The sequence below is a fragment of the Vulpes lagopus genome, chromosome 11 (genome assembly GCF_018345385.1).
Source record: "Vulpes lagopus strain Blue_001 chromosome 11, ASM1834538v1, whole genome shotgun sequence".
Classification (NCBI taxonomy): domain Eukaryota; kingdom Metazoa; phylum Chordata; class Mammalia; order Carnivora; family Canidae; genus Vulpes; species Vulpes lagopus.
Window position 1 is genome coordinate 10962755 of NC_054834.1, and position 288358 is coordinate 11251112.

Here is a 288358-nt window from a genome sequence, read left to right on the forward strand (position 1 = left end):
CGAGGACTTCCAGAACTATGTTGAACAGCAGTGGTGAGAGTGGACATCCCTGTCTTGTTCCTGATCTTAGGGGAAAGGCTCCCAGTGCTTCCCCATTGAGAATGATATTTGCTGTGGGCTTTTCGTAGATGGCTTTTAAGATGTCGAGGAAAGTTCCCTCTATCCCAACACTCTGAAGGGTTTTGATCAGGAATGGATGCTGTATTTTGTCAAATGCTTTCTCTGCATCTAATGAGAGTATCATATGGTTCTTGGTTTTTCTCTTGCTGATATGATGAATCACATTGATGGTTTTACGAGTGTTGAACCAGCCTTGTGTCCCAGGGATAAATCCTACTTGGTCATGGTGAATAATTTTCTTAATGTGTTGTTGGATCCTATTGGCTAGTATCTTGTTGAGAATTTTTGCATCCATGTTCATCAGGGATATTGGTCTGTAATTCTCCTTTTTGGTGGGGTCTTTGTCTGGTTTCGGAATTAAGGTGATGCTGGCCTCATAGAACGAATTTGGAAGTACTCCATCTCTTTCTATCTTTCCAAACAGCTTTAGTAGAATAGGTATGATTTCTTCTTTAAACGTTTGATAGAATTCCCCTGGGAAGCCATCTGGCCCTGGACTCTTGTGTCTTGGGAGGTTTTTGATGACTGCTTCAATTTCCTCCCTGGTTATTGGCCTGTTCAGGTTTTCTATTTCTTCCTGCTCCAGTTTTGGTAGTTTGTGGCTTTCCAGGAATGCGTCCATTTCTTCTAGATTTCCTAATTTATTGGCGTACAGCTGTTCATAATATGTTTTTAAAATCGTTTGTATTTCCTTGGTGTTGGTAGTGATGTCCCCTTTCTCATTCATGATTTTATTAATTTGAGTCTTCTCTCTCTTCTTTTTAATAAGGTTGGCTAATGGTTTATCTATCTTATTAATTCTTTCAAAGAACCAACTCCTGGTTCTGTTGATCTGTTCCACAGTTCTTTTGGTCTCGATATCATTGAGTTCTGCTCGAATTTTAATTAACTCTCTTCTTCTGCTGGGGGTGGGGTCTATTTGTTGCTTTTTCTCTAGTTCCTTTATGTGTAAGGTGAGCTTTTGTATTTGAGATCTTTCCTGTTTTTGAATGTATGCTTGTATTGCGATGTATTTCCCCCTCAGGACTGCTTTTGCTGCATCCCAAAGATTTTGAACGGTTGTATCTTCATTTTCATTAGTTTCCATGAATCTTTTTAATTCTTCCTTAATTTCCTGGTTGACCTTTTCATCTTTTAGCAGGATGGTCCTTAACCTCCACGTGTTTGTGGTCCTTCCATATTTCTTGTTGTGATTAAGTTCTAATTTCAAGGCATTATGGTCTGAGAATATACAGGGGACTATCCCGATCTTTTGGTATCGGTTCAGACCCGATTTGTGACCCAGTATGTGGTCTATTCTGGAGAAAGTTCCATGTGCACTTGAGAAGAATGTGTATTCAGTTGAGTTTGGATGTAAAGTTCTGTAGATATCTGTGAAATCCATCTGGTCCAGTGTATCATTTAAAGCTCTCGTTTCTTTGGAGATGTTGTGCTTAGAAGACCTATCCAGGGTAGAAAGAGCTAGATTGAAGTCACCAAGTATAAGTGTATTATTATCAAGGTATTTCTTGAGTTTGGTTATTAATTGGTTTAAATATTTGGCAGCTCCCACATTCGGGGCATATATATTGAGGAGTGTTAAGTCCTCTTGTTGGATAGATCCTTTGAGTATGAGATAGTGTCCCTCTTCATCTCTCACTATAGTCTTCGGGGTAAATTTTAATTTATCTGATATAAGGATGGCAACCCCTGCTTTCTTTTGAGGACCATTTGAATGGTAAATGGTTCTCCAACCTTTTATTTTCAGGTTGTAGGTGTCCTTCTGTCTAAAATGAGTCTCTTGTAGACAGAAAATAGATGGGTCCTGCTTTTTTATCCAGTCTGAAACCCTGCGCCTTTTGATGGGGTCATTAAGCCCGTTCACATTCAGAGTTACTATTGATAGATATGAGTTTAGTGTCATCATATCTATTCAGTCCTTGTTTTTGTGGATTGTTCCACTGAACTTCTTCTTAAAGGGGAATTTTAAGAGTCCCCCTTAAAATTTCTTGCAGAGCTGGTTTGGAGGTTACATATTCTTTCAGTTCCTGCCTGTCTTGGAAGCTCTTTATCTCTCCTTCCATTTTGAATGAAAGCCTTGCGGGGTAAAGTATTCTTGGTTGCATGTTCTTTTCATTTAGGACCCTGAATATATCCTGCCAGCCCTTTCTGGCCTGCCAGGTCTCTGTGGAGAGGTCTGCTGTTACCCTAATATTCCTCCCCATAAAAGTCAGGGACTTTTTTTCTCTTGCTGCTTTAAGGATCTTCTCCTTATCTTTGGAATTTGCAAGCTTCACTATTAAATGTCGAGGTGTTGAACGGTTTTTGTTGATTTTAGGGGGGGATCTCTCTATTTCCTGGATCTGAATGCCTGTTTCCCTTCCCAGATTCGGAAAGTTTTCAGCTAGGATTTGTTCAAATACATATTCTGGCCCTCTGTCCCTTTCCGCGCCCTCGGGAACCCCAATTAAACGTAGGTTTTTCTTCCTCAGGCTATCATTTATTTCCCTTAATCTATCCTCATGGTCTTTTAATTGCCTGTCTCTTTTTTCCTCAGTTTCCCTCTTTGCCATCAACTTGTCTTCTATGTCACTCACTCGTTCTGCATTTAGGGCTTTGATCCATTTTGTATATAGTTTAAGGTAAGACTCCAACTTCACTTATTTGCATATAAATACCCAGTTTTCCCAGCACCATTTGTTGAAAAGAATGTCCTTTCTTCATTGTATGACTTTGGCACTCTTCTTGAAAATCATAGACCATATACGTGAAGGTGTATTTCTGGGTTCTATTCCATTGGTCTGTATGTCTATCTTTATGCTAGACGCCCGGATAAGTTTTGAACACAGCACTTTGACTTCAATCTCAAGCAAAATAAGGTAAACAAATCTTGACTCTTCAGGAGGTTCATTTGTTGTGGTGATTTGGGCATTGTGAAACTATTTTGTGGGTATTGAAGAATTGGACAAATGAGGGACCACAGTGAGGTTTTTGGGAGCCAGAGCAATATAGAAGGTAGGAGGTAGAGATAGAAATATGGAGCAGGGGAAGGCAAGCAAAACCTTAGGTTGGATTCAAATTAGAGGCATTGGTATAAATTTATTATTTCAGTGACACTCAGACACTCAGTGCCAATGAGCAGATCCTAAGCCCAGATCTTCATTTCTAAATACAGTTCTCCACAGAAGGGAACCAGGGGTTCATGGAGAAGTGGCTTACTCAAAGGCTGGGGCAGGGAAACTATGAGATGAGCCTGGAACATCCTATTATGCCAGAAAATAAGGAAGTTCCAGAAGTATGATGAGGATGGGGCGCCAGAGTGGCTCAGTTGGTTAAGCGTCTATCTTTGGCTCAGATCATGGTCCCAAGGTTCTGGGATGAGCCCCAAGTCAGGATCTTTGCTCAGTGGGGAGTCTTTTTCTCCCTCTGCTCCCCACCCCCCACTCATGCATGTGCTTTCTCAAATAAATAAATAAATAAACAAATAAATAAATAAATAAATGAAATCTTTAAAAAAAGAAGAATGATAAGGATAGGTAAGAAAAAAATGAAAGGCCTTTCACTGGCCAAGTCTGGAATAATCTGGACATTAGAGTGAATAAGAACAGTAATAGAGTGAATAAATCATGAATCCATAAGTCCACACTGACAGTAGGTAATAAATTAACAAATATGTGAAAAGAAAGGGACAGCGCTTCCATAGAGTAGAATGCTGATTAGTAGACACAGTAGTCCCAATGGAATTAGAGAATCACCATTTGAAAATAATCTTTGCAAAGACAGATTTAGGCAAGAATTGCCGCGCACGCCAAATTAGGGGAGGAGGCGTCTGACAACAAACAGGATACATGCGTGGTCTCAGAGTATCTCCCTACACGTTTCTTATTTATCACATGTGGGGAAATAGTTGCTATATGGTGGAGAACACTGACAACACAGACAACTAGAGATTTATCAATTAGGGACAAATGAAGCGTGTTTAAATATCCAAGTCTGGACTTTGAGGAGGATGACCCAGGTAGCAGTGGTTGAGTGTCTGCCTTTGGGCGTGATCCTGGTCCCGGGATCGAGTCCCACATCGGGCTCCTTGTGAGGAGCCTGCTTCTCTCTCTGCCTGTGACTATACCTTTCTGTGTGTATCTCTCATTAATAAATAAATAAATAAAATCCTTTTTAAAAAAATTAAGTACCTTTAGGAACATCTCAGTGCAGGCAGGTGGGAGGTCAGGCATGACATGGGAAGCTGAAGAAACAGAAAATGGCATTTTGGGAAACTTAAGAACATGCATCTTATCTGTGCAAGGAGCTCTCTAACCAGGACAGCAGAGAGTGGGAGTGGGGTCTGCTGCCAGGATCTCCCTTCCAGAAGGGTTGCTGCCCCTCTGGGGGAGTGCAGTCCTCAGGCAGAGGGCTTCCTGGCCCCAGTTCCCACCTCTCCCCCACCACTCCACCCCAGTTCCCACCCTAGTTCCCACCCCTCCTGGCCACCCTCCTGCAGTGACTGGTGGGCAGAGGTGGAGTGGCACAGCCCTTATAAACCAGATGAGGACTAGGGGCAGTGCTCGTGATAGAGCCCCTCCCAGATTGGTCAAGACTCCACCAGGCCTGCCTGGTCACTGGACTTTCTCCTCTGCCAACCCCTGCTTCCTCCTCCTGCCTCTCGTGGCTCAACGCTCTCCACGGTTTGCGCCTGGACCTCAGCTTCTGCTCTGTTCCCAGAGACCCCAACCTGCAACAGGCTCCCTCAAAAGCTCCTGTTTTTTTCTACTAAATTCAGACAGAAAATAAGGACAAATCATATGCTTATAAAAATACATTGTTTCAGAAGAAAGCAACAGATGAACAGACTGTTGGAGCTAATGAAAATCTTGTCTTTGGAAATCTGTTTGTCAGTTTTGTGGACTGGGGGATAAATTTTTCCCAGATGCTCTCTGGTAGGAAGCAAAAGGTTGGATCCTGTATTCGTTTTCTAGGCCTGCCCTACAAAAGAAACACAATCTGGGTGGTCTGAATCCACAGAAATGTGTTCTCTAGTTCTGGAGTCTAGAAGTCCAGAAAAAGTGAAAGGGGTCAAGCTCCATCTCCAGGCTTCTGTGCTTTTGCTGGTGGTCCTCTGTGTTTCTGGCGTGTGGCTGCATTATTCAATCTCTGCTTCCATCTTCCCTCTGTCTGTCTGTCTCTGCACATGACCTCTGTGTGTGTCTGTATCTCTTCTCCTTTCTTTATAAATATGGGTAAGGGACAGGTGATGCTGGATAGAGAGAGACAGATAGGGGGTTGAGTCACCAGGCTCACAGAAATCCCGGGTGTGGAGACATTATAGACAGGATATTAACCAGAGAGAAGGGGACATAAAAAAAATCCTTCTTGTTTGTTCTAAATATAGATGAGATATTTTTATAATATTTACAAACACACCTCATTACTCTTAAGCATTATAGATAAGATATTTACCAAGTTCCCCGGTCAGTTTTCTATGAAAGATCGACCAAAAAAGCTCTCTGCGGCAACCCATTCAGGATCCCTCTCACTCTAGAGAGCCCATTTTTTCTGTTTTCACCTTCCCTTAAGAAACTTTCACTTCACTTCACCCTTTTGTCTGTGAGATGCATTCATCAACTCTGTGAGACAACATAACACAAACATCAGTTATATTGGATTAAGGGCCGACCCTATTCCCACAGGAGTAAGAGTAGCTTAATTGCAACTAGGAAGACCCTATTTCTAAATAAGATCATATTCACAGGTCCCAAAAGTTATTACTTCATCTCTTGTGGGAATTATAAAGAAGAAATTCCTCCTGTGTGTTTCTTCTCTGCTCTCAATGCTTCTGGCCACCAAGAAAGTGAGGGGTAGGGGCCTCAGGTGTTCCCATACCACACAATTCTGCAACACTGGCTGTGTGTCCTACAATTCAGTTCAGTCCTGACACCACCTACCTGGAGTTAGCATCAAATCTCACAGATTAAGGGCTCAGTCCCACGAGACCGCACCCCCTGCCCCACCATGCACACACATACTTCAGACCTTCAGACACCAATTCCAAGTCCAGGTTGTCACCTGTGCTTCTGACCAACTGATTTGATATCAAGAGGTTCCCACATCCCTCTCCTTGGGTTCAAACGATTTGCTAGAACTTCTCACAGAACTCAGGGAAACATTTTACTTACTAGATTGCTGGTTTATTATAAAAGGATATAACACAGGAATAGCCAGATGGAGGAAATGCATAGGGCAACGTATGTGGGAGGGGTGCAGAGCTTCAATGCCCCTCCAAGCAGTCCTCTTTCCTAGCATCTCCTTGTGTTCACCAACCCAAATCTCTCTGGATCTAGTCCTTTTGGGTTTTTATGGAGGCTTCATTACACACACGCCGATGATTAAATCATTGGCCATAGGTGACTGAACTCAGGGGAGACTGTGGGAGTGGCAGGGGGGCAGGTATTGAAAATTTAAGCCCTCTAGTTACATAGGTACCCTGACAACCAGCCTTCATCCTTACAGTTTTCCCAGAGCCACCTCATTAATACATATTCAAGTGTGGTTGAAAGGAGTTTGCTTTTGAACAACCAGCCACCCTTTTTGCTCTAATCACTTGGGAAATTCTAAGGGTTTTAGGAGTTCTGTGCCAGGAACAGGGCCAGGGACCAAACATCACATTTTTTATTATAAATCACAATATCACAGAGACTCAATTCAATCCATGACACATTGTGTCTTAGGCTAGTGGACTGAAGCCTGTTTAAGCCTGATAATATTGAACCATAGCAGTAACGCTGACAATAACACTCATGGAATGATTCCTACCATCCCCATCCAACCTGCCTGATTCCTTGGAAGTGGCTTGAAACAGCAACATGTTGGAGGTCATTAGAGAAGACAGGTGGAGTGAGGTGATTCTGAGATGTGAGAACAGAGAGAAGGTCACGTGGCCTCTGAAAAGCAAGGAGGCTCTACTGCAGGGGAGGAGGTGGGCAGATGTTTGGGAGACAGCACAATACTTAGTACAAGCCTCCTGCACATAACATTGTATCATGACCCTGGATTGGACTCCTTAGTCAGGAGCTTTCGCTGAAGTGCAAGCTGGCAGCGGAGGGACACTGTGGACATCCAAGGACAATTATGGTCCAAGGCAGGACCTCTACAGTGCTGGTGGCCACAGCTCTAGGAGCCAGCTGGGAGACAGAAGTGTAAGGGGTGGTGGAAGATAAGCTAAGGATGGGGAAGCAGCCATGCAGTCAAAGGCAGGCATATCCAGATAGCTATAGTTTCATGAAATACAAATATGGGCAAATTTAACCAAAAAGGAGTTCCTTGAACCAAAAAGGTCTCTGCCAATATATGATAAAATTATTTGTTAAGAGGTTTTGAAGTACATCACTGCTACAAAGCTGGGGTTGTCTGAGCTGAAAAACTTTTGATAAAATAATCCAGCCCTTGAGGCAGTTAAGAGGGTATTGCGGGCGCCCAGACGAATGTGCTCATACCCACACTGTACATGGAATTTTTATAGCTTATCTGTGGATAGAAAATAGCTGAAAATATTTGTAGCAACTTGTCCCCTTCTTCAGAAAGAGGTGAAGCTAATTAGAATTTCCATTTTGTTTGGCTCCCTGACCTCTCTATTGGCTTGTAAGCCATTAGGTGATGTTCTAGCCATTTGTTTGGGATACGGGAGTTGTTTTGCATCGACTTTGCAAAAAAAGCATCCAACATGGTGTCAAAACACGTTACAGTTATTAGGCAATTTAATACAATGTCATTGCTTTTCTTAGTGGCCAATGGCTCTGTCTACGAAAAACAAAGCTCTTGCCTTTGATTTAGTATTTTGGGATGCATTAGTGATGCATTATTAATGTAGTGAGGAGGTTGCTATTTTTAGGCCTGGTTAAATTAGGAATAGAAGAGGGCAGCCATATAGGCAAAATTTAGTATGTGGAATTAAAATGTACATAGCTGGGATAATTTGAAGAGTTGACTATGAATCTGTGCTTGACGGTTTTCGCTTGAAACGTATAAGATAATTGGGGATCCCTGAGTGGCTCAGCAGTTGACCGTCTGCCTTCGACCCAGGATGTGATCCTGGGGTCCTGTGATCGAGTCCCACATCGGGCTCCCTGCATGGAGCCTGCTTCTCCCTCTGCCTGTGTCTCTGCCTTCCCCCCCCCCCATCTCTCTCTGTGTGTGTCTCATGAATAAATAAATAAAATCTTAAAAAAAAAGAAATGTACAAGATAATTGGTCAAAACATACATCTTTTTATTTTATTTTATTTTTATTTTTTTAACATACATCTTTTTAAAAGAATATCCTCCTTATACTGCTAGTTTAACTTTTGTGAGAGAAAATAAAATTGTCTCTGAGTCTTTGAACAAAGAGGAAAAAGTATAACAACTACTCATGATTTGGTTGGGGCCCAAATCCAGTTAGTTAGGCTCCGCGAAATGTTGAAAAGAAATGCCTCCTTCATTAGATACAATAACATAAAGAGGTTGTGGCTAATTAGAATATGTAGCATGTATCAAACTTTTCTAAGTGCTCGCAAAGAGCAAGACACAGTTAAAAATGGATTTAAAAATCTCCTTCCTTAACAGTCTAATTGGACTTACGAGATAAAAAGGCAAGGATAAAGCTCTGTGCCATTAAAACATATGGAAAATGAGTTCTGTGATAACATAATAGTAATTCTGGGCCTATTCCAAATTACCAAAACCTATCATAATTCACATTTTTGACTTATCGACCAATCTCAAGTGCAATTTGGGAGGAAAGAAGGTAAATTGGAAGTTAAAAATAATTCTGGAAGTCTACCTGGCTTGGATGAAAATCTGGAGGTGGAGTCATGAAACTTCCTGTGAAACCTACCTGAATAAATGTTAACTATAACTTGACCCTAAGCTTGTCTTCATTGTTGGAAAAGATTGGGGTTATTCTTCATTAGTAGAGAAGTCTACATGGAACTGCATGAGTCACATTTTTCCTTGACTGAGGAGAAAAATGGGTAGGAACGGGGAGAAAGAAATAGAAGCAAGCAAGGAATGTTGGTGGGTGGGCCCAGTGGTGTTGGGGAGGAAAGAAATGGACACAGAAGCACGGCTCCTACAGCTCTGGAGGTGGAAGGTGCCCCCCCGAGATCACCTGCCCTGTGGACTTCTGCTGTGTGCAGAGGGATCCAAAGCACTGAAGATCTTCCTCAGAGACAGAGGCAGGGAATAAAGGAGTAGTCTAACGGGTGGGGCTCGGGGCACCCCACACCCTCTACAACCAAGCAGGGGTCCATCTGATTATTATATTTGGGTCCTGCATAAGATTTTGTATGAAAAAAGCCTCTACGGTATGGCATAGCAATATTTAAAAATCACTGGTGTTGGAGTCCCCTCGCACGCACTCCTGTTCCAGGAGCAGAATTTAGGAGAAGACACAGCTGCAGAATTACGAGAAGAAGTAGCTAAGGATGGATGCTTGATATCTAGTCTCACCTATACATGCATTTTTTCCCCCCAGCAAATATTTACAAAGCACCTACTAAGTAGCAGCCACCGTCCTTCGGCAATATTCCAGGCCAAATGACCCACCCACATAGCAACCTGAAAATGGACACTGTTTTACCTCTCAGCCGGAGGGGAATGATTTGATAGGTTTGTATATAACAACTTTGTAAATAGAATTATTAAGAAACCACGAGCTTCCTTCCCCATCCATATTATAGAACTAGATTTGGGCATCTGAATGATGAGAAAAGCTAGCCATTTGTAATTTTAGTTCAAAAGATACTTGCTGCGTTCCAAAAATTGGTGGGAGGATAGCTGCAAGGAGGGGTAAAAGCTGGTGCAGGGGGAACTGATGGCTTGGGCCCTGAGGAAGCAGAGGAAAAGAAAACCCAGTGCTTGGAACTCTGTCCCTTGCTTGTTAGAAAGAGCGCAGTGATGTCCGCAGGGGAAGCTACAGGCAGGCCCAGCATGAGAGCAGAGGCGGCTTTGGAGCTCATAGGATACAAGTGGCCATGGACTGATATGCTCCAGAACATTCTAGTGTATTCCAGCTTGTGGCTTGTATCCTCATGGCAAGATCTCAGGGTACAGCTGAGGTTCTCAATCTCACTGTTTTAGAAAGCTGATTCAATTCCTGGCTTCTGAATGGTCTTTTCTATGGAATGTTGACCAAGAGAGGAATATTCTCTTTACCTCCCTCTGAAGTAAACTCCTATTTACTTGGGATGTTGGAAGAAGGGTGAACAACTCATCCAGGTTTGCCCAGGACTTTTCTGGCTTTAGGACTGGAAGTCCTGTGTCCGGGAAACACCTTCATTCTCAGGCAAACGGACATGACTAGTCACCCTAAGGAAATAAGAGCCAAGTGAATAGACCGGGTATTTCAGGAATAAACCATTGCAGAAATTAGAGGCTTAAAACCACTTTCATTTTGTTTACGTACCACGCTGCACTCTGCTGGGATCAGCTGGGCGGTTCTTCTGCTGGTCTTACTGATGATCCTGTGGCTGCATTCAGGCAGTGGGTCAGTTGGAGGCTGGGGTTCCCCCTTTCTGCCGTGGCCTCTGCAAGGGACTTTTCACATCAGGGTAGCTGAACCTCTACATGGTGGCACCAGGCTCCCCCGAGTGCCAAACCTGCGTAGCTTCTTAAGGCTTAGGGCTGCAACTGGCACAATGTACTTCCACTCTATCTTATTGGCAAAGGCCAGTCACAATGCCACTGTAGTATCAAGGGGAGGGGACTTCCCAAGGAGTGAATACTAAGGGGTAGTTCATGGGGTGGCGGGACGGCTACGGCTGTGACAATCTACTCCAGAGGCAGAGAGATGCTCACTGGGATTCACAGGTTTCAGGTGCCTGATTGACCTCTGACTGACCTCTGACCTGCTTGCTGGGCCACCTCCCTTACTGCTTCACACTCTCAGACCTGAATACGAATAGCTTCCCCATTGGTCAGCGTCTTCAAGAGCTCTGGGTAAGGTGCACCACCCAGTTATCCCTATTTTTCTTACTTCTGGTCAGCGCACTGAGCATGGCGAATCCCTGTTAGGGTCGCCAGAAGGTTTGCCTAGAAAAACAGATTAAGAGGCCTGGGTCTGAAGTGAGGCAATAAAGGACCTGATTCTGCCACGGGACACTTCTGGGCAAGTAAGTGTCCATGCCAGGGCATCTGATCTGGGTAGGACTGCACAGGCCACCAAGCACGGCATCTTGCTTAAAGGGACTGATCCCTTCTCAACAGGCAACCTCCCTACCTCGGAGCCCACGTCTCCTCTTAAGGTCTGAACAGGTGTGCGCACCGCTTCCCTCTCTCCTGCAGCTCTAAGCTCTGAACTGACTTGGATCCCCGCCACCCCCCAGCTTTCCTCCCTGGGCTGTGAGCCTCCAGGGCACAGGGCAAGGCCTGGCTTTCTGGAACACACAGGTGGGGAGGGGTGCACTCTCTAGAGAGCCCCCCCATCAGAACACCTCCAATCTTGGCTTCCCCATTCCCGCCCCATCTTTCCCTGCCTCTTTTCCCTTTTTCTTTTTCTTTCTTTCTTTCTTTCTTTCTTTCTTTCTTTCTTTCTTTCTTTCTTTCTTTCTTTCTTTCTTTCTTTCTTTCTTTCTTTTTGGAAAGAATGGGGCCCCTTTCGGCCTTCCCCAACACAAACTGCCTTGAAGGAGCCTCGGGGCTGCCCCAGGGCCCTGGGACCGCTGCAAGGTCCTGTCCCCTCTGGCCTCCCAACCTCCTCTAGCCCCACTGTGTGCACCCCCTGGGCCTTCTGACTTCTGGCTCCATCCGTCTCATTTCCTCGACGCCCGGCTGGGTACCCCGGCCAGGCCCCGCGCCTCCCACCTCCGCTCTGTCGCTTTAAGTGGGTCTGGGCGCTGTGCCCCTCCCTCACCCCTGCCACCGCTCCCCCCTCCTCCTCTTCCTCCTCCTCCTCCTCCTCTCCTCCCTTCCCCTCCCCTCCCACTCCTCCGACTCCTCTCCCGCTCCTCCTCCTCCCCTCCTCTCCTGCTCCTCCTCCTCTCCCGCTCCTCCTCCTCCCCTCCTCCTCTCCTGCTCCTCCTCCTCCCCTCCTCTCCTGCTCCTCCTCCTCCTCCACCTCCTCCTCTCCTACTCCTGTCCCTCCTCTCCTGCTCCTCCTCTCCTGCTCCTCCTCCTCCTCCACCTCCTCCTCTCCTACTCCTGTTCCTCCTCTCCTGCTCCTCCTCCTCCTCCCCTCCTCTCCCGCTCCTCCTCCTCCCCTCCTCTCCTGCTCCTCCTCCTCCCTCCTCTCCTGCTCCTCCTCCTCCCCTCCTCTCCCCTCCCCTCCTCTCCCGCTCCTCCTCCTCCTCTCCCCTCCCCTCCTCTCCCGCTCCTCCTCCTCCCCTCCTCTCCTGCTCCTCCTCCTCCCCTCCTCTCCCCTCCCCTCCTCTCCCGCTCCTCCTCCTCCTCTCCCCTCCCCTCCTCTCCCGCTCCTCCTCCTCTCCCGCTCCTCCTCCTCCCCTCCCCTCCCCTCCCCTCCCGCTCCTCCTCCTCCCCTCCCCTCCCCTCCCCTCCCCTCCTGCTCCTCCTCCGCTCCCCTCCCCTCCTCCCCTCCCGCTCCTCCTCCTCTCCCGCTCCTCCTCCTCCTCTCCCCTCCCCTCCCCTCCCGCTCCTCCTCCTCCACCTCCTCGTCTCCCGCTCGCCCTCGCCGCCGGCCCTCCGCCCGCTCCTCCGCTCCTCCGCCCGCTCCTCCGCCCGCTCCTCCGCCCGCTCCTCCGCCGGACCCGCAGCCATGGCCGACATCAAGACCGGCATCTTCGCCAAGAACGTGCAGAAGCGACTCAACCGCGCGCAGGAAAAGGTCAGCGCGGGCGGGGGCGGCGGGGCCGGGGCGGCGGGGCCGGGCCGGGGCGGGGCGGGGCGGGGGTCCCCCGGGTCCCCCGGGTCCTCCGAGCCCCCGGGCCCCGCTCTCCCGGGCGGGCGCGGGCGGCGGCAGGTGCGGGGGGAGGCTCGTCCGCCGCCCCGAGCGCAGCGCATCCCGCCGGCGCCCGCAGCCCCGGGACCCCGGGACCCCGGGACCCCGGGCCGACCTCCTCGGGGGGGCCTCCTGCGGGGGGCGTCGCGGAAGGCAGGGCCCTGCGGCGCCGGCCCGGGAGCCCGGGAGCCCGGGAGCCCGGGAGGTCGGAGCGGAGCGGAGCGGAGCCGCGGGCGCGCACTGTGCCCCGCGCTGGTGGTGAGGCGCTGCTCTCGCTCGCTCGCTCTGGACTCTCGGTGGGTCCCTTTGGACGCCACCGTCCTCTGGGAGGTCAAGAATCCGTGTGACCTGAACCTAACAGCCCTTCTCTGCACATTTCTGCACAAAGGAGGCCGTTCTATTGCATTAAAAAAAAAAAAAAATCCACGCTGCACGTACAGGTTGGGCTCCCTGGGGGTTCACAAGCTCCTCAGCGGATCGGCCCCTCAGTAATTTATTTTTCTCTCCCAGAGAGGGGCGCAGATGAATCCCGGGTCCATGAGCAGCGGGGATGCGGGGCCAGGCTCTGGGCTTGCGGGGCTCCCCTGAAGCCTCGAGCGCTTCGTTTGCGTCTCCACTGAAGGACCTTCCTGCTGCAGCTAAAGCTTTGTGCTTGGAAGTGAACCCGGGCGAATCGAGCCCCTGGCTTGTGCCCGCTGAGCCGGGCTCTCCTTCGTGGGGCAGCGTTTTCCATCCCTGGGATTCTGGGTCTTTGGTGTTTTCCTCTTTTACTGGAAGTCAGGTTTGCCGCGTTGCTCAAAACCACAGTGAATTAATTTCCTCCTTCAGGCCCCGGCTCAGGCTGCTCCCCAGTCCCCATACACCTGGAAGGGCTGAGAAGGGGGCCCTGGTCCCCTTGCGGGTCCCCAGGCCCACAGGCTCTGTGGCTGCGGCCAGTCCCTCCCTCCACACATGCACACTCTCCATGCAGTAAGAGGATTGTATTTCTTTTAATATCTACCCAAGCTCATCCTGAACCAACGTGATCCTCCTCCTGCTGCTCCTTCGCTCCTTCGCTCCTTGGGCAGCTGAGTTAGCAAGGCTTCCTGGCCTCTGCCAGTCCCTGCTTACTTGTCCCCAAAGTAGCTAGGAACCGTGGGGGATCCCAGCCCCATTTTGTCATCATTTTTCCATACTTCATTTTACCCACTTGTAGGTATTTCTCCCCACCTCTTCACTTCCAGGTGATTTTTTTGAATCTTTGGTCTGACGCTTTTTATTGAATTCATTTTCCATCTGTGAAGGAATTTAGTGATAGAGTCTGTCTTTCCCCATATTAAATGATTGCTTCATCTAGGTCACCAGCTGTTAATATGCCAAAAATAAATGAAAAGAAAATGTAATCTGTCTTACAGAGCATTCAAGCCCTTACGAATAATTGAAAACTCACCTTGTCACTCTTAAGTGTGTATTGTGATTGTGGTTGTGGAGGGTGGTTACTTTTCCAGGGGAGTGGAGGTTTAAGGGAGGCTAGCACAGGGCTTCAAGTGTCCTGTTTTCTTCCCCCCCCCCCCCCCGGGGAAAGTTGCTGATGCAGAATGCCTGCTGCACCATGTTTAGGGGGTCAAGCCCCGGAAAGGCTGAGAGTATGGGTTTTACTGGTGGGTACGCTCTTGCCCTTTTCCTGAGTCTCTGCAGCACAAGGGAAAGGGCATATGGGAATCCAGGTCAGGTAGCCCAGCCAAGCCCAAACAGAAGCTACTGGAGAGTGGGAAACATAGCAAGTTGCTGTTGCAGGCATTAGACATATCCACCCAGTGATTCCTTCCTTTTGCATCTTTGCACCGTGCCTCTTCTCTGATGCACAGAGTTCCATTGCGATATCCGTATGCCACATGTGTTCTTGAGTCCTTGACTCATTTTTACAGTCACATTTTCTCAAAAGAGAGTCTACTACGCCCTTGACTTTCTCATCATCTGTGCTATACCCAACAGTTGGATGCATTTTGGCTCCAAATGCATGACCGAAGCTACTTTTAGAGGTGTCTTTTTTTTTTTTTTTATAAATTTAAAATCCATTTTTTTTTTCTCATTGAAGGTCTGTGAAGGTCCAGTGGAGAGTGAAATATATATAAGCAAGAAAAAAGCTACCCACAAAAGTAGGATAATCATAATTACTACCCAGAAATTTCACAGTCATTTGCTGTATAGTCTAGTAGATCTTTTCCCTATGTACATGTATATATTTATACAGCAAAACAGTCTCATACCTATAGTTTTTTAGCTGTTTATTTCACAGTAGTGATGTTACATGATTATTAATAGTCACGAACATACTTGAGTATGTACATATTTTCTGTCAACATTTTATTTTATTTATTTTTTATTTTTTTTTTCTGTCAACATTTTAAATGACTGAACAGTATTGGAATCCGTGGATTTTAATGAATCTCCTGTTTTTTTGGACATTCAGTTTCTAATGTTTCTGTATATAAATACAAATCTGTGGGAAAGAAAACTTGTAGGGAAAATGTTTGCATACCCTGAACTATTTCCTTAGATAAATCACTAGAATTATTATGTCAAAGGTATGCTTATTTTTCTTATAGCTAGATTGCCTTTCAGAATGATTTTATCAATTAACATTCTCACCAGGCGTATATGACACTTGCCAACACTGGATAAAAAAATTTAGAATGATCTTTAGCTATGTTATTGGAAAAAAATTAGTTCCTACTTATTTCATTTGTTTGGTTATTAAAAACCAAACACTTTTGTATTCCCTTTTTTGTTTTTCATTTGTGAATTGTGTATTTATATTTTTGTCCATTTTGTATAGCATCTCCACCCTTTCTGTGTAAGGGCAAAAAGTATTAGTTCTAAAGGTTCCAAATATGGTTTCTTCCTTTTCTATTTACTTTTTTTTTTTTGATGAGTGTTTTTTCTGCCATAGAGGATGTTTATGTTTATATTATGTTTATGTTTTAGGTATATCTGCTTAAACCTGTCAATTGGTTTTGTATGGCTTCTCTTAGGTGTGGAATTAATCAGGGCCCTGTCACTTGTAAATATCAGAAAACTCAATTCAAACTGGTTTAAAGAAAAAGGGGAATATAATTACTAAAAATAAAAGCATGGCTCCTGCACATAAATGAAAATTTTCAAATATAAATATGTATTTGTATTAACTATAAATATTCTTGTACATAGGTGTATATATAAATGTATGCATTTGGTTGCATTACATATATTAACTAATTAAATTCTATGAGGTAGATACTACTGCTGTCTCTATTTTAAAGATGAGGAAGGGGTTAAGTGACACGCCCAAGGTCATACAGTTAGTAAGTAGCAAAGGAGAAGTTTGAACCCAAGCAGTCCAGTGTGCTTTCCCATTACATGATACTACCTCTTATAATTAATGAAAAAGACAGGGGTAGACAAACTTCAGACCTATTGGAACCTGGAGTTAAACCACAGACATCAGGGCTCACATGCCTTTATCTCTGCTGTCCATTCTATCAGCCTCATTCTTGGGCATGTTCTTCTCTCTTAGTGGCAAAAGGGTTGTCAGCAGCTAGACAAGAGCATGGTTTTTCCTTCAACATTTACAGAGAACTCAGTGTAGCTCTCATTGGCCTAAATTGGGTCCTGTGCTTCTCCCTGGGAGGAAAAAAATCTCTCTGGCCAGGGACCAGGACCACATAAGTTGGATTGGGCCAGAGTCACAAACTACTACTGAAGCTGGGATGGAGATGTTCCCCCGGGACCATATGAACTGCGGACGGAGAAGGAAGGAAAGTCAGAATACAGAAGGGAGAATGAATATTGCACTGACAAAATAAAAAATATCCACTAAGGGGCACCTGGGTGACTCAGTTGGTGAAGCATCTGACTTTGGTTCAGATCATGATCTCAAGGTCCTAGGATGGAGCCTATGGCTGTGCGCTCAGCAGGGGAGTCTGCTTGTTCCTCTCTCTCTCCCTCTGCCCCTCCCCCCAGTCGTCCTCTTTCCATTTCTCTTAAATAAATCAATTAAATACTGAAAAAAGAATCCACTGAGGCATACTTACAAAAGTCTGTGTTTATATAAATAATCATATATCTAATAGTGTATAATATAGTATTTATTTTAAAGACTTCCTAACAAATTAATATATGCAGCTTAAAAAATCTAATATAATAAAATAATGTAATGTAAAGGGCTTATTATGAAAAGTAGTAGGCCTCTGTCCTCTTCCCTCAACCTCCAGTCTTGTTTCCCTAGAAGTAGCTATTATTAACCAGAACATCTCTCTAAAATATGCTTATATAACTACTTCTTGATTTTTTCTTATTTAGTGAAGACAGGCAAAGATTTAGTTGTCTTACATTCATCTCTTCTACATCCTCTAGTCATAGATTATAGCAAAGATTGTTGATTGCCGAGGATTATATTTTTAAAAATTAAGTTATAATTTCTATTGAATAAATGATATAAATCTTAAGTATTCCACTTCATGAATTTTTATGTTTATGGATATCTGCATGGTTATCACCCAGATCAAGTTACAGGGCATTTCTATCATATCATATACCTGTCATCCCTCAGGCTTCTCCAGTTTTTTGTCCTTTTAAATTCCTTTAATTTAAATTCCTTTACTGTCATTTCCCTAATGAGCATCTTTCCATGTACTTATTGGTAACTTTTATACCTTCTTTTGTGAAGTGTCTGTAAAAGTGTTTTGCCTGTTTTTTTTTTTTTTTCATTTGGGTTCCTGGTCATTTTATTATTGATTTGAAGAACTTATTTATATATTCAGGATATGAATCTAGTCAAATACACATTTTGCAAGGATTTTCTCTCATAAAGTAGTTTCCCTTTTTTGCTATCTTAATAGGATAAACTGAATTTTTAAATTTTTACGAAGTTTTATCTGAGGGTTAAGTTTTTCCTTTGGCTTTTTGTTTTCCCTGGAGTTAATTGCTTTTTCTTATTTGTTTATTTTTCTATGAACTATTTAGAATTACTGTTCTTACTTCATCAGATCTGTCAATGTCCATCAATATTATTGTCAAGGGCTCAATATATAAAATAATGTCATTGTTGTTTTTTTCAACTGAAGGGCCCCACTGATCCACTAATGATCCCTCCTCTGTTTTTGTCCTTGTATGCTCATACCTTTTTTATTCCTTTAATCATTTAGGTGGGTTTTTGGAGGAGATGGAAATAAACGCAGTCAGTCTGTTTATCCATAAGCCTTTTTTAATTAAATATTTAATCCCCCTGAGATTTATATTTTTGTTCATCTTCTTCCTTTTGTGCAATTCAGTGAGATTTATTTGGTCTTAACCATCCTTGACTTCTGTGCATTATTTAAATTGGAAACTTTAAACATTTTTAAACATCTAAATGTCTTTTTAACTCTTGTGAGCAAGGAAACTTTTGGTATAATATGAACCTCGTTAGGCATTGTTTTTGTTTCTTTGTGTTTTGTTTTAATAAGAGAGTTACACTACTTTTTTTTAAAGATTTTATTTATTTATTTTAGAGAGGGAGGGAGAGAGAGAACAGGTGGGGAAAGGGACAAAGAGGGATAAGCAGGCTCCCCACTGAGCAGGGAGCCCAACATGGGGCTCAGCCTCAGAACCCTAGGATCATGACTTGGGCTTAAGGCAGACACTTAAACAACTGAGCCACCCAGACGCACCTAATTAAATTTTTTTTAAGATTTTAAAATTTATTTGAGAGAGAGAGAGAATGAGAGCAAGTGCACACATGATGGGGAAGGGGAGAGGAAGAGGGAGAGAGAATCTTAAGCAGACTTCACACTGAGCACAGAGCTGGACTATGAGCTGGGTCTCATGACCCTGAGATCGTGACCTGAGCCAAAACCAAGGGTTAGATGCTTAACCAACTATGCCACCCAGGCACCCCTACACTATTTAGATTCTAAAAAGTGTCCAGTTTGATATTCTTTCTGCCAGTTTACCTGCCCCAAATGAAAATTTCATAAATCTTAGATGCAATGTTTTTTCATGCACTACATCTTCCCAACTAAGTTGAAGGTGCTTGAGGACAAGGACCAGATGTCTTGTGAATTGTACATATTTGGTGATAATGTATTGATTTGACTTTCTGTGTTCTTGCTTGTTTATATTGCACCCCTGCAAAGCATCCTTCCACATTATTCTTTCTCTCTCTTTTGTGAAATTATCATGAGGATTTCACTATATATATCACTGACATTTTTTCTGTCATCTTGTAAAGGCAGTAGATCAAATAAATATTCTTACAGGTTCTGTACATGGTAAGAACTCCAATATTGGGTTGAAGTGAGCTAACTTGTCATTTTTATAAGTCAAAAGTCAAATACTGGTAGAGTCATGTGGTTCAACCCTATGTCGATTGTGTGATATAGCAAGAAAAACAAAGTTGTTTCCTTGCACATACCTAATTATGTAACATTTTTGGGTTTTAAAAAAATATGTTGCCTTCCTGATATCTGCAGTTAGACTTGTTCTCAAAGAGAAACATTTTGATGGTGTTTCTGTGTGTATGTGCTTGTGTGCATGTGTATATGTATGTTAAACGTAAATCGAGTAGGAGAAGGAAGACCCCTCTCTGTCCAGGAACTTCTTTCCATGGGACCCAGGGCCCTGGCCATAGAAGAGTAGCATTTATGATCACATTTACATCTGAAGAGAATTTGGAGACTGAGTTTCTGAGGCAATCCAGGGTTCCCCTCTTTCAAATTTATCTGAAAACTTTCTCGTAGCCTGCTTCTGCATTGTACAAGCTTCTACCTTCCCTTCTACTAAGATCATTTTTCTGTGGGTGTATTAAAAACTGCCATAATGGGCAGCCTGGGTGGCTCAGCGGTTTAGTGCCACCTTCAGCCCAGGGCCTGATCCTGGAGATCCAGATCGAGTCCTGTGTCGGGCTCCCTGCGAGGAGCCTGCTTCTCCCTCTGCTGGTGTCTCTGCCTCTCCCTCTCTCTCTCTCTCTCTGTCTCTCATGAATAAATAAATAAAAAATCTTAAAAAAATAAAATCTGCCATATTAAAAGTAATGCTTAGGAGGACCTTCTTGACAGAGTAAGGCTTCCTTCCTTCCTTTGTTTTTTTTTTTTTTACATACATTCAAATGCTCATGCATTTTTCTTTCTCCAGGAATTAATACAATAGGGAATCAAAATTACAGGAACTCAGATTTTAACATCAGTAAAGGTTACCTTTCTCCTTTACAGGATAACATATTGTATGTGTGGTGTCTGTATGTGTGAGATTCAGGAGTCATACTTTAGATGTCAACTTGTCTATGGACCAATACAACTTAAAATACCTGAGATACTTGCATAAATAATATGTCCCACTTTACATAGGGTATAAAATGAGGTTCCATTTCCTTGAATATTCAAATTAAATGATTTGAACATCCCATCCAATACATGATAAGTATCTTTAACTCCTCTTTGGGGTTCCTCTCTTGTGATAAGTTCAGCAACCCTATGGGGAGTCCCCTCTCTCTAAAGGAGTCCATGGTTTTTACTCTAGCCTTGTGGAAAATCATCCCAGAAGGGTGTCTAGAATTCAGATGTCATTTTCGTTTTCTGGGTGAGCACTGTAGTGATCAAAGAACACAGCACTCTCACTATTGGTTCCCACAGAAAGGACAGGGTTTTCTCTCTCTAGGTTATCTTCAGCTATGGTCATTCTGTGCTGCAGCATGCCTGACTCCAATATATGAAGGCTTTATCATTTTCAGATACATCTGCACATATATACACATAGCTCCCCTGCTCTAAGATTTCCATGATGCCAGCGTTCCTAAGTCAGGAAAGATTTGATATCATCAAACAATGATTATCCATTCTATGCCACTGCACTCTATTCCATTTCTAAGAAAATGCTTGTGAGAGCATAACAAATGGATCTCAAGACTACAGTTTGAAAATACTATCCTAGAGGACATCCAGCATCTTTTTCTATATGTTGACTTTCTTTTGGGTCACTTCAGTCCATTCAGGAATGGGTGGATGTGAGTATGTGTGTGTATCTATGATTAAGTTTCAAATTTTTTTTTTTATGATAGTCTCTCACACACACACACACACACACACACACAGAGAGAGAGAGAGAGGAGAGAGAGGCAGAGACATAGGCAGAGGGAGAAGCAGCAGGCTCCATGCACTGGGAGCCCAACGTGGGATTCGATCCTGGATCTCCAGGATCGCGCCCTGGGCCAAAGGCAGGCGCCAAACCGCTGCACCACCCAGGGATCCCCTTAAGTTTCAATTTTTTTAAAAGATTTTATTTCTAAGTAATCTCTACAGCCAAGATGGAGCTTGAATTCACAATCCCAAGGTCAAGAGTTGCATGCTCCACCAACTGTAAAAAGATTTTCACCTTACTGTTCAAACATAATTTTAATTTTTTAAAAGCCATTTCTAGGGGCTGTCTGAGTAGAACTTCTAAGGAAATAAGGGCCTGTGGGCTTCTATGAGGGGAATAACACATGTAAAGATTTCTTGTGTTGCAGATATAATTTTCCAGGTAGTTTCAATAATGCCTAACGTTTATTTATGTAATGAAAATGCCATCGTCACAGAGTTCAAAAATTTACTCACGAAAGAATATAGTAAGACTATATACACAGCATTATGCAAAATTAAAGTGATAGTGTTCTCAATTTCTTGAGAACATATCCATGGGCCAAATTTTAATATACAAATGCTGGAACTTCACTCTTATTGATTTAAAATCTAAATTTAAGTGTAGTATTTAAGTAGATACATTTCTTGAATACATATTGATCAAATCTCTTATTAGGAATGGTGTTTGATAAAGCCATGAGTAAGATTGTAGTTTTGAAATATTCTGTATGCTGTAGGCATATATCAATTTTGATTACTCTGAAGCAACTTAGGACAGATATACAAAAAAATCAAAGAACCACCATTTTGATCATTTTACCTTATTCTCATATAGTTATTTATTTGAAAGTTTAGTTCATAGGTGGGAAGACCCTGAATATATCTATGCTATATATTTTTTGTATCTTATAAGTACCTGTAATAATTTAATAAAATACACATGGGCCCATGCATAAATGTACTCTTGTTTTGGCACCTAATAGTGAATAAAGGCTAAACTTATTCTAAAAGTTATGTATTCTATTGTGAGGTCAGTTTGGTAGAATTCATTCATTCTTGCAGAGTCATTTATTCAGAATCTAATGTGTGAAAGACACTTTCTAGATACTTGTGATACAGTAATCAATGAAGCCCTCCTGATTGAGCATATTGACCAGCAGGAGTTGGTAGAGAGATAAAGCTTTGAACATAATAATAACCACATGGTTATTAATGAAAAATCATAATTAAAAATTCTGTGAGGAGAAAGTTTTTTTTTTTAAGATTTATTATTTATTTATTAATGAGAGACAGAGAGAGAGGGGCAGATACATAGGCAGAGGGAGAAGCAGGCTCCATGTGAGGAGCCTGATGTGGGATTTGATCCCACGACCCCAGGATCAGGACCTGAGCCAAAGACCCGTGCTCAACTGCTGAGTCACACAGGCACCCCAGAAAAAAAGTTTCTTATGTAAGTGGAGAACTCACCTAGAGTAAGAGGATTGGACACACCTACCTGAAGAAGGTAGGTGTTAAGCTAAGATCGAAAGGATGTGTTGCAATATTCAGGCAAGAGGAATGGGATAAGGGTTTAGTGACTATCAAAGTCAGGCAACATTCCATAGAAATATGTAATAAGAACAGCAGAGACAGAAGTAAGAGCTGTGGAAGATAGAAACCATTATCAACTCATCACATTGGCCTTATGAATGATCCTCTTCTACCATTTGCATACTCAGTGAAGTAAAGTGGACCCTAATTGGGATGGTCCTGTTGTAGTAGCAATCCCAATTTTATGTGATCAGGTTTTTACCCTCACATGTTGAAGGGTTCTTGTGGGGCGAAGTTCCTCCTTGACCCAGAGGCAGAACACTGGTTCAGAGCCGACTTGCCCTCTGGATTATACATACCTACATAGATCATACATAGTTATCCAAAGATCCTCTGTACAATAGCAGTAAACTTACCCAGTCTGCTTTCATGGATTTGTAGGGTCTCTTATCTCAAACCATCAGAAATTCAAAATAAAAATGAAAGCCCTTAAATATTAGACATCTATGAAGATTAGTTTGTCTTTTAAACAAAGGATTTGATGGCATTTGGATATCCAACATTTAATGAGCAAGAAAGAGAGAACATGCATGGTTGAGGCTGGTGCCAAGTTGACTTAATTATATTGTGGGCATTGACTTGATTATTTTGCAGGCAGTGGTCTTGAAGTTAGTAATAATCTATTTGATGTGATTTGCAGCTTGGAAAGAATCAAATTTGAAAGAGAATCTTTTGTAGCAGACTTTCTTTTCCTCTACCTAGTAATGGTTGCTAACAGTTGCATAGCATAGATAGTCCAAGTCATGGAAGGATCTCCCATTTTGTGGTCACACAGCCTAGAACTGTATGATACCTTTCACACACCCTATTATTCCTCAATATTTGAGACATCTGTTACAGGAAATTTTGTTCCTTTAACCTGTGTATTTATCTAGCAAAATATCAGTTTCCTGCCTGTTTTCTCTTCAGTGGGTTCTTCTCTGCATCTCTAGGAAGTGATATCAAACATTTTCCTTCCACCCCTCTAGGAAATGCACATGGCTGTGGGGACCACGAGCACTCTAAAACAGTGGGTTAGGATAGGAGAGGGCTTATCCTGGGACCTGTATTGGTCCCTACTTGCTCCTGTTAGGTGTAGAGAATGAATTCTAGAAATCAAGTCCCTCTAGTCCACTATTCTCTCCAAATACAGTCAGGAATATTTGGGGAAGGAGTGAGGTAAAATGCAGATTCCTGGGCCTAGTTACAGACTTAACCAGAATCTCTTCAGAAAGATTTGGTAATGTCCATTTCTAATAAGTTCCTCTGTTAATTCAAAGGTTCAATGAAGTTTGCAAAGCACATTGCTTTATTTATTTATTTATTTATTTATTTGTTTGTTTGTTTATTTTTAGCACATTGCTTTAGAGAAAGGAGTTTGGTTGAGATTTTATGGTGAATTATGATCTCCTAGGCTCACTTCAGGGTTATAATATGGTGAGTAAGCTCCTACTGCTCAGTGTCTATAAATTTGTCTCCAATGTAGTGAAGAGAGAAGTGTGAAAAGTAGTATCCCTATGGAATGCTTAAAACTAACCTTACATTTAAAATAGCTTACTTAAATTTCAGAGAGATCAGTCCGTTTGAAATATTGGAAATGTTTCTCTCAAGGGACCAATGTCTTCCTTGTTAGGAATGTTGTATAGCATGAAAGGCTGGATTCTGTGTAATCTGATTCTGTAAAAAACATAATTTTTGAGTGATGTTAGTTAATGCATCAATCATAAAAAGTGGAAATGCCTCAGAAACTTGCAGCATAGTTTTGGTAGGTGACTGAGAAGATATTTATTTGTGATTACATTGATTTCATCTGTTTGTCATGGAGTCTCTAGTAATTGAGATTGCTTAAGTGCCTAGTAGAGAGTGTAGTCAAAACTCAGAGGATATTTATTTATTTATTTATTTACTTACTTACTTAAATATTTTTATTTATTTATTCATGAGAGACACAGAAAGAGAGAGAGGCAGAGACACAGGCAGAGGGAGAAGCAGGCTCCATGCAGGGAGCCTGATGTGGGACTCGATCCTAGGTCTCCAGGATCACACCCTGGGCTGAAGGCGGCGCTAAACTGCTGTGCCATCTGGGCTGCCCAAGGATGATTATAGTCTCCCATGGAAGAAGACCATTCGATTCCAAGTTTAATTTTTAAAAATATTCTGTTAAGGATTTATGTGTCTATATTCTTAATGGATATTTTTCATGGTTTCTTTTTTTGTGATATCTTTGTCTGGTTTTTGTATCTGAGTAATAATGGTTTCAAAGAATGAAATGGAAAGTGGCTCCTCTCTGTCTATCTTTTGAAAGAGTTTGTGAAGGATTGATGTTAATTCTTTTAATATTTGCAGAATTCACCAGTGAAGCACTCCAGGTTTTGTTGTTGTTGTTGTTGTTGTTGTTTTAAATTTATGGTAATTGTAGTCTACTGTTGTTGAATAAAGTATTCTACAGATGTGTGTTAGGACTCCTCAGTCTATAGTGGCATTCAAATCTTGTATTTTCTTATTGGTTTTCTGTCTAGTTGTTCTACCAAGTGTTGAAAATCAGGTATTGGGAGTTTCTTATTGGTTTTCTGTCTAGTTGTTCTACCAAGTGTTGAAAATAAGGTATTGGGAGACCTCAACTATTATTTTTGAATTTTGTATTCTTCAATTCTGTCAGTTTTGTTTTATTTCTTTTGGTGTACTTTCATTAGGTGCATAAATATTTCTACTCATATCTTCTTCAAGAATTGACTTTTTTGTCATTATAAAATGTTCTTCATTGTATTTAATAATTTTTTTTTTCTTAAAGCCTGTTTTCTCTGATATTATAGACACTCTGGCTCTCTTTTGGTTACTGTTTGCATGGTATGTTTTTCCATTCTCATACTTTCAACCTATTTATGTCTTTGAATCTAAATTGTGTCTCTTGCAGACAGTTTGTAGCTTGCTATTTTTTTAATCCATTCTGCTAATCTCTGCATTTGACCTGTAATGTTTAATTCATTTACATTTAATGTAATTGCTGATAAAGTGGGAATTATGTCAACTATATTTCAATAATGATAATAATAATAATAACAACAACAATAGTAACAAAATGAATATGCCTAGAAGAAAAAAAGATTAGCCCAGTCACTGTGATTGTTTCAACATGAATATGTGGCACATGCCCTCCTTATTCCTTATTACACACATTTAAAATAATTATTTTGATCTAGTATTTAAAGGATAAATATCTTAAATTAATTTGGTCTTCAAGTCACTGTACCTGCCTTTCTCCACTTGTCCCTTGCACAACAGCTAGAGGTTGGTATATATACCTAGGTAAATGAAGAGGGACTCTTTATTGGAGGTGACAAAGAAGTCTACACTAATCCCCAGAGGACATTAGATGGGACCCTTTGGAGCACATGAATAGAGCACCTTCTTTGGGGTGACATAGTAACTTTGCTGACTCTCCTGTCATCACTAAAGAGCCTGCTTCCTCAAGTTGAAATAGACTATTTGTATGCAACTATGTGTGTGTGTGCACGTGTGGTCCTTTAGGAAACTTAGAATAAGGTATGGCATGCATGTATTAAGTTGCAAAAATCTCAAGTGTACAGCTTTATAAAATTTTACATACATATGTAAAATAAAATGTGTGACTGCCACACAGATGAAATGAAGAGCATTTCTAGAATCAGTAAGCTCCTTCATGCCTCTTCCAAGTCAATACTTCCTCTCTCTCTGCTCACCTCCTCTTACTGGGAGCTACTATTCTGATTCTACTCCTGTCGGTTAGTTTCACCTCATCTTTATATATTTTTAAAAGATTTTATTTACTTATTTGAGAGAGAGAGAGAGAGAGAGAGAGAGAGAGAGCACAGCCATGAGCAGGAGGAGGGGCAAAGGGAGAAGGAGAAGCAGACTGCCTGCTGAGCAGGGAGCCCAATGTGGGGCTCGATCCCAGGACCCTGGGATCACGACCTGAGCTGAAGGCAGATGCTTAATTAACTGAGCCACCCAGGTGGTCTTTATATTTGTATAAATGGAATCATACTGTGTGTACCCTTTTGAGCCTTACTTTTGTCACTTGTCATAATATATATAAGATTCATACATGTTGCCATGTGTAGGAGTTCATTCTCTTTATCCATAAATAGCATTATACTGCATAGTATCTCACAATGTATACATCCTCCAGTTGACAGCCATTTGTTTTTCTTTCTAGTATTTGGCACTTATGAGTAAGGCTGCTGTTCATATTTTTTTACACTTTTTACGTGCCTTTTGGTGGTCAAAACCACTACTTTCTTTTGGGTTAATACCTAGGAGTAGAATTACTGATTCATCAGGGTAGGCATTATTAGGTTTAGGAGATAATAACAAATAGTTTTCCAAAGTAGTACACTGAATTCACACTCCCATCAGCAGTTGTGAGAGTTTAGAAAGCCTGTGTCTTTAAATCATAAATTTGGTGTTACAAATGGAGCTGTGTTTGCTCACTGCTATACCAGCATAAGGTTTATATTGCTTGATGAAAAAATGATTTTATCTTTAAAATTTTAGACATAGTGGGGCACCTGGGTAGCTCAGTGATTGAGCGTCTGCCTTTGGCTCAGATCGTGATCCTGGGATCCTGGGACTGAGTTCCACATCGGGCTCCCTGCAGGGAGCCTACTTCTCCTTCTACTTCTGTCTCTGCTTCTGTATCTGTGTCTCTCATGAACAAATAAATAAATTCTTAAAAAGAAAAGATTTTATACATAATCATAGGAACATTTCTCTCTCAAGAACTTGTCAATATTTAATTTAGGTGCTGGTGGAGTGGTCACCATTTTTAACTCACAGTACAGTTCACATGTGCAGAGGAAATGTACAGATGGTGTCTGTGTAGTTAGGGTGTGGGGCCAGAGATGATGGTACAAATAGTGTCATGGTGGCAAGGGTTCTGTAGTGTGCTGTGCTCCACCTCTTGTCTTCTGGAAGCAGTGTCTCTGGCTCACAAGTGGCTTTCTCTGCAGGTGTATGTGGTCCAGTAACTTATGATCTTCCTCTCTGGGCCAAGTGAGGCCCATTGGCATGCTCCACCTGACTCAGCCTCATCTTGGTTTCTCTTGGCGGTATACATGCGTCTGCCATCTGGCTGGACTGGCTTTGGGCTCAGATCCCTAGCCACGTGGTGACTGCCACAGTAACCGGCCTCTCTTCCAATCTGGCGAGTTTCCTGGCCACACTTCCAAGGAACTGTGTGTTCAGCACATGAGTGTCAAGGGCAGGTTGGGGAATTTAAACTTCAGGGTCTTTTGAAAAAACAACAACAACAGAAACTTCGGGTTTTCTTTACCTGGTTGCATAGTGTCACTGCAGTGATGTAGCTGTGCCCGTGGTTGGTGAGAAGGGCTGTCCGAGAAGTGATCTTTATGGAGTGCTCAGGGGGCGTTGAGGGCCAAAGTTCTTCTCTGCCTTTGACATTATCCTCACTCCAAAGGGAAGAGAGAGGAAAATTGGGATGCACTTATCTCCTCTCTGTGGAGGGGAAAGCTTTTTTCTTCCTTCTCTTCTTTCTTCCTGCCAGAGAGCTTATCCCACTGTCATGGGGAAGGAGGCATTTTATTCCATCATGGGAGCAGAGACTCTATGAGCTGGCTTTGTTTGCCTCTTTAGCATTTGATCTACTAAAAAAAAAAAAGAAAGATTATGGAAAATTTGCACTCAAGGCGTCTTATGTCTTGTGCTCATCTTATCTGCCTTAAGAATTAGGGGCTCTCGGGATCCCTGGGTGGCGCAGTGGTTTGGCGCCTGCCTTTGGCCCAGGGCGCGATCCTGGAGACCCGGGATCGAATCCCACATCAGGCTCCCGGTGCATGGAGCCTGCTTCTCCCTCCGCCTGTGTCTCTGCCTCTCTCTCTCTCTGTGACTATCATAAATAAATAAAAAATTAAAAAAAAAAATTAAAAAAAAAAAAAAAAAAGAATTAGGGGCTCTCATGTTCATAGAGAGAAATTTATAGGAGAGACATCCAGGGGCTGAGGAGAGAGGGGAGCTAGGGACTTACTGTTTAATGAGTGCAGAGTTTCTGTTTGGGATGGTGAAAAGTTCTAGAAATGGAAGGTGGTAATGGTTGTAACATGCTGTGAATGCACTCGATGCCACTGCCTTGTACACTTAAGAAATGGTTAAAATAGTAAATATTATGTAATATTTATTACAATAAAAACCACTAAACAGGCAAAAAAAAAGAATTGGATACGTTGTTAGGCAGATTATGAACAATTTGCATATATTAATTAATTTAAGCCTCATAGTGAACCTGTGTAGAGGTGTTCTTACTGTCCCTAGTTTACAGGTGAGGAGCCTGGAGCCCAGAAAGGAAAAGGCGAGGTGGTTTGCTTGAGATTATTTAGCCAGTTAAATATGGGTTTGGGACTTGATCTTGGATATTTGGTTCTTGGATATTTGGATCTTTGGATATTTTCTGGAATGGCCAAAAGCTTTGCAGAGCAATGTTCTTTTCATCAGTTCAGGGAAGTTCTTCTGCAGTGTTGAGTTGAGAAAATGTCAGGTGTCATGTAGTGGCCAAGGGTGGGGAGAAGTTTTATGTGGTCTGGTACCGGAAAGTGTTTCATTCCCTTGTGAGTCATTCATTGCTTTATGCATCATCATATTTTATCCCTGGGACCTCTCAGTTGCCTTTCTCTTTTTTTAAAAAAATTATTTATTTGAGAGAGAGAGAGAAAGGGTTGGGGGAAGAGAGAGAGAGAGAGAGAGAGAGCGAGAGTGAGTGCATGAGGTGGGGAGTGGCAGAGGGAGAGGAGAAGCAGTCTCCCCACTGAGCAGGGAGCCTGATGCTGAGCTGATCCCAGGACCCTGAGATCATGACCTGAGCTGAAGGCAGATGCTTCACTGGCTGAGCCACCCAGGTGCCCCCAACTCAGTAGTTTTATCTGATCTATTATAGAAACTCTGTAGCATTGTGTACCAGTTCCTGTTCTTTCTCTGTGTGTAGCAGACATGGCAGGTTGCACCTAGTATCACTTCTTTTCCTTCTCCTTTGGCAGTAGAACCCTAATTTTTGTGCATGTGTGGCTCTCCAGCTAAATGTGTAGCATTTCCCAACCTCATTTGCAGCTAGTTGTGGCCATGTGAGTCCCTCTGACCAATGGGGAATGGACAGAAGGCACACATGTAAAACTTCTAGGTCTTGATTTGAAGAGTAGGGGCTTGTGTTCTGCTGCCCTGCTGTCTGGACTGTGGATGGAATGGTGGGAGGAGGAGCTGAGACCTGAGACTCTTCTGTGAACATCATGTCATCTCATATGTTGAGCACGGCAGGAAAATGAGAGGGGAAGAGTCAGGGTCCACTCCACTAAGGAATCACGCTCACAACCTGGGTTACTTACTCATAGGACAGTTGCATGACAGGGCAAGAGAAATCTGTCTCAACAGAAGCTACTGTGCTTCTTGGCTGTTATTTTTGCAGCTCAGCCTCTGCCTTAAGGTTTAGTTTGAACCATTTGAAATTGCCTCTTTTTTTATGAATTGGGAAGTGTCAAATATCGTTAGTTTCTTGCAGTTCAACTTAAGAATACATATTCATTTAATCATTTTTTTTTTCATTGAGTTCTGTGCCTATTGTCTGAGGATGCATACTGTGAGAAGAGAGATTGTTTTATGGAAAGCGCAAGGATGACTCAGACAAAGTGGAGAAATACTATCAGTTCAGAACAAGGAATAATGAGCAGGTGCTTGATTACTTAGAAAGGATCCAGATTCTATCTGTTGAGAAGATTGATCTCTTTCATTAAGACCTCCCTGGAGTCATCACAAAGTTTTTTTATTCTAATTAGTTGGAAGGCACCCACCTCAGTGTCCAAGTATATCAATGGATGGCTTTGAGGTTTGACCTCTGGGTGGTATTTTCATTTGAATTGTGATGTAAAAGGTCCATCTGTATTGGGTTAGATGCCATCAAGGGACTATTTTGAGGTAGCCATGCTATCATAGAAGGGGTGTTTTTGGTCAAAGGTAAGTGGTATTTCTAGAACTACATAAAGATTTGCTAAGATTTGGAAGCAGTTGAGGATGGTGGGAAGAGCTTTTGGAATTAGTAAGGTGTGGGTTCAAATCCCTACCTTCTCATTTGCAGATGTGTGGTCTTGTGGCAAATCTCTCTAAACATCTGTTTTAAGTTCCCTAAAATGCAAATATCGGTATTTTTCAGACTGAAGTTAAGAATCTGACTTAATATTTTAAATATTGGCACAGTGTGTGGTATTTCCATAGAATATAAATGGTAGCTATTTTTAACTTCTTTGGATTTTAGTGTCTTTCTCAAGGTGGCACATTAATGCTATATTGACCTGTTTTTGATCTTCCTTTAGAATAGATGGCAAAAAGAGGATCTAAGTATATACCCCACACATCTATTTGGGCCGACTGAGGAAGCAACCTGCTTCAACAGAGAGAACTTGGTACATAACACATATTTTCTTTGGTCACATGCAAGTGTGCTGAAGAGGTGCTCTAGAACCATGGGTGGAGACAGACCATTTGACATCTGCCTTCCTTCAGGTAGCTCACGGGCAGTGTCTGGCCCTCATCCTCAGCTATAGGGAAGCAGACCCATGGAATCTTTTGAAAACCCTGATTCTTGTTCATGCAGAGAACCGGCTTTAGGTAGAACCAAGATAGAAAGGCATTTTCTCTTTCCTCTTAAAAACTCTATATATTGATGCCGTGATGCTGTAAGGCCTTTTGAGGAAACCATTCAGATGATAGGGGAGAATGTGATCCTGTGGGTAAGAGTCAAAAGGAATCAACCTTGTGTTTTCTTCAAGCTCTGAACCCTCTTTGAAACGCCAAAGGAATTTTCATGGTGATGATGGTAGAAACCCAAACCAGTCTTACTAGTGTCTTCATTGAATTTAGATTCCGAATTTTAGGGCTGGAAGGGAAGTGAGCGATCCCATCTGTGTCCTCAGACCTGGCTCATTTGCTTAGCCAACTGCTAGAGGTTGTACACAGACCTTGTTTGGGGTCGGTTGCATTAGCAGTACCCAGGCTCATTTCTCTTCCCATGACTTGACTGTCCTCAGTAGAATCAATGGCTTAATACTTAATTCTCATTGCTGACATTTCTGAAGCAAGGAATTAATTAAACCCTCTGTCCCCATCCATTTTATAATATATTTGATACAGCTGTAGACGAGATGAGCTAATCTAAGTAGACACACTCAGGTGAGGCTATTTGTGGCCAGTGTCTAGAGTTCACTTGCAGGGTTGCTTTTTCTCTGGGCTGCTGTAAATAACAGTTGTGGAGTTACTGCACCAGCAGGCTATAGAAGATGAAAGAATATTTCCTATGTTGGCTGTGCCTTCTATAGTGCAGATTGGAGGTTTAGGAATCTGAGCTATACACAAGGATTCATCAAATAATCATAATTTTGTAGGACAAAAATGATCCTGAGGCCCAGATAAGAGAAGTTTACCTCCTTTTAAAAAAAAAAAAAAACTTTATTGTGGTAAGAACACAATTTGAGATCTGCCCTCTTTAATGTATTTTAAGTGTATGAGGAAGTCCTATTGTACAGTGGCTCTTTAGAACCTGCTCAGTGTGCTTAGCGGAGACTTTATGCCCATCTATCAGCGCTCCTTATCCTCTCTCTCCCCCCAGTCCTTAGCAACCACCATTCTGCTCTTTGAATCTATAGGAGTAGAACCATGAAGTAGTTGTTCTTCTGGGACTGCATTGTTTCACTCAGCATAATGTCCTCAGGGTTCATCTATGTTGTAGCATATGTCAGAATGCCCTTTGTTTTTCTTCTTTTTTTTTTTTCCTTTTAGAGAGCCAGAGAGAGAGAGAGAGAGAGAGAGAGAGCAAGCAGGGGAGAGAGAATCAAGCAGATTCCACACTGAGTGCAGAAGCCCAACACAGGGCTTGATCCCATGACCCTGAGATCACACACAACCTGAGCTGAAACCCAGAGTCAGGCACTTGACCAACTACATCACCCAGGCACCCTGAATTCCCTTATTCTTTAAGGCACCCCAATATTCCACTGTATGTATGTACCACATTTTCTTTACCCATTCATCCGTTGATGGACACTAAGTTCCTTCCACCTCATGACTATTGTGAGTTGTGCTGCACTGAACAAGGGAGTGTAGAGATCTCTCAAAGATCCTGACTTCAGTTCTTTCAGGATAAATACCCAGAAATGGGATTGCTAGATCAGCAAACCTGATATTTGACCTAATGTCTGGGTACTGCTCACTTCGCTTTTGTTCTTCCTTTCTGTTCTCTCATTCTGCTGCTCTTGTTCTACTCCTTGGCTCTTTTCTCTATGAGCTCATAAGATGAAAATAAATAATATTTTTGTTTACTATATTAGCAAATGTTTTATGTTCCATTTAAAAAAATTTATAAAGCTGGTAAAGATGGACAGTCCTGTGTTTAAAATACGGCTCTTCCAGGACTCCTGGGTGGCTCAGTCGGTTAAGAATCCGATTCATGATTTCTGCTCAAGTCATGGTCTCTGCGTCCTGAGATCAAGCCCCACATGGGGCTCCCTGCTCAGCATGGAGTCCGCTTGTCCCTCTCCTTTTGCTCCTCCTGGACTCTCTCTCTCTCTCTCTCTCTCAAATAAATAAAATCTTAAAATAAATAAAATGTGGCTTTTCTAATTACTTGTTGTTTGGCTAGAGAGAAGTCATTTAACTTCCATAAATTTCACTTCCATCATTTGTAAAATTTCTAAAACACTTCAGGGACTATTGAAAAGATTAGTAGATAAGGCAAGTAAAACAGCACAGTGACTGTGATAGAATAAGTTTTCCATACATGATAGGTACTATTTTTTAAATCATGTAAGCTGAGCATTTTACACTCCTCGTAGAATAAAATCTCATCTAAATTGGCTGTTTACTTGCATGTGGCCTTCTATAGATTTTTCTTTTCCGTAAGTCACCACATTTCTTTCATTTCTTTTATATTTTATATTAACCCCCTTTCACTCTTGTTTTTTAACAGTAGATTTTTAGAAAGGTGTTCTGGAATGGACAAATTAACGATTATCTTTCAAGTGTTTTCAATCTGATCTGTAGGTTTCTTTTTTAAGAAAGAGTGATCTTACAGTTGTGAAAGTAACACATGCTAATTGCTAAATAACCATTAATTGACCTACAATCCATTAACTAGGGATAATCGCTCTTGTAAGTGCATCTATACTCTATGTCACCTGACTCCAATTTTGTTAAAAAAGAAAGTTTTAAAATTGAGATTATAGAGACCACAGCTTTAGTGCCAGCTTTTTTTTTTTTTTTTTTTTTTTTTGCTTAGCACCATATTCTTGGTTCAGTACACTTGAAGAATGTGGTTTTAATGGTTGTAATAAGGATGGACCAGTGTGTGAGCCAGATTCCTAATCGATTGCCCTCGTGGAATTCTAGGGATGGCCCCGAGCACTAGCGTGTCTGATGGTTCTGGCGAAATGTCTAGAAGTGTGAGCCAGTGGCCACTGCAGCTGAGTATAGGCAGGAAGGCTTCCAGGTCTCACTAGGCATCAGGAGAAAGTCTAGCAGATGTCTCTCAAGTTGGTTTTGAGGGGCTTTATTGGCACGGAGTCAAGCAGAAGTGAAAGGAAACCTCCACTGAAGAAGAGAACACTTATTCATCCAAAGATTGCTGTGCTGGTGCCCTGGTGGCTGCTGCCCGCATATTCCTGCTTGCATGATACTGTTCCAAACCGGCCCTGAAGAGTTTCTACCGAAGAGTCCAGCCTGAAAGCAGAGACTGGTTTTGGCAGCCTGCCTCTCTCTTAAGCCCAGGAATTTGATGATTAGCCTCTTTACCAGTCATATTATCTTCCAAGTGAGTGGGATTGGTGCCAAGAGCCCACGAGTCTTTTACCAAAACTTTACTTTTGCTGTAAATTATGCTTTTGATTCACTTTGATGACTTATTAATGACTATGTAAAGCACAGTTAATACAGTAACAGAAAGAGAATAGCTCATTTAAGCTGCCTGTTATGTTGCTCAAAAACCCACAGCTTCAAAAAAAAAAAAAAACCCACAGCTTCGCACTGAGGGGGGCACTTGATGGGATGAGCACTGGGTGTTATTCTGTATGTTGGTAAATTGAACACCAATAAAAAATAAATTTATTATTAAAAAAACCCCACAGCTTCTTTGTCACCTGGTTGCCTGTAGGAGCGTTCCTAATGTAGACTTGCCCCAGGGAAAATGGTCCTTGCATGATTTTAATCCCTCCATTCTGTTTTAAAGATTTTATTTATTTATTCATGAGAGACACACTGAGAGAGGCAGAGACATAAGCTCCCCACAGGGAGCCTGAAGTGGGCTCGATCCCAGAACCCTGAACATTAACATAGAATTCACCATTTTAATTCATCTTAATTCACCATTTTAACCTTTTTGGCCTGAGCCAAAGGCAGATGCTCAACCACTGAGCCACCCAGGGGCCCCATGATTTTGATCCCTAATGCAGGCTGGGCATGTGGATTAAAATAGCTGCTGAGGCATTTTTATCATGCATAAGAGAGAGTGACAAGCAGAAGACTTTAATGCACGGGTGACAACATCTAGCTACCAGACCCTTCCACCCTGATTTATTTCTCTCTGAGACCTCAGCTCTGTTTTTGTGTTTTGATGGTGGTTTTGATACTTGGTGTTGGTAGTGACAGTTAGTGGCATCACCATATTGGGGTTTTGGGGAGATTTGGGACAGAGATAAAATGATCAGCCTTTTTTTTCCTTTAAGTCTGGAGGCTTTTTGGTGTGTTGATCAGGATAATACCTTTTGCTCCAGACCTGAAAGACCTCAGTAGGAATCAAACTGATCCTTTAGCAGGATGGGGAGCTACTGTGGGAAGGGGAGGTGGGGCGGGGCAAGAGAGACAATTAATCTAACTTAATTTACACAGCAGTCCTGGGAGATAGAAAGCTTTAGCCTTATTTTTACAGGTGAGGACCCTTGGTGCTGAGAAATTAAGTAGAGGATAATCTGAATAGCAGGCAGTGGCCATGGAGCAGCATCTAGGAAAGTGGCCCATATATTCACACTCAGGGGGCCCACAGTCTTATATACCAGCAAAATCTGCATCTTTTACAAGCAGATACCCACCGAAACTCTGACTACAGGAATTTTATGAGTAGCCATGGAAAATGGGTGATTTATACGAGGCTTTTCACCAAAGAGGAAAATAAAAGAAAATTCCATCGTTTTAGTAATTTTCATAATGCTTTATAAATGGAGTTTTTAATAGACTTAATGTTTGTGATGTCAGGAGTTAGTCCCACAGAGGCCTGGATATTATTTTCTATTTTCAGTATCTTCAGTGGTATATGCAATTAAAATAAAATCCATTACCAGGAAAATGGTGCAAAGTTGCTGGCGTTCCTTCTTGTAGCCTTGAGACCCCCTACAGTTTTATTTCATTGTGTAGCTATGGGAGTAGATGACTTAGCAGACCTTAAACCATTCTCCAGTAATAGAAACAAACCTCCCAGTTTCTATCACCTCCCTTCCACCCCTGACGGTAGTAGCTCTTGCTTCCCTGGAATGTCAGATGTCTCTGGAAGGGCCTTCTCCTGCTCTTGCTTTTGACCATAGGCTCTTTGATGTTAGCTTAAAACATTGCATCAAAACATTCTGCTTTCAAAAACTGGGCATGGGTCATCAATATATAACCTGATGCACATTTGACTATTTTAGTGTTTTGGGTGTTCTGCTTTGGACATTTTGTTACAGGGGAGTTTGTAATTTAAAAAATGAGGTGAATTTAAGTGCTGGTTAGATTCTTTGGTATTGGGGACAGCTTCTATAATTATTCAGGAACTTTAGAAATTAGTAGTGAAATTGAGAAAGTTTCAGTTGGTAGAATTTAGGATATTTCTCTGAATGTGTCATTTCTGTCACTGTCCCATCAACAGATACTTTCTGAGCCTCTTTGGACGCCTTGTAGCAGAGTGGTTGTCATGGGAATCCATCCCATTTTGAAGAGTCAGGGCAGTGCAGCGATTAAAAGTATGAGGTTTCCCAGATGAATCAAAAACTGTTGTCCAAACACAAACTTGGACGTGAATATTCATAGCAGCATTACAGATATTAGCTAAAGGTGGAAACTGTCCAAATATCCATCCAATAACAAGTGGATAAACAAAATGCGGTATATCTATCCAATGGAATATTACTGTCTTAAAAAGGGTTATTATTCTGAGACAGACTACAGCGTGAATGAACCTGGAAAACATTATGCTAAGTGAGAGAAGCCAGACAAAAACAGATGATTCCGTTTATATGAAATTTCCGATATAGACAAACCCATTTAGACAGAGGGCTGATTAGTGGCTGCCAGGGGCTGGGGGAGGAAAGAATGGGGTCTCCCTGCTTAAAGGGCACAGGATTTACCTTTGGGGTGATGAAAATGTTCTGAAACCAGATAGCAGTGATGATTGCACACAGTATGAATGTAAGAAATGCCACCTAATTGTTCATTTTGAAAAGGTTAAAATGGTGAATTAAGATGAATTAAAATGGTGAATTCTATGTTAGTGAATTTCACTGTGATTAAAAAAAAAAATAACAACACAAGACCCAAAAACCCAAAAGCATGAGGGGTGGAATCAGACTGACCAGTGTCTGAGTCCTGGCCCTACCGCTGACCTGCTGTGCGAGTCTGAGTGAGGGAGTCTCTCTGAGCTTCTGTTTCTTCCTTTGTAACAGTAACATCGTCTACCTTACCTGGTTGTGGGGATTGCCTGTGATCACCTGTATACGGGACCGTGATACGCCTAAGGTGACCGGGTTCCTTTCCTAGTGAGTGTAGGCTTCAGACACTGAACATAGCACTGTAAGTCCTAAGGGAATATTGCGTCAAACACCTAAAATAAAAAGAAATATTTAGTACATTCTTCCTTTAGGTTTTCCTGGAGAACCGAGTGTGATCTCCAAAGATGCCTTAGAGGAGGGTACCAGAAGTCTTTGCTAATGGCTTTCAAATGGTGCCAGAGGCAGTGTTTATTAAGTGATACACGGAGATGCTTTTTACCTCATCTGTTTTCCATTTGCCCATTTTTCATGGAAGCATGGCCCCCTAAACACGCTTCTCTCTTCCTCATGCTTTAGCTCGCAACGCCTTAACTTTAGTCAGTGCTCCTCCACTGTCTCCTTGTCTTTCCTCTCTTGCTTCCCTTTTTTTTTTTAACCTTCTTTGCTTGGTGTAGCTCCTGAGCTTCCTACTGTGTATCAGTTCACCTTCTCTGTCCAGGCCTCCTCGGTTCTGCAGAAATACCTACTCAGCTATCAGCACCTCCAAGGCTCTCCAACTTCAAAGAAGAAAGGCTAATGGTTTTATCCCCATGCAGGCAATTTGCCTTTATGTGTGAATAAATAGTCTTCATTCATCGTCACCAGGCTTAGGATGAATCACCTGTGAATCCTCTGTCATTTTTATGAAGAATGGAGACATGTTACTTAATAAAAAATATGATCTATTTTGATTAATGACTTTGTACCTCCAAGGAGGAAAAAGCCATTAGAAAAAAATGAAAGAAAATGCTATTCTTAGAATGAGAAGAAAAAAGAGAAAAACTTTGAATGGGGCTCTCATTTGCTGCAGCTTTAGTCCTCAGGAGGCTACTGGATGGGTGAAGAGTGAATGCAGTTGGTGTGGGGTGGAAATTGTATCATTGACCAGGATTCTTGGTCATCGTAATAAGTGCTGGGTCTTTGGGTGAGAGTCTCATTCAGATCTCAGGAACCTTATAGGGCAGTCATTGAGGAAACTGAGGCTCCCAGAGGCTCAACTCATGAATACAGTGTAGCTGAGCCTGGATTCTAACCCAGGCCATGAGACTCAGATTCCACGCTCTCACCTTTTCTGTGTTGGGTCTCAGGCAAAGGTGTGTATCCTCATTCTTCATGTCTCCTTTCTCCATCCCAAAGCCCCGAGTGCTTCCCAGCACACAGGCATGACCCCATTCACAGACATGGTGAGCATGCAGAAGGAGCAGAATTTTGGGGCTGGGGAGTTAGAAGGTTTATTCTACAATAAACTTACATCTGAGGGTCTGCTTGGAGCCTCTAGAAGGAAGGTGGAGTGGACATTTGCAGCAGACCATCTGGCAGGGAGTCTGGCAGTGGTCTCATGACCCCATTTCTCAGGGACTTCTCGGGGCATCCCCTTATGCTTTTGTGTGGTTTGTCTTCCCACTTGTTCTTGACTTTTGTCTCTCAAGCTTTGGTGAATAAAATTTGACTGCTTGCCTTATTACTCTTTGTTTTCTAGATCTGTTTACTATAGGTTTTCTTTTTTGTGTGTGTGCTTTGTAGGAGACAGTGTAAATATCTCTTATTTAGAAAGATTTTAGTGCACAGGTGAATTGGGACCAACATTTGAAGGTTCATTTACCACCTATGGTCTTCATAAATGACCATATCGGTCCAATCTAGACAGGTGCAATTGCACTTGCTTGCCTAGTTTTGAAGCTTTCTGGAAAGTCCCTCAACATCTTAATCAGCACACAATAGAATTCTCGTGTTGAGCTAATTCTTTCTGTCATATTACGTAAATGCTTTATGGCCTGTCCTGTGTCCACTGAAGAGGAAAGACATTGCCTGTTGTGGTTCATATACTCACGTATTTTGTGAGATTTTATCAAAACTTGTATCTCTTTTCTTATCTTTGTTTCCAGGATGAGAGCAGAGCCTAAATACAACTCAGCTGGTAGCACTCTTGACTCTGACTCTGGGAATAGTCGTGGGCCTCAGGGAGGGCCACATAAGTGACTGAGTTGTGTGAACAGGGAAAGCTGGAGCTCTGTGAGGCTGGGTAGTAGCAGTGAGCTGTCACGATGGATTTGTTGAATCCCTTCTAGTGTTGGATTTCAGAGCCTTCTTGGTGGATAGATATGGAAGCCTGGCTTTTCTCTTACTCCGTGATGCCCAATCAGGGGGCGTTAGAAACCATACACTACACTTGTTTTAGGCTACCACAGAAGCGAGGATGCTTGCAGCTGTCACTTGTGCCTAGCTTATTACTAAAATGGTTTAGGCACTAGAAAGGATCTGGCTCCCATAGAGACCAAAGGAGGTTGAGGGAATAGAAAATAATTTCAATACTGGTTAGATTTGCTTTCTCTTTTACTTTGGAATTCTGAGAAACAAGAATTATGTAGCGCCTGCCTTTGGCCCAGGGCACGATCCTGGTGACCCGGGATCGAATCCCACGTCGGGCTCCCGGTGCATGGAGCCTGCTTCTCCCTCTGCCTGTGTCTCTGCCTCTCTCTCTCTGTGTGTGTGACTATCATAAATAAATAAAAATTGAAAAAAAAATTATGTTTTGTAGTATGATTTTTTAAAATTTTTATTTATTTATGATAGTCACAGAGAGAGAGAGAGAGAGAGAGAGGCAGAGACACAGGCAGAGGGAGAAGCAGGCTCCATGCACCAGGAGCCCGAGGTGGGATTTGATCCCGGGTCTCCAGGATCGCGCTCTGGGCCAAAGGCAGGCGCCAAACCGCTGCGCCACCCAGGGATCCCTGTAGTATGATTTTTAACGTGATATTCTTCACCCTTATTTTGTTTTACCTGTTTATTTTGACATTACTTCAGACTTATAGAACAGTTGTGAATGTGATAACTAAGATCAGAAAATTGATACAATGCTAATATCCAGGCTCTAGACCTGACTCAGCTTTTCCCGCTGGTATCTTTTTTTTTTTAAATTTTTTATTCATTTATGATAGTCACACACAGAGAGAGAAAGAGAGGCAGAGACACAGGCAGAGGGAGAAGCAGGCTCCATGCACCGGGGGCCTGACGTGGGATTCGATCCTGGGTCTCCAGGATCGCGCCCTGGGCCAAAGGCAGGCGCTAAATGGCTGCGCCACCCAGGGATCCCTCCCACTAGTATCTTTTATAGCATCACATCTTTTTAGTCTCCTCTGATCTCAAGCAATCCTCAGCCTTCCTTGGTATCAGGATATTGACACTTTTTAAGACTCATTGACAGTTGTTTTGTAAATGCCACACAGTTTGAGAATGTTTGTCTCCTTCTGATTTGATGATTTTGGCAGAAATACTGTAGAAGCGATGCAGTGTTCTCAATGTGTCATTTCAGTGTGTCATGTCAAGGTCTTAGAAATTGTAATAAGCAGAATGATGCATCCTCATGATACCTATATTGTAATTTCTATAACCTATGAATATTCTCCCTTATCTAGCAAAAGGAACTTCCCAGATATGATTAAGTGAAAGATGTTGAGATGGGGAGATTATTTTGGGATACCCCAAGTCATCACAGGGGTCCTTATAAAGGAAAGAGAGAGACAGCAGTGTGGGAGAAGGAGATGGATGCAGGAAGCAGAGGTTGTAATGATGCAGGGCCTGGAACTAAGGAATGTAGGCTTCCTCTAGGAGCTGGAAAAGGCAGTGAAACAGGTGATTTCTTAGAACCCCCAGAAGAAACGCAGCCCTGCTGTCACCTTTCTGTTAGACTAGCAAACCCATTGTAAACTTATGACCTCCAGAACAAATAATAGGTTTGTGTTGTCTTTAAGCCACCGAGTTTGTGGTAATTTGTTATAACAGCAGCAGGAATCTGATACAGAGGTCCAGCTAGAAAGCTGGACCATGAGATGATATGAAGAAGAGCTCCATGGGAGGGTTGCCTGGTGATCAGGATGGGCCCCTGCCACCCTCAAGACCCTGCATGTCCCATCCTCAATGGGCTCTGTTGCTCAGTCCATTGTTGGCCTATACAGGGGTCCTGGTCACCCTTAACATTTTCCATTATAAATTGCATAGGTGAGATTAAGATGACCAGTGCGCTCTCAAGGCTTTGTTTATTATTTTATTTGAGCTTTCCTTTATATGTAGAAAATTTGCTGGTAGTTTTATACCTATGCTTGAAGTAGTTCCAGTTTTGCTTTGGGGGTCTAAGTAATCCAAGGCATCCTTCTTTTTTTTTTTAAATTTTTTATTTATTTATGATAGTCACACACACAGAGAGAGAGAGAGAGAGAGAGAGAGAGAGAGGCAGAGACATAAGCAGAGGGAGAAGCAGGCTCCATGCACCGGGAGCCCGATGTGGGATTCTATCCCGGGTCTCCAGGATCGCGCCCTGGGCCAAAGGCAGACGCTAAACCGCTGCGCCACCCAGGGATCCCCAATCCAAGGCATCCTCTGTAGCTTTCTGGCATTCTATGTTGGCTGTTAGAATGGGATGGAAAATCTGGAAGGTGAGGAGTGTGTTTGCCCTCTGTTGGGCACCATACTTTATCTTTTTTTCTTCTTGAGAGTTGTCAGCAGTATGAAGAGGCAGCTCTGATGAACCTATAGTACAAAAGTGGGAACAGACACTTGGAGGGCTGGAGTCACTTGCACCAAATCACATGATAGAGCTGGGGTTTTAAGGCAAGTTTGTGGGACTCTGAGATTCTACTGTCTCTTCATTACACTACCTGACCTCTGAGAAAGGGGACCATGTGAATATTTTTCTATTTTTTTATTTTTTAAGTAGGCTTCATGCCCAGTTGTGGAGCACAGTGTGGGGTTTGAATTCACAGACCTGGGATCAAGACCTGAGCTGAGATCAAGAATCAGATGCTCAACCTACTGAGCCACCTAAGTGCCTCACTGTGTTAATGTTTTTAATCCAGCAAACATATAATGAGTAGTTCTGTGCTTATGACATGGTGAAGGCTTCAAAGAATAAGAGGATGAATAAGACACAGCTTGTCTTTTCAAGTATCTTAAAAATTTGATTATTTGAACATACTTTTGAGTGCCCTAGGCTATGAAAAAAAACCCACCTGATTTTGAAGGGCCTCTAACAAAATGGAACTTTAGTTAGACTGTGCAAAGAAAAACAAATGAATTTGAAGTGTCAAGTGAAGCAGAGGTATCTGGCCTTGTCTTCCAAGGGAGGCTGCTTTTAATGGGATGTTACTTTAGCAGATCAGGACAGAGGAATGCCGTCGGCCACTTGCTTCTGGGGCAAAGTGCTTCCAGGTGGCATCAGGGTGAGTTGTGGGGACGGCTCTTGCAAGAGTGAACAGGAAGGGCCAGCAATAGTGACTGTGAAATCTACTTTTGGATGCCTGGACATTCTCTTTTGATTTCCATCACAGCATGACAGGTCTTGGTTGGGTGTGGCCAGTAAGGAACACCCCACATTGACAGTGGAAAAGGCTACTTTGGAGCTAGAGAGGAGAGCCAGTAGATGACACAGAGCCTTGAGAGAGATCAGTGCTAATGAGAATAGACATGGTGAGTGATACCATTTGAATACCTCTCCCTGAATATAAAGAAGGGAAAAGTAATGTTGGGAAATATCAGGAAGGGAGACAGAACATAAAGACTCCTAACTCGGGGAAATGAACTAGGGGTGGTGGAAGGGGAGGAGGGCAGGTGTTGGAGGGGAATGGGTGACGGGCACTGAGGTGGACACTTGACGGGATGAGCACTGGGTGTTTTTTTGTATGTTGGTAAATTGAACACCAATAAAAGTTAATTAAAAAAAAAATGAATACCTCTCCCTGTTGGGCAGAAGAATATGCTGTCCTTTGGCTCGGTGCTGGCATGGGTACTGTTTATCTGTGGTGGTACCTGTCATTTTATAGCGGTGTCTTAATGTTTTATTTGAGTTGCGTTGTAACAGGACTGAACAAAGAATGCTTAGCCCAAGCTCACCAATGAATGAAGATTCAAAAGCCCCAAATAAAATGTTGACAAACTGAATTTAGAAGAGCATTAAAGGAATTATCCTCTGACTACGTGAGATTTGTCTTTTAAGTGCATGGATGGTTTAATATTTAGCATATCTTTCAACATGTTACATTGAATAAGAGGAAATCACCATGTAAAAAAAATGGTCAAAGATTGGCTACATTTTTATGCTGAACAATAAGAAAATGACAATCAGTAGGTAATAATTTCCATAGGTGTGTAAAGTGTATGGTAAAATTCACCACCCATTCCTGATTGAAGCCTTCTTCCTTCCTATGATACAAAATATTAGTATTAACCTTATGGTGAATATCTAGCCATTTTTTTTAAAAATCAGGAATATAAAAGAATCCTCCAATTAACTATATATATGTATATATATGTGTGTATATATATATATATATATATTTATAAGATTTTATTTATTTGAGAGAAAAAGAGAGAGCAAGAGAGACAGCCCAAGCAAGGGGAGGGGCAGAGGGAGAAGCAGGCTCTCTGCTTAGGGACTTGATCCCAGGATCCGGAGATCATGACCTGAGCCAAAAGTATGAAGAGCCAAAGGTATACTTAACCGACTGAGCCACCCATGTGCCCTAACAACATTATTTAATGTCAATCTGGAATTCCAGGCTAATTCGAAGAGGGATGAAATAGAAGTAACCTTATAATATTCATTAACTTTATAACAGATACAAGAAAAATTTAAATATTTTACCAAAACTCATGCAATTACTTAAATCATTTAGTAATACGGTTGGTATATTAGCACATACGGGACAAAGAAAATTCCTCTTTTCTTATATGTCATTAATATTTAGAAGCTACAGTAAGAAAAATAATTTCATGTAGCATAACAACAAGTAAATATACCATCTGGACAAACTATGAAGCAATGTGTGGGAATTATGTAAACAAAATTATATACTGAAAGCCATAGCTATAAGCTTAGTGATGGTATAAAAATATCTGAACACACAGAAAAATGTACTGTGTTCTTTTATAAAGATTGAAGGTTTTAATGATGATGATGCTTCCCAACTTAATTTCAGTTAAAAAAAATTCTAGCAGAACATAATCAGGTAAAAGTACATATCACTATTTTAGATTTTTTTATGCTATCAGAGGACTCATCCTCTTCGTGTTTAATGCATTGTAAAATAAGTTAAAAAAATGGGGCATTTGTTCAAGAATGTATACACACAGGGACGCCTGGGTAGCTTAGCGGTTGAGTTTCTGCCTTTGGTTCAGGGTGTGATCCTGGGTCAGGGATCGAGTCCCTCATCAGGCTCCCTGGGAGGAGCCTGCCTCTCCCTCTGTGTCTCTCATGAAAAAATATTTTTTTAATTTTTTATTTTATTTTTATTTATGATAGTCACAGAGAGAGAGAGAGAGGCAGAGACACAGGCAGAGGGAGAAGCAGGCTCCATGCACCGGGAGCCCGATGTGGGATTCGATCCCGGGTCTCCAGGATCGCGCCCTGGGCCAAAGGCAGGCGCCAAACCATTGCGCCACCCAGGGATCCCTCTCATGAAAAAATAAATAAAATCTTTAAAAAACATTGAAATAAAGGATGTATATACAGGTTGAATTAGAACACAAACCCCAGGAAAAGGCAGACCTCTCAGAAGCATTGCTGTGGTATGGGGAAGCACTCCAAAAATACACGGAAGGAATAATCATTAATAGCCAGTCATAGAAAAAGCTGCTAATTGGGGATACCATGAACTATATAAGTCTTTATCTTACACCATAAGCGAAAATATTTTTAGGTAGATTAAGTATGGAAATGAAGTCAGACAATACTATAAAAATTAATGGTGAATATATAAATGAATTTGTGAAGAGGATGAATTTCAAAGCATAGAAGCAACAAAACAATTGCATAATTTTGATTGCATAAGATTTAAAATGTAGATTTGCTTGAAATGTATTAAGCATTATTAAAAAACAAATTACTTGGGGCACCTGGGTGGCTCAGTGGGTTAGATGCCTGATTCATGATTTCTGCTCAGGTGGTGATCTCATGGGTCATGAGATTGAGCCCCACTAATGGCTCCTTGCTTGGTGGGGAATCTGCTTGAGATTTCTCTCTTCCTCTTCCTCTGCCCCTCTCCTCCCCCTGCTTGTACTCACTCACTTTCTCTAAAATAAATAAATCTTTTAAAAAAGCAAATAACTATGGGTTGCCTGGCTGGCTCAGTCAGAAGAGCATGCAACTCTTGATCTTAGGGTTGTGAGTTTGAGCCCCATGTTGGGTGTAGAGATTACTTTAAAAAAAGCAAATAACTTAAAATATATGATTTGCAACCTATAGGAGTTATTTTTGTACTACATCAAAACTCTTAAGAGTCAATCCAGATGACTTCCTTACAACCAAAGTGCATTATTTAAAATTAAAGTGAAATATTTAATGTAGTCTAGCAGGGAAATGGGCCAATGACTGGTTTAGATGGTTCTTAAAAGAAGCAAAAACAATTTAGAAAGATATGAAAAAGATCAGTAATTGACAATAAAAGAAATACATTGAAATTGGAATTTTTATCTCTTACTTGATTATACTCTCAAAAAAATACAAAAAAAACCCAAAACAAACAAACAAAAAAACAAACTCCCAGAACAACTCAGTACCTCTTGGTGAGGGCTCAGTCTAAAGGTCACTCTTCCAAACTGCTGGTTGGGAGCACAGTCCTTAAAAATGTTTTCAACTTTTGATTCAGTAATTCCACCTTTAGGATTATAAGAAAATTAAAAGCTATAAAGATATTTAATGTAACGATGCTTTGGATAGGGAAATGTATAATAGTGAATGTTAGAATAAATAGTGTTGGGAAATTGAAGCTTTGTTAATTTATGATGATCCACTGATTATTAAGTTACCATTAAAGTAATATGTACTGGGTTAAATAGATGATGGGGATTAAGGAGTGCACTTGTCATGATAAGCACCAGGTAGAAGTGTTGAATCACTTTATTATATACCTGGAACTGAGAGAACACTATGTTAATGAACTGGAATTAAAATAAAAACCTTAAAAAAGTAAAAAATATGTACAAAATTCGTCTAAAGCTATATTTTAAATATTTCAAATCTATTTAATATTAATGATATAATATTAGGTAAAAGTGCATGCTACAGACTAAAGGTAATTTTCTATGTGTGAACATATCGATTTATATAGATATATGTTCGTTTAAATAGGAGGACATGGATGATTCCATGTGCCCTATAAATTAAGAATTTATGTCTTTTCTTAGTGTTTTAGGAGTTTTTAGACAGCTAATACTGTATTAGGCTATAAAGATCATTTTACTATGTTGCTATAAGCAGAAATCATAGAGACCACATTCTTGCCACAACTCAGGGAGTTGGAAAGTAACTGAAAAATTCTGCCCACAATTCAACCACTTGAAAAATTACAAAGAATTCTGTTAAGTAACTTACATCAAATTGTAGAAATTAGTAATTTAGTACATTACATACCAAAAGTCATGAGATACATGCAGAACTATAATGAGAAAGAGGAATTGCTTGAAATGCTAACAGGAAACGATAAAATGAAATAAAACGAGCTTCTCGCCAAGAAGTTAGGAAAGTGTAATTCAAGGACAGGAGGAAAAGGGATATAAAGATGAAAAGAAAACAAAGGATAAGACCATAAAATGATACATAAAATGATATGTTTAAGTAAGGCTCAGTTCTTTGTTTTTTAAAGTTTTATTTATTTAAGTAATCTCTACACCCAGGGTGGGGCTCAAACTCACTATCCCAAGATCAAGAGCCCCATGCTTTTCCCAGTGAGCCAGCCAGGTGCCTCCAGCTTAGTTCTTTGGAAAAATGAGCAACGTAAATGTAACTTTGGGACGACCAACCAAGCGTAGATGCTAAAATACACATCAGGGAAGTAAGGAGGATGGAACCACAGATATAGGACTGATAAATGTAAAATACTAATTCTAAGTTGGAAAATGTTGGTGAAAGGAAGTAGACCTTGTCTTATCAGATATTAAAACGTTGCTAACACAATGACTTAACTGCAAAATTCTAGTGAAAGGAAATGAACTTTATCGGATATTAAGATAATATAAATAGACAAACCAGTGGAATATTATGGAAAATTGAGATATAAACCCAAAGATATGTAAGAATCATTCAACAAGTCAATTTGAGTCAACTCATCATTTTGGGGGGAAAATTGTATTTATTCTGCACACTATATACAAAAATAAATTCATAGCTCAAGTGAAGATGAACGTGCAAAGGATGAGGCGTTCTAAGAGCGCCTACATATGGAGGGAAGTTTTCCTGAGCTGGTACCAAGGCAGACACCAACCAGAAAAGACTGACAGATTTCACCCATTTTAAGAACAAAACAAGAAAATTCACCATAAACAAGATGAAGATGTAAATACAATTATTTTCACATTATAAGACAGCTCATAGGAAGCATGTGGTATCATTACATTCTATTGAATTTTGGTGGCTGGGTGTTAACAAGACTAGCTTGGCTCACCAGACATTAATGTTGCCGTCTGTGCGTATTCTTAGTGTTTGGTAGGAGTAATTTCCGCCTCTGCTTGTGAGAGATGATAAAAATCTATTCTAATTGTGGAAAGAAATTTTAAAAGGTAGTTCACCTCAACATGGGAAATAGATATTTCATTCTGTTTAAGAAATCCCAGACAGTGTTTTACTTCAAAGCACATCCCTTGAATTAAAATATTCACAGTTGACTGTGTTTAAAAAAAAATATATGTTTTTTTTTTTTTTTTACCTCAAGCTCCTAGTTACAGAGCTGATTCAGACCCATGTAGGTCAAGTGCATGGTCTGCTGAACATTGTGACTCGTTAGAGCTCTTCTTCCATTACTCTTATGTGGCAAATATTCAATACAGAGTGGTGATTTGACATAATATAACTTCCATGATGAAGTCTTATTAAGTGGAAGTACAGTAATCTAAATATGCCTGAATTCCCACGATTACATATGCCATGCAGTGTCACAAATAAATAAGAAGGTTGACTGGGAATCTGACGCTTTTATTAAGTATTTATTGTACTGGAACCACAGGATGAGATAGATGTTCTTTGTTCTGCCCTTTTCAGTTTACCCAACTGGCTGACAAAGATTTCTGTCTGCCTTTTACTATTCAGCTCGGAGGTTTACACTAAGCCTAAAAGAAGTATAGCACGTGTCGAAATGATTCGAAACAGATTTTTCATTTATTCAGTGACTGTTGTGTTCTTGTTTTGGGCTGGGTGGCATTGGACTTCATCCTGAAGCCAACAGGAAGCTGTTGAAGCCAGAGTGGGATGTGAGGAGAGTCAAGAGTTGGGAGGGCCATTTGGACCATGGTGTGGAGGATGGGTCAGGGAGATAAGTTGGACTGGATGAGCAGAGGGATGAAGGGACAGGTGGCAGATGCCATCTGCCCAAGGGGGGGAATGGCAGTGGGCTGAAGAGGGATGGACAGGATCGAGGGGGCTTTGGAGGTAGATTGACAGGGTTTGGTATGGGAAAGTGGGCAAGAGGCATGGACAGGACAATCTCAGACTTCCGATTTGAGAAAGTAAATGTGGAAGGAAGAGGATTGGGCTCTCCTCCTTTCTCTTCCTGCTCTTCCCATGAGCGGTTCTGATGTCACTGGATCATGCTCGTGGGCAGTGAGAAATCCTACAGCCATGACATGAAGGCACCCTTCTGAGCTTGTTTATCAGGTAGTGTCCCAGTGTAAGATTTGGTGTTCCCTCAGCTCTCTGGAGTATCTCACTGAATACTCCTCCCGCCTCCTGCTGGCACACTTCTTGTCTGGGGCTTATGTTGGGTCTGAGAACCCTCCTGGGCTCTTTCTTTAGGTCTAAAGGGCCAGGCCTGCATGCCCTGACCTGCAGCTGGAACTGGGAGGATCGCTCTTGGAAGGCAGTTGCTTGTGCACAACCTCTACCCTTCTGAAGCCTCCTGCCCTCCCTCCCACAGGCAAGCATTCCCGCCTCCTCCCCAGTGGCCGTCCAGCCCGGCACCCCAGTAGCTCTTCTCTTACACTTACTCACGTCCATGCTCAAGCTGGGCTTTACTGCATACCCTGAATTACTCTGGGAGAATTCTTCTCTTCCCTGTGGCCTCCCCTTTGCATTTGGGCCTCCCTGGCCATCCCGCCCTCCCTTCTGTCTACAGGAGAACCATGTCAGGGACCATCCCGTTGGCTGCTGAGTTTCAGCCACGATCCTGGACACTCTGTTTCTATACAGCTCAGTTTTTAACATGCCTGTCTTCCCTGGTGCCTGCCCCCCTGTGCCCTGGCACAGACCCTGTGTCTGTGCCCATCACCCTGCCTGCTGCCAAGGGGATGACTGGAAGCAGAGGCGATGCATGGAGAAGGGGAGGGGTGTGGAGCCTGGGCAACAGGCAGCTTCCATCAGAGGGATCTGAGCTCATGTTTTGAAGATGACTGGAGGGCTGCTCCTCTGCCCCTTTGTAGTCTTCCTGCCCCACTTCCACTTGGCAGTTTTCTCTCCTGGAGGGAAAGACATTTGTGCCCTTTCTCTCTTGTACATTTGGATTGTAACACATGCTGCTACAATGGCCCAGAAGCCACTCAGAAAATTGTGACTCTTTTTTTTTTTTTGACTCATCTCATCCTTGCCTTATGTTTCTGTGAAGTTTTCTTAGATTCTTTGATTGTCTCTGCATCACCTAGATAATCATTTGAAAAAAAATTGCCCTAATAAGAAAAAATCTAGAAATAATTTAGAAGGAACATTGACTTCCCCACCTTGCTAGGATGGACCCCTCTTAGGTGAAATGTGGCACACGGGTGTCTTTGTTTAACCCCCTTTGTGTTAGTTTTTCAAAACAGTGCATTTAAATTGCAGAAGTCTACATAAATCATCTGAAATTCAGATTTCTCTAGAGGAATATGAAGATGTGGCTTTACTGGCCTGGCTTTCTCTCCTGGCAGCAAATTGCTGGCATGGAACAGATCCTTTGGGTGAGCCCTGCTGTCCCTCTGTCCAGCTGTAGGCACATCAGAGATCCCTGGTGAACTGACCTACCATAAAATGTGCTAATAATTCACATTTTTGATGTGCAAAGGAGCTAACACAGTGTCTGATATGAGGTAGACAAGCAGGAAATGTGGGTTACTGTCCCCCAGAGAGTTCCTGTACCGGCTTAAGACGAGACGGTGTGCCTTGGGAAAGTGTTCTGGGACATTGGAGGAGGAGCATGGAATTTGCTGGGATCATACGTGTATTTGGTATGCGAGCCTGCCAGTGACCTTGTCATTCTAGACTCCTCTCTCTCCCGCCTCGCATCCAGTTCATCAATAAATCATGTCAGCTCTGCTGACATACCTGGAATTGAACCGCTCCTCATCACCCTCTCTGACCCAGACAGAGGGTCATCTCTCCCCTGGTTATGGCTATAGTGTCCCAATGTGGCTTCCTGCTCCTGCCCTTGAGCCCCGCGGCCTGTTCCCCACACGACCACCAGCCTGCCAAGGGTGTCCGGCCTCTTCTTGGAGCCCTCCCAATGGCTCTCCATGTCATCGGGGTAAAAGCCACTGCTCTCAATGAGTCCCCCAAGTGTCCTTGTCGTCTGGCTTCTCCTGACCTCTCCGACCTTATTTCCTGCCACCCTCCCTGAAGCTCCCCCCTGCGTCTCTCCCCACTGTGGGTTCCTTATGTGATACGGATGTTCACTGTGTGTTGTGAGCATTTCTACTGACATGCTACGTGTTTTACCTGTTTGTTTTATTATTATCCCACTCTCCCCCCATTGCATGTAAGCTTTGGGGTGGAGCTCTGAGTGTGTGTTCACTATCCCCGGTGTCACCAACGGGATCTAGCACTTAGTGGGTGCCCCACAAGTGTGTTGATGCAGGAGTAGAAGTTAATGAAAGCACGTTACCAGGTAGGATCTCATGTGGCATTCTTCTTCCCAAAGTGAAGCTATGAAGTAGTGCAGCAAATTAACGCTTGCTATTTTTAGAGAGGCATTTAACTCCTGTGATAGAACCGACAGCAATAAAGGGAGAATTACAAGTCCTTTAATATTTTTATTTGATTAAATGTAAGAGCCACCCAGGGGGCACTGCTTGTTATCCCCTGGTGCTGTGCATGTAACCTTGGTTAATTTGGCAGTGCTTGCTCCCTTAGAACACACGTTCATTAACGTGCCCTCAGAAAGCTCCTGGAGCTTTTTTTTTTTTTTTTTTTTGGTTTGTTTTTATTTGAAGTGTGTCAAAGCCAATTAGTGGATACGTTTCTACACTGAAAGAACAGGTCTGGTTTCACTAGAGTGAAATAGATCCTTTTATAAATATGAAAATAATTAAATGTTTCACCCATTATTAAGATGCTTTATGGTTTTTTCCTCTAGAGAACTTTTTATTTATATCACTTAGCAAATACATTTATTATATCCCTACTGTGTGCCAAGTGTTTTCTAAGCTATAAAGACTTTTCTGCACTTGAGTAACTTGCAATTCAGTTAGATATTGCAGGTTTGTAAGCAACTACAAGAGAAGATGTGTAAATGCAGCAAAAGAGATACAGCTTTAGTGGTCATCAAGGTCTTAGAGACTTCCAGACACTGTCCTCAGAGCAGTTCAGAGCACCTGCCCTCATTTCCTCAGCTGTGAGGTAGGTATTGGTGTTCCTGCTTCGTGACTGGTGAGGTGAGATATAGAGAGCTTCAGTAACTGGTCAGGATCACACAGGTAGGATCCTGCATGGGCAGAAACTGAATATGAATTGAGGTCATTAGACTGGAAAGTCATTTCTCTTTCCACACCAACGTGGTGGATAAGGTGGCGTGATTCACAAGGAGGGAAGGGTCATATCTGTGGGAGAGACCTCAGAGAAAGCTGAATGGGGATAGGAGGACTGGCTTTAGAAGGACTTCCAGTGTAGGGCAATGAACAGAACAGAGGTGGTCAGGGGCACACTGCTGAGGGCAGCTGTGGGGTTGCCTGCTTATTGTCCGCAGGGTGGGGAGGGGGGAAGCAGGGTGAGAACTTGGAGAACTTTGCAATATTTCCCCACTTGGGGGACCCTTTCAAACTTATGAGAGCAGAATTTACAGAAAGTAGGCTTTGTGCCTCCAAGATTTGTACGTTATTCTCTCTCTTGGTTAGGATATATTCTTTTTAACCTGGAAATTGCCTTAGCTTTAGAAACTAACGAGCTTGAGGTGAGAGTCAACTGATAACTTAGCTGCGGGCTGAGGAGAGAAAAAAAATAATGGCTCTTCACTTTCTAAGAGCTCTTGTGTAGTGGAAAGATCACTCTGGGCTTTGGACACGGCTCAACCTGGGCATTGATCCCCCTCCCCCAGTGAGTAGCTGTGTGGTATGTTTTGTCCTCTCTAGAGTGATGATAATGATATGTATTACATTCTCCTGAATATAAGGCAGTCAACGAGAAGATTCATTCTCATATTTTTCCGTTTTTTTTTTCAGAGACAGAGTTGGCATGTGCATGAGTGGGAGTGGAGGGACAGAGAAAGAGGGAGAGAGAGAATCTTAAGCAGGCTCCATGCTGAGCATGGAGCCTGATAGGAGGCTTGATCTCACAACCCTGGGATCATGACCTGAGCAAAAATCAAGAGTTGGATGCTTAACCAGCTGAGCCACCCAGGTACCCCCCTGTGTATTTATGAACTTAAAAAGTTGTAGTTAAAATAGTTGACTATCAGGGCACCTGGGTGGCTCACTGGTTGATTGTCTGCCTTTGGCTCAGGTCGTGATCCCAGGGTCCTGGGGTCGAGTCTCACATCAGGCTCCCCGCAGGGAGTCTGCTTCTCCCTCTGCCCATGTCTCTGCCTCTCTCTCTCTGTGTCTCATGAATAAATAAATACAATCTTTAAAAAAATAGTTGAGTATCAACTTATAATACTAATGTATTAATTTAGTAACATTTAAAAGTCTTTTATGTAAAATCATGTCCTACCTTGGAGAAATAGCTTTTTCTATTCTTACATTTGATGAAACGATTTTTTAAGCTTATCTCATGCATCTTTGACTTGGTGTGTTTGTTCCCAGTGGAGCCACCTTTTGGATTTTTTTTTTCACCTTTTGGATTTTTGAACTCAGTTTCCCAGGGCATTTCAACACTCTGTGAAGATTCTTTGAGATAAAGCACCCTTTGAAACTTGTATAATGCTGTCCCTGAAAATTTTATTCTGAGCAGCAGGGAACCATAAGGATAGTTTTTTATTTTTTACTCATCCTGCTTACAATGGGTTTCAATTTCTACCTGCAAAATTAATTTTTAAATATTTTATTTATTGAGAGAGAGAGCATGTGTGTGTGCATGCATGAGCATGAGCAGTGGGTGTGGGGCAGAGGGAGAAGCAGACTCCCCACTGAGCAGAGAGCCCTACTTGGGGCTCCATCTCAGGACCCTGGGATCATGACCTGAGCTGAAGGCAGACGCTCAACCGACTGAAACACTTTCAGAAAGCCTATGAAAAGTAGGAAAACCTACTTTTCCACTCTCCACATTTTAGAATGGAAAGCAGTATCATTTTGGTTCCTAATCAACTAAACATTAAGATAACAAAATGTTATTTAAGTATCTGAGGGTTTTTTTTTTTTTTTTGTTACTTGTACTTAAATACCACTGATAACTCGTGAAGTTTAAGCTGGTAATTTGGGGAAGCACCTCCTCCAAAGTACTTCCAGGGCGATATCAAGATTATTCTTTGATGGCAGCAAGCAGCCACAACAGGCCAAGCTTGTGTCCCACCTGCTGTAGAAAGCACTGGCACCCAGAGCTGTTTCCTCTTGTCTGAGGTGGTCCGAGGTACAGTAAAGGGTGTGCAGCCCAGCAGAGAGGCTGGCGTGGCTCAGCTCCTTGATTTATTTACTCTCTCTTGGAGGAGTCCTAAACTCTGAAGTTGGTTTAGGACCTCAGATTTTAACTGGATATTATGTTGATCATGCCCTTCGTTCGCAGTCTGCAGATTCGGAAGAGTCGTGGACTTTGTGTGTGGTACACAGACAACGGTATTTGTGTGTGTGTGTGTGTGTGTGTGTGTGTGTGTGTGTTTATATAACTAATGATCTTTGGGTCACTATTACTTGGGCCCAGAGTGTGTTGTTACAGGGAAAAGAATGCAGACATTGATGTCAGGAGGACCTGGTTTATAATCTAGATTTTGCTGAACAAGTAATCTAATTTTGCAAAGCCTCTGTTTCTCCATCTGCAAGTCGATGACAAAAGTGCATATTTTGGCAGAGATTAAAGAACTGTGGTAGAGTGCTTAGCACAGGATGTAGGATAGAGTAGGAGGGCAGTAAATGATCATGAGGATTGTGATGATGATAAGCAAAGTTGGGCCCTGTGGTCTCGACCCTGGCGTGTTAGCATGTCAACTGCATACAGATTTATTTTCCTGGTTTGGGTCACGTGCTTTCATCTTGCAAACTGCATTGGCTCTAGCCCATCCTCCCATCTTGGACCTTGTATTTACTAAAGGCTGTAAACATAAGAGAAAAGATCAGTCCGTGTTGCTTAGAGCTGACTCACTAGCAGTTAGCACCTTCCTATCTTGATTTGTTGCAAGTGAGTTACTATCTAGAGTGGTTTCAAAATTGAGCAGATGCTCTTGGTTCGAGATACTCCATGATTAGTTCCTCAAGACAGACGTCTGAAGGAATTACCATCACTTCACATCGTGCTGTTACAAGATGCCACGTTTCAGATACCACTGGGATTTTAACATAGGGTGTATTTTGCCCAGAGAATGCCCTTTCAAAAACTTCTGATGGGGATGTCTGGGTGGCTCAGCAATTGACGTCTGCCTTTGGCTCAGGTCGCAATCCCAGTGTCTTGGGATCAAGTCCCACATCAGGCTCCCCATAGGGAGCCTGCTTCTCCCTCTGCCTGTGTCTCTCATGAATAAATAAATAAAATCTTTTAAAAAAAGCTTCTGATGACACAGGAGATGGACATATTATGACACAAGAACGCAGAATATGGGTGATGGTTCGATGAGGATCACTTATACGGTTATCTCTATTTCTCTGTATGCTGGAAAATCTCCATAATAAAAAATTTCCACATTTAAAACATTCTGGGACATTTGCCCTCCTATTGAAATATTCTGAAGGCATAGGCACGGTTTAGTGCCATGTGTGACTTTCTTCAGCCATCTTTGAGGTGTCATTTAATATACCGTGTCATATTGGAGGGGATATAAGCTCATTTCTAGAGAACTGGGAGAGCATTGCCTACATGCAGAGACTTAGAGGACAATCTGTTGGGATGGCTGTGGTCTCTCTGTCCTCTGTTTTAAGGATTATGTACACAAGCTCCTCCGTATAGTCAGAGTCCATAGTTAAACATGCATTTATATTTTATTTTACCATTAGAAGCAATCAGTGCTGAAGCACGATCGAGATTTAGAAATTCTACTATATATGGTGCTCCGGTGATGAGGGATGTTCAAAACCAGCCCTCGCTGTGTGTAAATAGCCTGATAGAATAGACCCTAAGACTCTCCGATAGATCCATGTGTTAGAAGCTGAGGCTCAACCTGAGTCAATCTAGTATGTCACCTAATATCCAACCTGGTATTGAGCACTTGCATCACATTGTTTCTTCAAGGATTCTAATGTATGAAGGATGTGTTTTTCTTTTCTTACTATTTTAAAATATTAATTAATTAATTAATTAATTAATTAATTAATTTATGAGACTGAGCGAGAGAGAGAGAGAGTAGGGGGAGGGGTAGAGAGAGAAGCAGTCTCTCCACTGAGCAGAAAGCCCGACGTGGGACTTGATCCTGGGACTCCAGGATCATGACTTGAGCTGAAGGAAGATGCTTAACCACCAAGGCACTGCAATGATGTGTTTTTCTTAAGGCAGATGTATGGCTGCAGGACCTGGGACCGTGGATGACCTCAGGGCTTGCTGTCACCCCTAAACTTGAAGTCAGACAGACCTGAATTTAGGTTCCTGTCACTGCCTCCTTATAGCTGAGTGACACACGGCCTCCCAAGTTCTCAGATGCCTCATCATTCAAGGGGAATAAGAGCGGTATCTACTCCATAGCACTGGGTAGCTCCTGCCTTAGATGGCACCCAGTGGATAATTGTGTGAACTGTTGTTGCTGTTACGATTATGAATCATTGACTTAAAAGTCCAGGTGTTTGAACATGTAACTTGCTGCTTCCCAAAGTCAGAAAATTGCCATCTCTCTTGGTTGTCATGGAGAAGTCAAAGATGAAGTATTTTGTGGTTCTGACTTGGAGAGGAACTTTCAATCTGAAACCTGAAGCACGTGGGGGAAATGGAAAGTCCAAGGCTGTTTGGCCAGAATACGCATATGCCCTTGCACACTGGATTCCTGCCAGATTTTACATAACGTTCATTTTATTTAGGTAGACGGTGTGAGGACATGGCTCCATCTGCTCAGGTCTCTGCTGAGACAGCAAAGGAATCAGGCTGTGTGCCCAAGAGAGGACAGAGGGAAAATTTCCAGGAAGCCTGCTGCCTGTGAACACTGATTTCCCAGGTCTCTCAATAACAAATCCAGCTTTTCAAATTCCTGGGAGGTCATTTCTCTCTCTCTCTCTCTCTCTCCCTCTCTCTCTCTCTCTTTTTTTCTTTTTAACTACATGGCATGATTCCTGGTTAAGTGCCAAGAGTTACACACTAGAGAAGGAACAGAATATTCCTAAGGGGTGTTCCAAGTGTTGGTAGAATAACTGCCTCCGGAGGAGAGTCCCTTGGGGTGGCATTGTCTGAAAAGGAAGGTGCTAGGTGTTAGTAAATGACTAACCTGGCTGCAGAGACACCTCATGAGTATGACCCCAGCTGTAGAGATACACTCTGTCTAATGAAGAGGAGCAGAAGTGATGACATTCATGCAAGAGCGGCCTGTTTCCTGCTACAGTATCCTCCTGCCAGGGCTCCTGGGAGATAGAGCTGTCCCGTGTATGGGCAGGAAATGTAGGAGATGAGTCTGGGATATCTTCTGGTCCCAAAGAAGTTATCAAAGACCAACTGGGGTCACTTCCAAAGGATACAGATGCCAACTCAAAAGTCCTCCCAGTGGCCTGGGACCACACAATAAGGGTGTTGAAAGGATAATTAGACTGCAGTGGATTGAAACCCATCAAATGTATAAAAGTGAGTGAGTTCTTAATGATGCTGAAAATGTTAAAAAAGATGTGTGCATATAAAAATAAACTGGTTGACACCAACTCATTTTTCGTGGATTCTAGCAGATGAGGATCAAATCGTAAACTCTCAAAACAGCGACCGTCCCATTTCTCTCTCTCTGTTGTTACAGAGCAGGACTCAGTGAGCTAGGAGTGTGACAATGGTAGAGGGAAGATTCTTTAGGGACCAACTTTCAAGGATTGTTGACTCAGGGAAGACTGTATGACCGAGTGGTTCCTGGGCACTCCTCATCTGGCTTCCATGGCCCTGGGACATGGCCCTCAAAGCATCCTCCCTTTGTATTGCAGGCTTGTTTAGGGTTGTTTCTGTGTTAGACTGCAAGCTTTGCAGAAAGCAGGAGCTCTGATTTATTCTCTTTATTCCTATTGTCTACCACAGTGATTGGCACTTCATAACACTCGAACATGTATTGAATGAGGAAGTACTTCGTAGACTATGTCTATCCTATTCATCCTCACACTGAATGCAGGAAGCTTCATTATGAATATCTATGTATGTATTTTCCCCACAAATATTTTATTGTATTTTTTCTTGCTTATTATGAATATGTCCTGATATTTTACTATTGAAACGTATATTGCTTATGCTCAATTACTGACTTTATTTTTAAAGATTTATTTGCTTATTGGAGAGAGAGAGAGAGAGAGACAGAGAGAGAGAGAGAGAATGCATAAGCAGGAGGGACAGAGGAAGAGGGAGAGAGAATCTCAAGCAGACTCCATGCTGAATGTGGAGCCTGACATGGGGCTCCATCTCGCAACCCTGATATCATGACCTGAGGCGAAATCAAGTGTTGGATGCTTAACTGACTGAGCAACCCAGGTGCCTCTATTACTGAAATAGTTTTTAAAAATCTACTATTTATTTAATATCCACCTTTGCTAGGCTCTTCATTGGGCACTTTGTAAAGTTTATTTTATTTGACCCCCAGGAGGCTCTGAAACTCTCTTTTATAGATGGACAATTAAATTTCAAACAAGTTACATAACTCGTTAAAAAGTCACTCAGCTGGGAAGTGTTAGGTCTGTGGAGCTCCAAAATCTATATTCCTTTTTACTACAAGAAATACAGAAGTGTAATCTTGGGCTCATGGATGTTTTGGGTGAAGGGGGCTCTGATGAGTATAATCTTTGAGAATAAACAAACAGGACAGCAGTGGCTCTTTTAACTTTGACATTTTAAGAAAAGAATTCCCTATTCCCATTAGCAATAAACCATCAGATGGCCAGTGCATTGTCTACTATTATGTATGGAAAACCATCGTAAGCTAAATTTCCCCTTAGACAAAAAGTTCTAACAAGGATAAAGAGAATTCAAATCCATGGGCCAAATTGTGCTTGAGTGTGCAGTGGTCATGTGCATTTTAAAATCAAGCTGTAAATAAATAAGACTGTTTCAGAATAGAGCCTTTCAGACAGTCAGATTGCATTAAATCTTTATTTGACTATGGCCCTGTGTGTCTTCCACCATGCCCCTTTGAGCTAAAGCTTTGCCATTGGACAACTCTTGGGGTCCTTCTCAAGCTGATGGTTAATTAGTAGTTTAAGAAATACATAGAAACTGAGACAGTGGAACTGTCGTGTGGAGCAGCATGACATCCATTCGCACTATCTGTGTCTGTCATCTGCTATCTATCTGGTCATCTGTCTCTATCATCTTTCTCTGTCATTTGTTCTCAAACTTTTTGGTGTCAGGACCATTTTAAACTCTTCTTATGTATTATTTTAAAATTTAAATTTATTTATTAAAATTTTAAAAATATGAGTATAGTTGACAGTCACAGTTACATTAGCTTAAAGTATACAACATAGTGATTCAACATCTCTATACATTATGTTATGCTCACCACAAGTGAGGCTACCGTTTGTCACCCTGCAACTATCCCAAAAACCACTGACTATATTCTCTACGCTGTGCCTTTTATTTTATGATTTATTCATTCCAAAACTGGAAGCCCATGTAGTCCATGTTTCCCACTACCCTTCGCCCATTTTGCCCATCTCCTACTTCTCCTCTCTAGCAACCATCAGTTTGTTCTCCATATTTATGTATGTTTCTGGTTTTGTGTATTTGTGTTTCTTTTCTTTTTTCTTTTCTTTCTTTTTTTTTTTTTTGTGTGTGTGTACCATATCTTTCTTATCCATTGTCTATCTGTGGACATTTATGTTGCTTCTATATCTTAGCTATTATAAATAATGCTGCAATAAATATCAGTACACATATGTTTTTGAATTAGTGTTTTCATTTTCTTTGGGTAAATACCCAATAGTGGAATTACTGGATCATATGGTAATTCTATTTTTTTTTTTGAGGAACCTCCATATTGTTTTCCGCAATGGCTGCACCAATTTATATTCCCACCAGCAGCACACGAGTTCTTCTTTTTCCATATCCTTGCCAACACTTGTCATTTCTTATCTTTCTGATTTTAAACATCCTGACAGTATATATGATATCTCATTGTGGTTTTCATTTGCATTTCCCTGATGATTAGTGAGTTGAGCATCCTTCCATGTGTCTGTTGGCCATCTGTATGTCTTCTTTGGATGCATGTCTATTCAGTTCCTCTGCCTATTTTTTCACTAGATTGTTTTTTTTTTTTTTTTTTGGTGTTGAGTTGTATAAGTTCTTTACATATTTTGGATATGTGTTTTGGATAACCTACTATTGGATATATCATTTGCAAATATCTTCTTCCATCCAGTAGGTTGCCTTTTTGTTTTATTGGTGGTTTCCTTTGTTGTGCAGAAGTATTTTAATTTGATGCAGTCCCAATAGTTTATTTTTGCTTTGTTTCCCTTGCCTAAGGAGCCATGTCTAGCAAAATGTCACTACAGCTGATGTCAGAGAAATTACTGCCTGTGCAGGATTTTTATGGCTTTGGGTCTCACATTTAGGTCTTTAATCCATTTGGAATTGATTTTTGTGAATGTCATTTTAAACTCTTAAAATAACAATTGATAAGCCCAAACACTTATGGTTTATTTGGATTATAATCATTGATATTTCCCACGTTAGAATTAAAACAGAAAATTTTAAAACATAAGGACACTTGACGGGATGAGCACTGGGTGTTTTTCTGTATGTTGGTAAATTGAACACCAATAAAAATTAATTTAAAAAAAAGTATAAAGGTATACATTCCATTAGCTATCAGAGTAATGGTGTCATCATGTATCATGCAGTTTCTAGAAAACTCCACCATACCCACATGAGAGAATAGTGGTGGAAATATTTTTGACCCTATGGACCCATTGAAAGTTATGGCGATTCCTTAGTGGAGGCTGGGCCATATTTTGATAATTAGTTTTGATTTCACTTTCTTTCTTGAACCTATTCCAGGCAGGCTTTCTATCTGATAATGCCGTTTTAAAATTGCTCTTGCCAAGGACATTGGTGACCTCTGCATCATTAGTTCAGCAGTCTGGTCTCAGTCATTGCCTTACTTGACCTCTCAGAACCATTGATAGAGTCGATCATTTACTCATCCTTGAAATATTTTCTTCATTTGGCTGCCAGACTCACTTCTTCTTTTGCTGATTCCCCCTTACCTCCTGACCACTTAATGTTGGAGCTCCCCATGGATCACTCTTTCAAATTCTTGGCCTTTTTTTTTTTTTAAATCTATGTTATTCACTTGGTGTGGACATCACCCAGTCCCATTTTTAAAGTCCATTTCTGTACAGGTACCCGCAACATATTTTTCTAGCCTTTACTGCTCTCTTGAACTCTAGATCTGTATATCCAGCTGTCTACTTGACATCTCTCCTTGGGTGTCTAATAGCATATCATACTTAATGTGTGTAAAACTGAGCCTCCTAAGCTCCTTGTTCCACAAAACTTCTTCCATTGTCTTCCTCATCTTAGTAAATGCCCTTCTTTCAAGTTGCTCAGTCCAAAAACCTGAAGTTATTTTCAACTCCTCTTTCACACTTCTCATCCAGTCCATCAAGTGGTCTAATATGGATCAAATTCTAAAATAGGTATAGAATCATCAGCTACCACAACCAAAATATCTTACCTGATACTACAGAGCCTCCAAACTCTTCCCAGTCCCTTCTTTTCTCCACTATAACCTCTTCTTCACATAGTAAATTGGTTGCTGCTGTTAAAAGGTGAGTCAGATCATGAGCCTCCTCTGTTCCAGCACTCCAGTGACTTTTCATCTCAGAAGGAAAGCCAAAATCCTTAAAAAAGGCCCCCAAAGCCCCATATAACTTCCCCAGGCCTCGTTATCTCTTTGGACCCATCCTTTGACTCATTTCTGTCCACTTGCACCTTCATCCTTGTGCTACCTCTGGGCTTTTGCCCTTACAGCTTCCTCTTAGAGTGCTCCTCCCCACTTATCTCCAAGGTTCACTGTGTTATCAAAAAAACAAAAACAAAGGGACACAAAAGATAATGGGATGTTTGGATATGTATATACATTGGTTGTGGTCATACTATTAAGGGTGACTGCTTATGTTCAAACTCACCAAATTGTACACATTAAATATGTGCAATTGTTAGTATCAGTTTTACCTCAATAAAGCTTTTACGTTACTGTTGTTGTTATTAACCGTCGACCATTATTCAGATATCACCTTCTCCTTCTCAAGTGAAGCCTTTCCTCATCTTCCCTTCCTGCTTTATTTTTCTTCACTGTTCTTTTCACTATTTGATGTGTTATGTATTTCACTTATTATTTACAAAAATGGTCTGTCTTGACTTCTGGGGAAGATGGCAGAGTAGGAAGATCCTGAGCTCACCTTGTGGCACCGATATAACTAGATAACACCCATATCAGGGTAAAGACCCCAGAGAATGACCCAAAGACTGGCAGAATGGACTTTCCACAGCTAAAAGTAGAGAAGTGGCCACATTGAAGAAGGTAGGAAAGACAGAGACATGCTTGGGAGCTAAACAGATCCATGGGACTGTTCACAAGAGGGAGGAACACTGGGGGCACAGAGAGGGGAAAGGAGCTGACCCCCAGGTCAGGCACTCCAGGCACAGGGGACCTGTATTGGGAGGACAAATCCCCTTAAACATTTGGCTTTGAAAACCAGAGGGGCATAATTTTGTGAGTTCTTAAAATCAGTGAGGCTTACCACCTGAAACTAAAAATCAGTTTGCTTGGCTGTGGAAGAGCCCAGAGGGCAAGTGGAAACTGAGTCCCTGCCCTTAAAGAGACAGCACAACAAACAGCCTCTTGGAGAAACAGCACAGAAGCATCAGTTTGAAAAATGTCTGAGGTATGAGGGAGAGAGATTTTTTACTAACCTCAGATCAGGTGCTGAAGGGGCAGAGATCCTTGGGGGAATTCTCCAGGAACAAAAGAACTGGTTGGTGCCATTTCCTTCCTCTACCACCCAGCCTAGAAATATAGATCCCTGCAGGGACCAGAGCAGTGGTAATAATTTCCATTTAAATTAATAACAGTGTGCCTAGTGTTTACCTGCAGATATGTCCCCTCCAGCCAGGCCTCAGATCCAGGTCTCCTCCCAGAGCAGACCTGTCCAAACCTTGCTAACACTGCCATCCCACCCCCCACATTCTCCGTTGGAGAATTCTCCGTTAGCTTCTCAGCCTAATGCCCTTATCTAGAGCCCATCTAAAGGAGTGGCACAAGTCTGGCAGTGTTCAAGAAGCCCCGACAGGGACAGCAGCACTCCAAAGTGATTTCTGCCCCTGGGAAGATAATCACACATACCTGTTTGACTGTGGCCGCAGCCCTGGGGTGGGGGCAGACATGCAGGACCTGCCCACCAATGAAAGCTTCTCAGGGGACAACACAGGGAAAGTGGCCTGCAGTTCAGTACTACTGCATCTCTGGCAAATGCCTTGTCTGATTTAATTCAAACCTAAGATAGTTCCATACAGGCTCACAGACAACACAGGGACCAAACCTTGCCCACCATAGGCAAAGAGAGCCATTGCTGATGACCAGACTTAAGGCAAAAGTGGCTCAGTAACAACGGTAGGGTGCATGCAACACACATAGGAGACAACCCTGAAGTGCCAGGTTCTATTGAACAGGGGACATTGCACTGCCCAGCACTACAGGACATCTTCTTCATAGGCCACTATGTTTAAGAGCAGGACATGTACTAACTTTACACATAGAAACAGACACAAGAAGTTAGATAAAATGAGGAGATAGAGGAATATCACCCAAATGAAAGAACAGGACAAAATCCCAGCAAGAGAGCTAAATGATAGGGACAGAAGTAATATGTCTAATAGAAAATTTAAATTAATAGTCATAAAGATACTCGCTGGATGTGAGAAGAGTGGAGGACCTCAGTGAGACCCTCAACAAAGAATATAAAACATAAAAAAGAACCAGTCAGAGATGAACTCAGTAGCTGAAATTAAAAATACACTAGATGGAATGAATAGAGGAAGCAGAAAAATGGATCAGTGACTTGGAGGACAGAGTAATAGTAATCAAGCTGAACAGGAGAAAGAAAAAAAGAATAATAAAAAATGAGGGCACCTGGGTGGCTCAGTGGTTGAGCATCTGCCTTTGGCTCAGCTCGTGATCATGGGGTACTGGGATCGAGTCTGCACATCAGGATTCCTGCATGGAGCCTACTTCTCCCTTTGCCTATGTTTCTGCCTCTCTCTGTGTGTCTCTCATGAGTAAATAAATAAACTATTAAAAAAAAGAAAATAGATTAAGGGAACTTAATGACACTATTAAGCAGAAAAACACTTATGTTAGTTATGGGATCCCAGAAAGAGAAGAGAGAGGAAAAGTGCCAATAATCTATTTGAAGAACTTCCCAAATCTGGGGAAAGAGATAGAAATCTGGATTTGGGAGGCACAGAAAGCCCTGAATAAAATCAGCCCGAGGAGGTCCACACCAAGACACATAGTCATTTAAGTGACACAAAGTAGTGATAGAGAATTTTAAAAGCAGCAAGAGAAAAGAAAGCAGTTACATACGTGGGAAACCTCATAAAGCTATCAGCTGACTTTTCAGCAGAAACTTTGTAGGCCAGGAAAAAGTGGCATGATAAAAAAGTGTGGAAAAGAAACAAGTGTGGAAAAGTGTGGAAAGAAAACAAAACAAAACAGTCTTGCAGCTAAGAATGCTCTATCCAGCAAGTCTATTGTTAAGAGTGATAAAGAAGGGATCCCTGGGTGGTGCAGCGGTTTGGCGCCTGCCTTTGGCCCAGGGCGCGATCCTGGAGACCCGGGATCGAATCCCACATCGGGCTCCCGGTGCATGGAGCCTGCTTCTTCCTCCACCTGTGTCTCTGCCTCTCTCTCTCTCTCTGTGACTATCATAAATAAATAAAAATTAAAAAAAAAAAGAATGATAAAGAATCTCCCAAACAAACAACAGTTAAGGGAATTTATGATTACTAAACCAGCCCTACAGAAATGTTAAAGTGGACTCTTTGGGTGGAAGAAAAGACCATAAGTAGGAGTAAGAAAAGTAGGAAACTCAGAAGCAGTAAAACTAACTATATTTATAAAATCATTCAAAGGATTCACAAAAGGATGCAAAATATGACACCATATACCTAAAATGTGGGAAGAAGAGAAGTAAAGAATGACCTAAAGACCTAAAGACACATGCAAATTAAAACAAAAACATTTGTTATGCAAATTGAAGTGAAAAGGAAGCCAGGATAGCAATACTTAGATACATTAGATAAAATCAACTTTAAAACATAAAAAACCAAATCAAAACAAAAAACAAACCAGAGACTGTAACAAGAGACAAAGAGGGACACTCTATAATCATAAAGGGAACAATCCAACAAAAAGATATAACAATTGCAAATATTTATGCCCCCGCATAGGAGCACTAAATACATAAAGTAGCTAATGGCCATCATAAATGAAGTAATTGATAGTAATATGATAATATTAGGAGACTTTAACACTGACTTACATTAATGGATAAGTTATCCAACAGAAAATACCAAGAAAAAAGTTTGGCAAATTGGATCATGTGGATCTAATATATATTCAGAACATTCCATTCCCAAACAGCAGGATACACATTCTTTTCAAGTGTACACAGAATAGTCTTCAGAATAGATTACATACTAAGCCACAAAACAAGTCTCAACAAAATGAAAAAGATCAAAGTCATACTATTCATCTTTTTTGAACACAAAGCTGTGAAACTGGAAATCAGCCACAAGAAAAAAATCTGGAAAAAGCACAAATACACAGAGGTCAAATAACATGCTACAAAACAATGAATGAGTCAACCAAGAAATCAATGATGAAATTAAAAAAATTCATGGAAACAAATAAAAATGAAAACACAATGGTCCAAAACCTTTGGGATGCAGCAAAATCTGTTCTAACAGGAAAGTTAATAGCAATATAAGCTTACCTCAAGAGCAAGAAAAATCTCAAATAAACAATCTAACCTTACACCTAAAGAACCTAGAAAAAAAAAACAAAACCCAAAACCAGTAGGAGGAAGGAAATAATAAAGATAAGAGCCAATATAAATAAAATAGAAACTAAAAACAAAACAAAACAAAACAAAAAACCCCAGTAGAACAGATTAATGAAACCAGAAGCTGGTTCTCAATAGAAAAGATTAACAAAAGTGGTAAACTTCTACCTGACTCATCAAAAGAGAGAGAGAGAGAGGACACAAATCATAAATGAAAGAGGAGAATTTACACCACAGAAATACAAAGGATAAGAGAGTATTTTGAAAAATTATATGCCAACAAATTGAACAACTTAGAAGAAATGGATAAATTCCTAGAAAGATACAACATTCCACAACTGAATCAGGAAGGAATAGACAATTTGAACAGGCCAGTTACCAGTAATGAAATTGATTTAGTAATCAAAGAACTCCCAACACAAAAGTCCAGGACCAGATGGCTTCACAGGCCAGAATTCTACCAGATATTTATAGAAGAGTTTATATCTATTCTTCTCAAAATATTCAAAAAATAGAAAAGGAAGGAAAACTCCTAAATTAATTCTGTGGGGTCAGCATTACCCTGAATCCAAAACCAGATTAAAAACACTACAAAAAAAGAATTGTAGGTCAATATTTCTGATGAACATAGATGCTGAATCCTCAACAAAATATTAGCAAACCTCATTGAACAATACATTAAAAAGATCATTTATTATGTTCCTGGAATGTAGGGGTGGCTCAATATTTGCAAATCAATCAATGTGATACATCACATCAACAAGAGAAAAGGTAAAAACCATATGATCATTTCAATAGATGCAGTAAAAGCATTTGACAAAGTATAACATTGATTCGTGATAAAAATTCTCAACAAAGTAGGTTTAGAGGGAATATACCTCAATACAATAAAGGCCATATATGAAAAACCCACAGCTAACATCATATTAAATGGGGAAAAACAGAGCTTTTCCCCTACGGTCAGGGAGGGGCAAGACAAGGATGTCCAATCTCACCATTTTTCTTTAACATAGTACTGGAAGTCTTAGCCACAATAATGAGAGCAGAAAAAGGAATAAAAGGCATCCAAATTGGTAAGGAAGAAGTGAAACTTTCACTATTTGCAGATGATATGATACTATATGTAGAAAACCCTAAAGACTCCACCAGAAAAATGGTAGAACTGAAAAATGAATTCAGTCAGGTCTCAGGATACAAAATCAATACACAGAAATCTATTATATTTCTTTACACTAATAATGAAGCAACAGAAAGAGAAATTAAGAAAACAGTGCTACTTAGAATTACACCAATTCTGCCTTTGGCTCAGGTTGTAATCCTGGGGTCCTGGGATGGAGTCCCGCATCTGGCTCCTCACAGGGAACCAGCTTTTCCCTCTGCCCATGTCTCTCCCTCATTCTGTGTGTCTCTCATGAATAAATAAATAGCATCTAAAAAAAAAAAAGAAAGAAGACAGTGCAAAGATTCCTCAAAAAATGAATTATAGAATTACCAGAAGATCCAGTAATTCCACCATTGGCTATTTACCCAAGGAATATGAAAAGAACATATTTTCCACTAATTTGGAAAAATATGTGCATCCCTATGTTTATTGAACCATTATTTACAATAGCCAGATTATGGAGGCAGCCCAAATGCCCAATGTCTATCAACAGTTGAATGGATAAAGTGGATGTGATATCCATCTATCTATCCATCCATCCATCCATCCATCCATCCATCCTTCCATCAATCTATCTTTCTACTATGAAATATAAAGAAGAAAGAAATCTTACTATTTGCAATAACACGGTTGAATCTGTAGAGAATAATACTAAGTGAAATAAGTCAGTCAGAGAAAGACAAATACCATATGATTTGACTATCCTCAATAAAGGAACTGTTGGCTTGAAAGTGAGGTTGTCACTATCCCTACTTTGAGGCTTGAGTTACTGTTCTCTGAAGAAGATGCTGGAGGAGAAAGGAAGGCCAACAGACAGTGAAGAGGGCCTGGCCGTGTTCCTGTTGGAGGAATCAGTGTTCTGGGGGAGAGTGACCACTGGACACAGGCCCTGGAAAGTGGCCATGAATGGGAATTCCTGTCTCTCCCACTGTCCTACAGAGTGACTCATGAGTCACTGCACACTGTAGAACAGCTAGAAACTAATAGTAGATGCCAACACAACCTCATCGTCTTGGCACTTGTTTCTGGTTGGCTCACGTTGTGGTTCTCAAACTGTGATCCGGGGACTCCAACTGAGGCACCAAGACCCTTTCGGTGTCTTTGTGAGGCCAATATTATTTTCATAAATGTGCCAAGGTGGCATTTGCTTTTATCACTGTCAGTTGCTTTAATACTGTCATTCTTTTACAAATGTGCAGTGGATTTTTCCAGAAACTGGTATTGCAACAGATCCAATGCAGAAGTAGGTGTCTTCTTTTAGGTGAGACAGTGAAGGGATTTGCAAAACTGTAAAAAAAATAAAAATAAAAAAATAAAAATAAAGCCATAGAATTTCATGTTATTTATATTGATATGTGATGGTTTATTAGCATGTAAATGGATTCATATTTTAAATATTTTCAGTTAAAATTCTATAAATTTTGGTAAGATGTCACTTCTGTAAACTAAGGACCTCTACAAATATTTTTAGTAGAAGTATGTTCCGAATCCTGAACGTATTTTTATTTGCTAAATCTGGCAACCCTACCTTGATCATCTCTTGTCCTGCAGGGAGGGCTTATTTTAGCACCTATTTTTTGTCTGGTGTGGAGGGGGAGGGTAGAGAAAGCACAGGCTCCTCTCCAGCTCAGCGGGCAGTAGAACAAGTTGTAAGGTGTAAGGATACACTGGGGTTATTCTTGATGTCTTTATGGCTTTGCAGTAGTGGGTGGGATTTTCTTCTGGAAAGAGTTGAAGGTTACTTGAAGGGTATCACCTATAAGAAGACAGGGCCTCCCTGGTTCCATGGGACAGTGACAGCAAGTTATGTCAGCCCAATCTCTGTCCTTTATTATTAGACACAGAGCATTGTGTCTCTTGTTGCTCCCAGCAGAGCAGCATAGCTGGCCCAATTGTTGTGCCTGTTTCTGACGCTAAACCCTTGGAATTTGCTAGGAGAGGGCTTTCGGGCTAGCTTCCAAGGGGCCTCACTCTATTACTTGTTTGATTGAATCATTCATTCATTTCTCATTTCTTCCTTCTTTTCTTCTTTCATCCTTCTCTTTCTCCTTTACCTCTTTGTCTCTGCTTCCCCTCTTTGTCTCACTCCTTCTCTCTCTCATTTGTTCAGCAACTGTTCATTGCATTCTGCAGTGTATGAGGCACTGGGGTAATTGTTGGTTTTCAGGAAAAAACAAAATGATGTTTCTGCCTTCAGGGGACTTGGTCTGTATCCCAGAATTCTCTGTGGTAGACTTGTGCTAATCAAGCCCACCAGGGAATAAAACATATATATATATAAGAAGGTAAATGCATTAATTTACAATGGAGAACTGACTTTTCCAGTAGATTCTATTTCTTAGCATCTGCATATGGAGGAGGGAGTGCTGGTATGCAGACCTGTGGCTGACAAGTCCAGGGAGGAGGAGGGAAGCCCTGGGAGTGCAGTGATTTCTCTTTGCTGCATGAGGCTTGAACACATGGTATGCCATGAGGGTGCATCCACCCACAATGCAGCTTGTTCCTTTAGGTTTTCAAAAAATGAGTTCTTGGATATCATTTGTTTAGTGGCTTTTTCTTTCTTAGCTATAATGAAGTTTTATGTTGGAAGTAGCAATATCTTTTGCCTGCATGTAAAAATGTATTTGCAAATTCCTCACACTCTGGTTAAGATGATCTGTGTGTAGTCTAGAATAGAAGGGACTAATAGAAGAGACTAAAATTGAAGGTGAGAACCCCATCATGTCTTCCTTAGGAAATAATAATAATAATAATAGCTATTTGATATTGAGAGTGTACTGTGAGCTTATGCCTGTTATTTCGTTTGCTTTCTCAAAGCAAGCTTCTCAGGTAGATTTTATCGAGGCAGAGGGAGAAGGAGAATCTTGAGCAGGTTCCACACTGGGTGTGGGGCTCCATCTCACAACCCTCATTCTCATGACCCTGAGGTCATGACTTGAGCTAAAATCAAGAGTCAGATGCTTAACTGACTGAACCAGCCAGGTGCCCCTCATTTCTATTTTATAGGTGAGGAAACTAATTCCAGAAGGGTTAGGTGACTTGCCCCAGGTCACACCACTATTACGCGACGAGTCCAGAATCAGTCTCCTAGTCCATGTTCATAACTGTGTGCTGTGCTGTGCTGTGCCGCGCATTTGCCTTGTGGTGGATGTGGGGAAGATAGTGGAGATCGCTCAGGCACGAGTCTCCTTTAACATTTTCTCAGAAATGCAAACAGGGAGGGACGATGAGTGACCCTCTATGCTCCATCCTTTTGCCTCTCGTCTTACATATTCTGAGTTGATAAGTAAGATGGTCATTGTCTGGCCATTAATTCTCATTCCAGATGATTTCCTGGAAAATCCTGGGTGGTTCATTTTAGGAATTCTCAGGTGGATAAGTACGAAAACAAGAAAAAAATAGTGAAGACGGAACAATAACACATTATAAGGAAAATTGCCACAATTTAATATCTGAGGATATTAAGTCAGACTTTTGAAGAGCTGTCGGGCGGAGAGGGGGTTAGTTCTGCCCTGAAATGATGAACTAGGAGAACTAATAGAGAAATTACAAGCATCAATTGGAGAGCTCAATATTAGGGAATATTTATTATTTATTTTTAAAGATTTTATTTATCTATTCATGAGAGACACACAGAAAGAGTCAGAGACATGGGCAGAGGGAGAAGCAGGCTCCCTCCGGAGAGCCCGATGCGGGACTCGATCCCAGGACCCCGGGGTCACGATCTGAGCCGAAGTCAGACACTCAACCACTGACTCACCTAGGCATCCCCTAGGAGTTTTAATTTTGTTTCCCCCCTCCCTCCATTCCTTCCTAGCTTCCATTAGACTTTTGCAAAGAGATGTGGACTCTTTGGAAGGTTTGAATTCCCCCAGCATTGGATGGCCACTTTGAAGGCTTTTTGTAAAGGCATTTACTTATCGGTCACATCCTGTAGAACTGTAATCTTACATGGTGTCATGTCCTGAGGTGTTTCAGAATCCTAGTAGCTGTCTAGAGCAGAGGCTTAAAAATGTCTGTCAATTTAGGAGTGTCTTATAAGAGTTATTAGGCCTGTTGGGTAGAAGCTACAGCAGTGGCTGAAGGAAGTTAACAGGTGGTGCCTTTGCTGCTGTATCCCTATCAGGTTTAGAGACCACAGGCAGGGCAGCCACCTCCTCTGGCTCTGATCCCAGGTGATCAGTCTTTAAGAATGGAGGAAAGGTGGGCAGAGAAGGCTGGGCAGTCGTGGAAAGGCCAGAGGCAGGCAAGATGGAAAGAGCATCACACTGCTCTTTGATGACTTCCTATAGAATCCTGGCTTTGTCGTGTAATGTTCAACTGTCCATTCTGTACCTGTGTAAACATCTTAAAAATTAATATATAATTACACAAATATTCATGATTTTATCTTCCAGGTTAAAAAAATCAAATTATTATGGAGAAGACTAAACATTTTTTGTGTCATCTATCCCTGGTGCCCTATGGGGGGGGGTCTACATGGAATAGGGTCAAAACACATTTGTTCACAGATGAAAGATGCAACAGGAATCCTGGGATGAGAGTTTATGGACACTATCCAGTCATTGTGAAGTGTTCTAGTGATGATTTTTTTGTTTAGGTAATAATAAATGAATGCTAATTATAGAAATTTGGAAAGCCTAGAAGAAAATAAATTTAAAAACTCACTCATAGTCCCGTCTCCTAAAGATAATGTTGGTAACCACTGATTTTTTTTAAGATTTTATTTATTTATTTATGAGAGACACAGAGAGAGAGAGAGAGAGAGAGAGAGAGAGAGAAAGGTAGAGACACAGGCAGAGGGAGAAGCAGACTCCATGCAGGGAGCCCGACGTGGGACTCGATCCCAGGTCTCCAGGATCAGGCCCTGGGCTGACGGCAGGCACTAAACCGCTGAGCCATCCAGGGATCCTCACCACTGTCGTTTTTTTTTATTTGTCCCCTTAACATTTATTTTTGTAATATGTAGGGTCTTTTTGGTTTGTTGTCACACTTTTCAGGCCAGTGATTTCTCTTTACAAGGGACAAAGGCCGTGTGAACATCAGCTACTGACTGTCAATCTCTGTTCAGTTTCCTAAATCTTGTAATTCGTGGAAATTCTAAGGAGAGAGAGAGTTGGCCAGGATTATGATCTTCTGTGATGTTATGAGCGTTCATTAGTGTCCTGAGGATCTTATGGTTTGAGAGGAATCTATTCGTCTGCCAGCTAGATGTCTTGGGCAGAAGCCTCCAGCTGTGGGATTTTGTAAATCACCTCCTCAGTTGTCTTCCTTGCCACATCTCTGGATGTGTGATGAGAGCACAGCATGGCTTTTCCATTGTCTCACCCATTTGTGATGTCAAGGAAGATAAGAATATGTGTGATCAAGTTGATAGAACTAATTGTGGGAAATGAGGATGATTCACTAAGGTTGCCAGGATTGTTAGCTGACTACTCGGGAAAGAAAAAAAGAACTTTAGATCGTTGTGATACACTGTCCACCCACATCCATCCCAGAGACACCATGTGGCTGTGTTCAAGCACTGCAAGTCCAGGGCTGGCCCTCTTGGGTTCAAATCCCAGTCCTGCCACTTACTGGCTATGTGGCTTTGGTCAAGTTACTTCACTTCCATATGCATCCATTTTTCTCCTCTGTAAAATGGGAGTTGATAATAGTAGCTACCTAAGAGTAGTTGTTTGAATTAAGTGCATTACTATATTAGTTGCTATTTATAACTATAAATCAGAACAATATCTGGCACAAAGCAGATTCCATACAGTTGTTTTCTATTATTATTATTATGTTTGTGACTATTAGGATAATTATTTACTATTGCTACTATTATTATGATATATATATTTTTTATTTAAAGAAATCATAGAAGGAAGAAGTAGAAATTAATGTTTCACTGATCTTAAAATTAGAAAAGCCTCCCTTAATTAAGCATGCCATCAGTGCAAGAAACTACAAAAGACTAATGAATTGACACAAACATTAATGCATTAATGTCTGTATTGGACAGGTCGAGAAAGCCAAGTATATTCACAATATTAAAAAGTAAATAAAAAACACAGAATAGTTGAAACATACCTGACAATTATAATGAGGTAGTAGTTAGGCTTCACACCTAATTTGGCACGATACCAAAGCTCATGCTTGGATTTATGTTTCATTATGTTATGGCTGCCATTAGCCTATGTCCAAAATTATGCACCTACGTTTATATGAGTGCATGTATATATACATGTGTGTATTTCCTTCCTGCTTGTTCCAAAAATGATTTAAGTCAGCTTACAATAATGTAAAAAGTGCAAAATAGCCAATTTTTAAAATAACAGAAAAGAAGGTAGGGCAGGGAGACTGAGGCCGAGCCACAGTGCAGCTGTGATCAGTAAGTAAGAAGCCAGGAGGCAGTTAGGCCGTCCAATGTCTATAAGCCCAAATCTGCCTGATTCCTTAAGGGATGTACGAATAGTTTTGATCCTGAAAAGAGCAGAAAAATGTTTCCTCGCAGTCTATGGTAATAGAAATGAACAGCAATCTTGACACCATTTTGTCACTATTACCAGTACTGAAGGGGATGATTCATTTCATTCTGTCTGGATGGGCCGCTGGCACCACAGCAAAACAGATCACAGGGAAGTGATTTCTCGGAGTTGAGGATAGGGATGCTGTGATGCAGGTCAAGTACCAGAGGGGTCCTGGGCCAGCTCGCCCCCAGATGCCTTCGTCTGGAACAGAGGCTCCCCTTTCTCTGCTGTCAGCATTGGAGGGGCTGGACCCTGCAGGCTACCTTTCCCAGGATCCATCAGTTGGCTTCCCGCTGGGACTGGCCAGTGGAAGGCACTCTTAGGAAGATGGAGAGTAAGTGGGAGGGTCAAACCTGGGTATTTCCCTCCTACTACTCCCCCCGGGGTGGCTTTGTTAGCTGTAGCTGTGCATCCCTCCTGGGTCCAGCATCCTGTGGACTGGCCTACTGTGGTGCGGCTGACCTTGTCAGGTGACCTTGGCTGGGGCTCATTTGTGACATCACCTCCTCCGGTGTCTCTCCAGCCCAGGTGTGAGAGCAGCTTCCTACAGGTGCTAGTTTTTGCAATAACTCACTCCTTGACTTCTCAGCTCCTCCATCTCTGACCTAGTAAATACGTGAAATAGTTTCTGTTTTTCTGACTCATACAGGCGTCAGCTCTCAGCTGATCTGGCTGGATTCTGGATGATGATACATATCTTCACACTCATCATCATAATAAAACCAGCGAGAAGCTTGAAGACTGGCCTCACCAGCTAGTCTCCATTGCTAATGTGGAATGCATTACTTAGTGTAAACGTTGTCTTTATGTACCTTCCTTGAGGATGCTTTCTTCACCAAAGGGCTGCTTTGGGTTGAGATTGAGCCTTGCCAATGGGCTGGGAGTCCGGGACCTCTAATTTCCAGAACTCCTTAGGGCAATTTCCAGGAGGCTGCAGTGTGAGAGTCTACTGGAACATCCTTTTGCACTGAGCACAGCTGTTATGTAAGATTTGTGCTGTCATGGAGAATTACCATTTAGATTGAAGAAATGTAACTCATTTGTTTCAGTTATCTATTCCCAAGAAACGTAATGGCCTTACAAATGTAACATAATTGGGACATTTTGTTTTTCTCTTTTATGAAAATTGCTCGTATCTCTGTATTAATAAAAAAAAAGAATGTCTCAAAAGACATATACATGCAACTTTTCTATCCCTTCATCCACTCAGAGTGGTGCGGATAATCAAGCTCTCACAGGGATTCCTCTGGTGGTACCTCTCCTTCTGGCCGACCTCTGAGCCCAGATTTGTTTTTTGTCCCAAGCCTTTCTGAATTCTGACCTCCCTGCAGATTTCTTAAAAAAAAAAAAAAAAAAAAAAAAAGCTTTTCCATATTCTTGTATATAAACTGACCCATAGAAAATGGAAGACGCCCCAACCCCTTTAAGTTAGACTATATTTTGTACTAATGGCAGGTACTTCTCTCAAGTGGCTCTGTTTTTCATATAATGTGAGTTGGTATTTATTACAAGCACAGACATACAGTATTTGTATTATAAATAGATACTAATATATGTATGAACTTAAACCACTTATATTAAAATGTTAGCTAGTGGGGTGCCTGGGTGGCTCAGTTGGTTAAGTGTCTGCCTTCTGCTCAGGTCACGATCTCAGGGTCCTGGAATGGAGCCCCTCATGGGGTTCTCTGCTCAGTGGGGAGCCTGCTTCTCCCTCTCTCTGCTCCTCCCCCTGCTCATGCTCTCTCTCTCTCTCTCTCTCAAATAAATAAAAACCTCTAAAAAATAAAATGTTAGCTAGCCTTAGAAGTTTTTTAGTATATGGTTATTAAAAAATAATTTTTATGATTATAAAATACATAAGGTTGCATTGTACTTATTGGGTGGTTCACCAATTTGGGTGCATTTCGTTTACTTTCTACCAATAACATGATGAGAGTATTTATGCATAAAATCATTGCTGGGGTTTAGACTATTGTTTTAGGTAGCATAAAATATTTCTCAATGATTGTATTATGCAGTTTTTATTTATCAGCCAAAATAGATGAGGATTGGATTATTAAATCATGTTACTGTTTTGTAGTATAATTTAAAACATTTATCTCCTAGTGGCAGTATAATTACTGGTTAAGAACATGGGCTTTGTTTTTGGACAGACCTGGATTTGAGTCTCATTCCCCACCATGGTATGTGACCTTGGGCCTTTCTAAGCATTGGTTTCTGTATAACTCAATAGTAAGGGCATTTGTATCACTCATCGTTTACATCTGTGCTGCCCAATATGGTAGCCACTAGCCATGTGTGGCTATCAAGTATTTAAAATCCAGCCAGTAGAATTGAAATGCACTGTACGTATAAAATCTGCATTTGACTTGGAAAATATGGTATAAAAAACATGATTAAAATTGGGCAAAATATATGGTACAAAATAGGGCACATAATGCAAATACCTCATTAATAATTTTTATATGGGTTACATATGAAAATGTTAATACTTTGGAAATAGTGTGTTAAGTGAAATATTATTTAATATAATTGCAATAATTTCTTTTAGTTTTTTTAATGTGGCTACTAGAAAATATAAAAGTGCGTATGTGGCCCTCACATTGTAGTTCTATTGGACAATGCTAGTTTAGGAGATTAAATGAGTTGATATTGATATTGATTGACTAAATGAGTTGATATTGATATCAGCACCGTACTTGACATGTGGTAAGGGTTTAATTAAAACTGTTGTTTGTAGTGCAGCCCGGGTGGCTCAGCGGTTTAGTGCTGCCTTCAGCCGAGGGTGTGATCCTAGAGACCCGGGATCGAGTCCCATGTCAGGCTCCCTGCATAGAGCCTGCTTCTCCCTCTGCCTGTGTCTCTGCCTCTCTCTGTGTCTCTCATGAATACATAAATAAAATCTTAAAAAAAAAAAAACCAGCAACTGCTGTTTGTATTATAGTAGTAGCAGGAGTAATAGTTAATGACAGTGTGAATGCAGCCAATCTCTGGCTTTGTTCCATGGATGTCTGAGCTTCTTTTAGGTATAGAAACAACCCATATTGGTTTAGGTGAATTCTTTCCAGTGAGTCAAGAGGGAGCTAGCAATAACCTTTTTGGTGCCTTAAGAAGAGAACAGATCTTTTTTTTGTTTGGTTCTTTTTTTTTAATTTATTTTTTACTGGTGTTCAATTTGCCAACATATAGAATAACACCCAGTGCTCATCCCATCAAGTGCCTCCCTCAGTGCCCACCACCCAGTCACCCCTACCCCCAACCACCTCCCTTTCTACCACCCCTAGTTTGTTTCCCAGAGTTAGGAGTCTCTCATGTTCTGTCTCCCTTTCTGATATTTCCCACTCATTTTTTCCCCTTTCCCCTTTATTCCCTTTCACTATTTTTTATATTCCTCAAATGAATGAGACCATATAATGTTTGTCCTTCTCCGATTGGCTTATTTCACTCAGCATAATACCCTCCAGTTCCATCCACGTTGAAACAAATGGTGGGTATTTGTCGTTTCTAATGGCTGAGTAATATTCCATTGTATACATAGACCACATCTTCTTTATCCATCATCTTTCGATGGACACTGAGGCTCCTTCCACAGTTTGGCTATTGTGGCCATTGCTGATAGAAACATCGGGGTGCAGGTGTCCCGGTGTTTCATTGCATCTGTATCTTTGGGGTAAATCCCCAGCAGTGCAATTGCTGGGTCGTAGGGCAGGTCTATTTTTAACTCTTTGAGGAACCTCCACACAGTTTTCCAGAGTGGCTGCACCAGTTCACATTCCCACCAACAGTGCAGGAGGGTTCCCCTTTCTCCACATCCTCTCCAACATTTGTTGTTTCCTGTCTTGTTAATTTTTCCCATTCTCACTGGTGTGAGGTGGTATCTCATTGTGGTTTTGATTTGTATTTCCCTGATGGCAAGTGATGCGGAGCATTTTCTCTTGTGCTTGTTGGCCATGTCTATGTCTTCCTGTGTGAGATTTCTGAGAACAGATCTTTTTCACTTTTTACTAACAGTTGAGTCTAGTCAGGAGAGAGAACCTCAAAGCTTAGGGGCCTTCTGGAGCAGCATCCTGAGAAGCGAGCCCACTTCAACCTCTTGCTTGTGTGAGGGGTCTGTGCCCCAGAAGAAGCACCCATCATAGTGGGCTTGTGACTCCTGTCGTACCCCCCAAAGACTTCTTGCTACTGCCACACTGCACATGGGAGACTCTTCCCTTCGTGTGTCACAGGGGCTACTGTTGCAGTTACCAGTGTCCTTGGCTATAACTTACATGTCGATTGCCCCTTCCAGTGCCAGGGCTCCTGTCACTGACTCCATTCTCTTCCATTGGTACCTGCCACGCACACATGCCCTAATGTAAAGCCAATGCCTGGCCCTTGGCACCACTGGGAACTGGGTGTGATCGGTAGTCAGTCGTTGTCCTGGGAATGGGAGCCACCCCTCATGCTGTGTGTGTGTCTGTGGCAGACAGCAGTAATCAGATGCAGCACCTTTACCTATTAAGTCAGGGTGCAGCTTCATCATTATCATCGTGGTATTTCTCAACCAGCTCTTCAGGCAGCCATGTGTGATCAAACTTACTTGCTCCAGAATTTGAGTGGATGTTAGCTCAAATCCATCGTGGAGTAGTCAGGACTTTTGAAAGGAGTATTTACATATTTGCAATTACGTGTTATATAAATGGACTACTTAGGTTGATTTAATGTGCATTTGTATGTAATATCTCAACAATAAACAATTACTGATTTTCTTTTAGTGTTTCTTTTGTTAAGATTTATTTATTTATTTGAGAGAGAGAGAGAGAGAGAGAGAGAGAGAGAGAGCGCATGAGCAGGGGCAGGAGAGGGAGAGAGGGGAACTAGACTCTCTGCGGAATGGGGAGCCTGACCCTGACATTATGCAGGACTTGATCTCATGAGCCTGAGATCATGACCTGAGTTGAAACCAAGAGCTGGAGGTTTAACTGGCTGAGCCACCCACAACCCCCTAAGGTTAGTATATCTTAAAAATCTCAAGAAGTGCAGATACTTGGGAAAGTTAATTTGGAACCATGTTTAATATACCTATAAAATTTTAGAGGCAATTCCAATGAAGTCTAGATCAAAATAATATATAGTAGGAAAATATATACAAATATATAAATGATAGAATATATAGGGATTCCCCTTTATACTTATTATAGCATCCCCATAAATTTTAGATGCTCTTGAAATGCAGGTTTAATTACTGATTATTCCCAAAATAGTTCCCAAAGTGGCATAAAAATTGTGTATAAATATTTTCCACATAGATTGAAAAGGAGACTCATCATAGTCCCATTTCCTCTTCTTCATTTTCCGATGGGTTGTGGGGGGCATGGAAACTCCATTTCCTGGTTCACAACTATCCTAAATATGTTTAACTTCAGATCTTTCTGAACAGCATGAGGTAGCCAATCTATAAAGTTTTCCTACGTAGAAAGCTGAGGGTTAGTTACATCCAGTTGATGACAGCGTGATTCTGCATGGGCATGTGTTCTCACAGAATATGATCTGAAGGATTTACAGATAGCAGCGTTTTATCAAAGTAACTCTATCCTTTGTGTGTCTTAAAGCTAAGGAGCTTCAAGAGAGTTTGAGCTCGACGTGAGGACGAGATGCTTTCATCTCAAGGTGCTTTCCCCCAAATCATTAGTTTTTCTTTCCTTGGTCGTAGTTGGAAGGAAGCTTTATTTCTTTGTTGTATTTGTTAAGGTATGATTGACTCAAACATTTATATTAGTTTCACTGTGATTACCTAACAGAGGCTGGAACTGAACTGCCATGTAGGAGAAATGATAGTGTAGCTCCTTTCTGATGCTTGATTATATTATCTCTATTCAAAGACACCCCCTTTGAATTAAGAATGGCCATTTGGAGGGTTTATGGTAGTAAAGAAGCCCTACGGTACTAAACACAGGTCTCATCTATAATTGCCAAACTGTAACAAAAAATCTGACCTTCCTTGGGAACAATCTTACTTTTTCTAGTGAACTCCGGATCTGAGGGGTTCTCTTATGCCAGCATCCACAAGGAGCTTCCCATTTTGTGCCATCCTTGGTTCTTGGTCATGGCACTGACATATAGCTTGTACCTCATCATCTTTGGGCGCCAGCCCCCTAGTCCCGAGGTCTTTACTCTTCTTGCGTCTCCTGGGCTCTGTTCTGGACCACAGCCCTCTTATCAAGGCTACGTGGCCACCACCTTGGACACTGGAAGACTTTGTTCTGCAGCTGCAGGGTGTTTGTTGGCCTGCAGGGCCTCCATTACCCTGGAGAAGTGAGCCCAGTCCACAGAGTTCCTAATCTCTCTGTAACATATGTTGGGGTTCGGCCTTTTAATCCCCACCTGAAGCCCCAGGTGATGGAGGATGGTGGAACTTAGACCAATGGTTCAGAGCAAGACAGCATCTAAACCCTAGGGATGTCCTTGATGTTGCGTTTGGCTAACGTTTGGGGAGACATTTTACCTCAATTACATGTTTAATTTAAAATGGTAGGGCTTTTATGCCAGCAAAATAGAGAAACTACATAAAACCTGTTGAGAAGCGTATTCTGAAAACATTACTTATTTTTGTAAAGAACTGGAGGCAACCGTTATCAACATGAGAATGATCACACTCGTCTGTTCAGTGATAAAACACTACGGAGTAATGAAAGCGTAGATGCTTGAAAACTGTGTGGTGAGGTGATAAAATCCTCAAGGTGTAATTTTAAGAAAAATATGATTCCAGTAATATAAAAAATAAACAAGTGATTGCAGCGGGGGGCGGGGGGGCGGGGAGGACATGCGCTAGACGCTCATAGTGTTTTTTGCTGATTGCTGAGGTGATGAGAGATTTTCATTTTCTTTAGACTTACTGTAGTTTCTGTAACAGAGCATTTATAGCTAACTCACTTATTCTTAATGATGTGGAGACTATTTTTACTGTTTTCAAGTAACGATTCATAAAGAAAAGTGTATGTTGTGTATTGCTCTCATCAGGGGGTTTTAAAGTTACAGATTATGTACTTATGTAAATTTTTCATTCAACAAGTATTTTCTGAGCCCCTGTAGAAGAGAGGCCGTAAAGCTCACTGCCTGAGAAGTTCAGACACTGGGAGTCAGATTCCTGGATTCAAAGCTCAGCTGTCTGACCTATTGGTTGTGTGCTCTTTGGAAAATTCTTCCCTCAGGCCTTTTTCTGCTGTGGAGTGCATATAGCCCCCTGGGAAGAGTGTGGTGTGGATACTTACACCAAGTGCCACAAAATGAACTAATGTGATCATGATGTGTTTATTATGCTGTCTGGCCTACTAAATCCTTGAATAGCATTTGAGAATAAATGACTGAAATAAGTGGGTAGAAGAAGATTTCTCCTCTGCTGGGGGAGAGATTGGTTGGTTCTTTGGGGGCACTTATATGTGTAATTAATAAGCTGCCCCTGGGTGAACCATGGGCCCCGTTCCCACAGTCACTCATTTGCTCAGGAATTCATTCATCATTCCATACTTCGTGAGCATCTGATGGGCATAATAATAAGCCTGGAAATAAAAGTGGAAAAATCACCTTCTTCTAATGCCTTTTCTTCAGGAAATACATTTTAGTTCAAGTAGGAAAACATAAAATGCTTAACGGTTGCTTGGGTGCAAAGGGAGTTGACTTCACGTGACTGCTATGGAAATCAGATCTTGCTGGCTGTGCTTAATAAGGAGAAAAATACAGAAATGCTCAAAAAAGCTGCATCAGAGACAAATGATGTCTTTACAGTCTGTTTCAGGTGAAGTTTGCTTCCTCAAAAGAAGGGGAAGAGGTGTGGAGACACGCCCCTTGTGTTGTTGGTTCTTGTCTGTCCCTTCTTTCTGCTGCTCCATTCTCTTAATAGCGAATCAAAAGAGGCTTCTTGGTCTCCTCTCCCCATTCCCGTGGCTACCCACGCCCCTCTCCTCTCCTGGCTCTCCTCTTCTGCTGCTGCTTGTAACCACGTCCTGGTTCCTGTAGCATCCTTTTGCCTCTGAGGTCGAGGCTATGCATCTTGATCACCCCTTCGTGTGTGTGACTTTCTGCACGTCTCCTGTCACATCAGTGGCGTGGGAGGCCCCGGACATGTCTCTTCCGTTTCCCCTTCCTCTTCTGCTCTCTGCTAGCAGGTGATGATAAATATTTATGAACCAACGATTCCACCCTGATGCTGTCTCAGGCCTTGCGAATGACATCATTTCGATTTAAGATGTGTATTAAAAGTAATTGGTTTAATGAGAAAAGGAAACCACAGGCCAGTGAGCATGACCCCAGCACATCAGTCAGACAGCTGCCTGGGGCCACCAGGTAATGATGGCTCTCTCTTTTGAATGGCAGCGTTTGCTGGAAAGAAAGTGTCCACGTGTTTTGCGTAGGGTGAACCCAGATGGTTTTCTCCTTCCGTGTCACCTGGTTTGCTCCTGGCTTGCCCTGTAGATCTTTTTCATCTTTCTCTTCCAGTGTTAACATCCATAGAGTGACTTTCTTCTCCCCCTCCTTTGTTTCCATCCACCCTACTCGCTCATGGTATTGCCTATGGCAATCCTCAGCTGACATCCTGTCCCTTCTGGAAAGACACCTGCGGTAGTAGTCAGCTCGAGCTGCTCAGATAGTAGATGACTGTTTCTCAGTTCCGGGGGATGGAAAGTGTGAGACCAAGGTGCCGGCAGATTTACTGTCTGGTGAGGGTCCTTTCTCTGGCTTCTAGGCTCCTGCCTTGTCTTCCCTCATGTACTTATAAGGAGAGAGAGAGAGGGAGAGAGGAGAGAGAGAGAGAGACAGGGCTTTGGTCTGTCCTCTTCTTCTAAGGGCACTAATCCCATCATGGGGGCTCCACCCTCATGACCTCATCTAAATGTAATCACCAACCCAAGGCCCCACCTACAACCTATATGACAACACTGCTGTCGTACTCCAGACCAATGAAATTAGGATCTCTGAGGAGGGGTCTAATGCATCAGTATGTTTTAGAAGCATCCAAGGTGATTCTGTTGTACAACCAGGCCACCAGTGGAATGAGGAACCACCAGTGGAATGATGTAGGCCACAAATAATACAAAACAAAAGTAACCAAACAGGTTCTCTCCTTGACTACACATAATCTATTCAGCTGTGTGGCTTGGATGAGGGGAATGCCACCACAGGGTCACATTGTACTGCTGATAACACTGCAAAGACGTCAGAGCTTTATTCTCTAAATACTTGAGCCAGTTAGCTTGTGCTGTGTAACAAACCAGCACAAAACTTAATAGCTTAAAATAAACATTTATCATTTCTCTTAATTCTGTGGGTCAGGTGGGGGATTCCTTTGGTCTGGGCCATCTTTGCTGATGTTGACCTTGGTTGCTGGGCTCTGGGGAGGGGCAAAATGGTCTAGGATGGCTACACTTACTAGACTAGTGGTTGATTTGCAATTGGTTGGGACGGGGGGATGACTTGGCTGCATGTGCCCCACCATCCAACAGACTGGCCTGGATTTGTTCATGGAGAGGTGGGCCCAGAGTTCCCAAGCAAAAGAAAGCATGCTCTAGAGTAGAAACTTTCAAGTCTCAATTTACCTAAAGTTTACTAAATTCTCACTGACCAAAGCAAATCACATGGCCAAGTTAAAATTCAAGGATTGGAGGAACAGCCTCCACCTCTTAATGGGAAGAGGTGCAAGGTAACATTGTAAAATAGGAGGCATACAGGAAAAGGAGAGATTTTTGTGGGCACTTTTGTCATAGTCTTCCAATTAGAATTCTGTATGAAACAGAATTATCTATGGACATACAATTTTTTTTAAATATTACTTTTGTATTTCAAGTGGATTTATAATAACTTCACCAAGGCCTTGTTAAGGGAGCCTGACCAATTAGTCATATGCACAGATGCCATACCTGTCAGCTGACACAAGGAATACATGGTCTCATGACTCGAGATAATGTACCACTCAGCATCATGGAACAGGAAGTTATTTAGAGCACAAAGTCCTGGGCTTTTAGTACTGGCTCTATTGCTTCCTAACTGTGTGACTTTTGGCCATTCATTCAATACCTGTAAGCCTCAGTATTCTCATCTGTGAAATGGGTCTAATAATCGTACCCACCTTACTGGGTATTCATAAAGGTTAAGTGAAATGAAGCACGCGGCACAGTTCTCGGCACAGCATAAGCATTCGGCCCATGAAGTTGTCATAGCTGGACAACCCCACTTGTCAGAGGGATGGGATGGGACTCCCATAGCTGCTGTTTGATATGACTCATGGATCCAGCTGAGCACTGGGGCCTATTGTCAGTGAGAGCCGGCTGGCGTGTTGCTGGGATCTCTGGCTCCCGATTCCATCAGGAAACTGCAGCTCTGGCTTCCTTCCAGGCCATTCTGTAGAAGCTACTGTCTCTTGTTCCCAGCCTAAAAATTGGGTTTCCCCCTCTCAGTCCGTCATCTGTATTCACCTGCGTAGGTGAGCTGTCAGTTCAATAGCCCTTTGCGGCTTTGTCCCGGGCTGTTGTCCTAATCAAGAGATGAGCTGAAGAAACGTGGCCAGGGCCTGATGTGATTTTGGTGGCACGCCTGCTGGCTCTGCCCAGGACTGGATTACAGAGTGCTGGCAGCTGGTGAGCTGCGGCTCTGGTGCCTCCTAGGAACCCGAGGAGGCTGGAAAACACGTGAATTATACATTTTGACAACATGAACAGGCAAGGGCATGTCCTCTGTGACTTCAGTTTTTCGTGAAACAAACTGTTCTTGGATTCAGCATCTATACACTTCCCTCTACATCTCCCTGTTTCCTCATGGCTGGATAAATTAAGGGCAGTTACTTCCAACCTTAGAATGCAAAAGAAGCCTCTTAGGGTCCCAGGCCTGTTTGTCACCTAGCTACCAATTACAAAAACAATGCTCATTGTTACTTCCCTCCATCTCTACCCCCTGGGATGAGCAGGGGAGGCTATTCAGGTCACTGGGGCCCGGAGTGCTTGTGAGCGTCACAGGACTAACACCCATCACTCACCGATGTCTTTTTAAGGGAACTTTTTTTGAGATGTGAGAATTATTATATAACGTGTTGTTGCCTATCTCTTAAGCTACAGACATCCCTTTGAAATGAAATACTTTCTTTCTCAATCAGATTTTGACTAACCGTCCTCTTCCCTCCTTCATAGCAGGTTTATTTTTTTCCCCTACTTCCCCAAAGAGTAAAAATAACATGAATTAAATTTGGGTGAGGGAGACCCCGTTTTTAGATCCAGAAAAAAATGTTCTGTTCTCTAAGCAAGCCAAGATGCAAATTTATTTATTTTTTTATAAAAGATTTTTATTTATTTGAGACAGAGAGGGAGAGAGAGAGAGAGAGAGAGAGAGAGCATGAGCAGGGGGAGGGGCAGAGGGAGAAGGAGAAACAGGCTCCTTGCTGAGTGAAGGATGCAGAGCTTGATCCTAGGGGCCCTGGGATCATGACCTAGGCTGAAGGCAGACAATTCAGCCATCCAAGGTGCCCCCAAGATGCAAGATCCTAGGGCCCTGGGATCGTGGCCTGGGCTGAAGGCAGACACTTCAGCCATCCAAAGTGCCCCCAAGATGCAAATTTAAAACTAGGTCCCTCCTGGCAGGACAGAATTGCCAAAGGTGGGTGTCTAACTTTGGAGTCTCCCTCAGCAGTTTTTGATCATGTGGGTCCCTGCCTGCATTTATCATGTTTGGGTGGTGCAGTGCCCCTTGGTGTCAAATGGCCACCCCAAACCATCAGTGCCCACAGCTGGCTGCTCCTGGCTCTTGAGTTTCCTGCTGTGGAATCCTTTCTCTGGACTGGCTCTTGTTCAGATGGCCTTTCTTTAGGATATGCACTTAGAAAGGTTCCAGGAAAGTCCACCATTTGCTTCAGCAATTAAATCAGTGCTGAGCATTCTGAGAGTTTCCTAGGCAGCTGGATAGTTGCCTTATCTTGCAGTTTTTACCTCTTCAGTGTTTTCAGGAATCTTCCTCTTTTCTCCTTTCCTTTATTTTTCTTCATTGCACTGAATGCCATCTAAAACTATTTTTGTTTTTTACTGTTTTTTTTACTGACTCACGGTAGAATAAATCCTCCAAAGGAAGGCCCTTTGTCCATCTTGTCCATGGCTGTGTAAGGAAAGGAGAACCCCTATGCCCCATGCACAGCAGAGCCAAACACTGAGACCAGATGTGCGGCAGAGAATGAAGTTTAATTTGCAAGACAGCCAAATGAGAAGACAAGAAAACTCAAAAGTACTTCTCTGAAAATGAGATCTTGAGTCTTTATGGGCTTTTAGGGAGAGGTGGGGGGGAATGTGACTGGAAGCTAGGAAGGGTGAGGTAAAGGTGAGGTAAGTGTTGGTCTTGCTGGGAGCGGTGGATCACCGTGCTTCTTCATAGGTCGTGTGCTCAAAGATGGTGGCATTGATGTGACCTGGGCGTGGAGGCTGCAGGTTCCTTACCATCTGTTGGATGTTTGTGCAGACCCAGTAGCTAGGTCAGTGGTCTCAACTGGCCTGAATTGAATGGAAGTGAGCCTCTTAACTTCTGGAAAACAACCTAAGCAAATATCTTGTGGCTTTGTACTTCAGAGAGATTTCATCCATTGGAGGAGCTACGAAGCCTTATGGAACTTCACCTAGGCTCTGGCTCTTCAGAAGCAGGTAGTTGGAAAGTCTTTTGTGAAAAGAAACAGGCCTTAGGTTATAGTCTACTTCCCTCTGTCTACCCAAAAGGTAGGCAGCAATAATTTAGCCCTGTTTTAAGTAGATTAAAGGTAAAACTTTAAAGGTTTAAAAATATATATATTTAGAAAGAGAGAGAGCGCACCAGTGGGGCGAGAGGGAGAGGGAGAATCTCAAGCAGACCCTACACCCACCCACCCTAGATAAAGCCCTACCCAGCGCTCTGTCTCACAATCCTGAGATCATGACCCGAACCGAAATCAGGAGTCAGATCCTTGCTGGACTGAGCCGCTAACCCAGGTGCCCTAGATAAAAGTAAAACTTGAATTGTAGAGCCTGGGTTTCTGCTGTATCCCCAGGGACTGGAGCAGTGCCTGGTTGCAGGACCTGCCACACTGAAAGCTATACTAATGGTACTGTGGCTGTGACTGCCATGTGCCGGAGCACGACATTCAGTAACTGTGGAATGAATGAATGGACATACCTGGTACCACATCTTTGTTGCAGCCACCTTTTTCTCCTTGCCCTCTGAGTTGTCTGATGTTGCCTTATTGTCCAACCCTCAAGCTGCCTATGCACTGAGGTCCTAGACCATGGAGTTACCTTACCCCACAGCTCCTCCAAGGGCCCCTGTCTTTCTTGGGATAAAGGTGCTTGGACCCTCTGTTGTCTGGTCCATGCCTCCTTGAAGCCTTATCCTAGGTCATGGTGTGCCTCACACTCCAGCAGCTGTGAACTCTAGAATGTCATTATTCAGCATTCACACTTTTTTTTTAAAAGATTTTATTTATTATTCCTGAGGGACACACAGAGAGAGGCAGAGACAAGGCAGAGGCAGAAGCAGGCTCCATGCAGGGAGGACCCAGGACCCCGGGATCACACCCTGGGCTGAAGGCTAAACCGCTAAACCGCCGAGCCACCCAGGCACCCTAGCACTTCACACTTTTGTTTCTTGCCTCTCTGTCTTTCATTCATTTATTCAAGAAATGTTTGCATGCCTGTTAGGCGCTAGACCCTGTTCTAGTTGCTGAAGATGCAGAAGACAAACTTTTTTCTTACGGAATTTGATGGTATAGGGGAATCAGATAACGAGGAAGTACTTTATAAATAGTAAAATAATGAAATTTACCATAAAGAGTAAAGCAGAGCAGAGTGCAGAGAGGGAAGGGGTAAAAGTAGGGGAGGGTGACATGTGTTCTTCTTTGATGAGACAAGCTCCCATTTGTCCTTCAAGATGAAGATCTGGGCTCATTTCTCCCTCTGAAAGAGACTTCCCCGGAATGCTGGCCCACGCAGAGGGAGGTGTCCTCCCAGGTCTTCCTTAATACCTGGTGTGTGAGCGCATCACACATGGCTGGGTTTCCCAGTTGTCATGTTTCTGGATGCTGTCTAAGCTGTGAGCTTCTGCAGGCTGGGACCCATCTTTGTTTCTTTTATGTCCGGCATACAGCTGGTGTCTAATGATAGCAAAAGTAAAAGTTCCATGATGCCTCTGTAAGTGCTTCTGGCAGTATCTTCCTTCAGGATAACTGAAAGAGGGCAAGAATTTGATCTAGTGTTTTCTTCAAGGTTAGAATGTTCTCTCCAGGTTAAGTTTTGTTCAGTAACCTTCGTCTAACTTCCAAAACATACGTGCATTTTAGAAAATGTGGAAAACTATAAAAATTATGAAGATAGAAGTAAAAAAAGCCCATAATTCTTTTTCTAACATTTAATCAGTGCTAATATATTTGCTACAAAGCCTTTATGTATGAATATGTGTGTGTGTATACACACGTATAGGATCATAATTTTTATGCTGTCTTATAACTTTTTTTTTTACACAGTAAAATACTGTGAATATTTCCCCCTGTTTTTGAAGATTCTTAATATATATTTATTATTAAGTATATGTGATATTGTGATTATGGTGGGAAATTATATTCATTCTTCCTCCCAGTTCCCAGTAGAGTTCCTAAAACCCTTGGAATTTCCTCATTAGAGCAACAAAGGTTTCTTTTGTTATGTTAATGAGGCGACTTTTGGCTGGTGCCTAAGGATGGGGGCTGGTTGGTTGCCAGGAGACCCAACCGCCTGATTGGGGTGAAGTTTCAGCCGCACCCCCATTGGCCAATTATTCCATCAATTTTGAGTATGTAATGAAGCCTCCATGAAAACGACAAGGTTCAAAGAGCTTCTGGGTCAGTGATCACATGGAGGTTTGGGCTGAATGGTGCGCCTGGAGACGGTGTGGAAGCTCAGACACCTTGCCCTATGCATCTCTTCCATCTGGTTGTTCCTGAGTTATAGCTTTTTATCATGAACTGTTAATCTAGTAAGTGAAATATTTCTCTGAGTTCTGTGAGCTACTTTAGCAAATTAATTGAACCCAAGGAAGGGATTGTTGGAACCTCCATTCTATAGCCAGTGGGTCTGCAGTTGGCTACCTGGACTTGTGATTTGTGTCTGAGTTGGGGTGGGGAGGGACAGCCTTATAGAACTAAGCCCTTAACCTGTGGGATCAGACACTACCTCCAGAGAGATGGTGTCAGAATTGACTTGATTCGTAGAACCCCCAATGGGTGTTGGAAAATTGCTTGGCAATGTGGGGAATCCCACCCCCCACCACATACCATACACATTGGAATTGGTACTGGAATCATTAGTATGATATTCTTTACTATAATAGCCTTTAGAACTTAACCTATGGGAATTCTTTGAGGACAGGGCTGAAGTTAAATTCCTCTGGAAAGGGCTTGTGTGTGCCCCCACCAGGCCCCTGTTGGCACCTTCAAGCATAAGAGCCATGGTATCATCAAAGGAGAATTGTTTTAGGTAAAATTCTTGGCTTGAGGTTTTGTCCTTATTGACCCCATAGATGTGCTGTGAGTTTTGGATGCAGTGAGGCCATATGGGGCTCACCATTTCAAGGAATGGGTTTCTTCCCATTCCCTCCTGATTGCAGGGTCAAACAGGTAGTTTTTCTTATGTTCTCCTTCTGGAGACAGGTAGAGTTCTCATTCACTGTGACACCGCAGACATAGCCCTTTGGGGTCTCAGCTAATGCGGGGCTGTGTGTGTGTGTGTGGGGGGGGTGTCAGGGTCTCCTGGTAGACCACCCACCCTAAGCTTTCTCTCTGGTTGGTCTAGCCAGAGCAGCTGTCTGCTTTTGGAGCTAAGGCCTCCCCTCAGACCATTCCTACTGGCCTCTTTGGCTTCCTTATGTCTTCCCCGTTCAGCAACACTTTGAAAACAGGGCTTATTATATTTTGCCTGAGAATTTGGGGTGAGAGGATTGTTCTAGATGTCTAGCCCACCAGAGTGTAAGACATAGAAATGCCAATAACATATCTAACATAATTCTCTATTTGGGGATATTTGTGTTGTCTCTACTCTTTTGGTATGGTGAGTGAAATTATAATGAACATTCTTGTAGAGAAACCTTTGGAAATATCTCTGATTTATTTCTTAGTATATTCATAGAAGCATAATTGTTGGGTCAATGAATATAGACATTTTTACGGATTTGAATAGATGGTGCCAAAGTGTATTCCAGAAGGACGGAATGTGATTGTGCCTTCACAGCAATGCTCATTTATTTATTTCAGATCTCTAGAGAGCATGACTGCATTCTTCTGAGGCTAGTATATGGCACAGATAGTAAGCCCAGGATGTCCTGGGTGATACTCAGGTCTCAGATTTACTTTGTTTTCTACTGAACACAGGAGGAAACACACACCAGAAATCCTCACTGAAACATATTGAACTTCCCTCCTGGGCTTTGAAGGATAAAAGGGTAGAGCGGGCTTCATGAAAATGTCTGTAATGTAGGGGTGCCTGGGTGGCTCAGTGGTTGAGGGTCTGCCTTTGGCTCAGGTCATGGTCCTGGGGTCTTGGGATCAAGTCCCATATTGGGCTCTGCGCAGGAGCCTGCTTCTCCCTCTGCCTGTGTCTCTGCCTCTCTCTCTATGTCTCTTATGAATAAGTAAATAAAAATCTTAAAAAAAAATTAAATGTCTAGAATGTAGTTCTTGGCATCTTCTTGGTTTCAGGAAGCCACTTCTGGCTGGGTGGGTGACATGGAGGAGTATGGGTAATAGGGGTGATGTAGCAGAAAGGTCCACCACCTCCAGCACGTTAGGAGAAATACTGCTTTTGGAAGCAGAACCCAGTGATGCTCTTTGGCTGTAACTTCACTAAGCTCAGTGCTCTTGACAACTGGTGACCAGTCACCTCTTCTGTAGCAAAAGCAAAATCCCTTTTCTCTCCTGGATAGCTGGAGGAGGAGACTCCATGCATATAGTTCTGGTCCTTCCAAAGAGCTTTGCCTTTGAAAACCATCCAGTTCTATTTTCTATCAATTTGAGTTTTGGAATTTTATTTTTATAGAACAAATTCTGGCAGCACTCAAGACCCCATCAACCCTAGCAAAAACTCATGGTGACAATTTTTAAGGGCCTTCCTCTGGGTCAATATTTATTACCCTTCCCAGGACACAGGCTTGCTTCACAGCCGGGGCTTTAGAACTTTGACTCCATTTAGTATATATCTAAATGCACACTACTTGGTGTGGATTAAAATGGCATCATTTGGACCCTCAGCAACCTATTCCGAGAGCCCAGTTTTGTTCTGTGTCTACGTATATGTGCACATGTGCTTTAAAGCTGCAAATATTACTCCCTGTCCATGGGTTCAGGATGGGTAGAGCGGAATAGTTAGATCACCAGGGCCGGAGATGGGCTCATGCCATCAGTGAGGACCTGGCAGGAAGCAGAATTCAGCTAAAGTGGTTCAAGAGGGTTTTCTGAACGGACCTTTGCAGAAGCGCAGGGAATGTTAGGGAATCACTACGGCAAGAAGCTGTAACCACTGCTAGTTTAAAGGGGCAGAGGAGAAAAGGGGAACCAGACCCAGTGAGAGCTGGAGTCATAAAGGTAAGGTCTCTGGACAGGAGCCGCAGGGATGAAGGGACATGAGCCCTGCTGGGAACACAACTCAAAGCTGACACAGAGGGGGGGTCTGACCTTTTCTTTCCTCACCTGCTTCTGCCTTCCATTGGCTGTAGAAGTTAGAGGCATGGGAGCTTGGGTGATTGGAGCTTGGGTGATTGGAGCTTGGGTGATTCAGACCATTGGGTCAGACCCAGCAGGTGCAGGAAACTCTAGAGAATGGGTTTGAGGCTGCTGGATGGCTAGGTCTCTGGAGGGTCTCGATGTGAATGTGTTACACAGATGGTTTTATTTCATCAATAGTCCTCTAAATGGCATGAGAGCGGTGGAGTTGAGGCATGAACCAAAGCTTTTCCTTGCCTTCCCCTCCCCATTATTTGAACCTGGTTTATATTGAATTATTCATACAGGGCAATTAATGAAACTGATGTGTGTATCCCAGTAACCTATGCTACACCTGACAGGGGCTACAACGTAGGGATTCTTCAGGGGAACAAATGATCTTCAGGATCCTGACTATGGGCAGCAGTCGGGGAAGGGAGACATATGGAATCTCCGTGATCTGTCTAGGTTTGTCGTGCTTATACCTGGCTGAACCAGGACATGTAATGATTTGTGCATGTTTTGGAGAGATGGTTCACTCTTGGGTGCTCTGTAAATTTGGTATTAAATCAAAATAGGCCTCCCAGATGATCCTGATGCCAGCCGGGTTGAGGAGCTGTTTTAGAGGTTCCAAGATCCCTAGGTCTAGAACTCTATAGTGCGACTCAAAGTTTGACCAGCTGTGTTTGGTAGAGCATCAGTCTTGTGAGCTGCTCCTTTGACAAAAAGTTTCTTTGGCCGAAAAAAATTTGGACAGCCCTACATTCTACATCTCCCTCTTGGAGATTCAAAATGTACTTGGCATATAAGGCCATATAAAGTCATCTGGTTTCTTGGATCATTTTAAGAGTGAGCTGTTACTTAAATTTACATTGAAGTGTATCTTTTATCTTTCCAACGAGTTACATAACCCTTTTATTTGACCCTCAATACCCAGGAGAGTGCGTCTGTACAGTCCGTATTTACGGAGAAAGCTCATTTTAGTTGCTCATGCATCTACTTGGAGACCTGAGTACGGTACAGACATTTCTTTATACTTTTCTCATTTTCCAAGTTTGTAGCTTAACATTTCATAAGCAGCCTACCTAGTATATGTAGCTGAGCTGTGCATCGCTCTCTCCATCTCTCTCTTCTTTTCGTCCCTCATCATCCCTATGGCTCTTCCCCCAGGGTTCTGGGTTCACTGGGAGGAGTGGGAATTCGAATTCTTGAGGTCCTGGCATCTTTTGGAGAAAAGTAGGTCCTTCACAGTCTTTGGAGAGACACTTCTTACAAAATGAAGCTTCCTTTTGCTGGCTACTTTTCACAGCCTAATTTAAGTATACTTCATGCTGACAAAGTCTGTTACGAAACTCCCAGTGAGAGGTAAGGAGGGAAAAGAAAAAGGAAAGAAGCAATGAAGGGGAGAGAAGACCCCTATCTGCCACAATTGTGTTCAGAGGAGGCAGCGAGTATTGCCAATATGTGTAGATGACCCTCACAAGGCCAGCCCTGGTGTCTGGTTCATAGCCAGGTGCCAAGCAGGCATTGGGTTCTGATTGCTCATTAGGTTTTGGAGGAAGAAGCAAAGATCAGTTCAGTGTTAATGGTATTACGGCAGGCAAACCACTGAGTTAAAGCCTATTTCTTATTTTAGGTGAAAAATCATCATAGGACATTTGACATAGAAATAGATTTGCTCTTACTCACAGCTGTGATTGTCTGATGTTAAAATCTCCGGCCTGCAGTCCCGAGTTGCTTGTAGCTTTGGTTCTGAAATCCAAAACCAGATGCTGCTCATCTGGTTTCAGTTGTTGTTTCTGCATGAAAGGGCAGGAGCGTCCATCAGGGGTTTTGAGTGAGCTAGTGATTACTTACCATTTTGGGGGATGGGCAGGAAAACTTTATGGATGTTTCTGTGTCATTTATATGAAGTTGTTGAATGTAACTGATCCGGAAACTCGAGTTTAATTCACGTATTGTGGACAAAAATGTGACCAGTGGGGATGATTGTACTTCCTGCAGAGCGGTTTGCAGAATCATCTTATGAGAATCTAATTGTGATGACTTCATGAAAATGCAGACTAAACTGGAACCAACCAAAACCCAGTCAACCATCCAGAACTTTTAACGGTTTGGAATATTTTCAGTCATCTCCTTTAAGAGAATGGGGGCTAAGCGGAGATCACATGTTCATTTCAATAACCAGCCGTCACTGTATATCCTGAGACCACAACAGCTTCAGTCTGGTGATCTTGGTTTCTTCTTCTGCATCAACAACAAATGCACAGAATAATCACTTTGGTTCACTCATTTACCCATAGGAAATTTGGTACCAAGTCTGTAATTTTTAGAGCAATCCTCCTTGAATGTGCAAATGGATTGTCTGGGGATGTTGTTACACTGCTGATTTCAATTTGGTGGGTCTGGGATAAGCCTCGATTCTGAATTGTAGCTCACTGCTGGGTGAGAATGGGCTGCTGGTGTGAAGCCAGCCCCACTTAGAGTGGCAAATTGTGGGAGAAGGAAATATAAGTAGGATGAAAGGACTCCATCAAATAAGGAATCACATATACCTGTTGCTCCAGATGACTCATTCTTGAAAGCAATGCAATAAGATTGGAACATGTTTTTATGGCTTCTTTCTTTTGATTAGCCAGACATTGATATTGATCAGACTACAGTATTCTTTCAATTTTCTGACTAATAGAATATCAGGTATGATATATTATGGCTTTAACAGGTACACAAGAGCAGAGGAAAAGAACCGGTGTTTTGGAAAGCAAAGCCATATCTGAATCTTTTAAAATAGAAGGCAGAGAAATACTTCTGTAATATTGCATATCATAAAGGATGAAACCAGTGTATCTGGTGACTCTGAATTTTCTCACGAGTGTACAGTCTATGGGGGAGTGGTTGTATCCTAGAAACAGAGTCCTCCCTTTTTTCTGTGTTGGCTTCTATCTTGTAGCTTTTGTGCTCTACACCAGGGACCCTCCGTGGGATTTGATTTCTCCGTGGATGTGGAATAGGGCTTATAGGAAGCTAGTTGTTTGCAGGCATTGTTTTCTGTTAACTGTGCTCAAGATTGACTAGATGCTAAGGTCAAGGATTTTGAAGGAAACTACCACTTCAATAGGCTAGAAGTCAGCCATCCCGTTTTAGTTTTCTATGCTGAAAGTTTGACTTCATGTCTCTAAAGAGCTTTGGTGTGGGATGTAGCATCCTTTTTTTTTTTTTAATTTATTCTCTGTTTCTCAAAATTGTTTTGGTTATTTTTTGCCTTTTACATTTCCAGATAAATTTGAGAATTTGTTTGTTAGTTTCTTCAAAAAGCCTGTGAGGATTTGGTTGTGATTACCTTGAATTATCCATGGAGGAAAAATCAGCATCTTAACAACACTGATGAAATAATGTGACAGCTCCTGGCTTAAAAGTCCTATAACCTTTTAAAAGGAAAACCAACTTCTGCCTTTTGAGATGCCTTCCATTGAAGGCTGAAAACATCCTACTAAACACTTTTTAACGATAATTGTCCTTTGGCAACTATAGGGCTTATGTTCCTGAAAAGTGTTGTCATTGGCAAAACCCCATTGTTGTAGGCTTAGTATACTTAGACTTGCTTATTGTGCACATTGTTTCTGGTAGGATGAATCGTACAAATCGTACTGGTTTGTTTTTAGATCATTCCTACAGGGTGACACACAGTGCTACTTTTTTAGAAGAGTGTTGGCTTGTTAAATTCATTATTTCTCCCAGTTGAGAGGTTTCAACATATTGGAAGATTTTGATCTAGAAATTTTGAGATCTGAATTCTGTTCCAGGATGCCCTGTCGGGAGGGTTAAGGGAAACAAGGTGAAGGATGAGGGGATAGAAGGCCACTGGGGCTGTGGTGACTGGTGCTGGTGACTTTCTACTTCCTGGCCTGAAGAGGAAGAGGAGGGAGCCACTATGAAAACTCAGAGAGAGGAGATATGATTATTGGAGACACCAAGAGAGGATTGAGGTGACTGCACAAGTGGGTGGGAGAGAGCAAGTCAGAGACCTGGTGCCCTGACCTGTCCCTTTTCCCGTGTTTCCGTCTCCTGCTGGTGCTTACCATGGATTGGCTCCAGAAGAAGCCAGGGGGCCAGGTCAGGATGCAACCCCTGGTGATCCAGTTCCTAGAGCACTGAGCAGGGTGACAAGGGCAGAGTATGGATCTGGAGGGATAAATGCAGAGTAAAAATCACTAAGTGTCTGCAAGACCAGTAGTTCCCCGCCCCCCCCAGTCCTGCCCCCAACCCCAGGGATGCCTGAAACCATGGACAGTACCAAACTCCATACTCCATATATACTATGTTCTTACTTAGGTATACATACTTTTGATAAAGTTCAATTTATAAATTAGTCACAGTAAGATTAACAGCGATAACATAATGAAATAGAACAATTATAATAGCATACTATAATAAAACTTAGATGAATGTGGACTTTCTCTCACAGAGTGTTGTACTGTACTTACCCTTCTTCTTGTCAAGATGTGGATGATAGAATGCCTATGGGATGAGATGAAGTGAGGGGAATGACGTAGGCATTGTGACATAGCGTGAAGCTACTATTGACCTTCTGACAGTATGTCAGAGGAGGATCATATGTTTCTAGACTATGGGTGACTATAGGTAACTAAAACTGAAGAAAGCCAAACCGTGGATGGAAGTAGGGTGGGTATTATATTTACAGATGATGTGAACAACTAGTGAAAGGCTCTTCTAGAAGCAAGTATTATATGAATATCAGGCTTCCAGAAGACAGTTGTGTTCTTCCCATCCATCCTATCATGTCATAATTCTCACTCACCAGACTGAAATAGACTAAAATATTCCTAAATGGCAGGTAAGAGTCCAGTGATATAACCCAAAGCAGCACTAAGCTGGCCATTAGTATGATCTTTTTTTTTTCTTTTAAAGATTTTATTTATTTGAGAGACAGTATAAGAGAGAGAGTGAGATCATGAGCAAGGGGAAAGGGCAGAGGAAGAAGCAGGCTCCCCACTGAGCAGTAAAGCCTGATGTAGTACTTGATGCCAGGATCCTGGGATCATGACCTGAGCCCAAGGCAGACCCTTCATTGACTGAGCCACCCAGGTGCCCCCATTAGCACAGTCTTGATTTGATTTTAAAAACTACAAAGTTTATATTCCACATTATAAAATAGCCATGTTAACCATAGGAACAGGATGATTCCAGCTCAGGAAGCCTCAAATTAAACCTGAAGAGCAGGCCTTCTACAAAACTGCGCTTAACACTTTCTCTTTTTTAGTATATTTCCTTCTTGCTGAACAGACTTTAAAAAAGGCTACACAAAACTGAAAATCAATGCATCAAATGAAAATACAGAAATGTGTGCAAAAATTATTAGTGCTACATGATTTACTTTTATTCTTTGTTTATAATCTCTTTGCTTGTGGTGATTGCATGTTCTGTGTTGAGAAGTATTTTCAGCTCTGAGTGGCTGGGAGCAGGAGGCCATGCTTTGACATAGGCAACCTGCAGGCAGCCAGGAGGAACAATCTCTTTCTCACCCAAGTGCCCCCAGTACCTTATGTTGCCCCTCTGTTCCAGTGCTCTTTAAAGAAAGGTTATGAAGGCACTCAGAGTTCCTTCCTGAGCACAGATCATTAAAAAACAACCACATGAACAAACTGAACTGAAAATACCATGTCCAGCCCTATGTCAGGACTCATTTCCAGCAAAAGGACATTTGGTTTTCAGTCTATTAGCAGTCTCCTTTTTTTTTCTTTTTTACTTCCATTCAGTCCTGCAATTTGTATAAAGTTTGAGTTTTTAAGATCAAATTATTGTTACTTTGGAGGCAATAAACATTAAAGATAAAAAACCACCAATAAAGTCATCTGTTGGCTGCACATCTGGTTGGATAGATCCCAAGTCCTTGGTGATTTTTGAGCCTGGCATCTGAGGTATACTACATGGCTTTGGGGACCACTTAAAAACCTGTGGTATTTTGGTGGTACTCCAGTCTGAGTTTATGCATAGCATGGTTTGAGAAGTTCTCTACCTTATAACCTTTCTCTTTTTCTTCATTCACATGTGTTTGCATGTCAGGCAGAGGCAAGTTACCTAAAGGCATCATTTAATAAAAAAGGAAGTGAGTTTCTTAAGAGGATCAGTGACCTCCCTGATGTCATTCAGTGACCCCAGGCCGGACTGCAATGGGAACTTCAGTGTGGGGATTCAGGTCTCACACTATTCTTTCCAAGAAAAACTGCTACGCTTTTAATAAATTTTAGTCTTGAAAATAAAACCTAAACAGGGATAAAGCAGGCTGCTGTTGGTGTTAGCCCAGATTTCACCCTCAGTCCCCAGGCACAGATTTTCCTGATTCGGGAGATGTATTAGCAGATCTGATGGTGGCATTTAGTCTTCTGGTTTGAAAGAGAGTCACATGGAACATTTCCATTTCCTGCCACTCTAAGACTCTTCTCAGATGCTTCAGTAATATGGAGGAGTTGGTAATAAAGACAGTTTCTAGGAACCTAGACAGCTACTCTAGGGTACTGTTGGTTGCCTTGGCAGTTGCTGACACCTGTGTGTTTCTTGGAGTTAGAGAATTGCCCAGAAGCATTTACTGAGCTGCAGAAAGAGAAATGCCAGCAAACCATGCTGTCAATGAAGATGGTTTCATAGTCTTCATTGTGTCCCATTAACTGTGAAAGATCCCTCTGTATTGCAGAAGGCTAAATATGTGACCTTGACATACACTTTCCTCAGACTCTCATCTGTTGGATGAGCAAGTTAGATTGCATGAAATCCATGCTCCCTATCAGGACCTTCACTTTGCAGTTTAAGATGAAGCTATTAAATCAAAGAAAAGAAAAATAATTCACCCTTACTAAAAAGTACTCAAAAAGAGTCAGGCATCTAATTAGGTTCTTTTGCTCATGTTCTCATTTAATCTTTCCAGAATTGGTATTCTCTAATACCAATTCTGGAAAGTTCTAATGTTGGGAAACTGAGGCTTAATGAAGTTAAAAGTTTTGCAGAGGTCATCCAGGTCTCATAGGTGATCAAGTGGAGTCTGTTTTGTTTGACTTGTGTCTTTATTTCCTTCCACTAAGCCCATGCTATCAGAGCAGTGGTTATTCATCTGATAGAAGCCTTGAACCCTGTTGGATAAAAGACACATTCATGCTGTATCAGTCATATAATTTCAGGTCATCCATGGAGAGCATGGAATCTATCTCTGTGGACCCAGATAGGGAGCCCCTGGCCTACAGAGAGGCCACGGTTGTCTTTATCTTCCTCAAGGGAGACCAACGCCCATCTACATGTTATTCACTCTTCAGGTTTCTGTTGGAAAGACTCTGTATTGCTGTGATTATTCCTGTATGTGTGTCTTCATCAAACAAAGGGAAGATTACCTCTAGGGAGTAGCTGTAAAATCCTAGAATCTCAAGACAGTTGTGTGCCTCAGGAGCCATCCACAAGCCCCTACTGTCAGGTACTTCACAATTGTTCACTATCATGTGTTAGGAGGTCAATAATTCCAATAGCTAACATTCTTAAGCCCTTGTTGCTAGAAATTGAAGAAAAGTTTTATATGTCCCTTATTTAATTTTCAAGCCATGCTCTGGGTTAGGTAGGGCAAACTCCAAGGGGAAGGGCTGGGAGTGAATCTTGGTTCAGTTATATACCAGCTGTGTCCTTGGTCAATTACTCCAATTTTCTGTGTTCTTATTGGTAAAAGGAAGATAATCATTTTAACCTAACTTGTAAGATTGTTGGAAAGATTAAATTCATTTTTAGATATAATGCATATAGAACTGTGCTTGATACATTTTAAATTTCCATAGATGGTAGCTAATCAATTAGGGAATTATAGAGTTATCAAGGTGGGGAGTCTTCACAAGAGGAGGAAAAGTAATACTATTTTCTTTCTTTCCTCTCTGTACTCCTTTTCATCTGTTTCATACCCCTCAGCACTAATAGCCAGCCCCTTCTTGACTTAGACAGTTTATAGTCCCAGTTGAAATCCCGAAATCCTGGATAGAGCTTTATGAACTTTTTGTTCTACCTAAGCCAACATTTTTCATATTTATACTGTAGGTCAGTGTTTTTGAATTGCTGATTCATCTTCTGCTGGTACAGTGGGTAACTGAAGTCACAAAGACTGTCTGAGTAGTGTGTATAAAGGAATGTGGAACAGAACTGCTCCCTAGTGAATTGGCTGGGTGTAGAGCTCTCCCTGGCTTCATAACCACATGCATTTGCAGCAGCTCTTCTACAGGTGGATTGCCACCAGTTCAGCGCACATGCTTTCTCTCAAACATCTGGACAGTGGTAAATGGAGGACTATCTTCTCTAGCCAAGGAAGATGCAGATTAATACCAAAGGTGTAATGAGGGTGGAGGGTCTTCGTATTACCATGTGCAATATTGGCATGCCCTTGATAGGGGCCACTGAAGAAGGAAAATGTGGTCTCTCTCGGAGTGTCGAGATAAGTTGAAGGCTTTAGTATGCTTCTCTGTCACTTTACATCACATTTTGATGTAAATGCTGTATTCTGGGTTGGGAACTGGAAGTATCAGGGTTCCTAGAAATGTAGCTCTGAGACATGGTGGCCAACCCAGGAGGAGAGAGTAGGCACCTGGAGAAGAAGAGGGTGTTGGATGCCAGGGCCCACAATCCACTCATCTTTACTCGATCGATATTCCTCAAGCTATTTTTTTTCCAGCAAGAATTATTTTTTTAAGTCAGAGGACTCAGATGTCCTCAACTTTAAAGATGGGGAAGGATGGAGGAGAGCCGACTGTGGGAGCATGGTACCTGGCAGGTGGATGCACGATTGAAAATAGCCTGGCTGCTACTTACTGGATCTGCATCCTGGGGGCCCTTCTCAGTTACCTCTGTTTCCTGTCCAGGCTCCAGAACTTTCTTTTCTCCATTGTGTTCTCATTCTCAGTCAGCTCTGTCACAACTAGGGATAAACTTGCTCATGTGTGAGATTTGTACTCTCTCTATTGTGTGTTATTCTCCGACTTTTTAAATCTGCATTTCACTCAAATGGACAGAAGGCTGTGAATATCCCCTCTCATCTACTTTTGCTTACTTCCCCAAAAGCATTTCCCAGAATTAGAGGACAGCTCATGCCAGCCTCTGAGAGAGTTTGAGGCCACGAAGGCTCTTGCATTATTGAGATTTGCCAGAGCAAGGAGTGGATGCCATAGTGATGCAGACATAAATCTATAAAGGCCCAGATAGAGGGCAAAGTACAGGATCTTGACAGGTACATAAACCACACTGTTCATCTTGTTCTTCTCAATTTAGGGCACCTTAAAGCTGCTTCTTTAAGTCTTGGAGCACAGCCAGAAAGAAGTCAAAGGTCTAGGACTCTGAAGTTTGGCATGTGGTGCGGTGCCTGCCCATAGGACACTTCATAACAAGCAGTTCCCCTGCACTTGCATGTACCTGATGACCTCCCTCCTGTCCTAGGTGGTGGTGGAACTTCACACAGAGTCAGAGTGAGCCCTTGATAAATGCCCTGTGAATTTACACATGGATGTGTGGGTATCTGGACAGATGAGTGAATGAATCATCTGCACATGGGGGGGGGGGAGGAGGGGAAGACCAACTCTCCATAACTTACCCAGATAAGAAGAGACCATAGTCATTAATGCAGTTGACTCCTGGAGTCATTGGATAATCTATACATAGCTTTACATGCTTTTTAAAAAAATAAATGCAAAGAGTATGAAGACAGGGATGTCTCCTTGTTCAGAGAACACTAAATCATGTCGTTCTCTCCTTGACTTTGAGAGTCTGGTGTAAGGAAGCATGAATCACCCACACTTAAAAGTCTGTCCAGTGTGATCCCTCATCCAAAACATGAATTTCTGTCAGGAATCTCAGTGGCTCATCCTGCAGAATTGTTTTAACCTTCCTCCTTGCCCCACTATGAAGCTGCACAGAAAGCATGTCTCCAACACCCCCATAGTCTTCCTCTTGAAATACCTGTGGTCTTCATCCTTGGCTCGTGCCAGCTTCTTCATATTCCATCATTACCGTGGGCAATGGAAGATGGTGATGTTTTTCTTTGCCTTAAAACACCAACTATCTTTTTGAAAGCGGCCAACATAGTAGCTTTCCATTCCTAATGTACAAATATTAAGAGAGGGTAATTCTTCTGTTACTTATACAGTAGTCAATATTTATTTGCTCTGGACCTCAAGGATTTGAAACTTGATTAGAATGGTAGCTTTACTGGATGGGAAAACTGCCCAAATCAAAGAATTTTGAATTTTTAGGGACCTTACTTGGCCACTTCATGAACAATTAACTGCTCTAGAGAATTGCTCTAAAAAAAAGAATATGAGATTCACATCTTCGGAGCAGCCCATGTAAAACATGCTGGGAACTGACTGCTTTTGGAGACACTGGAGACACTTGAAAGAGGATTTATTAGTGGAAATATTCCAGGCTACCATATTCCTGCTATTCCTTCCTATTTAATTTTTTATCCGCCTCTGTCGTGCTGTCTTTTATGATCAGATCAGAACTTCTGAACTGGGCCCTGAGGCAGGAGGATGATGTTTCAGAATCTCAGAAAGGAGAGGCAGTTTGAAAAAGCTTATGCAATTTAGAATGGGATTTTGCATTTTGAAAACAGCAGCAACCAAAGTAACAACAAAATCCTCTTGTTTCAAAATAGTTGAGTGTCAGTGCAAATGAAATTGTCCTAAAATGAAATGCACAAGGCACAGAATGGCTGCCTTTGGCTTGAAGGTGGAAGGTATTACCATGTTGTCAGAACCTGAACATCAGGGACAGGAAAGCCTAGTCATACCCCTGTGGCATCCATGGTGCCAGACGTTCAGGCTTAATTGACATTTTCGAGGTAGTCAGTGGACAGTGAAAGTGAGAGGCCACCTAAGCTAGAAACTCACTGTCAGATCTCATGATGTAAAACAAGGAAGAAGATACTCTTCATCAGCTCAGTTCCAGGTTTCAGTATTTTTGTTGCCTTAAGATATTCCTTTATGCAGCACATCAGTTTTACCACCAATATTGAGGCTGCTGGAGACAAATCACAAAACTGCTTCAGTGAATCTTCTAGCTGGGCCTTCAAGTTCTGTCCCCAAGTCCTGTTGCATGTTTCCTGTCCTTGCCTTTTCATAATCTCCCATCTGAACCATTTCCATCCTTGGAGACTTGACCATAACTTAGCGCCCCCCCCCCCCCCCCCCCAGCAGCGGAAACCCGAGGTCATCCTCGCATCTTCTCTGTCCCTACCCTGCCCGTGTCCTAAGCCGGTAAGTACTGTGGATTGCGCTTCTTAAAGGGTCTGTTCATCTGTTCCTGAGCTCCGACTCCATCTGAGTCTGACCCTGTAGTCTCTTAACTGGTCCCACTGTCTTTTAATCTGTCCTGATCACTGTCACCAAGGGGCGCCGGTCTAATTGGAAAACACTTCATTGACTCAGCGGCCTGTAGGAGAAAATTAAAGTCTTTAGTCTTGGGTGCCTGGGTGGCTCAGTGGTTGAGCGTCTGCCTTTGGCTCAGGGCGTGATCCCGGGGTCCTGGGATCGAGTCCCACATCGGGCTCCCTTCTCCCTCTGCCTATGTCTCTGCCTCTCTCTCTGTGAATAAATAAATAGAATCTTTTTTTTAATTATTTATTTTTTTAAAATAAATTATTTATTTATTCATGAGAGACACAGAGAGAGACTAAATAAATAAAATTATCTGTGAATAAATAAATAGAATCTTTTTTTTTAAAGATTTTATTTATTTATTCATGAGAGACACACAATGAGAGAGGCAGAGACATAGGCAGAGGGAGAAGGGAGCCCGATGTGGGACTCAATCCAGCATCCTGGGATCACGCCCTGGGCCAAAGGCAGACACCCAACCACTCTGAGCCACCCAGGTGTCCCAAATAAATAGATTCTTAAAAAAAAAAAGTCTTTAGTCTTGCAGAATAAGGCCCTCTCTGATCTGCCCTCTCCCTCCCACACCAGCCTCATCTACACTCCCTATCCCTACATTTGGCTCCCTTTTCCGCCACTGCTCTTATGGAGTTTGGCATGTGGTCCAGCAAGTCACCTTCAGCTGGAGAGAGAGGTGAATAGATTTTCTTCTCTGCCTACTCTTCGTGGTGATGTGCGTGCTTTCGTAGGGAAAATGTGAAACTTGATACATTTATTATGGATTCAAGCATTAGAAGATATCTGAAATTAGAATTAGAATTTGAATTAGAAGATATTTATTTCGTTCATCTGTTAGATGAATACATCTCTTCTCTGGCACCTCTAACTACTGGCTAAGCTCAGATAACTGCTAGGACAGTGAGCTCATTACCTCTGCCAATGAACTATGTAATTTCCAGAAAACCATGATAAATTTGTGCAAAAGTTTTTATTTATTGCTTTTACCGACCGATGCTAGCCCTTGACCTTGGTTTCTGATGGAACAAGTCCGATCCTTCTTTATCGTGATAACCCTTCAGATATCCAAAGACAACTGCACTCTCTTCCTCTTCTCTTCTCCCTGGTAACATCCCCAATTAGATCAAATTTTCCTCTTACCTCAGGGTGTCAATTCTCTCTGCCTTTCTGGGGACTCCCTTTTGCTGGCTGTAGGTTGTCTGTGAATTCCTGTGTTTGCCACCTTGTCCATGGCAGAGAAGCATTCAGTCCGGCTCTCCCGGCTTATCAGCCTGGGGTGCTTTCCAGAAACATTACTTTGTCGACGCATATCAACATATCTGCTAAAGTCATCCCTTGTTTCTCCTGAAGGGCAGAAACCATGTCTTCCTAGCATCCGTTCTGTTGCATGTTGGTTGAAAGTTGAAATCATAAATTCATAACTTGTACAATTATGTTTTTGACTTAATTTTAACTCCGTTGAATTTCATCTTGTTAGAGAATTTTGTCAGGATTTCGCGAATCTTGATTCTCGTCATGTAATACATCCAATATTCCCCCCAACCTCCAGCTTTTTGCCAATGTAAGTTTATGCTGTTGATGCAATTAAAATAGGAGTGAGGAGGTTCCTGTGAGAATCAGCTGAAATAATAGAATTTCCTGACATTGTGACTGGCTTGTAGAAGGTTCACAGCAAAGGCCGGATCCTTTGCTGCTCTGTCCCGTGCCTTTCCTGACTCTCCTGTCACCAGGATGCAGGTGTGCTGTAACTCTCACAGGTCCTGGTCCTTCATTACTTTCCTTAGAAGAGAGGGCAGCGGCACCTGCTTCTCCCTCTCTCCTTGCCTCTCCCTCAGCTCGTATTCTCTCTCTCAAATAAATAAAAATTAAAAAAAAAAAAAGAAGAGAGAGTGTGGGCTTATTGTGTCATCCAATTACAATTCTTTCTTGACACCTAGGAGCAGTTTTTTGGGTCGTTTTTTTCTACTTTAATTATACTGTACAATATCTAGAAATATGAAATACAAATGTTGTGATTTAAAATTTAAATAATAGACTTTCAGCAAAGGGTTTGTGAAAAATCCTCTTCGCAGTCATAGATATACACCTTGGAAGATATTTCTTTCTTTCTTTCTTTCTTTCTTTCTTTCTTTCTTTCTTTCTTTCTTTCTTTCTTTCTTTCTTCTTTCTTTCAAGATTTCACTTATTTGAGATAGAACAAGGCTGAGAGAGAGAGAGAGAGAGCACATGTATGCTCTAGGGAGGTGGGGGCAGAGGCAGAAGGAGAAGCAGACTCCCCGATGAGCAGGGAGCCTGATGCGGGGCTCCATCCCAGGACCCTGGGATCATGACTGAGCCGAAGGCAGATGATTAACCTGCTGAGCCACTCGGGTGCACTGGAAGGTAGGTTTTTCCTAGAGTATGGTGGCCTTCAGGAATCTCGGATGAGAAGTGAGAATGACAAGATCCCATTTGCTTCCCACAAGAAGGAACAGGCTATCTGTGGGTGGGGACAGGGGTACCAGACTTCCAAAAGGGGATTTTCCAGAGCATCTCCAGTAAGCCACTTACTGTGTCCTATTTCCTCAGCCATCATTATAGAATAAGAAGCAGCTGGGAGTGTTGGGAGGATGCAAGAGGTAACATGAATCACATCCTGCGGTTTCAGGCTTGTAGGGGAGACTCCATGGACATCTGTCTCTTTTTCTCCCACTCCTGAGACCAGAGCACCTTTGTACTGCAGGGTAAGAGGTGGGGCTCAGGTTCTGTGCTCAGAAGACTTTGAAACCCTTTCTTGGCTTTTGTGAACTGCTGCCATCAGACGACGTGTTGGCACTTCTCAAAGACTCACCAGCTCTCAAGTACCCAAACATTTATGAAATTAGTCAATTTTATGAATTAGGGGGGAAAGGTCACATAGTTTAATCCTGGGTACCTTCCCCCATTACTCTTGGTGTTTATGTGTGGCACAAGAGGTCCTTTGGGAGGCCTAGCTTTAAAATGAAATTTTTTTAAAAAGGTAGATGGAATGAAGAAGCAATCAAGCAACATTTTCTTTCTTAAAGTTATTTTTACTTTTGAACAAAAAATATGGGAGTGGATGGGAGGAGATCTTGTAACAAGGCCAAGAATCCCTAAATCATTGAATTTCCTTCCCTGGCAAGTGTGGCCAGTGTAATTTTGCTTTGCCCTCTCTCTCTTGCAACAACTGGCAACAACAAAAATAATAGTAACAATAGCTTGCATTTGCAAAACACTTCTAAGTTGTAACTGTTGTTACAGTTTTTCAAAAGTTAAAGACAACATTTTCATATAAATAATTTTCAATCTGTTAAGGCGGTGTTTTCTCAAATGATGTGGTGTTTGAGGTACTAGATGTGGAACTACTGAGCTGAGAAGCCAGTTTGGCTCTCAGGATCCCTCTGCTCTGTGCCCAAGTAACTTTTTTTTTTTTTTTTTTTTAAGATTTTATTTACTTATTCATGAGAGATACAGAGAGAGAGGCAGAGACACAGGCAGGGGGAGAAGCAGACTCCATGCAGGGAGCCCGACGTGGGACTCGATCCCAGGACCCTGGGATCACAACCTGAACCAAAGGCAGACGCTCAGCCACTGAGCCACCAAGGTGCCCCCCCACCCTCCACCCCAAGTCACTTTCTGCTGTCTCTCTTAGGAACTGCTCCTCTCAATATCCCGTCCTGAGCTCTAGGAAGACAGAACAACTCCTGCTCAATCTTATGATATATAATGATTTTTCCAGGGATCTCTGCTGAGGCTACTCCTTCAGCTGGAATGCAGTCTGCCACATTCCTATCTGCTAATATTTCCGGTGCAATTTGAATGAGCTCCACAGAGCATTCCCTAAGAACCTCAGCTCTAAGGGATATTGTTAATAATACTTTGTAACCCCTCATGTTGCCTATTACACCTTGCCTCTGATTTGTTATTTGGGAACCTGCCTCATTGACCCCATTAGACTCTTAGTTTCTCAAGATTAAATGTTGGGACCTTGTTGTATTTATCTTGATGTTTCTGGAGACTAGTGCTTAGCAAGAGGCTTTGCGCATTTGAGGGCATCTTTGTGCATTTAGTGGGTTGAAGGGCATATTGGAAGGTGGTGGGGGAGAAGGTGCTATGTGCCTGGTTCCAGCAATTCTTTTTTTTTTTTTTTAAGATTTTTTTTATTTATTCATGAGAGACGCACAGAGAGAGGCAGAGACACAAGGCAGAGGGAGAAGCAGGCTCCCTGCGGGGACCCCAATGCGGATTCAATCCCAGAACTCCAGGATCACACCCAGGTGTCCCAGCTCCAGCAATTCTATCAAGTAGGCTAATACCATCCCTATCAAGTAGGCTAATTCTTTGGTGGGATATCTTTGGTTCACTGTGTAACAAACAACTGCATACCTGTTCTGCATCAAGCATTGTGCCAGATGCTTTGGACAAGAAGACAGGACAGACCTTTGGCCTTTAAGTCACGTATAGCCTACTGGGGGAAATGGACGGATATGTATAGGTCGATAAATGCAATGTAGCATTACATTGCTCAGCCTGGGAATGCAGAGCTGTGGTTAAAATCCCAGTCTGATCAACCCCAAGCCACTGAACCAAGATGCTTCCAGAACAGAAAAACTAGCTATGCTGAGTGATGTCTCCTCAGAAGAGCAGAACAGTCTTGCTTTGCCTGTTATTTGCAACTATTTTTAAATCAATCCATTTTGTCTTATTTCCAAACCAGGTCCTTCAGAAGCTTGGCAAAGCTGATGAGACGAAAGATGAACAGTTTGAAGAATATGTCCAGAACTTCAAACGGCAAGAGGTAAGTCCAGTTAGCTAGTTTGGGCCTCAATTTAATTGTCAAAGAGAGATACTCATCAAGAATGGCTTAGTGAAGGAAGGGGAAGTGGGTTGACAGTGTTTGGGTTTTAATGTAACCACAGTGCGTTAAGGTTGAAGAAGGAATTTTCTTTGGGGTTGGCGTTGACCTGAGGGTGACACTTGCTAATTCTGTAGGCGTTCTTGTGGGAGGTGAAGGAAGAGGCAGTAGGCACTGTGGGAAGAAGACTGGCATTTTAGACTCTCAGGAGATTAAGACTTTGCTTGTCTGGACCTCTTCAATACAAATTATTGATCTAAAGGAAAGCTGCTGTTTTGGGTGATTTATGGCCTTAGTATAATAGAGTATAGGGAAACAGTAGTCAGATAGTTCTGGCACTATTATTTTAATTGTTGCATGCTTCAAGATCATGCATTCTTAACAGGGATTATATCTCCCCCAAGAGGGTGAAAATTGGTTCTTTGTGGGCAAAATGTACTCTTTTTATGTATCTACATCATATAAATATATAGTATATCTATGGTATTAAAATTTCATGAGGGTGTGTGATGAGGAAAAAAAAAATGTCTAAAAAGTCTCCATAAGGGAAGTGCTAATATGGACCAAGGTTGAGGAACATGGTTTGTAATGTTTGTTCTTTTGATGGGCTGCTGTGTGATCAACAGACACATGTGTAAAGAAACTCTTTTAAAAATCATCTGTTTGTATCTTCAAGGCTTGGAGAATTGGCCAGAATATCACTCCTTGGAGAGTGTGCATAGGGTCCAGGTGGGGCTCTCTGAGGTTAGAAGCCTCTTATCTGGAGGTCATATGAGAGGTGAAGTGGAAAGAGCGCTGGGACGGTAGACTTTGGTAAATGGGATTTGGACTGGGCGGTGATACATGAGGGCCTGGATTTATTTTCCTGGTGTCATTGGAGCTACCAGCATCCACAGGATATTGTGGCCTTGGGAATGACAGTCAGTAATGTCGGCTCATCACAGGTTTCATTTTGCTGCCTTTGCCCCTGTTTGCAGGTCTCAAATCCCAGACATTGCTTTCTTCCATATGTGTGCCACAGCTCCCGCTATTTGTCTCACTGCAGATATGCTATTTCTTTCCCTCGCCAACATGGGTAATAAAATCCAGCAGGTATAGAACCAGGTATCCCAGTCTCTACCAGAACATATTCCTGAATACCTCCCATTTCATCCCAAGACGAGGAGTGGACATGTGCAGATGGGTCCCCAATTTATTCTACGAGTGGTAGCAGTTTTATTCTGTCTGAAAATGAGGAAGGAGAGAAGGGAGTTGGAGAAGAAAACAGTGACAGAAATAGATCATGTCCAGGTAACAGTATTATGGAGAGCTTTGGATTAATGAAGGTAGAAGAGAGAACTTCTAGAAAAATGTCAGATCCAGGCCCATAGGCTGACTATATTGTCCTCGGGTCTCCTCCAGGAGGACAGATTCTCTATGTCCCTTCTGTTCTCATTCCCTGAGTTCTCGTACATTCTCTTATGCGTTTGGATAACTCGCACACAGATCACTGTCTGGATTGCAGCAGCTTCACCCAGGACAACTTGTCAGTCAGTACCCTGTTACTCTGCAGGGCAATCCCAAATATCTGCTCTAAGGGGTTGGAGTTAGATAGCAGTGATTCAGGTTTGTAGTTTTACCTGCTTGAGGATTTATACTCTACCCATTGAAACCTCGTCTTCCTGTCTGGTATGTCCCTGTGGAGCTAATTAGATCTTTGCTCTTGGATTTTTTTTCCTGTGCCACTTTTATGGTGTTTTGGTGCTGTTAGCACCCCAGAAGGCTAACCTTGGGAAGCATTGAGTTTAGGAAAGCATCTATGACGAGGAAGCACTTTGCATTTTCCAATTCTTATTGGTTTTTTGGGTTTTTTTGGACTTTGTTGACTGAACCTGGTGAGAGTTCTTTTTTTGTCTAAGTACTAAAGTACGAGAAGTAAAATAATCAGTTTCCTCAGTTGAGTGACCTGTGCCACTAGCAGCAGCAGCATGAGGTGACTTTATAATGCTGCTATGCCACCCACTACTGTCACTATCTATACAGTTTCAAGTGTTCAAGTTATAGAGCAAATCATATACTATCATTCTTGAAGACACAACATCTTGGTCCTTATCAAGAATATTAGCAGATTGCAAGAACTGGGTACAACTTCAAAATCTGGGGAAGTTTGAACAAGCAATTTATAAGAGTGAAACAAGTAGAATAGAAATGTAGAAATAGTATTTCTCAAAGAGTATCTTGACCCTCGCTTTGGCTCCCTTTGAAGCATTTTTGCATCAAAAACATCTTGCATTTGCATATACTCATTCTGATGTTTTTCTGTTTGTTTCTTTTTTTAAAAAAAAGATTTTATTTATTAGAGAGAGAGATTGTGAGAGAGAGCAGGCACATGCGGGGGAGGGGCAGAGCAGAGGGGGAAGCAGACTGCCTGCTGAGCAAGGAGCCTGATGTGGGCTCCATCCCAGGACCCTGGGATCATGATCTGAGGGCAGATGCTTAACCAGCTGAGCCACCCTTGTTTATTTCTTTTAATCAGAAACAATAAATTTATATTTATGTTAATACAATAAGGAGGTATGGTACCTTAACCCTGTGTGTATAGTAGACAGAGAGAAGGAGAAAAGGAATAGTTGGGAGGTAGGTAGGAGAGAGATGTATCAATTTTCTGTAGAAACATATTAATGGTTGAGATGAATGGTGAAGGCTGAATGTATTAATACTCCACAGGGGGGAAAAGATATACTTTTAAGCCTCAGTACGTATTGGTAACTGATTCACATCTGTTTCAGATGCTGAGAAAGGTGTTTCTACATATGTGGGAATATTAACTTAGAAAGAAAGATCTACTAAGATTGTGGTGACCTCTATGGGTCCTATAGCTTTTAGTGTTAATGTAATGGTGAATCGTTACTCTAAAGGCAGAAGGTATCATCTACAGGTGACTCTAAAGATTTTATCTGACCCAGGAAATCTAGATTTCTTATTTTTTTCTGTGATGACATATTTTTCAAATCCAAAAAGATACTATGTAGAGTATAAAATGAGCTATATTTGGATTTGTGCCTTATATTATAGTCACCTGATCATGCTCAAGTAGTACTTAATCCAAAGTAGATTGTTCTAGAATATTCTAGAAAGTATTCAAACATCTTGGGTCCTCGTGATGTTGCTTTTAAATTCCTTTTAGTAAAATCATGAATGTCCTCCTAGCGATTGACATATGCCCTGTTCATTCAGGTTGGAAGCAAAGATGGCAGCAGGTTCTGTGTTTGAACTCTCGCTTGAAGTTTAGCTTTTATCTTATTCCAACTCCAGGTTTTCTTTCTGATCCCAAACTTCTTTTCCTAAGGGGTGGTTTTTGTTAGACTCAGAGGGTGGATGAAGGATTTGTGTGCACTCTCTTGGTTGTCCTATTGGGCCCCCCGTTGCTGCGGTTTTGTGGTCTAGATTTTGTAAACCACTCAACTGGGACAAGGAGGAAGGGGAAGAGTAGGGCAGAGCAAAAAGAAATAGAGTGAACTCTGCTGCCAAATACTCAGATTTTCCATGGTGACAAATGCCAAAGAGAGCAAGGATTATAGATATCCATCCAGTAGGAGCAACAAAGTCTGACTTCGACATGTCCTCCCCAAAGTGTTGTATTTTTTTGCCCCCTTTTTATTTTGCCTGTCTTACCAGAGCCACCAACAAGTAGCAGAATTGATGGTGTGAACATTGCCTTATTTCACCTGGTAGCTGGCTAACGAACCTGTTAATGAGCAGAGGAAAGGTCCCAAAGGGGAAGGACGGTCCACGGCCTCTCTTCCTCCTTCTTGCTAATAAACCCACCCATTAAGATGCTGTGCTTGTGGCAACCAAGCTGATTATAACAACTGAATAGCTTGGGCTGTTTGGGCCCAGATAACCAACTATTTGGTCACATATCCATGAGTACAGCTGTGAGCACCCACCTCGACTTACAATCCAAGAACACTACTTGGAATAAAGGGGAGGTGTGTCTCGCCGCTCAGAGCTGTAGCTTTTCCTTCCTATTTAAACACCATGGCAGTGTGGTTCTGCTGTCTCTCTCCGTGCCCAGCAGCCAGGAGCAGCCTCGCTTCAGTGTGATACAAGCGAAGAAGAAAGGAAAATGTTTGGACTTTGAAGTCCTCTCCAGTGGTGAGAATTTGGAGCCAGTTCTTCCAATTGTTAGGATCATCCAGTGACCGAAAACTGGAGTCATGTCTTCTCCTTCCTGATCTCTCTGCAGCCCAGGGATCCCATGTGATGCTTTTCATCTTTGTGTGTCCATAGGATCTAGTGCTTTGTACACAAGCTTTAAAAATACTTGTCAGACTTGAAACCAAACCTGGTGGTGGAAATGATCAGTTAATTTTTTTTTTTTTATAAGGGGGCATCTGGATGGCTCAGTTGATTAAGCATCTGCCTTCAGCTCAGGTCACAATCCCAGGGTGCTGGAATTGAGCCCTGCCGTGGGACTCTGCTCGGCGGGGAGTGTGCTTCTCCCTCTCTACCTCCCCCCTCCCCTCGCTTGGGCTCTCTTTTGCTCTCTGTTCTCTCTCACTCAAGCAAATAAATCTTTAAGAAAAATAAGATGAAAAAAATTTAAGAAAAATAAATGAAAAAAATTTTCATAAATATTTTTTTTTGTTGTTTTTTGGGATAGAGTGTAAACATGAGTTGGGGCAGGGAAGGGGTGAAAGAGGAGCAAACTCCCTGCTGAGCAGGAAGCCTGACACAGGGCTCTATCCCAGGATCCTGAGATCATGACATGAACCAAAGGCAGACGCTTAACTGACTGAGCCCCCCAGGCACCCCTGAAAATGATCATTTAGAGCACATTCTTAGAGCATGCTTTTATTTCTGGGCTGGAAAAGATGCTGAATATGTGCATTTTTGTAAGTAGTTTCATGACAGTTTTTAATACATATGCATGCAAGTAATTAAAAATAAAACTTAAAGACGTTTTAGAAAATGTAAATACAAATATACTCCCACAGTGTGTTAATGTGTGGATAAAATTTTTTATTTATGGCAAATTGCATTTGCATTCTGAATTTTTTTTGCAATTTTCTTAAGCATATAGGCTAAGCAGTTACCTTAGAACTATTTCTTTTTACCACAGATAACTATGATCTGAATACATTAGCGTATCCACTTTTTATTATACTAATAGTGACTTCCTCTGAAGTAACCATTGCTTTAGTTAAATATGAGCCCATCTGTCTGTCTGGGGGTACCCATCTAATTCTAAAAGATGGTGTCCTAGCCCAGAATGTGGAGAATCTTAGTCGGCCTACGGAGCTTCCTGTCAGGTCATCAGACTTTCTGGATTCTGAGTAAGAACTTAAAGGGGGCAAGTTTTGCCCTCCAGAGTAGTGTTTTTCACACTTTAGCTGCATCATCGCAGTACAGATTGCTGTGCCCCACTTCTGAGCTTCTGCATCAGTAGGTCTGGGGCGAGGTCTGGGAATGTGCATTTCTGACAGGTTCCCAGAAGATGCCAGTGAGGCTGGTTCAGGGGCAGCAAACTGAGGACCTGTGCTTGGTTTCTATTCATATCTTTGTTTTCTAGCACTTCCTCTGACTAATTCTTGAAACTTCTATCCCTACGTTAGATATCTATTTCAGTATCTTTCTGACAAAATATGGATAGAAAGTTGGTGGCCATGCCCTGAAGTATCTGTGATCTGTATAACTGTGATCTATGGAGAGGGTCTTCTCCCTAGCAGGTGTAGTTTTGGGAGCAGTGGCAAAATTCCTTTCTTCCTAGAGTTATTGATCCAGGAAGCTGAATGCTCGGTGAAAATACATTTGCCCCTGTAAGAGGTAAAATATATGCTGCTCAGACCCTAATGAGAATGAGTTTAATAAGTCTCTTTCTAGTTAGTCAGGCTTAATAGGGGATAGTATAGAGAGTATTAGCACTCCAGATAAAGGATCCTGAGAAGAAATGAAGAGTATTTATCTGGCCCCTTAGATATAAGGTCTTGAAAATAAAATCTTTCAAGGCAGCTGAAGCAACCCTGGAAGAGAAATTTATAGCATTACATGCTTCTATTAGGAACAAAGAGAGGAAACGAATCAATAATCCGAGTTCCTACCTCAAGAAACTGGAAAAAGATGAACAAAATAAGCCTAAAGCAAGCAGAAGAAGGAAATATAAAAAAGAGCAGAAATCAACGAAACTGAAAATAGGACAAGAATAGAGAAAATAAATAAAAAGCCGAATTTTTGAAAAAATTAATAAATTTGAAAAACTGACCCCCAAAGAGACACAAATTATCAATATCAGGGATGAAACCAAGGATATCACTATAGATCCTCTAGCCAGTAAAAGGACAATAAAGGAGATATTGTGAACAGCTTTGTTTGTTTGTTTGTTTGTTTGTTTTTAACAAGGACAGAAGAGTCACCCAAAGAAGAAAATGGCATATATAAAAGTCAGAAGTTTAGAAAGAGATTACCACCATTGAAAAATTGCATTTGATGTAATAATATTAATGTTGAGAGCTGAGTCAGGGGAGTGAGGGTGGAGATGAGCTGGGTAGGTAAATGGGCCATGAAGGGTAGGCCAGCCGACCTGCCTACTCTCCGTCCTTCCTTCTTTCCTTTCTTCCATTCCTCTTTCTTTTTTCCTACCAGCTTTAGTGAGATGTAATTGACGTATAATATTGTGCAGGTTTGAGGTGTACAAAGTGTGGATTCAACACACATATATTACACTTATGTATTACCATGATAGTGTTACACCACCTAATTATGATTTCTTTTTTTTTTTTTTTTTTTTTTTTTTGGTAAGAACATTTAAAATCTAGTCTCTTAGCAACTTCAATTATATACCACAGTATTATGAACTGTAACCACCGTGCTACACATTAGACCCCCAGAATATATGCATCTTATAATTGGAAGTTTTTACCCTTTGATACATATCTGCCTTTTACCCCACCCCCCAGGCCCTGGTAACCACCATTTAGTCTCTGTTTCTATGAGTTTGGCTCTTTTAGATTATATACACAAGTTATAATATATAGCATTTGTCTTTGTCTGACTTATTCTGCTTAGCATAATGTTTCAAGGTCTACGTATGTTGTTGCAAATGGCAGAAATGGAAAGGACATATAATATTTCATTATATATGTGTATATGTATATTAGTACACACATATATAAGTATTATATATATAGTATTCCATATATATGTTCCATTACATATACAAACTCTCTCCACATCTTTTTTATCCATCCATTCATTGATGGGCACTTAGATTATTTCCATATCTTGACTATTGTGAATAATGATGCAATGAACATGGGAATACAGATGTTTCTTTTAAGTCTTGTTTTCACTTCCTTTGAATATATACCCAGAAGTAGAATCGCTTTATTTTTTATTCTTTTTTTAAAGAACCTCCATACTGTTTTCCATAGTGGCTGCTCCAATTTACATTGCTGCCAACAGTGCCAAAGCGTTCCCTTTTTCCCATATCCTCGTCAGCACTTCTTATCTCTTGGCTTTTTGATGATTGCCATTCTAACATATGTGAGGTGACATCTCATTTTGGTTTTGATTTATATTTGCCTTATGGTTAGTGATATCAAGCATCTTTCCATGGACCTTTTGGCTGTTTGTATGTCTTCTTTGGGAAAAAGGTCTATTCAATTCCACTGCCCATTTAAAAAACTGGATTGTTTTGTTGCTATAGAGTTCTTTGTATACTTTGGATATTAACCCCTTTTCAGATATATGGTTTCCATATCTTTTCTTCCATTCTGTAGGTTGCCTTTTCATTTTGTTGGTGGCTTCCTTTGCTATGCAGAAGTTTTTAAATTTGGTGTACTCTCATTTAATTTGATGTATAACTTTATACTTTTAAATTTGATGACCACAATGGACCAATTCCTCAATGACCATAAATTGCCAAAATGTAATAAAGTAGACTATCTGAATAGTCCTATAATCATTAAAGAAATTGAATTTGAAATTTAAAATCTACAAAAGAAATATTCAGGCCCAGATGGTTTCACTGAAGAATTCTGATATTAAAAGAAGAGTTAACACCAATTTTATGCAGTTTTTTACAGAAAGTAGATGTGGCCTGTATGATCTTAATGCCAAAGCCAAATAATCACAATGTGGAAAAAGAAAACTGAATATCCATATTTTTCATGAACTTAGACATATAAATCCTTAACAAAATGTCAGCAAATCCAACTCAACAATGTTTAAAAGGAATTATAACCATGACCACGTAGAATTTATTCTAGATATGTTAGGATGGTTTAACATTCCAAAATTAATCAGTACGATCCACCATATAAACAGCTTAAGGAAGAAAAAACCGTATGATCATACCAACTGACGTAGAAAAAGCATGACAAAAATTTACCATTCATTCATAATGAAAATGCTCAGCAAATTAGGAACAGAGGAGGGTTACCCTAATTTGATAAAGAATGTATACAAAATAATTAAGGCTAACACCATACTTAATGGGAAAAGACTTCGCCTAAGAAAATGCTTTTCGCCTAAGATTGGGAACAGTCCAGGATGTCTGCATTCACCAATGTTGTCCAATGTAGAACTAGAAGTTCTAGCTGGCACAATAATTAAAAAAGGAAATAAAAGGCACACAGATCAGAAAGAAAGATACAAAACTATTTGCAGATATGTTATGCACATAGAAAATCCCAAAACCTCCACAAAAAACCCCTAGAACTAATAAGTAAGTTCAGTTAGGTCATAGGATTACAAAATTGACACCCCAAAATCAATCACATTTCTGTATATTAACAATGAATATGTAGAAACCAAAGTTAAAAACATAGTAACATACAAAAAAAAAGAAATGTTTATGTACACTCTTCACAAAATACAGACAGTATCTATATGCTGAAAATTACAATTTGTTAATGAAAAAATCAAAGAAGAATTAAATAAATGAAAAAACATACCATGTTTATGGATTGGAAGACTCAACATAGTAAAGGTGTCAGTTCTTACCAAATTGGTCGGTAGGTTTAATGAAATTTCATACAATTCTTACAGCAGCTTTAAAAAAGGCATACATAACATTATTCTAAAAATTATATGGAAACAGACCCTAGAGTAGTTAAAACAGAGAAGAAGAATAAAGTGGGAAGAATCACTCTATTTCAGTAGTAAGTCCTATTACGTTGCTGCAGCTTCAAGACAGTATGGTATCAGCAGAAGGATAGACACATAAATAATGGAACAGGACAGATAAACCAGAAATAGAGCTACACAAATATATTCAACTGATTTTTGACAAAGGTACAAAGGCAATTCAGTAGAGGAGAAGTCTTTCAGTAAATTATGCTGTAGTAATTAGGTATCTATAGACAAAAACAATGAACCTTGACCCAAACCTAACTCTTATACAAAATTTAACTCAGAGTGAATCAAGGACTTAAAAGCAAACATAGTTTTAAAACTCTTGGAAAAAGGAATAGGAGAAAGTCTTCAGAATCTAGGACTATGCAGGATTTTTAGACTTGACTCCAAAACCACAGTCCGAAAAAGGAAAATTTGATTCTCATCAAAATTAAAAACTTTTGCTTGGTAAAAGGACATTAAGAGGATAAAAAGACAAGTATCTAGAACATATAAAGAACTCTCATTCTCACTGGTGTGAGGTGGAACTGGAGGGTATTATGCTGAGTGAAATAAGTCAATTGGAGAAGGACAAACAGTGTATGTTCTCATTCATTTGGGGAATATGAATAATAGTGAAAGGGAATATAAAGGAAGGGAAAAGAAATGTTGGGAAATATCAGGAAGGGAGACAGAACATAAAGACTCCTAACTCGGGGAAACGAACTAGGGGTGGTGGAAGGGGAGGAGGGCGGGTGTTGGAGGGGAATGGGTGACGGGCACTGAGGTGGACACTTGACGGGATGAGCACTGGGTGTTTTTCTGTATGTTGGTAAATTAAACACCAATAAAAGTTAATTAAAAAAAAAAAAAACTCTCAAAACTCAACAACAAAACCCACAAACCATCCAGTTAGAAAATAGTCAAAAGATACAGACATTTCACTGAAGAGGATATCTGGATGGCAGAGAAGCCATTCATAAAATATTTGAGTGTTTTCATATGTTCAATATGTGTTTAACATATATTTAACCATCAGACAAATGCAAACTAAAAATGCAATATCACTACACACATCAGAATGGCTAAAATAAATACTAGTGATACCACTAAATAGCATTAGTGCTGGCAAGGATGTGGAGGAGCTCAATCCCTCATACATTGGGTAAAGTGATAAAGCTATACTGAAAAACATTTTGGCCGTTTCTTTAAACATTTCTTTTTTTATTTTTTATTTTTTTATTTTTATTTTTATTTTTAAATTTCTTTAAAAATCATGCGGCTGTCATATAACCTAACAACTGTGCTCTTCAGCATTTACCCCATAGAAATGAAAACCTATGCTTCTGCAAAAACCCATTACTAATGTTTATGGCAGCTTTATTTGTAATAGCCCCAAACTGGAAACATCCCAGATATCCTTCAGCAGGTGAAATGGTTAAACAAACTGTCGTACGTCCATAGCACGGAATGTTACTCAGAAATAAAAATAGATGTGGTAACTTGGATGAATCAATAGGGGATTAGTCTGGGTGAAAAAAAGCTAGCTAAAAGGTTACTTGCTATATGATTCCATTTGTAACAAACCTTATTGACATCACAAAATGGCAAAATGGGAGGAAGAATAGTGGTTGCCAAGGGGTTAGGGAAAGGAGAGGGGAGTCAGATGGGGTTACAAAAATTAACACCAGCAATCCTTGTCCTGGTGGAACAGTGCTATATCCTAACTGTGGCAATGGATGCATGAAATTTTACATGTGATACATGCATGAGTACAAGTAAATACTGGGGGAATAAGGTTGGTGGATTATGTCTACAGATATAACTGTTCTTATTCTAGTTGTTGCAACAGTGAGAGAAACTAGTTACAGGAGAAAGGATCTCTGTATTACTTTTTCCAACTACATGCAATTCTGCAGTTACCTCAATAAAAATTTCCGTTGAAAATATCCCCTTTCAGACTTTTACTTAGCAAAAGCTTACTGCCTACTGCTTCTATCAGATAAAAGTGCTTGAGGTAAAAGCCGGAGACTCACATTGTTACAGAGATGGGGAAGGAACAGAAATGAGGAAATACGCAAGGAGAGAAACAAGGAGTGGTGAGCTTTGGGCTGAGTTATAGAATGTATAAGGTGTAAGAAAGCAGCTGTCAGCTCCAGCTCACATCTGTCACATGAGAATGGGGCTCAGGTTGCCACACTTGATTTCCCAGAAGAGATCAAATCCTATATTTTACATGAAATCTCCCCAGTTTATTTGGTGTGTGTGTGTGTATACATCATATGTATATGTGATTTTATTTATTTATTCATGAGAGACCCAGAGAGAGGCAGAGACATAGGCAGAAGGAGAAGCAGGCTCCATTCAGGTAGCCTGATGTGGGACTCGATCCCAGGACTCTGGGATCACAACCTGAGGTCAACCACTGAGCCACCCAGGAACCCCGGTATATTTTATATTTTTCAATAATTTTGAACTTACGAAAAGTTATAAAATGGTACAAAGAATTGTAGTGTACCCTTTACTTAGATTTCCCAATTACTTTCTCATTCAATCTGTCCATCCATTCATCTCCTCATCCATCCACTCATCCATCCATCCATCCATCCATCCATCATCCATGCATGCCCCTATTATCTATCTAGCATACAAAAAGGACAGTCTCCTACATAGCCACAGTTCATCTGTCAAAATCAGTGAGTGACCGTCAATCTTATATTACCACCTAATTTACAAACCTCAAATTTTGCCTACAACAAAGCTTTTGCTCTGGGAAGGACCCTGTTAAGGAAATGAAAAGACAAGCTACAGAAGGGGAGAAACTATTTGCAACATACTGTCCACTCATGTGTTTCTAAGTCCAGGGACAGACCACTCCACGGTCATATTTGCACTTAGCTGTCAGGTCCCCATTAGCCTCTTTACATTTGGAGGAATTCCTCAGTCTTGCCTTGTCTTTCATGATCTTTAGATTTTTGAGGAGTACAGAGCAGTGTATGCTTGCAGAATGTCCTTTGACTTGGGTTTGCCCACTAATCTCATGTGATTAGCTTCATGCGATCTTCCCTGTCAGCTTTGCTACAGAAGTGAGGCTTTGTTGTTCCCAGATATCAAAACACATGATCCGCATTTGTGCTTTTACAATGGATGTCAGCTTTTATCACTTGGTTAAAAAGAGGCGTCTGCTGGATTGCTCTAGTACTTAGTTTTAAATTAGTAAAGTACCTAAGGAGTATTTTTTAGGGATAGACTTTGAGACTCTGTAAATATCCTTTTCCTCCTACAAACTTTCACCGACTAGTTTTTTTTTCCATTGAAGCTTCTTGTCTAAATCAACTAATACCTGATGGTTGCTAAATGGTAATTTTTTTTCTTTTGTCTAATTCCTTCTGCACGTATTACTTAGCATTCCACTCCATGGTAAAATGTTCCCTTCTCCCCTAATTAAATAATTATGGTAGTATAGAATTAGAGATTCCGATTTTATTCAGTGGGTAAGTATATTACTATTAGTTTTGAAATGCAGTTGCCTTAAATTTAGCCAATGGGAACTGCTGGTAGTGACTCTTGTGTCCTCTTATTTGAGACCTTTCTTTTTAACTTTTGGCACAAGATGTTCTGTGATCATGTGCTTGCCTTCAAATGAGTTTTTTCTTTATTTTTTTAAAAAGATTTTATTTATTAGAGAGAGAGAGCACAAGTAGGGAGAGCTGCAGACAGAGGAATAGGGAGAAACAGACTCTCCGCTGAGCAGAGAGCCTGATGTGGGGCTCAAGCCCAGGACTCTGGGATCATGACCTGAGCCAAAGGCAGATGCTTCACTGACTGAGCCACCCAGGTGCCCCAAAGGAGTTGTTTCTATAAAGGTCCTGGATTTTTTTTTTTTTAAGTGGAGAATGGCATTTAGAAACTAAGACCTGAGTACTGGGTATTTCATTGGTTCCAGGGTATCATACTTGGAGGTCTTCTAACTGAATAGAATTAACACACATACACACATTTATTATACACTCTGAAACCATGGCATCTCGAATTGCAATTCAGTATCTCCTACTTTGAGTCTTCCCTCTTTTCATATTTGTACCTCTTTCTTTGAGAGTGAGAAATCTGGCTTCCATTACTCCCAATATATATTTGTGTGTGCAATACCCTTTATGTAATCAGTCTTCCAACCCATGGGCCATCTCCTCATCTCCTGTGCTGTATCAGTCAAGAGTATTCTCAGCTCTTTCATTGTGGACTGATTCACATTGGCCTGCACCTTTCCCCTCCCCCTACTCTACACCTGTTGGCCAAGACTCATCACCCATTTGGCATACCAGCTGAGCATTCCCCCATGCATAGTGGTGTGCCTACTAAGAGTTCTCTGTCCTGGCTTCTGGCATCTGACTTATGAGAGTTTCTCCCCTATCGCCACTAAATTTGTGCATCAGTGGAAATAACTCAGATATTGAAAGCTGGCACCTAATTTGATTTTATAATGGGGTCTACAAAATTACCCATGTCTATGGGATGACCCATGGGCTACATTATACCTAATATATAAGCAATACTACACATATAAGCGTACTAAATTATAAGCAGCATTAATGTCCTAAAGGAAAGGTAACAGTTAATATAGTCTGTTAACTTATAGGACAATCTTCTTTTTAGGCTTGATAATATGACAGTTACCAATTAAAAATATGTGGTTTGTTTGTATTGTCCCTAAAGAATTAAAGTGTGATGCCTCACACTTTCTCAGGAATTCCTTATGAGAATTGTAATACATTCCACAGGGTAGTAGAATTGGCTCCATTGTGGCTGCTGAAGGAAATCACTAAAGAATTCTCCATATTGGGATGAGGCCCCAGTCATTCATTCAGGACAGCTCTGGTCCAAATTACAGGTTTATTAGTCATAGAGCATTTTCCTCCTGCTTATACTTCCATTTAAAATAAACATTATTCCAGGTTATGTATTTGAGAAAAGAAATCATTTGTTCAAGGCCAGGGAAAGGTAGAAAAAATAAAATATTCAAGTTGTATAAATGTAGAGATAGAACTCTATAAGATTGCAGAGGTCAAACTATGAAAATGTGGTCATGACATTTATGATATTCATTAATGGTATGATATTAAATGTGAGATACAGGTCTGATTCTTTCACGTTCAGTTCTTTCCCCTTTGGTTGATATCTTTTGGCAGAACACCACAAGGTTCATATCTTTGCGTCCTTTATGTGATGGGCAAGGATGTCAAGTGGAGAGAAGGCAAGTCTTTTGATGCTGAATGAAGACCTGCCAAGGTCTTAAGTGGACAGGGTGGACCAGCAGGACAGAATTCTGGTGACATTTCGGCAAAGAGTGTGTAAGGGAAGCTTCTACCAAAAGTCATGACTCATAAAGCTTCTCTGACAGAGAATGAATAGTCTGTACATCAATGAAACAACATAGAAAATGGAGTACTGGTAAATTTTCATTTCCTTAATGAAGTCTAGTAAAGCAAGAGTGATATATGGAGCAGTGTGTTATGCTCAATCTACATCTACCAAAAAACCTCTCTGCTAATAACCCTCTGCTCTTTAAAAATATGTCTGACTCCACACATACGTTCTAACTCAGAAAAATCTCTGATATTCTGTCTGGAATAATTTCCTTAAGTTAGCCTTTTAAGAATATGTATTTGACTGATTTAAAGAAAATTCTGCTTGATTAGTCTTGGTCTTTATGCAGTCCCTTGTTTTGTAAGACACGAATTGTTTGTAGCTACAAATTGCCTTGGGCTGCTTCTCACATTCAGAGCACTAAACTTTTCTTTCTTTCTTTTTTTTTAATTTATTTATTTATTCGAGAGAGAGAGAGAGAGAGAGAGAGAGAGAGAGAGAGAGAGGCAGAGACATAGGCAGAGGGAGACACAGGGTTCCTGCAAGGAGCCCACTGTGGGACTTAATCCCAGGGCCTGGGACCACGACCTGAGCCAAAGGCAAACACTCAGCCACTGAGCCACCTAAGCCATCTGCCCTAAACCTTTCTTTAGCCATACCCTGTTTTGGTCCCACTGTCCCTTGTAGTATTTGGCAGGTACAGCCTCAGTGATGCAGATGGCTTTTCTCTTTAGGGTACCACATTCAAGAGACTGATTGAAATCCAGATGCTCTGGTGTAATGACAGAAAGGAAGTTGGTGGAATGAATAGTTGGTGGCCCACATCTGATAATGTCATTTAGGGACTGGACTGCCTGCATCCAAGCTCTTCTAATTCCCCACTGCAAGTGCTTCCATAGGATTGAACCACCCTTGCCTGATCCACCATCTCCATGTGTTCAAAACCCACCTTCCCTTACAGCCAACTTAAAAGGTATTTCCTGCTTGCTGTCTTTCCAGTGTCCTTACTCAGCATCTCTGTTTCCTTTCTATACTCCTGTAGTACATTTTTTTGTAGTTCATCTGCTGACTCTTGTTACATTTTTCTTATATGACAGTGTAACTATATTCTCATTAGACTACAAAATATATAAAGGAAGACAACCCATCTTAGTTATTTAAAAAAAATCTTCCATACTATCTAGCACCTGTTATGTAGGTACTGGTAAGTTTATAACTCCTGGTGATACATATTCTCTGTCTTCACTCTTTGTCTTGGATATTTCATGCCTCCTCACTCATTCAGTACCAGAGCCCCTATTCATAGTCATTTACTTTATCTCTTTTATCTTTATTTTTGGCAGCAAAAATGGAAAATGTCTGATATGGCCTGTAATTGATTTTAACCTGGATTATGAAGACTAGAGCAAGGCTCTGGCCCCTCTCTGGATTCTGAGTTCTATGCTAATCCATAAATTTCAGCTGGCACATATAGTATTTTAAGTCTTCCAAGAGCTTTCTATATCTTTATTAACTTAATATGAGTAATTTTAATTTTGTAGAATGGTGTTTTTCAGTCTTTGAATCCCAGGTATGTTCTCCAATTTTAGTTTTTTTTTTTTCTCATATATTGTATTTTGGAGTAAGCTCACTCTTCTCTGATAGGACAATGTTTTTACCACAGAGCATTACTATATTGAAGGATACCAGTCAATTGCTTCTGAGAAACTTAATTGTTGAGTCTTGTTGCTTCAATTTATACTAGGTTTCCATTAAAGTTTACACTCAATGACCACACAATATTTGTAAAAGAGTTTGTATGCGTCTGCATCTCTAGAAATAGTTTCCCTAGAGATACTCTTAGTTGTGGCTAGCTGTGTGTTTCTGTGAGTCTTCTGTAATATTAAAAACCATCCTAGTACACAAATACTTTCCAAAATTTAAAATGTTCTCTCTTAATATCAACTTTCAAGGAATTTTATAAGTTGATTAGATGATGGCATGTGGATGCACATTTAGAACAATAATATATAAGTGTTTAGGCATCCATCTGCCTTGCATTTATTGAATGTCTTCTACTTACCAGGAATGTATCTAGGTCGCTGGGAAACTTCAGTGAAGACAAAGGGCACTTCTGATTTGGATTTTATGTTCCAAAACATGGAGGCAGACAATACACAAACATAATAAATAAGAAGATTTACAGGGGTGCCTGAATGGCTTAGCCAGTTGAGCAGTCATCTCTTGGTTTTAGCTCAGGCCATGATCTCAGGGTTGTATAGTCAAGCCCTGCATCAGGCTCTGTGCTTGGTGCGGAGTCTGCTTGATAATTCTCTCTCTCCCTTCCCTCTCCCTGTTTTCTCTCTCTCTCTCTCAAAAGAAATAAAATCTTTAAAAAATAAGTAAGCAAATTACATTGTTTTATACAAAACAATGAGAATTATAAAGAAAAAATTGTGTAAGTAGAGCATACATGGAGCAAGGTGAAGGATAATAGGAGACTTGGAGACAGCAAGTTTCAAGTTTTGCTTTAAAGGGGGGCAAGTAATAAAACTGTAGTTTTGTGGAGGTAGTAGAGTCAAGAGAACATTTTTCTTTTTCTTTCTTTCTTTTTTAAATATTTTATTTATTAGAGAAAAAAAAAACGCATGAGCAGGGGTGGCAGCAGAGGGAGCGGGAAAAGCAGATGCCCTGCTGATCAGAGAGCCAGACACGGGGCTTGAGCCCAGGACTCAGGGATCATAACCTAAGCCAAAAGCAGACACTGAGCCACCCAGGCACCCAAAGAAAACATTTTTCTTAAGATGGCAAAAATATATGTATACTCACTGGGACTCACTTAGTATAGAGAGAAAATGTGATGAATCACAGAGAAAGGGAAGAACAGCTGACTCATGTCCTTGAATAGGCAGGAGGAGATGGGATTTAGTACACAACTGGAGGGGCTGTCATGAATTGGGAGCTGGACACCTCATCAATGGCAACAGTTAAATATATGTAACAAATCAGATAGAACTTCCTGTGGATAAATGTATATGGAAAGTATTCCTTGGCTGTCTCAACACATAATTATTGAGTGTTTACTCTGTATAAGGCATCAGAAACAAAATGATAAACAAGTCAGTCATAGTTCTTGTCTTTGTCAAGCTGGTGGTATAGGGTGCAAAAGTTGTCTTTCTTTTTAAGCAGTTAAAGTAGTAGAAAAAGACAGTATTCTGAGGTGATGTTTTTGTACTTCCATCATGATGCATTTTCAATATCCTAGTTTCACCACTTAGCATTAGCACACAAGTTAACTGTCACTCCAGTTGATATTCTGAGAAAAAAAAAAGATTTCTCCACCTTCCCACAATCCCATTTCCAGCTGGACTCTGTAGGCTTGATGAGTGTCTACCATTTGTTACTGCAAAGGATCTCAGTCTAAAGCAGCTCACATAGCATGCTAAATATCCATGAAATGGTCATGTGCTTGGCTATGAGACTCCTTGTTGAACTGATTTCTATGTAGTACAGTCACTGGCAAAGAGTAAGGGAGTATAATCTGGCCATTAAGCCCCTAGTTAAGACTGCCAGGCTCCTTGGTAATATTGTTTTTATGGAAAAGATGTGTTTTGTGTGGATAGTCTTGATTTAGGGCCCTTTTCTTGATAAGTATAACCCACTATGATTGCCAATACAATTGACTTCTATGGGGTGGAACAGAGCAAACCAGTAAGATTTCAAAAGAATGTATTGGCTCTTCCTCTACAAAGTCGCCTACATTTCTTTATAGTCTACTTATTTCATATCTGACACATCTACTAATCCTCTTTGGTTTTTGATCATTGGGTTTTAAAAATTTTAAATTTTATTTAAATTCAATTAACTAACATATAGTGCTCATTGGCTTTTAAGGAGCAAAATGAGCCTGCGGGCTTTGTGGGAATAGGTGGGTGTTGCTGTCCATGGTGCTAGAGGCAATAAAGAGAACAAAAACTTTCATCGCAAAACACAGCCGTCCATCTTTTATTCTCTTCACTTTTATTTGTTTATCTACAGGAATGTCTCTTCAGTTAACTGGTCTATATAAATAGAAAAGATTTAGTTGAAACTTAACCAAGATTTGACCGAAACTACAGACATTCCAGGCATCCCTGTTTGTGTGCCAGTCCTTGGGGTACTTGTTCCTCATTTAAGAAATCTCTTCTGGAAGAAGCTCTTTGTGTTATCACTCTGATGGTTTCTTTTCCTTTTTTAAAGATTTTATTTATTTATTTGACACAGAGAGTGCGAGAGCACAAGTAGGCAGAGTGACACCCAGAGGGAGAGGGAGAAGCAGGCTCCCCACTGAGCAACAAGCCCTATGTGGTGCTCGATCCCAGGATTCTGGGATCATGACCTGAGCTGAAGGCAGATGTTTAATTGACTGAACCACCCAGGTGCCCCTGATGGTTTCCTTTCACCTATCCTGTGCCATTACCTCTCTTTACCTGTATTTTACCTTACTCCATTAATTGTGCCAACTGGGGAGGGTTTCATATCCCATTGCTAAGCATTCAGTTAGAAACCAATTCCATATATCTTCCAATTCCCCTTGTGCAGTAAGCTTGTTACCTAGTTTGGATGTTCCTCTCTAAATGATCCCCAGATTGATTGTTGTTGTTATGGTAATGGGATACTGAGAATGAGGCACATCTGTCACGGAGCCCAGGAAGACCATCTGAAGTGGTGGTGAAAATCTACATAGATGTTGTGCAGTTGATTTTCAGGTTTGCATCAGTATTATTGTCTCTGATCAGCATCTCATTGCCTCTGACTCTCTCTTATAAGTCACTTGGTACCCCCCCCCCCCCATGCAGACTATGAAGTGATGGAGGCATTAGAAAGAATGTCTGATGCTGATTGTTGGAAACCTGCCACCACACATATTTTTAACTGTCTTTTTAGCCATCTCATAACAGCTACATCAACACACTAAGTGTCAATTACATTATAGGCACTGTGACTATACTAGGGGTTCCCAAATAACAATCAGAATCACCTGGAAGCCTTATAACAATATTGATTCCTGGGTTCCCCCCCCCCAGACTTTTGAACCAGTCCTAAAGAGCCATGATATGATTGTAACAACTTGGATGCCAGCCTGAGATTTTACCAATAGAGTAAAGATAATGGTTTCCATAATTGCACATCTATCTGAATATGTTCCTGACCTGGATAATTATAAGAACCTTCTAAGGTGCTTTAAGAGCTCACACATTTCCAAGCCACATCTGGCTGGCTTAGGTAAAAGCAGTGATGAAGTATTTTTATTATTAACTTCCCACAAGTAAGCTTAGACATCTATAAAGTGTTTTGTACAAAACACTGCCTCAGGGGCACCTGGGTGGCTCAATCAATTAAGTGTCTGGCTTCAGCTCAGGTCATGATCCTGGGGTCCTGGGATGAAGCCACACATTGGGCTTTCTGCTCAGCAGGGAGCCTGCTTCTCCCTCTCCTTTTCCTGTTCCTGCTGATTATGCGCTCACTCTATCTCTTACTCTCTCTCTCTCTAAAAAAAAAAAAAAAAAAAAAATCTTAAAAACAAACAAAAGAAAACACTATCTCACTTGCTTCTCTTTTTAAAAAAAATTTATTTATTTATGATAGTCACACACACACACACAGAGAGGCAGAGACACAGGCAGAGGGAGAAGCAGGCTCCATGCACCGGGAGCCCGATGTGGGATTCAATCCTGGGTCTCCAGGATCGCGCCCTGGGCCAAAGGCAGGCGCTAAACCGCTGCGCCACCCAGGGTTCCCTCACTTGCTTCTCATAACAGTCCATAATTATAATTCTGCTTTGCATATGAGAAAACCGAGTATATGTCACAAAAGCTTTCATTTTGAGCATGAACCTGATTAATCTTGGCCATTGGTATTCATGCTATCTTGTTTCCTTACAGTAAATTGTCATATTGGCTCAATTTTTCTCATATCCATTGTTAAGTGGCTCTTAAATATCTGCATAAATTATTTCCATGCACTTCAGTCTCCTCTGTTATTGCAACAATTAAAACTATAACAAAAATCTTTCTGAAAAACAAAACTATGTATTTGAAACTTAGAAATGCAAATAAAGGAAGCATTTTAAATTCCCAAGTAGTTTGTTTTGGGAAAGTTTTGTATTTTCCTCATGAAGATACTCCTTTATTATATAACATGCGGCAGAACTCAGTTCAGTCAAACATCTGTGAAACACCTACTCTTTGTGCAGTTTCTCATAAAAATATTTTGTTGAATAATCATAGTGGCATCCAACATTCATTTGAATACATCCTGTGTGACTGGTATTCTGCTGATACTTTTCCATTGACTGTCTCCCTCGGCCTTTATGATAGCTCTAGGAAGTAAGTATTATTATCATCTTTCTTTTACTGATGAGGAATCATAGGCCTAGAGAGGCCAGGTGGTTTGTCCAAGGTTGTATAGTTAGAAGTAGCAGAGCTGAGACTTTATTTTATTTAAGATTTTATTTATTCATTCATGAGAGACAGAGAGGCAGAGACATAGGCAGAGGGAGAAGCAGGCTCCCTGTGGGGACCCTGATGTAGGACTCTATCCCAGGATCTCGGGATCACGCCCTGAGCCAAAGGCAGATGCTCAACCACTGAGCTACCCAGGTGTCTCCAGAGCTAGAATTTTAAAGCGAGGCAGTGTGGTCCCAGCACCCACCCATTTAACCACTGTGCTGTATGAACTTCATGGAATATACTCTGTGGAATTGTGAGCTTTTGAAAGAAACAAGTGAACAGTTGGTATTTTAATTTAAAGATTAGGACTATATCATGAGAACAGAAAACGGTGTCTTTAGATAAATTACTCTCATTGATCAACAGTTGATTCTTCTTGGACAGCCTCATTTATCCTAGCTGTCATCCATGCATTTGTAGCTGGAGACAAAGAGGTGGTGGAGGGCAGTGAGGCAGGTGGGCCCTAGGCAGGTTATGGAATCTGAATAACGCAGACTTCCCAGGCTCCAGTACGGGCTTGCTGTCTACCAGATGTGCGACCTTTGGGCAAGTTGCTCAGCCTCTGTGCCTCAGTCTTCCCTTTGGAGAAAATGTGCTGACTTCATGGAGTTAATTTGAGGATTATGAGTTACTAGAGCTGCAGCCCTTGCGATGGTATCTGGAACAAAGGGACCACTCATAAGTGTTAAACTTTGTGATCATGTTACTGTCCTACAGGCTTGCTTTGGGAATATCATTATGGGCTGAATTATATACCTGTGAATTTATAAATTGAAGTCCAGTATACTTCAGGGTTTTGACTGTTTATAGACTGGACATTAGAGAGGTCATAAGATTAAGTGAGGTCATCTGGGTGGATCCTAATCTAGTATGACTGATGTCTTTCTAAGGAGCAGGAGAGACACTGAAGGGATATACATACAAAGACCACATGAGGACACAGCGTGAACAAAGCTGTCTGCAAGCCAAGGAGTGAGATCTCAGGAGAAACCAAACCTCCCAATGCCTTGGTCTTAGACGTTCAGCTGCCAGAACTATGAAGAAATAAATTTCTGTTATTTAAAGCATGCAGTTGTGGTATTTTGTTACGGTAGCTCTAAAAAATGAATGCATCATAAATGGCAGTTTCAGGAACATTCTGCATGTTATACTGTGACTATAGTAATGATTGACAAGGCACCTCCTCATGAATACAACTCATTAATAACTTTACATAACAGTTGCTTTTCTAATACTTTTACATCCTGTCCAGTTTGGTCACAATGCAACATTGTAGACATCCACACCCTCAGAAAGGGTCACTGAATTGTTGGAGTGGGAATTTCATGGAGTTTCCCTTAATTTCTGGGTTGATTTTCTCCCCAATATATTAGGTATTGTCTCTAGGTGTTAAGGCAAAGGTTGCAAAGATGTTTATATAATACTCCTAAAGCACCTTATGAGTCAGGTCTACACACATGTGTGCACACATGCACAGAAAAAAGTGGAATGGCTTTTCAGGGATCACAAACTCAATTGCCTAAAGGCAAGAAAGTGTATCTTCACATCGTATCCAGCCTGCATGTGGTGACTGTAGTAGTTCTAACTAGGCACTTCTGTCCCCTTGCACACACAGTGGGTTAGCTTACCAAGAAACCAGAATAGAGATCTGTATGAACTCAAGTTGGTTGACTTACCCTTAATCTATGGAAAATTTGCGTATGGAATTACTAGTAGCTAGAGTATCAGTTTTGTTTTGTTGAAAGGTAAAGAATGTATTTGATTTAGTTTTCAGATTATAAGTATTCTTGGAGTTGCTGAGAAGGGTAGTTGGCAATTGGGCCAGGAATCTGGGGTAAAATTGTGGAAACTGAGATGTTCTCTGATGTCAGTCACACATCCATATACCCTCCATCCTCCACCACCATCAGCCCAGATTTCAAAACCCACTTAGATTTCCTCTCTCTTAGATCTTTTGTATTAATACCCGCCAAAAGAAGAATTTTGGAGAAATTTTTCTATGAAATCAGCGCTAGGTTCATAATGATGGCCCCTGTTAACTACAAAGAGCTCAAAGCAAGGAAACAAAAATGTAAATTTTAGAGACCCTGCTGCATCTACCTTTGAAAAACTATCATCTTCTGATTTAAGTGCATCTGAACTTGTCATAGGGAGAGAGCTCTGCTGCTTCACAGACCAAGAGTGCCTGTCGTGTTCAGTAGCCTAATGTTTTCTTTGATCATAAGTGGATTCAGATTAGTCATCTGTTAATCAAGGTGCTGATTATGGCCCTTATTAAACCTCATCTCCTTGATAATCTAATTTTCTTCTAAGCTTCAAAAATGATAAGAAATCTTCTTAGCATTGCTTTTAAGATTAAGTTAACCTGTCTGAACTCTGAGAAATTGGGCAATTTTAACTTTATAATGTTACTTAGCCTTTTCATGAGAAAAATGTCAGTAAAGGCCAAAAATAATAATGTAACTATGGGAACTTCTATAGGCTCATGATCACAGATGAGACGACAGGACTTACCTTTGTGAAATCACAACTTTGTGACATTGTATCTCTTCAGATTCAGTTCTTACATGTCAGTACTCTTGGCTTTCTACCTGAGCATCAACTTATAGTTTCTGAGAGGCAAGTTAATGAAAATATTCCTCTAATGTGTGCAGTGTTTTCTTTTTCCTGTCTATCTTTTTTTTTCTCTCTCTTTTTAAAAGATTTTATTATTTATTTATTTATTTTTCATGAGAGAGGGGTGGTGGGCAGAGACACAGGCAGAGGGAGAAGCAAGCTCCATGCAGGGAGCCTGATGTGGGACTTGATCCTGGGACTCCAGGATCATTCCCTGAGCCCAAGGCAGGCACTCAACCACTGAGCCACCCGGGGTGGAGGAGGTGGGGGGGGGGTAGGAGAGTGGAGGTGGGTGGCCCCAGTCTTTTTCCTTTTTATAACAAAAGTTATGTATAACTGTAAATCAGTACAACATTTACCATATTTTATTTTATTTTTTTCATTTACCATATTTTAACAAGTCAATTCAAACAGTCCTTGCTTGTTTAACAAATACCTATTGTTTAAAGGTGTTTGGCTGGATTTGTGTAACCTTACAAATAAAATCCACTGGATTTTTTCTTGTAAGCAGTTAGGGCTGTAGTGGTACACATCCTTGCGTGGGGGTATCATGCACATGGTGGTATGTGGGCAGACCCCTGAATTTTCAGTGATGGCTACCTTGAGTTTAGTTCCCTAGAAATTATTAATTCATTCTATGCATTGTGTCTACAATTCAATCACATTAATGCCTCAACTGTAGCCTCTTTCTTTTGTCTCCTGAAATTCTAGCCATAAGTATTAACAACTATTACCATATTTTTAATGCTTCAGAATTTATTGTGTGTCTAAACAATAAACAGCTTGACTCATTAATCATCGAATGTCATTCATCACAGCTAAATGCAACCTTGTTTATAAGCCCAATGCCTTATGGGACTTTGAGACACGTCTGAGTTTCAGAGTCTGTGATAGCTCTTCTTACCAGAGACTTGGCTCACTCTGAAGGAAACCTGTTTATAATTCATTTGCTTACTTATCAGAGTGCAGTAGGAACCTTTGATGAAGTAATGATCCTTTGATAATGCACAGGTTAAAGCTTTGGTTTAAGAATTGGGGACTGTCCAAGGTTGCTGAAGAGAGACTCAAATGAAAGCTATCCAGGAGTCCAGCATGTTTGGGCACTGGCGCTCCTCCCCTGCCTCTCCACCACTACCCCAAGACAAGATATATGTACAAATAATTAAGGCATTTGTTCTACTGAGGACCAATTTGGTGTCAAACAATTTGGAAACACATTTAATTAAGTATAGAACGTGATTTCTTTGCATTGAGTAACAGATACCTGAGACCTTCGGTGATGGTGTACCTGCAGTGTTCTTTCTCTAACTATTTAATTATATTTCAAGTTTCACTCTAATCCTTTGGGGAGGACGTGGCTATCATGAGTAGTTCTTACAGAAGTAAGGGAAGAAAGCAACAGCTTCAAGGTATCACTCAGCAAGGGAATAAAGAGATTTTTTTTTTTTTTGACTAGGGGCAGTGATTCTCAGATGTTTGTAAGGTTTTAAAACCATGTATACTTTTTTGCATGCCTGTTGGTTTTTTATTATCTCCACGGTGAAACCCAATATGACCCTGTCTTGTTTTTCAGGATAGCTAGGAAGCAGGGAACTAGGGAGACAGTTTCCTTCTCTCTAGCCTTACAACAGTGTGACACCCAAGGGAGTGTGTGGGTAGGAGTAGCTCTAATGAGGAAGGAAAAGCAGGCCGACTCCCTTGGGCTGTGTGGGAAGAAAGTGAAGCCCGACATTGTCTGGGCTGGAGAAGCAGCAGCTTCTGACACTGATAAATGATTCAACTGAAAAAATAAATGAAGAACCTCTAACACCAGAGCCACATTATTATACCATATGCCAGGGCAAGGAATTCTGTAGGCGTGAATCCTTAGATATTGTCCAAGAGGGAGTATTAGTTGGCAACCAGACAACTTAATTATAATAGACTCACTTGGCCTCATGTTGCCTTAATCCCTGAGGAAAATATGACCACAAGTTAGAATAATAATTTTGTCTTACCTGATAGAGAACAACACCAAGAAATAGGGGAAATACACTCATGTAGCTGTAAGTTGTATATTTTGAATCTGTTTTCTGCATAATACATAATTGAAGGCTGAATTACTGAAATGATAATTTTCAGAGGAATATGGAACAAATTTCAGATGCAGGGAAATCTTAGCATTGCTGTAAGAATTTATTTCTAATTTAAAACCCCTGTGATTCATATAGAATAATGACCTTAAGAAAATTTTGTTATGCAATAGATTTTGTGCAGAAGAGCTACTCTGTAGCATATTATAGGTAAGAAATTTCTCTCCAGAGCCTTTTACCTTTTTGATTCAGGCAGAATTTTAGATGAAATTCAATATGGTTATTACAAATGATTTATGAACCTTAATAGTCATGAAGGAAAATTAGAAATTTTAATAATTGGAAAGAAGAAAGTTATTTAAATCAGCTTTTCAGTTTATCTGCTTAAATTGAACTCATCTATTTAAGCCATTATTGTATAATTTGAACTTTCTGACACTTTTAGATATCTAAAAAATTTCTTCTGGGATTCTTATTTCATTTTTTAAAAATGTTTATTGTTTCCCTTGGGCTAGGTGAATGCAGCCTGTATAGAGTGAATCCTGAATTATTTCATTCTCTCTCTTGTTTGGAAAGAAAAGGCAATTTGGGATTAACTTGACATGCTTTATCTCTTAAATATTTGGGAAAAGAATACCCTTCCCCGCTACTTTTTTTCTATTTCCAGATACTCTGAATGGCGTGGTGAGTCATAACACTGCAGCAAACTTTGTGTGGCTTTCTGGAGGGAAAGCATCCTTCTGGGTGAGAAATGAGCCCTGCCTCGCTCTGTTCCTTGCACACTTGCAGGGAAGGACCTTGAAGGGTGGGAGAGCATAGCTCTAAAGTGGACAGCTGAAAACAGGAGACATCTATGCAGTTCTGTCTTTAATCTCTATGCAGTTTTTCTTTGTATATCATAACAGGTGGCTAGTGGTTATAAAGAATAATATCTTCTTCATTCACTCCCCTCCAACCTTAGTAAATTGATGTTCTGGAGATATATTTTAAGTGTATTGTGTGTGCCCTAGACAGACCATTAAATGCCCTTGAGGTGTACACTTACCCATTTTGAGAAACATGGCCTTAGGGGATTCAGAACCTCCTAATTGCACCTTTTAGGGCTGTCAGCTTTAGATTGATCTGGGTCTGGATCTTTCCAGGTAAGTCACATGTCTGATTTCAAATATTTTCTCCAGATGATCTGCCATCTATTAGGACACAGGATTCTGGGCCTCGCTTCTTCTGTCTCAGTATTATCCATCTCTTTCCATCACTTGACTAGCACTTGGGCTTCCATTTGCTAAACCATCCACTTCATCCTTAATCCTTCCAGTTGGATTTACTTTCTGAAATGTTTCTGTAAATGCCTTTCATGCTTTTCTGCTGCTAACTCTATTGACTTTTTTTCTGTTAGATTGCAGCTTCCTCCATCTGTCAATATTTCCACTATTGTTGGTGAACCATTTTCACAGGCCATTTGGGGCAGGTTGATGCTGTAGTAGCAGTACTTCCATGGCTTTCAGCAATAGAGGTTTATTTCTCACCCATAAAATTATGAATGGCACTGTGCTCCATGTCCTCTCCACTCCTCCATCCAGTCTGGAGAAGCAGCCCACATCTGGAACGTTACAGGATTCAGGGTAGAGGGGAAAGAAATGGTAGGACTGTGTGATGGCTCTTTACCGCTCAGGAGGATGGTGTACCTCTTTCACTCGCATTTAATTGGCTAAGTCCCACAGCCAGACTGATGTTGATGGGCAGGAAGTGTAGTCCTCCCCCAAATCAGATCTGGTAAAGAGGTACAGAGTAGATTTGACAATGATACAGTTTCCCGCAGCCTTATCTTTTCAGCTTATATACTCAGAATCTGACACAGTGCCTGTCAGATCATAGATATTAAGTAGATATTTACTTCTTTCTTCCCCAAATACTTTCTGTGGTGGTGTTAGGGACCTCAGCCTAACTCCACCTGTTTTTTCTCTGGATCCTCTTCATCCTCTACATTTAGCCAATTGTTGATCATCAATATTTTCATTCTCTTCATCCTTTCCCTGCAATTTCCAAGTCTATTTTGCTGTTTTGGAAATCTAGAATGTTTAAAAAATTTTTTTAATGTAACTTGTGGCTGTTTGCCTCACATGGTATTTCAGATGGTTTAGCAAAACAAGGGGAACATAAAGTTTTGATTTTAAATCATATCAAGACACTATATATACTCTACCATACAGGAAAATAGTCTCATCCAGAAGCCCTTGTGAGGTCTGGCCATAGTCTTTAAATACTCCTTTCAGAGCTTCTTTGTATTAATCACTATCTATCTTTAAATATGATGGGCATTTTGTCTTTACTTTGTAATCCCTGAATGCTTGGAATGGTTACTGTAGACTTAAATGTAGCCAGCTTTGGAATGCAATTTTTATTTCAGTACTTCAATTCCTCCATTAGATTGCAATTTACTGAAGGAAATAGGATTTTTTACCCTACATACCCCGCTTTTTTTGCTACATGGTAACACATGCTGGCTGAATTGAATATGATGATGATAGTTGCTATTTTATTAATAATCGAGGTAGAGTAATCTGTGTGCTAGCTCTCTGTAAGTTTGTTAAATGATTATACAGTTAAAATGCATATTTAAAAATATTTTCCTTTTCTTTTAAGATTTTATTTATTCATGAGAGACAAGAGAGACAGAAACACATGCAGAGGGAGAAGCAGGCTCCCTGTGGGGAGCCCGATGCAGAACTTGATCCTAGGACCTGGGATCACACCCTGAGCCAAAGGCAGACATTCAACCACTGAGCCACCCAGGTGTCCCTAAAAAATATTTTCAATTGTAGTGCCCTAGTAGCTACCCTTTCTGAGCCTACTGGATTTAGTTGCTACTGCCAGCGAGGGCAGCTCTTTGCCTGAGAGCTTTCTCTGGCATTCTCCAGGAGCAGCCCTCAACCCAAACACTGAGAGGAGTTGATAGATGGTTGCCCTACTTCCCCTCTTCCCCAGTTAGAATATCTAAAGGGTGTTTGACACTTTTTCCCAGAGCTCCCCAGTGGGACTGAGGCTGCGTTGTTGCCCACCGTGCTAACTTGCTAGATCACACACCCTGCGTTGATGCTCATCTCTTTCCTGCCTCATTTCTCCACTACTTGCAATCTAATCTTAGTCTCAGAGTTTCTAAATCTAATCCAAACCAAGACAAAGAATTATATGTCAAAATTTAGGATGTCGGAGTTTCTCTGTTTTAGTGACACCAACTATATATGTAGTTTAAAAATTTCTGGTGGCCACATTTTATAAAGTGAAAAGAGTGAAATCAATTTTAATAATACAGTTTATCTAACACAATATATCCCAAATATTAGCATTTTAACATGTAATTGCTATAAAGCCTATTAACTAGATTTTTTGGAACTAAGTCTCTGAAATCTGGTATTTTATACTTATAGTGCATCTCCATTTGGACAAGCCACATTGTAAGCACTCAGCCACATGTAGCTAGTAGCTACCATATTCAACAGTGGTGATCAGTTTCCTACTGTTGTCGTCCATGCATCAAAATTTAGGGACTTGCTGGCTCTTGAATATGGAGGAGGCTGTCTGGTGGGTCATAGTTTCCATTCTCAGCAAAATCTTACTTGCCTTTTAAGCTGGATAAAATCTCTAAATTTCTACACTGACAGGTGCCTTGTTTAGTCTGTGTGTACGTATTTATGTTCTTTCAAGAATGAGCCTCTGGTAATAATAACTCTGAGACTTATTGCCTCTCACATGTTTCCAGGCAAAATATAGACAAGATGCTTAGCATCCCTCTGTTTGTGTGTTTTTCAGGCAGAGGGTACCAGGCTTCAGCGTGAACTCCGGGGATATTTAGCAGCTATCAAAGGTAATGTGTGTGAGTCGTTTACTGCATGTTGTTACCAAGCACAAATTGTTCTTGAAATTCATGAGTGGCAGGATTAAGTGTTAATTACAAAGTCACTTGGCTTTCTCGCAAGATGAGTGCTTCAGCACAGGTGTTCATTCCACCCACTCCCAAATTCCCATTGAAATGTTAATCAGAATATACAAGGAAAAAAAATGTCTACTGTTATGCTGGAAACAAGGAATAAGTGCCTCCCACACCAGAGATTTCTAGGAAGCGTTGTGAGATAGAGTGAGCTTGAGACTTTAAGAAAAGCTACAGCCAGTTCATAGCCTAAAGGGAGAACGTGACCGAAGAGGACAATACTCACAGACTCACACTTAAGTCCTCCAGCTGGAAGGAGCAAGGATCCATGGCAGAGGCAGGTGGAGGGTTATCAGAAACCAAGGCCCTGTACCTCCTGTGACTTGTGGGGACCAGCTGTGCTTGCAGCCGTGTCACTGTACAGAGACAGAAAGGCCATGATGTTGGTTTCAGGCCTCAGCCATGCAAGGCAAAGAAATGAGGTGATGGAGGGAGGAGAGGGCGGCAGGGAGGTGTGCTCTGTTCCTGCCTGCTATACATTACACAGCTCTTTGCACTGTATCTGGGTGCACCCATGGATGTGAAGGCAGACTTCAAGATTAGTTGGGGAAGAGTTGGACATCTGCAAGGGGTCTTGGGTAAACAGGGGAAATACTCAGGAAAAAGTAAGATTCTCTACCTCATTCTCTACTCCCTCCTTCTCAACAGATCTATTAAAGAGTTAAATATGTATACAAAGAAGTGTCCTAAAGTACTAGAATAAAATGCAGTCGACTTAGTCTCTAGCCTTGGACAACAAGGTCTTTACAAGGCCAACCCAAAAGACAGATGCCATAAAGGGAAAGATTGAGACGTTTGACCTCATAAATATATCAAACTTACGTATATGTTTAAAAATTATTTTGACAACACATTTAGTGAAAGCGAGCTAAGATATTAAGACCTCAGTTAAAGTACAGTAGACGAATGTCAGTTGGTTAAAAGAAAAAAAATAGGTAGAATGTATAAAGAGAAAATTAGTCAGAGAACTGGTAGATGAGTAATAAGTGTGAAAAGTAGTTTCAAATTTCAAAAATAGCTTCACTTACTTTCATGGATGGACAATCAAAGAATATTAAATGAAATCAAAAGGGAGATGGGACACTGTCATTTTTCTTCCAAATGTTCAAAGACATTAAAATTGAAAAGACCGTAATACATAGCGTTGGAAAAGCTGTGGGGAGCAGACCCCTTTTATACAGTGTTGGTAAGACAGCTTTCCTAAAGAGCAATTTGGCAAAAGCCTCTAAATGTGTGTTTTTGAGAGAGAGGAGCATGCCATTTGACACAGCACTTCTAGTTCCAAGAACTTATTCTAGCTGTTTCCTTGTGGATGTGTGAAATTATTTACAAAGATACTGATAGATAATGAAATGATAATCTTAATAATAAAAAAATTTAGTCATAATAATAAAACATTAGTGGAATTGATTTTTAAACTAAAATATATTTAAGTTTTTATAGGTCAGGCATAGAGTTTTAATTCTCATGATGCCTCTGAGGCAGATACTCATATCATCTTCATGTTACAGATAAAAAAAGTGAGGTCCAGAGAGGTTAAGGAGCTTGTTCAAGGTCATGAACTAGTTAACAGCAGGACCAAGATACATACTCTGATCTCCTAAGGCTTTGCTTTTTTTTTTTTAATTGAAATATAATTAACATATAACGTTACATTAGTTTCAGGTGTACAATACAATATTCAACATTCAATATGCATTACTCGGTGCTCATCATGATACGTGAACTCTTAATTCCCTTTACCTGTTTCCCCCAACTCGCCACCTACCTCCCTTCTGGCAACTACCAGTTTGTTTTCAGTACTTAAGAGTCTTTTTATTTTGCCTCTTTTTTACCCTTTGTTCATTTGTTTTGTTTCTTAAATTCCACAGATAAGTGAAATCGTGCAGTATTTGTCTTTTTTTGTCTGACTTATTTCACTTAATACCCTCTAGGTCCATTCATGTTATGTGGCCTTGCTTTTTTTACCATTGTCTTATCTAGCCTTTGAACGATATTGGCTATTGGTAAAGCATTGGTTTCACAAATTAGAGTTCATCTGTACAGGGGGTAATGATAATTTACTATTGGTACTTTGGAATGAGCACACCCTATGTGCTAGGCTGTGCATAGGCATATTACCTCTTTGTAACCACCCCACACAGCTATATGATAAATGGCAGTCTTAGTTTACATTGGTAAAGAAGTAAGGCTCAGAGAACTTCCACAAATTCATAGAGCTCTTACTTAATTCTTCTAAAAAAATTAATCCTACGTATTTATAACAGTTTACTCAGAAAATAGAAGGCACTCTAGGTATTTCCTTTACTATTGGTTTAGTATTTGAACACAATATGTCATATATTATTTCCAGTACAGGATTTTTTTTAAAAAGATGCATTTGTTTATTTGAGAGAGAGAGAGAGACAACATGTATACAAGTTGAGGGAGGGGCAGAGGAAGACAGCACGGAGCCTGACATGTGGCTTGATCTCAGGACCCCGAGATCATGACCTGAGCCAAAATCTAGAGCTGGACCCCTAATCAACTAAGCCACCCAGGCACTCCCACAGGATTTTCTTTATGTTGGCTGATTTTTTTTCAATGTTGCCTGCTTTTTAATACTGTGGATAAATTTGTTAAATGAATGAGTACATTGTTTTTTGTTGCTGTTTTTTTTTTTTTGTCTTTTTGTCTATATATTTTGGTTAGTTTTACATCCTTAGTAGGAATATTGCTGTTTTAAACATTTAAGACTGGAATACATTTTTTCCTTAATGTGGTCTAGGAGAATTTACTGAGTGAAGAGTTAGCTCCAGAGAGGCACTGGTATAGCATGAAATTAGCCTTTTGATGTTGCAGACTGTATTCCTGCTTCCACTGCTAATGGTCACATCCCTCAACATGTTTTCTTAACAAATGATACTCCATTAAAAAGACCTATGTTTAAATTACTTTGGTCAAGGGTGGTTGGAATAAATTTTCAAACAGGTTATTACAGAGCATAATTACTATAGGGCCCTTAAAATGTTAATGTAATCTCCAGAAGCCCTATGGCATGGACAGCATTTTCCAGGTATGTGACTATGGAATGCTTTTCTCTTCTCAAAGTCTTACCAAGCATTCGTGTTCCTTGGGGCACAATTTGAGTTTTCGGGAAAAAATGAAAGACAAAGGGTAGGCATTAAATAAATCATAATTTGGATTTTCAAAGGGCTTTTATGGTCAGTTTTTCTGGCTTTCATAAAAAAAGAACATTGGCTAACTAATTGTACTGTAAAGCAGGCAGCATTACAGAGGAAGGAGATCTGGCCCTGGAGAGTGATGACTCCTGGGTCTGGTCCCAGGGTCAGTGGTGAGAATATCGTCTTTATCCATAAAGTGCCCCAGTTGCTCTCAGAAGCCCTCCAAATCTCTACCACCAACACCCTGGGAAATAGGGTTGCCTTTCATATTATTATCACTGATCTCTGGGTGCCATTCACCTCTGTAGGTCCTTATTATTTCTGCTGATGCTTGGGCTTTGTAAGGTATGTTCTCATTTATTTTAGCAGGAAATGTTGCATTGAGCCCCATTTACAGGCTCAATGCTGTTTTGGGAGTGAGAGGCAAAGTTGAACAAGACACAGTGCCTATTCTCACGGAGCTGGCAGCAGAGATAGGGAGAAAGCCAAATAAACAAAAAGGCCAAATATATATAGTAATACATACTTTAACAGGATTGTGTATAATGCGGGTCACAACAGAGGACGAAACCACCCCCCTCCACCTGAGGGCCTGAAGACCAGGTTGGGTCTTCCAAGGAACTTATGCTTAAATGGACCCAGGAAGGGAGTATAAGTATTTATCAGGTGATCAGATATGCCCCAGACTAAGGTTGGTGCTGGAAGGACTTTCCAAGGAGAAGAAACTACATTTACAAAGGTCCAGGAGGCAGGAAGAAGCTTAGGCTCTTTAGGGAACAAGTAGATAATGAGGGTGAGATAGGTTTGCTTATGGATCGTATCATATTGAGGTTTTAGTCTGTTGGTGTGGAAGGGAGTCATTACATTATTGTAGGCCAGAGAATGAGTCACGTGATCAGATTAACATTTTAGAAAAATAGTTGTTGTGGTTTTGAGGGATTCAGGCCAGAGGAGATGAAGCAGCAAGACTTCTTATAAGTCTGGTCCAGTGTTTAATAAGGATAGTGAAAAAAGCTAACATTTATTGAGCACTTCTGTGCTAGGCACTGATATAAGCTTTTATGATCTTATTTCATATAATTTTAACTATGGCCATGGCATGTACTGTCATTTAAAAATAATGTAACTGAGGCCTAGGATGGTGAGGTAATTTACCTATGGTCACTCAGATGAAATGTGTTGGAACCAAGTTTTAACAGAGGCTTTAATTATTATGCCACAACGCCTTCAAAAAAATATTTTTCATAATGTTGGCTGACATTTGAATGTTAGCTTTGTAGAAGTACTTTGGTCAACCATTTACATGGATTATTTCATCTAATCCAAATGATAGATGATGGGTATCCAGTCCAGGACAGTGGCCGTGGGCATGGAAGCAAGGGGCACACATTGGTGTGGCTTGGTGATATACTCACTTTGGGAGGATGAATGTGGGATGACTTCCAGTTTTCTAACTGGGACAACTGGGTGACATCCATGAGGATTGAGGAAAGGAGTAGGAACAGGTTTCATCAGGAAGCTCTGAGTTTGTTTCAGGCATGTGAAGTGTTGAGGTACCAGTAGTATCTCCAGGTGTTTTTTTTTTTTTTTAATTTTGAACTTTTTTAACGCACAAAAGGAACATCTCAGAAACAGAACAGATACTGACTTATTAATGAAGCACTAGATAAAGAAGCCCCCTCCCACTTAGTAAATAGGAATATAGTGTAAATAGATGGCAGAGAGGTGAAAACTTTAGGATTCAATGCAAGTCCTAAAGTTGTATGCAACATTCATATATGGCTTCTTACCTCATAGCAATAGTATTCTCATAATGATGTATATGACATTCATACTTACTGGTAAGATGCTTTTGACTCAGAAGTTAAACAAAAATGGTGGAGAGGTAGTTTTGCCAATGCAAGGTGAGAAAAAAGGCTTTACCTTGCTTTTTTTCCCTTAAACATCTGTAACCATTTCATTTTGTTCTAATTTTCTTTTGAATTAGCCAAGACGACAATGATGCTTTTAGAAGCCCATTTCAAAACCCTCTAGGAATGGATTCCCCCAACTACACAATGATGTTTTTGAAACAACTCCTCTGCAAGTCCCTTGGAAGGCTCCACAGTGTTCTTTTGTCTTGGAAAGGTTACCGATTTTGGCTCCAAGAAGACCTGTTAAGATCTGACCAGCAGTTATAGGGATCCACTTCTATTTGCCTGTAGGGATTTGGAATCAGGAGTCACTGGTATGTGTGGCAGTGGAGGCCAGACATAGGAAAAATGAACATGCAAGAACTTTCTCTGCATGAAGCATGGCCCAGATGGTGGGATCAATACTTGTTTGTTGTATGTGACTTGCTATGTGTGAGCATGACTGACCCAGTGGTAGAGTTGACTGTCCTTGAGCAGGCTCACACTCTGCCTCTCCTCCCCCACCACTCGTGCTCCCGTGTTTGCTCTCCTTGAATCTCTAGGAGAACTTCCTATCCTTTCCTCAGAGCTAACTGCTGGCTTCTTAAACAGCTCTCTTCTAAATAATAATGAATAAAAACTTACAATATTTTAGATACTCTTGTAATGGTTTATAGCTGCTGCTGGTTATTGTCATAATGTATTTTAGCTGATGTTATTTTTAACTAAAACATACACCCTCAGGCTGTACAAAGAGGACTCTTGTAGCAGGGTAATCTCTGCAACAAATCTTAGAGGGTGAAAATAGAAGCTCACAAATTTGGTTGCAAAGGGAAAGAGGATGTTGCAGTAAATGCCTTGGAGAAGGTCCAAAATTTTAAAGCAAGGGAAGTGGTTTCTATCCAGTAGTAAATAACAATTTCTGCGGGTGATATTAGGCACCTGTCTTGCAGTTTTGGAAATCACTAATCTTTTAAGAAAATACTGGATATATAGATATTATTAAATGCCAGAGGTAGCATTTAACATCTAATCTGTTTTGATGTTGTGAAGCTACTTTGGAGGGAATTTGGGTTTTAGCTTTTTTTTTTTTCCTTTATGCTCTGTCAGCAGAGTAGGTTCAGAATCTTTAAAATCTTTGCCATTTTTATGTCCCTTCAGAGCAAAGCTTGTATCTTGTTTACCTATGTATCCATCCAAGTACTTCCTATGGAGTGTTCTAGAAAGAATTTCCAAGTCAAAATGGAGTCTTTCCAAATTTTCCATCACTACTTATCCACACAGCAGCAATTAGTAGTTATTTTTGGCTGCTAGGAGACGTATTTACTGCAACATTGTGCTTTCAGCCTCCATGAATAAGGCCTTATATAATTTTATTTTAAGCTTACATTCACAGTTTTATTTTTCACCACAAAGGTTATTTGTCCTACAACACCATCATTTCTTCTTCTTCCTCTTAAGACCTTCAGAACCTACATACCCAGCTGTTTATAATTTCCACCAGACTCAAGACAGATTTAAGGGAAAACTTTAGAAGCCTTTTGGTCTCTGAATGATGGGGGGGGGGCGGTGTCAACTAGTGGCTAATTTTTGAGGGGTACATTTCTTAGTAGAGGCTTGCTTGTTTTTTGGGGAAGGGTGAATACGGACCCTGGAAATCATGTTGCTCTGCCTCAGCAGTGACCACCCGAATAGGAGGGGACACTGCCTTTCTCTGTGTCTCTCATGAATAAATAAATAAAATATTAAAAAAATATATTAAAAAGGGGACATTCTCACTGCCTTGCATTCAAAGTGCTGGGGGACCGTTGGAGGTTTTTGTGTTATTTTTTGGCTGTCTCTACACTTACATGCCCTCATACCATCACTGCTGGGGCTTCATTTTTGGTCGTTTCAGCCAGTGTGGGCAGTACAGCGTGTTGTAAAGGGCATCCTTTTGCATGCCCAGTGACGTGCTTTGTGGAGAGAGGGTTGCAGGCTTTCCTACTTCCTGTGGCCTGAAAACCTTCAACCTTCTCAAGTGCAAAGACCAAATCTATATCTGAATGTTATTGGAGGAAAGAGAGTAGGGGTGTTCCATGCCTAGAGAGAAACCATTCTATGAAATACCATGCTGACTTTTGTGCATACTCTTCAAGGACATACCTCCATCACCGCAGACATCTTTTATTCTGTCCTTTTCCCATAGTTGAACTCTGAAGCGACTCCCTTAAATCCCACAAGCTTCAGGTTGAGTCTAGATGGTTGCAGCGTTCAGTTTCATGAAAACTTTCCATCATGGAGTCATGGGCATTAAGTTTATGAGATGCTTGTCGTTTCTAAGGAAACTTTCATATCCTCTAGTGGCCAAAGCCAAGGCACCAGTTGGGCCAGGTCTCTGCTTCCAGCCATTAAGGAGGCTTTGGTGCCAGAGGAGGCGCTTCTGCAAGTCACCAGCCAAAGCAGGCACCGTGGACTGTTCTCAGCCCTGTGCTGCTCCACCCAATGCACACTGTACCCTCTTGTGTTTTGAAGGAAAGGCAGGCAGAGCGAAGACTGGAAAAGACGTGATACTTTCTATCGCTGCATTGCACAAAAACACTTTATACCTTTCCTATGATTCTACAACTGTACTTTTCGCAACACCCACCACATGCAGGTCTAATGAAAATTCTGACCCATAGATTTAAGAACTCCAAGATTTCTGAGAGTTCTGATTCAAAACTCTATATGTAGCTTTTAATAACTGTAACAAGTACTTTTTTTCTTTTTTGTTTTGAAAATGACTAGGCCTGTTAAACCACTTCCAGCTGTTATGCCCTAGGATCCCGTTAATTTTGCTTCAATCTGTTTCTGTCAAAGGCTTTATTTCTCATATTTAGTCATTTAGGATTAGTTTTATTTTTAGAGCTCTGCAGTTTGATGGATGAGTTATCCTAGGTGTCCAGTCTATTTATGGTCCTTTGCTGCTTCATAAGTAACAGCATACATAATAGAGCACGTTGCTTTTGTTGTTTTCAGGACACCTTGTTGATTTTTTCAAGATGCAGTATGTGCCATTATCATGTAAATAATAGAAACACGATCAGATATGTTAGAGAGTCATGGGAAGTTGTGACTACAGTTGCAAGTGACAGTTGTGCCTTCACAATTTTTCCTTAAAGAATTAGTGTTTCTGCCGGAGAAAAGTAGTGGACAGTGGAAGAGGTGCCTCACCCATGTCTGTCCAACAAGAATTGTTTTTCTCCAACACTAGGGATGCAAGAGGCCTCAATGAAGCTCACCGAGTCGCTGCATGAAGTCTATGAGCCTGATTGGTATGGGCGGGAGGATGTGAAGATGGTTGGCGAGGTAAGAGCAAGGACCTCAGACCGCGGGAGGCCTGGAGGACTTCAGCAGGCTGCCACCACGTTGCACTTAATCACAAAGGGGGCACCATGTACTCAGAAGACACCGGACAGTTTTACCCTCCAGATCCTCCCAAACTCACTGTGATTATAAAACTACGGGGGTAGAGAGCTATGTGTTACGGAATATTTTTCTCCAAAATAAGAATAGTGTTTTTTTCTGTTTCTTACTATACATCTTAGCTCATTTCAGCAGCAGAATCAGGCTCATGGCATGATTCTGTGTACTGATTTCAACCCTGCACACTTCCTTCCCCTATCCTTTCTTGAAAGCAGATTCAGGAGGCACAAAAAGCATATATTTCACTTAAATGCTGCTGGTGCATTTGATGGACTGCAGAAGCTAAGGACAGATGCGGTCAGCCTGCTAATAGGAATATAACTTCCAGAAGCCTTTGTCCCTAGACATGTCTTAACACCTGAAATCCAATTTGTAGCTGAGGGCCATCTGGCTGGTGGGAAGTGAGAAAGTGAGTATGTTTTGCTTTGCAGAAGTCCCAGTGGGGTGGAGACCAGGGGTGGCTATGTCTGTATGGTGTTGGGTGCGTTCTTCAACTTCTCAGGCTTTAGCTTCTTTATCAGCAAAGTGAGAATAAGAATTCTTCCTACTAATAACACATTTTAATGGCTGTATATTCCTGTCATCACCAGTACATGTGATTATTACTGGTGTCAGCAAGTCGCCTATCGGGGCTTCTCTCATGTCCAAGTTCTTTATTAAAGAGCAGTGTTTGTCATGCCCACTTCACATGAGCTCACTGATGAACACGGAGGCACAGAAGACCTCTGGGATGTAGCTGCCTGAGCTCAGGAGAAGGTTTGATACGTGATGCACCGATAGGTTAACAGTGCAGCCCTCAGCTGGTGCATGACAATTCTGACATCCCCACATTGATCTTCATAATCTTGTTAAGACAGAGATGAAAAGATTTATTTGTGCAAAAAGTTCTTGGCTTTGTTACCTCTTTATAAAACTTTCAAAATAGAAATCTGGTAAAAACCAGCCTCCAAACACCACTTTCCAATGTAGTTATTAAATAATTATCTCTTCTCATGTATATTTCTTCAATATAATGATACCGTTTCAACATCATGTTGTTAAATGCTTTACTCGTGTGATAAATTTCCATTGAATGGTGTATAATTAAAAATTCATCATGAAAAGAATTTTTAAGGGAATAATAGAAACTTGCAGTAATAGCTTTCCAGAACATCACATTAAATTCTGTGAGTGGCAGATGCCACTTTGATGTTTGTTCCTTAAGAAAATGGCTACCATCCCACCGTGGTCCTCATAGGTCCTGCCAAGATTTTTGGAATCTTTAGTTGCAGATCCAAATAATGGGCTCTTGTGGTAGTGAAGGAGCTGAATGCTACATGTTCAGAGCATCTACTCACATCAGAAGACGAGCGTTTTCTTATGGAGGATTTAAGGATTTTTTGGCATGAATTTCTTGAATTAGGACCTGTAATAATGAGGATTAGTATTGAAAGTGTGAAAAAAGACACAAGAGAAAGTAAGCCCCCAAAAGTAGTTTTCAAAAGTGGTTTTCTCTCCCCCCCCCCCTCTCTTTCTCTTGTAAAAGACTTTGGAGTGAGCAGCTCAGGTATGGTGACATCAGGGGTCCATCTTTGCCATGTAACCTGTATCCTCAGTAGCCTATGCTGTCAATTAGAACGGGTAGTCTAATTGCCTTAAAATTTTACTGTATTATTCAATAATCCATATTTTTTCTAGCATCTACTATCCAGGGAAGTACTATTTATCTAATTTTAACCATTTCTGATTTTTTTTTAGAAGTTTGGCAAAAAGTATCCAATTAAAATCGTTCAGCAGCTTTCTCTTTTTCTCTCAGAAATGTGATGTTCTATGGGAAGACTTCCATCAAAAACTAGTGGATGGGTCCTTGCTGACACTGGATACCTATCTGGGCCAGTTTCCCGACATAAAGGTATTTTACTTTGTGTCTATAAAGGGAAGAATGGAATGATTCTATGTATTTATTGGAACGTGGGCAAAAGATAAGTGGAATTCAGAGTCCGCAAGCTGACATCAAAAACGGTAACTTTTCATTTATTTAAGCATAGAAGTTTTATTCTGTTCCTATCAGTTTGAAATGAAATATAGCTACAGAAATCACATTTTCCCCTTTAGCGAACTGCTTCAGCTTTTATTTCTCTACAGACGTCTTTTTCATACTCTAGATATAAAATTGCAAACCAGATACCAAAAATTCCAATCTTTATGTTCCAACCTTCTGATTGTAGAGCATTTGAGGAGAATTTCCATTAGTATTAACTGCAGTCACAAGGAAAGGAGAAACTTCGCTGCAAACATGAGAGCAAGATCTGATTGTTCCTTGTTTACTGTTCAGAGCACACCTGCATATTTTTTCTCTCCTTAAAATCTTCTGGTTCAAATCGAACTGTTAAGATATACGCATTTCAAATACATTAGCAACTGGGTCTAAAAATATCCTGTCTAAAACATTTGTCTTAACACTTAGATTCATTGAAGGAAACTATATAAGTGGAGGATTGAACATCGTAGATTTTGAATTGACTCAGGAGGTAGAGATTGTTTTAGTCCATCAGGTCTGTACCTAACAGATGGTAGCATGAATAGATCTGCCCCCCAGTTGTTTTTCCTGCTCAAGGAGGAGTACCAGATAAGAAGAGCGGCCCTTCTCTTCTAGGGTGAAGAAGGCCATGAAACCAACATCCATCCATCTACACTGCCTGAATTAGGTGACTTCTGATGCAAAGCTCCACTTTTAACCTGGCCTGCTTTGTAGCCATTGCCAAACACCAGGACACTAGCTGCCATGATGTGCACTGGCCTTGGCAATGGGACATCGTGAAACTTCTCAGCATTCATATCAACAATGTTGATTTCCTTTGTCCCATACGTAATACCTCACAACTAGTTGGCCAACATCCAAAGTACATTTCGGAACACGGGGGCACCAGACACAAATCTCAGTGGATCAGAATAGGTCTTGGTGGCAAAATGTCACAGAGAACAAATCTGAATGACGGATTCCCCTTGATATAACACTTTAGTAAGCCATTGCATGATGGTGTCCTAATTTAAAAGTGTAAGTTGGCTTTTTAAAAGTTTCTGAGAAATTCAAAAATTAAATTGAAAAAATTTTAGAATTCTGTGAGACTGCACACCCTAGCCTCTAGGGAATGCATCTTGGGATATTTTCAGATTCTTTGGTAGACAGCCACATTTTGTCTTAGACTTTGCAACATTTATGGAGCAGTCTTAGGATCATTATCCTGCTTCAGAATATCGTTTATTCAGTGGTAATTTAATCTCCATAAAAATCAGTTCCCAATAAATCAGAAGAGAATAGGAGAAAGCTTGGACTTCATACTTGAAAATTTCAAAGCAGTTTGCAACTAGTCTAAATTATTCATATAATACACCTGCATAGTATGGTTTAATGAAGCAAATGAAGGATGCGATTGACCAGAGAAAAACATATTGGAAAAATTGTTCAGTTTCAGGAACAAAAACTTAGCATCATCAAAAAAATTATGGATATTGATGGGATGAGCACTGGGTGTTTTTCTGTATGTTGGTAAATTAAACACCAATAAAAGTTAATTAAAAAAAAATTATGGATAGTCTTAGCTTTTATAGTACTGCTGGCCGTAGTTATTTGGAAATTGACCATACTCTCTAAGAGCATACAATTTTAGAAGACAAATGGACACAGAAGTACCTGCATTGAAACATAGATTAAAAAAAAAATGATGCAGCACCTGGGTGGTGCAGTGGGTTAAGCGTCTGATTTTTGGTTTCAGCTCAGGTCATGATCTCAGGGTCATGAGATGAAGCCCCACATCAGGCTTCCGGCTCAGCACAGAATCTGCTTGTGGATTCTCTCCTTCCTCTGCTCCTCCCCCAACTCATGCACATTTTCTCTCTGTCTCTCTCTAAAAATAAATCAATCTTTAATTAGATAAATTAATTAAATAAAATTATGGTAGGTGATATTGGTTAGTCTTTTTAGTTTGTTCCACATCAGAAAGGTGAAGAACTCAGTAGGACTTTTGCTTGAGCAGTTCTTTTCTTGAGCTCCATGGTTGAGGTCATGCCCAAAGATGATCCTCCAGTGACTGAACCATCTTTACACTAGAGATCTGGGCATAATGACACCTAGCTGGATGTCTTAAAAATAAGTCAAACAATATGCCAAACAATAGTGTTGCCTGCATCATGCAAAGAGGCTGATATGATCTTTCTCTCTTTCTCTAAAGTCACATTTATAACATCATACCGTACACATAGGGTTTCAACCAAGACAGATAATTGTGAAACCATTTCATAGGATAGAGAGCTGAGGACACAGCAGTGTTTAACGAGGAAAGGAAACCATTTGGATATGGAGGGTAGATAGGATAGCTGTTTCTAGTGAAAGATGTTTTTTTCTGTGAAGATACATTTAGATTAGTCTCTGTTCTTTGCTCACTGAATGCAAGGTAGAACTGGTTTAGACTCTATCACTTCGTAAAGTTAGTGCTGAATGATTATGTAATGAATGGGTTATTGATGGAAAGGGAGCTAATGATTAAAAATACTGAGTGGAGAATTTTCAAAGCGTGGAACACAATTGACTTCCTTGACTTCCATTGAAATCAAACAGTCCATGTGTAGTTAAAACGTCAGGCAAATTTCCAAATATTTACTGCCGCTCACCAGCAAGGGCTATGAAATACCATTCATGAGGGATTGATGTTTGAATTTTCCAACTGTGATTGGCAGGGCACCCAGTGTTATAGTTCTTATTATGCAGCACTGACATCTAAAATCAATGTTATAATAAGAGCCAGCTTGTCATCAACACAGGCAGGCTTACAGCTGTGAGCAGTTATTGTAAAATGTAGTTTAGATCCTATCTTGGCAGCCACACCTAAGTACCTACACGTATATTTACAGCAGTGCGCCAAAGTGAATTTTATTTTATTTTTTTTTTAAATTTTTTTTAATTTATTTATGATAGTCACACAGAGAGAGAGAGAGAGAGAGAGAGAGGCAGAGACACAGGCAGAGGGAGAAGCAGGCTCCATGCAATGGGAGCCCGACGTGGGATTCGATCCCGGGTCTCCAGGATCGCGCCCTGGGCCAAAGGCAGGCGCCAAACCACTGCGCCACCCAGGGATCCCCCAAAGTGAATTTTAAATTGGGGTTATTATTGAAATTTTAAAGAATACAATAAATTAAACTTTTTACTGTATAGGTCAGTGTGCAATGGGAAACCTGAAGAAATTTCAGTTGAACCATTCCACTAAACTATGGCTAAACTAGTAAATTTACTTAATTAGATTTACTACTGGGTGGTTAAATAAGAATTGCATCATTTTCCATATAAAAGCTAAGGTGAATGAACTCTACCCTTACTTAAAAGATTTACTTCTGTTTTCAAGTTTTTCAAATATGAGATAGGTAAGGAAACAAGATTGATTTGTATTTCCAACACAGGTATGTGCATATCAAAGTGAGTGACGGCCTTCAGAATAGGCACGTGGTAAGCCCTGCTCTGCACTGACTTGTCAGTTACACAAGAAAATGAGTCATATTATTTATTTTACTTCTTGTTTTTGAACAACAAAAAAAGATCATCTTGTGTACTCTTCCACCTTATTCCCAGGCTTGGAAGTAATTGAATTGTGGCTCCTTTCAAAAAATCACATTCATCTTCAAAAAATCAATATCTGCATCTTGGAAGATACTAAAGAAGACTTCCACACCCTGACCCCTTCCCTGAAAGTCCACGAAGCAGAGCTTTATCAGAGTCACATAGAGTTACACAAGGCCACTGCTTCAAAGAACAGTGTTCCTCTGAAGCTATAGTTAGGCGTTTGCTAAAAATAATGAGCTTTGTCACCTCGTAGGCACACTATACCCACCAAGGTTCCCTGCATGGCTTCACTGAATCCTGCCTAGACTAATTCATCCCATTATCTTTAGGCAAATGTGAGTAAGCTGTGCTTTTTACCAACACCAGTTGGAAGTGGTATAGGTGTAGAGGGTGAAGAGATTGGAAGCAGCCAAATGAGAGTAACTGCCCCAACCCACCTCTCACTGATCCTGAAGGGGGTGTAGAGAACTAGAATAGAGTGACAGTGGAATGATGGAGTAGGTCAGAGAAGTCAAGAGGAGGCTGGGGCTGGGGAAGCAGGTGAGGGCACCAGAGTTCAAGATATAAGGAGGCACTGACTCTTAGTTGCTGACCCTGCACCCATGTGACCCTGAGCAATTCTGGACAAGTTAGAAGTTAATCTCATGCAATTCAAAATTCTCTACATGTAAAATGGGAGTAATCCCTGCAACACCCATACTATAGCTTGCTGAGGATCTGAGTTATGACTGTGTTTGTATGCCATAAGCATATTAGTGTTGCTTTCTTCTTCCTACCACATAAAATTTAAAGGTTTTTAAGGGTCTCAGATTGGACTGGCTGGGCATAACTGGACCACTAGGAGTCTTTTCAAAGAGGCTAGATACTTGGGCCTTACCTCAGAGTAATTAAATTTGCTTATCATTTGCTTGTTAGTTATACCTCTTTTTAAAAAAGATTTATTTGTTTGAGAGAGAGAGAGAGAGTGCACTCACAGCCACATGCAAGCAGCGAGAGGAGGCAGAGGGAGAGGGAGAGAATCCTAAGCAGATTCGCCACTGAGCATGGAGCCCAACACAGAGCTTGATCTCACAACCCTGAGATCATGACCTGAGTCAAAATCAAGAGTCAGACACTTAACCAACTGAGCCACCCAGGTGCCCCCTACTTTTTTTTTTTTTTAAAGATATTTATTTATTTTAGAGAGAGAGAGCAAGAGAGAGAGAATTATCTCTTTACTTAAGTTTTTAGTGGTTGCTCTGTAATCTATAACATACATCTTTAACTTTTCCTGTGTAACTTCAAATACTATCATAGCACTTTTATATAAACAACATATCTCTAGTCCTTTCTTTGCTTCCTCTGTTATTATTGTCACAAATTTTTAATTTATATATGTTATAAACCACACAATACATGGGTTTTTTTTTGCCTTCTCAATTGCCTTTTAAAGAACATGAAAGTAGAAACCCAAAATCATGTATATATACCAGAATTTTATAATTTCTGGCACTTACTTTTTTTTGTGTGTGTGTAGCTTTCCTTAGTAGTAAAATTCCAATGATGAAGGTGAATTCTTTCAGCTTTTGTCTGAAAAAGACTTTTAAAAATTTTTATTTATTTATTTAGAGAGCTTGTGAACAGGGGGAGGGGCAGAGGGAGAAGGAGAGAAAGAATCCCAAGCAGACTCTGCCCTGAACACACAGTCCAAAGTGGGGCTCGATCCCATGACCCCAAGGTCATGACCTGAGCTGAAATCAAGAGTTGGATGCTTAACTGACTGAACCACCCAGGTGCCCCAGTCTGAAAGACTTTATTTCACCTTTATTTTTTGGAAGGTATTTTCACTGGGAATATAACTCTGAGTTGGCAGATTTCTTTTGCAGTACTTTAAAAATGTTATGTCATCATATTCTGGCTTGCATAGTTTCTCAAGATGAGTTTTCTGTAATCCTTGCCTTTGTTCTTTATTCTTCTTGATTTTAAGCAGTTTAGCTATGAAGTATCTGGACTGGTATTGTTTGGTGTTGATCTTTCTTGGGTTCTGTGAGTTTCTGTACTTTGATGTCTTCATTATTATATAAGTTTCTCAACAATATCTCCTTAAATATTGCTTCTGACTTAACCTCTCATATTTTTTGGAAACTACAATTAGACTATCTCAGACCATTTAATATTGTATTACATGCCTTGTATTCTTGATTCTGTTACTTTTCAACTTATTGCTCTATTTTAATAAGAATAGTTTCTCTTGATGTATTTTCAAGTGCACTGTTCATAGCTGTCTTAAGTGAAATTGGCCATCAAAGAAATATTTCTTCTCTGATACAATTTTTATTTTTACCATTTCCACTTGATTTTTTTTTTACTATTAACGTTTCTGCAGAAACGTTACCCCTAAGTTTATGTCTGTTATTCTCCTTTTCCAAGTGGATACTTTAATATATTAGTCAGAGGCATTTTAAATTCTTTGTTTTTGGGATTTTCAGCATCTGGGTCATGTCTGAGTCTGATTGTGTTGTTAGCTTTATCTTTTCTCATGAGTTTTCTTGTGTGTGTGTGTGTGTGTGTGTGTGTTTCATAATTTTACATTGAATCTCAGACATCATGTATAGTGAAGACCGAAGTAATATTAATGCTTAGAAATGGCATACATTTTTGTCAGGCCAGTGGTGTGGGGGTACAAATCTATCTGATCATGAACTGAGCTGGATTTATGTTTGTTGGTTATTATTATTATTATTACTGTTATAACTTTCAGTGAACTATGGCTTTCACATGCCTCTAGAATTGGGCTGCTTAATGCCTTGTGCTTATCTTCTAACATCTATAACGTTTTCAGACCCTTGGGTTGAAGTCTGCTTTTTGCCTCTTCTTTGGTCCATGTAGGGTAGGTCCTGGGATGCCAGAGAATTTTTCTCCCCATTCTTGCTGCCCATCAGATTTTAGTTCCTTGTATGCTTGTGGTGCAGAAGGGGCCTGTCTCTCTACACTTGCCCACTCTCTCCAGTGGTAGGCAACTATCGCTTGTTATTGAGTGATGGACTTGTAATGGGGGCAAGGCTCTTTTTTATTATACTTTCTTGGCCTGTCTTTTTTTTTTTTCGAGAGGGAAAGAGAGAGACAGAGTTCTTGGCCTATCTTCAGCAAAGTCAGCCTCATATCTGTGATTGGTCTTGGACAGAAGTTCCCTACCCCTGCCCTAGTGGAAACAGACCTCTGCTTGTTAAAGGAGTCAGACTGTGGTTGGAGAAAGGTTTTATGCCCCTCCCCAGTCAGGAGAGATTTTTTTCTTCTATCCTTCCTTGTGTAACCTTGTGTAACAGTGATATTTGCATATATCACAGGGGCCACAGGGTTTCCTAATCCTCTCCCAGGGCCAGATTGGTTTTGCTTCTCCTCCTGTGTGTTAAGCAGTATATCTTTGCTTGGTCTCTGTGGGCAGGGTTTGTTGCCCCCTCCTTAAGCAACCTAAAGCTTTTACCTTGTAAGAGAAAAAGATCCAAGCAATGGGCAGGGGTTGGTGGTCACCCTGTAGCAGCCATAGCTCACCTCATTCTCACTTGCATCTCAAGGGAGTGTCTTGTTGTCTTGTTCCCAGATTTTCTTAAAGCATCCAATGGAAGCTGAAGGAAAGAGCTTACCATAAATGCAATTTGTGTCTTGGGTACCCAACTTCCCAAAGGGACACATTATAGGCTATTTGGCTGACTTCTTCATGTCCACTTATATGGTGGTCACAACTTCTACTGTACCCTGTTTTTTTGGCACAAATGATTTGTTGTCTGTCTCTTATTCGAGGACTTTGACCTTCTTCCTAAATAAAAGAATTCAGATTATTTTGCTGCCTTGTGACCTTAGGTCTCTGATATAATCAAGAAGACTTATCCTTTTATAGATTATCCAGATTTTTTCTTGTCAGCATGAGAGTGACATTCTGTATTGCAGCTGTCTGTATCCTAAATGGAAATGGAGTCTCTAAGAATCAATATATTTTTAAGGCTCCTCAGGTGATTCTACTGACCCAAAAGATTGAGAAACACTTCTAAGAAAAATAACCTTTTAGGAAGTAAATCTGCTTGGTGGAACTGATGTTGGATGTGAGTATTACTAGAATTATAAAACCAAATCCCAATATCGTCTTCTTCCATGATCTTCAAAATGGAACATTTAAAGATTTAGAATAGAGGCTAAAAGATAGTATAGGTTTATTGCTCCCCTCAATCAGTTCTGGAATTTTTCTGATATCTGCTACAAATTCTACCTTCAACTATTCACGATCAGCCCAATTATTATTGGAAGGAGAAATATTGACCTAATGGTTTTTACATAAGGAATTGGACATGATAGTCTGATTTCCAGGTATCATTTGTTTACTGAAATTCTAGTTCACTTCGATCTCAAATCAAGATCCTCAGTTACTCTGGACAATGGAAGCATTTTATTAGTCAAAAAGAGAGTCTGTAACCATGCATGCATTTCCTTGTCGGCAGAATCGCATTGCAAAACGCAGCCGGAAGCTGGTGGACTATGATAGTGCTCGCCACCACCTGGAAGCTCTACAGAGCTCCAAGAGGAAGGATGAAAGTCGAATCTCTAAGGTAAGATGGATCCCACTGTTGACACCACTCTCTGTATTCTATGACCTGTAACAATTTTGCTTTTTGAAATTAAATACAAGCATGCCTCAGAGATATTGCGGGTTTGGTTCCCAACCATGGCAAGCAAATATTGTAATAAAGCAATCAAATAATTTTTTTTCAGTTTCCCAGTGCCTACAAAAGGTATGTTTACACTATACCGTGATCTAGTAAGTGCATAATAGCATTATGTTTAAAAACACAACGTGCATACCTTAATTAAAACACCATATTGCTAAAAATGCTATTATCTGAGCTTTTAGCAAGCCCTAATCACTAATGACAGATTGTGTAACAAATATGATAATAATGAAAATGCTGAAATATTGAAAGAATTACCTGAATGTGACACAAAGACATGAAGTGAGCAAATGCTGCTGGAACAGTATTACCTATAGATTGGCTTGATGCAGAGTTGCCACAAACTCTAAATTTGTAGAACACTCAGTATTGTGCTGCAAAGCACAATGAAGGAAAGCACAGTGAAATGAGGTGCACCTGTACTTCCTTTTTAAAGGAGGTTGGAATTAGGACAGAATTGAAAGTGAAACGTGGTACTTGTGGGCTGCTTTCCAGAATTTTTAATAAGTTTTTTCATGTTATTGGAGAGTTCACATGGCTGACACTGAATCATACACTTTGGTCTGAGTAAACCGTGGTCCCACCAACACAGCAGGGTCAGCAAATGTAATGTGTGCCTACACTTTGTTCTGTGTTTGTGGTCCATATTTGAAGCTCAAAGGCAGATTGAGATGGAAAACCAAATCTGAAATTCTAAGACATAACCTGTGACTGTCAGGGAGTACAGACATGTGCTGGATTTGTAGAATATTCATTTTCTTTTAGAAAACCCATTTCAGTAGCTTTTACTATGTATGCCAGTCACTTACAGATGCCAGCTGACACCTGCTAACTACTCCCTTTGCTTCCAGTCTTGCCTCCTCCTATCTGCCTACACACAGCTGTCTGAATAGTCTTTCTACATCACATATCTAGATCTGTTTCTCCACTGCTTGTCTTTTAATGGCTTGCATTGCCTATAGAAAACACATCTAAATTTCTTAGCGTGCGTAAAAGACCCGCACAACTTGGTTATGACTCAGCTATTTATCCTAAATGACTTTTGAATCTCCTTTTCCCTCTGCTCCTTCTTGCATACACACATCTTAAACTAGAGCTTCCATGACCCACACATCAGTTCCAGAGTAACCACAATAAGAGCTGCCCCTCATGTAAGACCCCATAGGTGCCAGGCACCAGGCACATCCACGTCATCATTTTCTTAATACTCACAATACCTGTCAAGTAGGCATTACTGTCTCTGTTTTATCAGTGAGGTATCTGAGGTGAAGAAAGTTAAAACAATCTCACAAGTTCACACAATTAGTAAGCTGGAATTCTAACCCAGGAAATGCCACCTTTATGTATGGTAATGCCTCTCCACCTGCTTCTTTAATGAACATTCTTCAAGATTCCTTTAGAGTATCACTTTCCCTATGGAACCTTCACTGTTTCTGTACCATCTTTCCCAATAGCATGATCTGCAACAGATAGTAAGCCCTATCTTGTAATTATTTAGACTTCTTGCTAGATGGAGAATTTCTTTGGGAAGCATCCATGTCCAATATCCAGAGCAGAGCAGTATATGGAGCAATATATAGCATATGCTTTTGTGGCCAAAATCTGCCAGACTACAGAAGCAACCATTATAATAAAGTCAGTTTTCATGTCTTAATAAAACTTAATATTTCACTGTTATTGAAAATAATTATGTGAATTTTATTTGTTTTTTTTTTTTGGTTTGTTTTTGAAAGAGAGAGAGAGCATGCACATGCACATGTGAGTAAGGGGGAGGGAGAGGGAAAGAGAGACTCTTAAGTAGGCTCCATGCTCTGCTGGGAGCCTGACATGGGGCTCAATCTCACCACCTTGAGATCATGACCTGAGCCAGAATCAAGAGCTGCTTGACAAACTGAGCCACCCAGGTGCCCCCCCCCCAATTTTGTGGATTTTAACCAGACAAATTTCTGCCCTTCTCAAAATGTTTCTTGGGTGCCATAAAGCTATTTGCGTTTTATGTTAGTTGCTGTTGTTGTCTATCAAAATGGCTTGTGTTCAATATTTTTAGTGTAAACACTTGTTATGTGTCATTTCTAGGCAGAAGAGGAATTTCAGAAAGCACAGAAAGTGTTTGAAGAGTTTAACGTTGACTTACAAGAAGAGTTACCGTCGTTATGGTCAAGGTAAAGTTGTTTCTGCACAGAGTGTACGCATCCCTTTTAGGAAAATCAAGAACAGGATATGCCTTCTCTTGTCTTTATTGCCAGTGATACCAAAGTGCCGTCCAGGAGAAGTGTTCTGTTTCTGTGCTTTTCAGCATGGTAGCTACCTGCTGCATGGGTGGATTGTTGAACACTTGGACTATGGCTAGTATGGTGGAGGAACTGAATTTTAGATTTAATTTATTTTGTTTTGATTCATTTAAATTTAAGCTGTACATGCCTCCAGCTATTACATCGATGGCACAATTTTAGACCTTGATAGATTTCTCAAGTGGAGCCCCCAAATCTCAGTAGGCATTAGGAGAACTGCCCCCTAACTTTGAAACTTACAAAGAGACCTTTTAGCTCTTTGGCAGGACTCCCTTTATTCCGAGAGGTCACCTAGTCTTCCAGCTTTGGTGCCAAACTTCTGCTTTCAGCTCCGACCTTTTAACCTGAACTTCATTCCCATTTGAAGTGCTAACTATTCTTCTTGCTATGGTTACTCTGAACTTCCTGTGGCATTAAGTGCATTTTCCATTCTTTGTTTTATTTCCCCCTCAGTGGTAGAACCAAGAAGTTGTTGTATGAAGTGGGAAGTGGGGCTTATGTGTCTCAGTTTCCATCAGCACCTCATGCTCCCATACCAAATAAACAGAATTGTGCTTATTGTATGACCCTGCTTTAAGGCAAACCCTCTAGCCCAGCTTCCAATCAGATTGGTACTCCCTAAAACCTTCCTACATGGAAATTTTGGAGCCTCTTCATGTCCCCTAAAGTTGTAACCATTTTGAGGGTTAGAGTGAAGTTTGTCCAAAAAAATTGAATTTGTCTCAATTTAGGCATTCTATGTTTATTTTTGCATTACTAAAATACCTAGAAGAAATTTTGGCTAGTTCATGGTAAAATCAGCCTGTAAGGCATTGTTCATTTCAATGTCCAACCATATGGTCACGTCCAACGATAGCCCAAAGTTCAATATGTGTGAAATGAACTCATCGCTCATCTGAACTCACTCATTCTTTCAATATCTGCATCTCTCTTTGTGGTACTATCATTCTTGGGCTCCCAGCCTGCAAGCTGTGGCATCAGCAGCTATCAGAAGCCAGATGACCATGAAAGGAATCAATCCATCCTTTTTCTCTGTGGTCTCCTGGTCTCCTCTCTCCCTGTTCTCAGTGCTATCACCCTTACCTTCACCATCCTCCTGTGGGTTATGATGGTGGTCTTGCCCTCACATTTGTGTCTTCCATCTCTTCCTGTATACCTCTTCATTCAGAAGCTCTACCTTGACATCTCTGTGGTCTTCTAAGGAGCCTACTGTGTGTACCCAAAAAGTGAGAATTTTGAGCAGCCTGAATATATAAAACTTCCAGGGATCCAGATGAGACAGATATCTATTCATAATTTTAATTGAGTTATTCATGCCTATTTAAGATCATAAATGAAATTATGGGTTTTTAAAGAAATATATATTTGCAGTCTTATATTTTAAGAAATACTTGTATCCAAAATCTTTATATCCATCTTTGACATCCATGTCTTTGTCCTCATTAAGGACACTCATCAAGTCAACCAGTAGTTCTCCAGAGTTTATAATTTTCCTCAACAGATATCCCATCCCAAGCACAAGTTGTCATTTGCATACAATTTAGACAGTTACCCTGTTCATTTCCCCTCCAGAGGAATTTTTGTGGTCTGAAATGTCATTACTTACTTCGTTGCTTTTAAAACTGATCTGTGCGAGAGCTTAGGTACCATAATGCTCAACACTTCCAATTATGAGATAATACTCCTAGGAAAATTGCCAAAATTGCCAAAGGACAGTTATTATTTGCCTTAATATCTATTGGGTATGTAACAAATTTTATTTTCCTAACGTTCTCTGTAAGCATCCAAAACTAGCATTGACTAATGTTCAGGCTTCTGTGTCTGCCCCAAGTAGTATTTGGTCATTCAGTATAAGTATATATTCAGTATACTTGTCAGAGTATCTTGTAATATGAGAGACTTTATAGGAACTTAAACACAATGGGAATATTTGAAGGACAAATTTTGGAGAGAAACCCTTCCCCTTATCTGGCCATTTGCAATCTAAATGCTTCAGTGCTTTTTAATCCACTGTCACTTATGCCTACACTCAAGGCTCTTTCCTTTGTATGTCAATCAGGTCCTGCCTTTTGATGAAGACCTAGTTTAGGCCTCTCTTTATTTTAAATTTTATTTTATTTATTTATTTATTTATTTATTTATTTATTTTTTTTTTTTTAAAGAATTTTATTTTATTTATGATAGTCACAGAGAGAGAGAGAGAGAGGCAGAGACACAGGCAGAGAGAGGAGAAGCAGGCTCCATGCACCGGGAGCCCGACATGGGATTCGATCCCGGGTCTCCAGGATCGCGCCCTGGGCCAAAGGCAGGCGCCAAACCGCTGCGCCACCCAGGGATCCCAATTTTATTTTATTTAAATTCAATTAATTAAATACAGTGTATTATTAGTTTCAGAGGTAGAGTTCAAGGATTCTTCAGTTGCATATAATATCCATTGTTCATCACAACAAATGACCTCCTTAATGCCCATCACCCAGTTACCCCATCCTTCCACCCCCCTCCCCTCCAGCAATCCTCTGTTTCCTATGATTAAAAGTCTCTCGTGGTGTGTCTCCCTCTCTGATTTCATCTTATTTTATTTTTCCCTCCTTTCCTATGATCCTCTGTTTTATTTCTTAAATTCTACATATGAGTGAAATCATATAATTCTTTCTCTGATTGACTTATTTTGCTCAGCATAATACCAACTAGCTCCATTCACATTGTTGCAAATGGTAAGATTTCAATTTTTTCTGATGACTAAGTAGCAGTCATTATACACACACACACACACACACACACACAAACACACACCCCACATCTTCTTTATCCACTTGTCTGTTGATGGACATCTGGGCTCTTTCCATAGTTTGGTTATTGGGGACATTGCTGCTATAAACATGAGGGTGCAGGTCCCCCTTCGGATCACTGTGTTTGTATCCTTTGGGTAAATACCTAGCAGTGCAGTTGCTGGGTCATACGGTAGCTCTATTTTTTACTTTTTGAGGAACCTCCACTTTGTTTTCCAGTGACTGCACCAGTTCAGATTCCCACCAAAAGTATAAGAGGGTTCCCCTTTCTTTTCATCCCTGCCAACATTTGTTGTTTCCCAATTTGTTCATTTTAGTTAGGCCTTTCTTTCTATATAGTGTGTGTTCTTTGACTGGACCTACATTATTCAACCTCAATAATTGTGTATATTTTGTGTGTTTATATGAGAGAAAAAGAGAGAGCTCATTTATTATGGAATACTATTTTCCAGGTATCATTTTGTGCACTTTACATACATTATCTCTAAATATCACAATTACCTCTACCCCCTCTTACAAATGAGGAAGCCAGGGATCCTGCTGGTTAAACACTTTGCCTAACACTGTGGGGTTTACAAATCCTAAAGCTGTCACTTAAACACACTTCTGTGGTACTTCCAGTAAATTTTGATGTCTGTGTATAGGACTTCTCCTTACTGAAAAGGAGACTATGCAGACTTTCATAAATACAGTTAAATATAGTTTGTTTTGGAAAGTTTTATAAATACATATGTTTTCTTCCCAGCCATGTTATTCCACCTTGAGATTGAAGTTAATACTTTGTGTCTTCTGTGCCTCCCTCCTGTGGTGAGATGAGTAATGACAGCATCAGTATTTAAGGAATGTGCCACCGCAGAGGTGCCTGTGGAAGAGCCTGAGAGGAAGTAATCACAGATGTAGGAGAAGGCCCAGAAGAGTAGTATCTTAAAAAGCCAAGAATGGGGCACCTGGGTGGCTCAGTTGGTGAAGCGTCTGCCTTTGGCTCAGGTCATGATCCCAGGGTCCTGTGATCGAGCCCCCTGCTCAGTGAGGAGTCTGCTTCTTCCTCTCTCTCTGCCGCTCCCCTCTGCTTGTGCTCTCTCTCAATAAATAAATAAAATCTAAAAGAAAAAAAAAGCCAAGAATGGAGAGAATTTTAAAAGTGAAGGAGCGCCAGGAGAATCATTTACACAATAGAGGTCAAGCAAATGAGACTAAAGGGGCATTGCTTTTGGTGAGCTTCCAGCTGATGGTGGGGTCAGAAGCCTGGCTGCAGGCACTGTAGACACCATGGCTGATGAGGTAGAAGCAGTGGATGTCGTTTTCTTCTTTTGAGGATCTTGACTATGATGGGCCTGAGGAATAGTTGGCAGCAGATATGGGGTGATGAGAGGGCAAAGAAAGCCTTTTAAAATAATCGTTATCATTTTGAGAAGATGGCAATGACAGCTGCAGGGTGATGTAGGACCGAGAATTTCTGGAGCAAGTGGAGGGTGAGGGGATCAAGAGAAGGTGTTGGTAGAGCTGGGCACCCAGTGGGCACCCTGTGTTGAGAGGTCCATGCTTGCCTAATAAGCAAGATGCTGAACCTGAAGGGGACAGTAGCCTGGAAGAAAAGAAGCCATTGATTTCTGAGACAGATAGAGAAAAAAATCAGCAGGTGGAATGGAAGTGAATGAAGGAAGGATCTTGTGGTCTAGGACATGAGGTGAGTGATGGCAAGGTGCAGGGTGTGCAGCAGAATGCACGTGAATAAGCACATTGGGGTTATGAGGTCGGTGAGTTAGGAATTAGGGTTTTGCCTGGCCCATCCTGGGGACCTGGATATCCACTGTGTGAGTGTGAGGACTTGGTGAAGGGGGTAGAGAGGGACATAGCGAGATGTGTGCCATGTGCACAGTGGCCGGGGTAGGGGGCCGGGAGGTTGTACAGGGGCTGGATACATGTGGCATGAATCTCAGAGGATCAGAGGTGAGACAGAGGAAAATTCTTCCTTCCCCACTCCATGCCCCTGGTAAGTGAAGATGGCAGAGGATGCTTCCTCCACCACATGGGGCTCCGGGGAAAACAGGGATCCCACCTCACTCCCCCCAGGCTTCCTTTAGGGCAGAGCCCAAGGGAGAGGGTCCTGGCCTGCACTCTGGGGCTGGGATAGCTCGGCTGTTCATCCTTTCCACTGTTTCCAAGGACAAAGATCCATCTCAATAAAGATAGCTAACCACAAGAGGCCTGAGGACGCCTCAGAGGAGTCCTTCAGGGAAATGCTAATGTCTCAGAGCCCCTTGTTGATGAAGAGTTTTTGAAGTGAAACCTCCCAAACAGATAATATCCCATTCACAGCCTGGTACTCTGTGGATGTAGGTCTCCCTGCGGGTGACGGCAGTTTTCTATAAGCCAAGGCTGTAGTCACAATATGCTCTTGCAGTGGGAGAGTAAACGCTTATTAATTAATTAATTAATTAATTCACTCATTCATTCATTTATTGAATATTTACTGTGTGCCTGCTCTACCAGATGCTGTATTAGAGGCCAGGTCTATGGTTGTGAATGAGTCAAAGGCAGTCCCTACTTAGAAAGAGTCTCCAGTTCCATACGTTGAAGAAAACCATTCTCTGATGAAGTGCATCAAAAATGTTCAACACGTTTTTTCTAAGTTAAATACATCCTAGTTGCCTTAACTTCTAAAATAAACCATAAAAATATTAGAAAGTTGCTTGATACTTTAGTCATTCTAAACAAGGTATTTCTGGCACCACATCAATTATTTCTTTAAATAGTATTCTTTTTTTTTTTTTTTCCTAGAGAGAGAAAGAAAGAAAGAGAGAATGGTACTGGGGGTGGGGTGTGGGCTGGGGAGGGACAGAATGAGAGGGAGAATCTCAAGCAGACTTCCTGCTGAGTGTGGAGCCTGACGCAGGGCTTTATCTTACAACCCCAAGGTCACGACCTGAGCCGAAATCAAGAATTGGACGCTTAACTAACTGAGCCACTCCGGTGCTCCAATAATTGATATAAGCAAGATTGCTATATATCAGAAAACAAAATTTAAAGATAAAAGAATAAGAATTCATATTTTTGCTAAATATATCCAAGAATCAATATATTTAATAGCAATTCCCTTACAAATAAACAAGAAAAAAACAAGCACTATGAAATGAACACAAAATATGAATAGGTGACTCACGAAAGAAGAAATACAAATGGCTAATAAATAAATGAAGAAAATAGTATCCACTTAAATTTAAGGAATATAAATGTAAAAGTCAGCAAGCTTCTAACTCTTGCCTTCAAATTTACAAAGGTGTTGTATAAGTTCATCCTGAAAGCTGAGCGAGTATAAGGACCCAGCCTCTTTGGGAACAGCTTGGTACTCTGCTCATCAAAGCTTCTATCGTCTGTGCCTCTCACAGAGCATTTATATTCAAGAAACTTATTCTAAGGAAATAGAGATGTGCACCAGGTTTTAATCCACAGATCTTCATTAGAGTTTTGTTTATCATAGTGAAAAATCAATGAAAATAAAAACAATACTCACCAATGAAGTTCAACTACACCCTACGCCCCTCCTCCATCTATATCCCCATCCATCTACATCCCCCCATTTCTCATCCATCTATACTCCCTCCATCCATCTACACCCCCACACCCATCTATACCTCCCAGTCCCATCCATCTACACCTCCCCATCCATCCACCCACCCCCTCCATCCCTCATCCATCTGCTCCTGCATCTATTTAAATCTGACCCTTCTTCAGGACAGCCTGAGTTTATCTTCTCCAGCAGATGTTCGCAGCTGGCACAGGGCCTGTTAATTCCCCTCTCTTCTCAGTGTTTAAGCTGTTTCTGTCCAAATCTATTCATTTTTGATATTACATTGTGTATAGTCTTTTATGGTAACTTTACCATTCACATGCTGTGTTGAAATCTGCTTCTGTCATTCACCAGTGTGACAGAGCATGTGTTCACAGTTCTGCGCTCAAGTGCTCCTCTACCTGGACGGTTCATTCCTGGAGCCTCCATAGCCCACCACTAGGCATGAACCCACAGTGGTTACAGCCTTTGTTGAGTAATTGAATGAGGGAAGGTATGAGGAATGATGGGCTTATGGGAGTCCTAGAGAAGGGGTCCTGGATTGGCACTTGAAGTGTGCCAGGAAGACTTGCCTGCAAACAGTACAGTGAGCTGGTCCCTCTGCAGTGAGGTCTGAGCATCTGCAGTCTCTCCTCCCATCCAGCTGCTGCTTTAGTTAGCTTCCTCCATTGCAGGTCCTCTCCATTCCCCTGTCTCAGATATGGCTAGGGCAGCAAGTAACCGTGGCCTGCAAATGGTCTGGAAGATCCTCTGCCGCAGAGCACAGGTCTGCCTGCCTCACTAGGCTCTCATCTCCCAGGCTTCTGGTCTGGCCCTCCCAAGTAGTTGCTATTTCTTCAATACCCTGTGCCAGGATTTTCTTCATTAATATATGGATGTGTATCTATCTATCCACCTATAGATAATATACATACAGACACATAAACACACTATGGAATTTATTCAGCCATAACTGGTGGACACTGGGATTGTTTTCATATCTTAACTTTTGTGAATAATAGTGCAGTGAACATGGCAATGCCTGTATCTCTTCGAGATCTCACTTTCATTTCCTTTAGAAATATACCCAGCAGTGGGATTGCTGGATCCAGTGGTAGTTTTATTTTTGACCTTTTGAGGAACTTCCCATAGGGTCTGCACCAGTTTACATTTCCACCAACAGGGCACAAGAGTTCCCTTTTCTCCACATCCTCACCAACACTTGTTATCTTTTGTGTTGTTTTTTTTTTGATGATAGCCATTCTAATAGGTGTGAGGTGATACTGCATGATATCACTTAGATGTGGAATCTGAAAAAAAGGGCAAAATCCTAGAAATGGAAAGTAGAAATGTGGATGCCAGGGGCTAGGAGGTTGGGAAATAGGGCAAGGTTGGTAAAAGGCACACACTTATAGCTGTAAGATGAATAAGCTCTGGGCATCTAATGTAAAACATGGTAGCTGCAATTGATAGCCTCTATTATGTAATTGAAATTCGCCAAGAGAGTAGAAATGTTCACACACACGATAAATATGTAATTGAAATTTGCTGAGAGTAAAAATGTTCACACACAAGATAAATGTATGAGGTGATAGCTGGGTTAATTAATTAGATTGGGGGAACCCTTCACAATTGTATACCAGGTCACCACAATGCATGCTTTAAAAATCTTACCATTTTATTTGTCAGTTAAACCTCAAAAAAGCTGAAAAAAAATGAGGAAACTCAAATCAACTAGTCTTATAAAGTTAAAGAAAAAATTAAGTGGAACCTGGTAGGAATTTAAAGTACAGGTTAAGCCATAGAGAAAGTAAGTCCTAGTGGTGGGCTACATATAGTTCTTTTTTTAAAAAAAATATTTATTTATTTATTTATGATAGACATAGAGAGAGAGAGAGGCAGAGCCACAGGAGGAGGGAGAAGCAGGCTCCATGCCTGGAGCCTGATGCGGGACTCGATCCCGGGACTCCAGTATCGCACCCTGGGCCAAAGGCAGGCGCCAAACTGCTGAGCCACCCAGGGATCCCCCTACACATAGTTCTTACCTATTATTTTCATCTCTGAATCTCGATTTTTATCTTTTATTTTGTTAAAATTCTAAACCACCTAATTTCATCGGAAAGCATGGAAATAATGGTATTTGTGCATAAGCAGGATTTCTTGGCAAACAGTGCATGATTTCTATTGGTTTTCCTCCTTTTGGTTTCAGATATGGGTTCTCCACTTATTAATTGCAAGACTTTGAACAGTTAATCTCTCTGTGCCTCCGTCGACCAGAATATAAAGGCTCACTACCCTGGGGGTGGTTACAAGAACTATGTGAGGGAACGTGTAAAAGTGCTTAGGTGGCAACTCTTTTACCAGCTTTAATGATGATAGAACATTTGTTCATCTCTGCTTATTGGAATCCTGCTCACGCAAGGCACAGTGAAACAGGAAACCCCCCTCTTCTCTATCCTTTCTGTCACCGTTTAAAAATTTCATTCATTTCTTTTAGAGAGAGAGAGGGAGAGAGAAAGGCAAGCGCAAGCAGGAGGAGGGGCAGAAAGGAAGGGACAGGGAGAGAGAGAATCCAAACCAGACTTCATGCTGAGCATGGAGCCCCATGTGGGGCTCAGTCCCACGAACCTGAGAGCATGACCTGAGCCAAAACCCAGATCAGACACTTAACTGACTGTACCACCTGGGCACCCCTCATATCATTATTTAAGTAAGAGGGATCCAACTGTGTACAGACACATTCTTACTCCCCAATAAGAAGTAGTCATATTACAAACCCCTCCAGTCTATATTTATTCCGTATATCCAACCTATCTAATGTTTCTGGCATGTGAGTCCTTATTTGGGGTTTGGAATCTAATAAGCCAATCAGGATCCTGGAGTTATTTTTGAGAATGTCACTGAAACAAGAACACAGATTAAATCAAAATAATAAGGGACTAGATGGATTCTGAAGGATTGGATTAATACAGAGTCCACAGAGCCCTCATTTAATGCAAAGGGAGCCCATATAGGAGGTACCAGCCTGAATCCACAGTGCTGATGGGGGTGCTTACTATTAGGGACCTAAAAGTCTCACATCACAGAACACCCCCACCCCATGGCTTCGAAACATGTTTGAGATCTTGTGCTTTTATTTGCTCAGTGAATGCACACTCTCACTTTAGCTGATGAATTGTCATTGATTGGTGGGTTTTCTACTTCCCCCATCAAACACATTTCAGAATCCAAATACATGGTACCCAAATGAGACCATGCATATGTTATGAAAATTAATGATAAACGTCTCTATCTCCAGCCCTTTACAGGACATGCATCTAAAACACAAACTCTTAGGACAGAGACTTCCAAAAGTCTCTCTGCACTAGCAGCTTCAGTGTCACCTAGAGCTTGCTACAAGTGCAAATCTTCCATCCCTACCCGAGACCTGCTGAATTGGAAACACACTTCCACCTGCACGCCTTAGTGTGAGAACCACTGTCTCCAGGCGTCAGCTGCATTAGGAGAGGTTATGCTCTGTGCCCGCAGATTCAGGGCAAGGTTACTTAAAATTATATTAATTAATTTTATCGCTGTCCCTAATGCATTTTTTCGCCATTGAAAGTAAAGTTTTGCTGACTGGTCTTTCCCTACTCTCCTTTCTTTCCTCTTTGTGTCTCCACGTGGTAGACGGGTTGGGTTTTACGTCAACACTTTCAAAAATGTTTCCAGCCTTGAAGCCAAGTTTCATAAGGAAATTGCCGTGGTGAGTAATGATGATTATTTTTACTTATGGAATATGAAATAAATGAACTTTTTTTTTCTTCTGGAAGCAAATGAAAGGATGTAGCCTTGTCACGTGTGTGTTTGTTTTCATAGAGTGTTACTAGGCTTAGTGCTATTCCCGCAGTGTTTTATAGTGACCACATAGTTCTTTCTATTTTGTACAGATTTTATCTCTGGATGCACAAATAGGCTCTCAGGAATCACGGCCTGTTTTCATTTCTCTTCTGAAATGCTTTTTCTCCGTGTCACAGTTGCATAGTCTTATTTTGTTTTGTTTTCTGTCAGCTTTAAAAGTTGGCATTCGGGCGACACTTCTTAGGCTGAGGAAAAATTGGTGTCAGAACATTCAGACAATCAGCAGTTCTGTCATCAACTAACGTCTTGGATGACTTTATCTCTAGCAGAGTCAATGGGAGCAGTAAGATTTTGTTTCCTCTTCTGTACGCTGGTTAACAAATATATTTTGGGTTTTCTTTTAAGGTTTATTTGTGTTTGTGGCCTTTCAATCTTGATGTGAGTTTTCAATTGCCCCTTTGTAGAATTTAAGTTATTCTGAGACCATCTACACTATTGTAAGATTCTCGGTAGACAATTCCTTCCTTGGGGCAGTAGCCTGGATTGGCACCAGAATGACTTACAGCTCATAGACAAATGGTCTCTGTCCCTTTAGCTTTGCCACAAATTGTATGAAGTGATGACGAAGCTGGGTGACCAGCATGCTGACAAGGCCTTCACCATTCAAGGAGCTCCCAGGTAGGCCGCCTTCATCAGAGCCAAGTCATGTCCGTTCACCTTTAACACAATGCTTGTTGCAATTTCTGCTGTCTGCACCGGCCTATGCTATTTTACTCATTCTAGAAAAATCTAAAACTAAGAAGCCTTTCCACATAGAGGCTGATAGCAGCCTCAGTTCTGTGCTTTTACATTTACCTTGAGCTTTCAGATTTACTCATTGTGAGCTTCCATCGTGGTCACAATAGAACTATCTGCCTTGTTCATTTTACATGGGATCTGGGATTGATCTGCCTTGATCATTTTACATGGGATTCAGCAATGGTGTAAAAGTTTAACAGACTTTCTAGTCGTGCAACTGTTTACTTTCTTTAGAGAAGAAAGGAATTTCCCAGACTCACAATACTGAGTCCTTAGACTTATCATTGGTGCTGGCATCTTTGATGAATCCATTTTGGGAAAGGAAAGAGGATGTAGGTGAGACCTCACCATTATCTTGCCTCTTAACTTGACCTCATGAACACTGCATTGTTTTGATTCTGTTGTACATCGTTATTGTGAGTATGTCAGTCAAATACACCAAACGCCCAGTGATCCATGAGTTAATTGTCTACCTTTTCAGGAGTTGGCTTAACACCAGCTTTCTCCTGTGATTTTGGAATCCCTCTATTCCATCCTTCTCAGTACGTACTCAAGGAATGCAGGCTAGTGAGCCTTGGGCAGGAAGTCATAAGATCCAGCTTTCAGGTTTATGACTCTGCAGTCAACTTACTTTTGCCTTCGTTGAGTGCATCCAATTAATCCTCTGGTTAAAGATCTTCTTTTTTTTTTTTAATCAACAAAAAAATATAGTATCAAACTAAATGGCTCGTAAGGTAATATGCAGTCCTAATATTCTATACTTGCATTTTTAATGTCATCAACATAAACACTCATACATACACATTTATAAAAACGCTCCTGCACAGGTGCTGCCATCACCATATGTTCACATCTCTCTGGAGAGAGCTAATTTTCATATTTGATATTCTTCATATTAATCACATTCATAAGAGTCTCTGCTCCATGAAATAAACATCTAGTATCTCTTATTTCTAAGGGAAAGAACATCCCTAAAAGAATACACGAAAGGACTACTGTTTCCAATATTGTATTTCAGCATCAGCTTCAAACAAAGAAAAAAATTGCAATAAGAATATCAAAATGACATCAGGTGTTTTAGCCGTGACAAAAATTAAGGGGATCAACAAAATTAAGGGTTCTTCCTCATAGAGACATGAAAGGGACAGCTGTGTCTGAAAACCTCAATATTGCTGAATCAGATAAACTGAGGAAGTGGGGCCATGGCCACTTAACAAGTGTTCCTTTCATTTTTTTTCATCATTCGTCTGCAGAACAAGGTGGTGAGTGAGCTCAGTGGACTCTCTACTGAGCACAGATTGGGGCTGTGCTTCCCAACAGAGGCCATGATTGCTGGCACATAGCCTCAATCATGCGGCCCATCCATGCTCTCCACAGGACCCATTCCTTTGAATATGTAGACCCTGCTGTGGTGTATGCACTTGTTTATTTTCAGTATAGAGCTTGCTCCCTCAATCTGTAGACATTAGAAAGACTTAGAGAGTAAGATGTTATCCCAAATGCCCTCCTGGTCATTGCATTTGAGCTGGTCCCAAGCATCTCACCAGGTGCCGGGAACACAGTGGGTTCTCAGGAAACATTACTGACCTTCTGCCTTCACACGATTGGTTTGGACATGTCAAGGTGTCAGATATGAGTCATTGTTTTATAAGGTGTAGAAAGAGGAACAACTAATGAATTTGTTTCCAAATATCAGAAATGACTCTTATGAAATCTTACTTAACACTATCCTGAAGATGCCTTTAGCATAAAATTTATAATTTTCAGGGTAGGTAGTTTTTCTATGGATTATGACAGAGCAAGATTCTCTCATAAATCAAAAGTGAAACTAGTTCAGCTAAGTCAGCTTATATACGGAAGATTTCTCCAGCATCTTTTTTGGCACCGTGGAAAGAACAGGGGGTTTGCATCCCCAAGGCCTGAATTCATATCCACCAAATTGCTGAGTGACTTTAGGTGTTTTTAACCTCTCTGTACTCCACTTTACTACCTGTAAAGTGAGGACAAAGATGCATGGGTATTGTGATGGTGGGAGATAGTATGTACCAATGGGGTCTGGCACACAGTGGGCAGTAAGTGCCAGTATCAATAACAACCAGAAGGGGGCTAGGTGACAGACAGAACCAGTTGTGCCTCAAAGATTCCTCTGCGATGGAGGACACCCTGGAGAGTAAGTGCTGTTCTTTAGAAGGCCCGTGGCTGACTCTCATGTGTTTACCTAGTGATTCTGGTCCTCTCCGCATCGCAAAGACACCGTCACCACCGGAGGAGCCTTCACCCATCCCGAGCCCGACAGCCAGTCCCAATCACACGCTGGCACCTGCATCTCCTGCACCAGCAAGGCCTCGGTCACCTTCACAGGTAGGAAGAGATCATATACACTGGGGAGAATGGAAGAGTTGGTGGTGAAGTGACCTCATATGGGATAATCCCATGGTGCTGGGGTATTAAAAGGAGTTTCCGGCTAGGGAGACCTAGAGGCTGTAGGCATTGTGATGGGCACTAGGCAATCAGCTTATTTCTCCAATTTGAATTCCTATTTCCTCATATGCCCAATGTTTCAGTGTGTTGAGACTTCTCTCTACAGCCTCAGCTTCCTTAAGTTCATGTGCCCACTCCTCCACCCACCTCTCACTGTCAGAAGGCTCCAATCAACCCTCCTTTCTCCCTGGACATTCCGTCCTGTGGCACTTTCGCTTCCACTCAGGGCAAGTATGGCCAAGGAAGTCATGATGTTTATATGCCACTTCACATTTTTGGTATCGCCCACAGTATGTGGCACATGAGTAGACACTCAACAAAAGTGTCTGGAACCAAGGGATTGAGAGAAACAAAAAGGGCTGGAAAAGGTAAATACAGAGAAACATGACCACCCTTGTCTTCCCTACTTTGGGTGAAGATGAAATTTCTCCAGGATGACTTGAAGTCTCCAGTATTCTTCAATCTTTGAAACCAAAGACAGTGGCGAGAAGATCCACGGAATTGATCTGTAAAGTCCTTACTTCTCAAAACACTGCAGTGGAAAGTGAAATGCATGCTGTCTGTGGTGGTCTCAGTGATTCCAGTGAAAGCTTTCCTGATTTTAGTGTGAAAATTCTAATTTCTTGCTGAAATGAGGCATCCGTTCTGGTTGGCTTCACAAAGTGGGTCACCCTGGTTTAACTGGAGAGGCGGAGGTGCTGTGTGTAGCACTCAACCTGAGCTGGATGGGGTCATGTTGCCTGAGTGCTTCTCAGGGGGGCCTTTGTTTATCAGTGCTCCCCTGGCCACCGAGGTCGACAGCATTCTCAACTCAATCAGGTGGCCTCATTCCTCTAAGCATATCTGAATCGTAGTCAGTGACGCATCTGTCCGTCCAGCGCCATTCGTGTGGCATGTCTACACATCTCGCATGCCGTCTTTGGCCCCAGTCATTTGCTTGTGTTTCTGATGTTTTGTAGACAAGGAAAGGGCCTCCTGTCCCACCTCTGCCTAAAGTCACCCCAACAAAGGAACTTCAGCAGGAGAACATCATCAGTTTCTTTGAGGACAATTTTGTTCCGGAAATCAGCGTGACGACACCTTCGCAGGTACGTGCCTGCTGCAGAACTGGGGTGACCTCAGAAGGGCCGTGGCAGAGGGACCCTCAGGGACCAGCTTTAAAGGTGACAGATGTTAGAGACGGGCAGTATGATTTCAGGCCTCACTCAGGTTGGCTTTAATTACTCGGTGTGTCTAAGGCATTCTCAGATGCGGGGTGGGGGTGTACATATGCAGTATTTGGAAATGCTGAAAAGTGTAAAAATGAAGAATTTTAATCACCACTGAAGTCGTACCACTCTGATGTACCAACTAAGGCGTCCTGGTTTATTTTCCCTCAGGCTTTGGTTTTAAGTATGTATCAATTTTATACCACAAAATTTAAATTGTGTTGTTATGTATCCCTGACTTTTCTACTTAATCTTCCTGAACCTTTTTTTTTTTTCATGTCGTAATACTGGCTTTTCAAAAGAAAACGTATCACCAGAGTATTGTATCTGATGGGTGGACCAGCCCATGATGGTGATCACAGGTTACTCTTCATGGTTCGGTTTCATCAGCACTCCTCTGAACATCAGGAGATATTAATCCATGTGTACACCCTCAATTATTTCTTCTGTATTGCTTCCTGGTAGAGAACAGGAAAGTGAAACTAAGAGAGGTGAATGTTTCTAAGCCTTTTTGCTCTTCAGCACGAGTAACTATATTCATTTACATGATTTGGCAAATGGAAACACCAGCGTTTGCCCTGGTTTCAAAGGCATCTGGGTGCACCTGCCCCATCTGCTCCTCCTGCAGCCCCCTCGGTAGGCAGCAGATGCTTCTCTGCTACCCGCTTGGTTCTCCCCTTGCCTCGAGAATGGAGATCCTTGACTTCCAGAGCTGTTCCTCATGCCACTGAAGCCATTTCTTTAAGAGTGAAAGTCCCCAGAAACATCCTGCCAATCTCACTCGCTCCCTGTGTTCTCAGGGTCAGAAATAATAACGTACGTTTTGCAAGGGGTGTGAATGTGGTGCTGTAATTACTGTGTACGTCAATAACAACACTGTGTGCGGCAGGCCAATTACAATCACATCCTGTTGATAATAACAGGAATAACGTACTAACCGCAGAGAGCTCAGAAAATAGAAACTCAGAAGCATTACAGTGGCAACTGTGTCATCACTTTTAAGGGCATTTGTCAATAAGGCGCAATGCTTTTAGCTATTGTTTTCTTCCTTCTGTTGTTTGTAAAGAGATGGTGAATTTGGCAAGCTAACGAGGCCTTGGCCTGTGGGTTAGCAGCTCCTTTGAACGGGGTCCTTGCACAGTGATGGGTGCATGGACACGTGCACTTGGCTCAAGACCCCACCATGTAGCAACAGAAGCAACTGAACTAGAGGCATCTTGGCACGTCGACCAGTCCTAAAGCAAAGATGAAGTTCAGAACTGTCTTGTCCTGTAAAATGTTCTGTTATTTGCGGTGCACTGGCTCACAAAAGGGTCCTTCGTGGTAGGAAAAAATAAAAAAGAAAGCCCTTTTTAAGATTGTGGCTCAGCACCACTTTTCTTTTTTTAAGATTTTTAAACTTTATTTGACAGGGGGAGAGGGAGAGAGAGAGAGAGAGAGCGCACAAGCAGGGGGAGAGGGAGATGGAGAGGGAAAGGGAGAAGCAGGTTCCCCGCTGGCTGAGCAGGGAGCCCGATGTGGGACTGGATCCCAGGATCGATGACCTGAGCCGAAGGCAGACATTTCACCAGCTGAGCCACTCAGGAGCCTCTCAAAGCCCTTTTAAAAATCACAAATGCTAGAACAGGCCCTGAAGCCCTTCTAAGAGCATGAACTGTCTTGATACTGTTGAGGAGCAGTGGTGGGAAAAGTCAAGAGTTGGGGACAGAGGGTGAGGAGACAGCTTTGAAAGCAGAAGTGGCTCCGGCTGCGGCCGCTGCAGTGACTCAGTTGGCTGGAGAGCCCCTGCCCCCCGACCTGGCTGGTCTTGGCGCACTTTCCATGGCCCTGGGGAGGGAAAGAAGGCGCCTCTCCACCCCGACCACCTTCTATAACCCGCTGGCTGGGTGTCCGCTTCCTCCATCAGTGTGCGAGGTAATTTTGACAGAACAAACCACCAGAGACCTGGTGGGGGTGCCTTTTTGGGCTTCACCTTGATTTATGTTTTCTTTTCATTGGGTGGAGGCAGAAGGAAGTTTCTCTGTTTTTTGTTTTTGTTTTTGTTTTTTTCCAAATCTGAAGCAACATGGACTAGCAATGGAGCACACTGCGTGACCAGAAGCATCTCCAGTGACTGGCTGTTAATCTCATATCACGATGTCAAGAGAGGGCGTGAGGCAGGGATTTATGTTTCAGTCTACTTTCTCACTTATTGAGTATATAATCTAGCTTTATTTAAGATTACAGTTGCTGCCATTCTCTGATGCAGCTTGACAGCTTCCTTGGTTGCTTGTTCCTCTGCAGGTATCCACAGAACCAGTTTGTGTTCCTTCACCCCTTTTGGGTCTCATCCAGCAGAGTTTCTGAGTCAGCAGTTCTGGGGTGGGGGGCAGGAATCTGTATTCTTAACAAGCCCCCAAGCGATGCTGATGCCACTGGTCATGGGATCCCACTGTGAGAACCCCTGTAGGCCAGGATTTCCAAATTTATGGCCACGAACAAAGCACCCCAGTGAATGAACAGATTTCTTCCAGGAAAATATCTAGCTGACTTAAGGATATTTCATGATTGACCATTTATAACTGCTCCACTTAAAAATAGTATGATTTGAAGTACTCTGTGTTTTGGGCTGTTGGACTCACACATACGTCTGTGCCTGTAATACCAGATGTGTTAATTAGATTATATGTGAGGCTACATATTCTAAGCAAATGGGCTGTCTCATCGGGGCTATAATGTTTTAGACATGCACAGGTAAACGATGAAAAAGTTCAATAGAAATGCCAGGAGAAAATGAGACGCCAGCTGCATGGAAGCAGAGTATTGGAAACTAGAAAGCCGAGATGTGTCTGCAAAGCATTTCTCCTAGATATGTGTATGTATAAAATAATAGGGAATAGTCCATTTTCAGTTTTGTTTTGATATTTTTACAAAGATACTAGGTCATTCTACATTGAATTGATTGGTTTCTGTCCCCGGTTTGCTGTTTTTATCCTCTGCTCAGTGGGGAAGAACAGGATTTGTATTAATTCCACCCAGAAGCTCCAAGTGTGGTGACTGAAAAAGTCCTTACCTCTGATTTGTATGTCCTGTCCACCCAGCTCTGTTACAGTGACAGCCTCTCCTGAGTGAGTCCTGGGATTGAAGACAAATCCATCAGAAGGAGCCCTCTAAGGGCCCCAGACCTTAACTATATCATAGAATCTTCTCTGGGTGATATCCTTACCTGCTTCCAGGGCGAGGTCCACGTGTCAACACCAAAGGGCTGACCTTGCTTCTCTGGTTGTGTGTCTACAGAAATGGAACTGCCAAAGGACAAACCCAGCCCCATCTATTTTCCCTCCTAAGAAACTAAATAGGAGGAAATCTCCTGTGTGTGTGCGTGCGTGTGTGTGTGCATGTGCTCCTGCATTATTTTTTTAAAACAGCATTTTCTATCTGGTCCCACAAGACACTGTAAAAAGGGGTTCCCGGTCATATGAGGCTGGGAGGGGCTGCATCTCCTTTTGCTTAACATAGCTGATGTCAGCATGTTCAAGGCTCGCAAGTTCTGCAGCAAAAGCCCTATTTGTTTAAATCAGAACTTCTCAGTCTCTCCCTTTCCTCCCAAAGTACTACCTATTACAGAGAAATGGGCGTTTTACTAAAACATGTTAGGAAAGATTAAAAGATATTAGGTCTCTAAAAACCAAATTCATGGCATATAAGTAGGATTTTGACAGCTTAAGAGGAAAAAAAAGCAATTATATACACATAGGTATGTACACATGCAAGGTTGTTTCTTTTTCCTTCAGAAAATGTTTGGGATTGCTTTCTCATCTGTCTTTAATTAGATCTATGTTCACCCTCCTCTCCCATGAGGGCTTTCCTTAGGGGTTGTGGCCCTGAGCAGGTATAACCTGTTTGAGTCACTTGAAACGAGCATATCGGCAATGTTCTGGTGGCCAGTCTGATGGGATTCCACGCACGAAATGCCATGCTGGCCAGTGGGAGCAGTCTGCTCACCAGCCACCCTTTTGGAAACAAACCTGGCCACCACATTCCAGGACAGCTGGGTGGATGTGCATCCCAGATTTCCTGGGACATAGGACGGATGCTCCATAGAGACTGGGGTCACAGTGTGGGTCCTGGTGCAGACTTGGGCGCCCTGACCATCGGATAGCATGGCTAGCCAAGCTCCCACCACCAGAAGAGGACTTAGAAAGTGTCAGAAGAGGTGCTCAAAAGGGTGGGAGCCCCCTGAGAGGCAGCGTTAGGGTCAGAGGCAGGTGACAAAGAGGAAGAAGTGATTACCTGTTTTGGGATTGTTTTTTCTTTTTCATAGCAGGTAATCCTTAGCTATTAACCAAAATCTTTTCCCAGCAACAATGTTGCATATTTTCCCTCTTTCATATAACTTTCTCCTTTACAAATCCAGATGGATTATCTTTTCTTAAAAATTTTATTTATTTATTCATGAGAGACACAATGAGGGCAGAGACACAGGGAGAGGGAGAAGCAGGCTCCCTGCAGGGAGCCCAATGCGGGACTCGATCCCAGGACCCTGGGATCACGCCCTGAGCCAAAGGCAGATGCTCAACTGCTGAGCCACCCAGGTGCCCCCAGACGGATTATCTTTTGACCATCCCAGCTTATTCCTCCAGGCCCACTCTTACTGGGGACACCTGCTGTGCTGGGAGACAAGAGGACAGCGCAGCCTTGAAGTCGCATGGCCGTGGGCATCAAGTTAGCACCGTTAACTCTGGTACCCTTACATCTCTGCTTTCCAGCCAAGTGCTGCAGCTCACATTTCAAGTTCCTGAAATCATCCTATTTTTCTTAGCCAATCAAATGGAAGTAGATTTTCAACTTTCTTAGCAAGTTCACGAGATGGTCTTTTTTGGCGTGTGTGCTGGGTCCTGACGAGGCCATCCTGCAATCATGCACACATGAGCCACTCCCTCCCCGGGTATCTGTCACCTGGTTTTGACTATTGCTCTCACTTTCCTTTTCAACGTAGCATATTTCTGGACCAGCTGCCTCTTCTTTCAGTTGCTATTTTTTCAAAAAAAAAAAAACATGTTCACATTCTTGTAACACAGAAAGAATTAGTAATATGGAAATTGGAAGGAAGAAAACAGTGCACTTCAAGCCCCGATTTGGTTGGTTTATTGCCCTGAGGGGTCACTCACGGCACCATTGGTTCCTTTGGCAGGCAGGGGTAGCCAAGCAATGCAGTTTATTTATCATCTGGGGCTCCAGCAATATGTAAGTTGGCCTCACCGCCTTCCAAGGGTCTCAGATTCCTGAACCTCTAACGATGCCTTGACTTTTTGCTCTTCCCCCCGTATTGTAGTTTATGTTCTGCTTCTTAACAGAGCATCTCATGGTGTGAATCTTTTTTGAGATTTTGTATTTTTGAACATGGTTTGAGATATGGGTAGGGAGTGGTGGTTAGCTGGCGCAGAGAGGCCAGCAGAGGAAGGGGAGAAGGGGAACGCAGAAGAAAGAGTTGGGGAGAAAGGGAGGAGATCACGACGGGGAAGCATGTGACTGAGTGTGTTATATGCAAGGTCTCGTTCGATTTAGTCTTGACATTATTCCTGTGATGTACAGGCCATCATCCCTACTTGGAAGTTGAGCAGACCTGTCATTTTTCTGCCACACTCTACTATTCCTAGGACAGATGTGGAAAGCAGAGGCCTGTAGACCACACGTGCCAGCGTTCTAAGCACCTCAGAGATAACAGATACTAGACATCCAGTACATTGAACAAATCATTTTAACTCCTTCTCTCCTTTTTTTTTTCTCCTTTTTTTTTTAAAAAAGATTTTATTTATTTATTTGAAAGAGAGAGAGAGAGAGAGAGAACACGAGCGTGGTGAGGTGCAGAGGGAGAGGGAGAAGTAGGCTCCCTGCTGAGAAGGGAGCCCAATGTAAGGCTGGATCCTGGCACTTGGGGATCATGACCTGAGCCAAAGGCAGATGCTTAACTGACTGAGCCACCCAGGCACCCCCGACTCCTTCTCTTCTTAATGCATGTTCTCTAGAACATCTTTGGGTTTTTGATACTAGCAAAGTTCTTCAGGTTGTTACATACCAGCGGTATTATTAAATTCCAAATGCTTTGATAGGAGGGTCTTCACTCAACCAGTTGAAGCATTGTTCATCCAGTGGTCAGCACAGAAGCTCACTGTAAGCACAGGCCTTCTCCATCTCCCCTCTGTCTCTCTTCTCAGTGCCGTCAACTGTTGCACTCTTGCTTGGAGCGTATGTGAGGCCAGTGAGCAAACTCATGACGTGCTACACGAAGAATGGTTGTGCAGTCTACCAACCTGTTCCAGCAACCAATCAACCTGGGAAAACAGTTCCTTAGAAAGTTTAGTTTGTTGTGTGTCAACTCATGAGAGCGTTTGCAGGATCATATAAATGTAGGTAGGCACGTGTAGCAAGTGTGACAACAGGGTAACTTTGACAAGTCTAGGTCATGGGTAAATGGATCTTCACTGTACTATTCTTTGAAAATCTCATATAATAAAAGTTGGAGAATACTTGACAATGTCCTATGCAGTCATTGAATGATTTCTCATTCTAAAATTGCAAATATAAAACTCTTGGGCCCTGGCAGTGTACTATAGCTATATATGTTTTAAGATTTTATTTATTTATTCACGAGAGACACAGGGAGAGAGAGAGAGACAGAGACAGAGACAGAGACACAGGCAGAGGGAGAAGCAGGCTCATGCAGGGAGCCCGACGTGGGACTCAATCCCGGGTCTCCAGGATCCTGCCCTGGGCCGAAGGCAAGTACCAAACAGCTGAGCCACCCAGGCATCCCAGTGTGCTGTAGTTTTTACCATTACTCACTTTATAGCCATTACTCACATTAATTGTGAGGTACCCATCTCTAGTGGTCTTATCACAGGCTTCCCGTCATAAAGTTAAATTTCCTTAAACCGCTGCATTCATTAGTAATGAAATGATAACACTTTACTCACTGTTAGAATATGTAAGCTATTTTGTGACCCTTCAATGAAAGACATATCTATTATGTGGAAACTATGTCCCAGTTGGCCTTGCTTTTAGGAGCAAGGAACTTTCTTTCTTAAGCTTCCTTATCTGACCTCCCTGCCTTCTTGGGAAGTTAATAAGTATCCTGCATAATATTTAGAATATAGGGGATCCCTGGGTGGCGCAGCGGTTTAGTGCCTGCCTTTGGCCCAGGGCGCGATCCTGGAGACCAGGGATCGAATCCCACGTCGGGCTCCCGGTGCATGGAGCCTGCTTCTCCCTCTGCCTGTGTCTCTGCCTCTCTCTCTCTCTGTGTGTGACTATCATAAATAAATAAAAAAAATTAAAAAAATATTTAGAATATAGTAAATGTGCTCAAATACGTTGACTAAAAGAAGAAAAAGTTAAAAAACTCTTGGGAAGAAATTGTACCTATGGTTTTGCTGTCACCAGGTTCAATGAAAGAGTGTGTTGCCATTAAAAAATCATTGTGAGTGTGCGCATGGGTGTGTGTCTGTGTGTCGGCCTGCCTGCCTGCATGCAGCCCTGGGGGATGGTTTGGAGACTCTAAATGTTTTATGTCTATGGCTATACATTGAAATCTCTGTTACCTGCTAAGCTTATAAGAATAATGCCATAGGGCAGCCTGGGTGGCTCAGCGGTTTAGTGCCACCTTCAGCCCAGGGTGTGATCCTGGAGACCTGGGATCGAGTCCCACGTCAGACTCCCTGCGTGGAGCCTGCTTCTCCCTCTGCCTGTGTCTCTGTCTCTCTCTGTGTTTCTCGTGAATAAATAAATAAAATCTTAAAAAAAGAATAATTCCATTAAGGATGCATGATTGATACAAAAAACTAGTAAATTACAGAGAAGCAAAAAGTAAAAGTTTAAAAGCGTAGTCATATTTCCCAGCAAAAACCAGTCTTACTAATGTACTTTTTGTCATGCCACAGTTTTTTTCTCTTTAAATAGCGACTGAAAGGTATATTTTCAGAAACTTGATCATTTTATATCAGTTTTATAACTTCTGATTTATTTTACTACAAATATAACAAAGATTTTCATGCTAATGTATTATATATCTCATCATTTTCAATAGCAACAAAGCACTGTATCATGAGGCTGGGCCATAGTAGGTTTAACCAACCCCCTATCGTTAGGGTGTTTTCTTCTGTTAATTTCATTGATGTGTGATTGACATACAATTAATGGCACATATTTTACAGTATACTTTTTTTTTTTTAAATAGAGGGAGAGAGTGCAAGCAGTGAGGAAGGGTAGAGGAAGAGGGAGAGGGACAGAGAGAGAATTTTAAGCAGGCTTCATGATGCAGGGTCTCTATCTCATGACCATGAGATCATTAACTGAGCCTAAATCAAGAGTCAGATACTTAGCCAACTGAGTCACCCAGGTGCCCCTAAAGTATGCATTTTAATAAGTTTTGAAATACGTGTACACCCATGAATCCATCACCAGAATCAAGATAATGAATATACCAGTCACCCCCAAAGTTTTCTTTGCATCTGCAATCTCTCCTGTTCCTCTCCACATACTGTACCCTCCAGGCAAATTCTCGGGTGCCTGTTTGAGAGACAAGGGACCTGGCCTTAGCAGCAGCCTAGAATAGCACTGGTGTCAAAGGCATCCAGCTGTTGCAGTCCTGGCTTGCCTGCCTTGCAGCTGAGGGCCCCAGGAGAACAGCTAAGCTCAATGAACCCATTCTTCTCATCCCCAGATGGAGAAATGATGCTACCTCCTGCTTGAATTCTGTAAGGGTTAGACAGGGCCGGTGAAGTCGGTGGTTAGACAGGGCCGGTGAAGTGAGCTTTGAGGAATCTAGTAAGGTCATTATTTGAAGGTAATAGCAGTGTTGTGTCATCATTACACTGCAGCAAAATGCCCTTATCTGAGTTAATATTTTACATGTATAAAGTTCTCAGAACAGTGCCTAGCCTATTCTAAGTGATATAGGTATTCAGAAAATTTTAAAAATAAAACTTGTATCAGTATAAATGGTGAAAAACAGAACTCACGTAGATTTTGAATAGAGGCCAGAAGGATCTGTTGATAGTTTTGTGATTGTAATTATTGAAGAAAGAGGGATCTCAGAAGAGCACTAACCTTGTAAAATTTTTTAAAGTGTCTAAGAATAATCATGCTGCAGAATAGATAGCTCAAAACCAATAGCACGATATTTAAGTAGATTTCCTACTACAATGAGTGTGGATATACTAAAAAAAATGTATTATCTATTAGGCCCTAAAACTTACATACAGTTTTAAATTTTATGTCTATGATCAATACTAATTAAAAGAACTCTTGTTCTTTAAGATATTTCTCTTAAAGAGGGCACCTGTGGCTCAGTTGGTTAAGCATACAACTTTTGATTTTGGCTCAGATTATAATCTCAGGATGGTGAGATTGAGCCCCATGTTGGGCTACTCAGTCAGCATCAGTCTGCTTGAGATTCTCTCTCTCCCTCTGGCCCCCAACTTGTGCATGTGCATGTGCATGCGCTCTCTCTTTCTCTCTCTCAAAAATATAAACAAATTAAATCTTTCTCTGAACATCCCTCTTCTTACATATGCTTTATCCATGATTGATCTTTCGATTTCTAGGCAACAGAGGGTCAAACTTGAAGCTTATATCAAACATCAAACACATGTAACTTGATTCTGTGAAAACTGACCCAGTTCTCTTCACTGTGATAGTTTATGGAAACTTTATTTCAGCTCTGACCCTTACTGTGTAACTCGAGCCAGGGTTAGGCTAACTTCAAGCCCATGTTACTTTTTTTTGCATCATGATACTACAATAAATGAACACGTATTAATGTTCAGTACTATAAATGGTTTGCTACTATCATAGTAGGATTCTTATCCTATGTCTTCTTTGTCTTAAGGTCTTTCTAACCTAGGAATGTTATTTTCCAGTGAATGTTGGGGAACATGGTCCTCTCCTTGCCTCTTTCTCTTTTACCCTCCCTCCTTCATACACACAGTTGAGACCAACACATTATGGATGAAGAATGATTCACATGATAACTAAATCAAGGGATAGGGCCCCTCTGAGGGGATGAGGCAGGTGGATATAGTCACAGTAGACAGTGTCCCTTCCTTTTTTACATGCTGGCTTTGCAGGGGACATCACAGCAGGGGGCTACAGTCCTGGGTCTAAGCCTTGGCCCATTTTATTCACCCAGCTATCTGTAATTTTTGATCTGAGATTTCTGAATTAGCAGAGGAGAGTCCTTGGATCTTGGTGGCATCCGGAATCAGGATATACCTCTCAGATTTTCTCTTCGTTGGCCAGATTCGGAGCTAGACAGAGGAGAGGAACTATAGCCTGGGTCATATTCCTGGGTGTCTTAAATTATAGTTGGTTATTTCCAGAGTTGCTTATTTCCCTCTTCATCACATTTAGCTGGTGACTCTGGGTGCTTACTGGTGAGCCACCTAAATGGTAAACTATCAGAACTGCCTTGGGGACATTCGGTGGTGTCGAGAGTCATACATGGATTGTATCATAAAATCCCATATTTTTATTTTATTTTATTTCAACAGAATGAAGTCCCTGAGGTGAAGAAAGAGGAGACATTGTTGGATCTGGACTTTGACCCTTTCAAACCTGAGGTGGCACCTGTAGGTTCTGTTGGAGTGACCCACTCACCCATGTCGCAGGTATCCAGTAGTGGTTTGGATGTCTGGGCATGACATTTTATAAACTTTAATCAGCTCTGTAGGGCAGCAGCTGCCTGTCAGGGACCCCTGTCCATTTCAAGTGACTATTAATTTTTCTTTGGGATTGACAACTGTTCCCTAATGGGAAGGACGTATAGAGAGAGGACCCTATCTATATCTATCATTCCAAACGTCCCCCTACCATTAGCTCTCTCTAGCCATAGAGCTGGGATAGTCACACAATCCAGTTTGCCCAGGAAACCTCCATCTCAAAGTAATTGTCATTATTAGTATTATTCTGCACTCAGAGTGTTCAGCTTTGGATGATATATGTTATAGCTTCTTCAAATGAAGCTCTTTCTTTTGGCCCTGGGCTTGGTCTTCTTACTTATTTTCTGTACTTTCCTTCCTCAGCGTTTTGCAGATTAAAGCTTATTAGAGATAACTTGAAATTATGCCCCAAGAGAAAGCTTTTCCAGTCCTGATAGTTTTCAACTCAATGATGTTGTTCCCCTCCACATTGCAGAAGCTTTCCTTCTATGATCTTGACAATGGCCAGAGTAGGCCTTGCTTACCCAGCTTGTCCTTGCTCATTGCTCTCCACGCCCCGCCCCACTTTCCCCACTTCACTAGTGATCTCTAGCAGTTCTCCAGTTCTCCAGCAGAGGGAATCTGCAGGTGGGCTCTGTGATGACTTCTGGATGATTTCTCTGTGGTGGGCTTTCCTTACAATTCTCTATGCTCATGAAAGGAGGTTAACTCAAAATTGGCTGAACAGAAATTGTTTATATCCATATTCTTGATGTGCTTGGGGGCTCACGTTTGAATTTGACCACATCCAAAGATGCTAGAGAAAAACTTCAAATGAATTAATGAAGGTGTATTGTAAAACTGAAGTTGAGGATTGAGACCTAGCTCAATTTTCTGGTCTTGAAGTCTTCTTAATACCTTACAGTAAGCCACTATCACCTTAATATAAACCTCAATAAATAAAGCTTCTCCTAATCCATGCCGAATTCCAGAATGTGATTGAGGTTCTAAAGGCCTACCTGTTGTAAGATGGGAACAATAAAAATCAAGCAGGGAATTAATAAGCAGACCAGATACTAGCCTTAAACGTACTTTGCAAAAAAAAAAATGGGTCTCTTAGATAAATGTTTCAGAAAGTTCTTTTAGCTCCCTTTTAAAAGGAGAGTCATGATATGGATTAGAATAGTAAAGGCTCCAAGAAGTTCTGCAGATAAAAGAAAAAACTGTTTAGACTTGTTTAACTTAGAGTTTTCCAAATTTATTTGGCCACAGAAACCTATTTTAATGAAGGTTTCTTAACAGTCATCAGAATGTTGTCTAAAACATATTGGATATGGAAATGCTAATATAGTAATTGTCAGCAAGTTTGAGGGTTCGGCCCTGGTGACCAAGGAAAGCAGAAAACAAATTCACATCTCATTTGGAAGACTTCCCTGTTAGAGTTTTCTCGTTGTGCAGGATTCATAGGACTTGTCTGCCTCACTCTCCAGCGTTCGCTGCTCTATGGCAGAAGGGAGGTTTCTGCACCGTGTGCCATTCTGGTCGTGGATGCAATTCCACAGCCTTTCTATCTGCAAGTTTGACTTGAGAGAGAAACTTCTCGTGTATCAATTCATGATCAAATAAATCCCCAGATCGTGGAAATTTGTGTAGATTTAAAACGAAGATGCAGGGGGGAGGGGCAAGATGGCGGAGGAGTAGGGTCTCCAGGTCACCTGTCCTCAGCAAATTACCTAGAAAACCATCCAATCATCCTGAAAACCTACGAATTCGGCCTGAGATTTAAAGAGAGACCAGCTGGAACGCTACAGTGAGAAGAGTTCGCGCTTCTATCAAGGTAGGAAGACGGGGAAAAGAAATAAAGAAACAAAAGGCCTCCAAGGGGGAGGGGCCCCGCGAGGAGCCGGGCTGAGGCTGGGGCGAGTGTCCCCAGGACAGGAGAGCCCCGTCCCGGAGGAGCAGGAGCTGCACCGACCTTCCCCGCGGAAAGGGGCTCCCCGGGAATTGGAGCAGGATCCCCAGAAAGGCGGGGATGCCCTCGGGCTCCCTGGGACAGTAACAGAGGAACTGCACCCCGGAGAGTGCGCCGAGCTCCCTAAGGGCTGCAGCGCTCGGCGGGACCCGGAGCAGCTCGGAGGGGCTCGGGCGGCGGCTCCGCGGAGGGGGCTGCGGGGCTCCGGGAACAGCTCAGCGGCGGCGGCTCGGGCGGAGGAAGAAGCTCCGCGCGGAGGGGGCTGCGCGGCTCCGGGAACAGCTCGGAGGGGCTCGGGCGGCGGCTCCGCGGAGGGGGCTGCGCGGCTCCGGGAACAGCTCAGCGGTGGCGGCTCGCGCAGAGGAAGAAGCTCCGCGCGGAGGGGGCTGCGCGGCTCCGGGAACAGCTCGGAGAGGCTCGGGCGGCGGCTCCGCGGAGGGGGCTGCACCGCCGGGAGCGCGAATCCAACAGCGCAGGCCCCGGAGCACAGGGCGCCGGGACACAGCCCAGGATCCGGCCTCCCCCGGGACAGGCAGAGGCCGGGAGGGCCCAGGACAGCAAGGACGCTCCTGCCTGGAACTGAGCAGATCAGCGGCCCCGCCCCGGAGCCCCCAGGCCCTGCAGAAGGAGAGCCCCGGAGCTACTGCGGGGACTGGATCCAGGGTCCCAGAGCTGCCCCCGCCACTGTGGCTTCCTCCCGGGGCCTCACGGGGTCAACAACCCCCACCGAGCCCTGCACCAGGCAGGGGCAGAGCAGCTCCCCCAAGTGCCAACACCTGAGAATCAGCACAGCAGGCCCCTCCCCCAGAAGACCAGCGACACGGACCAGTTCCAGGGGAAGTCAAGGGACTTAAACTACACAGAATCGGAAGATACTCCCCCGTGGTTTTTTTTGTTTTTTGTTTTTTTGTTTTTGTTTTTGTTTTTTTTTTTTGTTTTTTTGTTTTGTTTTGTTTTGTGCTTTTTTTTCTCTCTTTCTTCTTGATTTCTGATTGCTTCCCCCACCCCCCCTTTTTTCTTTTTTCTCCTTTCTTTCTTTTTCTTTCTTTTTCTTCTTTTTTTCCCCTATTTTTTTCTTCTTTCTCTTTTTTCTTTTTCTCTTTTCTTTCCTTCTCTCTCTTTTTCTCCTTTTCCCAATACAACTTGTTTTTGGCCACTCTGCACTGAGCAAAATGACTAGAAGGAAAACCCCTCAAAAAAAAGAATCAGAAACAGCCCACTCTCCCACAGAGTTACAAAATATGGATTACAATTCAATGTCAGAAAGCCAATTCAGAAGCACTATTTTACAGCTACTGGTGGCTCTAGAAAAAACCATAAAGGACTCAAGAGACTTCATGACTGCAGAATTTAGATCTAATCAGGCAGAAATTAAAAATCAATTAAATGAGATGCAATCCAAGCTAGAAGTCCTAACGACGAGGCTTGACGAGGTGGAAGAACGAGTGAGTGACATAGAAGACAAGTTGATGGCAAAGAGGGAAACTGAGGAAAAAAGAGACAGGCAATTAAAAGACCATGAGGATAGATTAAGGGAAATAAATGATAGCCTGAGGAAGAAAAACCTACGTTTAATTGGGGTTCCCGAGGGCGCGGAAAGGGACAGAGGGCCAGAATATGTATTTGAACAAATCCTAGCTGAAAACTTTCCGAATCTGGGAAGGGAAACAGGCATTCAGATCCAGGAAATAGAGAGATCCCCCCCTAAAATCAACAAAAACCGTTCAACACCTCGACATTTAATAGTGAAGCTTGCAAATTCCAAAGATAAGGAGAAGATCCTTAAAGCAGCAAGAGAAAAAAAGTCCCTGACTTTTATGGGGAGGAATATTAGGGTAACAGCAGACCTCTCCACAGAGACCTGGCAGGCCAGAAAGGGCTGGCAGGATATATTCAGGGTCCTAAATGAAAAGAACATGCAACCAAGAATACTTTACCCCGCAAGGCTTTCATTCAAAATGGAAGGAGAGATAAAGAGCTTCCAAGACAGGCAGGAACTGAAAGAATATGTAACCTCCAAACCAGCTCTGCAAGAAATTTTAAGGGGGACTCTTAAAATTCCCCTTTAAGAAGAAGTTCAGTGGAATAATCCACAAAAACAAGGACTGAATAGATATGATGACACTAAACTCATATCTATCAATAGTAACTCTGAATGTGAACGGGCTTAATGACCCCATCAAAAGGCGCAGGGTTTCAGACTGGATAAAAAAGCAGGACCCATCTATTTGCTGTCTACAAGAGACTCATTTTAGACAGAAGGACACCTACAACCTGAAAATAAAAGGTTGGAGAACCATTTACCATTCAAATGGTCCTCAAAAGAAAGCAGGGGTTGCCATCCTTATATCAGATAAATTAAAATTTACCCCGAAGACTATAGTGAGAGATGAAGAGGGACACTATCTCATACTCAAAGGATCTATCCAACAAGAGGACTTAACAATCCTCAATATATATGCCCCGAATGTGGGAGCTGCCAAATATTTAAACCAATTAATAACCAAACTCAAGAAATACCTTGATAATAATACACTTATACTTGGTGACTTCAATCTAGCTCTTTCTACCCTGGATAGGTCTTCTAAGCACAACATCTCCAAAGAAACGAGAGATTTAAATGATACACTGGACCAGATGGATTTCACAGATATCTACAGAACTTTACATCCAAACTCAACTGAATACACATCCTTCTCAAGTGCACATGGAACTTTCTCCAGAATAGACCACATACTGGGTCACAAATCGGGTCTGAACCGATACCAAAAGATCGGGATAGTCCCCTGTATATTCTCAGACCATAATGCCTTGAAATTAGAACTTAATCACAACAAGAAATATGGAAGGACCACAAACACGTGGAGGTTAAGGACCATCCTGCTAAAAGATGAAAAGGTCAACCAGGAAATTAAGGAAGAATTAAAAAGATTCATGGAAACTAATGAAAATGAAGATACAACCGTTCAAAATCTTTGGGATGCAGCAAAAGCAGTCCTGAGGGGGAAATACATCGCAATACAAGCATACATTCAAAAACTGGAAAGATCTCAAATTCAAAAGCTCACCTTACACATAAAGGAACTAGAGAAAAAGCAACAAATAGACCCCACCCCCAGCAGAAGAAGAGAGTTAATTAAAATTCGAGCAGAACTCAATGATATCGAGACCAAAAGAACTGTGGAACAGATCAACAGAACCAGGAGTTGGTTCTTTGAAAGAATTAATAAGATAGATAAACCATTAGCCAACCTTATTAAAAAGAAGAGAGAGAAGACTCAAATTAATAAAATCATGAATGAGAAAGGGGACATCACTACCAACACCAAGGAAATACAAACGATTTTAAAAACATATTATGAACAGCTGTACGCCAATAAATTAGGAAATCTAGAAGAAATGGACGCATTCCTGGAAAGCCACAAACTACCAAAACTGGAGCAGGAAGAAATAGAAAACCTGAACAGGCCAATAACCAGGGAGGAAATTGAAGCAGTCATCAAAAACCTCCCAAGACACAAGAGTCCAGGGCCAGATGGCTTCCCAGGGGAATTCTATCAAACGTTTAAAGAAGAAATCATACCTATTCTACTAAAGCTGTTTGGAAAGATAGAAAGAGATGGAGTACTTCCAAATTCGTTCTATGAGGCCAGCATCACCTTAATTCCGAAACCAGACAAAGACCCCACCAAAAAGGAGAATTACAGACCAATATCCCTGATCAACATGGATGCAAAAATTCTCAACAAGATACTAGCCAATCGGATCCAACAACACATTAAGAAAATTATTCACCATGACCAAGTAGGATTTATCCCTGGGACACAAGGCTGGTTCAACACTCGTAAAACCATCAATGTGATTCATCATATCAGCAAGAGAAAAACCAAGAACCATATGATACTCTCATTAGATGCAGAGAAAGCATTTGACAAAATACAGCATCCATTCCTGATCAAAACCCTTCAGAGTGTTGGGATAGAGGGAACTTTCCTCGACATCTTAAAAGCCATCTACGAAAAGCCCACAGCAAATATCATTCTCAATGGGGAAGCACTGGGAGCCTTTCCCCTAAGATCAGGAACAAGACAGGGATGTCCACTCTCACCACTGCTGTTCAACATAGTTCTGGAAGTCCTCGCCTCAGCAATCAGACAACAAAAAGACATTAAAGGCATTCAAATTGGCAAAGAAGAAGTCAAACTCTCCCTCTTCGCCGATGACATGATACTCTACATAGAAAACCCAAAAGCCTCCACCCCCAGATTGCTAGAACTCATACAGCAATTTGGTAGCGTGGCAGGATACAAAATCAATGCCCAGAAATCAATGGCATTTCTATACACTAACAATGAGACTGAAGAAAGAGAAATTAAGGAGTCAATCCCATTTACAATTGCACCCAAAAGCATAAGATACCTAGGAATAAACCTAACCAAAGAGGTAAAAGATCTATACCCTAAAAACTATAGAACACTTCTGAAAGAAATTGAGGAAGACACAAAGAGATGGAAAAATATTCCATGCTCATGGATTGGCAGAATTAATATTGTAAAAATGTCAATGTTACCCAGGGCAATTTATACGTTTAATGCAATCCCTATCAAAATACCATGGACTTTCTTCAGAGAGTTAGAACAAATTATTTTAAGATTTGTGTGGAATCAGAAAAGACCCCGAATAGCCAGGGGAATTTTAAAAAAGAAAACCTTAGCTGGGGGCATCACAATGCCAGATTTCAGGTTGTATTACAAAGCTGTGGTCATCAAGACAGTGTGGTACTGGCACAAAAACAGACACATAGATCAATGGAACAGAATAGAGAACCCAGAAGTGGACCCTGAAATGTACGGCCATCTAATATTCGATAAAGGAGGAAAGACTATCCATTGGAAGAAAGACAGTCTCTTCAATAAATGGTGCTGGGAAAATTGGACATCCACATGCAGAAGAATGAAACTGGACCACTCTCTTTCACCATACACAAAGATAAACTCAAAATGGATGAGAGATTTAAATGTGAGACAAGATTCCATCAAAATCCTAGAGGAGAACACAGGCAACACCCTTTTTGAACTTGGCCACAGTAACTTCTTGCAAGATACATCCACGAAGGCAAAAGAAACAAAAGCAAAAATGAACTATTGGGACTTCATCAAGATAAGAAGCTTTTGCACAGCAAAGGATACAGTCAACAAAACTAAAAGACAACCTACAGAATGGGAGAAGATATTTGCAAATGACATATCAGATAAAGGGCTAGTTTCCAAAATCTATAAAGAACTTATTAAACTCAACACCAAAGAAACAAACAATCCAATCATGAAATGGGCAAAAGACATGAAGAGAAATCTCACAGAGGAAGACATGGACATGGCCAACATGCACATGAGAAAATGCTCTGCATCACTTGCCATCAGGGAAATACAAATCAAAACCACAATGAGATACCACCTCACACCAGTGAGAATGGGGAAAATTAACAAGGCAGGAAACAACAAATGTTGGAGAGGATGCGGAGAAAAGGGAACCCTCTTACACTGTTGGTGGGAATGTGAACTGGTGCAGCCACTCTGGAAAACTGTGTGGAGGTTCCTCAAAGAGTTAAAAATAGACCTGCCCTACGACCCAGCAATTGCACTGTTGGGGATTTACCCCAAAGATTCAGATGCAATGAAACGTCGGGACACCTGCACCCCGATGTTTCTATCAGCAATGGCCACAATAGCCAAACTGTGGAAGGAGCCTCGGTGTCCATCGAAAGATGAATGGATAAAGAAGATGTGGTTTATGTATACAATGGAATATTACTCAGCAATTAGAAACGACAAATACCCACCATTTGCTTCAACGTGGATGGAACTGGAGGGTATTATGCTGAGTGAAATAAGTCAATTGGAGAAGGACAAACAGTGTATGTTCTCATTCATTTGGGGAATATGAATAATAGTGAAAGGGAATATAAAGGAAGGGAAAAGAAATGTTGGGAAATATCAGGAAGGGAGACAGAACATAAAGACTCCTAACTCGGGGAAACGAACTAGGGGTGGTGGAAGGGGAGGAGGGCGGGTGTTGGAGGGGAATGGGTGATGGGCACTGAGGTGGACACTTGACGGGATGAGCACTGGGTGTTTTTCTGTATGTTGGTAAATTAAACACCAATAAAAGTTAATTTAAAAAAAATAAGGAAAAAAAAAAAAACAATTAAGCATAAATTAAATTATATAGAAAGTTCAAAAAAAAAAAAAAAAAAAAAAAAAAAAAAAAAAAACGAAGATGCAGAATCTAAAAAAAAAATGACTTTGGTTAAACCTTCAAAAGTCTTTCTTCTGATGAAAATGCATCACTGCAGTTAGGAAAAGCCACGTGTGCCCTGTGTTCTCCCTCAGGCCAGGTACTAAACTACCCTGGCGTCCCGGTGGCTCTAAATTGAGTCACCTCATGGCAGAGTCATCCTGTGAGCTGGCTCTAATCACATCTCCTTTTGACCAAGGACAGTCTGAGGCTGAGATAGCAAAAAAGAACAGAGCCATTAGATTCTGCAGGCCTTCATTCCCCTTCACTCAGAATGATCTCCCTTGCCCATCGCCTGACCTCGTGTTTTAAATGGATGTTTTTGCTGCTAGCAGAACACCTCACCTGTGATCTCCACAGTGTCCACATGAGTTAACACATCCTTTCATGATTCTGAGGACTGATAAACATGACGTCTCACATTGCTGCCTTCTTTTGGGGAAAATACCAGTGCTGTCTGCATTATGCAGGGATATGGAGTACCTTTTAGGGGCTGTCATTCTTAAGCGGCTGGGATGCAAGAAAACCCAAACCATCTGAATAATCAGAAAGTACATATTGGTTGCAGAAGGAATCCACATACAAATAACTGTGGCTTTCCGTTTAGCTCTTCTACTCTCCTTTCTTAGCCGTTTGACAGCTGGGTGCTCACCCAGAGACCAGCCAGGCTGCATAGAGATGCAGGGTGGCTGGGGTGGTACAGTCAGAGCGGGCCCAGATTCAAAACAAGTGCGTAAACACAGATCTATTCTAGTCACAAAGACAAAGGCAGTAAGGATGTGGCTTTACCAGCAATTCACAGCCACAAAGGAAATGAGAAAGAGGAGTCTCCCTCACTTTCCCAAATGCACAGCAGAAATCACTTGAACCATCTGGATCCATTCCCCGGGATCAGTGAGCTTTATAATTAAAATGGCAGTAGTAAGTATAATTAATTCATCCATATGCGTGAGGGGGCACCCTACTATTTTGCATGATTATCTATTAATTGAGCTCTGTTATCATCTAATTCAGCATATTGAAGAACTCTTTTTCTGGGGTTTATTTACTATCAAACTGGTCATAATGCATCCTCTTGGTGGGAGGAAGAGAGGAGGTACATCAGCAATGATTCAGAGCTGCATGTCTTCTAAGATGTGAGAAACTCTAGTATCTGGACACCTTGTACTTCATTTTAACTGTGTGTGTGTGTGTGTGTGTGTGTGTGTGTGTGTGTGTTACAGTAAAACCATTCATCATGTTTCAGATACGGCTTTCTACTTGTATAGTGAAAAGCAGACTAGTCCTTTGCTGTCCAGTGTGGTTGCCACAAGCCACATTTGGCTATTCAAATTCAAATTAAATAAAATTATGTAAAACTTAAAATTTGGTTCTGTTACTCTAGCATATTTCAAGTGCTCAATAAATGCATGTGACTAGTGGCTGCCATATTGGATGGCACAGATAAGGAACATTATCACCAAATAAAGTTCTTTTGGACAGTGCTGTACAGAATGTTTCAAAAATGTTTCATTTTAAGAACTTTTGTCACCTTAGTACTTTTTACATGCTTGGGATTTGTATACTAACCATACTTTTGTTTGTCTGTTTGCTTTCAGACGTTGCCCTGGGACCTATGGACGGTAAGAATACGAAGAGCTTATATTTTGATGTACCTAGATCCCTAGAAATTTGGAGACCTTGTTATTTTTTAACTCACCTGTGGAGCAAAGAAGACCCAGGCATTTTCAATGATAACGTAGTCCTCTAGAACTATCTTCAGCTCCCTGATGGTCCCAAGCATTACCAGCACCTGGAAACAATGGTGAGGAAAAGAGCGTCAGGGTGCCAGATGCCTGGACAAGCAAGAATTCGGTGTTAGGCCCTTTTATGCTTCTTCCTGTGATTACTGGTGGCTCCTGGAATGTTGTAGTGAAGGGCAGGCACATTTTTTGTTGCTTTTAAATAGAATAGAAGAAAACATGGATGAGAAAATATAAGGGATAGGCTACTCTGCACAGGGGACCACTTTCTCACTTTATTTCCAATGAAGCTTCATCAATAAGAATTTGAACTTTAGAGCCAGGCAGCCCTGGATTAGAGTCCAGACTCTACCTCTTAGAACAATATGACTTTGAGCAATTTATGAGTTTCTTTCAGCCTCCATTTTCATCATCTGTAAAGTAAGGGTAATGATACCTACCACAGAGGGTTGTGTGAGGATTCAAGTCATATTTGTAGAGTGCTTAGCCCCACATCCAGTACATATCAATAAAAGGTAGCTGTTGCTACTAATGGTATGTATTCTGCTAATCTGATGTTGCAAGGATGAGCATTTCCAGAAATTAGAGGTGGGAAAAAGACACAAACAGAGCTTTGACTGAAAACATCTTTTATAGTGACCTGGCTTTGCTTGTATAATCACAAAAGAGGATATATGGACTAACATTCAGGACATTTGAATTCTAGCCGACTCTGTGTTAATTTTCTTGAAGATCAAGCATTGTCCATGCTAATGTTTTATTATTCCAGTATTTCATATCTTTATTGGAATCATAATACATTTTTTCTGTCCTAGCTAGGAAGGGTATGGGGGGGGGCGAAGGTATCATCTGGAAGGAGCATGGAATATTTCAGAGGACAAGCCTGCTAAGAGTGGTAGCAATGACAAAATTGCAAAACGGTAGCTCTCTGGATATAATTGCTGGCGTTCCTTGATCCGCTCAGTCTCCCCATGTTGTCTGTTTGTGTACAGACAAGGCTTCTAGGTTTGGGGGGAGAACATGAGGAGAATCATCCCATGATTCTCCTCATGTGTAGGGTGAGTTTAGGGAACATCTGTTCTGATTCTGTGTCAGAGCATCTGATACTGTGTACTTTTGTGGCTGCTAGGGCTTGAACTTATTCCGATGTTCTCAGGTTTGCTTATTTATTTGAAACTTTGCATTTCAGAGTCTGCTAACACAGAAGTCTTATAATAGCCCTGAAACATCCTTGATGACTAGAAAATGAGAGAGGCTTTCTTCATGTTTCAATTGTGTAGTCTTAGTATAGGAACAAAACTCATTTCTATCACAAAACAAGCTGTAAAAATTAATCTTGAACCAGTAAAAGTCACAGCTTTCAGGAGAATGTTGACTGTGGACAGCATGGGATTTTAATATGCTAGGGAATTTGCTTCTTTTGCCTTATTATTATTATTATTATTAATTATCCTTTTTTCCCCTCAAACAGACAAGCACTGATTTGGTACAACCGGTAGGTAAATATCCAGAATATTCTGGATTTTAAAAAAATATTTGTTATACATTATATACATGGATAGTATGTAGGATGAGCTTTCTTTTCTCATAGCATTGCTAGTCGCAGATTTAACCTTAAGCCATTTAATTTATAAGCTCTCTAGTTTGTTTAACTGGTGCTACCATACTGAATAGCTTTGTGTTTCTCATCAAATCTTACCATGATCTATTTCATCTTATGTTTTTTTTTCCTTTGCTCTTCTGCATACTCTAAAGACTGACTCTTCAAAAAGTCTTTCCCTGTGTAACCTGATCATGGAGGAAACTCCAGAGAGTGGGTTGGCCGAAGAAATTCAAAGATCTCAAATTGACCTAGGTGCATTTATTTGGGGCCCTGATGCTAGTACAGAGAGTGTCAGCCAGGAAATTACCCAAGGTGGGTCTCAGGAAGACTCTTCATGTCTCTCTGAAGCAGAGCAAGACATGGGATTATCTACTGGAATTCCTCCTTCTGCTGACTGGCACACTGTAGCTGAACAGGGTGAGGATGTCATGGGGCCAGCCCCTCCATGTGGAAATGAACATCTGTCCCCAGAGCCTATGCCTGAGGCTGAATTTGCCATAGCCGCTGGTATGGAGATGGACCAGCCTCATGACTTACCTGCCTCAGAGATGGCAGCCACAGAAACTGGTGGCCTGATCAAAGAAAGTCAAGAAGAAGTTAAACAGTCAGAAGAAGCAGAAGAGAAACAGAAGATAGAAGATTCTATGTGGGCAGGTGTGGAGACATGTGAAAAGGTAGACACTAGAGCTATCGATACCAAGGCACTAGAAAGTACAGAGGCATTTGGAGAGAAAGCATGTCGAAGTCCAGGAGACAGGCTAGTAGATCTTCTTAAGACAAAAGGAAAGCAAGACCAGGAGACCTTAGCCATCAATAAAGAGGAAATGAGGAAAGATCCAAGAGCTAGTTGTAAGGAAAGTGAAAGGACCAATGAAATATATTTTGATAAAGCTGATGTATTAGAGGAAGACCTAGAAAGAGTAGATCTAGCTCCCAAATTTAGTGACAGAAACCAAGGACTAGATGAGGGGAATCAAGTAGAAATAAATAATTTTGAAATTATAGAGGGCTCTGGAGCTAAACCCACCCATCACGCAGATATTTTGAATCGATGTCTCCAGACTGATTCTGTATCTAATATTGAAATTGCCAGCCCTGAGGGATGGGATTTAACTAGAAAAGACATAAGGAAAAATTTAATAGATCCTCCTAACCATGATCACTCAGGACAAGGCAGTGCAGATGCTGAAGAGATTCAGCCTGAGGCTGTGTTACATACTCCTGGGGTTGACAGGAATGAAAGTCAGGTTATTGTTTTATCAAGAAAACATGAAGTGACAGCTCATTCTAGGACAGATCCTACTTATTCTCTGGGAACTAATGCAAACAGAAGAGATTGGTGTTTATATAAGGCAAAAGACTCATTAATAGAGCGGCCTGGGAGTATGGTGACTGGGAACTGTAACCATACCATTAACTTACCAACAGTTGTAAAAACAGACTCTTGGGCAACAGATCCAGGTCAAATCTGGCAGCCAAGCTTGGATTCAGCAGTGAATAGTATGGATATGTTAGAATTCTCTGGTATACCAGATGGCCAAGCAAGTAGATTTGCCAATTTGCTTGATCCCATTAACCACTGGCCTATCAGAGATACAGGAGGCTTAGATAATTGCTGGGAACGTTTAGATACAGTTGAAGGTGAGAGAGGGCTGGCGGTGAGCTTAGCAGCAGATGTATATGCTAATTGCTGGGAACAAAGCCGAGAGGTAGCTAGACCATTGGTTCTGGGAGCCTCCCACAATGCTAGCACCGAGAGTTCTGCTAGTCCCCAAGACAATGACATCAGCAACTCAGATTTATCTGAAGATGAAATTGCTAACCAGAGATATGGATTGTTGTACCAAGAAATAGAGCCTGATAAAGAAGAGGTACTTACCCCATTACGTAGTATAGACTAGCCAAAGACTTCTGTAGGTTCTGTTTTTCCTCATGTTTCCACCTACTTCATTATCCATCCATCACTATCTTCTCTGAGGCCTGCCTCATCTCCTTGAAATCTGTGCAAACCAAATACAAATAGGTTGACAAAGAAAAAGAAAATACAGAAAGCAGGATGTTTGTGTTGGAACTAATGAGTCTATTTTACCATCCCACTAGTTGTGTTTATTCTACTTTATATTTACTATTCAAGCACTAAAAATATGTAGAACAGACTAATTTACTCATCTTAAAGTGATTCTACAGCATTAAGAGCACATGGAATGCTTTTACCCGGGCCCCCTGAAACCGTAGACTCCTAATAGCTGTTTATCCAAATCATGTATTAAAGAAATAGTGAAAATACTTCAGATTGTATCAGCAGCCTATAAAAGGAGGTATTTAACGCCTCATGGCTTTTCTCTGGAATCATCTTCTCATTATCAAGAAAGTGGGCTTTGGTTAGCACTGAGCCACATGCCAGCAATAATTGCAAAAATAATCTTTTTTTTGTCAGCCTATTTAAGATAATACAGTATGGCCTTTTGCATTTCCTAAACACTTTCATGCACAGCAACCTTTTGTATTATTTTAAAATGTGTGGTGGTCTTCACTTTCCAATTTGTCTGATGGATATTTACTGATCCCACAAAAATGGTAAAACATAACATACTTTCATTTCCCTTTCTGTTTAGGCTTCTGGTGGTACATTTAATGGATTCACCCAGGTAAGAGATCAATTTGCTGGCACAATCCATCTGCTGAGAATGATGCAAATTGTTAAAATATGGACTTTGGTATCACTGGTATAGTATAATGGTGAAGCACGTCAGTGCAAAACTTGACCCTACGACTTTCAAGTTCAATAACGGAAGCAGTAATAGTGGCAACATTGTAGGGTTGTGGAGTTAATGAGGGACGCCTGGGTGGCTCAGCGGTTGAACATCTACCTTCAGCTCAGGTCTTGATCCCAGAGTCCTGGGATTGAGTCCCACATCAGGCTCTCTGGAGGGAGCCTGCTTCTCCCTCTGCCTATGTCTCTGCCTCTCTCTCTGTGCCTCTCATGAATAAATAACAAAATCTTAAAAAACAAATTCAGTGAGATACATATGCGGAGCAAAGTTAGCACAGTCGCCCGGCACCCACTTGGCTGTACTAGCTATTAATTTTGTTAGCCCTGCCATGGAATTATGCTGATTCTTCTAATAGAAATGAGAAGTTGTCCTGATCTGAGAGATCGACTAGATTCAGAGGTTAGAAAAGAGGATATAGGATTATTTTGAACCAATGAGATGAGTCTTTAGAAAATAAAAATGGTTTTTAGGTACCTCCTTTGTGCAGATTCATACTCATCCTTACCTTTTTTCAGTCGTTCTTTAGGAAGGAGCTATTTGAGGATCAGAAATCATAGATTGGCTCTGATCAATAAAGCAGAATTTCCCTTGGGTGTCTGTAGAAGAGGAGCCACAAGATGGACTGTCCCCTCACTCTGTATGACCCAACAGATGGATAGTTGTAACCCATGTAAAGGGCAGGCCACACAGCTCTTAAGCTCATGGAGTAAGTTCTGAAAACCTGGAAGGGAGACTTCAAACAGAGGCTTGTCTGTGAGGAGTGCTTGGCCTCAGAACATTAGAGATGAACAGTTTCTAATTTTAACATTGAAAATTTCTGTACTTAAGAGTTTGACTACTTTCCCCCATGTTACCTATAAAGTGATAAAGCCCGCCCACACCCACATCCAGAGACAGGTAGACACACGGGGGGAGATGATAATTAATGTGTCTCTTCAGTCTGCATGAATCTCTTTTGAAGGTCACATCGTAAGAATTGTTACTCATTTCTCATTTTTTAAATGTGGATGTCTATCAGTTATAAAGGCATCATGTAAAGAGTAACAAAATTGTATGAGAGCATTTTATAGAAGTTCAGACCATCATAGACTCCCTTCATTTCCCGTTTCTTGGAGGTAAATACTTTTACTCCTTTCACCAGATTTTCTTTTTTTCAGCCACATGTGAGTGCATGACTTGCTTATAATGCTACCTCTTGGTCTTTAAAGCATTATCTATGGACTCTTCTCTCTGGAAGGTGCAGACCTAAAGTGCCTTCAGATGCCCCCCTCTCGCTCACTCACCCTCCCTCTCCTTCCTGCCCTTCTTCTGTCTGCTGTAGTGACGCTATAGCCATCCAGCTGGTCTATATTATTGTATAATGATATCAATACTATCAGCACCCCCACCATGAAGTTTACATTTAGTTTTATGCCAACTTTCTGTTCTCCTTTAAGAAAATGTTTGCAGGGTCTTATTTGTTTGTTGGTTAGTTCATTTGTTTAGTGTTTTGGGGATTCACTGCTAATTCAATCCCATATTCCGTTACATAAATCTCCCCTCGTTTTGTTGGAAAACATTAAGCATTCACTTTCATCTTATTGAAGAATTTGCTTGTTTCTCCTTCTGGACTGCTCCACCTGAACTGGGTTCTCTCTGGCAAGGCCTGCTGCCACAGCTGTTCCTGCAGGCTCTCCTGGTAGGTCTCTCCTAGGCATTGCCTTCACTTCTCCCTTATGTCAGTCCATTCTTTTCTGGGCACAAATCTTCCTCATTTGTGGTTTAATGCCACATGTTAGAATACACCTTCATCCGCATATTAAAGCACATCCTCCAGTAGCTTCCTAAGAAAAGTATGCATGAGAGGTATATATTTGTGGCCGTGTACACCTGAAATTTCTTTGGTATATATTTGTGACCGTATATATTTGTATATATTTGTACACCTGAAATGTCTTTACCTATTTACATAATGGTCTTCTAGATTGGATATTATATTAGAATATAATTTTCCCCTAGAATTTTAAAGCCATTAATCCATTCATTTCTACCTCCTAATGTTACCACTGAGAAACTGCTTTTGATTCTTTTTAAAAATTAATCTTATCTTAGATTTAATAAAATTAATATCATGAAAACTCCATGCCAATTTTTAGAATAAACAATTTTCCAACAAAATAATCTACAAGTAATAACTTTGCATCATGTTTGGCTTTTATAGCAGGATCATAGTCTTTTTTTTCCCCAAAAATAGATTTTGAGTTGATAATTGAGGGTTTTATCAGTTTTTCCAAGGGCTTTTCTTAATCTTGAACATAATTATTTAAATAGTATTCTCAGGGTGCCTGGGTGACATAGTCGGTTAACCCTCTGACTCTTGGTTTTGGCTCACATCGTGATCTTTGGGTCATGAGATCAAGCCCCAAGTCTGGCTCCGTGCTCAGTGCAGAGTCTGCTTAGAGTTTCTCTCTCCTTCTCCCGCTGCCACCCCCTTCCCCCAACCCACCATGCTCCCATGCTCTCTCTCTCTCTTTCAAATAAATAAATCTTATAAAAAGAAATAAAATAAATAGTATTTGAATTCCAAGTACTTGTTATGTAATTATCCTTTGTTGACTCTCTTTTCATTTATTAACTGATCTTTAATTGGACATAACTATTAATTGTCAATGGCTTTGTGTAATACTATAGTGGTTCTTCAACATCACTTTGATCTACTACTAGAAATCCTGTATCTTTCTTTTTATTTATTTATTTTTTATTTTTTTTTTTATTGGTGTTTAATTTACCAACATACAGAAAAACACCCAGTGCTCATCCCGTCAAGTGTCCACCTCAGTGCCCGTCACCCATTCCCCTCCAACACCCGCCCTCCTCCCCTTCCACCACCCCTAGTTCGTTTCCTCGAGTTAGGAGTCTTTATGTTCTGTCTCCCTTCCTGATATTTCCCAACATTTCTTGTATCTTATATCAAAATTTTAATTTAATTTTCAGGCAATTTGTATTTGTATAGAGACTGAAGTATTAAAAATTACTGGGGAATGATAGTTATTAGTCTATGTTTACTAGATTGGAATTAAAATAAAAACTTAGGAAAAGTGTAATGCTAAATGAAATAAGTCACAGAAAGACAAATACCTTATGATTTCACTCATATGTGGAATTTAAGAAATAAATGAACAAAAGAATGAAAAGAGAGAAAGACAAATCAAGAGACAGATTCTTAACTATGGAGAAAAAATTGATGGTTATCAGGGGGGATATGGTGTAGGGGATGGAGGAAATAGGTGATGAGGATTAAGGAGCACACTTGTGATGAACACCAGGTGATGTATGGAAGTGATGAATCACTATATTGTTTTGATTCTTGGTATTTTTGAGAAAATTCTTCTCTCTCTCTCTCTCTCCCTCTTTATTCTGGAAGTTTGTAGAATCTCTTTTATAACCTGTGTTTCTGAAATTTTACGGTGATATACTGTGGTCTGAGTCTACTTCCATACATTGTATTAAGGCTCTTTTATTCTAAAAATCTGTGTACTTTTTTTTTTTTAATCTTACTGATAGTTTCTCTTCCATTTTCTTTGTTCTGTCATTCTGCCACATTCTCCATTTCCTATATTGGCTTCCTAGTTTAGTCTTCTAATCATTGTTTTTCCTTTTTTGGTTATCTTTCTTTACTTTCCAGCTCTTTCAATAGATTTGTCACTACTATTTTTTTTTTAATTTCCAAGAGCTCAGGATCCCTGGGTGGCGCAGTGGTTTAGCGCCTGCCTTTGGCCCAGGGCATGATCCTGGAGACCCAGGATCGAATCCCACATTGGGCTCCCGGTGCATGGAGCCTGTTTCTCCCTGTGCCTATGTCTCTGCCTCTCTCTCTCTCTCTGTGTGACTATCATAAAAAATAAAAAAATAAAGTAAAATTCAGATTATTTAAAAAAATTCAGATTAAAAAAAATTTCCAAGAGCTCTTTTTCCTTACTGAATATTAGTTTTTTAATAGCATCCTCTTCTTACATCATGTTATATCTCTGGAAATACTAATGATCGTGTCCATTTTTGAAGGTCATCTTACACTTAGTCTGTTTCTTCCACTTCCTTTTTTTTAACTATTCAGTTTTTCCCTTTAATACTTGAGACTTTCCCTAAACATCTGGTGGTCTTGTCTGTCTACTCAGATTTGAGAGGGGGATAATAAAAAGCTGACAGGAGACTTGTACAGGTAGGTAGAGCTCATTGACTAAACATACTGTTCTGGAATTTTCTGGTTCAGTTTTCCTGTTGAGGAGCCCCTGATGAAATTCTGGAGGCATATTTCTTGGGCTGGTGAAATCTCTAGCTTTTCTGGCCTCCTGTCTATGGGTATAACAGGAAGTGGTTGGGGAAGAAATTGGGAGCTGGAGGGAGGGGGTGTGGGCTCTCAGTATTTAAGTGCTCCCTTAAGGCTGCTACTTTTCTAATATGCCTGTGTTCCCCAGTCCAGAGGCCCTTTGTTTCAACCTCCACAGAAACAACGTCAAGGCTAGTGGTGGGGTCAAAGGATATTGCTTGGTTTTTGGATGCATGCTTGAGGTCTAGTTACTTTTTAACAGACTCACAACCAGTTCTCCATCTTTAGTATCACCCAGCTTCCATTTTTCTTGGTCCTCGTGTTTCTAATTTTTGATCCTTTGGGAGTTCTGAGTAATAAACTTGATTTGCTGTTGGCATTTCTCACATCACCTTAGGATACAGATTTTTTTGGAATCTGCCAAGTAACGTCTTCATTCATCTGTTCTTCAATTTCAAAATTGTGTTGCTCTTACCTTTTGTATTCTTTTTATGCTTATAGATTGATGCCTGTTTTTGATTTGCTTTATTAAATTCCCTTTATTGTTTAGTTTGGATTCAAGTAATTCCTCAATACAGCATCTTTAATCAACTGTCACTGTCTCATCTTTTCTTTTGGGGAGCTCTGATATCAAATTCTGTAGGTACTTTTTTTTTTTTTTTTTTTTCTGTCTTCAACTGGTCAGATTAACCAGGAATGGCTCTTCTGGTCTTCTGTCTGGTAGGTATAAGCCTGGCTACCAGCATAATGAGAGATGAATATTGTCTTAGAGATCACTGTTCCCTTAGATTTATTCCAGCTTGGTTTTATTTAAGTCAATGAATACATGGTATATAATTTTTAAGATATGGCTTATTATTAACCCATAGAAGTCACAGGCAGGTGATAGAGTAAGACTGAATTTTCAACATTCAAAAAATGTGAATTTGTAGCTGAGAGCCACTGAATTCTAATTCAGTTTAGATGTCCAGAAGAAAAGCTATAGAACAAAAATGAGCATGAGGTTTAAAAAAAAAAAAAAAAAAGAGCGTGAGCTCTTTGTTTTAATGACTCTTAACTGTACTAATGCGTGGTTTCATAGCTCGCATTTATGTTTAAGACATCTACTGTTAAAATTACTTTTGTATTATCTACTTTTCTGATTTAAAATAAAAGGAGACTTTAAAAAACTTTATGATGTATTTATTGATACAACTGATGGAAGCTAATTTAAATGATATCTTTGTCTTTCTTTCTTTCTTTCTTTCTTTCTTTCTTTCTTTCTTTCTTTCTTTCTTTTTTTCTTTCAGCAAATTAGCTGGAACTTTGATAAGTTTTCTTTTGTTTCCTCCCCAATTTCAGCCCCAGGACACTTCATTATTCACAATGCAGACAGACCAGAGCATGATCTGTAACTTGGTAAGCTGGCTTCAGTGTGTGTTTTTGGGAATGTTGTTAGTTACTCTTGAACGTTCTAGGGTTGATCATTCTAGGTTATCTAGAGCTTGAATATCCAGAATGTAGTTTCTGCAGCCCTTTCTTTTTTAGAAAATAGGAAGGAAAGCTGCTGAAAAATCTCACTGTGACTTTGATTTTAGTTGCTTCTATTTATAAAGGCACAGTGATCCCAGCAAAGACAAGACAAAACAAAACAAAAGCCTCCTACTTCCAGGCTTCGGTGGAGCCTTGTAAATCCATCAATGACATGGATGTTTCCACTTGAGTTTAATTTACTCCACAGGTTTAGAACTAAAACTGCCTCAAGAATTTATGCTTCAGGATAGATCCTTGCTTCTCCTTGAGCCTGAAACTATCTCTTTTCTCATCTCCTCCCTCCCCCGTGTGAGTCTTAGAAAGAAGTCTTGCATACTAGAGATGTGATTCCTCTGTTGCTGCCAAAGGACATGAGGGCAAAGCTTGGCTAGGGAGTGAGTAGGAGCAAACAGAATTACTCTAGGTGTTAGAGGAGATTCAGACAAGATTGTTGTTGCAGCTTTCATGGGAAAGCTTTTCCCTAGCACCTTACTAGGGATGTTGAAAGAAGAGGCCTTAAATAATGTCCCTTGTGAGCTTGGTGGCGGTGTGCTATACAGTTTGGGGCATTCACGAGGGTTATTTGTAGCTCACTGGCTTTCCCGTGGGAACAGGATATAATTATCCCAGCTCCTGGCTTTCACATTGGAAGCTAAGAATTGGATTTAAGTAGAATACATGTTTCTATTTAGATGATTTCACTTCTAAGTAAGGAGTTCTGTTCTGGGAAGTTTCTCTTTAAAGGTTACTTTAATATTTCTCAAAGGCTAGCCCATTGGTAATACCTCGTCCACCGATTTTCAGACTTTTGCATTTTGGGTAACCAGATGAGAGGGGGAGTCTGTGTGGCCTGCGAATAAAGATTTAAATATTTAAAATACAAATTATGTTGGTGTTGATAAGGGAGCCAGAGAGACTTATGTGTCATGTTCATTGGTAATTTTCAGACTGGGTGATGGAGTCAGGGTTATGCCAACACTGGAGCATGACATTTTTAATTATCAGTTGTGAATGGGTCAAGAGAAAAATGGAGGAATATTGCTATAAAAGGAAAGGCGGTGGATCATAATTAAACTCAGACCTATTACATGGAGGCAAAGGTCCAGGCATAGAATCCAGTGGTTTTTAAGTTTCTTAAAACATCTTCCTACTGCTCACATCTTGTCGTAGGAGCTTCTGTTGCCTGCTCTTCTCTTCTTTGGGTATGTGTGCTCTGAAGTAGACATTTTACACCTTCTTTCCTTTGAGGAACTTAACCTTGTCATGCCCAGTCTTGCAGATACTGGTAACATTGGCTAAGCCATGTGGGGAACTAGGAAATCATAGTAAATGCACATCTCCCACTGAGTGGTGATTCTGTAGGCTCTTCCCAGGAGCAGGACAGTTTCCCAACGTTTCGTTCATTGACTGGTCTGAGCAAGGTGAAGGTTGAAGTTAGCAGGTCAGCTGTACATCTCTCCAGTCTGCATCTTATGGCCCCATAGCACATCCCTTGTGTACAAGTTTAAACTCTGCAAACCTTGCTCAGGTCTCAGTTACCTCTATGGCCCTTTGCAGTTCTCACTAAATCAGCTCTCCCAAGTTTGGAGAAGCAGGACTTGAAGGCAAGTGCTATACTGGAATGTGACCAGACTATTAACCCCACTCCCAACCCATATCCTTTGTATGTAACGACCTGCTTTCCATCTTATGACAGATGATACTGGAAAATGTGCAGGAAGGCTGCACATCTCATTTTGTTCTAAAGGAAGAATTCCATTTCTGTGTATCAGAGTTAAAACCATTGTGATATCCTGCTCCCACCAAAAAATTTAGAATATACTTTTCCTTTGAATGTGTAATGATGACCTCCTGGCCCAAGAAAACAATAAGAAATGATCACCAGCGCTCCTAAATGGGTATGGCGTGGTATCAATCCATTTGCAAGGTATGTTACAGGAGGCATCTTGTAGAAAAAAAGTGGTAGAAGCAGGGCATAGTTCTGACAGGACTACTTTAGATTATCCCACAAGATGTGGTTCACGATTTACCTTGGCTTTTCTTCTGTCTTGACAAAAAAGTTACAATTTTACATTATCTTAGAGGAATAGAGGGGTGACTTCTGTTTTTAAGTTGGAATAGTTGATTTTTATGTATAATCATGCTATCATGTTTCACCCTTACTCATCGTTGAGTGAGTTATGCTTGCCTCCCTAGAATTTAAGTTGTTAAATTGCAGAGCTGTATTGTAGTATCTAGTGTGATATTATAAGACAGGGGAAATGTTGTGACTTGTAGGGACATAACCAATCCTACGTTCTCTTCATACTATGCTTCTGTTGTTTTGTCTGATTTTAGCAAGCAAACACAATTCAGCTCATATCCAAAACCACTTACTTATTCTGGTCTTATAAAAAACTTCAAAATTTTTTCTGGACTTCCAAGAAGCCCAAGCTCTGACGCAGATTTTTTTTTTCATTTTAAGTTATCTTTGTATTTATTTAATGTACCACGATATATGTATTTGACTCCTATGTTGAAACTTCTCTTGGCTCCTTATCTGGCTTCATGCTTTCTTCTTATACACTCAGCTCACAGGGGGACAGCTCTCTGCATATGGATTTCTTGGTGCTTTGTCAAATTACCCTTGCTTTCCTTGTTGTGTCGGTCATTTGAAACCATCCTCTCATAGCAAATCACCTTGATTTCCAAATTGTTAAGGTTATATCCTGAGCGCTTACACGGTATCTCTTCGCTGCTCTGAAACCGTGTTCTGTTGCAAAGATAATTCTTTTTGAACAATAAAAGTGAAATCTTTTCCCATAAAAAACTCCTGAAAGTATATTAGAGCAAATTTTATCTCATCCTTTCTTAAAAATTGTGTCAGATCACCCCATAAAGGTTATAAAAGCCCATAAAAATATCAAATCTCTGCACACTTATCTACCAGCGTGTCCTTTCTTTTTTATTATGCCCTTTAAAGGGAAGGGCGGTGTGTGATCAAGGCAGGAGTCACAATGGACGGTTTGATGGGGGGCACAAGAGAATAATTTTGTGTGTTTATCCAACACTAAGCCATTCGTTACTCATTTCCTATAATCTCAGCAAAGTGTTCCCATCCCTTCTATATGGAACTTGTCATGTGCACCCACCTCTGTGGGCAGATGTGTGTGAGAGAGCTAGGGGAGATTTTTCACTGCTTCTGGTGAAAGTCTGACAAAAGTTAACCAATTTCTCCAATCACAGGATCTATTGGAGACTTCTTACTACTCCAGGAAAGCACTTTTCAGCTTTCTTACAGTTTCAGTGTCCTGATGAAAAAGAACCTTAATGTGCCTTCTAATGGCCACCCATCTAGTGAAGTGATACTGCTAAATACATATGCTTACATTAGTCCAAATTGAAAAAGAGGGAACATTTTCAGTAGCTGTGGTGACAGGCAGTGGCTGTGGTATTTTTGATGGCCTGTGGCCTGTTGTTGCTTAATATTGATCATTTTAAAACTAACAAAGTCTGGAGCTAAGAGTCCAGAGGCTCGATTCAGCGTATAATTGGAGGATGTCTATGAGTAAAGGTCACAGTGGGATGCAAAGACCCGACTCTTGTCCACACAATTAGAATAGTCTAATTGGTACCAGAGAATACCACCCTGTGGTTCTTTACAGAACTAGCTTATTATATGAAAGGAAATGGATTGCTAAGGATCTGTTGGGGCTGGGGGGAGAAGCGGAACAAGAAACTATATGAAGCATCTGTGGAAAGTATCTGTGATTGGGGTGGCTACTGGCCAGGTAGCTGGGCCTGCTCCTCCCAGCCAGGGCAGTGGCACAATGACTTCATAAGGACCTATCCATGCAGACTGATGCATTTTGATATGAATATTGGGGTGGCCTCTCCATTTTGGGTACAGTGCATGTAAGCAGAACTGGGAGGTCCCAGAACCATGCACCTCTGAGCTCTTCCTCCCTCCATTCAACCAGCAAAGGTGGGGCACTCCTAGGATTTCCTCTCTCTCTCTCTCTCTCTCTCTGTTAAATAGTAGAGGGTACCATTTGAGGATCTCTTACAGATGTCATAAAGTTACAAGTAAGTACAACAAGTAGTCAAAATGGTAAGTCTTTGTCTAACTTCAGGGAAAATTATGATGCTCAGTGGTGCTAAAGACCAGTTTAATAGGAGTTCATTCCTAGACTTTTCAGTTAAGGGCTTATGAGGCCAAATGTGGGGCTTTCTTCCTACACAGATTTAATGAAGTTAGTTGCCTATTGGATGACGAAGAAAGTCTTAATTGTCCGGTATCTGTGATGTTATCCATTCACATGTTGAATCTTTTTCCTCTAACGCTCAAAACAAACAATCAAAGGCTGAATCTGAGCAGGCTCCCCCCACAGAGCCGAAAGCAGAGGAGCCCCCTGTCGCTGCTGCACCTGCTGTTGGGCTGGACTCTGGACTGGACACCCAGGCTGAGGAGCCAGTGGAGGGGGCAGTGGTGAGCACCGCCCCCCCTCCCACCCTCCACCTGCCTCCCCTGCCACAGTCCTGCTCATCTCATGATCTCATTTCTCCCTTCCCATCCATGCTTCACTTGGGCCAAATCACCTCCTAATCTGCCATGACTCCCCAGGTTCAAATAGCCTATGTGTCTTTGACAGTGAAACTTCATTGTCTTTCATGGTTTTGAAAGGAAGTGATCTAGAGGCCCGATCTTATGAACTAGAGAGAAATGTCATGTAGCCACAGGCTTGGTTCTCAAATAAGGATGCCCTCATTCTTTTCTGAGACTCTCCCATTCATGGTAGTTAAGATTGTAGACCTCACAAATAAGCAGCCTTGTTAATGCTATGCTCCACATGGGATGGCTAGAGATGGGCCTTCTGGGGAAAGTAAGGGACCAATCTGCAGGGGATAAACAGAGGATAATAACTTTGTTGGTTGTGTCTACATACTGATTTCTTATAATGCTAGCTTTGTAAATTGGTTAAGTCCTGATGAAGGATTGAAATCCTATATTAAAAATCCTTGAATCTATAAAGATTCCTGTGTGTACAACCATTTCCTCAAGGTCATGTCTGGTGTTGGCTCTTTTAATAAGAGGAACCTTGAGGATATATTTTATGCAAGGGTGAAGGCCCTTTGTCTGCTTAGAAACCTGCTCTTACCCCTGCTCCATGCACCCATATACCACACCACATCACAAACTGGCATGAACTCTGTGTGTGCCATGTTGAATTGGGTAGTTTAACCTTCCTGGAAGTGTAGGATAATACTAAGGAAACTTTAATCCAAATACTCATGGAGGGGCACTGGGGTTGCTCAGTGGTTTGGGCGTCTGATCTCAGCACAAGTCTTGATCTCAGGGTCATGAGTTCAAGCCCCACTTTGGGCTTCATGCTGTGTGTGGGGCCTACTTAAAAAAAATACTCATGGAGAATGGAATTCAGTTTGTTTATGAAATACAGTTAAAATGTCTCCGAAGACTCTCAGTCTGGTCACCATTTCCTACAGTCTTTATGGAATCTGTACAAAGATGAAAACCAGTCTCCCTTACCCCCAAAATAACATTGACTAGATTAGGTAACTAGAGAAATTAAAGTTACATTTCTTGCTATTATTTGTTGTGTTATTTTATCAGGAAGGGGGTAGGTCATCTGTCAAATCTATAGTTTATTAATAGAGTAGAAAAATAAATAATAGGGCAAGATAGTGATGGGAAATACAGATTAAGAATGACTCAAGCAAAAATGCTCATGCTTTCCATTTAAAGATACAGAGTTGGACCAAGTTCTATAGGGAAAACAAGAAATGTGTTCTGCTAGGTTGAGTCCCTCTTGGAAGGCTGCTTGCTTGGACTCTCGATTGGAGAGGGCTGAGGCTTCAGGCTCCAGTGTTCACCTTTTCTCCCAGATACCCTGGTGATCTCCTTAACTCAGTGCAGAAGGGGACTTTTCATTTGGTGTCAGACTGCGATCTGCCCTCCCAACTTAGCTTTAAGATTATGTAAATACCAAAGGAAGGGAATCTACAGTTGATTTTGTTTTACAACTCTTATAATTAAGAAAGAGATTCGATTTTGGAAAGAATATGGATGATACCAAGGAATTAGAAAGATATTGATGAGGTTCAGATGTTGGTTTAGAAATTGCTTTGGTTCCAAAAAGTTCTTATCGAATTTCTATTTTGAGTAGCAGCACAGATTTCACCCTCAACAGTGCTTTTAAACTACATTGATTCCGTGGCCCAGACTACTCATTGTAAGGCTTAATGCCAAAATATCCAGGGTTTTGAGCAAAGCTGTTTGATGTACAGTAGACAGGGGGTGTGAAATAGATGAGCTCATGTGTTAAAAGTGTGCTGGAATGGTGATTGTCCATGATGACCTCCCTGAGGGCCCTGCCTGTGTACCTTGCACTCCTATCCTTATTTTACCAGACATATAGCAATAGGTTTTTGTTTTTTTCAGAATCCAAATTCATTGGTTTTCCAGTAAACAATATTAATAGCCACTCATCATTAAGTAGCTACTGTATCATACCTACTATAAAGATTTATAATCTTTTTAACCAAGGGTGATTTTAAGAATTTAAGAAAGATATTTAGCAAAATGTATGGATCAACCGTCACTAAAGCCAGCTTCCCTGATTGTGGGTGAGGAGATATTTGGCAGCATTCTTCATTCTGGAAATACTTGTCTCCTAAAGCTTCTAAGTGAACTTTAGAGAATAAAACAGTTGGATTCCTTGTGAAATATAAGGCAATTTGGGGAGTCTTATGAAGGATTCAGGCACCTTCTAAGATCCAGAGGTTTATGTAAGAACAGCAGGTACATACAGCCCACCTGTGAGCCACTCTCTCTGAGGAGAAAAAACTTGAGTAGTTCACGTCTCCATTCTCATACAGTCTAAACAAAAATAGTACAAGAAGGCAGCTTACCTCTGCTTGCCTAACACTCCTCAAAGGTGGCTACCATACACTTAAGAGACTACCATTACACAGAATATATTCTTGTTCTCTAATGTAGATTTAAAGCTTCTTTCTTTCTGGTCATAATAATCTAAGATAATGTTAGGGTTATTTTTTTTTAAAGAAAGGTCTCCTCCTTTGCTATATGTGTGATATTTAGTGTGAAGACATTAAAAAAAAATCCACATTGTGTCCTGGGCATTAATTAATGAGTTGGCTATGGCTGTCATAAGTCAGGATTGGGTTGCCATGACCTTCTAAGGTCATCCTTTTTGCTGCCAAACTGTCACCACACAGTTCTTATTTCCAGTCTTGACAGTGCATTTTGTCTGAGGTGAAGTTTGTGGTGGTTTTGTTTTAAAAAAAAAAAAAAGCAAATGTAATTTCAAAATTAGGAAATTTTAACAAAGAAACCTGGGGCTTTCAAGAAAAGTAACTATTACGTTTTTGTTTGTTGTTTGATTCCGCTCATATCTAATGTCTTTAGTTTTTCCCTGCAATACTAAATTGCATCTGTGTTTCTATAGGATGTGTTTTAAAAGCCAGCACTTGTTTCTTGTCCAAATGTTTCCATGTTATATAAGCAATGAAAATCATCTTGGGAAAACAAATGATTAATATTTGTCTCAGATATATACCAGAGGGCAGCCTGGGTGGCTCAGCGATTTAGCGCTGCCTTTGGCCTAGGGTGTGATCCTGGAGACCCGGGATCGAGTCCCGCATCGGGCTCCCTGCATGGAGCCTGCTTCTCCCTCTGCCTGTGTCTCTGCCTCTCTCTCTCTCTCTCTGTGTCTCTCATGACTAAATGAATAAAATCTTAAAAAATATATATATACCAGAGAATTAGGTTAAGAGTCAGATAATGATTTTTACCCACAGTTATTCCATTTTGTTGTAGAGAATCACGGTCTAATTTTTTCTAAATTTCTGGAAGCTCCTGTATTTTGCTCTGTGTGAGCTGGACCAATACCTCCCCCCCTCCCCATTATTTCTAAAGAAATACACTGCAATTAACTTTAGAGTTAGCATCATTTCTAAACCATAAGTGGGGAAAAGATCAAGGTAAAGATGTTTTTAGGATTGGTGGAGAGTCCTGGAAGATGAAACACTGACCTATTATTTTGGGGACTACTTTTGGTTTTGCTGTGTTTTGTTTTTTTGAAAAGTCACCAGACTGAAGTTGACTTGTCAAGACCAATTTAAACCACCAAATATATATCTATGTGTCAGACACAGTCTATGAATTCATCTTGCTAGGATTTCTGTAGGCTTGAATAGAAGGCATGTGCTAGTTTCCTCCTTCATTTAGTTGACAAATATAATTTGAGTCCTCTCTAGATGTCACGCTTTGTTCTGGATCTAGGGGAGACAGTGATGCAGGCAGTAGACAAGGCTCCTACAAACATAGACTGGTGGTGGAGGAGGCCAAGACTACACAGTAGTCGGGATTTCCTCTGTGATGGTCACCGGTATGGGAGAAAGCACTTGAGTTTTCTCCTCGTGTGGAAAACATGAGATCTGGGGCTCCCACTACGCCTCCAGGTATGAACTCCCAATAGGTCAGAGGAAGACATAGAAGATCACAGGAAACCAGAGGAGCTTGATTGCTTGTCTGCCCTTCATGATTATAGAATTATGTCCAAACTCAAAGTGTTCACTCAGAACCACATAGGAAATCTTGTGGTTTGGCTTGACATTTTTTACTTTTTGGCTTGACATTTTTATTTACATTTTTAAAATTTATATTCAATTTACCAACATATTTTTAACAGGGCTTTGGTTGTAATTAACCGAGATAAAGAACCAAAAACCAAAAAAAAAACAAAAAATTCACCCCCAAACCCCTCCCCTAGTCTCTCTTCTTAGTGTACGTTGGCTGAATTCATAAGCCCACACAGAAACCATTCCTGGCCAGCCTGTGTAAGACCAGACCCATTCATGGGGCACCTGGATCCTCTGTGGTTGAGCGGCTGCTTTCAGCTCAGGTCCTGATCCTGGGATCCTGGGATCAAGTCCCCCATGGGGCTCCCCACAGGGAGCCTGCTTCTCCCTCTATCTGTGTCTTTGCTTCTCTCTGTGTCTCTCATGAATAAATAAATAAAATCTTAAAAACAGAAGATCAGACCCATTCAGATGTTCAAAAGACAGCTCTACTTAGATAACAGTGCCTACCTCACAGCCTCTCCTGTAAGCATCGATCGCAGTCGCTGCCCCTATATCAGAGTTAGAGATGGAAGAGCCTTAGAGACGTCTTTAACTGGCTCATCCCTCTCACTCCGTGGATGACAATGCTGAGCTTTATGTAGACCGAGGATAATGTGGAGGTGAGGACCCAGACCAGTGAGTGTTACCATCCTGCCTCCACTTCTTGCTCTTTCTTGTTCATTCTATCCTCTCAGCTCCTCCACGGCAGAAGGGCCCTTACACTGGACCACTCCTGGTGAGTGGACACCATCTGGAACCCTATCCTATGTATGATCAGGCGAAACAAAACCCAGCTCATTCTGATCCAAGAAATTTTCTCTGACAAATTGCCTTCCTTTCCCACAAGTCTCAGTCGGCTCAGATGCTTTCTTTGAGACTCACTTCGTGTGGCCTGAAGTGGAAGGCAGTGTGGCTAGAACAACCATGAGGGAATAAGGCTAAAGGAGACAGGGACCATATTGTAATAGTGGACAGCACTGAGCGCTAGTGGTTGACGTGCATTTTTTTCACAGCAGCCCCAGGAAATAGGCTTTATTTCTGTATTGTTGCCCCATTTTACAGGTCAAGGAAACCGAGACACAGTTTCGGTGGTTTAACAGAGATCACACACCCAGAAAATGGTAACATGAAATTAAATCCTGGCACTTCAATCCATAGAGAGCCAGCCCCTGACTGCACCAGATGGCTATGTTTCCAAAAAGAGCAGGATTTATGAAAGTCCATTTGTAGACCAGTTTCACATAACATCTAACTAAAGCCATTGAGGTCACAGCTAGGCTGAAATCTGTCCACGCTGACACCGACACATCCTACAACTCGGTGGCCATTCCTGTTTTGTTGCTGAAGGGTCAGAGTGGAAGCAGAAATGCTTGTGCAGCCTCAGCCGTGAGCTCCTCAGGAGGAAAGTGTGTCCTAATCCCCCACTTTCGATGTAAAGCAAGTATTTATGAGGATGTAATAGGAAGACTCCTGAATGGAGAGTCTGGAGAACTCGTTCCTTGGCTAACCAGCAGGGTGGCCTTGGGGAAATCATTTTCCCCTTCTCTGCCACTTTTCTCTCTTCTAAGAATGCTGTACCTGTTAAACTGGATGTTCTCTTCCCATGTTCAAAAATCGACAACTTATCACATTAAAAAATTAAGGATTTCCAAATCCCTTGTGATACTTGCTAGGCAATAGCTGACAGATCACCCCGGAGCAGGTTTTGCTTACTGATGCCATGAGCTGTTCAAAGGCTACAAAAACAGAGGGTCAGTAGTCAGGGTCTTTCAAATGCCACTGTCGGCTGCCTACCAGTCCTCAGGAGTCAGGCCATTTCATCATCTGGGCGCATTCCAGGCTGCCCAGAAAGGTGCATGTGGTTTTTGGCAGGGTCAGGGTTGGGAGTTTTGCCAGCAGACCATGATGACATTTAGGTGATTTGCAGATCACCATTTTTGATCTGGTCTCTGGCCATATCTGGCAGCCCAGCCTCCTTCTGCCAACCCAAGCCTGGGCCACTCACAAGAAAGCAATCCGAGCAGTGGCAACAAATGCTTTTTCGTATTACCCAAAGATACGTGGCCCGCAAGGTGATTGGTTCCTTGCACCGGAAAGGCATTTCCCTTAAACAGCCTTTTAAGCTGAGGCTGTCCCTTGTGGCTTGGCTACTTTGGAAACTAGTACTTGCTCATGTCCCCAGCTCTGAGAGTGTGCAACACACCATATTCACCTTCACTTTGAAAGAGAAACCCACCTTTCCAATCCACTTCTCTCATAGACTTTGCAAATAAATATCTAATTAAAACTTCAGTGTCCTAATGTGTATCACTGTTGGATAGTCTGCCGTGGCCTGGAAGGCCCGATGAGCCAGAAATTCATTAACTTTGACATTTCTGCAGAAATTCTGCAGAATTTTCAAAGGAAGATATGGAGCCAATGCTGACAGGTGTTGCCGTGGCAACCGTGCTGCCAGCCACCTAGCCAAGCCGCGGTGGGACCCGGCTGCTGCAGGTTCATGATGGCAGTTAAGGCAATACTCAGGGAGTAGATTGGAAAAAAAAGATAATTGAGATGAAGGTCAAGGGGAAGAAAACCACTAACCTCCTTTATGAGAAGGGGACACCCATAGATATATCAAATGAATTTTGTAATACCAGGTGCCACCTTGCAAAGGAGCACCATTGGAGGCTCGGTGCTCCGTGGGAGGGCCCAGCTCTGCAGTCCTGCTGGAGGAAAATGAGGACCTGAGCTGTTTAAGTAGAGTTTGTGTACTGGCCACCAGCCTGTGTCTTTGGGGCTGTGATGATGCTAGCTGCCTCTTAGGCTTTTCTTAAAAATGCATCTGACAGAAAATCCTCTATTTCCATAGAAATGCATGGATCTTCAGGCAAGTCGAGGGCTCAGGTTAGATCCAGATTAAGGGATGGGCAGGAAAAGCCAAGGGTGGCCTGTGATCAGGATTGCCCTGGGATATTTATCTCCCTTTGTTCCTTCCCAAAGGGACTGAGAGGTCACTCCCGCTCCCATTCTGATGAGTGCAAGAGTCAGAACTAACAGTCAGATCCCCAGTTCTCTCGGATTCCGTGGTAGTCTCTTCTGTCCTGTTCCCTTACTGGGAAAATGGCGGCATTGGGTCAGATGAGCTCTGTGGTCCTTCCAGCTTTGGGATCATTTTCATCTGTCACCTGTGAACCCAGGTACCAATTTCTAAGTCTGCAGTGCAGTGGATAAAGCCAGGAGATGGTTGGTCTTCTGACTTGCCATTCCGTACAGACCTTTCTAAACAATGAATCTGTGGGAAAATGGGCAAAACACTGTCCTACCAACCACTTCTCATTATCTTTCTATCATGTAATTAGCTCTTAATTGAGAGGGATTTTATGACATGGTTGCTTAGGTACCCAATCATGCATGTAAATGAGTATTTTAATTGTAATCTACGAATCTCATTTTAAAGAGTAACATTCAAAGACTGTAAGTGGATGCAGTATAGTTTATGAAATTCCACTCGCTCACGTTCTTTATCAAGAGTCCGTGCTTGGGGTTGACAGTAGGAAGCAGTGGGTCCATGACTCAGTTTGCCAAGAAGGGACCGTTAAGACAGGAATAGTCACCCCACCGGCCAGCCCAACAGAAGAAACCAGGCTTGAGTTGAAGTTGTCCCCATTTTTCTAGTTGAAGGAATTCCTGCGTGCGGATCATAAGAAATCACCAACAAAAGGCAGAATTAATGAGGGACTAACATCTGAATATATTCTTTTAAAATTTTAAATTCACGGGCACCTGAGCAGCTCAGTTGGTTAAGGGTCTGCCTTCGGCTCAGGTCGTGATCCCAGGGTCCTGGGACCTAGCGACCTGTCGGGCTCCCTGACTAGCTGAGAGTCTGCTTCTCCCCCAGACCCTCCCCCTTCTGGTTCTCTTTCTTTCTCCCTCAAATAAATAAATAAACAAAATGTTTTTAAAAAATTAAAATAAAGATTTAAATTCAGAATTTATAAGAAAGTCCTAGGAGCATTTCAATTGAGGGAAAGAATATGTTACCAAAGAGCAATCAGGTGGACCTCAGACTTGCCCTCCCGAGTGCTAAAGCTCAGGAGCTGTTGGAAAGCCTCCCAGACCTTGAACACATACAGAAAATCACATTGTGGCAGTTTTACCCCAAGCGAGTGTAGTTGGTCACATGTGAGAGCAACAGAGAGATACTATCAAATATAGAATCACCATAGAATTTCTCAAAAACATTTTATGAAGATATTTTGTGATAGATTGAAAGATGACTCAAAGTCAACATGGAGGGACAGAGTAAAGCAAATGTAATGTGTAAATTGGAGATCCCAGGTAGTATGTTCTTGGATGTTCACTATAGGATTTTTTTTTATTTTCCTTATATTGACTGTTAACATAATAACGTGATGGGCAAAAATTCAAAAACAGTCCTCAGTAGAGACATTATAAATGAATAAAGGGATTAGTGTTTAGTATTTAAATTATTTAAATGTATAGTCTAAGCAATTGCTATGAATATGGTTATAAACCAAGATCTTCCTTCGGAAGGAACATTTTATAACATTTAAAAACTAGAAACCAAGTAGTGTTCAGTGACATAAATGTTAAATATGTTGTCAAATAGAAAAAACAATAAGGTACAAACTACATAGGCTATTGATATAATTTTTCTAAGAAACATGATCCCTGTGTTATAAAATAGACAATAAAGTCCCACTAGGCACAGAAAAGGAAGGAAAACAAATATGTGAAAATGTTATTTCTTTTGTTATCTTTAAACCCACAGTATCCATTATTTTTTAATCAGAGAAATACCTGTTTTCAGTTCAAACTACCTGATAGATATTTATGAAATTTATACTCGGGTTAGCCTCACCCAGACCAGTGCTTCTCAGGCATTGTTCAGAGCTCACATTGCCAAGAAAACAATGAGTAACTAAAATTAGTCACTAAATTACACAAAGCCCAAAGATTACAAATTCTCCTGCAGCCAATCACTACTCTTTTTTTTTTTTTAAAGATTTTATTTATTCATGAGAGACACGGAGAGAGAGTCAGAGACACAGGCGAAGGGAGAAGCAGGCTCCCTTGTGGGGAGCCCAATGCAGGACCCCATCACAGCACCCCAGGATCACAACCTGAGCCAAAAGCAGATGGTTAACCACCGAGCCACCCAGGTGCTCCCCAGTAACTATTCTTACTTGTCCAGAGCCTGGGTGCCTGTTGACTTGCTCTCACGGCACCATCTCCTGGAAGGCTTGGCCCTTTTGTGTCATCGTGTTGTGTCTCCCTATTTTGCAGGATACACAGGCCATTCTTAGTTTGCCTTCATTTCATCCCACCTTCAGAAATTTTCCTAACAGGTGTTTGGAAGGACTGTGACATGAATGCCATGACCACATCGCTTTCCATCAAGGAGATTGTTGGGGCAAAAGTTGAAGAAAGCAGTAGGATCTGTGTGGTGTGATAAAGTGAGAACCATTCACCTTCCCAAAGATGTCCCATACTGATCCTGAGGTTTGTGTGATGTGCGTGCAAATTGCCAATAGTCTGTGCCCCATGGGCCTTGTGAATACGGTAAACATGTGTCCGAGGGCAGGGAGAACTTTTTTTATGTCTCTTTGCATTAAATGTTTCCCACCATAAATACATTTGGGCAACAAACAGTACTGTTTTGGCAGAAGGTAATGGTGTTTCCCTTAACATTTGGAAGGACGAGAAAAAATGAACCACCTTGAATGTCAAAGGCTTGAAATACTTTCAGTGGTTTTGGTCCTCTGGTCTCCCCGATGACACTTAAAAAACAAACAAACAAACAAACAAAAAACTCTGCAAATAGTCGTGACTCATTGTGGTTTTTCGTAGCAGGTGTAACATTTCCGGTAGCAAGCAGAGTCCAGAAAATGTTTTCCGTTTCTCAATCTACAAATAGCTAACAAGTTGGAATCCATAAAAATAATAAGAAAAAGAGGGATAATTGTCAACTGAAAATTTCGGTCTGTCTCTGATTTGATCTGCAGCTAACACCTAATCTGAGCAAGTGGGAGTCCTGTTTCCTGTTGTGTTTTTATGTTGTTCTGTTACTACAGTTAGTAGATATGCGTTGGAAATATTTTGGCAAGAGCAGAACATGTGCTACAGGTTCTAGACATTAAGGGAAGATTGGGGGATGCCTGGGTGGCTTAGAGGTTGAGCGTCTGCCTTCGGTCCAGGGTATGATCCTGGGGTCCCGGGATCGAGTCCCATATCAGGCTCCCTGTATGGAGCCTGCTTCTCCCTCTGCCTGTGTCTCTCATGAATTAAATAAATAAAATCTTTAAGAAAATAAAGGGAAGGTTGGGGACCCCTGATTTTCAGAGCAGTTCGTTCTGGAGGCAGAAAGATAGGGAATACAGGTAGCAGACAGTCCTTCTCTGTTTCTGTAATATTCTTAAGGCCTGTAAAATCAAAATGTTGTATTTGGCTAGAGAAACAGGAATTCATTGCTAGTGAACCCTAAGAAGGGAGGGATGTTTATTTCTTCCCTTTTCCAAGTAGGCCATTCGAAGCGCTGGCCTTTCCTCTCTGTAGTCAAAGTGCCAGTTCCCTTAGCCCCTCGCCTTTACTCGCATTGCTAATTTCAGTCCTTTGGTGATTTTTATTGGCCATCATCCCTCCATCCCTTTTTGTGTATGTGACAGAGATCAGGTAAGTTGCTGACAGAAGGAAGCTGAGGTATTTGCTTTTTGAGTTCAGCAAACGTCAGAGTTGGTGGACAGAGCGCTTGGCCTCCACCTGCTGGTCGCTGGCATCACCGCAGGCCACACTCAGGTCTAAGTCACACCCAGCCAGGGTCGCCTGGTTAAATCATTTAGCAAAGGTGAGGTTGATGACCTATTTCAAGGTATATCTTGCAGAAGTAAAATCTGGTGCAATCAAATTGATAGCTATTTAGAGCCCTGGAGGTGAGTCAGGGACTCGTCAACATTTGTATGGAGAGAGTTAAATTATTTTTGGCAACACCATTAATACTTCACAGAAATACATTCCCTTCTGGACATATATCAATTCAGTTGAGTGTAAAATCCAGTCATTAATAGTGTGTGCTTGGCACATATAGGTATGGAAGGATTTACGCATAATCACTTGAGGGAGTAGCCTATTAAACAACATAGTTGTCGCTTTCCGATCTATCATGATATGTATGTGTGTTATGTGTGTGTGTGGGGTGGTGTCTACTGCTCTGTTTGCCCATACCATCTGCATGATATATGGTCCATCTGGTCTGAAACCAGGGATTCACACTTTAGGTGTGATTTTCCAAGCAGATGGAAAGCATAAATAACTTGGAATTATGATAACACAACTTGCTTTCTACATTTGAGCCTGAAAGTCCACTGTAGGCACGTTGTCTTTAGGTATATAGTTTCTGCTATGGAAGAACTTGGCCAGGTAGGCCTTCGATGCTGGAAAGAGCCTGTTCATTTCTTCAACAATGAAGCTATGAGCAATTGTTCTCTGTTCTTCCTGGGATGAAGATGCCTTGCTAGTTTACATTCCGATTCTTACTCTCTTGATAACATCAACAATACATCCTTACAAAGACCAGTGTTTATATAAAACAAGAGATGAAAGTCTCTTAAGTCTTTAAACACACTTTCTATTAGGGGGATTGGCATTCACCAAAATCTGAATTCCCACTTCAGTAATTGTTAGCGTTTAAATTCGCTTTAAATGAATATATTATGATTCATATAAAGGATTACTTTTCTGAACCCAGTACCTTAAAGACAAGATGGGGAAATTAAAAAAGAAAGAAATGGTACATCGTGGCTCGTGACCACATTTTCAATCATTGCACACTTTGCATGGAGAGCCAAATTTCTATAAGAGAGGCAGGTAAATTTCCAAAATATAAGTAATCCTTGGCCATATGACAAATAGCGTAGCTGTTAGCACTATATTTCATCCCGAAAGTAAAATGTTATGTTGTAGAACAATGGATTCCGTGGCAGGTTATTTTTCTTGAATGTGTCACCTGTGAATGTGAGTCAGAAGAAAGGTTTTTAAAAATGTTTTGCTCTCACCTTCTGCATCTCCCACTTCTGATGCCCAATCTCATAGGCATTGTCCATTCTCTGGTCTGGGTCTGAGAGTCAGTATCAGCAACACTGGAGCTTTCTTAACCCAGCAGAACAAAATGGGTAGAATTTATTCAATAAGGAAGAGGAATGGCTAAGCTAATCACATCAGATAGCAAGATCAATTTTTGAAATACGTGTCCTGGGTATATTATAGACCAATCGAATAGTCTTCCTCTGTCTTTTCTGATTTGAGCTTCTCGAATCAGGCCTGCCAAACTGATGTTAGAGTCTTAGATGTGTGCTCTATAACCAGTCTGCTCAAAGCTAAAACTTTTTATTGTACTTTCCTTATTTACCTATTGCACGTTTTAAATACTTCTTTTGACTATATGCAACCTTAGAAAATTCTCATTTTTTTCCTATTTCACTTCTCCTATTAAAAAGACCTAAGATTTGATGGAATTTTTTATAATGCATATTTCAGAACAAATATTATTTGCCCTTCATTCTCAAGAAGTCTCATTGAGAAAACACCCCAGTACATTTTTTTTTTTGTGGATGCGATTTAGCTTCTGGGACCTTCCCCATGAGGACTTTAGAGTTTATACTGAAATGTGGTTTTTCTAAATTCTGACTTTGCATGATTGGCTGCCTTTCTTAGGTAGCTTTCTTCCATGGGCCAGGTTTCGGGGTGAGACCCTTTCCATTCTGTGACTTCAGTGTCTTGTAGGGTTTTGTGACCACCTGCTTTCAGGCAACAAAAGTAGAAACAGCTTGTGAAGGGGACCACCTAACCCTTAAAAGCCATGTGTCTCAAATGACATACGTCACTTCCACTCAAATTCCATTCTCTGAACCTAACTGCAAGGAAAGCTGAGGAATGTAGTAGCATCACTGTGGGCCCAGAAAGAAGGGTAGTCATTTTTTTTTTTTTTAACTGAAGTACAGTTGACACATCATGTTCCGTTAGGTTCAGGTGTATGGCCTAGTGATTCCACAAGTGTTTTATACTCCACTCAGCTCAAGTAGAGCCACCATCTGGCACCCTACGGTGTTACTATGATACCCCTGGCTATGTTCCCTATGCTGTGCTCTTTATTCCCTGGAAGAGAGGATGGAGGGCAGACTCGCCCTGCCTGCATCCAGGGCTCTGGTACCTTACACATCCTCATCTGATGAACCTCCGCAGTGGGGCTGGGTCTGGCCCTTCTTGTTGCCCAGGTACATACAGACATGACCTGACTGGTCATACGATTTGCAGGTCATACCTGGAACGGATGCCGACGTGACTGTTGGAACCTCCGTGTTAGCAGCCGAGGAGGCCCCGGTGGAGGAAGCAGAGGCGGAGAAAGCAGTTCTTCCTCCTGGCGAAGGAGCAGGTGTAGAGGAGGCCAGGCCTGAAACTGAAGCCACACAGGCCGTAGATGGTGACAGATCTCAACTGGAAGAAGCAGAGGCAGTAGCCCCTCCAGTAAGTGTCCCCGGGAGGGGGGTGGGTGGAAGGCTGTTTACTGGTTAGTGCTGGTAACAAGTCTGGGCACAGAACAGGTTTGTGGCCATTGTGTGGTACCCTGCTTTACCACTATATATATATATATATACTATATATATATATAATAGTATATGTATGCGCACTCATAATAGTATATATATGCACTCATGCATATATACATAACGTACAATTTTATGTATTTTAAATTTATTTTATTTATGTATATTACTTGTATTATTTATTATTATTTGTGTATTTGAGATTTGTGTATTATGAGATTTGTGTATTATGAGATTCTCAGCAAGAGTGGGCCTGGCTTTCTCTGTGTCAGTGTCGCGAGGTCCACACAGGCCCCTAGTGATGGAGAAAAAGAATAAACCTTGGACGATGTACAAGTGAGGTGGAGGGAGGAAGAGAATGTGACCAGATGATGGGGTTGTTGTATGGATGACCTGAGAAAATGCTTAGCCCAGTGCCAGGCACACGAGGAGAACCCAATATCCATAGTTAAATCCTATCATTATTTGTGGTATTTAGGGGTCGTTATTATCACTAGAGTGCCCACAAATTCACCAGTAGGTGCTTCTTTCTCCAAAAGCATATCCCATTTGCACGTTCAAGAGGCCAACAGGTCATTAAATACACACACGAAGTTGCCGGATTAGCTCCAGCTCCTCCCTTCTTCAGAGAAGTCTTCAAAGTCAACAAATCCGTATATTCCATGATGTGTGTGTGTGTGGGGGGGGCACACAGCAAGGGCCACCCTTCTAAACCCCATGCTCGGTCTAGATTCCAGAACATAACAATGACAAGTGGGCTCTCAGTGTTATGCTTTTCCTTTGTCCTGATTAGTTTACTCATAAGAAATTCCCCCCAAATCTCTCCAGGGTTATTCAAAGCTTGAAACTAAATGATCCCTTTCATCCCACTGGAAAAACAGCGGGTAGTATTGGTATTTGGAGAAATAACTCAACAGTATGTTCCATTTGTTCCTGAGATTTTCTTGTCATGATGCCAGAAGTGTTTTTATATGATATTGTTAGACTTGTTGAAAAAGCGCATTATTTTCTCCAAATTGAAAAATGGAAGTGTTTAAGCCCGCTGGTATCTGAGGGAATATAGAACTTGATCTGAGAGGCAGTAAACATCTCCAGACTTCCACCATGCTAGGGAAATTTGTCTCCTCGCTCATCTTTGTTACAAAATAAGACGGAGATCTCAACCCTTTGGTTCTGCTCCCTGCAAGAGTGGAGCATCCTCAGAGTGGTTGGTGGGCACTGTCATCCCTCCAGCTGTAACGGCAGCGTGGGCTCTCACGGTGATCCGCAAGCAGAGCAGACGGAGATTTTCTCCCAACACAAGCCAGATCTGTCCTAACAACATGGTTGCTGGCTCTTCAGGAGTCCCCTGGGCTTCTGGGACGAAGGCGATCACAGGAGGTTAAATGTCAGCTTCGGGCAGTGAAAGTATTCAGTGGGACAAGAGAGTGGTCCATGGCAACGATGAGGCCTTTGCTGGAAGCACTTCAGGATTGTCTCTCCACCCCGACAGGTCTCCCCCTCCCTCCCTGCAGCCTCCCAGCCTTCTTCCCAATTTCCACAGAAACCCCACTCTTCACAAACTGCCTTGACTGCTCAAGGATGCAGAAAGAGTCCTAAGGGTTTCTATCTCCGGAGAGCTGGGAGGGCGGCTGGGTCAGGAGGAAGGTCCTGCAAGGCTTGAGGCCCAAAGGTTTGGGCCAGGTTTGGGGAACGGCGGACGTTTTGCTGAATGGAGGAGGTGGGGAAAGTGGGAGCCACGGAGGGTGGGTCGGCGATAGAAGCAGCCCATGGCACCCTTGGGGACACAGAAGTCTTTCTTCCCAGCCCCTGCTCAGCACCCCCACATTTGTCTTCCTCCAGGAGAAGGTCATCCCTTCGGTCGTCATAGAGCCCGCCTCCAACAATGAAGGGGAGGGAGACCACGAAGCACCTGCAGGTGCAGAGTCCATGGAGACCCCCGCTGCCGCCGCTCCTCCCGGCCCCACCAGTGAGCTACCGGAGCTGGCCCCAGAGCCCAAGGCGGGGGAGGACTCCCAGCCGCTGCCCTCTGCTCTGGCTGCAAGTGAGGAGTCTCTGGAAGTGCCTCCCGGCTTCCTCTACAAGGTCTTGCCATTTGTTATTATTTGTGGTTTGTTCAGTTTTTTTTTTTAATATTTTCCTGAATCTAGTATGCACCTCATGTTGCTGTGAGTTTTTTTTGTTTTGTTTTTGTTTTTTTGCATTTTAAAAATTTTACTTAAATTCAACTAATTAACGTATAATGCATTATTGGTTTGAGAGGTAGGGTTTGGGGATTCATCAGTTGTATACAACACCCACTGCTCATTAATTACATCATGTGCTCTCCTTAATGCTCATCACCCAGTTACCCCATCCCCCCAGCCACCTCCCCCCCAGCCACCCTCAAGTGTGTTTCCTATTATTAAGTCTCTTATGGTTTGCTTCCCTCTCTGATTTTATCTTGTTTTATTTTTCCCTCTCTTCCCCCATGATCCTCTGTTTTGTTTCTTAAATTCCACATATGAGTGAGATCATATAATAATTGTCTTTCTCTGATTGACTTATTTCAATTAGCCTAATACCCTCTAGTTCCATCCACACTGTTTTCATCTGGTGGCCCTTTGTCCGTCCTCTGCTTTGAGGTGCTTTTGCTGGAACCTCTGGTTTTTGGATGTTTACTTCTGCATTTTGCAGTATGTATTCTTTCTCTGTACTGCTGTCCCCACATCACATTGTAAAATGGCAAGATTTCCGGGCTGCTGCACAAGCAGCAATGACAGTAATGACTTTCCATTGTTCAGCAATCCATAAAGTTCGCCACAGGACAAACGATATGTCCCTTGGTAGTGAGTGGGTGAAATCTTCCCCCACCCCGCCCCACCCCGAGTGGCCTCCAATGCTCCTCTCAGAGCCTTGTGAGTCCCTTCAGCCCTGGGCTCAGACCTCAGGAATCATTAGTGTGTGCACCTGCTCCTGGGCTGGATTATACACCAGCCAGCCTGCCTGGGCCCACCCCGGCTTCCCTCCCTAAGTGCAGTGTGGCCTGAGGAACATCACTCCTCTCTCTTCAGTTTCTCAGCAGAAGAGTGAGTTGGGGAATCAGTCATTTCCAGCTCTGACATTTTATGATTCTACATGCAAAATACACATTTTAATAGCCAATCGCTTAATCCTCAGGGGTCAGGGCTGAGGGGAGGGACATGGGGGAAATAACCCATCCCTGATGGAGCAGTTGCTCAAGCTGGGTAAGTATGTGGGTCATTAGACTGTCCTTTCTACTTTTGTTTTTGAAAGTTTCTTACCAAATTTTAAAGAAATCTTTCAAAAAAAAAAAAAGGTTAAAAAGGATAAGGGGGAAAGGACAGGTATTGTTTAAGGGTATAAACTTGCAGTGAGTAGTAGGTAAGTCCTAGAGATCCAATGCACAGCATAGTGAATATAGACAACAATATTGTATCATAATCATCAAACTTGCTCAGAGACTAGATCTTAATTATTCCAACCTTTCTTTCTAACCTCTGGTAGGAAGAAATAATAATTATGTAACATGATAGAGGTGCTCAGTATTGGAGCAATGGAATCCTATTACAGTGTATACATGTATCAAATTACCATGCTGTGCAACTTTAATTTGCACATTGATGTTTAAATTTTGTTTATTTGATTAAATAATCTCTACACCCAAGGTAAGGCTCAAACTCACAACCCCAAGATCAAGAGTCGCATGCTCTTCCTCCTGAGCCGGCCAGGCACCCCAAATATGTTCTAGTTTTTTTTTTTTTAAAGAAAGAAAAGAAACAGATTGGCTTGGTTTAAAAGGTAAGATAGGGAAGGAAGTTTATAAAGGAATTGATCACTGGGTTTAATTAAATAGTAATTCCCATGTAACATGGGAAGTGATGACTTTTTCCAACTATTTTTTTAAATGTTATATGTACAATTTTATTTTTATTTCATTTTTTTGAGGAGGGGCGTTGGAGAAGGGGTAGAGAGAAAGGGAGCGAGAACCTTAAGCAGCCTCTGTGCTCAGTGTGGAGCCCAACCCGAGGTGCACTCTCACCACCCTGAGATCGTGACCTGAGAGCCAAAATCAAGAGTCTGATGCTTAACAGCTGTGCCACCAGGCACCCCTGATTTTTCCAGTTATTAATTACTTGACAGAAGTGGAGTTAGAGGAACTTTCTTCTAGGCACTTCTATTTTTAGTTCAAGTTTAAAGATGGACAATAGGGATCCCTGGGTGGCGCAGCGGTTTGGCGCCTGCCTTTGGCCCGGGGCGCGATCCTGGAGACCCGGGATCGAATCCCACGTCGGGCTCCCGGTGCATGGAGCCTGCTTCTCCCTCTGCCTGTGTCTCTGCCTCTCTCTATCTCTCTGTGACTATCATAAATAAATAAAAATTTAAAAAAAAAAATTAAAAAAAAAAAATAAATAAAAAAATAAAAAAAAAATAAAAAAATAAAGATGGACAATAATAAAGTATCAGTGATAGTGAAATGTAAATACCTAACAAAAATATGATGAATTAAAATTTAATTAGTGTGCAGTACACAATTTCAACTCTTGCAGAAGGCATTGCATTGCTAAGCATACATCCAAATTGTCTCAGTGTCAGTCTTCAAACATTGAATGTTTTAAGGAAACACGACTTCCTTTCTATGTTTAGAGGCCTTCTCCCTTGGGATATGCAAGGATCATTGTCTTTTTTGTTCAGCTTGGAGAGGCTTCAAGCCTACCAGTCCCTGCTGATAATCTGGCTAGGAGACTTCAGTGTTACATTTCCTTTTCTTTTTAAAATGAGTAAACTCTTTTAAAATCTTTTGCAGGTGGAAACACTGCACGATTTCGAGGCAGCAAATTCTGATGAACTGACCCTGCAAAGGGGTGACGTGGTGTTGGTGGTCCCCTCAGATTCAGAAGCTGACCAGGTAAAGAGTGAGACAGAAAGGTTCTCCGGGCTCTCTTGTTGTTTTTCTGAGCATCATTGGGACACAGTGACCAACTGAAAACATTTCTACTTTCTGATAATGCTACAAAGCAGCTCTCAGAAAAGGGCTTAGGCCTGATGAGCACAGGACATGGCTAACTTTTTCTCATTAGGAGATCTCTTTTGGGGATACTATTGCATTGTTTCTTTTTGATACAAAGAGATGATCATTTCTTACTTTGCACCCACTTTTTAGGGATGTGTCTCTGAAACGCAGTCTTTAGGAAACGTAGCCACTAGATGTACTTAAAATCCCTTTGAAAAGTGTGGAGATTGACCAGGAAAGAACATGAAGGAAATTCCTGGGGATGGAACCATTTTCTCTCTGAATAGGGGTGTGGATTACATGTGTGTACCCATTTGTCAGCAGTCACTAAACTACACTTAAATGATATTTGCATTACCCAGGATTTAAATTATACCTCAGTTTTAAAAGTCTTAAAATGAATCACCTTTGAGTGTAGTTTTCTAATGTGAAGATGCTGAATATTCCATTTTGTTCTTATTCATAGGATTTGTGAGCCTCTAAATAGTATGCAAAATGTGTAAATGTGCCTAATAACAGGTTTTTCTGGAGAGAAGAGCTATAATCTCCATAATATTCTCAAGGAGATTTCTGAGCTTTCTCCTCCCAAAATAAAGTTACTACTTTAGAGGTTAAGGCTGTCTTCCCATGCCCCACATTTTGTCTTTCTCTTGATGATACACTTACCAAGATAGAGTAGTTTCTGCGTCAAAGTCTCTACCGCAATAAAATTAGAGATCAGTAACAACAATAATAGCTTTAACAGCTCTAAATATTTAAAAAATTTCAAAATATACTTCTGAATAATCTAGATCAAAGAAATCACAGTGTAAATTAAAAAAAAATACTTCCTAGTGATCATCGAGTTCTAAGTTTTCAGCCTAAGAAAATAAAAAATGATCACATTAAGTCCAAAACACACAGAAGGAAGAAATAATAAAAATAAATTCACAAATTAATGCACTAAAAAGATACACAATGGAGAAAATGACTAAGTCAGGAAGTTAGTTCTTTGAAAGGATTAATAAAATTGTTAAAACCTCAGATATACTCTTCAAGGCACAAAGTAGCAAAACATTAATTACCAGTATCAGGCAAAAGTGTCTACATATCTCAAAATCATTAAAAACTCCATCATATAAACTCACATTTTTTTGCATTAACTGTAAGTTGTTTTAAAGACATTAAGAGCAAAAAAGCTAGTCTTATGTCTACCAACGTGTTTATCATTTCCTGGACTCTTCCTGGTTCTTCCTATGGATCTGAAGTTTCTATCTGGTCTCATGTCCTTTCTATATGAAAAATTTTTCTTTCTATTTCTTTTTAAATACTATTCTTCAGAGTGCTTTGGCTTTTTCCTTTTTTTTTTTTTTAAAGATTTTATTTTTCAGTAATCTCTACACTCTGCGTGGGGCTTGAACTCACAATGCTGAGATCAAGAATCCCAGGCTCTGAGCCGGCCAGGCACCCCTGCCTGAAAAATTTTCTTTACTAATTCCTACAGTGCTTATCTGCTGGCAATAAATACTCTTAGCTTCTGTTTACCGAAAATGTCTTTATTCACCTTCATTTTTAAAAAGATTTTATTTATTTATTTGAGAGAGAGAGAGAGAGCACGAGCAGGGGGAGTGGCAGAGGGAGAGGGAGAAGCAGACTCCCTGCTCAGCGGGGCTCAATCCCAGGACCCTGGGATCATGACCTGAGCCAAAGGTAGGTCTCCACCCAGGGTCCTCATTCATCTTCATTTTTAAAGATATTTCCCAAGACAAAGAATTCTGAGTTGACTTTTTTCTTTCAACTCTTTAAAGATATTTTTCCATTGTTTTCTGTTTCCTTTTTTTTTTTAAATTAATTTTTATTGGTGTTCAATTTACCAACATACAGAAAAACACCCAGTGCTCATCCCGTCAAGTGTCCACCTCAGTGCCCGTCTGCTCAGCTGCTATTTGTTTAACATTGTTTCTGGGTATCCACTGTGACTTTGTCCCTGACTAATTTTAAGACTTTTTCTGTATCGTGGCACCTGGGTGGCTCAATGAGCCTTCAGCCCAGGGTGGGATCCTGGAGTCCTGGGATCGAGTCCCACATCGGGCTCCCTTGCAGGGAGCCTGCTTCTCCCTCTGCCTGGGTCTCTGCCTCTCTCTCTGTGTGTGTGTGTGTGTGTGTCTCTCATGAATAAATAAATAAAATCTTAAAAAAAAAAATTTCTCTATATGTTTGGTTTTCATCAGTTCAACGTAATGTGCTTAGATCTTGGGGCTTTTTTTGTATTTTCATTCTTGGGGTTCACTGAAGTGCTTAGATTTGTAACCTGATCTTTTCTGTTAATTTGGAAGACTTTCAGCTCATATTTCTTAAATTCTGTGCTGCCTCATTCTTTCCCCTCTTTTAATGATTCCCTAATTACATACCTGTTGGACTCATTGATGTCAAAGACGGTTCTTTTTTTGTTCGATGTTTATTTCTTTTTGGATCATTTCTTCTGATTTGTCCTCAATTGCAGTGACAACTTTTTTCTGGTTGTGGAAAGCTTATCCAGCGACTTTTTCATTTTGGATGCTATGCTTACACAATTCTATAACGATCATGTAGGTTTTTTTTTTTAATTTAGTTGCCATTTCTTTCCTGAGATTTCCCATCTATTCTTTCACTATTGCCGTCTTTTGGTGGCAGGTACTTACATATTTGTAATAGCCGCGTTAATTTCTTACCGCTAATCCCAAAAAACTAGCCCATCTCAGCACACATTTACATCAGTTGCCTTTTATCTGCGGGGGCTATGTTCCTCTTTATTCTCATATCTATAGTAATTTTTTGTTATTAATACCGGACACATTGTAGAGTCTGGATTCTATTTTCTATCTCTGAAGCTTGCCCCCGCCCCCGTAGGAGACATGGAAGTTACTAGATAATTAGCTTGAATCTGTAGAGCTATTTGTTTTATACTTTGTTAGGGTGATTCTGCTTCAATTTTGCCTTGACTTTTAGGATGAGTTCTTAGTCCTGAGACATCTTTTACTTCCGAAAATGGCCCTTCTGGGATTTTAGTAGAAATCCTGAAGCCTCCTAACTTGGTGGGACTCAGACTCTGGACTCCGCCTCCCCTCCATGGGCAGGGCTTAAATTTCTTCTTAGCTTTCCGGCCTTTCTCCCAGACTTCTTGGGGGAGCTCCTGTATATTCACAGACTATGGGAGAAGCTCAGGATTTTAGGGAAGTTTCGCATATTTGGGAACCTGCCTTTGTACATCTCTTCTTTTTGGGGTACCCCCCTTAAAAATACAGGGGAAGCCCTCCACTCCTCCTTTGAATGCCCTGCATCACAGAGACTGAGGATAATCCTCAGGAGGAAAGCCTTATTAGCTCGGATCTCACCCAGTACAATTTCCTACTTTAGGGGATTAAATATTCTCCAGTTTTTGCTGGCTTTGGGTCACTGCTGGTACCTTCAAATAGATGTTATATATATCAATTCTATTACTTGTAACAATCCCATTGTATAAACTTTAGATTATATATTTTACGTCATTTCCATATATAAGTAGTTGCATATATGCATACATATGTATATAGAGATACATATAAATATATATTCTAGTGTTAGTAATAGTTCTGTGCAGAAGCATTTATCTGATACAAACTATTTTGCCACTGCCAGAACTGTAAATCTTTCTTCTACCACATATTTTAAGCAGTTTAAATCTAATTTTCCCTATTTGCCTCAGCTAGGGATTGATCTTGGCCAGTCCTTTTCACTTTACTATAAATTGTATTTCAGAATATACATGTTAGAATGTATCTTGATTCTGAGTTTGTGCCAGTTCTTAACTTATTTTCTTTATTGAAACCATTTTAAATGCATGACTCGACTCCAGTAGATTTTTCAATCATTGTAAATAAAGTCAAATGCAGACACTTGTGGGGGAAAATATGGCCTTTTAGATGCTTGCTGAAGGTTCAGAAAAAAATTAGTTATCATCTTTTACTTTAAGTATAGCTTCGCCCTTCACAAATATAACATCATAATTTTAAAGAGGACACTCTTACTCCTAGCTAGGATCATTATCAGTCATTTTATTGAGTCATCTTTTTCTTTTTTTTTTTTTTCCACTTTCAAAAATTGGCCTGTCTAAATGCTTATATTGCTTGTCTATATAACAGCATCAATTTATAGTCTCAGATTACATCAAGAGGGAATGTATTCAGCTTCTTTATTTAATTTTGGAGACCTCATTTTATCTGATGTACTTGAATTCTGTTGGGAATTGCTTCAGATTAAATCTGGCCATCCCTCATCCTAAGTGGGATCTCTTTCATGTATTGGTTAACATAATAAAGACAAGTCATTTCCCACTTGTTTTGCATTATACGGCCTGTAAGTTTTGTGCTGCTCCTTCCACTCACGTTTTCCAACTAGGCTCTGCTTATCTGCAAGAGGCCAAGGGCAAATACCAGCCTCCATTCTATGGCTTCATTTCTATGATGATGCTCCTATAAGATAGACCAACGTTTATGAGGAATAATTTATAAAGAGTATATAAAGAATATATGATGTTTCCAGCAAGAGTATCATGACAACATACTGCCTTGTAGTTCATATAAACTTGAAAAATGGGATATTATAAATGCAACAACATACACAATGGCAAGAGCAGGTACCCAGATCTAGCAGTTATTATTTGCTGTGCTTTGGGTGTGGTGGTTTATTCGGGTCACATGATGTGAGCTGGGGGCACAGAGTTCTTTCTTATAAGCAAGTGGTTTGGGATGGAATATGAGACCTTCCAATGGCTTTGCACTATATTCTGACCTGGGTCCTTAAGTCACTTCTTCACTATGACCCACAGGGTAGGGAGCGTTCTTGGGCGTGACATATATTCAAATGGTTAGCATTCTAATCCTTTTCCTTAAGAACTCATTTCATAATCCAGTTAATGAGCTGTACTTTACACAAAATTATACTATTTGTATTAATGTTTAGTTAGCTTGCCCAGATTCAAATGTTTATTGTTATTTATCTTTTTTCACCTAACAGCTTCTTTGGGACAAGCCTTCCCACTGACCTGTCCCAGCACATTGGTTTATATATCATGTAACATACCAGTGCAGGATCACAACACTAAATTATTTTGTTAACTGTTGGCAATGCAGATTTTTCCAGTAGTTCCTTGGACCTTGAAAGCTTTCTCTTTGTCTTGCAGGATGCGGGCTGGCTGGTAGGAGTGAAGGAATCAGACTGGCTTCAGTACAGAGACCTTGCCACCTACAAAGGCCTCTTTCCAGAGAACTTCACCCGACGCCTGGATTAGGGCCAAAAACATATCGTAGAAGGAGCCTGGTTATTGGGTGTTTAATCCTTCCTGAAAACCCGAAGAGTTCACTTTTGCTATTACACTTTTAATGATTTACAGGCTGGTGCCAGACAAAGCTTGGAAAGATAGATCAATGGAGCATGTGTGCAAAAAAAAAAAAAAAAAAAAGAGAGAGAGAAAGAGAGAAAAAGTAAATTACAGAAAACTCACTGGTTCCCATGTTATCTGTAACTGGTTTATTTGTGCTTTGTCCAAGCTGTGGAGACTCTTGTACTTGATCCCCTCCCACCAGTTCTAAAGTAGCTTTCTCCAGACCAGAACCTTAATTTCTCTGCCCCGATTGTATGGTCCTGAGTGGCTGCCCTGCGGAAGACGTGATGAATTATCCTGTAGTACGAGATTATCTGCTGCCCCTGCACAGGTGTGAGCACGTGCGCTCTCCCTCTTTCGAGTTTACTGTGTTGACTAAACTGCTGCACACGTTTTCAGTGTTCTTTTCCAACACCTCTCTCTATGTATATGGACACCCAGTGACACATGCTCGTTCCCATTGCTCCCGGATCTATGTGTATGCACAGTGCTACATATGCATAGCAGCTTCCTCTCGTCCCATTGTAGCTCTTTGCCTCTGGAGTGTCATTGATACATGCATCGCTCTTGCTCTGTCTGGCATTACAGTTCCAGTTTTGCCTCCGGGCAAAACCAGCCATCCCATTGCCAAAACAGTTGACAGTATCTGTGTTTTGTAAAGTGCATTTTTCAGGATGCAATGACCAATAGCATGTCAGGGCTGCTGTCCCTTTGGCAAAAGCAGAGCCTCGCTGTGTAGGCCCAGCTGCTGTGGCTGGAGGTAAGCTAGGTGGGATGAGCAGCTATGTAGTGTTAACAAACTTCTGCCTTTCTACGATTGGCTGGTTCATGGGGTGTAAAAAAATCCACCCCCAGAAAACACTATTAAAAAAAAAAAGCTCCTATTTCCAACTCTTTATATTTATGCAACTCATCTTCACAGATTGTCCTAAAATAAGATAGGTGATGTATGCTGTATCCACAAATCATCTGTAACAGTTATGTTTTCAGTGCTGTGTCATTCCAAATAAACCTTTGGTAATCTCCAGCAATTACCCTAATTCCTTCTGCGGAGTCGTTTGTCTTGGAAAGCTTGGTCCAGTCGGATGCACGACTTGAAACAGTGTACGTTGGAGTTGTTATTTGTGCAGAAATACGCTTGTTCCTCTGGGTTATGCTCCATAACCTGCCTCCCTTCCCGAAACCCATCCTCCCAGTCATTGCTGGTCACTCGGCGGGCCCAGCTGCCCAGCAATCACTACAGCACAAATAACAGCTGTGGAAGGAGGCCCCTGGTAGGTGCCGGCTATGACCGTCTGTGTATCACCGAAAATCTGATGGCCTTCATAATCAGCAGTTTCCTCTCCCACCAGCTCATTTTTTTGGTCACTTTTCTTTCTGACATGTGTATGCTTGCAGGTAACGCCGAAACAATTAGATCACCTGGAATAGAAAACTCAATGCACTGGGCCACTGTTTATAGAAGAGAATTCTTTTTTTTTTTTTTTTTTAAGATTTTTATTTGTCAGAGAGAGAGCAGAAGCAGGGGGAGCAGCAGGAGAGGGAGACGCCCAGCTGAGCAGGGAGCCTGACACTGGGCTCAACCCCAGGACCCTGGGATCATGACCTGAGCAAAAGCAGAAGCTTACCTAGCTGAGCCACCCAGGTGTCCCCTAGAGGAGAATTCTTAAAACAATATCTTTCGTTCAGTTTACTCTCTTCTGCCGGTATAATCCTGTACACAATGTAACCTGGTCAAGAATGGGCATTATTAGACTTCTGAATTTGATATGTGTTTCAGACTCGTGGTACCAGTTCTCCTGGTGGATTCCTGACTTTCAGGTTTCTTAATAGGGAAATAGCTGTTATCAACCCAGTATTTTTCCAGGGGCCAATTGATAGGGAAGTTGGATCATCACGAATGCTACTTTAGTGCAAGAAAACAACAAGCAGGGCCTGGGGCATAGCTAGTAATTCAATAAACAAATTGCAGCAATGTAAGACTGATAGTAGGAAGCCGCTCCTGCCGTTGGAGTGCGTGGGAGAGGTTAACGATGAGACTGAATTTTCAGTTCTTGTCATAAAATGCACCTGATGTTCTTGAAACACAATTGCTGCCTCTCCTGGAACAGCTACTCTGAAATCCCTCTCACACTCCCCCTCCACACCCCAGGCTCCTAGTGGTTCCCCAGGTGCGCAGGTGGCAGGACACAGCTCCTTAGATAGGTCCTGCCCACAGGTGTAACATTCCTAGATGGTATTAAGCCCTTCCTAAGTGGCAGGTGCTTCAGTAGTCATTCAGAGCCCTTGAAAAATATTTTAACACCAAATAAAAGTTACCAGATGATTTGTTTTAGGAATTCTCTAGATCCTGGATTTTCCAAAGCTCTGAAACTAAAGAGGAGGAGGGGGGCGGAGGATGGGAAAGAGGCCTTCTCCAGAAACGTCCACATATATGGTGTGAATTTGCTTTTCCACTCAGTGGATTTTCTAGGGGATGTGTGGCTACTAGTGTGGAAGTTCTTTCCATTTCTGTCTCTCAGTTACTTCTGACTCAAGTCCTGAGGTCATCAAACCATCGTAGGCGCATCCCCGGGTCCTGTTGGTGAATCCGTAGCAATGTTTTATTCCAAATGGCCTTGACCCAGCAAGTCCTACCCACGCCCGCTCTTTGTGTTTTCAGATTTCTCTTTCAAACCCAGTGGCACGTGGACCTTCGAATAGTTCCAAGGCCCTTCAAAGAATCACATGAAGCAAGCCTGTGGTTTTTATTAAACAGACAGCTAGCTGGCATTCCCAGCAATACCATGAAGAGATTCTTAACTTATATCTGAGTGGTGCTTATAATTGCCAAGCAGGCCCTCTCTCAATCTGGGTTTTTAACAGTCCCTCCGCACAACTGGAGTCCTGGGCTCCGTGCACCATGCTGTCACACTGCTGTCACCGCGGCCTCCTGCTCCTGATAGGGCAGCGACAGCGTCGGAGGGAAAGCTGCTGAGAGATCAGAGAGGGACAGAGGGCTGCGCTCCGCAATGATGCCGCCCGAGTCACCTGGAAGCCTTCCACCGGAGCTGGTGTGCCTTCCTGCGGCCCCACGGATCTTTCCAGAAGAGTCTGAGCTACCTTCAGTGTTCACCGGGAGCCCAGCTGCATAGCTCCTAACCATCACCAGCCCGACCCCGGAGATGAGCATCATGCACCCCCCCTTGCAAGGTGGTACAGCCACCGTCTTCCTGGGTCTCCGATAGACGGAGTCGGGCACCTGGTGGCTTCGTGGGGAACACAGTGACCGATATTCTCTCTGCAGACTTGGAAAGCCCACAGCTCTGGGGTTCTGTCCATCCTTGACCCTGGCCTGAGACGGACCTACTGTCTCCTTAACCAGCATGGGGCACCCCCGGGGATGGCCCTGGCGGCTCAGGGGCAGCAGCCCTGGGGGCGCACAGCAAGGTTGATCCATCGTCCATAAAAGCCACACACAGTGTCTGGAGTAAGCTAGTAGTCCGTCCAAACAGTTTGCGACTCCGCTGACAGCCTGTTCTAGGACTGCTTCGTGGTAGCATGTGTTGACTGTTGCAGCTTAAATGCTCATTGAGACACAACCCTTCAATGGATGCAAACTGAGCCAGGTACCCTGAAGCTCTTTCAAAGGACATCTAGACTTTTCTCTTGGTTTCCTAGAATCCGGCACATTCCCAGTCACCCGGGAGCTCAGGTCCAACACTCAGGTGGCCTCATGCTTTTACCCTCATGTGTTTACCCTCCCCAGCATCAGCCAAGGAGGGGCCGCTCTTCGCTCCGGAGGAACATTAACACTTGTTAATGCGTTGGAAAGCCACAGAAAGTGGCGCAGGCAGGGGCGCCTTGGCCAAGGACACTGCCGCCTGGCAGATGGCCTCATGCCCTCCCTGCCCTGGGGACAGATACCATTAAACTCTGTGTCCGGTTCTCTGCTCTGCAGAAACCTACCAGTGACCACCAAGTGATTTTTGTGGCATCGGATGATGCCACCAAACCTTTTCAAACCCTAAGCCCAAGAAAGTATTCTCCTGTTTTCCTGTTCTCTGGTTGTTCCCTCTCTGTCACCTTTGCTAACTTGTCTTGCTTCTCTAGTGGGTGTTGGAGAGGGGCGTTGGGTGGGACTGCATTACCCCCAATCTCTTTGTGTGTGTGCCAGCTGTCTGGAAATGTTTCCTTTGGAGTGTGCGGTTGTGGCTTCCAAGTCCACATGTGCATTTATTCATTAAACAGTTGGCAATCTCTTGCTCAGTGTCCTTTACTGCACACGGGACCACATCACTGAGACCACTTGCATCAGTGAACTTCCTTCAAGACACCAGCACAGCACACCCCTGAGGGCCCACCTTTCTTCTATGCCCTGGGCCTGCAAACGTGGGTGCTCCCTCCTGTGCTTTATTTTCCAGAGGACATACCCCTGCCCATGTCCCTTCCATCATAGTTGTGACCTTGCACTGCACTGTAATCCCTGCGACCTGATCTGGGAGTGATCCTCATCCCTCCAAGGAACACCCTGATTCTTGCCCCCTCGACCTCACTGCTTCCCCTCTTCCCAGTTTGTCCACAGTCCCCAAACTAGTTTACAAACCCTGATGTCAGAGTGGGACCATTGTCCTCCTCTCTGTCTGTCTCTCTCTCATACACGCATTGCACTAATCCCCAGGCCTCTGCTTGGCTTTCGCCGCCCTCTACCTCTTGGCCAGTACTCATCCTCTGCTTCCATCAGACAAGTCTCCACACTGTGCCCTGCTGGCCTCCCACCACACCTCTACCCCCTGCACACCCTGGGGCAGCCCCCCTTCCCTGTGGTCCCTCCTCCTTGACCAAACCTTGCCATCAACTGGTTCCTCTGCCCACACCCATTCAACTCTCTGATTGCATTCCGTGCGAACATGATGGAAGATCCCCTTCACTCCATCCTCCGTTAACTGATAAAGTCTCCTCTGACCTTCCCTGAGTTCTGGATCTGCTCCAGGGACTTGCTGTTCCAGTGGCCTGAGCGAATAAAGGAGACACCGAGATGTCGCTGCTCAGAGACATGCAGACACACTAATCCCAGGGTCAGCACAGACCAAAACCGGAAACCGAACATCACAAGAAATGACAGACTGCTTTTGTGGTATTGGAGAGGGAAAAGCTTTCTTAAAACAAAACAAAACAAAACAAAAAACAAAACAAAAAAACATATGTAGAATATGCGGCGGAGGAAAAGTTTGACTACAAAATTGAGAAATCCTATTTAATAAAAGTACTTTAGATAAAGTTTGGACAGATCATAGAGGAGCCGAGGATATTCATAACACCCGAAAGTTACACAGAATAGAGATCTAGAAGACATAAATTCATTCAACAAGAAATTAATAACAGTAATTACTATGATCTTAATGAATTTTAATGATCTAATGCTTATTTCATTCATCTTCATTTGTATTTATAATACTAATAAATTACTGTTAACAGTAAATATAATAGTAACTGACAATCTTCATTTGCCGGACACCCTCCTTACTGTTCTGCATGTAGTGCATTATTTAATCTTCATAAACCTATGAGGTAGTTGCTGATTTTCCTTTCTGCAGATGAGGAGCTGAGAAACAGTGGTGTGAGCACGGACTCCAGGGCTCACAGCCAGGACAGGGGGCCCGGGAACAGCGCAGGTGGCCTGGGTCTGCTGGATGCTGGAGCCTCTGCAACCCAGCCTCCCCTTGGCTGCACCTAAAGGACACGGAAAGCTGGTCTCTGAGGGAGAACCTTCATGGGCACCAGGTATGAAGAGAGCCCCTCAGCTTCCTCGTCATCAGACAGGTGCCCATCACCTCCTCAAACAACCTGACCCTGTGTGGTCGCCCTCAGGTTGGTGAAACATTAAACGTCAGGTGACAGCACAGGCAGTGTTTTTTTTTTTTTTTAACTTTTTTTTTTTAATTTTTATTTATTTATGATAGTCACAGAGAGAGAGAGAGAGGCAGAGACACAGGCAGAGGAAGAAGCAGGCTCCATGCACCGGGAGCCCGACGTGGGATTCGATCCAGGGTCTCCCGGATCGCGCCCTGGGCCAAAGGCAGGCGCCAAACCGCTGCGCCACCCAGGGATCCCCACAGGCAGTGTTTATACAGAACATGCATGAGTATTTCCAGGACCAGAAACTGGGGGATCAGATTCCCAGGGAAATGCTGATGCCCAGCAGCAGAGCCCTGAGGGGTGGGGGACAGCCTTGCTGTGACAGCCAGTCTGGGTGCAGTACAAGTGCCCGTCACTGTCGGGGGATGAATCAGTGCCTTGGCTGCAAGCAGTGGTACAAGGAGCAGCACAGGGGAGCAGTGGACTGTGGGGACAGACTCCTGGACAGACATGGGCTGACAGTGATGCTAGGCCATTTATATACACGTAAATGTGCACTATTCACGGGCAAATCTCTACAGTTTTCACAGGTACAGAGGACACCAAACATAACACAACCCTCTCATTTGAGGCTGGGGACAAAGGAAATCAGCAAGGAGAAGCCATTTACCTAAAATTACCAAGCACTCTGAGTCCACAGGTGGCAAAACAGGTTTCCTACATTGTGTTTCCTCCCTTCCCCCCCTCCCCCGCCCCAGCAGGTCCTTTGCAGTAACAGACACCACTTCCCTGGCTCCACCCCAGAGGACTGTCCCTGTAGGACCTGCCTGCAGCGCCCAGCAGGGGGGGCCGGAAGACAGAGGAAGGAGCAAGCCAACTACTGCAGCTTTTAACCCAGAATCTCAGTACTGAAGACAGGACCACAATTCGCATTCAAAGCAACAGCCCAGTGAGGACAAAATTAATCCCTGAATCACAAACATCCATGCAGGTTACGTAGGGCACAGGCCTCAGAGCCTGGCAGACTGGAGGTTCTCCGTGTGTCTTTCCTAGCTGGGCAATCTCAGGTGGGTGACTCCACCTCCCTAAGCCTCTGTCTCATCTGCAGAATGGGGTGAATGACACCTGCTTGAGGCTTGCAGGGAGGGAATCGTGTGTACAGCGTGTGACACTCAATAGAGTGCATTTGTTATTATTTAATGGATGGTTTCTGTTACAACCTTTACAAATAGTCTCTCAAAAAAGACAAGCAACTCTTAATTCACAAGGGCTGGAGGAATCTCTCCTACATTCTCGGTCCAGCACCGTTACCTGAATGATGGACAGCTCCTCAAGAGCAGCTTCTGCTCCTTGCTCCTGGCAAGTGAGAGAGATTCCTGAGTTCTGCAAGCTCTCTGAAACTTTCCTCATGGCCCCTTAGTCTTTGGAGGTTAAAAGAAATTCTCTCTCTCTCTGTCTCTCTCTCTCTCTCCACACACACACACACACACACACACACACACACACACACAGATTGAAATCTATGTCTATGGAATGGATGTGTCATGGGTGGGTGGGTTTTGGACTTTATTAGAGTTGAGTTTGAATCAAGGCTTCATTACTTACATTACTTTGAGCAAATGAAAAGTTTTAAGATTCCAAATTGCTGATGTATCAAGTGTGGTTGTTATAACCACGTTTGTACGTTATTATAAGGAACAAATGGTTAACGAATCACATTGTATGCGAGTTGACAAATAGCATTTATTTACAAAGGAATAAACTTGACCCATCCCAGGGCCATGGTGGAGGATGTCTCCATCCACCGTGTGAGCATTATTATTCCCATTCACAGCGACTTTCCCAAGGACACGTCCTCCAAGGGGCAGGGCTTGGACTGGAGCTGTCATTCTGTCCTCGTCGATGCAATAAATCCTCAGGGAGTTAGGAGGTATCATTCGGCCTCCAGGGCTCCCCTTTGGCAGCTCCATATGAGAACGACCTCTCCCCTCAGCGCACCACTGATCAGACCACATCGCTGGGTGCTCAGCGGGCTGGGCCCCCAGGCTGGACACATGGCTGGTCAATCCATGAGGCCAGCAGGTCTGGGAGGCTGGCAGGCACAGGGACTGGGTCTGAACCAGCTGTTCCCTGCAGGCTGTGAGCACCTGGAAGCCCCGGAGCCTGTGGGAAAGGCAGGCAGGATGTGAAGCTCTGGCTGAGGTTTCTGGGCTCCCCTCGACTCTTCTGGAAACTATCCTGGCCCAGCCCTGCCACTGCCCTAGCAGGGGATGGGGCTGCTGTCTGGGAAGCTGGGGGGGGGGAAGCTCTGAGCAGCAGAGGGCCCGGGAGCATGAACTGGGCCCTAGTCTGGCTTCCTCTCTCCTCCACTGTCAACAACTATCTAGTCTGGTCTTTTGAGTGGTGATTTGCATCGAGTCAGGTTCTCATCTATGTGTCAGCCCAGACCTGCAGGAAAATTTTGTTCCCTGACAATTTCCTTTCACCTTCTATGCAAAGAATACACTATGTACTTCAGTTTTATTGACACAATTATAAGAATATTCTAAAACACACACATGATAAAATATATATATATGCACTATATATATATATCAAACATATAGCACCTTCTAGGCTTTTGTCCTCGTGCTCAAGGGAGGTACGTGTCCTCACAAAACTCATTAAGCACACTACTGACTTCTTCACTCTGGTCACAAAACAACAGAGAGAGAGAGCCCCATTTAGAGGTCATGAAATCATAGGACATCCTCATAATTCATGATAAATAGACTATTTCTCCTATTATTACTAGGTAGCTTGTCATGGCCAACTGAAATAGAAATATAAGCACTAGTGTGTATGTGATGACTTTGTCCGCAGGGCAGCAATGCTGATGACAGTTCTTCTATCACCACCATCATCGTTCTGGTATCTTGTCATGGGGCAGGTGCAATCATCAGGAGAAGCCGAAGGAGTAAATGTACATCTTGAGCTTGCACCCATCCCGCCACCATAGGGAGCACAGACCCACAGGCCTGCGTCCCACAGGCCCCAGGAGACCAGACGAGAGGACCAGAGAGAAGAAAGGGACAATGGACACAAGAGGCTCATGTGAGGACAGCACTGAGAGCAACAGAATGTGGTCATCAGAAGCCAGAGAAATGACTCAGATGGAATAACACAGACTTTACAGTAGGTGCTGTGAGCAGGGAAAGAGGTGGAGGGACAGGGATAGAAGGTAACGGAGAAAAAAGAGATGGAAATAAAGGAACTAGGTAGTAGAGATGGACAGACAGATGTAGGGAGACGGGAGTACAGAGACAGATGGGGGGGTAGAGGGGGGCGGAGATGGGAGAGCCAGAGGGGAGAGAGAGAGAAATAAAGCAGGACAAGGAGACCCAGCTGGAACGGGAGATGGAGAGACAAGGACGCAGAGGGAAGGATGGCAATAGACGTGAGACAGAGAGGAGTGTGGACACAATCGTGGGGACAGAGGGCCTGAGGGGGACAACTAGGGGAGAGGGATGTGGGGGGGGGCAGCAGGAGCAGCACCAGAGCCAGAGCAGGAGCTGGGAGCCCCTTGTGACCCTTGTCTGCACCCAGGGTCTCCTTGGGGGTGCACAGGGGTGATTTCCTCATTCTCGACTTTTCTCTAACCTCTCCTGCACTCAGGGTGGTAATAATTCCCTCGAGAAGAGCTGCCATTGGTAAGGCCCGTGCTAGCCTGGGACATGGTCCGCGTGGGAACGGGCAGGAAGGTGGTCGGTTCCTTTATGACTGTGTGATTTCTCTTTGCCTTCGTTTCTCAGCTGAGCCCTGGGACTTGGGGTAGGAAGTGGTGTTTGATACCACAACACAGACTCCAGGACTGCTCATACTTCTGGATTATTATTGCTTTCTCATTTTTTTTTCCAATGGCTCTACAAAGGTAGTATATTTTAGAGAAATGGATTCAAATGATAGGTCACAAGGGTTCTACTACACATCAAATATTATACATTTGCATTTTCACTTACACTGACATCTTGCCGCCTAACGCTATCAACATGAATTTTAAAATATAAATATACACAAATTATAATCACCACTAACAACAGTAGGCCCCGAGCACGAAATTCAAGATTTATTCTCTCCCTCTCTCCCTCCGCACACCGTCTCTAGGGCACCCCGTGCTCCACGAATAAAGTCTAGTGCTAACAGTGCACACTTTCTGGTGCCGTAGCTTTGTGGGTTCTTTAACATTCTGGTGCAGGAGATTTCTCTTGTCACTTGTTTGTTTAAGAATTTTCTTTCCACTCTAGTGTGATGCTGCTTTTATGCTTTCTTAACTCTGAAACCATGAGACTTCTGGCCGAGCAAGGATTTCCTGGGACTCCAAGACAGTGAGGTTGCCTGGGATAGTCTGCTCTCAGAGCTGCTCCTGGGGCAGCCTCCTGTCCCCTGCACAGGAGTCCCTGAGCACAGGACAGTCAGCCAGAGTCCCTGCCCTTCCTCACTTCCAGCTTCTGTGATGACACTTGATATTTGTACTTTGTGGTCATAGCCATTCTAACAGGTGTGAGGGGATATCTCATTGTGGATTTGATTTGCAAATCCCTGCATTTCAGATAAACAACAAATAATTTTGTTGTCCTGCATTTCAGATAAACAACAAATAATTTTGTAGTTTATGTCCAAATACCACATAGCACTTTGGACTTGTTTTTTTCCATGGAACCTGGCAATCCTATGTGAGGCTGCCTTCTTCCTTGAAGAGCAAAAGACATTTTCTAGCAAATTAATTTTCTAGGAGCACACACATCCACTCACACTCACACACACACACACACACACACATCTTTATACTTTTGAGGAGAGTCGATTATAGGCCAACACAATTATTTTGAATTTCTTCTAATAAAACTGATTCAATTATTATCAGATTTGCTCAGCTATTTAAAAAAGTCCAACATGAGGGATGTCCAAAGAGCCTGACTAATCATCATCTGTTGACTGAGTACTAAGATGTGCCTCACCAGAATATTATTTTCAGGGAACACAAAAATAAAGTTAATGCTTCAAAAGGTACCTGACCCCATATCTGACACCTGCTGGGTGCTCTGCATGTAGTGACTGAGCTTGAAATGCCAGGTCTACCCGATGAGAGAGGCACACAGTAGAGAGGAGGGGTGGGGGTTCTAATCCAGCCTCAGCTACTCATGGTCCTGTCATACTGAATGAGTCACCTGCATTTGGGGAGCTGTTTTCTCATTTTTAAAGATAAGAATTAATAATGCTTCGGAATGGGGGCTTTTGTTTTCATCCTGAAGTGTGTTAGATTCTGTGATTCTCTAGAGAAGTGTGAATGTGCAGGATGCTACCTATGACTTGGTTTTTAAAATGGGAGTGCTAGGGGCACCTGGTGGCTCAGTCAGAGAAGTGTCTGACTCTTGATTTTGGCTCAGGTCATGATCTCGGTGTTGTTGGGATCCAGCTCCACTTCAGGATCTGTGCTCACCAGGGAGTCTGCTTGAGATTCTCTTCCTCTCCCTCTGCCCCTCCTCCCACTCTCTCTCTCTTCAATCAATCAATCAATCAATCAATCTTTAAAAAAGAAGAAAAAATGGAGGTACTGATCTAACAAAAGAAAACTTTTTAAAAAAATATTTTATTTATTCATTCATGAGAGACACAGAGAGGGAGAGAGGCCGAGACTCAGGCAGAGGGAGAAGCAGGCTCCATGCAGGGAGCCCAGTGTGGGACTCGATCCCGGGACCCCAGGATCACGACATGAGCTGAAGGCAGACGCTTTAACTGCTGAGCAACCCAGGCATCCCAAGGGAAAAATTTTTAAGAAAAAAAAAATGTGTATTCAATACAAAGTGTTATAAACACATAAATTAAAGATAAAAGAAAGAATAGGGATCCCTGGGTGGCGCAGCGGTTTGGCGCCTGCCTTTGGCCCAGGGCGCGATCCTGGAGACCCGGGATCGAATCCCACGTCGGGCTCCCGGTGCATGGAGCCTGCTTCTCCCTCTGCCTGTGTCTCTGCCTCTCTCTCTCTCTCTCTCTCTCTCTGTGACTATTATAAATAAATAAATTAAAAAAAAAAAAGAAAGAATAGTTTATTCACAGTCTTCTCATCAAAATATATCAATGACTTTCCTCTTTTGGATTTTCCGGGCTTGTCCAGTTTATTAGGAGTTGACGTTACATGTACATTCAATTTATTCCGTGTGACCTAGTGAAGAAGTCAAACTGCATTAGATCTCAGACTCATGGTCAGAAGGGAGCTGTCCCAGGTCAGGGAAAGCAGGTGATAGAGAGAGAGAGAGAGAGAGAGAGAGAGAGAGAGAGAGAGAGGGAGAGGAAGAGAGAGAGAGAGAGAGAGAGAGAGAGAGAGAGAGAGAATGCTTGTTCATGGAGAGAGGGGTGCAGAGGAAGAGGGAAAGACAGACTCCTGGCTGAGCAGGGGTCAATGAGGAGCCCTATTCTAAGATCCTGAGATCCTGACCTGAGCTAAAAACAGCTGCTTAATTAACTGGAGCCACTCATGTGCCCCATGATTTCCCTGTTCTGAATAGGGATTCAAATATGCACCTTCAGCCAATCAACCTAAGTCAAATACTCTCTCCTCATTCCCTGACTGACCTGCTGGCCTTCTGAGGAAATCCCTGACCTCCCAGCTCATCCTGCCTGTTCCCTCTGGGCTGCTTCTAAAGCTCTACAAAACTCCCTGTTGCCCTGAATCCCTGGGGCAGAGTGCTCCACCGTTGTGAGGCCTGAACTCCAAATCCTTTGGAGCAAAGGACACCACACTCTACAGACTAAATGGTTTTACTTCTGGCATTTGACAAATCCAGGAGAGTATTTGGCTGGAGGCTGGACACAGATTAAGGTGGGTCATGGCCAACAGGTGTTGAGCCTTTAATGTCAACAGTGTTTGAAGACAAAAGGAAACAGTAATTGAGAGAAACAGAGTTTTGAAGGCTGACAACATAAAAGAAATTATTTCCATAAAACAATAGAGGGTTGTGGATTATCCCCCAATTAATAAGATTCTCTCATTGGTAGAAATCTAGAAAAAACGAAAACAAAGATTTTACCCAATTTCTCACCATCCACATTGCTCACCTCCTATATTGAGGTGAGTTTTATACACTTTCTACTTGTTTTATTGTGCAGATGTCACTCCCATTGTCACTCTCTTTTCCATATAATGTTTTAGCACAGCTGCCTTAGACACCTGCTGGGGCTGGTAGTAGGTGTGAAGGACCCTAAACTCCCTGCCCTAGTCAAGTCCCCTTCCTGGCCATCCCCACAGCTTTCTCTCTCCAGGCTGACAGGTTACATTAGCATAATTAATTACCTTACACCCAGGAGGCCCCGGTGTACTTGGGATAATAGAAAAGGAACTTTCATTTCAGCTGGAAGTCAACGCTACCTTTACTTCTCAAAGCTCCATTTCAGATGCGTTCCTCAGCTGACCCTTCCTGAGGCCCTGCCTTTACCATTTCTGAGCATCTGACCCTGGAACTGTAGCACCTGTGCCCCTGGCTCAATGCAGGCGTCTTCCCTTGGCCACACACACGCACACACACCTGATTTTCCAAAACTGGAATATTTTCTATGATCGTACACTATGAGGCCCCTAGAAAACATCTATTGCAACCAGCCCCATTTTGATGTAAAACAACGATCCCGAACATTTCTTGAACATTTTCTGTGCATCTGGGACAGACGTATGCTTTGCTCACATTTCCTGATTACTCTGCGTGCCACCTTTCGACATCTGAGGAAAAGGAGGAGAAACAGCCTGCCCAAGACTACACAGCTATCATGTTATGTTAGGGCATTTAATCTTCTTTAAAAAAAAGATTTTATTTATTCATGAGAGACACAGAGAGAGAGAGAGAGGCAGAGACACAGGCAGAAGGAGAAGCAGGCTCCATGCAGGGAGCCCAACGTGGGACACGATCCCGGGTCTCCAGGATGAGGCCCTCGGGTAAAGGCAGAGCTAAACCGCTGAGCCACCCAGGCTTGCCCACATTTAAATCTTCTAATGAGATCTCTGGGAGAAATGCTCCAATGCTAGCTCAGGGGGGCAGCTGTCTTCTCAGCAGGGATATCTGCTCTGTGCCTCCCGAGCAGGCTGCACACCCATTCCTCAAGCAGGTTGATGCAATCAACCCTGAGTTACACCTGGGGCACTCTGCCTGCCACGTGTCCCTGCATGCTACTCCCTATGGGATTATGGGACCAGATTCCCTGGACCTTTATTTTCTCCTCTGTAAAATGAAGAAAGGGCCCAACTTTGGAGAGGTCACCTCTGAACACTGGGATCAGGATAGTTTTTTTTCTAAGTCGTTTCCATATTCCCTAAATTGTCTCATTGAAAACTTGTATTGCTTTTGAATTTTATTTTAAATTTTATTTTTAGAAGAATTCACATTTTAATATTAAAAATTGCTGGATATTACTGAGGACTTAGACACCACTCATGAAATCTGATGGTTAGAAAGGCTTGTACCTGGCTCTGTTTTGACCACTATTTCTCTCCTCTTCTTTTATTTTTAATAAAGATTTTATTTATTTATTTATTCATGAGAGGGATCCCTGGGTGGCGCAGCGGTTTGGCGCCTGCCTTTGGCCCAGGGCGCGATCCTGGAGACCCGGGATCGAATCCCACATCGGGCTCCCGGTGCATGGAGCCTGCTTCTCCCTCTGCCTGTGTCTCTGCCTCTCTCTCTCTCTGTGACTATCATAAAATAAATACAAAATAAAAAAAAAAATAAATAAAAATTATTTATTCATGAGAGACAGAGAGAGAGAGAGGCAGAGGGAGAAGCAGGCTCCATGGAGGGAGCCCTATGTAGGACTCGATCCCGGGTCTCCAGGATCACGCCCTGGGCGGAAGGTGGCGCTAAACCGCTGAGCCACCCAGGCTGCCCTCTCTCCTCTTCTCAAATAACTTTGGCTTCTTTTATGAAACAAAACCTAGTTTTCTCTCCAGATTCCAAGTGACTCCATCTGCCAAGTTAGATACAAAGTTCATGCTTGATGAGTTCAGAGAAGCTTCTGGGTCAGAGTGTGTCTTTCCCCCTGTATAGAACTATACCAGGTACTACAGCAAGTGGCACAAATAGTCTTCTTACTAATACGTACTGTGACTTCCTTGCTTTCTTTGCATCTCTTTTGTCCACACGCAGATGCAGGAATGAGATCATCTTGTGCAGAATTTAACACATTGCTCCACACAAACTGAATTTCCTTTAGCAAGGTTGTTTGGCACTTCTATTGCCTGAAAATGTGATTTGGTACAGTTCATGGAAGGTTGCTAAAAATCAGCCTCATGTGATCTTCATCTGGAGACTGAGAAAAAAATAGATTTTCAAATAGGGCTCCATGTGTCCCCTATTTTGGGGCATGGGGTGGATTTTTCTCCCAAAGGACAAGAGTGGATGTTGACAGCACAAATGTTGGATTCTGCAAAACCTTCTGTTCTTCACCCCTCCCAGGATCGACATTACACATTTCTCCACCCTGCTCTGTGCCTCAGGAGACTAACCACTATGGATTCCACTAATGGGCATCTTTGCTCTGATTACCATTGAATGTTGGCCAATGGAAGTTAGAGTTCAAAGAACCATGATGGTGTCACCTGATAAAATCATTCCTTTTTGGGCATTAGATTTCCAAGCCTGTGGATCTAGGGCCTGGGAGAAAATAATTCTTCCAGTGGATTAATTTGTATAAAAGTGCATGGCCACTCCCACCTGCACCTCTTGGTTCCTGAATATATACCTCTGGCTCTGGAGTAGATGGCTTCATATATTGGCTCCAGGAAATGATGCAGATCATCTGTCAGGAAGAGAACCCTGAGCTCCCTCTGTGCCCCCTTCCCAGTCTCGGGCTGATGCTTCACTGACTGCTTCCAAACAGCAACCAAAGAATAAGGAAAGCCATCCATGCAGTCTTAATTATTGGGGCAAGGTCAAGAAAGGTAGACAGTCCATCTGGAGATGCAAAAGAGTGAATTCAAGCAGACATTAAAATAAATGGGTTATATTTGCCCATGAATAAGGAAAACAATATGGAGACTTGGGAGAAATTTTTATCTAGTTCATTTCATGTCACGTTCCACAAAAGCACCAAGGTCCCATCTCAAACACAATAGAATTTACTGTTCCTTCAGTAACAACATGGGAAACTGGAAAAGTATTGAGAGATTGTTATTAAATGCTGTTACTTTCTAATTGATGAATTTAACAGGGAGGAACATGTAATTTATTTATAATGCTTTTGTTCTTCAGTTAAATCAGGGATTCCCAGATATTTGTCAAGTTATTAGGTAAGTCATCAATACCTAAGTAGAATAAAATAAATAACTTAAAGAGATCTATGAGTAGATAATGATTGTAGTGCTTTATGAACCAATATTATGATGAACCAATTCTGCCTCCTTGATATTCTTTAATACAATAAACAAGTATGCATTAGTGAAACAATCCCAGCTCTTACTAAATGACACTAGGGAAATGCCTGCCACTTTCATAATGTCAACTAAAATCCAGCCTCTCACGTTATAATTGATCTATCTTTTCTGTTCTTCCTTAATCTATGTTCTTACCACCTATGAGTCAATATTTAACTGTACCAGTCACAGGCTGAAGATTCCTAGGTACTCTCGTTCTTTTGCCTTTATTCTTTTAATTTCTAAGTTGGAGTTACAGAGAAATTAGCAAAAATCTGCAGTTTTATTCTGAAAGTGGTAGAATTAGCATTTGTAGTCCATGGGTCAACAGATGTCCTTAATTCCTTTTCTTTGGGCAGCTGAAGAAAAATAATTAGTTTATATGTATAGAACTGAATGTGCAGTCATTCTCTCAAAGAGCTCAGTTTAATTTGAAAATAATAAATATACTGTAACATTATGATAAGAATATAATAGCTATTTTAGAATGAGAACTCCTTATATACTAAGCCCTGTATTAAGCACTTTATATACTTCATGTTATGTTATGCCCCTGTATCGGTGGAAAGAAGAAATGGAGTCTGATGGCTTCCAATTATACCCCCCACAGATGTTAATCTAATCATATTCCCAAATGCCTAGTTCAACTTAATTCCTTATTGGAATGAATAAAATGGAATTCATATGCATTCAGCTCCATTGGCTGCCAGATAATGAGCAAGATGTTGTGTGTCCAGAAACACATGATCATCATAAAAATCCTGCAGATAAACCTATTTCATGAAAGAAAGAATTGAAAAAAAAATTTAAAAAAAGAAAGAATTGAAACTTAGAAAGGAACAGAAATGCTTCAGCCAAATAGTTCATGCCGTTTCAGTTGAACTATTGGGCCACTTTACATATCCTTATGTTTGTTAACAAGAATATACTCTGTCTTTTGTGGGCAAATATGGATTGTCCCAGACCTGCTCCCCAGCCCAGCAGAGCCCAGTCAGGACAGTATGAGTCACCACTCAAGAAACGATGGCTACAGCGTCATAGTGGGCACACATCTGGAAGAGCTTACTTTCTGGACAGTCTGCCCCAGGACCCTTCCTGCTAGTAGAGTGGTAAAGGCTAAAAAATCACATATATTTTCTGTTTTGTGAACTTGCTTTAGCGGAAAATATCATAGGTCAACTGCAAGGAGAGCATGCAAAATCCCATAGCCGGACTTGAAATGGACGGAGGGCAGGCACATGACTGAGGTCATAGACATCACTGTGAGGGCCAGGTGTGGCGCCAAATGAAGGAAGATGAACGCAGGTGCTGCTGGTATATAAGTGCTCCCAAGCAGGACCTTTGTCTCTGGTGTCTGTGACTTTGCCTGGGTCTGCACATGCCCTGTCTCTAGTGCAACCTCCATACACACTTGCTGAATTGATGTGTGAATAAATGAATCTCAGGAAGCAAAGCAAATTCAGAGTAATGAGTCCTAAAATTTGAAATGTTCTAGAGCTTCAGGAAGGAGTAATACACACACACATATATTATTATGATATAATGGTACATAATATATATTATACTATAATAAGTATATACAGAAGAAATACAGTATCTGGTTTAAGAACATGGTTTCCAGATCTAGAACCTCTGGTGCAAATTACTATTTTGCCATGTATGTCAGACCTTTGATAAAATGTCTGGAGTGTCAAAAGCCCCCATTTTCGTATCTGAAGGATGGGGACAATAATAAAAGCACCCACTCAGTAGGCTTTGTGAAGATTAAATGAAATAATGGAACCAAAGTGTTTGTAGCACAGTGCTTGCTGTGTAGAATGACTGCAATATTGTGAGCTATTTATGTTATATGAAATTCAGAAAATAAAAGATCTATTTTCTGAAGGTGTTCAAAATAATAAATAAATGATAAATTCTGCCTTTGTTTTCTTCTCTGTTTGATCTAGTTAATGAAGAGGAAGTACTTTTTTCCAGGAATGTGTCTGAAGTGGTCATTTATCTCCCTGCTTGGCTCCAGCATCTGAAACCTTCGTCTACGTCTGGGGAGTTCTTCATCTTATAAGTAGTAGTGAAAGAATGAATTCATTCCCACTATAGGAAGGAAAAATGTCAGATACTGTTTCTCAGCTTTCCTTGAGCTAAAGTCAAGTGGAAAGGGTGGGCTCTCCCACAATTGCCACCCCTTCAAACACACACACACAGAGGATCTGGATGGAAATGCCTGGTAGCAATGGTGGAGCAGGGGACCTCCCTCCAGAGTGATAGTAAGTAGATGCCCCTTCTCTGTCTCTCCATCATCCTCATTCCCAGGAGGCAACTTCCTGCAGAGGAAGAGCCAGTCCTCTTAGTCGTAGGACATCGGCACTGGTCTACTGTCCTCCACCTCAGCGTTCAACTGTCCAGTGTGGATCACTTCAGAAATGGTATTTATTGGAAAACAGAGCAAATAGGGCAACTGTCTCAGAAGGAAAAATGAGCCCTCCTGGCTTCTTCCTCTCTCTTTTCCACAGGAAGTAACCCAGTTGGAGTTTGCATCAGTTCCACGTGGTATGTGACAGAGCCACACATGAGTTTTAGGGAGAACTGCTTTGTTTTAATACATGCAAATACTTAAAGAAATCTATATAGAAATCATTAAAGGCAAGCAAAAAAGCTTCGCTTAAGAAAGGATGGAAGAAAAGAAGAATGTGGAAAAATCAATGCAGACAAATAAAATACCAATAATATGTTACTGATTTTCCAGGTTACTACTTCAAAATGGTCACCAAAGCATTTTCACAATGCGAGTGGGGCAAGGAAAAATGGTTGACAGCATGGGAAGGTTAAATTTAAGACATGATAGTAGTAATAATAATATGTAATTATTCTCAAAAAATTCCTATATTCCAGAACCTGTGCTAGCGGTTACAATAAAACTGAAATAGTCTCGGCATTTAATGTGCATTAATTTCCGAGATAGAATTATTATCACATCTGCTTTCAGGTGAGGATTTCGAGACAGGAAGAGATTAAGAAATTTGCAGCAGTTCAGACAGCTCCTGAGCAACAGAGATAAACGTCCATAGCTTCAGATATTAAAAACTACTTCAGCGACATGGGGAGATGCTCAGAATACGAAGTGAGCTGAAACAAGAATACAAAACCCTGTGCATATTGTCCCTGTAACTCATCAATGTATTTGTAATCCACAAGATAATATTCATACCCATGTATCTGCAGAGGAGAAATGTGAAACTAGTATTGGTCCGTTTTACAACTAAAGAAATTAGAGCTTAAAGAATGTAGGCTCCCGTTCAGCCCAAGGCAGTAGTAAGTCCATGCCGGAATGAGCTGGACTAATGGGCCCTGAAAGGTTTAAGGACTGCAATTCCTTGTGGGAACACTAGGGAGCTATTAAGGATGAATTAAGATTGGAGCAAAGCCCTTTTGCTGGGAGGTGTGGGGTGATTGGTGCCAGCATGATGTCATCAGGATAGAGCTCTGAATTCACTGAGGCTGAGAGATGGGCCATACGGGGCCATCGTTGATTCTCCCTGTGAAAGGACAGAGAGCCTGCCAAGACCAGAAGATCTAAGCTATGTGTACACGTACATGTGTGTGTATGTGTGGCTGTGTGTAAGTTCTCTTTCCGTGTTCTCACTTCTGAGCATGTTAGCTCCTGTAACCCACACCACCTAAATGTTCTGTTGCAGTATTATTAGCAAGCACGTCTGACTCCCCAGGTAACTGAAGTACTAAGGCATTTAATGACTCGTCCAGGTCCCAGAGCAGGTACACAGTGAGGTGGCCAAGAAGGGGAGGGACACACATCAGCTGGCTCCTCTTGACTAATGCACTAAACCACTTCTTCACTGCAGGACAATACAAAGAACAAGACATTGTCCCCCACAGTGGAGACAGACTGATATCGAACATTAACCCACACAAATTATTATGATGTGTGAAGCATATGTGCAGGACTTGAGTGACTAGGCGTCTTCAGAGAATAACTAAAATACCAAGAAATTATCAATTGATTTTTTAAATATAAAACGGGGAAAAGACCCTTATTTTCAATTTCTAATAATAGAATCTGCAGTGGGCTTCTTGTAGGAATAATGATCTCTCCTTGCAATTTTCCTGGAGAACTATTCGTCTTAATGATGAATTCCCCAAAGAACATCAACATACTCATTCACTCTGTCTCCTATTTGAAGGCCCCACAGTTTATTGCTCAGCTTTGAGATCAACTGGGGGAAAGAAGGATTTGCAGGCCAGGCACACATGAGAGGTGGAATGAGATGTATGATCCTTCAGTTCTTCTTCTCCCACCTCAGTTGGGTTCATATTCTTTGATTGTCATTTTAACCCATGACAGTTTCTTATTGGGGGGACTATTGCTTTCTTGAGCCTGAACAGAACTGTCTATATTTTTTATTGGAGGCTAGAACCTGAGTGGAATACAGTGAGTGTAGGAAGATGAACAGGTTCCAAAAGGAATGCATGGAAAGTGTGCATTCCTCTTCTCAAGGAATCTTTGCCACACTATTTTGCTTCTCAAAATATCTTTGCTAAATGCTTTTTCTCATGTCACATACAGAAGAGCAGTGTACCTTCATAATATAGTGTCTTCAGATAACAGACTTCAGGAGACAAAAGTTATATCAGCTTTTCAATATGAGCACTAGAAAAATTAGTGAAAATTAATGATAAACAAATGGAAAGAAGTGGTTAATTTATCTTGGATTCAAATGATAGAATACTATGAAATCATTAAAAATGGCATTTTTAAGATTGATTAATAAAAGTGAAATCTTTCCATTCAAATATCAAAAAAAAAACTAAATAAAGTTCAAATGACTGTATTTTATTTTTTTTTTTATTTTATTTTTTTATTTTTTTATTTTATTTTATTTTTTTTTTCAAATGACTGTATTTTAAATCTCAAATATGTAAAAGTCTCTCTTGGTGGAAGAAAGAAAATGAAAGGAAATATTTGAGTTTTAAGATAGCCTTTTTGTCTGTCAGAGAGAATGCGTTATTTCCTTCCTTCTTCTATTGACTTTACATTTTCAAAAAAAAAGTACTACAAAAATTTTCACAATGAAAATATTATTTCTTAAGATCAGTTTTTGATTTTCAATAATTATAAAAATACAAATGAAAAACTTAGATGGATTTATTATTGCCATGCACAGAATATGCTTTATGTTTATTATCATTTATCAGGTATGTATACTTTATGTTCATTCTCAATTTTAGACTGGTAATAGTACTTTCTCAAGTTTCAGAGGATATTTATTTCAGCAATTACAGATGTGAGAACTGAGACAAAAAAAGATTAAATGCCTCAGCCCACATCCAAAAGGGGTAAGTACCATAGGGGTAAGTACCATAGGGGTAAGTACCATAGGATGCTGATTTTCATAAGCCATTAGTGAGGATATTCACAAAAAAGTTGGTAAGGCTCTGATAAATTTTCAATATCTAGAGATAACTAAATGTGTTAAATGGCAGACGAGGGAGTTTAATTATCCATAGTCATGAAAAATACTGTTCTCCTAGATGATTTAAAGACGTGTAGTATTGCTTACAGTAATAAGTTAATCAAAAGAAGAGAATATAAAGTCAAATATGCAACTCTCACTTTAAAATGTATATTTATATATAAAACACCAAGCAATCCTATTTCTTGTCATAAATACATAGATAAAATTCAAAGTAAAAGTAAGTCATGGGTACCTTGTATTGTCATTTTTATACCTCATTTTACTCAGATTTTCTTTAAGAACTACTGTTACTTATACGTGTTCTCATATTTACCAGATCTGTGTCTTTGCATAAGTCATTTCTCTCTGCCGGCGTCCTTATTTGTGAAATGGAGATTAATCATAACAGCTGTTATGTGACTGCAGAGATGATTAGATAAAATAGTACAAGAAAATGTTTAGAAAAATGCCGGACATATTACAAGTCCACAATGCACATTAGATGTCTATTAATTGTAAAGCTTTTCACTACACATAAAACATAACATTGCTTTGAGAACTATCCTGCATGTGACATCATGCTCATGAGAGAGTTGCAAGGTTCAGGACAAGTAGAAGCTGGTTTTCAGAGACTGTTCTGACCCATGTATCCCCAGAAATTTCAGCCTAGTCCCTTCTTGGAAGCACCCAGGTTATAAATGAAATCTGATTTCTCTGAGCCCTAATCTGCCTGGTGACATCTCAATCAACGCTAAAAAACCCAAAAATACTCCAGTGGAGTATTTTCAATAACATCACATGCATATTCAATAACATCAATGAAATATTTCAGGGTCTTATTGTTGTTCTTTTGTGCTGTGTTACAGAAAAGGAAGATCAAATTTCTATCTGAGTCTCAAATCAACAGCAAATCAGAGACAGGTAGACATGGGGGCTGAAGCCAGTAGGCCTGTCCTCATGTTACTGAACAATGTTTCTGCAGCATGGGATTCCAGGCGGGGCTGAGTGGGTGTGAAAACCATCCTGCCCCTGGCCAGAAGACATATTTGTAACAGGAATTTCTTTCCCGATTGAGGACCCTCTTACCTCATCTGTCCAGCATACATAGGGCACAGGAAGCCTCAGAATTGCTTGTATCTGTGGCAGATCATGAACAACCCCAGGGAATTATCTAAGCCACCACTTCTTCTGAGAAACCTGAATTAGCCTCATCCTCCTGCTGCTGACCTGACAAGTCCTGCTAACAGGGGCCTCACTTCTTACCTCGTTGCTGGGGAATCAGCCAGGCCACAGGATGCCCCTGCTGGAAGCAGTCATCTTCTCATCCCTCTTGAGTCTGTGAGTTGCCCCTGGTCACTTCAGTCTGCAAGAGAGATTCAAGAAATTCTTTATTGTTGTCTTTTTCTGTATCATTTGTTCACGAGAATTTCTCTTCTTTGCCTGAAGTTGGCCTTGGGCAGGTGACATTGAAGCAACCTGAAATATCAATTTCCAGAGAAAGAGATGAGAGTGTCCACTTATCTTGGAAACTGTCCACTGAGGACTCCAACAGTGAAGTCATGCAGAAACCAGTGGCAGAAACCAGATCAAGGAGAGGATATCTATCATTCACTTCAATAAAGCTTGCTTATGATTGCAGAGGTGAGAAGAACAACAAACTTGGACTTCAATCTTGAAAATAAATTTCTTAGAGGAAAATGAGTCCATGTACTACTATACCTGCCAGATTTGGATCCGTAGCACCAGAATTGCCAAGAGAAGTTGCACAGGAACCATCCTCAGATCTGGACCCATGTCTTTTTCAATATGGCAACCAGAAAGGCTACACAGCTGAATGGCCAATCTGACCCTCTCCTCTGCAGTATTTCCTGAATTTTCTAGTAAGACATTGTAGATTTTGCTCGCACACTGATCCCCATGGGATATCATCAATTATGGTACATACTAATGAAGTTTGATCCTATTTCCTACTAAATTCACCTGTCTAGGAACTCTGAAAACACAGATGGTTTAGAGAAAAATCCATTTGTTTTCTTTTTTTTAATTAATTTTTATTGGTGTTCAATTTACCAACATACAGAAAAACACCCAGTGCTCATCCCGTCAAGGGTCCACCTCAGTGCCCGTCACCCATTCCCCTCCAACACCCGCCCTCCTCCCCTTCCACCACCCCTAGTTCGTTTCCCCGAGTTAGGAGTCTTTATGTTCTGTCTCCCTTCCTGATATTTCCCAACATTTCTTTTCCCTTCCTTTATATTCCCTTTCACTATTATTTATATTCCCCAAATGAATGAGAACATACACAGTTTGTCCTTCTCCGATTGACTTATTTCACTCAGCATGATACCCTCCAGTTCCATCCACATTGAAGCAAATGGTGGGTATTTGTCGTTTCTAATTGCTGAGTAGACAAAGAATTCTACTGTTAATGAAGACAGGAGAGGGGCATATATATTACACAAATATTTCTTGCTGTTATTACTTGCGATTTTATTCATGGATATTATAGTTTTCCAGAAGTAGAATATTACTACCCTGTTAGCCATACTGAAGGAATCTATGGACCGTTATGCCCATAAGTAAACAATCACTTATTTGGTGTAAAGGAGAGACTAAGTTATAAGTTCTGTATCCTAGAGGTAGAAGCAGCACCTCACTCCACATTCAGGGATCAATAATGAGACAAAACCAGCATTGCTCCATTGGGACAGGCCCCTGAACACATCAAGTGCCCCCCAACATGGCAGATATGCCTCTAAGACCCTGTTTTCTAGGGTTCTGCAAAGAAAAGAAACATCCCCAATGAGATGCAGGATGGGCATCTCATCAGATGATTAAAAATGATCTGATGATTAAAATGAAAGATGATACAGCCTCCCTTAATCTCAAGAAAGGAAAGATAATATCTCTTACAAATTAATAAAATAAAGAATATTAATAGAGAATTTAATTCTGTAATTAGTAGGTGGATGGTTATGAGTTTTCAAAAAAACAGTGGAACACACAGGTAATATGTGAGATTATCAAAACTCCTCTCCCATCTCCTTAGCGTCCACTTTCAAATGATGAGGAAAAACCTTTACCTCAGAAAAATTTGGTATTTTTGATAACTTGGATATCTGACCACATAACTGCCATGCCTGCACTTTACCCATAGTTCCTGAAATCAGGACAGCACCTTCATTCTCTGTTTTCATTCTAAGAATCATGTGGTGCTATCAAGTGCAGAGATGCTATGGAAAGCAGAATGAATTACTCCCGTAGCAGTGTCAGTCCCTTCCCAGGGGCAAAGTCAGGATCTTGTGTCCCACACCCTGTCCATCGTGATTCTTGACTGGGGTGGGTCCCAGAGGGAGGAACCTGAGGGCCTCAAAATGACCTCACTTGGCCCCTAACAGATCTACAGAAACAAAGGTAAGAAAACCCTTGAAAATAATGTAGAGTCAGAGAACAAGAATCCTTTCCAGAAAGAAGGGAATGAAAAGAGGGATTAAGTTTCTCACAGTATCTATGCAAAATACTTTCACAGATTATTTCATTTAATCCTCTAAAGAGCAGCATAGAATCTGATTGAGGTGGCTGCTTGAGGACCGATCTCAGGAGATGGAGCCACCTTGACTTTTCAACATACAATAACCATTAAACACTACAATGATGACCAGTAGGGAAAGGGGAACATTATCTGTGTGGCTTTGAAGTGACAAGATTCTACATAGCTGTAAAAACCATGTTTTTTGAAAGATTATATGTAAAATTTACAAATTTACAGAAGGCCAAAGCAAGTCTCCCTCCATCTAGGCCTTCGTGGGCATTTCTAAGGTCTGCATATTAAGTTTCATGGGGCCCAGAACGTGTCTCCCCAAGAGAAGACTTGATTAAGATGGAGAGCCCAAGGTGGAGTCAGTATTTTCAGCACTCCTGCAGTCAGTATTTTATTATTTTTTACATTTAATGATGAGATTGTTTACATAAAAATTTAAAATGTAACTGTATATATGACACTTAAAATGGCTAGGTAGTTATATTTTCCTATCTAATAGAACTACTACATTATATCTCTCAAAAAACCCCAAAACTAAAAAATTACAATGAACCATAATGGTAATAGTGATTATCATGGAACAAGGTTTCCACAAACTGCGCCCATGCCATGCCCACTTTATAAATACAGCTTTATTGAAACACAACATTGACCACATGATTACAAATAGTCTATAGCAGTTTGTACTACAATGGCAGGGTTGGGTAGTTGCAACAGAGACCCACAAAGAAAACCTAAAATGTTGACCATTTGGCCCTCTACAGAACATGTTCGTTTATCACTGCCCTGGAATGCTATACTGCAGAGCGATTTTTATTTTTATTTTATGTTTCTCTATTCCTCAGGGTCTCCTTAATAACCCTTTGTTACATATCCATCCTCCCCAAATTAACTGTCTTACTCTGGATAAATGACTTATCTTTGACTCATTTTCCTCATTTAAAAATGGAAAATATAGTTATATTTACCTGAAAGAACTGCTGAGAGAGAGGCAACTTAAATAATACATCAAAAGTTCCTACAAATGGTTGGAACATGTATAATGCTCACTATATTGAGGGGTTACATTGCTTATATGGGTTATTGTGGCATATTTGAAAATAATATAACAGAATATGAAACAAAAACCATAACCTATTCTTTTCTTTTCTTTTTTCTTTTAAATTATAGAAATAAGTGAAATAGAAAACTTTTTCTTTCAGAGATTTCTGATAGAACACCTACCCCTGACATTCCTGGAACACAAACATCCCTATTCATTTCCTAACTGTCAATGACTGCTTTTGAGCTATAGTAGGAAAGGCAATGAATCACAACAGAGACATTAGGGCCAAACAGCTTAAATAAAATATTTATCTGGCCCTATACAGAAAAAAATTTATCAGGGGTGTCTGGATGGGTCAGTCAGTGAAATGTCTGCCTTTGGCTCAGTCATGATCCCAGGGTCCTGATTTCGAGCCCCATATTGGGCTCCCTGCTCAGCAGGAAGTCTGGTTCTCCCTCTCCCTGTATCCCCCGCTCATGCTCTCTCTCTTGCTCTCTCTCTATATCAAATAAATAAGTAAAATCTTAAAAAAAAGAAAAACATTTTGCAGTCCCTCCTATGCAAGAAAGAATAAGGGAATGGGTTTGTAACTATAACTAAAATTCAAAATGCAATACGAAAATATATTGACAAATTTTAATACATGAAGACAAAAACAAAGCTTGCATGACAAAAAGCAGCATACGTGAAATCAAAGGACAACAGACAAACCATGAGGAAATATTTGCAACCTGTATAGCAGATAATGGCCAATGATCTCCACAATAAAAATGCATTTAAAAAATGGAGGCAAAACATCTAAAATAGCAAAGACATGAAAAGCCAATTAATGAAGAGAAATATAAAAATAACTCTTAAACATATAAAAAGTGCAAACTTCACCTTAATAATATAAAGATCAAGTAAAACTACATTGGGATACCATTTCCCTCTCATGAGACTGGCAATAATAAAAGTTTGACAATACATTCTGTTAGTGAAATTGTGGAAGAAAACCGGCGTTCTTACACATTGCTGGTAATGATGTGAAATACAACTCTTTTGGGGTGGAATTTAGAAATATCTAACAAAAGTTCATATACCTTTCAATCTAGCAAAAACACTTTTAGAAATTCACTCTGAAGGCATAATTTCAACATTATGAACATATATATGCATAAAGATATTCACCGTGTAACTGTAAAATGTTGGAAATTACATAAACATCCAGACATAGGAGATTGGTTGAATAAATGTCACATGCATATAATAGAGGATTATACACTGTAAAACAGATGTGAGATACCAAGACAAATGTATTGTACATATTAGGAATTCACAATTGGATATTTAAATTTAAAAATAGGACCATTGGCAATAGCAACAACAATATCAACAAATCTATAGAACACTTAGAAAAAATGTATTAAAATATGAAGGATTCATATGCTGAAAATGATAAAACGTTAATGGCAGAAGTTGAAGAAGAACTTAATAAATGGACAGGTATACCATGTTTATAGATTAGAAGACTCAATATTGGATTAAAATCTCAAAGTCCATTCTTCTAGTTCATGAGTTGTACAATAGATAATAGAAGCCTTCAGATTAATAAGCCTCTTACTAATAAACCCCTAATTCTATGTCCTTAACCCAGTCAATTCTGGAGCAGGTTAAGTTTAGGCATTTTTTATTAAAAAGTTTCTAAGATGTCAAACATTCTTTAAAAGGGAAATAGATTCAATATAATCCCAATGAAAATCCCAGGAGGAATTTCATAGAATCAATAAACTAAAAAAAGAAATCAATAAAATGTTTACAAAATTCATATAGGAATGCAAAGGACAAAGCATTACCAAATCAGTTTTAAAACGTTTAAATACTTACTATTAAGCCTTATAATCAAGACTTTGGAGTATTGGCTAATGCATAGATGCATAGATAAGAGGAACAGAATTCAGAAATGGGGAAACCCATAAGGGATTAATTCCTAACACAGTGCCAAGGAAATTCAATGAACAAAGAATAGACCATTCAACAAATGGTATTGGATCAATTGTTCACCTGTGTGAAAAAAACTAAACCTCAGTTTATACTAAACATCATATATGCAAACTAATTAAAATTGGATTATAGGTCTAAATGTAAAATCTAAAACAATAAAACTTCTAGATAAAAACACAGAAGGAAATCTTTGTGACTTTGAGTGAAGATTTCTCATTCAGACACAAAAAGCAAGATCATAAAATAAATATTTGATAAATTAAACTTCCTCAAAATTAACATTTCTGTTCTTTGCAAAACTAAAAAAAGGAAGAAAATGGAAAATTTCAAGTAAATGGAAAGAAAACCCACAAACTAAAAGAAAATATTTTCAAAATATCTATCAGAGAAAAGACTGGTATTCAGAATACGGAGAGAAATATCAAAACTCAAGAAGAAAAAAAACAATTAAAATATGGAGAAGAGAAATAATGGCAATTTGGGCAAAAGTCATGTGAAACTTACTTCTCTCCTGTTTTTGATAGAAGAATTTTAATGTAAATGAGACTTTTAATTAAATAAAAAACAAAAGCAGGAAAACAGGAAAGAGCACCTGCTGGTACCCAGAGATTTAGAGAGCTGGAAATGGCACAGCTCCCATCTGATAATAACATCCAAAAAGACAGGACAAAGGGAAAATCAGTGACTTTGAAACCATTGAAGAACTGAAGTTGCAGGGTACAGTGACTTCCTCACACACTGAAGACAGGCACTTGCAGAGAGAAATAGGATGTGAGCATTTGCTCACCTTGGACAGACGTCAAGCATATACACCCGGTCAGAAGATTAAAGTAGAATTGTTAATGAAATAATAAGTGGTGAGTATAGACTAGTGGGAGACAGTGGAGCTAGAGGGGAGAGATATATATGGTATTTCCCAACAACATTTAAGCTTCTTCTCCAGGAACACCATAAAATTCTTGCAGAGAAGATCAGGGACAATCCAGAAAGAACTTCCCCCTTGGTGCTGCAGGAGGGTATGAACAGCTACTGCTGAAATCCACCCAGACCTCATCTACCCCCATCATCACTGTAGGAAACAAGTGATTTCATTGTAGGGGAAGGTTCTGGTGGAATCGCACTGCAGTTGAAGGAACACAAAGGAGGCAACCACAGCAACTTCGCCCAGAACCACCTCCTCTATGTCCAAAAGTAACAAGTTTATACCTGAGGAAGGACATACATCCAAACCACAGCCTGAAGGAGATGGGTACCTGCTGTAGCTGGGGAAGGGAGACGAGGATTGAAAATGTTCTACCTGTGGAAAAGAGGCAGGAGCATCTGGGGAGGTCACATCCTTAAGATTCAATTTCACTGTATCTGCTTAAAATTGAGAATTAATAGAAATATCGGAGAATGTCTCCTTTCTTGACCTTCCCCCCCACCCCCCCACATGCTGGCAAACCTTGGGTAAAAGTCACAGTGGAATAGAGCTAAGAGAGCTACGAGAGATAGATTTTCTCTGGGGAGCAGAACAAAGGGGAGATTCAAAGCAAGTGTGACCTCAGGCAACTATCTGAACTTCTCTGAGCCTCATGTTCTTTACCTGTGCAATTGGAATAAGAATTTCCTGATAGGGCTGTTGAAGACTGAGATAAGGCACTGAGACTATCCAACATGGTATCTGGCCCTCAATAAATATTAGCTAATATTATTATTCTCTTGGAATGGTTTGGGGCTCCTTTATGATATTTTTCCACTAAACAAAATATACAGATTTTGTAAACAATAAGTATTACATAAATTAAGAAGGCAAAAGAGCTCATGAATCCAAAATGTTCTGTGTCTCTGGGAGTCACAGGCTGAAAACCAGGAGACCCAAGCAAACCACAACCTAGAATTCCTCTGGACTAGACCCAGGATCAAGTCCCATGTCACGCTCCCTGCGTGGAGCCTGCTTCTCCCTCTGCCTGTGTCTCTGCCTCTCTCTCTCTCTGTGTCTCTCATGAATAAATAAATAAAATCTTTAAAAGAAAAAAGAAAACAAAATGTGTACTATTTCACAAATGTCGAAATTTCACTAATTGTTGCTTTTGTTCTTTCAGATACAAGTGGAAACATTTTAATAACACAACTCTTTATATTAATTTCCAAAAAAAAAATAAGAGTCCATGGTAATAAAACAAAGGATTTTTTTTCCCTCCAAGATGTTTCTTCATTCAGAGCGGAGTATAGTAAGGTCACAGCATCTAAAGAAATAACTATAGTAAGTAATATTTAATATTCCCTGAAATTTGTGAACTTTCTACAGTAGAAACTATTACTCTATAAAATATACACACTTCTGCATGAAGTGTGGGGTTATTATCTCATTTGTTATCATATATAGTAATAAGACTTTTCTTCCAGTTCTCATGATAGCTGTATAGCTCCCCACACTCTCACAAAATGTGGTGAAAAAATGTATAACTCAGAGAGAAAAACAGCTCAAGGATAAGTGTTTTTCAAGCAAAACTTAAAGGAAGAATTTGAGGTTATTGTTCCCAAGGGGAAAACATTATTAAAACATAGGTATTTTGGTGAGGTCTTCTGGGATCTGATAGCTCATTATATCAGAAACATAATAAAATAACAGAGACAGCTCTTACAGAGAAGGTCTTTCATTGGTCCTAAAGCAAACTTTCCTCCCCTGCCCTTGCCTTTGAGAAACAAGGGCTGCACACACAGCAAATGGGATGTGGGAAACCAGGATGGCAAATAACTTGTCCAAAGCTAGATATCCACAGAGGCAGGGCTACACACGCATATCTGAGGATCACGGAATAGCTTCCAGGAGGCCTCTTCTTTCAACAAATCAGGCAACTGGATATATTTTCAAATTTTAACTTTAATAAGGAAATTGATTTTTCTATGGGAGATAGAATTCTACAAATTTCTTCTCATTCCAAGAAAATATTGTAATCACAGAAATTATTTTTTGAATTTTGCATTGCCTGGTAAAGATTTGTGTTGCCAAATGGTAAATGTGGCTTACTAAAAATGGAGAACGTTGTTCACATTTCTCAAATATATTTCTGTTGACATGTTTGCATTTTTAGTTACTGAGGCGTGTCCTCTTTCAGAAATACAATCCCAAATGGCTGGTACAGCAAGCCTGTGAGGCACAAGGGCTTTTCCTCTGATGCATCTCTGAGCAGTTTCACACACTTGAACACCTGGAAATCAAAACCTCTTAATTCTCTGAACACAGTTCCTGGTAATTCAGAAAAGTCGTTGGTTGACCACTTGGTCCTGATCTCTTCTGTTTTTTCTTTTCTTTTCTTTTCTTTTTTTTTCTTTTCTTTCTTTTCTTTTCTTTTTTTCTTGTCTTTTCTTGTCTTTTCTTTTCTCTTTTCTTTTCTTTTCTCTTCTCTTTTTCTTCTTTTCTTTCTTTCTTTCTTTCTTTCTTTCTTTCTTTCTTTCTTTCTTTCTTTCTTCTTTCTTTCTTTCTTCCTTCCTTCCTTCCTTCCTTCCTTCCTTCCTTCCTTCCTTCCCTCCTTCCTTTCTTCCTTCCTTCCTCTCTCTTTCTTTCCTCATTTGTTCTTATCATTCCCATTTGCTATCAGCACATTTCCATAATTACTGCCTCCATGGAAAACAGACATTTTTGTCAATTGATCTGAGGAAAACTTACTAAATACCAGATGTCATGCAGCATATATTCAAATGCTTCCAAAAGGACCCAGATCAAATTGCCAGTACAAGGTTTTTATCTGCTGTCCTACCATGAAGCTCAGGAGAAAGCTGACATTTTTATAAACCTCTAACCAGTGTGATAACTTCCTATGATGCTGGATCAAGAGATTAACAGAAGGAATTAGGCTCATAGTAATTCCTCCTGGTAAGTAACTTTGTTCTATTTTGATCTTGTGAATCAAAAAGTGATAGATGCTTTTTTGAAAAAAATCCATGTAGGATCACCTCAGCGTTTGGACAGTAATTTTGCAGCTACTGGTCACTCTATATGGAATCAAAACTACTTTTTAAACAGTTTATTTACTTCCCTGCTTGTAACCAGATGAGAATTCTACTTTTAGGAAAGGCACACGCAAATATTAGACTCAGACTTGAAATTAAAATATTTGCAGGGCTGTGTAAACTATTGGTGTAAGTTATTGGCTCAAGATATTTTTCTGTATGGGATCTTTTAAGTGAGAAACACTTTGGGGAAGTACCTCTAGTATTAATATTGCTCCTTTCTTAATGAATAGTGCTCCTTTCTCTAATAACCTACTAAAACCTCTATGATTGCTTTTGATCTCATCTTTAACAATGTGCAAAAATTTAACTCTTACAGTAGATGACTATATAAAATCAATAAATCCCACTCATTACTCTAGCTTCTTAGAGGGCAGGTTGAGATGAGTCAACATTTGTGCTATTGTGACTCTTGTGATAATGCCCAGAGATGTTCCAGTAAAATGGAATTTCTGAGCTTAGTAAACCATTTCAAACCCAGAGTCCATGAAAAGAGTCTGTCTGCATGGCTTTACATCCTTATTTATTCATTTATTGTCTCAGCAAACATTTACTGAAGACAGTTTCTATGCTGGATGCTAGAAGTAAAAGGGGCACAAAACAAAGTTCCAACACTCATAAAGCATCTAGTCCAGAAGAATAAGTATTCTAGGTTGTGGTTTGCTTGGGTCTCCTGGTTTTCAGCCTGTGACTCCCAGAGACACAGAACATTTTGGATTCATGAGCTCTTTTGCCTTCTTAATCTTTGTAATACTTATTGTTTACAAAATCTGTATATTTTGTTTAGTGGAAAATATCATAAAGGAGCCCCAAACCATTCCAAGAGAATAATAATATTAGCTAATATTTATTGAGGGCCAGATACCATGTTGGATAGTCTCAGTGCCTTATCTCAGTCTTCAACAGCCCTATCAGGAAATTCTTATTCCAATTGCACAGATAAAGAACATGAGGCTCAGAGAAGTTCAGATAGTTGCCTGAGGTCGCACAGCTAGTTATTATGGCAATGTTTGGGATCCAATAAAACTTGTCCATTCCAAAGAGCATTTTCTAGATCATTATATGGTATTGGAGTATTAGAAACATAAAGATATATCTTTATTTCTGAATCTTTACTCTTCTGTAGCTTGACCTTTTAAGTTGACTCTTTAGATGAATGCCTAATTAATTGTGAATCTCTCATAATTTGTATTACTCCTCATGGTGAAAACAATGCTTCTGCTTCTAATCACGGCACTAAAATTACCTCTAAAAGATCAAGGAAGTCATGTCAAATATACACTTATTAAATTCTCACAATGTGATTCAAAGGATTTTTTTAAAGATTGATTGATTGATTGATTGATTGATTGATTGATTTATGATAGACATAGAGAGAGAGATTGAGGCAGAGACACAGGAGGAGGGAGAAGGAGGCTCCATGCCGGGAGCCCGATGCGGGACTCCATCCCGGAACTCCAGGATCACGCCCTGGGCCAAAGGCAGGCGCTAAACCGCTGAGCTACCCAGGGATCCCCCAAAGGATTTTTCTATAAAATGACAAGTCCTTCTGATACCATTGCACTCATCTTCTTTCTATATTGGTATCAAATTGGCTGGAAATTTTGAAGCTGGCAGGATTTAAGCAGTTGTATTACATGCAGGATAATTGCATAACTCAGAGCTGCCTTTGCACTCATGCTGGGACAGTTGCAGGAATACCAAACCAAGTACAATCCTCTGATGAGCAGCTCAGAGTTTTAGATCAATACCTTGGAAATAGGGTAATTTCAAGTCCAAAGAGCAGTCTTTCAGGGCGAAACAGGTTAAGAGATCATCCATCATTAAGATTTCAGACTCTGTAACAACTCATCTGGCCTACTGTCAGTGAGAACTGGATTCTGGAAAGAACTTACTTTACAGTCAAACTAGATATCCACCGCTCAATGCATATAGATAATAAGTACTTGTAAAAATATTAAACATTTGTTTATTAAATACTCAAATATATTATTCTATTTTTGTTCTTTTTTTAAAATTATATAAGTAGTAACTGTAGATTAGTCTAGGAAAGGAACTGATATGATACATGAAAACTTTTTAAGAAAAGAGATTTAGAAGTTTCAGGAAAATGACGAGAAAAAGTAAAGCCATACTCTATAATGCCTATGTGTGAGATGGGAAAGAGAGAGCCAAGCTGTCCAGGCAGAGAGGGGTCAGTTCATCCATTCATGACTACATTCATATCTAATGTGATTTTGCTTGAGATGCATCTTTGTTTAATGTAAGCAGTGCCCGTTTTTATATTTTATACGAATATTGAAAAATATGGGCACAATTTTTAAAGAGGCACAAAGAGAGATTTCTGTAAAAGCTTTTCAGACAGTGGGTTCAGTATGGCTGGAGTACCAAAGTGTTTGGTCCTGGCAAAAAGCTTAGGGTCACAAGTAAATTTTGTTTACATTCTTCAGTATAAGGTAGGGAGGGGAGGGGAGGCAGGTAATGCAGGGTCTGTAGGCTAGATCCTGGTGCTGGCTCAGAAATTCTAGGGTTGGTCCCACTTTAGTCTGAAATACAATGGGATCCTTAGGGAGGTAGGTGACTCTGTCACAGTCCTTGGAGGTAGTTGTCACCTGAGCTAGCTTGGATGACATTTACAAGGAGCTAAGTAGCTACAGCAATGGAGGTCCCTAAGGGGTAGGGATGTTAGGTCCCTTAGGGATTTCTGTGTTGAAATTTTTATTTAAAAAAGTGTGTATCTTATTTATTTGATTCCAAAAAGTACTAATGGAAAAGAATGAACAAAAAATTGATAACTTGTCACTTGGTCAGAAGGTGATTCATATCACATATGGACATATTTAACTGCACAAACATATCCAAGAATGGCATAAGCTGGGTTTGTATTTTCTGTTTTCTTTTTAAAAGTAGGCTTCACACCCAATGTGGAGTCCAACAAGGGGTTTGAACTCACAACCCTAAGAACAAGACCTGAACGAGATCAAGAGTCAGATGCTTTATCGACTGAGCCCCCCAGCAACCTGGGTTTATTTTTTCTAAATGTACTTATTCTTCATTAGCTTTAGTGATAAAATTTTGCCTGGGTGAGGAAGACCATCTCACAGGGATGATTCTAGACTGCTAGACCTAGTCGAATTAAAGTCTTCAAAGAATTGTCACAAAGCTAGTAAAACATTGGAAAAATGAGAAAGATGATTTACTTTGGTTTCCTTAGTGATTGTGATCACAGGCACAAATGAATTCATAAACTGAAAAACAACTTCTTGATCTTTTTTTCCAACTGACTACAGAGTCAGTGTAAATTTAAGCAGTCCAATTAAATGCAGCAACACAGATATAATTCAAGAGGTCCTGAAAAATGTATTTTAGGAGCATGTTGCAGAGAAGAATGTGAACTTTTTTTTTTTTTAAGAATGTGAACTTTGAATCTGAATCTATCACTTTCTATACGATCATCCTTTAGCAAATAAGTTTTGATTCACTGGATATTGCTTTCTCAAAATTATAAAAATAATACATGCCCACCATGGAAAAATTGGGAAAGAGAAAAAATAAAGGAACAATGGTAATTACAGAGTGTCACTTATTACTGTTAACATTTGCTATATTTTGACCCATTTATTCTGTCAATGTAACAACCATCTCAAGTGGATGTTGTGAGGACTAAATGAAATTAAATATGGAGATAGATACCACATAGGTTGGGACATGGTCAGCGATAAAAATGTCAATTCTCCAGAATTCATATGAACACCTCTAAAACTAGCATTAATTGAGTTTATTTCAAGTTGATATCTTGTCCAAGTAGTATTGTTTGTTGGATCAAAGTAGAACATTAGAAGAGCATCTTTTAAGCTGAGAGTTTGTCCAAGGACTGAAACATAAGGTTTCGTGAGGGATATTGTTGGGAACAAAAGCCTTACTTTATGTTCTGGCATTCCATTATGTTTGAATTCCAAATGTTTTGCATCTATACCTCAGAGCAGGATTTGCAAACATTTTCTCCTATTTTTCATATCACTTTCAAGTTAGATCTTACTAAACTCTCAAGCTCTAGGGCAGAAGAAACAACCTCTAATGCACAAACTATTTCTCACTTAGATTACCTATTTCCAAAATCGATTTGAGAAAACCTAAAATAAAATACACAAGTAGAGTTAGGCCACGAAATAAAAATAGAAGATCTAAAGCGTTAAGGAAAATAGAAGAAAAATGATCTGTGGTTTTCTAACAAGAAAAACAGGGCAAAATTTTATGTTCAAAGGTAGGAGAAAAATGTAGTGAAATACATATATTTTATTAACGAAGCACACCAAATTTTCAAATATGTTGTGTCTTTCCACCACAAAATCAGAAAAGGACTTCAATGCATGAGTCCTTTAGGAAGAATGTGCAGAGAAACAGTGGAAATTGCCTTCCCACCAATATCCATTTTGTAAAATTGAAAAAAAAAATGGCCTTTAAACAAAGGCATTTTGGGATACCTGGGTGGCTCAGTCAGTTAAGTATATGGCTCTTGATTTCAGGGTCATTGTGTTCAAGCCCTACATTGAGCTTCATGCTGAGCATGGAGCCTACATTTAAAAAACAAATAAATAAACAAACACATTTCATTCTACCACTGCATCATTACTACGGGCACCATGACATTTGATGTCATTTACAGATGGTGACCTTCAGAAGACCCAGTCAGGCAGGTGACAGTCTAGTGATCTGATGTGACAACAGGAGGCTTCGTGTACCAGGCAATCAGCCATTTGACCTAGTGCCAAAAAGGCCCACTCTGGGAGTTTCAAGCTGAACCTTTGGCATGAGCTGGAAGGACCTCAAATTGAGGTAGAAATTTCTGGTGAGGGCTTGGAATGCACATAGATTGTGCTGTTGGTGGGGAAAGAGCCATTTGCATTGGACAACACAGGTGTAGCTGTTCCATAAAATGACCACATATTAGTAGGCCTTAGCCAATATTCCCTTTGATTTTCTTAACATTAGAAAAACAGTGGATAAGTGATTGCCTATTAATTAGTGTGGAAAAGGCATATTTTCACTGACGATGACTCAATGAATTCCAGACATAAAGCGGAGTGCAAATGAAGGCTAAGTCTCCATGCTTGATTGACATAGGTTGAATTGTTATCCTAATACTGCATTCCAAATAGTAAGGGAAGATATGGTCCCATGAGATTAAAATGTCATGTTGGAGCACACAATCATCACAAACAAATTGCTAGTAGTAATGGTAACGATAATCATATCTCCCAGTGCCACAGTATGTTTAATCACTTTTCAGATCTTGTTTCATTTTGAACTCATTTTAGCACCTGAAGGAGTGTTGAATTGATTGACATTAACACCACTGTTTTCAAATAAACGAAGTAGCAAAACCCTTAATTTACTTGATTTGCTAATCCCCAGAATTTGTGTTGAGCAAAATGAACCAGGATCAGAATCCTGGTCTCTTAAATTGGAGGCCATCAGGGTTCATTGAATTTGAAGAACTCAGAGAAGCTAAATCCCACTAAAGATTTGATATGGGTGGAATTATATTTTTACTTGCTGTCACAGATATCAGAAGATGGCAATTTTTCAAGATAAAAAAAGAAGGTAAGAAACAATCAAATTGGAGTAATAGCTAAGAATGTTTAGAAAAAATAAGATTGTGATGGAGTTTAGATGTGGAAATCTTAGGAGAGATTTAATACCAATCCTTACAGTAAAGGTCAGCATGGACAGCATTGTGCAAACACTGTAATAGAATCTGACTTTGTGTCTGTATGGACTTGTGTAACATGCTCATGTATAACATGTAATTGTCCTGAAAGCCTAAGAACAAAATTGATCATGACAGGTAAGTTTTGTGAACTGACACATTTCTTTTTCTGATGGTGAAAGGGTGTTAGAGAGCCTGGGCTTTGGACTCACGCTGACTTGGAGCTCTGGCTTCACCACTTGCTGCTTATGTCAGTTTGGGTAATTATTCTCTGGTCTTGGTTCCCTAATCCATAAGATGGGATAACAGGATGCATTCAGTAGTAGTCATATGAAAACTGAATAAGAGACTGTAGGTAAAAATATTCGGCAGGTTGTCTGACACATAATAGGTGCTGCATAAATGTTGCCCCATTTTAAACCCAGGGGGAGAATTGTATCCGGTATGGAGGGTGGTTTGTAGCCAATCACACTGACAGAGCAGAAATTCTCCTAAGGATTCAGCTATAGTTTGAACTGCTCCAATGGAAAGCTACCTTACTGCCCAAAGATAAATAAAAAAACTTGAATTTAGAGTTTTTTTTAATAGACTTTCCCCCCTCCCTTGAAACAAAAATTAAATTAAAATAGGATTGCTTTTTTTTTCTACTTTTTGTAGTTGTTCTATGTACTTTAAATCTTAATCTTTTATCTTAATTGATATCATCCTAACACCAACACGTTTGGCTTCATGCTCATATTTAGTAGAAAAACAACTAAACTTTTAAAATATAGTTAGGAAGTGTGTAGAAAGATAGTTAAAAATATAGTTAGTACTTTTAAATGTATTTAGAAATGTCATGAAATTGAAGTTTGTATTTGCATATGAAATAGCTGTAACTGTTTAATAAAAGAAAAAGAAAAGAATAAAATGGAGAAATTTTGAATCAGTATTAATAAGCAGGTTTGAAATTCCACACTTAGTTGAAAATGTGGTTGATTTGGTAAATTCACATGTAGAATTCATACCGCTTCATCATGATAAAATACAACTCAGACAATTTAGCTCAAAATTTTTTTTTATTATGACTATATACAAATGCATTGGATGAACTTATTTATTTTGTAAACTGGTTTTTATTTTACGCATCATGAATATGATTTTGGCCATACAAAACACCTTAATAAGTCTTAAAAAGAATATTTAAAGTAAAAATATGTAATATAATTATCCAAATATGAGCACCAACCAAATATAATCAAGTATACTATTTAATGTTTAGTTAAATATCACATTGAGAAAGTTATGGAAGTTCAAGTTTCCTTCTATACTGAAAATAATGAAACTTCAGGATTTTAGCTAAGGGAAAGGGGCAGGAGGTAAGCATCATGATTTACTATCCATAAATTTTTCAAGTTCATGATTTCATTTTCAAGTTCTTTACTATGATGAGTCAGAAATATTCCCATAAAAAGCCAAACTTCCTACGATGAATACCAGATACTTTACTATATTGCCTAGGGGCAAAAATTATTATGTACTTTGTACATTCAAATATCATGTACTTTGAAAAAGAAATCTTGCTTTATATGTTTTTTAAATTAAAAACAAAGCATATGGTTGGAGAAATATAATGTCTTACTACTATAATTTAAAAAATACTAATTGCACTACAAGCAGACGTGCAAAGTTAAAACAAGTACATTTGGCCCAATTCTACTTATACCATGAGAAAAAAATCATCATTGTGACTAATTTAGTATAAAAATCAAGAGCTTCAGTGTACAGGAAGAAATTCTCAAGAGTTTTTTTCCCTTCCTTCTCAAAGGAGAAATCCAATTCTTCTTTTCTTAAGAAGTCGTCTGTGAAATTATTATTCTAATTCGAAACCAGCACTAAGACAGAATGACTATTTGTGTTTCAGTTAGAAACCAAATTGGATCTACTCTTTATAATTTCAGTCACTAAATTAACAATAAAAATACTAATCTGGTAACATTCCAGAATTCATGTGACATGCCCTTGAAAACCGTGATATTTCACTATATATTTTGACATTATATCTGCAGGAAGCTCTGGAATCATAACTGTTAACATTACACTAGTTATATATAACTTTATTCAGCATATGAAATCAAAGAAAAGTTCAGCATGCTTGTAAAGCAGATTAAATTTTGGTGGGGGGATGATGCTGGGTCAAAATATGGTATCTTCTTAGTCATGCCTTAACTTCAAATAAAGTTCAGATATAACCTGTGTTTTGGTGAACTTTCTGAAAGCAAAACAAATTCTGAACAGTGAGTTATTTTATAAGATTAATGTAAGACCGTTTCTGAAAATAAGAAATGTTTTAAATAGGACAGTTGGAAATATTGCCACATTGCTTCTAAATTCAGGGCATTGGGATGCCTGGGTGGCTCAGAGGATGAGCATTTGCCTTTGGCTCAGGGTGTGATCCTGGGGTCCTGGGTTCAAGTCCCACATTGTCATCCTCACAGGGAGCCTGCTTCTCCCTCTGTCTATGTCTCTGCCTCTCTCTGTGTGTCTCTCAAGATTAAATAAATAAAATCTTAAAAAAATAAATTCAAGGCATTGCAAATACTTTTGGAGGTGCTGCGTTAAACATTGCCCTACTTAGAATCCTGGAGTGGTTCATGTGTGAGAATGAGATGTCCTATAAAATTGTAAATCAAAGAGAAGAACTCCAGTACCAGAAGTGGACATGGGATCCATATTTGAAGCTAAAAGGTCAACTTGATAGATTGTCAAGTACGCCTGGAAATAGATTCCCATTGTAACAAGTGACTATGTATTGTTTAATAAACTTCCATGTTTTAATCCAGGCTCTGCTCCTTAATAGCTATGACTTTGGGCAAGTTACATAACCTTTGAACCTCTTTTTCCATGGAAACTAAGAACAATCAGTACCTTATAACCTACTGTGAATGAAAGGCCATGGTAAACACTAACTCTCTTAGCAACTTTCCTTCTGTTTATTATGTGCTGGGTGGTTCCACACCATGCAATGTTTATGTTTCTCTAATAATAGTTTTATCTGCTATTCCATTTTTTTCCCCACAGATAAAAGTCCCGATGAAGACATTTCCCCCAAGCCCAAAGCTTTTCCTCCTTCAATCGCTGAAAGAACACTCCACATGGCTGGAACATATCTTTGTCTTCTTGAGGATTTTTTTTTGCCCGATGTTATCAAAATAGACTGGAAAGAGAATGGTGGAACAATTCTGCAATCCCAGCAGGGAGACACCATGAAGACTAAGGACAAATACGTGAAATTCAGCTGGCTGACCGTGACTGGCGTGTCCATGGATAATGAGCACAAAAGCATCGTCAAACACAAGAGTAATAAAGGAGGGGTTGATCAAGAGATTCTTTTTCCTTCAATAAACAAGGGTACGTGCATATAAACATAAAATATAACCTCCCAGGCCTCCCCCTTTTTTCCCAAAGGGTATACCCTACCTTTCTGTCAAGCATTAATTGAAAACAAATATAAATCTTTAATGTTGATACCTTTAACAGTATCATAAATGTGCTACTATCCCCACAGAATTAGAATAGTATGGGCTTTGGACCACACAGAGAAAAAGAAAAAGACAAATTCACTTAGCCTTTCTAGCTTTGGTTTCATCATCCAACATATTAAGGTCACAATGGTGTGTTTTAGGATCATTGTATGGATTAAATGAAACAGTACACGTCAAAGCATTTAGCAACCTTGCACACAAGAAATGGTCAGAAGAGAACCACTTTTGATGATCTTACTTGATTGGGAAGTAAGAACAATTGTATATCTTTCAGGAATGTTCTACTCAGCAGTCAAAATCCTTCTCACTTCACTCTTGCTCTCAAAGTATAACCCATTAAGAATGAGATGGAGGCAACAAAATGCTGTTCATTTGATTGATCCAGATAGCAGCTCAACAAAAAATAATAACTGGGCTGCTGAGGTTTTAGTATGGCCTTGGGTTTCTCAAATTTGGATTTTACATACCACTGTAGGGTGAAATTTGGTAAGTGAGGATTGGGTGAGGCTAACGTTTATATTTCTCCATTCTACACAAAGAATGTATTTCTTACCGTTGTTAAATGCTATTCAGCAGACATTTATTGCAGTTCTAGTGTGATCCAGACCTGGAAGGGATGCAGGATGAACTATTCTCTCAAGGAGGATTACTCCACTAAATATACTTTTCCTAATCACTCAGAGTGACTCATGATTCAGGCATAGTGACCTGAATTAACCTCATTGGTGCAGATGCTGGTCATATTTAGACAATGTGGGCAGGCTGCTGAATATGCCCTGGCCCTGCTGTGATCCAGCAACTCACTAGACTCAGAAGTCAAATCCTTGTATTGACATCACAGACCAAGGCCCCAGAGGGCCCATAAGAAGGAACTTTTGTACTTTTCCCTGTGGTTAACGAGCACTTTTTGAGCAGTGGGTGGAAAGCACATAACAAGATGTGAAGGGCTTTCTATACATAAGTCTAAATTTCTGAAGTCAATTTTTATCTTCTTGGGTTTGTTAAAAAGAAAACCACAGACCCCAAATGGCAACATCTGGCTTAAGGCGCCAAGTCACTAAACCAAAACCTAGTACCTCACCCACGTATAATTTCAACCCCTAGAAGAGTGACCTTTAACGAGCGAACATGGGAATTTGCTGGTCTGCCCCAGGAAGTTTCCTGATTGTCTCCATCTCATTCTCCTTAGGAGGGTGATAATGCCTAATACAATGGATCCTTTCCTACTGATTTCCAGTTTTCTGCTCCTTTTCCTTTCCTGTAGCCCTTTGAAGCTCCCCTCTACTTCCTAGATGGGATGCTGCCCCACTCATGAATCGATTGATTAATAGAGCTGTTAGATCTTTAACATTTACTTGGTTGAATTTTTGTTCTTTAACAGATTTGGTGGCAGCGATGGGATCCGAAATGGCCTCCCAGGGGCATTCAGTGACAAGGAGACACACAGGTGTGGTGGCCTTGAGGCCTTTGAGTTCACTGTCCTTCCTGCTATATTCAAGGCCTGTAGATGAATTCCTCTTGGTTCTGAGATCATCTTTCTTTCCATTCAGGCTCATAATCTAATTAGCTTTCTTTTATAATGGGTCAGATCTGCTTGAATGGCAAAAATTTATGCCCAGAGGCCAGTTGAGCTAGCGTGTTTGTTTGGACGCCTTTTGAGCAGGTATATTTGCCCAGGGCCCATCTGAACTGGCAGACAGGTCTGCCTGGAACCAAGCCTCTACCCTTTCAGACCATAGTTCCCTGGGTCAAAATACAAGCCTGGTTCTAGGAAAATTGTTGGTGGCACACACAGAGCCTTTGACCAGAAGACAGTAATTTCTCTTACTGCCCATACACTTACGTGCTCATAAGTGTTTGCCTTGTTTCATGTAGATAAAGGCTACCGCTAACAGGGATCTCAGAAACTGAATAACCTACAAAACTTGGTGGGCATGAGTCCAGCTTTCAAAAGGTGTTAGAGCACTTGCCACCTCAAGAACACTCCCATGATAGTATAAGTTGGTCAGGGAATGCATTGGCTGGACACTAGGTCAGCCATGAATCTCAAGAAAGCATGGTTCAAAGTGCTACACTATAAAACACAATTCCCAATTCCAGGACATATCCTTTCAAGGTGTTTTTTTTCCCCAAGGAGTCTTAGCTAATGGGATCCTTCAATTCTAAAGAGTCAAGCACAGCACTTTCCAGTACATCTGCTTATTTTACAACTAAGAACAGTAGTCCCAGATGTTACAGGGTATGTAGCAAAAATGGCAAGATCCTACTAAGCTTGTTTTGTGTACTGAGGGACTGGCTTGGCAACAACCAGGTTGGAGTCCCCAAAATAAGGCATGACAGAAATGTGAGCTACACCTTATTTGTGGCTACGTTTAGCTGGACAGAAGTGTGTGTTAGTTCCATTTGCAGCTAGCTTCCTAGCAAAGTGCCAACAGCCCTTGGGATCATGACAACCTAGAAGTACAATGTCCATAAGGGGGAACTTCTCAGTTAGAAGATCACTTAAGAAGTACACTTAAAAGCAGGGGTTCTCCAATTAAACAGACTAGGATGCCTTAGTTAATTGGCAAGCAGAAGCCTCTAAAAGGTTTCAAAATTCCAAAGTCATCTCATTGAAACATTCATTGCAAATAGTTAATGAGAAATTAAAGGTGGAAGAAGAACCTAAAACAGAAGACTCTAAGACTGATTTAACTACTCCTGCTCCTTCTTGGCTCCTCACCTCTAATCTGCATTGATTTTCCACTCTGAACAGACTACATAATCATAAACAGAAGTCTGCTGGGTTCATGGCCTTGCAGTTACCCCCATATCTACCTTCAAAGGAGGGCTCAGAAATGAGCCCCTCCCAGAGTTGATGGAACTGGGTGGTTTCCAGAAAACTACTGTTTTATTCTCTAAAACAGCCAAGTGGAAATTTTGGTAAATTCCAGGACCTGCAGAAGGGGTCCTGCAAAAACTGGCAGAAGCCAGCCAAGGATGGAAACCCTTAGCAGAATCAGCTTCTTCCCAATCTCTGTCCATAGTGCCTGGGTCCACCCTCTTTAGGGATCCAGCTTACACCCAGTTGGGGTTATTCCACATGCCAGAAATCCTTAACATTAAAACTATGCAACCAGAGGGAAGGAAGCAAAGTAAGGCTCATGTGCTGGGTTAGGTTGTATCAAACTATGATGTCATTTGACCTAAAGCCAAGTCTTTGAGAAATTGAGAGCAACTGTCCGAAAAAATCTTAATAGAATTAGAAATGTAGCTCTTGAGGCAAATCAAAGTTCTCCTGTTCCTTTACCTATCCCCAAACTTCTATTTATGGAAAAGGGCTTATAAATAATTAGCTTTAGGAAAGCAAAGTCTTTCTTGCAGGAACTTGCTTTCTTTCTATGTCCTTGAAGTTCTACATCTTATCATGTCTTTGAAATGTAAACCCAGCCTACAGGTGCCTGAGACTGAGAGAAACAAAATATAGAGGACTTTTAAAAATACAAGCTGCTAAAGGACTCTTGTGCCTAAACTCTAGCACAGTCTCCTTTATCATTCCAGGGACACATATAAATCTTAACATTTTCTCCATATTTAGTGACTCTTGGGTCTTTGCAGTGGTCTGTGTGCCGACAAATACATGTTGTCAATATGAGATATTTTCCTCTCTGGATGATATTGCCAAAATTAATTTGGAAAGAGTTTATATCCTTCGTTTGGAGATGAGCACTTGCAAGGATTGGGCATTCTAAAACTCTTAGGAGGATAGAAACTAACTGAAATGTGTTTCGAATTCACATGATCTGGGCAAATATTTGGTTGTGGATTTAAGTAAAACAGATATAGCCTTCAAGTTATCAGCACTAAAATTAAAACTTTCATGTGTACCTGGGTTTACTAAAAGGCAAACAGGTAGTAGATGTGATCTCTGTTAAAAAATCTAAAACAAACAAATAGCTTGGGAGAATGAGGGACTTTAATGTTTCATACATTTTTTTAAAGTTTTTATTTTATTTTTATTTTTTTAAATACATTGATTTTTTATTCATGTTCAATTTGCCAACATAACACCCAGTGCTCATCCTGTCAAGTGCCCACCTCAGTGCCCATCACCCAGTCACCCCCACCCCCCGCCCACCTCCCCTTCCACCACCCCTAGTTCGTTTCCTAGAGTTAGGAGTCTCTCATGTTCTGTCTCCCTTTCTGATATTTCCCACTCATTTTTTCTCCTTTGCCCTTTATTCTCTTTCACTATTTTTTATATTCCCCAAATGAATGAGACCATATAATGTTGTCCTTCTCTGATTGACTTATTTCATTCAGCATAATACCCTCCAGTTCCATCCACATTGAAGCAAATGGTGGGTATTTGTCGTTTCTAATGGCTGAGTAATATTCCATTGTATACATAGACCACAGCTTCTTCATCCATTCATCTTTCGATGGACACCGAGGCTCCTTCCACAGTTTGGCTATTGTGGACATTGCTGCTAGAAACATCGGGGGCCAGATGTCCCGGCATTTCATTGCATCTGAATCTTTGGGGTAAATCCCCAACAGTGCAATTGCTGGGTCATAGGGCAGCTCTATTTTTAACTCTTTGAGGAACCTCCACACAGTTTTCCAGAGTGGCTGCACCAGTTCACATTCCCACCAACAGTGTAAGAGGGTTCCCTTTTCTCCACATCCTCTCCAACATTTGTGGTTTCCTGCCTTGTTAATTTTCCCCATTCTCACTGGTGTGAGGTGGGATCTCATTGTGGTTTTGATTTGTATTTACCTAATGGCAAGTGATGCAGAGCATTTTCTCATGTGCTTGTTGGCCATGTCCATGTCTTCCTCTGTGAGATTTCTGTTCATGTCTTTTGCCCATTTCACGATTGGATTGTTTGTTTCTTTGCTGTTGAGTTTAATAAGTTCTTTATAGATCTTGGAAACTAGCCCTTTATCTGATACGTCATTTGCAAATGTCTTCTCCCATTCTGTAGGTTGTCTTTTAGTTTTGTTGACGGTATCTTTTGCTGTGCAAAAGCTTCTTATCTTGATGAAGTCCCAATTGTTCATTTTTGCTTTTGTTTCTCTTGTCTTCATGGATGAATCTTGCAAGAAGTTACTGTGGCCAAGTTCAAAAGGGTGTTGCCTGTGTTCTCCTCTAGGATTTTGATGGAATCTTGTCTCACATTAAGATTAAAGTTTTTATTTTAATTCTGATTAGTTAACACACTATGTTACATTAATTTCATGCACACCATATGGTGATTCAACACTTCCATACATCACCTGTGTGCATCAGGACAAGTGTACTCGTTAATCCCCATCACCAATTTCACACATCCCTCCCCATGTCTCATAAAGTTTTTATGGGTAATCTCAGCTAGCCTGTTAGGAACAAGTAAATTGAATAGATGTAAATAAAATTAGAAACTTTAAAGCTTTATAGTCTCCTAAGTCTTTTCGGTAAACTAAAACTTTAATGTTTTGCTGAGTTAGGCCAAGTGGTAAATTGAGTCACATTCATTAAAAATCTAAATCATTTCTAACTAAGATAAAATACTGAATTATTTGTAAATGGACATAGGTTTATCTAGTTTTGATTACCTATTTCAAAGAAACTGGGCTTATTTGTAAACACATTTTGTGCTTTCCTGAAAGATTGTTTTATGAAGTACTGCATGCTTCTAGAAATTATGAAAAGTATTCATAAATTTGCTAAAGAATGCTGATGTAATAGACAGTTCACAATCACTTTCTTTTTAGCTTTCATTAAAAATGAAGGTTTCTAAGAGTTAAGAATCCAAGAAGTATAATTAGGACTACTGAAAATAATAAGAACAACCCAAATGCAAAGAAAATAAGATATGTTTTTCATAAGTAAAAGGATAAAGTATGGAAATATATTTTTTCAGGAAAAAAAAAGAAAGGAATTTTGTTCTATAGTGAGGCTGGTCATCTAAAGTGGGTAAGCTCAGGGGCACCTGGATGGCTCAGTCAGTTAAGCATCTGCCTTCGGCTCAGGTCATGATCCCAGGGTACTGGGATTGAACCCCACGTCAGGCTTTCTGCTTATCAGGTAGCCTTCTTCTTCCTCTCCCTCTGCCTGCTGCTCCCACCCTACTTGTTTTCTCTCTGCCTCTCTCTCTGTGTCAAATAAATAAACAAAATATCTTTAAAAATTAAAAAAAATAAAGAGGGTAAGTTCAGGACAAAATCTGAATGTAAAAGAGAAAGTTGTAAAGGCTTGTAGAAAGGGGATGTTTGGGAAGGAATGTTACGTGTGGTCAGGACTGAGTTAGATGGAAATGAAGAATTTTCCAATCAAAGGTAAGCCGGTGAAGCATTAGAATTTGGTTTTCTTTTTTTTTTTTTTTAAGATTTTATTTATTTATTCTTGAGAGATAGAAGGAGAGACAGAGCCAGAGACACAGGCAGAGGGAGAAGCAGGCTCCATGCACCGGGAGCCTGACGTGGGATTCGATCCCGGGTCTCCAGGATCGCACCCTGGGCCAAAGGCAGGCGCCAAACCGCTGCGCCACCCAGGGATCCCAGAATTTGGTTTTCTTCTGCTCAAGAGGACAAAGGATTTTTGGGGTTGGTTTGTTTGTCTGTTTTCTTTAGAGTTTACATCTGCTTAAGTCTCTTTGATCCAGAACATCCCAAAAGATTTGCTAAAGGAATTTGGCTTATGTGATATGTTACATGACATGGAAAACATTGGCAAATAAAAGTTTATACTAAGTTTTCCTTATGTCGCATTTGTAAGATTGTGGCATATGTAGATAATGTCCATTCTGGTACTACAAAAAATGGTCCCTCATTGCCAGATGTTGGCTATCCTGATGTCCTCATAACATGGCACCAGAGTGCTCTGAATCAGGGAAATGAAGGTGGTTAAACAGGGCAGTGTTTTAAATAAAGAGTCAGGCCTAAGGAAAATGAGGACAGCCAGCCACTTGGTTCTTCCAGGCTCCCTAGCAAACCTCATTTTTCTTGATTTTTGTTTGTTTCATTCCTTCACCCACCATAGAGCTTTTAAATGACTCAAGTTATAAATGGACATCAGTGGGAAGACTTGTATAATAGTTCAAAATGGTTTACCATCAGTGTCCAACCTGTTAGGTCCATAATCCTGGAAAAGCCATTTTTGTCTACACCTGCATCTTGACTTCATTCCACTGCCACTTAGTGTGGATCGTCACTATGCCCTTGTAATTGTTTGTATATTTTTGGGATGGGTGGAAGCCTTTTCCTGCCAAGAGGCTGATGCCCTCACTGTGGCAAAGGCACTGTTAAAAATGGGTTTTCCCCTTGGGGCTCACCTTCTGTGATCTCCACTAACCAAGGTTCCTACCTCATTGGGCAAATCACAGGAGGCTTTAGGAAAACCTTGCAAACTTCTTGGAATTACAACCTTTTGCTGAACCTTTGTGTCACCTGCTAGTATGAACAGATGCTGTACATCTCCAATGTCTGATGCTCAAGCCTGTCTGTCATTCAACAGGTTACAGAAACCTTCGTAGATCATAATTAAAAGGATCCTGTTGGTCACAGTTTATAACCTGGTACTTAAATATTTTAGACCCATCATCAGAGGAAGATAGTCTTCGACCCCCAGAAGAATGACCTTACCTAGTGCTCCTGCTGTAAAACTAAAAGATGTTGAGCTTCAGGTACACAGAAGGCTTCACCTGACACCTGGTCCTACACAGATGCTGGACATTTCTGAATCAAATTGAGAGAAAGAGAAGTAGCTGACATCCAGGTAGACTTTTCTTCAAAAGGCAACAGATCAAGGTTTCATACTTTGACCAAACATGAAATCCTTTCTCTCTCTTTTCTTTTCCTTTACTCTGGCAGTGGCCTGGAAAGATACCCTCATCTGTATCTCCCAGATCATTGCCAAGGGGGTAACCTCCGGAATTTAGAGCAACCTTTTATTTCAGGCTAGCAGAAAATCTAACCCTGGTCTGAAATTTTCTCAAGCTAAAGAGGACATCTCATTGGTTGACTTCCCTAAATTTACATCCTGAGTTAGAAGGGACCTACAAGGAAGTGTTGTGATCTAGGATTCACTCCTTTGTCACGACCCTACTTTCCTACTCAGGGACAAATGTAAATGAGGTGTGAGCAAGACCTCCTCCTTTATTCTTTAAATTTTTGCAGAATCCCTTCTAAAGCAATGGCTTCCCAACAGAAATCCATAGACTCTGGCCAAAGTGGTTCTTGAAAATAAGGTAGGCCTTGATTATCTCTTAGCTGAGCAAGGCTGGATCTGTGTTGTAGGCAACACTATGTGTTATACCCAGATTAACACTTTGGGGGAAGTTAGAACCCAATCACATCAGATCACTGAGCAAGCAGCTGACTTAAAGGAGTGACTCCTTCAGCAGAGTGTTTCTTACTTATTTGATTTTTAATTGCTTTGATTCCTGGGGACCAAGGCACCAAATAGCACTCCAAACATGAGGAATTATCCAGTTTATAGTAGTCATAGTAATCTGCCTGGTGCTTTATGTTTTCTCAAAAGCTCTAAATGCAAATTCAGAGCTTGAATCCTGCAAACAAATTATCTCTCTAAGACTGGAACATTAAAGAAAGGAATGAAGGGAATGGCTAATTCAATAATTATAAACCTGAAGTGGTAAACTGTGAACATCACAAGGGTTAAGCAAAAACGTCAAGACTTGTGAATATCACCCAGGGGAAAACACAAACTGTAAAAACTTAAGAACAGTTGCTGAGAGTGGTGTTAACGCCTTCAATTTTGATCCCGTCTCTCTGTTGAGAGTTTGACCAAAAGGTGGGGTTGTTGAAAAGGAAACCACAGGCTCAGAATAGCCTCATTTAGCTTAAGACCACAAGTCAGTAAACCAAGTCTTCATACCTACCCAGCTGCAGTTTCAACACCCAGAACTGTAAACAGTAGCCAGTGGACATGGGAATTTCCTGGTCAGCACTAGGACGTTTACTGATGACTTCCTCTGCTCCCCTTAGGAGGGTGACCTTAAAACAATGGATTCTTAGCTAATACTATTTTTTGCCCCCTTGCTATTGGTTTTGTTTTGTTTTTAGATTTACTTTAGAGGAGGGGAGGGACAGAATGAAAAAGAAACCCAAGCAGACTCTGTGCTGATCATGGAGCCCAAGACAGGGCTCTATCCCAAGACCCTGAGACCAGGACCTGAGCCGAAGCTAAGAGTCTGATGCTTAACCGACTGCACTACCCAGGTGCCCCATCTTCCTTACTACCTTGAAAAACATTTTTCTGTAGCCCTTTGGAGCTCCATTCTACCTGCTGGATAGGATACTACCCAATTCATGAATAGCTCAATTAATACAGCCAATGAGACTTTAAAATTTACTGGGTTGAATTTTTCTTATTCACAGATTCTTAATTTGTGCAATGGTCAAATTAGAGTCAAATATTTACTTTGCTTTCACCTGGGCTGTGATGAAGAGCAAATTAAATTATGTCAGTGAAAATGCTTGCTGTTGGAAACATGACATGGATGAATTTCTTCATATATTTATTATATTTATGTATATTCTGTTCTAAAACTAACTAAAGCAAGATCACACAGATAGCCCTAAGTTTTCATTTCTACAGCTAACAAAAATGGAGAAATGAGCAAAGCATAAATTAAATATAAGTGCTGGGCTGAAGTGTCTTGTTAATTTTGGATTTTTCTCGTGATCAGAGAAAAGTAAAAAGTATAATAAGTTCCATGGTGATGATTATGGTAAGGGAGGAGCTCCTGCATATGATGTGTTTTACTTGGCAGTTATTTCAGAAATAAATATCTCCCAAGGTCTTCTCATAGCAATAATGCTAATGAGGGCACTTTTTTTTTAAAGGTTTTATTTATTCATGAGAGACACAGAGAGAGAGAAAGAAGCAGAGACACAGGCAGAGGGCGAAGCGGGCTCCATGCAGGGAGCCCGATGCGAGACTTGATCCTAGGGCCCAAGGATCACGCCCTGAGCTGAAGGCCGCGCTAAACTGCTGAGCCACCCAGGCTGCCCTAGGGCACTTCTATTAATGCAGTTCTACAGTGGACATCTAAGCTGGTTCTTGGGAGTTTTTGGTCATTTTTGTTTTTGATAAAAGCTTATATATTTGTACTTATATGCATGAAAGCATAGAACAATGAAGTGATTCTGAAGAGGGATAAAACTCATCTTGTCCATATTTTTGACAAGCCTTGATTGATAAAGAACATCTAGGACACATATGCACATTTAATTATGAAAATTGTTACCTTACTGTCTTTACATCAACTAAAGCATGATGATAAGATACCTTTATCTTTTTTACAGTTTTTATTTTAATTCCAATTAGCTAACATACAGTGTTATATTAGTTTCAGGTGCACAATATGACAAATAAAGTTACTGTATGGAAAATAAATAGACATTTAAAGCACTTTAAACTTAACTTTTTAGGATATTTTAACATTTAATTTAATCATGCTAACATTTTCCTTCTTGGGATTTACCCCAAAGCCTATATCTCAAACACATTTTTTAAAGAGTGCGCCAAAATAAGATTGTGTGGATTGCATAAAACTGCATGCCAGAGCCATGCCTCTGTGGACAAGGGCACATCAAGTAGAAAAAGATAAACCAAAATTAACAGTTCAACTTTCTCTTCCCGCACCCAATGGCCAATGAGCTTTTAAAAAATTTTGTCTTTCTATGTATGTTGGGCTTTTTATTTTTATTTTTTATTTATGATAGTCACACAGAGAGAAAGAGAGAGAGGCAGAGACACAGGCAGAGGGAGAAGCAGGCTCCATGCACCGGGAGCCCGACGTGGGATTTGATCCCGGGTCTCCAGGATCGTGCCCTGAGACAAAGGCAGGCTCCAAACCACTGCGCCACCCAGGGATCCCTGGGCTTTTTTTTTTTTTTTAAACATATAGATAAATACAATCCTCACCTCAGGTCTTATATATTTAGGCAGCTATCAGTGTGACTTGGTCTATCATTCTATCCCTGCAAACAAGTGCATGAAATGTTGAGCTTCTGTAATGAAAAGGTCATTTTCTAAGAATAGTTAAGATATTTGGAACAGATGATGTGTGAAAGTCCAGAATTTATATCTGTCTATCTATATACCTACCTACCTACCTACCTACCTACCTATCCATCTATCCATCCATCTATGCACAACACAGACACAGGTTAAATAATGAATATGAACCATTGAATGATACTTGCTGTCATTTCTTTTAGAGATCACTGCTATTTACTCTACAAAAACTTCTCTGAAAGATGATGATGGTAAGGTTTTTGTCTATGTTTGCCTTTGTGTTATGCTATAGCACGTTTTCCTCCAGGTCAACTTACCTTTTGAACTCCCCTGGTTTCAGGGAGAAACCTCAGAATGGCTGGGTCTTGCAGAATAGATTGAGTCATATTTTAAGTCAGTCCACATTTCTCAGGTGTCATCTTCCCATAGCAAATGCTAGTTTGGGTATGAGAGGACTATGAATTAGGGGTGCAGTGATGTGCTCCAAATTCTTTCAATAGTGGATTTCATTTACTTCTGTGGCCTTTGTTTCTACTGACTGAGGAAAACATGGTATCATGTGGCTTCTAGATTTCTTAAGCCTTGTTCTTGCTGGGAGTTAATAACATGAATGGACACTGAGAAGTTCTTGTACAGAAGGTGTTGTGCTGCACTGTGAGTGCATTTTTAATTCTTTTAATATTCACTGTGAAGGATACTATTTCCATTCTACACATGAGAGCAATGAGCTAAAATTAATTCAGTCTCCACATCACACAGTGAATTCTGGGGCTTCAAACCAAACCATCTGAATCAAGATTTCATACACTTACTTGATTTTTATTCTTCCTCTAAATTCCAAAGCCAGGGCCCTGAGACAGACTGCACACATGGCAGGGGTGGTGGGGGGTGGTACGCATACAGGGCTTCTGGTGTCACAGCTGGACTTAAACACCAGTCTTTAATGATTAGTTGTAGGAATATGGGTAAATTATTTACATTTTCTGAGTCAACCATAAATGACACAAATAACACCTTAGTCAGTTATTGAAGACACTAGGTCCCATATGAGGTATATCTACTATAGGGTATCTCATTTAGTTGCTGCATTATCAGGACATCATCAAAAAGGACACTATCTCCCCACATATGCACAAAAGAAATGATGAGGAGCATGGGCTCTAGCTCTGCTGATCTTCCCTCCATGTCCAATATCAAGGGGCTTCTGGACCTTAGCTAATCATCATCATTATCGCTTCATCATCATTCAACTTTATAATTATCCTTAATTGTTTGATGTCTTGGGTATATATTGCACGTGGAGATGCAGAATTACACGGTAATTGAGAATCTGTTCTTTTTAAAATTTTTTTTTGATTTTTTAAAAAAATTTATGAGAGAGAGAGAGAGAGAGAGATTGAGGTGTAGACACAGAGGGAAAAGTAGGCTCCATGCAGGGAGCCTGACATGGGACTCCATCCTGGGTCTCCAGGATCACGCCCTGGGCTGAAGGGGGCGCTAAACCGCTGAGCCACCCGGGCTGCCTGAGAATGTGTTCTTACATGCCATGTTGCTGGAATTGGAATCTGGTTTCTGGTACTTACTAGTTACATGAAACGAGGTAAATTAATTGCTTCTTTCCCTCACCTCAGGTTATTTGGGAATTCAAAATGTGAATGAAATAAATAGTCTTATAGGTCATTGAAAAATTGAACACCAATAAAAATTAATTAAAAAAAAAGAAAAATTAAGTAAGATTAAGGTTTTGTATGCAAGACTCCCCAAATAAGTGACATTTAGTTTGAAGTTAATGGATATTGCCTATTGTTCCTTTTTAGGGATATGGTAGGAATGAAGAAATGTTAAAAGCTATTTATCACAAATGCTTTTCCCCCTCCATTAGACTCACTCATTATAAACTGAATCTTACTTTTTAATACTTTGGAATGTTCTAAGTGAATTTTGCAGAGATTGCTGACTGCCTTGACCTGCAAGCTGGATTCTGAGTTGTCTTGCTGATGGTGGTGGTGGTGGTGGTACTGGTGGTGATGGTGTAGATGTTACTCTTGAATTGTGTTGGTATGGGAGTGTCCCTTCAACCTAGGCCATCAAAAATATATAATGTGACCCCTCTCCCATTAATAAGCTGTAGCCTTTCACTAGAACAACTAATACATGAAACTGATAAATGACTTCTCTTAGACCACCTGCAGCTGCAGCTCATGAACATCTCTGTCTGCTACATCTACACCCTCCTCCTCTTCAAGAGCCTGGTCTACTCTGCCATCATCACCACCCATCTTCTTGGGAGACCAGCACTCTATGGCAATGGAAAGAGTTCCTAACACATGGTGGCACCAAGGGTCCACTTTTTTCCCATTGGCTATTGTCATTAAAAGTATCTGCTGAGCATCTCGTAGGATTTCTTTCTGGGTTTGGGTTCTTTCAGTTAACATGTGTCTTTTTCTATATGTCATTATTGTAGAACAGGTTAACAAACCACTGGGCAAACAGAAACTTTCATTCTGCAGCAAGAAAAATTCTACCATGACTCAGGGGTGGGACAAAGGGGCCAATCATATGAGCTTCAGCACTGCTCTCTCCTTAATGTCCACCAGCTCCTCAGCCACCCTGTAGCCATGCCTCAAGTACAGCCAGCATGCAACTTCCAGTCATATCCCCCAGGGCTCTCCAACCAGATAACTGCCTCAAAGCCTTTGATTTTACATACCAGAAGCCACCATCCTTGCCACCTCAATCTATATTGTTTTTCATAATAAGTATGATAAAAAATTGGAAGTGTACTTTTTCCTCTGTGTACATTCATTTGGTGTAATCTAACCGAGAGGCCGAGGTATGGGACAAAATGACAAGTGAGTCTTCCAACTCAGCTTTGGTTGTAATAATGGTCAATTCCACATTTCTAATTTTTGCCCTGAATTGTCCTTATGATGCTCTCTTTGGGGCACTGGCCCCAGGGGAGCCATAGCCAGTGAGGGTGCTCAGGTTATTTCTCCTTCATGGGGCAGCGGATTCACTCATGTGGTTTAAGACACTCCAATGGCAACAGTATAACATGTCCCAGGACTGGTGGGTGTGTTCAGACCTATACCAGTGTTTCATGGGCATCAAGTTTCCTGATCTCAAAACAACCCCATGAGAGCAGCACTAACACTGGAAAGGTAGAGTGGTGGAGGGGTTAAGTGCTTGGACACTGAATTCCAAGCCTCTGGTTTTAAATAATGAGTCTATAACTATTTGAACTCTCTGTGCCATAAATTT

General features: G+C 41.1%; 1 protein-coding gene across 5 annotated transcripts; it reads left to right on the top strand.

The window, feature by feature from the left end:
* Positions 1-12755: 12755 nt before the first annotated feature.
* AMPH (amphiphysin) lies at positions 12756-233576 on the top strand. 5 transcript variants are annotated; one of them, XM_041773239.1, is made up of 21 exons: positions 12757-12906; positions 107535-107615; positions 137101-137155; positions 145570-145664; positions 147577-147672; positions 155847-155954; positions 158151-158236; positions 168374-168449; positions 169140-169222; positions 171565-171703; positions 172783-172911; positions 183561-183677; positions 193572-193595; positions 195187-195210; positions 197934-197966; positions 203740-203796; positions 208253-208378; positions 221866-222075; positions 223998-224240; positions 226963-227064; positions 232349-233576. In XM_041773239.1, the coding sequence occupies exons 1-21, from the start codon at positions 12838-12840 to the stop codon at positions 232454-232456; spliced, it is 2061 nt and encodes a 686-aa protein (XP_041629173.1). In that variant the 5' UTR covers positions 12757-12837; the 3' UTR covers positions 232457-233576. The 5 variants fall into 5 exon arrangements, with proteins under 5 accessions (XP_041629175.1, XP_041629176.1, XP_041629173.1 ...); XM_041773241.1 differs by lacking the exon at positions 208253-208378 and having other exon boundaries at positions 12756-12906; XM_041773240.1 differs by lacking the exon at positions 203740-203796.
* Positions 233577-288358: the final 54782 nt, after the last annotated feature.

Coding starts and splice junctions, on each gene's coding strand:
- AMPH (XM_041773239.1), top strand. CDS start 12,838: ATGGCCGACATCAAGACCGGCATCTTCGCCAAGAACGTGCAGAAGCGA. Junction 137,156..145,569: donor ATATTTAGCAGCTATCAAAG/GTAATGTGTGTG, acceptor CTCCAACACTAG/GGATGCAAGAGGCCTCAATG. Junction 169,223..171,564: donor ACCATTCAAGGAGCTCCCAG/GTAGGCCGCCTT, acceptor GTGTTTACCTAG/TGATTCTGGTCCTCTCCGCA.